General features: G+C 41.0%; 1 protein-coding gene and 1 long non-coding RNA gene across 17 annotated transcripts; one reads left to right on the top strand and one right to left on the bottom strand.

Annotated features, from left to right (window-relative positions):
* Nucleotides 1-3824: 3824 nt before the first annotated feature.
* OSBPL6 (oxysterol binding protein like 6) lies at nt 3825-217009 on the bottom strand. Of its 16 annotated transcripts, none has more exons than XR_013371940.1 (27): nt 125106-125297; nt 99679-99935; nt 72921-73013; nt 65400-65522; nt 62755-62808; nt 61445-61558; nt 61157-61327; nt 58462-58594; nt 51270-51373; nt 50425-50517; nt 45908-45982; nt 40552-40717; nt 37096-37229; nt 36239-36262; nt 27033-27140; nt 25243-25380; nt 18734-18821; nt 17964-18217; nt 17081-17218; nt 16690-16753; nt 15568-15646; nt 13813-13957; nt 12215-12359; nt 10691-10817; nt 8876-8998; nt 6721-7601; nt 3825-6175 (listed from the first exon to the last, which is right to left on the bottom strand). XR_013371940.1 is itself a non-coding variant. In XM_077883584.1 (27 exons), the coding sequence occupies exons 3-27, from the start codon at nt 99778-99780 to the stop codon at nt 7493-7495; spliced, it is 2904 nt and encodes a 967-aa protein (XP_077739710.1). In that variant the 5' UTR covers nt 99781-99935; nt 125106-125297; nt 216917-217009; the 3' UTR covers nt 3825-7492. The 16 variants fall into 16 exon arrangements, 15 of the variants coding, with proteins under 15 accessions (XP_077739710.1, XP_077739711.1, XP_077739714.1 ...); XM_077883584.1 differs by adding an exon at nt 216917-217009 and having other exon boundaries at nt 3825-7601; XM_077883585.1 differs by adding an exon at nt 160282-160300 and having other exon boundaries at nt 3825-7601.
* On the top strand, nt 13353-38122 carry LOC144304941 (uncharacterized). The gene is made up of 5 exons (XR_013371946.1): nt 13353-13745; nt 18595-23312; nt 27672-28011; nt 34257-34432; nt 35854-38122. It is a non-coding gene; the product is annotated as an uncharacterized LOC144304941 (long non-coding RNA).
* Nucleotides 217010-241054: the final 24045 nt, after the last annotated feature.

The following is a 241054-nucleotide window of genomic DNA, read 5'->3' on the forward strand; positions in this document are numbered from 1 at the left end:
GAACATTCTTGGGACATTCTTGGGGGGGGGGGGACTCTTGAAAAGGTCCCAGGGCCTATGTGCTTAGTAAATTCCAGCAGGGTTGAAAATAGGCCAACTGCCAATATTTTTAGAGGAAACATCTGGGGATTCGAGTGACCAAAGGTTTGGTGTATTGCTTTGACTGAAAATATTTCTTCTTCCACTTCTTTATAAGAAATTCAAGACTTGGAAGTCAAGACTGAGAAATCTTCTGCTTACAATGTGTACGATGATGAAAAACAAAATATACTGTCACTATTTTATTGGAAGGGCTTTCCTCAGTGACAGAAAATCCCGCCGAGGAACAGCCTCTTTCTGAGGGAGGACAATTGGATGAGGAAAAGCCAATCCCTAGGAGCTTTCCCAAGAGCCCAGCAATGGACAAACTCATCTGTGAGGCCTTGAGTTTCCTGCAACTTTTAAGAACTACACACAGTTTTACTCCTATAATATAGAAACAAAATAGAAAGCTGAAACCAGCTTTCTAGGTCTTCATATAAATAAGTTCAAAATTCAGGGAGAAGTCCTTTGTCCTAGTATGTGATCGGAAAACCGTTTCTGCATTGTTACCACAAGAAAAAAGAGCTGGAAATGTAGTCAGAATAGATACTCAATGTTCTTTAAATCCAACTTGAAGTGTCTTCCTGGAGATACCAATATTTACTCATTTTGTCAGGTCATTAGCACATACTACCCACAAAACTCAAGCCTCTTTATGTAGTTTAAAATTTGTTGAGTTTCCTGTGTTCTTACAAAGGTAACATTCTGGGTACACAGCAATCATCAAAGAGACACAATTCTTATTTCAAGGTGACACAGATTAGACTATGTTTTTCAATGAATAACTCCTCTTTCAATAGGAAATTTAACTATAAGCTATTCTTTTTTCTGTAGAAAGTTCCCTGAAATTCTACCCCTAATGTAAGATAAAATTTAATTTTTCTATCTCAAAATGACCATAGGCAAACAAACAGTATGACTATTGCCTTTGTATATTCAATTTTAAGTGGAATAATTTCACAGTGGAGCCTTTTCAAATGAAAAATTTAAAAATGTAATATTTTTCAGGCAACAAGCTGACGTGGATAAAGAATTTGCTGCTATACCTCGTTATGAAAATCTGTCAGGTGATCAAGAGCCCGCTTTGCCATGGAATTTCCCTGTGGGCTTCCACCAGCCAGGAAGACCCCCTCAGCCCAATTTTGAAACTTCCCTTGGAGGCATAAACCAGATTTAGGAGGGAATGGAGGGTGAGGCAGGAGAGGTTGATCCATGGCTTTGAAGAGCAAAGTTCTATTTACCTAGTTTGGTCAGAATGCCCCAGAACAGACTTTGACAGTCTCTGGTTAACGCAGCCTCATCTTTCAGGTCTCAGAGTTCTGTCCTCCCTCTTCACCTTCATATCACAGCACTGGCCTCGGGATAGAAGTCATCAAAATGCCAAGAAGCCAAGCACGGCAATGTGAGTCACAAGTCACCAAGCTCGAGTCAGTTTTTATTGCCTGAAGTAGACTTTCTTGTTGACTCCTAAATGTCACTATGAGACCACAAAAAACCAAAATCTTGAGATTGGAGCAGGGGCCAGGGAGTGTAGGTGGTTGGGCCAGCCCATGCTCATAGAGGTTTCCCCTCTGCCTTAAAATTTCCTGGGGGCTATGGGTGCTTGGTAAAATGCAGATTCTTGGTTCACACCCTAGATCAAGGGACTCAGAATCTTCAGAGGGGAGCTCAGGTATCTGTTTATAAATAAAAATCCAAGGCGTTAACTTGGCTCTCTGGGACCCATCCACTCAGGGAGCCTACTTCTCGTTCTCAGATTCCGTTTCTTTTACTCATTCTTGACTTTTTTCTCCAGTAGCATTTAATGTCAATCATGCTGTATTTGCGAGTCTCTGGAAAAGTTTTCTACTTTTAAGCAATAGGCTTTGCGGGGCAAGAAATGAGGAATAAGCTTTCAACTTGCACAGCTGCCAGTGGCAGAATTTCCCTGGACTGCAACTATTTCATTTCCATTTCTTTCTGAAAGTTAGGTTTAACAACTTGATCTCTAGATGAGGAATGAGCACATTAGAAAAGATGGAAAGTTAGCCTCCTTGAGCCCTGGAACTTTCCAATGTGGCAAATAATAAAGCAGCAAAGCCTGCTTCCTTTGTCATCATTATCAAGATGCCATCATTTCAAGAGCGGTCATTCTGGATTCCCATGGCTTTGTCAGTGATTTGTTCCTTACAAACAAGAGGCAAACACTTCTCAGGGCTTCTGCAGCACTGCCAAAAGTACATTGTTACCATTATTTTAGAGACCATCCCCCCCACACACACACTGCAGAGATGGAAATGAATCCATTAACTTACACGACCATTTTGATATGAAAAAGTTAATTGTCTTCTTTTTAAAATCTAAACTTTCTACGGGGCTACCAGATATATAACTTAATGAGATCGTCTCATAATGTGTCGCTGCTGATGGTAGACACCGCGGCAGTGGCACGGGAGGAGTTTGGAGGCATCCATATACCTGTACGCACAGTCTTCTAGGAAAGTCCCATATGTAATAAATACAAGAAAACATGCAGACTTTAAGAAGCAATGAAAGCAGATCAAAGATTGCCTCAGGGTGGCAAATGTGGAGGGCAGAAGAGGCATGATAAAGGGGCAGAGGAAATGTTTGGTGGTGATGGTGTCAAGAGTGTACATAGATGTCAAAATGTACCAAATTATTCATATATGTAAAGCTTATGTCAGTGATATCTCAATAAAAGCTTGAAGTGACTGAAAAAAATTTCTAGCAACATACCATTTCCTAAAGAAATAGCTGGATGAAGACAAACACGGGGTGCAGGAAGTTGGTGCCTAAGACAAAATAGTTTTAGCATTCTTCTGTTTAACAGTATTAAATTGCTGCTTACCTTATTAACTTAAAGTAAGAAGACTCAAATAGAATTATACCTTACTTTCTGAAAACTCGAATTCCTTTTATCTATATTTAGAAGGAAGGTATAATAGGAAAAAAATGGCAGAAAATAAATTCTTATTTTTTTTTTCTTACCAATGAAGAAACCAAGGAAATAAATAATATATAATTATGGGGCAATTTTTAATCCACAGGCATTGAATAGTGTTCCACGGAGGCTAAATGCAGTGGTTCCCTGCAACTGTGCATAAATACTGCAGATTCTTCCCATACTCAATGACAGAGTGCAAAAGAACAGACATGTGTATCCCTCACCCTCAGTACATTAGGACCAGAGGAAAGAGAAGAATATTGGGGCTTTTGGGAAACAAAAAGATGCAGGTAACAGGAAACCACCACATGTTAAGTTGGCTTAATCATGGGGCTTCACTTGCTTCATATGTTGGGCATCCTGCTTCATCACAATGGTTTTTAAAGACTTCTGTTTTTAGATCTCATTTGGAAAGAATTAAAGCTAACCCCTTCTTAAGCAATTTGCCATCTTCTCTAATAGCGGAGGCTGCAATGGAGGTCTTACAATTCAGGGACACAGAAGTGTTCTCACACGGGTACGTAAGCTGTGTCCTCATGGTCATGTATTAAAGCTGAACAAAGTCAGGCTTAACAGAATGATTCATGCAATGTACTCTTTATAAGCTGTCAATTCTACACAAGAGGTGTGTAGTTAAAAATTAGAGGGTTTAATCATGTTTTGATAAGCAGTATTTCTAAATGACTGGGAAGCTTTTTGGAAACAAACAAAACCCCAACAAAACCGAAGACACTTTAATCTTAGCTCCAATTACATTTTTTCCATCTTTCCCCCAAAAGAACATTTCTGGAGCACAAAATAGATTCATAATTGTTTAATTAGATACATTATATATATCCTGAACATAATGGCTCCCATAGAAATAAACTAGTCTTTTGTACACAAACTTTATTTACTGTGCCACATTCATAATATAACGACTTGAACCAAGTGCAAACATTTATTACACCCCCTGGCGTGTGAGGAGCTCTGCTCCCCCAAACACTTCATTATCTAGGATGACAGGGAACAAGATTAGACAAGATGGATAATTAGTTTTTTTAATAACAAAATCATACATTAGATTATGATTATAAAGTCTTCTCCAGTCACAGCCGTAACAGAACTAAGCAAACCATTGATTGGGTTCCTCTTTTAACCCCTGCCTTCCAAGTGCCCCTTGGGGCAGGGGGCTAATGACTGATTAGTGGGATTGCTGCAAGGCACAGGACCAGACGAATGAAGAGGAGCAAAAGGTTTGGAAAATCAACAGCCTGGCATCCTTTGTATTGATACCCCCTTGGTTTCTCTTACTCGGAAAATATGTTTGGTAGTTTTTATGTCACATCTAACTGATAGGTAATATTAAAAGGTATCTTAAAAGAGGTTTACTCTTACAACTGCCTGGAACTTATTGGGGAACTTTAAGTAACCTGTGAAAAACAACGACTTAATTAAAAAAAAAAACAGTAACAGCAAAATCTGAGAGTAAATTTGCACCCTGGGTGGCAGCATATGGAAGCAAAATAATTAGTTTCTGGTCGACCTTGATGAGTGCTGGTGTGTGCCATCGATCTGTTCAGTCTAGCCACATCCATGGGACCATCATCACTTATCACTGCTTTCCTTAATGACCAGCTCAGAAAGATGAAGGAAGGAGCTTATGACTAAATCAAGGCGGAGGTATACAGATGAACTAAATCTCTATTTTAGATTGTTTTAGGGAAAAACAAATAAGAAAAGTACCCTTAAAACAAAGAGCCTTATTTAAAATTCTAATAAGTCAGGTTTTATCAGGAACGATCTAATATGTTTTTCTATCCATTTGCTGTTTAAACTAGTCTCAAAAGTCCCCAAATTATGCAGATGACAATCCCAAACAGAGTAAGTCTCACAATTCTAAAACGGTGATATCAATAAAAAGTAAAAAAAAGGGGGGGGGGTTAGGGATGAGGCCATTACATGGGTGTGAGTATTTAATAGGGAGATTCAGGTATCATAGGAATATCACCTAAACTGAACTGATTGCTTGAATTGGAAGTCCAATCGGGATATCTAGAACTCAAAAGAGATTCTAAACCTGGGATATGATAAAATGTGGTGCTTTCCATGATGTGACATTCTTCTCATCCACATCTTGAAATCCCAGAGTTTCAGGTTTGCTCTGACCAACATTTACCTACTTGATTTGTAGCTTGAACTTATTATCTAGCAAAGGGCCTCTCTAGCAGTCACTCGTTTCCTCAATTACAGCGGAATGTGGGGGTACAGCAGTTGCTTCCCTGATGGGCCTTGGGTCCTCTCTCAGCCGTCTGACCGTCTGACTGATGCGCCCGTGGTCACCTAGTGCTTGGCCTTCCTGCTTCTCTGCTTGCAGTACCTTTGCGTTGCAGAATTGTCTTATTTTCAGGCTGTTCAGGGAAGTGCCAGTAAGTACAGACCAGAACCACTTTAAATCATATTTAAAGCTTCACCGACTGCGGGAGGACAGACTTCCAAGGGGAAGACCACGGAATTCAGATGAAATTCTAATTAAAATTAAAGGCCTGGGTCTCAGGACGCAGATAAAAAAAGACCTCAAGATGAATGCACAGGAAAAAAAATCAGTAACAAAGGGAATAACTGTACTACCTCGAGGCAAGCCACCTATGGATTTCAAATGGAAATTAAAGGCATCGAGAATCCGAGGGAGGGTGTTGCTCCAGTGGAAGGCTAAAGTCTAGGGGTTAGGGGGTTCACTGAAGGGAAATTTCTCTTCAAACCCTACGGTACACATAATGTAGGGCACTCAGGTAGGAGGAGGGATGAGTTTCAAAACTAAAACACCGTTCCACCTAGTGGACACTGCAGGCTTCTCCCTCCGGCTCTCAGGGCAGCGGTGGTTGAGAGCGGACTAGCCACCGATTAGGGATGCTTGGCTGAGGAGAGAAAACACGAAAATCAACACCTCGTAACGAAACGTAAGATGTCCATAGCCTTGTTATCAGAGTTTAAAATAGCGCTTAAAATCCGATGGTAAGAGTCTAAGAATAAAATATATGTCATTTTCTAATTCTCTAGGAAAAGCTCCATCAGGAGTTTTTTTTTAAACATACAGGCATTTTTATATAGTCGTCTACGTGCAGAAACTCAGGAACACTGATGCAAGTTTCTTACAAAAGCCTCTGTATACTGGAAGAAAAAAACAAAACAAAACAAATCCTCAAGTAGGTAAAAGCATATTTCTGCCCCTACCCCCACCCTGCCTTTGTTGGGATGGATAAAATCCTTAGCTTGTTTTTTTTGTTTTTTGTTTTTTTTTAATCTCTGCCAAAAGCAAGGCAAATGCCTAAGACATATCACACAGGAGCACTTGATGAGAATATAAAATATGGTTTTGCATAGAACTCATACAAACAATGCAAATAAGCTACTAAGTACCCTTGCTTGTGCTCCCAGTGGGGTCCCACCGCTGCCCATGGGCCAGGCGCAGCACAGCAACGCGGGCCACACTGGGCCGCCCTCCAACCCAGCTGGGGGGCCGGTGGCTCCTAAGCCCACGCACAAACCCCACGTGCTTTTCGTTATTACTCCCTTCTAAGGTTTTAACACTGATGCCAAGGGTTCAAATCAAGTACAGATATTGCCAAATAACAGGGCACACCGTGAGGTGAGGTGCAAGAGGGTTTATTATCTGGTGGCGGGACAGGAACTGGACGAGCGACGTGAACACACACCTCTGCCGAGCACGCCTTTTGCTTCTTGCCCTTGAGACAGACCAGACCGTCGCCAACGTTCCAAGTAAAGCAGGTGCAGTCTACTCTGCAAAAATCCCCTTCCGTCCGCCTTCTACGCGTTCTGATCCCAGAAAGCGAATCGTGCCACGATTCGAAAGAGCTGTCCCTCACATGAACCTATGCGCACACATTGAAAAAATGATTTATTTGTACATCTTTGCATTTCTTAAGGCATGAACAATGGCGTACAGATGGAACGGGGTTCTGAGAAGTATCACATCTTTGTGGACAAGGTCAGTAACAAGTACACCACGTCAAACAGACACACTCGAGGTCGGAGCTGATCGACTGGCGTCCCCGGGACCCCCCGCGCGAGGGGCCAGCGCTTCGGGACAAAGGACCAGGCGCGTGGTTTCTGCATCAGGTTGCCTCGCACTCTCTGGATCAGCGTTAAGCACCAGTTACAGTTTGTTTTCTTTACAGACGCTTCAGACTTTGGGTTTTATATTCTGCTCCTTTTATTCTGCTTTTCGAGGAGGGCGTGGATTTTTTTTTTTTTAAGGGATATGGTTGCAGCAAAACAGAAAGGATCCGAAAGTGGTTAGGGGCCTTGTCTAATGCACTTCTGAAAGTCCATTATAAAGATGAATAGAAAAGCAAACGGTGGGTTTTCAGTCGACCCAGAAACCACGCGGAGCTCTAGGAAACATAATTGTGCATAGGTATTTATTCATTCAGAGCGTGATATGTTGGCTAGCTCTACATTCCCAGTTTACCAAAGAACAGGGCTGTCTACTTTGCTAAACCCAGGGTCCTTTCGCAGCTCCCAGTAGGTATCATTAGAAACCCAGGCTTCTCTTTGATTGGCATCAATAACTTTCCTGCGGAGACATAAAAATCAGCATTAGACACAAATCACATCAAGGTGGCCTGGTAATCGGACCAGCTCCCGTAGAGAAGATGTATAGGTATGAGGGGTACTTTGTAAGCCAGTTAGTGTCCTACCTGCTTATTGGTGACTGGACTATTTTTGACCAAAAAGAAATTCTTTTTTTATTTGTTTTTATTGTCTATTTGAAATAGAAGCAGATAGAGTCATGGGGTGGGGGCAACGGGCACGAATAAATCACTTCTAGGCAAGGCTAGAAAGTGAACTGCCCCTGAAAAAGCAGGTATGGGGCACCTGGGTGGTACCCAAGTCGGTTAAGCACCGACCCTTGGTTTTGGCTCAGGTCATGATCCCAGGGTCGTGAGATCGAGCCCCACATTGGGCTCCACGCTCAGTGCGGAGTCTGCTCTGGATTCTTTCTCTCTCTCTCTCTGCCCTTCCCCTTGCTCTCTCAAATAAATAAATTAATAGGTCTTTTTTTTTTTTTTTTAAAAAAAAAAAAGCACATTTAAGTAGAGCTTCAGGCCCCAGACCCACAAGAACAGTCTCTGCTTCACTTTCAGGGAGAAGTATGTGACCACAGTAGCTCTGTGAGCCCCTCCATGGTCCCGCCCAGAGCGCACTAGCAACATCTACAGGGCAAGGCTGCATTGCTCCCAGGCGATGGTCATGAGATGGCAACTCTAAAGGGTGTGAGGTTATTCTGAGCTGATCTGCCCCGGCTCAGGAGGGCAGCAGATGGATTTGGAAAATACAGCTGGTTCTGTGTGAAGTATATATAATCCTGCAAATAATCCTGTAATAATGATCCACGATCCTACCACAGAAGGACCAAACCTGAACGACACAGCCCCATGTGTTAGAAATAACACTGGATACTAATGAAGCCAGGATGACTTGTGGGTAGTGGGGTCCGACTGGGGCCTTGAGCTGAGGGAGCGGAAACAAGTTTCCACCGTTCTAAATGGTGTTGCTGAAGTACAAGGAGCGTTCTGTGCAAGGCCCTCACCCTTTCTGCTGCCCACAAAAAGCAAAAAGCTGTGGAGGAGAAGTGGGTTTTATCATTACAAACTGTTCACAAGTGCAAAACCTGGCTCATTACTTTCCCTTAACCCAAACTGAAGTTTAACTGAAGTCAGTTTAAGTTACCTGGACACTAACCCATCCCTCATTTCTTTCTTTTTTTTTTTTTCCACCCAGAGTCTCTCATTGCTGCTGGCGATCATTTGCAAAACATGAGCTTGCTAGGGGAATGAGCTGACTTACTTAAAAAATTTTGGTATGTGTTCAAGGTTGTTTTCTTCCATGTAGCGCCTTCGAGATCTCTGGAGTTCCTCCACCCGTTGCTTCTCTGCGGCCGCAGCTTCTAAATTTCCTTCTTCCAAAAATCTAAGAACAACACAGTTATCCCTCTAGCACAGCGTCCTCTTTGCTGAGAAAAAAATAATCTCATTTTGGATAAAGTTACCCTCTAGTGGCTGAGAATATAACATGGTGGACAGTCACACTCTGATAATGTCCCCTCGCTCCCGGCCCAGGCCTCCCGTGCACACACTTGCTGTGTGTGTAAACTGACTGATTTTATACAGCAATGTAAAGCTAGGGCTAGAAGGGGAGTCGTTTGGCCTTGAGGACTCTTCTGTGCTCTTTCAGGTTCTCTAACTTGAGATTTTCAAGATGATGAGCGAGCCTGGGCTTAGGACAATAGGAAGTACCAGCTAGCATTTCTTTTCCATATTCTCTGAAACACACTTGGTAAAGGCCAGAGGAGGCAGGCGGGTAGCTGGCTGTTCTCCACCTACTTTTAGAACAGATTGAGAGGGAAGGAGTTTCCCTGTTTTATCAGAGAGACTCAAACTGGCGAAAAAGGAGAATCTAGAGTGAAATAAGTCAATCGGAGAAGGACAAACATTATATGGTCTCATTCATTTGGGGAATATAAAAAATAGTGAAAGGGAATGAAGGGGAAAGGAGAAAATATGAGTGAGAAATATCAGAAAGGGAGACAGAACATGAGAGACTCCTAACTCTGCGAAACGAACTAGAGGTGGTAGAAAGGGAGGTGGCGGTGGGTGGGGGTGACTGGGTGACAGGCACTGAGGGGGGCACTTGACGGGATGAGCACTGGGTGTTATGCTATATGTTGGCAAATTGAACACCAATAAAAAATAAATAAAAAAAAAGAAAAAGGAGAATCTAACACTAGGGGAGATTACAAAAAAGTTCACAAAAAGGAAATGGATCGTCAATGAAATTCAGGGAGGGAATAAGGGGGACAGAATCGAGAAAGAAACAACAGGCCTGGTGGTGATTTGCAAAACCTGTACTTAAATTTCAAAACGAGAGCAAAGAACAGGGATTCAATATAAGGTACATGGAAGTTTGTTGATCAATGTGAATGTCAAACAGTGAGATCTCACGTTCTGGGGGTGGGGGGAATGTAGTAGGAGGACTAAACAGCAGGACATTCAACACGGGAACCTTTTGGCAGAAAACACATAAAGCCACAAATACACTGGAAACAGAAAATGATCTTGGGTGGAATCTGTGTGGCATATAGCATTTTTGGAACAAGGAAAATTAACTCTGTAGGAATGGACAACACGCACATAGAACCATATAAGAACAATAAAAAATAAGGATCAGAAGGTATTAAAGGGACTGTATTTTGAGTACATCTCACACCCTGTTTGAGTACATCTCAAAATCATGCTGGCTAAACTCCAGACTTTAACTCGAAGCATTTCTAGGTGCTCCTGTAGCTTATCTTCCTATTCTTCATAGTAAAAGCTAGTCCATGTTACAGAGTAGTAGAAGTAAAGAGGTGAAAACGCTGGAGGAGGTTTTAGTGAAGACAGAGTTCATGAATTTGCATACTTCTGGTGAATTTGGGGTGGGGGGGCAGACGCCTTTGGTTAAGAACTGTGTTATCATCTGTGGGAAACTTTGTGGAGCGAATAAGGGAATGAGTGAATGCTTAAATGAATAAATAAATGATGGTGGTGAAAATAAGCCTCAATGGCATCTGTAGCACCACGCCATGGTCTAGTGTCCATTTCAAACATCACTGCCAATGCTCACCTCTGATCTGGCCGGAATCGGGCATCTGTCGATGGAAGGAGATCTTTCAGTACAGGATCTAACTCATTGAGCTCAATAGCAAACCTTGTGAAGCCATAGTAGAGCTCATAGTTGGTTGGCATGGAACCTGGAATGATGCCAATAAAGCACTGTGATTGGCAAAGAGGTTTAAGAAAGCCTGTAAAAGCGGACTTAACCCAGGAACTTAATTAAAATCCATACTAATACCAAATCTGTAGTCATAAAAACCAGATTAGATTTTTCTTAAGCAAATTGAATTCGTTGTATTTTGCTAGATAGGAAACTTCGTGCCAGCTATCAGAACTGGGAGATTCATATGTTTAATAAAATCCAGCCTTTAAAAAAAAAAAAAAACTTTGTACATATAGTACTCTTTACTGGCTAAACTCTGCCATGATTTTTCCCTCAAATATTTAACTGGGTAACTAACTGCTGGGGTGGTTAACTAGGAACATTAAGATTTCACCAGAAATTTTACTTCCTTTTAGAAAAGCTGCAGATCTAAATAGATATTAATCTATTGGCACATTTTAATGTAACTCAAAGGCAGATCTTCGTATGCTTCTTCGCTTGTTGATGTATTCCAAGCTCTTAGAGTAAAGCTTAATGTATAATCACTACTCAGTAAATAGCTGCTGCATCTATGAACTAACCACTCTACCAGTAGGAAATTTAAATACTCATTGAGGTCTCTTAGAAAGCCAACATCTAATTTTATTTTTTTTTAAAGATTTTATTTATTCATGAGAGACACAGAGAGAGAGAGAGAGGCAGAGACACAGGCAGAGGGAGAAGCAGGCTCCATGCAGGGAGCCCGACGTGGGACTCAATCCTGGGTCTCCAGGATCACGCCCTGGGCTGAAGGCAGCGCTAAACTGCTGAGCCACCCGGGCTGCCCAACATCTAATTTTAAAGTTAGGATATAACTGACAAAATTGCAATGAAAATAACTATCACGTGGACACTTGTTCTCTTTACCCCTGATATTCAATTATTGCTAGTGTATTACCGGAACTCTCTCGATATCTTTCATTAAATGTCAACATATTGCAGCTTTTCGCTGCTCAAGTGAGAAGATCACTTATTCTGGCTAAGTTATTGACTTTGTGGATTATAGATGTTTGCAGGCTTTCCCTTGTTTTATTAGAACAGAGAATAAATGAGTAAGGATTTAAGTTTGTATAGTTCAATTCTCTAAACTCTTTGATAAACATGCCCAGTTTTTGAATGTAGGTATTGCATGCAGAATGACTTTACAGGAAGCCCCATCTCTGACCACTTGTCAGATTAGGCCTAAAGTTTGTAATCCTTATTATCAAAAGTTGTGATTTACATAGTTTATATGTTAAGTATAAAATATAACTATGCTTACCATCAGCATCTATGTTTTTAGTTTCGCTATTAAAAAAAAAAAAACAGAAGGTGAACTGCATGAGATGGGACACTCCCTCCCTTCTGTCACTCAGGTGCCTTCCGGAGGCAAGAGGCTCCCGCTCCTCTCACCTGGTCTCCAGATGCACTTTGCCGAAGGGGCCACACCGCAGTAGAGCCCTTCATGCCACTTCCCGAACAGCCGGTGCACCACCTTCCCCTCCTGATCCATTACAACCCCCTGGACTTCATTCACGTTAGAATTCCAATAATTCACCTGGAAAACACCAAACCCCAGTTAAAACATCCAATCTCCTTAATAACACCAATCCCTGTAATTTCTGTACGGAAAACTTTCTTACCTTGGAAGTTGCTCATTCCAACCACTTTCAGAAATCTATCTCAAATGTTTTATGTGAAAGGCTTTCCAGGTGCTAGTTGGTTTAACTTTAAGGAAAAGGATAATCTCCACTCTACGCTAGACCATGCATCAGGGCTGGCTCTCCTGCACTGCCAGGTTTCCAGCCTGGAGTTCTAAAGTGTTCAACTCAGCCTTACAGGTTTTGTTATACAAGGTGTATTTGTCAAGGTCAAAGAATGGAACATAAGTTATGTGACAGACTGTAGGTTTGATCTATAAGTTGTAAATATTTACATATTTAATATTTAATTTATATATTAACACTTAATATATGGAAACATTTAAATATTTACATATTTAATTTAACTTATGTATTAACATTTAATATATGGAATAGGGGCCTCCATTTGTACTTTTGTCCTGAGCTCCGCAAATATTAGGGACAGGACTAAATCGAGGTTTCTCAGGGTCCACAAATCTAAATGCACACATTTACTGTCATCACCCAAAGTAATGATCCTGGCTTTTCAGTTCTGAGCCATCTAATGAGTCCACAAGAGAAAAAGGAAAATGGGAAAAGTATCTTGAGTAAAAATAAAGCTCTTCAATTAAAATGAGCATGACCTTCTAAGGTGGCTTCAAACGTTTTCACTAAGAAGAGAACATTCTGAGTTTTAAGACGCCAGTGTGTTTAGCAGAATGAGATCAGGAGTGGACTAGATTAAAGGGGGTGGTGGAGTTTCTGGACCATGATGAATCCTGTAGCACACCCAAACATGAGGGCAACACTGCGTGTTTCACTTTAGACCAGAGCAACTGGGGGAAAATGGTATTTTGGAGGCATTCTATCTCAGGAATCTTCTCGTTAATAAAGGTGACAAGGTTCTTCTTGAACAAATTTGGATCATCATAGTGGCAGAGTTGGATAAAGCTTATAGTGCCTGGAAGTTATCATCCACATGCATCCGCAGAAAATGACAAATGCATTATAATTAGCTCCCTAAAATAAGATCACTTGACTATGTTGCAATCAAGAGGGAACAGAAATAGAAACCAGAAGACTCGCTATAAGGCAAGAAGTGTTTTCTGGAATTTTACTTAATGAATACTGACTGGCTGCTTAAAAAGAAAATTATTTAGAAAGAAGAATATTTCTTCTGTTTTGAAATGGTGCCTTTTTTGACCTCCACACGTTCAGATGTCTGCATGCCTTGAGTAACTCCGCCAGTTGGTTCTGCTTTCTTATCTAAAACGTCCTTCAGGATCAATGATATGGGACAGACTCACCTGCTGCTGTTACAGGTAACTTTTATATCTTCTTTACGAAGCATTTTATATAATTAATTAATTAATTAATTATATTATTTACCTTGACGAATGTGAGTTTGCAAATGCAAACACTGCTTTTGGTATTTCTAATGGTTACTTCTCCGTAATGCTCTATCCACCTCCTCCCACTGAGAATGTTGTGTATGCACGTGGTGACTTTATTCCATACATAGCAATCTCCATACCTAGTGAAGAATACAATGTTGATTAAAAACAATGAAGGTCACAAATAGGTATTTCTGTTTCTATGACTGAGAATATTCTTTGGCCAAAGCTTCCTTTTCCCTCATTTTCCTCTAATCTCTTTGTTGAAAGTTTCTATGTAGTCAAGGACATTTATTGGGCTCATTCATTTAAGGAACATTTCAGTGCCCTCTATAGTCCAGATGCAAAAGCCACCAAGTTGACTAGGACCTGTTTCTTGCTCTCTTCAAGCAAGTGTGGTGGGAGTAGATGGTCATGGCAATAGATACTTATAAGAAAATATGATGAGGAAATATCATAAGAACACAGAAGGGAGAATCTTTAGATCTGCCTGGAATGTGGGGTGAGTATCAAGGACGACTTGCTGGCAAAAGCTGGATTCAGTGTAAACTTAGAGGATGGATAGGAGGACGCTGTAGGCTGTGAAAAGGTGCTGACAAAGCGACAGCAGCCAGAAGAGCAGTATGCATCAGGGGGCCTGCCAGAGGTATGCCACAGGTGAGTGAGTGTGGGGGGTGGCAAAGCTGGAAAGGTGTTGGAGCCGAGCAGGGGAGGCCTTCAACGGTGCACCAATGGGTCTGGACTCCTACTACAGGTAATGGGCCATTGTGGAAGGATTTGAGGGAGGAACTAGGCACGATAGGGTATGCCTTTAAGAAAGATTACCTGGGGACATTGTTTCATACTTTGAATTAAGACCAAAGACATGAATAATTCTTTGAGAAAAGACTAACGATCACAAATAGCATGTATTTCACACAAATTCTGGGTCACAGTAAGTTAGAGTTTTTGCCAAGGAATGAGATGGCATAGCTTCCAATCACCTTTAAGTTTGCACATTATCTCTATTTTCAAATAAAATGTTATTTTGAAATAAAGTAAAACACTTCTAAGTTTCTTTAAAAGTGTATGAATTGGTACGATGTAGGCTCTCTATATCCCTGGGAAAACTCTCTTTCCACTTATGAGTTTGCAAATATTTAAAGTTTATTTTGTGGTCCTGGGAATTCTTCGCTTACCCCACCTTCCTTCATATCTAATTCACTAGCAAATTCTGCCACAGAATAAACAAAAAGAAAGCCAAACAACACCAACCAAATGAAAAAAACAAAAACAATCAATACTTTGGCCTCAATGAAAACTTCAACTAATTTAAAAAATTTATAAGCTATATCCTCTAGAAAAATACCATGAAAGGATTTCATCACTCCTCTTAAATAAACAGACTTAGACATTAAAAATAGTCCCTGGATCTAAGACGAATTCAAAAGTGAAAATACATATTACATAGAAAAGAAGTGGCTAAAAAGAGAAACTTTGATATAAAATGCAAAGTAACATGGTACCTGGGACAGACAGGTATAGCTCATGTTGACTTGGTGAATGGAGCATGCGGAGATAGAAGTAGGGAGCTTTGATACACATGCTACAGTTCTTATTTGCTTTTCTCCATTCTTAAAACTTTGTAGAAATTAACAGAAATTTTGGGCATACATGGAGGTGGATCATTGGCACCTTCTAGAGTTTCAAAGACCCATTTCTGACTTAGAAAAGCAAGTAGAAGACCAAAATGAAGATGAAAGGAACCTACTTTGGAAGCATGACATTCAGTGTTCCAACAGGCAGGATTTCCATTGACTTCCCCCAGAACTTGTTTTTCCATCTGATATCTAAATAACACAGGCAGAGGAAAAGAAATATGCATTCTGTATCTAATCATTTATTGTGTAAAAACTAACATTTGTGTTAACGCTCTACATTTCACAAAGGTTTTTACAATCACAATTGATTCTATATTGTTGATTTAATACAGAAGTACCTGGGAATGACCCAAAGTGAAAAAATCAACTGTGAATCAAAAAAATCTACTACCTATGTTTCTCCATAACACACATTCCATATTTGTTTCAACTAATAAAACTGGGAAAAGCTCAGAACGGTATGTGTGTATGTGAATTCACATACACATATACACATAGACTCTACTGCGCTTTAAAGTCTAGATAACATTATTGTAAGTTTTAACTAAATGGTGGAAATAGTTAACATATATGTTAAAAATAAGAGGTATAATAAAAATAATTGCAGTATGGCAATGCCACTGATTTATATACCCATTGATTTGAAAAGTTATATTATTTGGGAGAACAGAAAAAACCTAAATCTCTAGATACAGAAAAATAAGTAAGATTTATGAGAAAATGAAATTAACTTAACAAACACGTTCCTACACTGGTTGTTAAGATATGGCCCAGGGCTCAGTGGTTTATCTCACATGATGGCACAATGTTTTCATATCCAAATAGACTGTGACCACACATGATGTGTCACAGAATCTTCTTTCACGATTAAGATTTCCTTGCACACCCTCAAGAAGCAAGAAGGCAGCAGACAGGACCTCCATGTTATGGATGCAGACAATGAGGCATAATGAGGTAGAGTGATAGCCCTGAGCCGGCACAGCTGGCCTGGAGCTCTGCTATCCCTAGGGCTTGGTTTCCTAGGTATACAATTTCATTTCCTAGATGACATGGTTTCATATTTAAGCCAGGAAATCTGAGTTCTCAAACTGAATTCGACACCAATTATTAAATAACATTCTCTGAGTCCTCAAGGTAGAAATCTAACCCGAGCATAATAATATACTTTTAGAAACTAGAAAATTTTCAGAGGCTCACCAGTTGGATTTTGAAGTTATATTTGAAATACAAACCTTGCCAAAACACAAAATTCTTGGATTCACAGTGACAGGCAGAAATGGGTGGATGATGGCTAACCTGGTAAATAAAAACAAAAAAGAAGGCAAAAACATCAGTGTTAAAGCTTCCATAAATGATCATTTTTTCCCAACATATATAGGCTACCCCTAAATAAAAACTAGTCAACTCTTCCGTCTCTAGTATTGAACTATTCTCAGAATATGTAAGTCTTTCACTTTAGTTCTTCTTTTTCCAAGATTTTATTTATTTATTTTTGAAAGACAGAGAGAGAGAGGCAGAGACACAGGCAGAGGAAAACAGTGGTTTATCAAAAAGCTGTTTCATCATCAACCTGTCCTTCCATGGTTTCTACGTAGAAACCTCACTGAGTCCAGCGGGACTTACCTGTTCTGAGAAAAATCGGAATCCCTTGTCCTCTCTAATGCATTCGTAAGTCTCTCCAAGGACAGGGTTGAATGGCTTACTTCCTGCTCTGAAATAGGTGGAGCAATATCCTGAAACTGCAAATGCAGCAATAAGAACCTGTTAAAACATTTAAGAAAGGAAAATAATATAGGAGAGACTACTTCCAGGTCTGTTCGTCCCTTATTCCTCTAGATTTTACACAGCTCTGTCCACGGGGGCTGATGGGATGGCATTTGCGTTTTCTGCCCTTTGCACAGACTCTTTGTAAATGCATGGGTAAAAATATGAGTGACAATGACGTTAAAGTCCTCGCATGGGAACCGGCAGGCATCTGAGGCTAAGCATTCTTCGTTTAGCCGTCACCCAGTTTCCTGAGCATCACAGAGTTCAAAGGTTCTGAAACCCAGCTTACAGGTTACGTCCTTTGCACAACCTAGCACTGTGGCTGCTGGCGCCTTCTGGAGGGCAGTCACGTTTTCCACAGTTGTGTGGACCAGAGGCCAGTGCAGAGCACAAATAGGAGGTTACTTGCTCGGACCCAAGTTCTCGAACAAATGGGCTCTCTCCTGGCTTTCAGGAAAAGCTGCTAGAGCAAGGCTGGGCATACCTTATACCTAGGAGTGTGACAGCTTAACATCCTAACTTCAGAAACTCTCATGACCAATGATAAGTCATACAGTATCTATCTTCTAGAAAGGTATCTGGAACTTTGGGGTCCTGCCCAATTTGTGCAAATGAACCGTTTCGTCCTTTTCCTATGCAGTGTTATGCAGGAACCAAATATGCCATTATAACAAATTCTGCTTTAGTCCACATCTAAGGTTGACAAATCCCTGAAAGGTACTGCTCTGTTATTTATTACCATGCGCTCGTAGGGATCGTCAGTCTCTGAAGCCTTGTCCAGAAGCTCACTGTATTCAATCTCCTCACAGAGATGCTGCAGAGTGTTGAGTGGCTCGTTCAGCTCCACAGGCATAGAGACTTTAGACAAGTCTTTACCAATGTTGTTCCTCAAGATATTCCACAGGTTAATGTTACTGGTGTCAGGACAGGGAGCTGGCAGGCAGGTTCGACGTCCGTTTCGGAAGGCTCCTCCAGTGAGTTCCCCATTCAAGACTGGAAAAGAGAGAAAGACGACGGTCATGATAAAAGATATTTCGCTGTTTTTATTTCACAGAATCTGGGAAAGATGTAACTCTTTCAAATAATTCTGATTGTGAGGCTTAACTTCTTAAGCCTCCACTAGACTCTCTCAAGAGTGACCTGAATTATTTCAACACAGAGTTGCTATTTAATGCACAAAACATCAACGTACAGGTTTTTTTTTTAAATAAGGTGTTACACATGTTCAAATATTATTCCAGAAAAGACAAGTTTTAAAAAAATTAAATATATTTAATAGGAAAGACTCAAACTTTTGGTTGAAGCAAGAAGTAAACCTTTTTCATTTAAGCATCGACCTTATTGGGGTTTTCCACCATTTACCTTAACAGATTATACAAATATAAAATGCATCAAATGATCAGCTGCAAAAGGAACAATCAGTGAGGGGAGAAAATGATTGTTCACTGAGGCACCAGCATTCTAACTTGACAAAAGACAGAACAACCTGGAAGCTCAAAGGATGCATACTTTGCCGAGAAATGTTGTCTGCAACACTCGTGTTGTCTTCAGATATATTATCGCTCACATCACTGATGTAAGACTCATCATCTGAAGCCTAAAAAAGGGGAAAAACACAGAAAGGATCAGAATTCTTGTTTGGTCTTGAAAGGCCAGAAAATCAAATGATTAAAAGTAAAATGTTGCCCAAATAAGCAAAAGCACAGGTCATAGGGGGAAATGTATTTGGTATATGTCATGGGAACACTTGTAGTTCCCTGCCTTAGTTGGGGTGGGAGGTCGGGGGAGGCCAGTACACAATCAGAAATATTTCAGTGCAATACAGTAATAAGGTACCAAAAAAGGAGCTTTATACTCCCCCTAGAAGATTCAGGAGAGGAAATAAAATTGGCACTGGGTGTTGGAGAGGTTTTTAGAAGGGGTTCATAAGCACAGGAATAGGAAGAATGTATAAAGGGGAAGGGAAACACAAGAGGAACATTCCATTCTAGGAACACTCAGAAGTTGAGTGGCTGTGACAGAGGGTGGGGTGAATAGGAAGAGGGTCCGACTGTGAAGGGCTTCGTGTCAACATAAAGGGTTCCCATAAAATCCCACAGGTTATTACATGCAGGGGGATGATAGAGTCATATTTAGTTTACAGGAAGACACCTGGCAACTTTCCTCTGGGAGCTCAGATAACAGGATACTATATAGATCTGGGGGAATACTGACGGGTTAGGATGGCCACGATGGGGATCTGGAAGGAAAGCTGCTTTGAGATCCAGGTTTGAAGATAATGGACAAAATGTGGCAGATTATTTGGGGGTGGGCGAGGAAGATCCACGGACAGGGGAAATCAAGAATTAAGCCACTCTCTCCCAGAGAACAACATGGAACAAAAATGAAACCAAAATTTGCCTGAGAATGAAATGAAGGGGCAACATACGTACTAAGGGGAGGAGTTAGACATGGATGAGATAAGAAAATAGAGTCCCGTAGAGCCAGCCAGAGAAATGGGAACAACCAATGTCTCTACTACAGGCAAGAAACCTGCTGGTACTCATTTACTGTCTTCAAAATGAAATAATGTTACATTTTTTCTGCACATAAAATGTTCTTGCTGTAAAAAACTGGAAATTATATGAGGGTAAACAGATTATAGAAAAATTAACCATAATTCCGTCACCTAATGGAAACTACTTCTAACATTTGGTGTATGTTACCCCCAATTTCAAAATGGCTAGACAAACATACTGATATATATATATATCTTTAGATCCTGAAAGGGGGTCAGTTTACATCCTGTTTCATAGTGTTCTGGATATATTTCCATTAAAATAAATATAGCTCTCATCTTTCTTTGGAATGGCAACATAATTCATTCTATAGGTATGATACAAGGAATTTAGCCAGCATTCAAATGGTTTCCAACTTTTTACTACTATTGATAATACCTGGATGCACATCCTTGTAAATATATTTCTGTGAATCTGTGTGGCAACTTTATTAATATTTATTCCTAGAAGTGAAATTGCTGGATCAAATGGATCACATTTAGGCCATAGGCACATGATGCCAAATTGTTGTCCTGACAGATTGTAGTCATTTGTTCTCACCCGCAGCACGAGAACATCCATCTCTCTACACCCACTGAAACACTATATATTATCAACCTTTTTTTAGTATCTACTTACCTAACATACATAAAAGATTTTTAAAAAAATTTACTTATGATACAAAAAAAAATTTACTTATGAGAGAGAGAGAGAAAGAGAGAGAGAGAAGCGCACAAGCAGCAGGGATGGGCAGACAAAGAGGGAGAAGCAGACTCCCTGCTGAGCAGGGAACCCAATGTGGGACTTGATCCCAGACACCTGAGTTTGTGACCTGAGCCGAAGGCAGATGCTTAACCGACTGAGCCAGCTAGGGGCCCCCTAAAAAGATCTCTTTTAAAGGTTGCATTTCATCTTGTGTAAATTTGTTTTCTTTCAACTATTTTTCAGTTCATTATATAGGTTGCATTTTGGCTAGTTTGCAATTTATTTTTTAATGCTGTTTATACCTTTTTTGGCTATGTAAAAATTTTAAGTTTATACATAATAGAAAACAATCAGTCTTTGCCTTTAAGGTTTCCGGATTTACTGCTGATGTTTTAAAAGTTAAAGTTGAGGGGATTCCTGGGTGGCTCAGGGGTTTAGTGCCTGCCTTCGGCTCAGGGCGTGATCCTGGAGACCCGGGATCGAATCCCACATTGGGCTCCCGGTGCATGGAACCTGCTTCTCCCTCTGCCTGTGTCTCTGCCTCTCTTTCTGTGTGTCTCTCTTGAATAAATAAGTAAAATCTTTAAAAAAATAAATAAAACATCCAAAACAATATAGATAAGAAAATTATAAAGATATTAAAAAAATAAAAGTTGGGATCCCTGGGTGGCGCAGCGGTTTGGTGCCTGCCTTTGGCCCAGGGCGCGATCCTGAAGACCCGGGATCGAATCCCACGTCGGGCTCCCGGTGCATGGAGCCTGCTTCTCCCTCTGCCTGTGTCTCTGCCTCTCTCTCTCTCTCTCTCTCTCTGTTACTATCATAAATAAATAAAAATAAAAAATAAAATAAAAAAATAAAAAAATAAAAGTTAAAGTTGAGAAGAATTCATATATTTAGGGAGAATAGTGATAGAATTATTGCACACATAACTGAAGAATGGTAGCTTTGCTTTGCACACTGAGCAAGTCTATAAAGATGGCAAATTGAGAATAAAGTCTTTTTCTGATTCATGTTTTCCCACTGCCAACTGGTTTCCAGTTCCTACCGACTGCAAAAGAGCTGATGGTGAAATCATCAGGCACATGAAAGCCACTTTCTTTCTTAAGCTTGATAGAAAAAAAAAAAAAAGTAAATCACATTCTTCCACATGATTTCTCTTCAAAAAGCTAATCACACCCAATTACCTTAGAGGAGACAAATGCCCACTCAAACGAAATTCATGTTGCATGCATGTGTACCGTTTGAACATTTATTATTAAGAAAACACTCAGGCTGGGGCGCCTGGGTGGCTCAATCAGTTAAGCGTCTGCCTTCTGCTCAGGGATCCTGGGATCGAGCCCTGCATCAGGCTCCCTGCTCAGTGAGGAGTCTGCTTCTCTCTCCCCCTCTGCCCCTCCTTGTGCTTGTGCCCTTTCTCTCTCTCACCTGCTCCCTCTCTCAAGTGAATCAACACAACCTTTAAGAGAAATTTTTGTTTTAAAAAAGAAAACATTCATGTTTTATCCTATAAAAAGTTATAAAGTCTTTTCTTGAATTTCTAATCTTTCCCAAAGAAATGTATGAGAAAAATGGTCCAATACCCATTTCCTTCTAGAATGGTCCAAGTAGAATGTAAAACAATTCTATAATGACAGTGGGCCCTGAGTAAGATCTATGTTCTCATATATGTGAGCAATCGCTAAGGCTGGGCCATTTAGCTGTGGTCCATGCATTTTATCCTATATATAAAGTTAAGGCTCTGCAGTATAATAAGACAATTCGTATGTATTTATTTTCTCCACCCTGGTCAAGAAGTCCTGGGGACAAATATTTCTCCTTAAGAACTTAGGGATTCAAAAGAGTTCAGGAAATATATAAATATATTTTTTTCCTAGATGCAACCAGGCATGTAGCACTGTGGAAACAAGTTAATAGCAGAGGAAGGGAAGTAGATCATTCTGGAAGCAAAACCAGCATTTTTTAAAGGAGCTGAGCATTCATTAAGTGAAGTGCATTGGTAGATATCACATAAAGAGGATTTTTCTCTCACTCACGGAAAACGTTAACGTCAGACAGCTAATGCCCAGATGTTTCTTAGATTAATCACTTGTTAAAGTGCTATAAGCATTCTTTCATTGGGTTAGCAAATATCTGGCCCCTGGAAGGATCCAGAAGGACAAGAATTGCAAGAGGCTACAGCTGAGAGCAGAGATCAGATTATAAGGGCCTTTGTATGAGGGCTAAGGAGTCTAGACAGTGATCCAAAGGACGAGAGGGAATAGGGACAGGATCAGATTTGCATATCAGAAAGATTAATCGGGCTGTCCAGTGGAAAATGGATTAGAGGGGAAAAAAGGGAGGCAGGAAAACCAGTAATGGGGACTGATCAGGTAATCCAGTGCGGAGACGGTGGTGGACCGAATCGGAGGAGGGGCAGTGAAGCTGGAGGAAAACATAGGGATTTGGTAGTATTTAGATGGCAGGGGTTAGGGACCCCAGCGAGTGGATCAGTGTGGGGGCGGGTCCTAGCAAGCAGATGGAGAGAAGGACAATACCCAGTATCTGAGGTGAACACACGGGTAGAAGGGCACTTGGATAAGCGATATGAGGAGTATGGGCAGGTTTCTCCCCACGTCGGGGTAAGTGTGTGTGTGACCGGTGTTGCTGAACCCATGTTTGGACATGCTGAATGAGAGGCTCTGTTGGGCCCCCGGTGGCAATGTCTCACAGGCAGCTGGTTATGTGGATCCTGAGCTGACTCTTGCTCTGTCTTCAGACCCGTTCTCTCTTTGAGTTTAGATATGAAACACCTAAATACTGGCCAGATAACTCCCCTGAGAGGCCTGACAGACGCGCAGTGGCTCGAAGTGAGTACATCATCTCCATCCCCCCCGCCCTTCCCTGTGCCACCAGGTTCACTCTTCCTCCAGAGCTGGTACCGCCATGCTGCTGCTTGGACTTGTGGAGGACCGTGCTTCACGTCCCCTTCACTTCTGTCTTGTCAGAGTCTGGTCCGAGTGGCACTGGGGCACCCAGCCAGTGTGCCCCCAAGAACTGATGGGTCAGAGACCAAACAACATGAAGCCAAATTTGCCCGAAACCTGACTGAATGAAGAAGGATGAAGGGTTGGTCAGCAATGGGAGGTCAGAAAAAGCAGAGTCAGAACGGAAAATGCTGGTGGCATGTCTCCAGCATGGTGGTCCCCCGGGGTAAGATGGGCTCCCAGACACAAATACCCTGTCCACGTGGCACAGAAGCCCCTAACGGTGGCACTATCACTCCCCGGCCCTCCCAGCCTTTAGGTCACTCAAGTCACTTTTCCTGCTGCCGTTCCTTGCTCACCAAGCAGGCTGGCCTTAGGGGAAGAGACACAAATCAGCAAGCAGGATGACTTTGTCCATCTGATAGCATCTGATCAATTCTTATTATGAGTAATGACACTAGTACCCCGGCTTACACACGGAGAGTCTGTGCATCAGTACACACAGGACTAGGGATGTGAGAGGCAGGTGTGTGGCGGGGTGTGGAAACGAATTCAGTACCCGACACAAGGATTCTATCCTACATCTCTCCCATTATAAAAGTGATAAGTATTCATTATTTCTTTCTCTTCTCCACTTATTTTTTGTTTCTAAAATCACTCAGAATTCCAAACATCCGAAAGCAACTAGAACTAATTGTCAGGATGTTTCCTTCCAATCCATTTTCTATGCATATGGAAATAACATTCAGCAACTATTTCATTTCCTTTTTGTAAAAATGCAGTACAGATTTGCAACCCCAAACGACAAAATTTTTAATCAGCTGTGTGGGAAAGAGTTTTGGCTGTTTCTCCCATGCTGAAAGCGAAAGAGAGAGAGAGAGAGAGAAAGAAAGAAAGAAAAAAGAAAATTCAAAGTATGCTTGACCAAATTTCTAAATTTCAGTAAAAGAATCAATTTCTGCAACCTGATCAAAGGAGATTCCCTGCTTCTAAGACCTAGCCAAGACTTATGAGCACAAAGAACAATCCAAAAAATCTTTATGGGTAGAAACTTCCAATTATAAAATAAATAAGTCCTGGGGATGTAATGTACAGTTAATAATACTGTATTGATATCTGAAAGTCGTTATGAGAGTAGATCTAGAAAGTTCTTGGCACAGGAAAAAAAATTCTGTAACTATGTATGGTGACAGATGTTAACTAGACTTACTGTGGTGATCATTTTACAATATATGCAAACACTGATTTTATGTTGAAACTAAAGTAATGTTGTATGCAAATTATACTTCAGTAAAAAAAACAGGACAATAAACAGTTTTTATGTTAGCCAGTGGTAATCTCCAAAACCCTTAATAACCCAACCAGATATTCTAGACATCATCTTTCTAAAGAAGTTCAAAATCATGTCTCTAGTAAAGACGTGTGTGTGTGTGCACATGTGTACACACACACACACACACACACACATAAATGGTGATTTTCAAATTTTCATTCTTTCTTTCTATATTTTACTAGTCTCCTCTACAAAAAACTCTGCCATCAACTATTTGGTTACCCTGAAATACAAATCATACAACAGTGTCCGAATGAATGCTGGATTCTTTTCTTTTATTCATCAAATGTAGTAGGTTGGCACTCAGATGTTAAGTGTTCAGTAAATGGGAACCAATATAATTTGCATGCTTTTGGCTTTCCTACAACTTAAGACTCTTACTGTGATGTTAAAAAAAAAAAAAAGTCCCCATGGTCTTACTTTCTCCAACCCAAACTCCTCATCAGAAGTAACTGGGGTTGACACATCAAAAAACCTTACCTCATTCTCTGACGAGCTTGCAGAGAGCAGCACCTCCTGTGCATCAAAGAACTCGGAGACAGACTCTGACATGGAGAGGCGGCTCTCGTTGGCTACCTGCTGTGACAGGGGGAGACTGACATGGATTTGCTCTCCAGCCTAGAGAGGACAGAAGCATTTGGTGTCATTGTTATTTCTTTGAAAGAAAAGCTATTTGTTCAAATTAGACCATGACGTACTAGGCCAGATTTCTGGAGAAATTCACATCATAGGTTAAAAGAGTGGTGACCATAGATAATTTTCACTTGCAACTCAGTAATGACCATGGCAAAAGTTTCCTTCTAATAATATGTCTGAAGAATCCAAAAGGCATAGCTGAAAGGTGTTGGTCCTGTGACTTGATTTCAAATCAATGCTCAATGGATATTAAGTGGAGTTTAATAGTCTGAACCCCTATGAAGACAGGTTCATTCTCATAAACTTAGATCCATCACTACTAGCCATATCTAACCAGTATGCGAAATCTCAAGACATATTTGTAGAAACCACTAGAGATATGCAAAGAAAACAATCTATGTAACTGATTTTTGAGACAATACTTAAAGGTCATTTTCCAGTTTGATCATAAACTTTAACCAATGACATAATAGGACTCAAACATCAAACCTATGGCAAACTGTATTTTTATTCAGTAAGTGACAAATATATATAGGTATCATTTCAGGTTGAAAAGATTCAAACTAAGACTGTTAACAATTTCTGAATGATGCCGTTTTAGAAATACTTTTGGATTCTGAACAGCTGAGTGACCATGAGTGTCACCAAATACTATGTGATGCATGAAGGTTAAGTGGACATAGGGTAGGGTGGGCAATTGAAATCAAAAAGAAGCTGTCTTGGGATGCCATTTCTGAAGTGATTAGATGGTAGGACCTTGGGACCTGTAGATTTCTACTAAATGTACGCTTTTCTGTAAATAGGACCTTCACACGAGTTAAAACTCTCACTTTGTTACATATATCCCTTTATATAAAGCTTTAATATTGCTATTGCAAAGTGTAAATTCTCATGGTTATAAAATAGTAAGTTTATAAAGCGTTATAGACAGAATTACACACTAAGTCTAGCCCAAATACTGAATGATCTCTTGTCCTTTTAGCATTACGTCAAAAATTCTCCTGAAAAATGGAATAACAACAGCACCTACCTCAGGGGTCACTGGGAGTGTCAAATGAGATAATGCATGCAACGTTGTTAGCACAATGCCCAGCACACAGTAAGCATTCACTTGACATGTGCTAGCTATTAATTATCAACATCATCATCACTATTAGTAGCTGTAATAGCATCATTAGTACTATTTTAGCAAGGTCAAGTGATTTCTCTTAAGACAGGGCTTTTAAAAGAAACCTTGAGAAAGCTTTCATTTAGCACCTTCTCAGCTAAAAATGCTTCCTCCCCGCTCCCCCCCACCATTTCATGGGCCATTTGATGATAAGGAACATTTCAAATGAAGACTGTGACAGACACAGAAAATTCACAAGCTGCAGTAGACATATATAAACTAAATATTCAGTAGCATCAGGTGAGCACAGATATAAATAAAAATAGACACCGATCACCAAGAATAATTGATATCGAGCTCATGTACTTGCTTCACTCCAAAGACCACTGAACTGTCAACAACACAAATATTTATGCAGAGAATCTTATTAACGGCAAAAGAACTGTATTAAAAAAAAACCCAAAATATGCAGTAGATTTAGATGCTATAAAATAAGTACTCTACATCTATTAAAAATGAGTCTTACCTCATCAGGGCTAGGAATAATATTTACACTGACAACCTGATCACATATAATAGATTCTGAATGTATTCTGTTCAACCGACTTCTTAGTTCAGCATTCTGGTTGAGTGCCTTAAATAACAAAAATTGCACATGTAATTGCAAGTTAATAAGCAAGCATAAAACAGAATAAGCACACAAATGCACATGGGACAACAGCGTCTATGACGTTCTTAGCTATAATTTTTAGAGTCATCATAGGCCAGATCCTACTGATAAGAAGAAAATGAATGGCTCAGAATTAAGGTATTCTTTTTTTTTTTTTTTTGGTAAAATAAGAGTGCTACTTAGTAGGTTAGTGGGTTCAAAGAGTTCATGGATTTCATAAAAATGATTCATGGAATTTCTCCCCCTTGGAGTCAGGCCCATTACATCCAAGCCCATTCTACCACCACATATATATTATGTTTTACAGCCTGGGAATAAAAACTATTGATTCTTTCCTTTTTTTTTTGGCTCTAGTTTCTAAAATTTGGGAATTGTCTCAAAGTCAGACAGTTACCTTAAAAATTATTTGGACATGGAATGAACAATGAACTGGCTTTACCTTATAGAATTATTATTTTATTCCAGTGAAAAAATAGTTGTATTTTCATTTTCTAGGTGCATATACACATGACAGGGCAGCAGAACTAACTCAAGACCAAAAGGTGCCTTCACAGAGCAGTGTAGATACCGACAAGCCTAATGAAGAACCTATCGCTAGAAGGAAACAAACTCCAAGTGATCGGCATCTGTATTTGCTAAGTCTGCATCAGTAAAAACACCACCTGCTATAACAGTTGGGTACGTGTGGCAAGAAGAGAGCAGCTTGACATAAGCTGGACTCCCTACGGGTGCCCTGTGGACAAAGGTACCTGCATCACACTGATGCACAAGAACGTGTTCCATATACGTAAGATAGACGTAGCTCACTGGAATTACATCAAGGATCAAAGGACAGGTGAGAACAGAGCCCAGTGAAAAGCTAGACAGTTCTTTCCTTTGCATTAAAGTCAGCAACGAGAAGATGGAGGTGGATGCCTCACAGGGTGGAAGATAAATGTCAGGACTTACAAGGCATCTCCCCAGGGAAGGGGGTACTGCTTTTCTTCATACAGAATGTACATATACAATAAACCCATACACATACGAATATAATATCATGATTCTAACTCTGTAGCTATCAAAACAGCCAGGAGAAACTACAGAGTGGCTAAACTTTACAAACTTGCATTGAGCAGTGTGTAATCTCTGAGCATGGAGCACTGAACAGCCTCTCCTCTCTCCCTTCAACATAGCTTTTGCTTTTTGAGCAGAAAATTGTTCATTCACAGCTTTTGGCTTTTGTTTAAAGTCCTTATCACCAGCCTGTAAAATATGTGTAAAATAGAACACACCTGGTCTGGCGGGCTGTCAGGTGTTGATGGATTAAAGGTGGATACAGATCTTATAGGTGCTACATTTACGGAGAGAGGGAAATATGGGTCTAGCTCTTTGAGGAAACAGGGATGTTATTTAGATAAAAGGTGATTACTTATATAGTAAATAAATCATGCACCTTAAAGGGAGAAATACTATATCTTTACATTCTGCAAAAGTGCTCAGGATCATTTTTCCCAGAGCAAAATCTCAAACACTTGGTAGTTGAAAAAACAAAACAAAACAAAAAAACAGACAAACAGCATACTCCTATCTTTTGTGGCCACTTCACCTATGCTTCTTTATTCTTTCATGATTTTTTTTTGCCCATAAGTATGTTGAAAGTTGTTTTGTTTATTGAAATATTTGGACTTAGATATAGTACTATTTTTTAGGTAGGAGGCCTTGTGGTGGGTTGTTTGAGGGTTTCAACTGCAGAATCATAGTCTTGACCTGATGATTTCAGACAAACCTCAACAGAGGGTTTCTCTAAAGTGACTATGCTGTCTGTTGTCACTGGAGCAGAGTTAACAAAACACCACCACAAAGACTCAATGGTGAGGATAAATAATAATGGTTTTTCTCAGAGTAGGAGTTTCCAACACAGGCTTGCCATTTATAACGAAACACGTCCTATCGTTTGCTCTGGATCTCTTGAGCTAAATTCTCATTTAAGCTCCTATTTCATCCGATAGTCATTAAATGCAGTTCTGTCTACAGGTGTGTGTGAAGGCACAAGGGTACCTCTAGCCATGGGATCAAAAGGAAAAGTTTATTAATAATACATATGCAGTGGCAGAAAAAGGTTGTTGTTATATAGCCCCCAAAGCATGGAAATAAAATACTCTTCCAACTCTGGCAGCCCCAGCAGCAAAAGGTGGAAGCAGGCAGACAAGTGAGCGTGCAACGGTCTATTTCTTCATATCTTACCCGGTCAGCTCCTCCTTTTGCCTTGATCATACAGACTGTTTCTGAAGTTTGCTATAGCCACGTGCCAGGAGCTTTGTGGTGTAGTGCTCTCAGGCAGTGCTCAGGACCCCATTTATTATTTCCCTCCCTAAAACTCAACTATTTTCTCTGTAACGATATCATGGAAATCTCGGGAACATTGAGGAATATAGGTATTTTCTGTGAAATGACACTATTAGTGATAATTAACATAGAAGAGCCCAGATGATGGCAGAAACAACATTCAGAACGTACCCAAGGATCATGAATAGTGGAGAAGCAAGGAAAAAGGAGGCGCATCACCAGCTACTCACACCAGCCAATGAGCAAGAGAAGCTAAGGAGACTCATCAGGAATGGCATTGCTCTATGAGGGGCCCATGGGACCAAAGACCTAACAGGGAGGAAGCTCCCTTGGGCACAGGGATTCCTGTCCTTGGATTCTTCGCCAGGCAGGCTGTATGCTTATTCTCACTCCCTTGGCTTAGTTAGTGAGCTTGGACCACACAAAAAACTCTTCTCCGAGTATGCTCATTTCCTCAGGTCCCTCAGACACATTCAAGTTTAATATACCCAAGAAATAAACCATTCCTTCTCAATCTATAAAAGTGGTTACCATCTTGAAATCCTGAGCCAGAACCAATTGTCCAAATCCCCACCATGTTGGCTATTATTAACTACCTTTATCCACCCTGGCAGACAATGGGTGAGGATTACCTTTGAATGGGTGAGACTCTGACACATACATTTAACGGAACTGTGGGTTCTGGGAAGGAAACCTGGATGCCTGATGGCTGGAGAAGGCTATGAAACATATGGCAAGAGGGAATCATCAGAGACTTAAACCCTTTGGATAAAAGCAAAAGTGGTTCAAAAGGAACGAGAAAATCAGTACAATTGTCAAAGCTAGAGTCATCAAGAGCCAAATCCTGGGAATTGCTTAAAAATCACCTTCTTTTTTAAATTTTAAAATAAGTACATACTATTATGGTATATTTGGAAAAAGGCAAAAAGGGAAAAAAATCTTTAAATTTTTAAAAAAAATTTTTTTAAAAATTTTAAAATTCATACCTTGCTACCCTATCAACCAACTGTTGGTAGCTTGGTATATTTCTTTCTAGCTTTTTCCTATACATTTTCCACATGTATGTGGGTTTTTATTTTTTTAAAAAGTGTAATAAACCCACATGTAATGGATACATACTTTACATCAGTGTCTGCCATTTATTCTTTGTATATAAACATTTATTTTATGTCGCAAACTTCACAAATATGGCGTTAATAGTTGTATAATAAGTGATTACTTTCTATAATTGGATACTTGTGATATTACCTATTTTTACTAGAATAAATAATGCTGCCATGAGTGTCTGTATGCATAATGGTTTTCCTACAATCAGCATTACTTCCTCAGACTAGACAAGTCAGTCATGGGCCAAAGAGTCAAAGATAAAATCTCTTTAAGGCTTTAAGAAATATTGCCAAACGATGTCCAAAATGACATCAATTTGAACTCAGTGGATGGCTAAAAAGAGATAATCCTATGAAGATTATCTTCATGCACATCAAATTTTGTCATGTTTCAGGGAATTTGAATTCTGGAATACTCTTGGAAGTTTTACCCGATAAATACCCCAGAATATTTATTTTGTGTATGTGAAATGTTGTAGACAGGAAGGATGGTAAATACTACAATTGGAATTTTAATTATGGTACTATGTGCCTTAAGTTGATTTTTTGCTTACATTTGCATTCATACCACATATCATTGATTTTAAGATGCACATTTCTTCCTACGTTTAACACCTCTGAAGCATTGTCAATTTAAATGACATTTTTTTCTTTTTTAGTGATGCACATAATGATGGTACATCTGACAATCTATGGCATATTGATTTAATGAAATACTGTAATTCTAGCTGAAATACAAGGGACATATTCTGCTGCTCACATTTCTATGGTCCCAACACCCCCTACATTTAACATAAGCTGTGCACAGCCTCTGAGGCCAGAGTAACGGTGTCAAAGTATAATACACTAAAGACAGACCCGAGTCACGTCAAATCTTTTATTATTATAGTAATCTGGGGCACTGAAGTTACCTTAGTCCTATTATATACTATTTGATTTGGGTGTTCAGGGTATTACATTAAATAGGATGTGAAATTGTAGCTGTGAAAGAAAGTTGTTTATAAAGGGATAGAGACCCCACACAATGCCCTGTCTTACAGGTTCAAATCTAACATCTACGCTGCCTCTCAGGTGTAAAAGTTACCTTTAAAGTTTCATGGAGGTATAATAACAGAATTATGTATGTCTTTGTGTGCACACAGATCAAGGAAGAAATATCACTTTAAAAGAGGAATTCATTATACTGGTCAGTCTTGTAAATTATTACATGCCCAAGGCAGGTAACAATTTATGCTGAGAAGGTAGTGAAGAATGCTAATTTCATGTATTTCATATGCTATGTGTCTTCTAAAAGGATAATGGAATTTACCAAGTTGATATAAGCTTCACTGAAAAGCAGTATTTTAATAATTTTACATATCAAAATAGGACTTACAACAAATAAAAACTATTAGCTTGGACTAATTTAAGAAGTTTTTTTTTTTTTAAAGATTTTATTTATTCATGAGAGACAGAGAGAGAGAGAGAGAGAGAGAGAGGCAGAGACACAGGCAGAGGGAGAAACAGGCTCCATGCAGGGAGCCTGACGTGAGACTCGATCCTGGGGCCCCCAGGATCACACCCTGTGCTAAACCGCTGAGCCACCGGGGCTGCCCTAAGAAGTTATTTAAACACAGTCGTTCCTTCTCTCTCTGTGGAGAGACTTAACTGGTTATAAGAAAAATATCTGGGAGTTTAGCTGGTAATACTTGAATATGGATCAAAGATGTCTTCAGGCCACCTAAAATCACATTATAATGTGAAGTTATGCTAATATAAAGACATACTCAGAACACTCGTCTCAACGCATGGTATTTAAATGTCTTGTTCAGTTCTGAGTGCTACGTTGAAAGAGGGACAGTGAAAAGAGAGCAGGTCAACCAGGAGGGCGGCATCAGTTAACTGCTTCCCAGCCTCCCCATCTCCTCATCTCCTGGTTCCCTCCCCTAGGATACGAACATGCTGACACAGCTACCAAACTCCAAGGCTGACTTGCCCTCCATATATTATTTGCTGCTTAATCAGATTTTCCTTGAGACTATTAAAACCCTTTACCTTTGATCTCAACACTCAGCACCATCTAAATCCTTTGGCTGCTTCCCCCAAGTCTCCATCAAAGGATCCTCTTTTTCTTTAATGTCCTTTAAGTATTAATGTTCTATACAGCAGCACCACTGACCCTCTTTTATTCTGATTTACCAATATCTGTAGCTGTACCGATGTATCCACATCTTTTTAGCCCGGACCTCTCTCCTGAGCTATACATCTATATATCTAATTGTCTGATGGATGGAGGCTGATACTTCAGTCTCAAAAAAAAAAAAAAATAATAACTGTTTATGCCTGAAAAATCAGCTCTTCTTGTATTTCTAATCTCAGGGAAAAGAACTATTACTACTCTGTCACACAAGGAATCTTGACTCTGTCTCCTTGTCCCTCTCTAACCTGAAGCTGATCTCCAAGCCATGCTGAGTCTACGCCACCCCAGCTCCCCCAGGCTTTGAAACTCATCCCTTCTTCCTATCAACTCTGGTACTTCCCAAGTTTAGGCCTGTATTATCTCAAATATTTTAAGACACTCTCCAACTAGTTTCACCTAATTCCATCCAACCTTTCCATACCGTACCAGAGTAATCTTTCTATATACGGAAATATATTTTCTGTTTCTATACACAGAACTTATATTTTCAGTTTCTGGCATTATTACTCCCTTGTTAAAATTCTTCAAGGCCTCCCCAGAACTGATGAGATAAACTCTTCTGTGTGGTCCATTTTTTAAAAAGATAGATAGATAGACAGATAGATAGACAGACAGACAGATAGATTTATTTATTTATTTATTTATTTATTTATTTATTTATTTATTTATTTATGAGAGAGAGAGAGAGAGAGAACACAAGTAGAGTGAGGGGCAGAAGGAGAGGCAGACTCCTTGCTGAGCAGGGAGCCTCATGCGATGCTTGATCCTGGGACTCTGAGATCATGATCTGAGCCGAAGGCAGGCAGACGCTTAACCAACTGAGCTACCCAGGCACCCTTCCTCTTTGTGGTCTTTGATGAGCTGGTTCCCATCTACTTACTTAGCTATTTCTAGATTAACTCCTCCTTGCTCATTCCATGCTTAGGCCCCTGTGAATTAACTGCCATTTTCCAGGTACCTCTCCAGTGGTCTAACCATGGATAGCAATTCCCTAGAGAGGAGTGAACTGTCAGTAAACTTAAATGTCTAAGCAGAAGCTATGGTGAGTTCCAAAAGAGAGTCCAGCTTTAGAGGCAATGAGGATAGATGGCCAGTGAGGGTATAACTAGCCCAATGGGAGGGTATGGACAGACGTAAGAACATGGACATAGTCGAAATACTGTGATGACACACAATAGGAAGCACTGAATTCTCCAGTGAATAGGGTATAATGAACTGTCTTTATAGTACCAAATTATTTTTCCATGTTTTGAGGATAAAATTGAGCTTTCTGGTTAAAAATACATTTATAACAATCAAAAAAGCCCCACCACAAAACAAAATGAAAAACAACTCACAACAATCCCCCCAAAAAATCTATTGAAACTCTAAGTTTAGAGACAAACAAATTATGCTTTGACAGGAGAAGGAAATAACCCACAAAATGTAAAGTTGATATAACTTTGTTTTATTTTACTTTCACCATGTTAGCATCGGGTCCTTCCTTGTGAACTGCTGCTGTCTACTCAGGCCCAGTACAAAGCTCAGTGCCTCCTCATCTGTGGCTCTGCTCGGAGGTCAGAGATCTCCCATTCTTCTGAACAACCAGAGCCCTGGAAATCTGCACCACCCATCTGTGGCTCTGAATGGCTCTAACTGTTTCCTTGGTAAATACTACTCATCTCACTAATCAGATCATAAGCTTCCTGGGGACATGACCAGAGTTACTTTTATCTTGGTGTTCCAAACCTTGCACTATACCTAATACATAGTCAGTTAAATGAAATACAATGAACAAATGAATCACTTTAAAATTTTGTCTTTACCATCCTTTCTAATCTGATGCCGCAGACCAGATCTCTACTCTTCTTCATTCTCTGTCTTAACAAACAAACAAATAGAAGCAAGGAAGCAAGAAACTAATACATTTTCAAAACAATTCAACAAAAACTAAAAGGCAACCTATGGAATAGGAGAAGATAATTGCAAACGACATATCTGATAAAAATGGTTAGTGTCCAAAATATATAAAGAACTGACACACAACTCAAAACCAACAGTTAACAATGGGCAGAAGACATGAACAGACATTTCTCCAAAGAAGACATCCAGATGGCCAACAGACACATGAAAGGATGCTTATCGTCACTTATCATCAGATACAAATCAAAACCACAATGAGATATCACCTCACACCTGTCAGAATGGCTAAAATAAAAAACACAAGAAACAACAGGTGTTGGTGAGGATGTGGAGAAAAAGGAACCGTCCTGCACTGTCGGTGGGAATGCAAACTGGTGCAGCCACTGGAAAACAGTATGGAGCTTCCTCAAAAAATTAAACAGAATTACCATATGATTCAGCAATCACACCACTGGATATTTACCCCCCCTCCAAAAAAGAAAAAAAGAACAGTAATTCAAAGGTATACATGCACCCCTGTGTTTACTGCAGCATTATTCACAATAGCTAAGATATGGAAGCAGCCCAAATGTCCATCAATTAATTGATGGATAAAGAAGATGTGATATATATTTATATATATACATATTTATACAATGGAATATTATTCAGCCATGAAAAGAACAAAATCTTGCCATTTGCAATAACACGGATGGAGCTAGGGAGTATAATGCTGAGTGAAGTAAGTCAGTCAGAGCAAGACAAATACCATATGATTTCACTCAAACGTGGAATTTAAAAAACAAAACAAATGAACAAAAGGAAAAAGAGAGAGAGGCAAACCAAGAAACAGACTTTTAACCCTAGAGAACAAACTGCTGGTTACCAGAAGGGAGGTGGGGGGGGGATGGGTGAAGTAGGGGATGGGGATGAAGGCGGGCACTTGTGATGAGCACTGAATGATCAAAATAAGAACTTTTTAAAAAAGTTTGTGAAAAGGCAGAATGAAAGAAGCAAATACATTTTCTTATTTTTCTCCATACAAGCATATACTGCTACGCCTCTATTATTCAATACATCTGAGGGAAATACTGCAACTTTTAGGGGGGGAAAGGGCATACTTTGCACACTTACAGGATGACATCTGCATGTTTACCTAACCATTACTTTGATCTTCCTGATTCAGGGTACTTTCAGAATAATGATTCAGAAGATCAATTCCTACAGACTGAGCATTCACCAGATACGTGTCAGGAGGAGACCAAGGCACACCGTTAAGACGTGCTCACGGGGAAAGCCCTTTGCAGACTGGCACATCAGCTGCTGCTCTGAGTGCTCATGCTCCCGAGTCCCTGGTCTTGCACTGGAAGCAGAATACGCACCTCTAGTGACAGTGTTTTATGGTGAGCACAGCAAGTGTGTCCCAGGTAACGATACTTCATAACGTGAAACTCAACACTGAAGGTGAGCTGACAGTTCAGGGACATAAAACATGTGAGACAGTCTGTCTCTGCTTAGGGACTGGGGGAAACTATTCAAGCAGGAGCCGAGCCACATGGAAAACCACTTACCCAGGATGTGCTTGCTCCTTCACTCTGATCCAAGGCACCAGGAAGTGAACAATATTTTATATAAACACTGAGTTCTCACACAAAGTCACATAACAAACATTGAATTCTCAGAGGTCTTTTTAAAAGTGCAGTCATAGACTAAATGAAGAAAATATTTCAGAGGACGTGCTCAGTGTAAAAAAGCGTTAAGTACACTTTCAAAGGATTTTTAGCAGAAATGTCAACTTTGATATATATCGGTATTTGATGAATACTAGGAAGATCAATATAATCTATGTTGGATAATATATAATGAATATATATTGACTAATATATTTTGTAATGTACAATATATCTTGAAGTATGAGTCTAGTTTCAGGGAGCATAACTTAGGAAGAAAATTCTGAAAGTATAAATCAGAAAAGAAAAGATCATTTTCCACAGATTAAGACGTGATATAAGTGGGAAAAAAATATTAAGCGTGGAAGGTCTAGTAGATTCTGTTGTGTACAACACTGAATTAAATATATTCCAGAACATATTTTAGAAGTGTAAATCATGTATAAATGCATGATTTGTCTTTTAAAACCAGGGGCTGCCTTATAAATGACCATTGAGAGGCGTCAAAATAACAATTATATTTTTACAAGCAAGTTTGGTTGATTTTCACTCTTACCTTGATGTATTTTGCAAGAGAATTTTAATTTAAATTTTATTTAATTAACTTTTTTTTTTTTATAATTTTGAAATTTAATCCTGACATTGTAGTCTTGGGGGAAGTTTGGTTGAATACGCCATGCATGATGGACCACCTCCAGTCCAAACTTTTGCCTTATGGGGTCAGGAATGCATCATGAGAATGAAACACTCTTGTTTACCTGAGACAGCGACTGTCGAAGCCGTGCCATCTGCGTGCTGTGGCCTTTATTGTGATCCTGCTCAGAAACCATCTGCTTAAGCTTCTCCTTCTCTATAGCTATGCTATTAAATGCAGACTTCAAAAGAGAATGCACTAGGTAGGGGGAAAAGTGAGAAACAAAAATCAAATGGATCGAGAAAGAATGTACAAAATTAAAAAAAAAAAGAATATACAAAATTACAAATTTCTCCGCACTTTAAGGCATGCATAGACATTATCTGGAAAGATTATATTGAGTCTAGTTAAAAGTCAGCCTTACAATGGACTCTTCCAAAATATCTAAACACAAAACAAATATGGTAATGGTAATTAACCAGAGTGAAAATTCTGGCATTTTATATCAGAAACAACTTAGAAGCAAGATATAAAATATTGATATCAAGTTTTAAATATCAATATTTAGAAAAGTAATCTATAATTCCTAGAAGAAAAAGGCAACAAGTTTTACCATGTCATGGTTGATAAGAATATTTGAACTTTTCTGTGTGTACAATGAATTCTCATGCAAATCGCTTCGAACTATCCAGAAATTATCTCCCAAAGCAGGTACTCAAAACGAGCATTTTATAAATCCTGCCAAAATAAAACAGGAAGCTGATTTAGAAGTCCTAACTAGTTCTCTTTGACATAGGAAATGATTTGGTCTTGAGAAGAGCACTTGAATTACTTTCTCAGCCAGGAACATCTTGATGTAGGAAGTGCTTTCAAAGAGTAAAACTTCCAGGTTAAAGACAAATAATTTCTGGAAATCTAATGTACAGTTTGATGACTATAGTTAATAATACTGTATTATATACGTCAAAGTTAAGAGAGTAGGTCTTAAATGTTTTCACCACAAAAAAGAAACGGTGATTACATGACACAATGGAGGTGTTCGCTGATGCTGTGGTGATAATCAACAGGTACATCTTAAACTTATGAAATGTTATATATGAATTATATCTCAATAAAGCTGCAAAAAAAAGGCAACAATGAAAACAACATTCTTCCCCTCATTTCTGTATACCTAATAACATACATTGGTAAAGTCTGAGGTAGTCTTTAAGTTTGAAATACAAGACGGCTGGCTTTCCAGCTCCTATCTCTATGATAACAGCTTCCATAATATGCAGTCTTCTAAAAAGGGATTTCCATATTTGAGAATTTATTTTTAAAAGAAGTGGAAAATTTCAGCAACAAATGCTGGCCTGAATTAAGAGGGAAAAATGGTAGGATCATAAGGGACTCACAATCTATTGATTTATGTGCCACATTCTAGTCATCATCAATTTAAAGGTAATAACTTGATGGCTGGAGTACATTAACCCCACTGGCAGTTCTAAAAGCAGACACTCATACTTTTCACCATCCATAACTCTTTCCAAAGAGTTCACTCAGTAGTCATAGAAAAACCCTTTTTTCTAGCATAGCTGGAAAGAAAATATGTTGTTTCAACAGAGGCTTTAAAATCTTGTTGAAACATGGATTTCCTGAAAACCTCAGGATTACAACCAAATACACAAAGCTTTCCTAGGGCTACCTTTGAATTTACTCAACTCCCTTTAGAGGCTGTGCTCTACATACCTAATTCACACATTTGTTGTCTCATCCTGCCTTGTCCCCCTGCCGTTAGAGGTAAGAGTTACTGGCCATAATCCTATCCTGTTATATAAAGAAAATAACACTTTTCTAGTCTGATGACATGATTAGCATCTGGCTAAGAGATGGAATAAAAATGTACCGGGAGTAAAATAGCAGGTGAAAGAGTTGATCTTACAGAATCACAACTGAGAAATGTACAGAGAAAAAAAAGGGGGGGGGATGATTTAGCTTAATTATTCTGGGATCATAGAATTACAGAAGTATCTGAGAGTGCATCTTTGATGATGGTTTGAGAGTATGAAATTTTGTTGATTTCAACATTCCTAGAGATGCTTCCAGTGTGTATCCCTTCTTTTCCTGAGCCACCAGGCTCTCGAGCATTACGGGGTACTTGAGATGTCCCATTTAGCACACATTTTCAAGAATACTTTATCGCCTATTACCAACAGCCTCAGAGTACATAAATGTGATTAATTCACAATAAGATGTTAGTGACTGAAAACCATACAGTGTATATCTTTCTTCATGAGATAATGCATTTTAAAAGACAAGGCCTGGGAAGGTACTATCTTAAGTCAAAAAATGAACTTCAGCAACTGAAATTTAAATACTATAGCAGTTATGCTGAGTGAAGTAAGTCAGTCGGAGAAGGACAAACATTATATGTTCTCATTCATTTGGGGAATATAAATAATAGTGAAAGGGAATATAAGGGAAGGGAGAAGAAATGTGTGGGAAATATCAGAAAGGGAGACAGAACGTAAAGACTGCGAACTCTGGGAAACGAACTAGGGGTGGTAGAAGGGGAGGAGGGCGGGGGGTGGGAGTGAATGGGTGACGGGCACTGGGGGTTATTCTGTATGTTAGTAAATTGAACACCAATAAAAAATAAATAAAAAATAAATAAATAAATACTATAGCAGAAGTGGCAGGTAGTAATTTGGAACCCAGGCTCTTGGTAAACATAGACAGGGCTGCTCAGTCCACCTACAAGCTACTACCCTTGCCTCTTACTTATCATACCCCGCTCTCTTGTGGCTGATAGCTCAACTTATGCAACATGCCTTATTGAAAATTTAATAGGAAAAACGTGACTCCTAGGTGGGCTGAATTTCCCCTCCCCTCAATTCTGAACTGGCCTGTGAATCTCTGCCCAGCAGAATGCAGTGGAAACAATGCTGTGACAGTCCCAGAGCTGGCCTTGAAAGGACTGGCAGCTTCCATCTCAGTCTATTCCATTCCCTTGGAGCCCAAAGCTGTCATGGAGAGGGACAGGGACACAGTTGTGTGCGACCCTGCAGCCATCCCACCAACATGTCAGGAACATAGGTGAAACCACTTTGGATCTTTCAGCCCAGCCCATCCTCCACCGAGCATCACCGAGCCCAGGCCATGCCACATGGCACAGAACTGCCTACCTGAGCCCTGCCTGAACTATAATCAATGAGTGTTATTTAATTAAGGAAAAGAGCAAGGGCAACAGAATTCCTTGCTAAGGACAACCTGCAAGAATGTGTTAAGTGATAACTAAAGATACCAAAAAGAGATGTTGAGTTGTAGTATGTGCTGGCCTGCCTAGGAGGACTCTGTCTTTCCTCCTTTTTCTCCCCCCTCAAGATACTTTCTTTATTCATTCAAAACTGTAAATCTATGATGTGCGTGCTCCCAGGACGCAGGCATCATATCCTACTGAGTTTTGTATCTTGAACTCCAAATAGTATCTGCACTACCGCGCCTTTCTACCGTGACCGCCTGGACAAGGCTGGAAATGTGAACGGCAACCTCTCACCAAAGAAGAGAGCTTCTCTAAAGGGCACGTTATATTCGTTGTTACCTTTCTGTGCAATGAGACAAAATTCTTCTTGAAGCTTGGTATAATCCGTTGAACTTTCCAGAGGGTCGGTGAGGTGGCTAGGGGGAGTCTGAAATTCGATATCCGCACAAAGGTTGGGGTTGGAGGAATGCAAGCGAACTGGTGACATGGTCGCACTGAAAGGGACCTGAAAGGGACGACACAAATCAGGAAAGAGCAACAGGACATCAATCCACGTTCTCTTACACAGGAAAGATCCCATCCCTTCTTCTAAATACTAGGTTTCTTTAGAGACACTCGCTACTCATGTAATTGGCAGGTGGTTGGGGTGGGAAGGAGTCTCACTTCTGATGGGAGATTTAGCACAGCCATGGACTCACTGGCTTTTCCCTGCTACAGGGAGAGATGACCACAGAACAACAGGAAAGCAAAGGCATAATCCCAGAGAAGCTTCAGCTCTGCACCCACAGCTGTATCTACACAATTACTGGCAGGAAATGGTAGTTGAAACTCTCTCACAAAGTCTGGGTACTTGTGTCAGAGGCCTTTTCATGCTCACTTTATCTGAGCCTGGAGCAGGGGCTTACTGTACGGGTAGAAAATTCAAGAGGCACGTATACAGAAAGGTTTACTCGCGCCGCTGCCATTACATAAAACATTAATGAGTTTAATAGTAAATATAATCATGGTTTAAAGCAACTCAATTAAATTTGAAACTGACTTATTAAAAGAGATTTGTAAATGAAATACATATTATATAAATTACGGTCATTTACCTTTGCATGTCACATATGACACTGTTACACAAATGAACACGGTTTATGAAATGGCCAATACTGAAAAGCATTAAGTAAAAAAAGTCATATTACTATAGATTTTCCCAAATGGCTAGAGGTAGTTTCTTGCCCACCCTGGATCTGCCCTAGGCTTGTGATGGGTGGGGGCAAAGGACCTTTCCTTTTCCTTCTAGAAGGTGACACCTGACCATTATAAATGGCATCAGCCAAACATTCTTGGAAAATGAGAATACCGATTTCCATTGTACATCAGATTATCAGTAACCTCTCCTAATTCTCACTGCACAGATATTCGTGCAGTTATCCTCAAGAATCACTCTCAAATTCCTCTACAAGCTGAATTTTATATAAATTAAGGGGTAATTCACACCTTCGAGCTAACAGGAAATACGCCTGTCTGATGTAGACGTGTTCAGAACCACTTCCTTTTTTCTCCTGTTTTGATACAGCTTTAAACTTCCTGACAGAAGAGAGAGCAAGTGGGGGGAGGTGAGGGGGAGGGAGGGAAGGAGAGGGAGAGACAGAAGGGGAAAAGGAGCATGTACCTGTGTACTGAGGACACATGGGAGAGATGGAGAGAATCAGAAAAATCTAGGCTGAACAGTAGTTTGTGGACCTGGGTGAGGGCAGCTGGGATTGGGGGGGGGGGGTCCTTTGGACATAGATCTGCCATGGCAGTGGCAAGGAGTCATTATCTCAAAAGTTATCCAAGGCTTACTGGGGAAGGAAGTGAGCATGAAGCTTTCTCCCTGAATTCAGCTAAGCTAAGCAGGCTAATACATGATATTCCAAAGCATCTGGTATCTGGAGTTACCAAGTAACTCTATCTGGGCCTTGGTAGGGACCTTGGCTACACTGAACGGGGACATGTCCACAACTCGGTTATCTCAACAGGGTCAGAATTTTGGGCCATTCCAGAGAAGAGACACAAATGTGGCAGGGAAACCATTGAAGAAAACAAAGTCCTCGGGTTCACCCATGAGCTAGGGTCCTGTCCAGGTAACTATGTGATAATCATGACTAAAGTCTTTCGGGGATGCCTCTAAAGGATGTAGAAGAATATTTCAAGATAGATTCAGGGACTTTCTGACCTTAAGCGTGGTGATGCAAAATCTAGATGGAGCAGTGAGCCCTTAGCCTTTTGGGAGGGACACAGAGTCCACGGGGAGGTTGGCGGAGATCAGGAAAGTCATCGGGGGAGAAACTGTGACTTGAGGAAATGCATAGATCAGGGAGGGTGCAGATTTAAGGATATGGTTTCCAGATACACAGAACTAGAAGAGCATTGAAGAAAAAAAAAATGGTGGTGTCTGGGGATGGGGAACATAACCCACTGAGGATCATGGAAAAGGATTTTGTCTGCACTCAGGTGCCCTCAGCACTCCAAGGACTCGTATGAAGTAGGAGAGGAGGCAAGGAGGCCGGGGGAGGCCATGATGCAGCAGAGGCCCAGACATTCCAGTGAGGACCCACACTTGTCCCTTATAGAATGGCCTATTGAAAGTTGGATGCTCAGAAGAAAAAACACATGGTGCACATTTTTTTTTTTTGAACATAATGAAGTTTAAACTGGCAATTAAAACAGTAAAAATGATCTTGTATATAACCCGCAGGGAAAGAGACTTGGAATGCTCCACTCGGACTGCAATCAGACAGTTCCCTGGGCAACTGAACTTAGTTTTTATATACTTCTGACTGAAAATGTTAATGTTGCTACTGTTTCTGTTAAAAGAAGTATCTGGAATGGGTCATTTTAATCGAAGAATTCACGAAATGCAACCGAGAATACAAATTGAGATGTATTAATCTAACTCTAACAGAATGTCTCTTCAGCCTGGGGATTTATTTACTCAGTTTTTTGGTCATCGATTTGGGTTTATGGGATTCAAACACTGAAGTGATAGCCAGGTCTGCTGTCAGCGATGGCCGGGGTGGGAGCTGTCTACAGCTCTCATTGTTTGCACTCAAGAATCCTCAATGTTGGATTTACAGCCTTTACATCCTTGCCCAGGAAAGAAGTCCAAGGCTTCCCTGAAATCCTGTGCCAGGGAGGAGACCTGATCCTGGAATATTCTGGTATTAATAACTGCAGTTTGGAATGGGGATCTTAAGAGGTGCTTTTAACACCTGTCTATAAAGAAGTTAAAAGAGAATAGGCTGACAGTGGAATTGGGGTGCTGAAATTTAGCAATGGTAAACATGAAGGAGAAAGGGAACAGACAAAAGCAGGCCTAAGAGAGATACTAAGCATATGCTGCTTACGGAGCCCATGTGAAACGTCTCCTGCTCCACTTCCTCTGCATTATGTGTACAGGGATCCTCGTGTGGAGAACTGGCTGCACTGGGACCCTTGGTGTTCTCTGGGGGAAGGGCCAGGATGTCTCTTTTTCCAACCCCCCCCCTCCAAATTCTGTTGGGTCTGGCTGATGTTGCAAGTGAGCCATTTTGGGCTCTAGTGCTAAGAATCAACAGGAATAAAGCTCTGAAACATCTCCTTTGGGCACACTTCTCTTTGGGAGAAATCTCAGCTGCCCCACATATGTGAATGGGTTTCCTCCCATATTGCACTGGATGAAAAGAAGTAAGGAGGAGTCATTTGGAATAATTCTAGGTAAAAGGTACTGGGTTGGATAGGATCGGCTCAAAATATAAGGGCTAACTTAGTGTCGGGAAGAGGGAAGGTGGGGAATTAAAAGGAACACTGTACCAAGAGATATGGGGGCGGGGGCTGAATCACCATTATGTGATGTGAATGAGGGGTGAAGGGGCCAAGGCAGCAAGCTGAAAGTCCTGCTAAATGGTGTTATGCTTTGATATGGAATTAAAGCTATAAATCCTACAGGGCTTAGAGTAACTATTTCCTCTAGTTATTTCTGAATACATTACTAAATGTTCCCAACTTTTCTCATTCGATGCTTGAAATTATTGGAAGCTATTCTTAACTTCTGTGGTCCCTGCTACCCTGGGAGGTGGGCATTAATACTCTCCTCTTTTAAAAGCTTTTTCTTCCCTAGTTCCCATTAAAATATATATATTTATATATAAATCCATTCTATTCAAATAGGCTCTAATCTCAGTTTTATTATATTCACTGTATGTTTCTTAATCAAAAAACAAACACAGTAGAAACACAATCACTTCCCTGCATGCCTCCTTAGTATTATATCATTTAAGGAAACACAGGTATTTTCACAGAATGACTGACCTTTCCTTTCCATACTGATAATCATCTGGATTTCTGAATTTTATAAATGAAAGACTAAGAACTATTTAGGTAATTTTACATGTATCTCTTGGCACAATCTGTTATCACGTCAGTGTCGTATGTTATGCATATGTGCATAAGATATACACTAATTACGATATCAATTTCATTAATTTGTTCAACTGTTCACCAAACTGTGAGTTTAAGAAGCAATTCCCTCATAAACTCCCAAGTCACTGGTTCATTTCATAATCAAAAGCAATTTTCTCTCTCTCTAAAATCCAGCTAAGTAGCCAGATATACAAGGGTCAGTTATTAATGAAAAGAAAACCAGGAATCCTCTCATGAGTATCCGTTCTCCTGCAATGCAGCCAAAACCTTTTCGTATTTTTCACCAATTCTAGTTTTCAAGTATATTTCACCATCGGCAAGAGCAGGACTACCGTTAATTCAGCAAATACTATCTAATAGCCAACAAAACTAACATCTATGATTGCTAAGAACTTGGTATTTCATATTTTAAAAAGTTGACAGATGTCATGATTAAGCAAATATTATGATGTGCTTTTATGCAGCAAAGGATTCTTGTATTTACATATTCTATTTCCTATTCTGCATGCATCGTTCACTATTCTGAACAGCTTCTATTCAATTTAAAATTTAGGTTATTTGTCTTATCAGTTTTAATACTTACTCTACCCTCCTAATACCCATCCTATTTTCTCTTAAAGAACAAACCTTAGATATATATGAAACACCATTTAACGTTGTGGTTTTCTCCTTTCCACACTACATTGTCTGATTTTCAGCTCAATATTCTTTCCAGAAAACGATTTTCCCTTGCTAGGTGTAATTTGGGTAGCCATTTAGAGATGACATCAAAATTCACCTTTTCTTACCCTCTCTTAGTTTTATTCTCACCTTCTTTTCAAATAGTCACAACGCTACAACAAAAAAAGCACAATTTATGTCTGTAGTAACATGACTTTTCTTAGAAAAACAGAAATCAGTTAGCAGAGGTTCCAATATCAATGTGACAAAAAGAAGGAAAAAAAAAGAACCGTATCATTTTAGGAAATTCCACACCACAGGGAGCTGTACTCAGTTTCCCAACCTCGAAGTTACATTATTTCTTGCACTGCCCGCAGCAGAGCTGGATGGGGTGGGAGCTTTCCATCGCGGACACAGACACCCGTGTGCGTGACACCTGCCATGCAGAGACAGCCACAGAACATGCGAGAGCTAGGCCAGCACAGGAGGGCACTACAAGCGGATGCCACTGCACACAAGTGGCACCGCTGGAACAGGGGAGGCGACACTCGGACACAGTTTCTCATTCTTATTAAATGTCCACTGGAGATTGAAATCCACTCACTGTTGTAGCCACTGCTGCCGCTAGCCTCTGCCGGCGCCGGGCGGTGCTGAACTGGCCCTTCGCAGCTGGCCCTTCCTGACAGTGAATGAGAGAAGAGGAGGGGGGAGACACGGGATGGGGAGGGAGAGGACAGGATACGGGGGGACGAAAGATAATCAGACAAGGGAGAGGGAGAGTTTTTAAGTGGAGTTGACTTTTCCCTAAATCGCAGCACCAAAAAGTGCCCAAAGGGGCATTCACGCTGTGCGAAGAGCCCACTGTTCTCATTCCAGAACCCAAACACTCAGGTCTAGTGGCTATGACCCCACCCCAAAAGGAGACGGGAACTTCTGACTGGGTCAAGAGCTTGTGGTTTTAAGGTAAAATAAACGTTGCACAGTGTTTTCTTCACGTCATATGAAACCAAAGGCATTCAACCGATGGGAGCAAAGATAAAACGAAGTTCAGGAAGAAATGATTCAATAATGTGCAAGGGCTAAAACAAACACGTTGCAATGGGAGCCTCCCATCACATAGGCAGAAGGGTTTTCTTTCCTGCCAGGAGGAAAAGTACAGAGGGAACGGTACCAGGAATCTTCACTGTTCTTTATTCCCCCACTAGGATGCTCTCTGGGATTCAACATTAGGAATGGGGCTGGGACTTCCTGGTTGGAGAATTTTCCAAGGAGGAAGCCCGGGCCACATAACATAGGGGAGAAAACCACTCGATGGCCTTAGTGTGTCGGGATGATGCCTTGTAAGAATCAACTACGGGAACCTGAAAGCAGAGGTTTCATATAGTGGTATGTGCCTGCGCATAAACCAGCAGAAGAAGCCTAGAATTTTCTTTCTGGTCTCTTTCTGGTGGACAGGATTATGCTTCCTTCTGACCACTCAAGTTTATATCTGTCCATCTGACAGACCTCACTCTTCATGGTTGTGAGCGATAAATTCAGTTCCCGTGAGCGTGTACATAGATGTACTTATGGGTCACCGAACAGTGCAGATTAAGCAAAAGCAGGATGTTTGCTTTAGTCTTTTTGGAACAATAGAAAAATATTTTAAATTCCTGTATCTCCAATTCCCTTCACAGTTTCTCCATTACATTTGCATTTCTCTTCCACATTCATAAATCTCCTGCACGCATTCTGTAAACGTTCACTGTATACACACATACATATATAACGTGTTTTCCACACAACGTTTTCTAAACAAAAATCCCTTTGTGCCTAATGTAGTAAGTAACAGGGGAAAAACTTATTTTTACCCTTCAGTATAATTTGAGCATCTGTGGGATCTAGGACAGCTACACATGAATGACATTTATCAGCTACCCCAGGCTTCCTCGTTCTCTGCAACAACTAGGGATCTAGTATTCGTGTTACTAGTCGTGTAGGAAACCAACAGCTCTCCCATTCATAGCAACCCTTGACCAACCCTGCCCTTCTTGCCCTCCTCTACCTCACTGGAAACACAGTCAAACTGTTACCATGTAATGATGATAATGAGATTTTTATTAGAACCAGAACTCTGAAGCTTGGGAGGAAGTCCTTTATCTAAAAGGTAATCTCAGCAGAGCTTTCTAGGACAGAAGCCTTCAATGAATCACACAAAGGATTTCTGAGGCTAGCTTCTCAACAGCTAGCGTCTAGTAAGAAATATGGCTACAGATCTAAAAACGTAACCTTCATATTCAAATTGATAGTACAGTCTAACCTATGCTAAGAAAAAGACCTCAAACATATAGCGTAACACGTTCTTCACTCACTTCTGCTCTCTTGAGGTCAATTTTTTAAGCGATCGATTTCCATAATTATTTCAAAATAAGAATTACTGCAGAATGCTGAATGCAAAGTTCAGTGAACCAGGATCATTAAGAGCAGCAGCAGTAACAATAGCCAGAACGACCACCACCGGACAGCCTGGGGTCCTGCACGAGCGGCCAGTGTACCACAAGTTCCCACCAACACGGGGATGAACGGTGAACCGCTCACTGCAAAGTTTCTCCAGTTCACTGCAACAATGACACGGAGAAAGTGGTTCAAGGGGTGAGATGATTATGGGCTCAAAACAAATACTTGGCAGGCCAGCCAGGGGCACTGTGCCTAGATTCTTGGAGGGCCATCAAATGGGACTTGGAGGGCCATCAAATGGCTCAGGGAGGGGAAAATGTGTGTATTAGGGTGAGAGAATGTAGTAGGTATGTTTGATCCACTAACAACAATAAATGCTATTCCTTTCTGTAAGGAGAATAATGCTGAGTAAAGACATTTATATTGGTCATGGGCATCCCTGGCTGATTTTATGAGTCCCCAGCCAAGTGTGCATGTTGAAGAAACTTCCAAGTGACTTCCCACTAATAAAGAATGAGCATCCTAAGGGCTCCTGGAAGCCCTGCTGGTTCAGGTGAGCAAAAAAGGAGCAGGGATAGTACCAAATTCTGCAGGATACACCCTCCAATACCTTTGAGCAGTCTAAGTGGAAGCAGGATTTCTCTGGAAGTAATAAATAGCTCACTGCCACCCCCAAGTCTACCGATTTCCACTTGGAGTCAGAACTAAAAATCTCTTACTTTCGTTTAAAGTTTTCTTTGGGTGTGGGGATGAGGTGATTTCAATTTCCCTCAAAATTATCCAAACTAGAATCTCAAGGCCCATTTTGTTATTCTTTGGGCAAAATAAAAACAAAGCACAACAGCATACATAAAAATTTTAAAGTAAGCTACCCAAACATGTGGTAGAAGTATGAATGCTGAATTTTTTTTCATGCTTTCTGAACAATTTCTTTTGATGACTCCAAAAAAAAAAAATCTTCATAAACTCTCCTCATATAGGAAAGCATAGCCTGTGACTATAAGGGCTATTCAGAGCTGCCTGCTGTTTGCTCTGGAAAAAAACTGAGTGCTAGGGGGCCATGGTGGGTTTCGCAGCTGCCGCAGGCCAGCCAGGGGCACTGTGCTAAGATTCTTGGAGGGCCAGCTAGCCTGTTCGAGACAACCATCGTGAACAGCAATCTGTTCAGTGGCATACCTTATAAAAATGAGACTGAAATAAAATCTATCCACAAATATACACATTCTTATGATGTTGGCTGCCTTCAATTATTTTTATGATGGTTCTTTTTTCTTGGCTATGATAACCATAGACATCATGTTTAAAAAAGCTCCACAGAACTAGACAATCACATGCCCAACACAAAGGAAAGTGTCAAAAGCAGTTTTAGGTAAATTTTCTGTGAAGATATTTGGCCCGTTTGTCTCTATTGTACGAATGTTCTGAATAGAAGAGAACACCCAAAAACATACCTAATGAAGGAACATTATAAACTGTGTTCATGGAATGTGGACATGCTAACCAGAAAAACATGAATCGTTAGTGTTTATGAAAATTTATTTTCAAATTTATCAGGTTAGGAAGCAAAGCAACGGTATGTTATTTACACATTCAGAATTACAAAGCAAAGAATACCAATATAATCAGAATTAAAGAATTATTATTTATTCAGAAGACACTGAAGCATTCTGGTAAACAGTTCCTTTCGCTTTTGTATTAGAATATAGGTTGATTTATAGTGTAATAAAAAGAAAAAGCAAAATCCTAAGTCTGATTTTGATTGAGCAGGGCCAGAGGTTTTTTTCTTTGTTTATATAATTTATAGCTAGGATCAGAATAGTAAACATTCTTGTTTAAAGATCTGAAAGTAATATGATTTATGACATATGAGGCTTTAGGCATATTTCATATCATACCATGTTTCATATCATTGCAATGCAGTACCAGAAGATGCTCTTATTTAAAACTATTCATTTCAAATAAGTAGCTAATTCAAAAGAAATTTCAAGTAACTTTACCATGAGTCATTAAGACTTTCATGATTCAGATTTTAAAAGTGGTTGTTGATGGCTAAATAAGGTCTGTTTTTGAAGAATCATAGAATTTTAGAGTTGAAAGGGAATTCAGAGATGATTAAATTAATTCCACTTTACCCAGGAGCAAATGGAAGCCTAGAAAATTTAACAGAAATGCACAAGATTATACTGCCAGGAAATCACAGCTGATTAGACTAGAACCTGAGTTGTGCTGACTTCCAATTTTTTACAGCCCTCATCCCTTTTTACTGATACGTAAAATTTTGGACAAAGCTACTACATAAAAGGCTCTTTTAGGATCTAGTATATATAAATGAGTGCTCATTACAACATACTGGATTTCTAGTCTATATTTTTAAGCTAATTTTCTGTTAAATTATATTTTAACAGTTTAAAGGCGGTAAATGAGAAGGAAAATGCCACTTTGTAGTCACATTAGAAGATTTTAACCTTTCTTTTACGTTAATTTTACTTATTCCAGAGTAAGAAGAATAGATTTCCCACTATCTTAGAAAGTATAACTCAGTCTGTAAAACAATGGTTTTAAAGCAGTTCATCTGTTTAAGATTTCTTAACCTCCATGAACTGACATAAAAGAAAACTAATATCTTAAAGACCAATATCTTAAAAGGGTATAAAAATATGAATGAAGGAAAAGTAAAGTCTGTACCTGCAGTTGTATTTTTGTATCTTTGCTGACACTTTTTGTTCTCCATCGTCTTGTGACCCGCTTGTCTTTCTTTGAAATATCTACACAGTTAGCCTACATTACACAAACAGTTAAAAGCAACAAAGTATTATTAAGGTCACACAAATGATATAGATACAGACAAAGAGCACAGCAAGTTAGTAAAGAATCGTTGTTAGCCACCAAAAGCAAACCAGCTGGTAAGTCAAAAGTCGTATCTGATGCACAGTGGGCATTAAAAGCAGGAATAAGAACTTAATCATAAAATATATTTGTCTGCTTTACAAGAGGAAAATAGGATTAGAGATCTCCAACATTTTTTTTCTACATAAAAAGATGGCATTGGGGCTCCTGGGTGGCTCAGTCGGTTGCGTGACCAGCTCTTGATTTTGGCTCAGGTCATGATCTCATGAGATCAAGCCCCAGGACAGGCGCCATGCTCAGTGGGGAGTCTGCTTGGGATTCCCTCTCGCCCTCTTCCCCTCCCTCTACTTGTGCGCACAAGCAAGTGTGTGTGCACACTCTCTCTCAAATAAATACGTCTCTAAAAATGAGATGACAATAATTCTGAGACTAAGTTATATCTTCAAAGCCATCATTTCTAACGCAATACACACAGAAGAAAAATTCAGATATTTATTTCTATTCATTTGTACTTCAATGTAAAATATTTCAAAACAGACATCTTAACACAATGACACCAAGAATTCAAAGATATTAATAACAGCTCTAGAACATAAACTAATCTGTATGTAGTTATTTCCCTTTAAATGTTAACTTATACATTCATGTGACAATCCAGTAAAAATCCTGCGTAAATGTCTTACCTGCATGTCGGTAAAGTTAGGTGCTGACTGAGTTCTCTGAAGTATTTCCAAATTCTGCAGGAGTTTGCTAAGTTCCACAAGGTTTGACTGGCAGTGTGCAAGATCTAAGAAAAATGAGAAATAAAAATAGGTTAGAACGAGGCAGGGAGGGGCAGTGATGGTGATAAAAGACCGTCAATTCCAATTTCTGGCAAGTATGATTAGCTAGATCCATGTTTTTGTAGTAATGGTACTGGCAAATGAAACAAAACAGAAGCTTCTCCAATTTAGAACCTTAAAAGCATTGATTATTAAATGAATTCAAAGCCTATTTACAAAGAGCTAACTCTCACAATCTCCGTGAAATTGTGTGTGCTCGCTTTCCTGTTCTGGTGGCCCTTGTCACATAGGAAGCACACTCAAAGGAACTTCAGCAGTTTTATGGTTTAATTCTTAGGAACCTGTCCACCTGCTCCGAAAATAATTTACAAGGTGGCTGCCTGGAATTTGGGTGGAGTCAAGGTCAAGTTCAGAAAAATAAGATGGAATGCAAAGTCATATTTATCTATGATTTAGATCACTAACAATGTTGCAATGAATGATTTCTTTAAAATCTATGTTTTACTAAACACAACCAAAGATTCTCAGAGTATGTTCTTTGGCCCAGTGGCATCAGAATCACATGGGCATGAACCATATTCTTCTGTTTGAATTAATGTTTGATGAAGAAATGGCTTTTAATTTTATTTTTAATTTTTGGCTATATTTGAACAAAAGAGAATTTTTAAAGATTTGTATAATAAAATATCGCTCCAAAAATAGACTTTTAGTATATGAAATTAAATACAGTCAAGAATATTAAGTTAGTAGTATTACACAATTATCAAATATTTAGAACATGCCTGTAGTTATGTGGTTACTTTTGCATGTGTACTATTTATAAAGAGCCTGCAATAGGGGACATCCATAAATCTGTTATATAATAAGGGGGTTATAATATGTTGGTAAAAATTTCATTTACATTATTTTTGCTTCTCATTAAATCTAAAGGATCTGAATTCTTACAGATATAGCATAGGCAACAAAATACTGCTGTTAAATATGGCTAGGGGTGCCTGGATGGCTCGGTCAGTTAAGCGGCTGACACCTGGTTTCAGGTCAGGTCGTGATCTCAGGGCCCTGGGATTGAGCCCTGTGTCTAGCTCCAGGAAGGAGTCTGCTTATGGATTCTCGTTCTCTCTCTCTCTTTCTCTCTCTCTCCCTCTTCCTCTGTCCCTCCCTCTGCTTATGCTCACTTTCTCTTTCTCCCTCAAATGAATCAATCTTTAAATATCGCTAAAGATGAGCTGGGCCAAATAACAAGATAGTTGCATTTAGGGGATTTTTGACTTTTTCACTGGATATAAAAACAGAGGAGTAACTGCTACAAGGGTCTTTCCAGGACACCAATCACTGCATATTCTATGGAGAACAGGGTAGCAGCAATTTTAGGACCAGGCCATACCCAGGTCCCCCCTCTCCTCTCCAGCCTTTGCCTCAGGATAGAGTCTGGGTGGGCTGTTCAAGCGCTACTGCTGCTCTCCCAACAACTGCTGGCCGTCAGTGGCCTTTAAATTCCTTCAGAGAGGAAACCCAATGGAGACAGGAGGAGAGTACTGACGAAGACAGCACCTGCTGCCATCCCCTCCACCCTCAGGGGAGGCCATGCCCTTGTGCCCCAACCTCTCCCCTAAGAAAACAAGTTCAAGTGGTTCAGTAGGATAGAAAATAGAGAGGGAAAGGATAGTTAGGAGGGAAGAAAATGGTGCAAAGAAAGAAAGAAAAAAAAAGTAATGTAAAGAAGGAAGGAGGGTTAGAGGGCAGAGGAGAAGGGAGATTTGCTAGAAAGGGTCTACCTTTTAATTGGCATATTATTATTATTTTAGAGACAGAGCAGGCATGTGCACGACTGGGGCGGGGGTGCGGAGGGGAGGGGCAGAGAGAATCTTAAGCAGGCTCCATGCCCAGGGCGGAGTCTATCCTCTAAGATTATGATCCAAGCTGAAGTCAAGAGTCAGCCGCTCAGCCCACTGAGCCAGGCAGTCGCCCCTTAATTTGCAATTTAAAGAACAAAACTGTATCATAAGCACCATGCTACCAGGGACATTATTTCACATTATCCATGCATCAAGCCTCCTATCTAGTGACTATTATAGTCTTGCTTCCTAATACGTGTGACAAATGTACACAAGTGGTGTACGCAGGTAGCACAGAAATCTGGAAACGGGGCTTCAAACCATCACAATAACATCCACCCTTTTACTAAAAGAATGGAAAGAGAACTTCGTAAATAAACTCTTTCAAGGCAAAAGACCTGAAGCCAAGAGAGTCAGGAGACGAGGACTGACTTTACACTTCCTGGTGACAGCCGTACATACCTCTCTTCCCTTCCTGGCAACTGAGACGGTAGTTGAGAAAATTCTGCGAAAACCAGAAGTGATCTTCATGGAGTACTGGTTACATCGTGCTTAATCCTTACCTTGGAGCAAGCTACACCAGTCCCCACTGCTTCTACTGCTTGAAATGTGGAAGAGATGAAATCCTTGGCAGGACTTCACTGCCTGCCTAAGTGTCTGGATATACATAAGGATTATAAAGATTTGCCAAAGGCAACAAAAATATCTTTAAAAAAGAAATCTCTAGAATTTCTTTAAATTAAGATTGAATCTAGTTTTAGAAATGGGGAAAAAGGAAAGACTATGCCAAGAAAAAAAAAAATAACTGCTGAGATAGTTTAGAATGGTGAACAGTTAAAAACTATCTAGCAATTTACTTATTTTCCCATCATGCCCTACCTTGTCCCAAAAAGAAACAGGTTGTCCAACTGTGGAATGGTTAAATAAACTAAGGTATATCTAAAGTTATCCAGTTATTATTTCGTGTAGGTACCACTGATGGAAGATGCTGTGTAGCCAGCACAGTTCCAAGTGTAGGGCATATAATAACCAAGTGAGATTCATGGAATTTATATATTGGCAAAAAAAAATTTGCAAGCAATTTGTATGTTTAAACTATTATATATCTGTCTTCAACAGTGGCATACAGAAAACCAACTCAACATTATGTTTCCATGGGAGCCAAGTAATTCCCTTCAACACTCGAGAAGATCTGGATTGATGTTATTAAGTTCAGGTCTATGAATGGTTCGCCACTTTTGAGTATTGAAACTGTAAATCAGATGCTTTATGGGTTCAAGAAGATGCTACATGATGAACTTCTGAAATACAAACCTCAGTACTGGGGACTCTCTATGAAACGATCAGGAGAGAACAAAAAAAAAGTGTCATGCAAGTTTGGAAAACAGAGTTATCGTGGTTTGAAGTCATCAGACTTCACTTAAGAGAGACTGTGGAATCTTTTCTGGATCTGAAGGATGGGAATCTTTTCTGGATCTGAAGGATGGATGGAAAGGATTCAGTAAAGAGAAAGGTGGAGAAGGGAAGAGAGGGCCCTGCAGGTGGGAAAGAACCACCTGTGCACAGATGAGGGAATATGCAAGTATGCTCAGGAAATAGCAAATAAGGGATCCCTGGGTGGCTCAGTGGTTTAGTGCCTCCCTTCCGCCCAGGGCATGATTCTGGAGTCCCGGGATCGAGTCCCACATCGGGCTCCCTGCATGGGGCCTGCTTCTCCCTCTGCCTGTGTCTCTGCCTCTCTCTCTGTGCCTCTAATGAATAAATAAAATAAAAATCTTAATAAAAAAAAAAGGAAATAGCAAATAAGTCCAGTTAGGTCAATGGAAAGCGAGGCTGAAATGAAAGGGCAGGTGGAGCCTGAGAGCTGAAAGGTAGATATCACATGCCAGGCTACGTAGTTTGGCCTAAAGCCGCAGAGCCCACAGAGAACCATGTGAAAGAGTTTTTGCATAAAAGCCACTTTAGGAAATATCGGCCTTGAGGAAGCAGTATGCATTGGACAGAGAGCTGGCTTTGGGGTTAGTCAACCATCTCCACCAGGGCAGCTGTGTACTCCTGGCACATACTCCTTAACCAGCACGCATTTCAACGTTCCTCGCCTGCAAAGCGGGGACAGGTAATAGGTACGTCCTGCACCTGAGCGCAGTGGCCGGCTCACCGCTGGCCCAGAGCTGCCAACACGGCCAGGAACAGCAATTTCCCAGGAGCCCGTGAGAGCTGGAGCTGCAGAGCAAGACACTGAGCTTGAGGATGCCAGCCAGGAGGCTGCGGACCCAGGACAAGCTGGGCGAGTGGCGGGTCTGAGCAGAGAGGCAGAACCTTGAAAGGAAGGGTGGTGAGGGTGTGGGCAAGGGTGGGTGTTTTCAGGGACATCATAGGATGTAGCTGCGGCCAGATGAACAGGGTGGGAGGCTCAGGGAGCCTCTGAGGCCTCAGAGGTGGTGAGGACAGCGGCCCTGACAAACAGAGGGAAGCCTGGCAGCTGGAGGCCCTTCGGGGAGGAGACGGAGGCTGGTTTCAGACAGGCCGAGGCGGGGGCGCGCCGGAGAGCACTGACACACAGGCCCAACAGCCAGAGAGGCGCTGGGCATGCAGCCCAGGCTGGATGCAGAGCTGAGATTTAGAGTTTTCAGCCTTTTCGAGAGGAATATGGTGCATATGCTCCGGAGTCAGCCTGCCCACGCTTGGATCCCAGTTCCCTGCTGCTAAGCTGTGTGAACTTGGGTCAGAGTGAGCTGATGTCCCTGCATCCAAGTGTTCTCATCTGTGAAATGGCTTTGAGAGGACTGATGGAGTTGCTGCATACAAGGCACCTAGACAAGTTCCTATCCCCTGATGCCTATTAGCTGCTACTGCCCTCCCCATCCTCGCCGGCACCACTGCATCATCACAACAGAGACCTCCCGAGTTGAAACGACGAGCCTGCCTCTCATCTTCAGAGCGCAGAGCACAGTCCCTAGAATCCAGTGGGCCTGGGTTGGCCCTCTAGCCCTGCCTAGGATATGCAGTGTCACACGAGCTAGTTATTTGACCTAAGTATCGGTTTCCCTCTCTATAAAAAGAGGGTTCATAATTCCTGCTTCGTACTCCTGTGAAGATTTACATAAAACCGCATGCGGAAAGTGCTCGTTCCATGTCTGGCCTGTAATGGGCCTCCAATAAACTACAGTCACTATGACGGAGGTTGAAGGGAGAAGACCCCACCTGGATCCTCCTGACAACCAAGGAGACCAGATGAGAATCCAGTGCAACAGAGGGGGAGCAGTTGGAGACAAAAAGGAAACCCTGATGGGGCCTAAGGGAGACGTCTCGTTAGAGAAGGTCCCACAGGGCAGCTGAGAGGATGAGGACTGAGAACCGAGTGGAAAGCAGGTGGCCTCTTGCTCCCAAGAATGCCTTTTCTGGAGGGCAAAGAGGACAAACATCAAATGACAGGAAGGAGCTGGGGTCTCAGGGCAGAGAACAGAGTGAGTGAAAGAGGAGGCTGTTCCCCAAAGAAGGGGTAATTGTTGCACTAAATGCTGATGGAGACGGGAAGGCAGGGTGCAGGGCATGGGTGGTCAGGATGGGGGGAAGAAGGAACGAGCCACAGAGCATTCTGAAGCACACAGGGAGACAAAGCCTCCCTCGCTCCCCCACCAGCTGGGGCCTTTCCTGGTGTCAAAGCCAATGTCTCTTCATCTTGGTCAGAAGAATGGATTTGGTCCCAGTGGAGGGTCTCAAATCTGCCCGGCACAGCAGGCAGCCAGGCTAAAGGCCACAAGTGTGTCTGAGGCTGCAGGAGTCAGACGAAAGGCTGAACTGTCTAGAACCGCTGCTGAGGGGAGACGGTAGCATTTTAGGAAAGCGAGCTTCCCCCCTTCCTTCCCTGGCATGAGGTTCAGATACTTGAACGTCTGCATGTTTTGTGAATATGTTCAAGTCAAACCCTTTTAACGGAGCAGCAGCTTTATGAATATCACATCCTGCCTACGATCATCTCTCCACATAAAGATGGAGTTTGGGATGTGGCAAGGGCCGAGCAAAATGCTGTCAACTTTGAGTTCACGCACACATAAATCAAAACAATATATATATATATTTTTAACCTGAACAATCTATTACATCATATTCCCATGTGTCCAATTCCAAGGTTGAAAAATAGAACCTTACATCTGAGAGATCCCTGGGTGGCTCAGCGGTTGAGCATCTTCAGCTCAGGTCATGATCCCCAGGTCTTGGGATCGAGTCCTGCATCGGGCTCTCTGAATGGAGCCTGCTTCTCCTTCTGCCTGTGTCTCTGCCTCTCTCTGTCTCTCATGAATAAACAAATAAAATCTTTCTTTTTTTTAAATTTTTTTTAAGAAAAAAGAATCTTACACCTGAAACTGATATAAATTATGTTATAAAAAATATCTATATCTATATTTGTTTTGTTTTGCTTGGGATCAGCATAAATTGCCCAATTTCAATTATTCCAAGCAAGGACGTAAGAAAATATTTGCACCATCATTTCATAAAAGAACTTAATAAAAATAGGTTAGGCCCAGTATCTTCACCAAATCATTTAAAAAATTCAATCCGTTTATTAGCACTGTTAAGTACTTGCTGTGCTATCCTTGTTTTCTTGGTTTTGAATGTCGACTGACAACCATCTCATAGAATGGACACAGTTGGTGGCAGTTTGGACCAAAATGCTCAGGCCAATTATGAGCGAGTAGCAAAGTTTTTTGGAGAGTGAGAGGCTCAGAGATGGCAGAGTGAGGGCGTGGTGTGTAAGGTGAGAATATTTCATCGTGGACACAGAGAAACAGGGAAGTGTGGACAGCAGGTGCCACATAACAGTGTTGCCTATCGTGGGCTGTCAGGGGACATATGCTCGTTCAAGGGCAAGAGAAGGTAGCTGGAGGAGGGACTCCCGCAGCAGAGAGCACTCTGGGGGCCCCCCTCATGTCCGTGAGGTTGCCGGAGGGGTCTGGGGAATGGGAGGCTCGTGAAGAAAGAAGGGAACAGGTGGTGAGGCGGGCGGGAGGGAGGAAGGGGGTGTGGGGCAGGGGGAAGCAGATCCAGCAGTTGTGAGGGGTGAGGGGAACGCATGGGGAGGACCCTGGAGGGCTGGGAAGGGAGAGGGCCCGGCGGAGAGAAAGAAGAACAAGGACAGGTGGAGGCAGTCGGGGAGGGAGGCCGGGGCGGCCAGGGTGCAGCAGCCACAATTCACCCCTCCCGTTTCTGTTCTCCAGGCTTCCCCTGCGAGCCCACCTGCGGGGCCCAGGACTAACCTTCTGCACACCTGTCCATTTCTTCCGAGTCCTGTAACCAGGCTGCCACTTTGCTCTGGCCGGTGGTGCAGGTCGCGGGGAGGCTGTTGCTGCACGGCAGCGGGGACTGCCATGGAAAGCTGTTTGGTGGCACCTACGATGAACAAAAGGCAGGGGATGGGTAAGCAGGGGGCAGTATATTTAAGGGATTTTTCCAGTCTTTTGGAGGGTATCCTCAAAGTGGCATCAAATAAGAGAGGAAGAAGAGGGCACACTCGAAATACGCAGGGAGCCTCTGGGCTGAACGCATCCGCGCTCAGCGAAGCCCAAGTTCATAAATGACAGCACTCTCGAGCGCCTATCTGCGCCACACAAGGAAGGGGACGACACTTCAGTTTCTGTTACAGCACATCCTCTGAAGGGCCTGCCAGCTCGAGAGGTTTAAATTGCCCAGCAAGAGGTATTTGACACGGGGTCCTTCCTGACTGCAACACTTTCACCTCCTGCCTGAAGGCCTTTCCTTACCAAAGTGTCTCTGTTCCCTTACGATCAGCTCAAGGCCTCACCAGCCACATGGGATTCTTAAATACTTTGCCCACCATCAAGCAGCCTTGCAATGCTTTGAATGCCCACTCAAAATCGCAATACAGAAAAAGGCAGTCGCGGCACAGTATTATCATCGACAGCTGGTAGACTTTCCAGGAAAGGGGTTTTATGTGAAATAAAGTTGCAGGAAGCAAGGAGATAATGCAGTGAGTTCAGTGAACACTTAGCTGAAAGAGCACAAAACTTACTTCTGAAAAAGCTGAAACAACTTTAGAAGTCCATATTTGACTTTCATATTCAACTACAATTGACCATGTCTCTTCTAAATCATCACGAAGCAAATGATACATATTTTTTAGCAAACCCAGACTTATTTATTATTACCCATGCAGGGCCACAAACCAGCTAGCGTTCAGGAGTCTCGTAATTTGATACTTAGAATGCAAGCCAAGGGATGAAAAGCTCTTCCCTCTTTATTGCATTTTGCTACATGTGATGGAAATCTTTCACCGAGTTCGATCTTCGAGGTGTGTCATTCGTAACTACGGCAACAGATCTATGAAAACCAGAGTTGATGGGGTTTCTTATGCCAAGGCAAACAGTGGGGAGGAACTGGTTTCAGTTCTCCATTCTCGGGTATCGCCCAAGTGATTTAGTAAGTAACACAAGGGATGAAAAGAATCTATCTTTTATCAATGGTCTATGCCAAAGATGCAGGCAGAAGCTGAAGTACCAAAGGATTAAACATATTTCATAAATATCCATCTGGGATATATTTCTTGTTTGGTTTGGATTAACCTCGGGATTTGTTCTATTCTGTGATGAGAACACCGGGGGCCCGGAGAAGCCTGAGGACGATTTTAGTCATCTTGCACTGGGCCACTCACTAAGTGCCTTACTTCCTACCCTCTGTCCTCCTGGTCCCTTCTTTTTCACTTCAGAACTGGTCAGGATTTAGGGTTAACCCAACACCCTGTTCCTAGGAGGAAGGTGTTGGTTGAACAATCCTCGGCAAGGCTACAACCAGAATGAAATAAGGATTGAGAGAGTCTTGTGAAATACAATGGATGGGATTTAACAAAAATTACTTTACGAACTTCCACTGAAATAGTAAATAGTGAACCCAGTGGTATTTCATTTAACCTTGCAGATTCCATGAGGTTTTTCCATACCGTGCTAAGGAAACTTGGATATATATACTACATAGATCCCCAAATAAGAAAACAGAGAAAAGCGGAATCTTCACTGAAAGGTTCTTAAACCCAACTCCTTATGGCAACCGGTTAGTCACAGATGTCTGTGTTCTCGATATCAGGTGCCAAGTGGGAGCCGCAACACCCCTGGGCACTGCAATGTGGCTATGGTTCGGAAAACTTAATTATTGAATCAAAGGCAGGGAGACCATCGTCTCCCTGCCTGTTGTCTTCACCTTGGTTTTTAGGAGGCAACAAACACCTCTAGCTTTTCAACAACAGAAAAAAATGACTGTCTTAATACAGCCCGAAGAATGTCAGCCTCCCTTAAACTGGTACCTGGTCTACCGGGAAGGGCACGGATTTTGGAAATGGAAGGAGGAGGATTCAGATTCTGGCTCGGCTGTTTCATGGCCATGTCACTTCTGAAAACATCTTTTACTGTCTCTGAGTTTTGGCTATATTAAAGATTAGAGGTGACTACATGTCAAATGCTTAACACAGCGCCCAGTCATTCACACGACCTACTATGTATATTATGGTCACATTCTCCAGCCAATTTACCTTTACTTCATAGAGATAGTCAGCGGTCTCTCTCTGGGTCGTGTATATGTATATACATATGTACAGCTCGAGGCAAGGAAACCTCAAACCCTTGTGGTCTTATTACCACCCAGGAAAATACCAATTTCTAGGTGCTGATTAGCCCAATGTTCACCAAACTTTCTAATAACCCTACACAGTCATATAAAAATTAGGATGTGGTCCATTCATAAAAAGCAAAAGCAACTGTTAATTCTCTTGGTGATCCACATTCCTACCAAATCCATACTTGTGATTAACTCTGATGCCCAACGTCACTGTCATCTTGAGGGTTAGTTTATAAAACAAACCTCCGCTTTCTGGTTTGTCAGTTGTGTGCCTACGTAACTTTCCAAGCAAATTTCTGGGCTGGTTTTCATATGATGAAGTCATACCTTCCCATCCACAACAGAAACATTAGCAGCTGGTGAGGATTCAGCTGTGGAGGTCGAAGGAAATATGTGAAAACTTGCATCTCTCGGCGATCTGACGATTTCATTCTGCCGATACAACCGATGATGGCGCAGTTTGGAGACCCATGCATCGAACCAGTCCTGGGATTTCACCTGAAAACGATGAACAGGAGGAGACTGTAATGGTGAAACCAATCTCTGCTTTACCACTGACCCAGACAAGTGAATTCCCCTGATAATGGCAGAGAAACTAGTGAAAAGTGACTTTACCTTCAAATGATAGATGTGCTCCTCTGTGTCAAGGTCTATTCTCCGAGCTTTCTTTTTAATTGACATGACCGAGAGTCCGACATCGATGCTTCCATGGACCTTCCCCTTTTGAATCTGAAGTCAGAAGACTAGTAAATAGGCTAGAAGGATATAATGATTTGATGTGCTTCTGTACTGAAGTGAGTGTAATGTAATCTTTAATTTATCTATAGAAAATGGAACAGCACACCTTCTTTACAAAGAGAAAATGGTCAAGGTCCTCAATCTGAGGACAGATGAAGTTGCTGTGACTTCACACCAATTTCAATAAATAAGACTATTCATTTCTCTCTCTCTCTCTCTCTCTCTCTCTCTCTCTGTTTTTAGTAATCTCTACACCCAATGTGGGGCTTGAACTCACGACCCTGAGAGCAAGAATCATGTGCTGTTCTAACCGGGCCAGTCAGCTGCCCCAAGACTATTCATTTCTTAGTCCTGTTTCTGGCATAATTTATAATGCTACTCTTCATAATTCTAGATTGCACAGCTTATATCCCCAAAAAAGATGTTTAGTGGTTCCTAAAATAACTATGGTCCATCTCTGACCCACAACCCAGAACATCCCCCAAGTAATCAACTAGAAGACAGCTGCTAAGGCCGAACTGGGCAGCTGGGACTGCAAACACAGAGCAGCCCGTGCTTCCTCTGGTTGCCCTTGTCTGATCAAGGACACACAGCTGATTCATTGAAAGACATGGGGACTAAACGGAAACCTGAGTAATTTCCCTACATCGCAATGACAAGAAGGGTGGCATCTTCCAGTATTACATGCAAACAACTACTTCTTAAAGAAAAGTAATTTGCAACGATGTTAGTGAGTTGAGATTCCCAAGGTAAAAGGATGCACGAAACAGAAATGAAGTTCATAAGACAGATTTTTAAAAGGATATAGATAAGAACAAGGGTTGCTTTCAATCTCAAAAAAAGCACATAAAGCACAGGTTACTGAGAGATGGCAGAAAGAAAGTCTATTTGGGTTTTCTCTCCAAGACAGAAGGGGTCATTTTACAAGCGTATGACTTTTAGGTTTAACCTTCTGTTTTTAACAACAGACATCACAATCGTTAAATTAAATCTTCATGCTCCAGTTTGAGATTTTTATGCTAGCGTGAGCATAAGCATAAAAGACACCTTCCATGGAACATGGAAGTTTGGTACATCTTACAGGCACACAAATGCACAAAGCTGGTAACTATGTCACGAGGCTTGCACAACCGTGGTGTTTACTCACTTTACAACAATCTCTGAAACATGTCCTGTGTGCTACTTACATCAAGTGGTGCCTTTGAATACTTTAACATTCCATTATCCAGGACAAAAAAACGCTGCAAGAACCAAACAACCCCCAGTTACCGCGTGCATTTTGAATTATATAACACATTCACAAGTGTGCGTCTAACGTTGCTTGGCATTTAGTCATCAACGTGTTTGATCATTTTAATATATCTGAATTCGGTGCACTTGGCCATCGTCAGTCATGTTAAATGGTAAGGAAATCTGAGCTTGAATTCCATTCTATCAGCCACCTCGGGTTCTTTTACACACAATCCAGTGGGAATGCAATCTTTCACCAGGGTCTTCCTTGGAGGGAGTGGGGCTGGAGAGGTGGGACCTCAGGGCCCACAGTCAGGACCTTCTGAATGAACCACCCTGGGGTATTCTTCAAAGTGAACAATGAGAATAGCTCAGTGATTCTGTGAGGAGCTTCTCTAACAGCGAATTTTTCACTCTGGATATAAAATCCAGGAAACTGCATTTCCCTGAATACCATGGAAAATTCCTGAGAATGCTTAAGTCTGTTACAGACAACAGTGAACTGGATCTATGAGTAATTAATTACCTGGAAAGTTTAAGAAGGGGCTTTAGCAATATACTTGCATCTCCACTTAGCTTTCATTTCACTATTAGTAAAGGAGATCGAAAATTTCTGAATTACATTAAAGGAAAAACAAAACAAAGAAAATCAGAGATTTTTGATAATTTTTGTCTCCTCCGAGATACTCTGGGTCCAGTCCAAATGAATCTAGCCATCATTGCTCCAAAACACTCAGGAACCCTCTGCTGATTTCCTTTCCAGGAACCCTCTGCTGATTTCCTTTCCATGGGCGATTCACCAGAGAACAAACAGCTCTCAGGACCTAGTCAAACAACGGGATCCAGTGCCCTCCTGTAGTCTCTACAGATGCAAAGAATCTTTCTGTTGCTGGAAATTACTCTGCTGGGAAGGTTTTATGGAACACTTAGCTGCTGAGGTGGCAGGCGGTCCGGCCTGGGTATACTCTGTGCAGAACTCACAAAGGCCATGAAAAGTCCTTTGATATAAGTTCTAGGGGTAAGTAAGCACGGGAAGATAGCTGAAAAACACTTGATTACTCGATCCCCCATGACTCGGGGAATCAAATATGCTGATGCTTGAATAAACATCTGATGGTGTTAGAGACTGGGAGAAAAGGCAATACAAGTGGGAACCTCCCACTAATTTACGTAGGAAAATGCTGAAAGGCATGGCCCAGAAAGAGTGGCTGCTGAGCCACAGCCAGTTTTGCTGAGTTGTGGACCTGAGAATGCGATTCATTTAATATGGGTTTCTTTGACTTCTTTCCATTTCTACCTATCAAAGAACATTAGCAGGGATAATCTATTGTGTGATCCTGGGGGAAGAGATTAGCAAGGCCACTGATTCGAGGAATTGCAAAGTGGTGAGCCCAGAATGAAAAGCAAAAGGTGATTCCAGGAAGGACTGTGGCCAATTGGCCAAAATCCAAGGAAGAACAGGGTGGAGGGAAATTCTTGGTATTGGTATAAGATTATGGGTTCAGGAGCGACTGAGGATGCTTCTAAGTGAGAAGCAACATTAGTCAGAAGCCTCTTGGGCCTGTTTCTATTTCACCCTCAAAGACTGGGGAGTGGGCAACATTTCCTGTCTGTTAATTTTAAGTCTTTGCCTTCAATTGCAAAAAAAACATATTTCCTAAGGATGCTATAATAATCCGTATGTCCCTGCTTTGGGCCACTGGACATCCACCACCTAGCCAGCCATTTGGGCCAACAGATCCATCTGCTCTGACATGAAATCCATCGGCAAATATGTCAAGGAGGTGACCCGTTCTTCCAGCGATTTCACAGATGATACTGGTGGTCTATCAAAGGGCTTATATTAAAAATGGAGAACAATCTTCTCCTCGTTAGCATAACAGTGTTCTTGTTACTCAGGTAATTGCAACAGAGTAGTACAAAATATTTTTTCCATAATTAAAACTCCAAGATGGAGAAAGGAAGTGGGTCAGGGGGAAGAAAAATAAACCCACACTTTAAACACAGTAAACAGACTTCCGAGATCAGTGATTTTGCATCAGTAAGTCTGCACTGGTAACAATAACTCCAACCAAGACTTTATCCCAAGGACTTAAATAGAAATTGGTGTATGAGGATGTTCATCACAACCTCATAATAGTAAAAAAATCAGATATATCCTACATGTCCAGCAACAGGGAATTGGTTCAATAATGGTGGGATATATGATAGAAATGGAATATATGCAATGCACTCAAAATGCATTTTTGCATATGGAACATATGCAATGCATTCAAAAACATCTTATTTCAGAGAATATTTAATAAGCACATATTCGTATCATTATTTTTTAACATTCACATGATTTTAAATGAAAAAAGCAGAGTAAGCAACATGTATAAGCTGAATTTTAAATATCACGTAATATGTTTTCCCTGCATACAGACATTACAGATCTCAGACTTAAACAGGTATAACAGGTTGAAGCCCACATGGTTTAAAAAAATAAAAAGGCTTTGAAAATTAGTTTTACACATGCAACCACGATTCCCACCTAATGACACCAAACAAGGTCCTCACTATGACGAAGATGATCTGAAGATGAATACAATGAAAATGGTACCTTGTGCCAGCCTTTTAAAGGCCATTTTCTTTTCTTCAGCATGAAGCCTTCATGTTTGTCTGGTCTCTGGACATTGGTTTGGCCTATTTTCAGTCCTTCTATAATTTCCCAGCTGTCAGCTTCCTGAGAGAAAAGAAGAAAAACAAATCACATGTTTTTCAGTGTTTGAGGACCTAGTCAAACAAAGCGGCCTCTTAAGTAGAAGCTGCTTTTGAAGCAACACGGGACACACCAGAAGCATGAACCACATTCTGGGGCAAATTCTAACATCAGACACAGCGGCGTGCTTACACGTGACGTTAAAATGGGTTTCCAGGTAGACTTGGAGGCTACAGGTCCCTCGGAGGTGGGACTTTGGGGCAGAATGGAGTTTTGATCCCATGTACTCAGAAGGTTTAAAATGCATTTTTTCAGATGGTGCATCTCTGGGCACAAAGGCACTTTAACATTTTAAAGCAAGGCTATTTCGATGACAAATGTTCAATTAGCGTGCGGAGCCCCGGCCTTCTGAGCGGCTCATCACCTGCTAACCTGAAGGCAGAGCTGCGGGCTGCATGCGTCTGGGAGCGCGGGAAATGCCCTGCTTGCCACACGATACCCAGAAGCCCGTGCTTTTTGAAGAAGACACCCATCCCGAGAAACACATGCCCTTGGGAGCCCACAGAAAAAGAGCCAGAAATCTGGGATTTTGGCTCTGACTTCAAGGCCAGAAATCTGGGATTCTAGAGGCCATACTATCACCCTCCTCTGTTTAAATCAAACCAAATCGTGGTTTCCTCTTTCCATGTTCTAATGGTGTCTAAAGTTTTTAATGAGTTGTCAACATTTAAAAGTCACAAGATTTCAGATGTAGAAAAATCTAAATGTCGAGTGTTTTGTTAAAGTCTGTAAGATTTGGCAGCACTGGGCCTGCCCTGAGGGGAGGGGGCCCGGAAGGCTTTGGTTTGTCACAGTCTCCCTTGGGCCTGCTTCCAGGTCAGACACCTGGCCCCTTGGCAACATCCGGGGTTTTCAAATCCCTGGACCCAGTGACTCCAGAGGGCCTACGCCGCTCTAAAGTAACCGCTGACCTAGCCAACACTCATATTCTAGATCTCGGGCATGGGATGCAATTAAGTAGCAGAGCCAGAAGCAACAAGGTCACATCCCGTGCACAACCCCCACAACCCTGCCCACGGTGCAGGGAAGGTGCATTGGCTTCAGAAAACCGGATGCAGCTCCCCAGAGGAAGGCAGGCCTCTCTGCAGAATGGCCCATCCCAAATGGGCTTGGGAAAGTGCCTTCCAAGGAGGTACATTCTATCAGGAATCATCCTTCAATCGCGGAACACAGGCTTCAACAGGAATGGCTCAAGAGGCACAGATGCTAAAATCAGTTGCTGATGCTGGCTGGCCCTGGGGACGGGCAGGGAGAGGCAAACATATTTACCCTCCGTCCCCCCTCTCCTCTTTCCCTCCTTCCATCCCACAAGTTGCTTGCCCTATGACCAAGTCACATCTATGGTTAAGTCCAAGTATATATAAATGGGGGTGTGTTTTTTCACTGTAAATTATATTTCTGGGAGATGCAACCGAACACCGCTTCATTCAAGAATACTAAGCCTAGGAGATACTCGTGGCTTATGGAAAGCCCTCTAAGCCAACATCGTGCCCCTGTCCTCCCAAATCCAACTCTAAATGTTCCCCCCATCGGACAAGGAAAACTGATCTGAGAACAGTGTCATTTCTTTATCAACTTGGTCATCCCTGAGGGGTCCCCAGTGAATGAACTATTTGCAGAAACGTACCTACTGGTATTCACTTAACGACATTAAGGACCCTTTGCAATATCTCTAAATGTTCCCCTTACAAACAGCCCAAGAAGTGATTTTATATTTGAAGATAATACTGTCAGAAACTGTATTGACTGAGCTGGTCAAAACTGTTAATTAGATACACTAATTTTTTTTAGAAGAGCATACGTAAGCACGCACGAGAGAAAGAGAGACAGAGAGAGAAGAGAGAGAGAGACATGAAGAGCAGGGGGAGAGGCAAAGGGAAAGGGAGAGAAAGAATTGCAAGCAGGCTCCATGCCCCACACAGAGCCCAACATGGGGCTCAATCTTACAACCCTGAGGTTGTGACCTGAGCCAAAATCAAGAGTTAGATGCTTACCTGACTGAGCCACTCAGGTGCCCCTAGATACAGTAATTTAAAAAAAATGTTTCTGATAAGACAATTTCAGGCTGTATATCATGTTTTTTTGGACAATGCAAAGCAAATGGCATTCTTGTCAGGAGCACAAAGTGGTGTGCTCTAGTATTCCCATTTTAAAATACTGAACTGTGGGGACACCTGGGTGGCTCAGTGGTTGAGTGTCTGCTTTTAGCTTAGGTCATGATCCTGGGGTCGTGGGATCGAGTCCTGCATCGGGCTCCTGCAGGGGGTCTGCTTCTCCCTCTGCCTGTGTCTCTGCCTCTCTCCTCTCTCATCAATCAGTAAATAAATCTTTTTTCAAAAAGGGCAGCCCAGGGCAGCATGGGTGGCTCAATGGTTGAGCGCCGCCTTCAGCCCAGGCGTGATCCTGGAGACCCGGGATCGAGTCCCACGTCAGGCTCCCTGCATGGAGCCTACTTCTCCCTCTGCCTGTGTCTCTGCCTCTTTCTCTCTCTCTCTGTCTCTCATGAATAAATAAATAAAATCTTTTTTTAAAAAAAATGGTGAACTGCAATTCAACAAGTAAGCATTGCTTCTGAATTATGTTAGGATAATCAAAGAAAACACTAGGTTCTACTATCACCTGAAAAGTAGGTAAATTTTTCATAAAAATGGATTTCTTTTTTTAATAATAAATTTATTTTTTATTGGTGTTCAATTTACCAACATACAGAATAACACCCAGTGCTCATCCTGTCAAGTGCCCCCCTCAGTGCCCGTCATCATATCAGCAAGAGAAAAACCAAGAACCATATGATCCTCTCATTAGATGCAGAGAAAGCATTTGACAAAATACAGCATCCATTCCTGATCAAAACTCTTCAGAGTGTAGGGATAGAGGGAACATTCCTCAACATCTTAAAAGCCATCTACGAAAAGCCCACAGCAAATATCATTCTCAATGGGGAAGCACTGGGAGCCTTTCCCCTAAGATCAGGAACAAGACAGGGATGTCCACTCTCACCACTGCTATTCAACATAGTACTGGAAGTCCTAGCCTCAGCAATCAGACAACAAAAAGACATTAAAGGCATTCAAATTGGCAAAGAAGAAGTCAAACTCTCCCTCTTCGCCGATGACATGATACTCTACATAGAAAACCCAAAAGCCTCCACCCCAAGATTGCTAGAACTCATACAGCAATTCGGTAGCGTGGCAGGATACAAAATCAATGCCCAGAAGTCAGTGGCATTTCTATACACTAACAATGAGACTGAAGAAAGAGAAATTAAGGAGTCAATCCCATTTACAATTGCACCCAAAAGCGTAAGATACCTAGGAATAAACCTAACCAAAGAGGTTAAAGGATCTATACCCTAAAAACTATAGAACACTTCTGAAAGAAATTGAGGAAGACACAAAGAGATGGAAAAATATTCCATGCTCATGGATTGGCAGAATTAATATTGTGAAAATGTCAATGTTACCCAGGGCAATATACACGTTTAACGCAATCCCTATCAAAATACCACGGACTTTCTTCAGAGAGTTAGAACAAATTATTTTAAGATTTGTGTGGAATCAGAAAAGACCCCGAATAGCCAGGGGAATTTTAAAAAAGAAACCATATCTGGTGGCATCACAATGCCAGATTTCAGGTTGTACTACAAAGCTGTGGTCATCAAGACAGTGTGGAACTGGCACAAAAACAGACACATAGATCAATGGAACAGAATAGAGAACCCAGAAATGGACCCTCAACTTTATGGTCAACTAAAAATGGATTTCTATACTGAATTCTTTTTAAAAATTTGATACGATCAAATACCTAAAGAACTCTCCATATATGTGTAAATATACTCATTAGAGCTTGCTCTGTTCTTAGATAGCAGCTGTATTTAATGACATTTCTATTTTTAGTAGCCCTATCCATGGATAACATCTCTAGAATAACATTTTCATTTTCAGCTAGATCTTATTTGAAAGCTAGTGTTCATCTTTGATTTATTGTGTGTGTATCTATGTGATGTGTGTGTATATATGGTGTGTGTGTGTATACAATATGTGTGTGCACATCTACGATGTGGTATGTATATATATATATGCGAGTGGTGTACATATATATGTATCATGAAGATGACTCTGGATAACTCATAAAAATGGAAACATTAAATAATAAGAACAGTGCTTTTTGGATTTTTTCCTAATTACTCTCAGACTAGAATACCAGCTTATTCCTGTGGTGCTATGGCTACTGATTTCTAACATGGTAGTTTTTTTTCTTGTTTAACTCTAGAGAAGGGGGAGAAAAAGGGGGCAAGATAGAAAAGGCACAAAATTAAAAGGTATTTCTTACACATAAATAACTCCATTTGTTCTGATCCAATGTTAGTAAACCCCAAAGAAATTTTTTTTAAAGATTTTATTTATTCATGAGAGACACAGAGGAGAGAGAGAGAGAGAGAGAGAGGCAGAGACACAGGCAGAGGGAGAAGCAGGCCTCATGCAGGGAGCCTGACGTGGGACTCGATCCCGGGGCCCCAGGATCACACCCTGGGCTGAAGGCGGCGCTAAACCGCTGAGCCACCCGGGCTGCCCCACCCAAAAGAAATTTAAAAGAATCTTAATACATTTCTTACAGTTAAATAAGCTGTCAAACTGACACAGAGGCAACAAAGTAAATACAGGGCAAACAAGTTGTGTGAGAAATGAAAAGAGCCCGTCTCAGTACTTAATACAACCCACCTCTTTGGTTAGACTGGGTCTGCTTAACAGAGTTAATACCGCTTTCTGAAAACTGAAGAATATTTTTGTAATTTCAACTGATACCAATTTTCTCTTTTTAAAGTCTCCAATTTTCACAGGATTACTTATAATGGAAACAGAGTCAAAAGCCCTAATATCCTATCGGGACTTGCCTTGAGTCAGATTTACACACTTTCAGTATTATAGAAATTTTAAATACACTTTTAATCTAATAGTAATAACAAGTGAAACCAGAGAGTAATGTGATAACAGCTCCAGTCTGTTCGTTGGAGACATTTCCTTTCTCAAGGCTACACTGGCGATGCATGAATGCTGGGGGCGGGGGCTGGGGTAGTAGGTGAATAGGCTGTAGGAGGTGAAAACCCCAAACAGAGAGTTTCAGTAAATCCTGAGCCGGGACAGTGGGTACTTCTGGGTTCCGCCACTGCCAACCGGTGCCCACGAGGTCCATCTTCTCTCCAAGGAACTGAGAGACGGTGAGATGCTGTGGCTTCTGGAATGCATGGGGTGCCCTGATTTCACCAGACCCTGAGAGATGTGGTCTCTATTAATACACAAACCACAATGACAAGAATAGTAGTGCTATAGCGAGATGCAAGTGGGCAACAGCAAGGAGGAGTCATGGGAAGGGGATGGTGTAGGCGCCCCCCCAGATGCCCGGATCCGGCCGCGGCGAGCACTGTGGGAGCTCCCGCCTTCTACTGACACCTGCTGTTTGCTGAGGGTGAGGAGGCCGGGGCCTTTGTGCCTGGGCAGGAATCTCCTCCTCTATTATTATTATTATTATTATTATTATTATTATTATTACTACTACTACTACTACTACTACTACTACTACTACTATTATTTTCCTTATTAGATGGCCAGTTTACCATATAAGGCTATAACTTGGGAACAGCCAGGTGGGAGAGAGGCAGAGACCGAGCTATGGGCACTGCACCAGGCGTGGAGCTTCCGTGCCCTCTGCAGGGGCGCCAGCCCTCTGGGGCCTCCCCTGTTCGTCTACCAGGATGTTCTCCTGATGTGTGCTTCTAATACCAGCAAGTCTCCTCTCCGTTTCTGGGGGTCAGTCTCGGAGGCCTCCTTTCACTGTGTCTCTCTCACCGTCCTGGTCTCTCACACACACCTCCTGGTCCCTGACTCTGGACAACTACCTTACTTCTGCTCCCAGGCTCGGTTAAAACAAGAACATCAGTAGTTGCTTCATCGAGTAGCTGATTATGTAGAGAATATATGTGCTCATCCCATGCCTGGGACAAAGCAGATGCTCAAGAAATGTCAGCTGCCTTTCCCACTGCCCCAGGATGTATTTATTCTCTCTCTCCAGTAGTTGCCTGTAAGAGAGAACGGATGTTTTCAAAGAGATTGCCAGTTGCATTTTCCAAGTAGGCATTCTCTGTTTGCCATTCAAATAGAATGCAGAGCATTTCCTCTTTCTATTTTTTGAGTCTGATAATTCCCTTTCCTTAGTTTTGCAGTCTACTCTTCTTGCGCAACAACACAAACTTTATAGCTTGTAGTACCTTCCAAATATAAAGAATACAAGCATATATATTCCATATCATAAAGTGTGTCCCTAGGATTCTGTTTAATACAGGAGTAGCAAAGGGAAGGATCAGTTATACATATTTCAAAGTCTTTGGGGGGAAATAAAGTGCTATGTCTATATTTGAATTCCAAATCCCCATGCACTCTATTTTTTGAGTTTCTCCATAGGAGAGGCAGCCCACTGAAAAAAGCTGCAGGGAGATGACCAAGGGGTAGGGATGAGTAAGATGGTGTCTCTTCAACTTTTATGATTTTTGCATTTTAGACATAAATGAATTTAGATGTTTCCCCAGTCCAAGAAAGAGAAGGCTGAAGGCAGGGAATGCTGGCTTCCATTAAACAGAAAAGGTTCTAATCAACAGTCTGCAGTGTCCTCCTCAGAGCTCATGGCAAGGAAGGCCAGGTGGAAGGAGAGGACTGGAACTCTGAATGTCCGACAGCTCCCCCCACCCCGCCCCCGCCAGGCAGGTGCTATGTGACTGGTAGGTGGGGTGCACCTGAAGCAGTTTAAGTCTGAACCCCTGCCCTGCTACGTAGCGACTTTTTCAGACTTTGAGCAAATTATTAATTCTCAGTTTCCATATTTATAAATGCAATAGACACCTACACTGCAGGGAGCTGTTTGCAAAGGTTATGTCCAATGCGCTAACGTATTTAAGGACCTGGCACAGTGCCTGGAACGCAGTGCACAGGCAATCATGGTAGCTGTTCCTATTGTTAGCATTATGATTTTTTTTTTTGCTGGATCTAGTGATTTTTTTTTCTATTAGCTTGACGTAGAAATATTTGCTCATGTCTCCAACAGAATGACAATAGTTTCTCTTCCTTGCAAATAAAGAGTATTTTGGATCTTTGTAGCCCTGGAACTCCCAGCAAAATATACTTTCATTTGATCCTTCCTTATACAGGGCAGAGAAAACCTACACACCAGAGGCAGAACAATGTGGCAGACAGCCCTACAAGAGGAATCCCAGCTACCCGAGAGGAGTCAGGTGTGGGAACCGTTGACAGTTCTGCTGGCCCCAGAGCAGGCAAGAGGCCATCTGGGAAAGCACCACGTTTTGTCACTGACCTTGGAGAGGGGGACCGGCTCTGGTTCTAGCAACTGCCGACTGACAGAGGGCTCGGTGCTGGAGGAAGCAGTCCTCTCCAGTACGTGGATACTCTGAAAAGAAGTGGAAATACAGCCCAGGATTAGATAACCCATTTTTCATGTGGATGGACATGGCGGGAGGATGGGGGACGAGAGATCACACGGATCACAGTAAGAACAGTAAACCATGTTGACAATGGCAGGTTCCAGGAGACCCAAGGCAGCGGTTAACAGTCAGAAAACTGTCAGCCCAGGATTTGGTGTTTCCGTCTTACACACATGCTGCTCAGCTGCTGCTACAGTGCTGGTTTCAGGTTCCAAGAAAAGGTCAGAGATCACACGGATTTAGAAACCCACAGAGCAGTCTCCACATATTTATAACTTTATGAGAATGTACATCTACCACTGAGACAATCAGCCTTATATAAAAATATTTGCTTACCTCTCCAAGGGCAGCAGACAAGAAGGGAGGTCTGTATCAAAAAAAGCCCAGATGGGCAGCCCCAGTGGCTCAGTGGTTTAGCTCCGCCTTCAGCCGGGTGATCCTGGGCACCCGGGATCGAGTCCCATGTCAGGATCCCTGCATGGAGCCTGTTTCTCCCTCTGCCTGTGTCTCTGTGTCTCTCTCTCTCTCTCTCTCTCTCATGATTAAATAAATAAAATCTTAAAAAAAAAAAAAAAAAAGCCCAGAGCATCAATACCGCTTAAGCCTCTGGAGTTTCTTAAAATCCTTAGGAAATAATTTATAATTGTAATATCTTGTAATAATTTTTAAATGCACAGAGAAGAAAACAACACCTCAAGTACGATAAAGAGTAGCTGTCTTGCAGACTATAAAAAGCACTCACAGGTCAGTAAGATAACATTCCAACAGAAAAATGGGCAAAGTACATGAACAGGCAACTCATGCAGAATGCTTGAAAATATGTTCAACCTCAACCTCAGAAGTATTCAAAATAATAAAAGCAAAATAACCATCAGATTCAAGAATGGATCACAGCTGGGGATAGGGGAGTATAAATCGTATAATCTTTCTAAAGAGGAGCCATTTTATTATGAAATCATTACAAAAAGAACATGCCTCATTGATCCAGCAATCCCACAGCTAAATCTTTACCCTAAGGAAGTCAGATTGGCACATAAAGATGTAAGGACAGATAGTTTACTAAAGCATTATTTTATTATAGTAAAAAAATATATAATACATATGACTTATAAGGGGACTGCATGCAGTGATTTGAAATGACAATAAGGATCCCTATTTATTGATATGGGAAAAATACCCAAATGATGTTCTGACAACTGAAAAAAATCAGGCTACAAAGAGTATGCAAAATATGATGATGCTATACAAATCATCAAAATATATTCCATCATATTAATGGCAGCTATACAAAAGAGATAGCATTATTGGTTTTTTAAAATTTTTCTTAATATCTTTCTTATTTTTTAGTGCAATAAAAACCTATTATTTGTATATTTGGAAAAAAGTCAAGTATTTCTATGGGGGAATAAACTTGAAAGACATCAAAGGAATAACTCAATGGAGTTAACATTTTGGTATAAGCTGAAAATGAAATATAACATTTTTACTCTAGTTAGGAACATTTCATTGGTTCAATAGACAAAGTCAGTATTACATGTACTTACTGGGGCCTCTATTTTTGGCATCTCACTGGAAAAGTATTAGATTAATATTTGCTTTTTCTTTTTTTTAATTTTCTTTTATTTCTTTTTTTAATATTTGCTTTTTCAAGAAGAAAATTACACACTGATATGAGCCAAATTATTCTAATTTCTTGATAAGTTTTAAGCTTCTGGTTATTTCTTTTATCTTGAAAATAAAAGGTCCAACCACAGATCTTTACAATCCTATCCAAATGCATTTTTAAAGTTATTTATGTGGAAGAGAATAATTATGGTGAAAAGTTTACGAATTGCTCCCATTTCTCCAGTTTGTGAGGAAAGGGAAGAAATAACAGATATTTTGGGGCCAAACATAAAGTTGGGCAGGGATTAGTAAGAATCCCTAATCTGATGGCTATAATGTTCAAGGACAATCTAAGCATTAACTGGGACTGCTCTTCTAATTACCAGATTTACCTGAATTAGCAGAGAAAAATGATAAATGTAGCTGAGTATTCCTATGTGTGCCAGTGCCTTTTGTGCAACAGCCAAAAGCAAAGGCATCTTTGGAGAAAGGGGAACCCTTTTATACTGTTGATGGGAATGCAAGTTGGTACTGCCACTCTGGAAAACAGTGTGGAGGTTCCTCAAAAAGTTGAAAATAGAGCTACTTTATGACCCAGCAATTGCACTACTAGATATTTACCCCAAGGATACAAATATAGTGGTCTGAAGGGGCACCTGCACCCCAGTGTTTACAGCAGCAATGTCCACAATCCCAAACTATGGAAAGAGCCCATATGTTCACTGAGAGTGAATGGACAAAGAAGATGTGTGTGTGTGTGTGTGACACACACACACACACACACACACATATATACAGTGGAATATTACTCAGCCATCAAAAAGGAAGTCTTACATTTGCAACAATGTGGATGGAACCAGAGGATATTATGTAAGCGAAGTAAGTCAATCAGAGAAAGATAATTATTATATGATTTCACTCAGATGTGGAATTTGAGAAACAAAACAGAGGAGCATAAGGGAAGGGAGGAAAAAAAAGAAAAAAACAAGACCAAATCAGAGAGGAAGCAAACCATAGGAACCCTTAACCATAGGAAACAAACTAAGGGTTGCTAAAGGGGAGGTGGGTTGGAGGATATAGTCACTGTGTGATGGGCATTAAGGAGGGCACATGATAGAATGAGCACTGGGTGTTATAAGCAACTGATGAATCACTGAACTCTACTTTTGAAACTAATAATACCCTATATGTTAATTGAATTTAAATTTTTTAAAAAATGAAAAAAAAAAAAAGAGTTTCTTGCCCCATATAATTCAAGATTTATTTCTGGGGAAAGGGAAATATGCTAACCCAGAAATATTCCATGAAACTAATTCCCTGGTAAATTTGTGGGGGAAAAAAGCCTTTCTGCAGAGTTATTAAATAAAAAAGCTGAAAGAAGTTCTATTCTAAAGTCAATAGACTAAAATCAAACCATCATTACAGTGTGGGATAATGCAGAGAATGTCAATCAGGGCAGGTGGTAGGGAAGTAGAATTATCTCTGGCATCTTTTTCAAAGTACACGTATCATCCCACACATAGATTCTGATGGGCCCCCAGGGAAAATCTCCCACCTTCTCACCCCAGAGAGGAACACTGCTATTGATGGGCAGGAATCATCAGTTTTGCTGAGTGAGAAAAGGATGACAAATGAGCAAAATGAGAAAAACCACTGGCCTACATTCAGATGAAACGAGAATTGAACTTGGGTTCCCACACATACTAAGTACTTGTTTGAGGCTATTATTTAATTTCTCTCTGCATCTATTTCCTCGTCTCCAGGAAGAGAAGACAATAGTAGGAGCTACCTTACAAGTTCAATGTAAACATCAAATGAGATATATGATAATGATACTAAATAAATGTCAGTGGAATCTGAATTATATTGTACCACTTATAACTATGATATTTTATCAAATAAATATGTCAGACTCTACCCACTGTTTTCATTTTACCTTAAAAAAAAAAAAAAAAAAAGCAAAGGCATCTCATGAGGTTAAAACTGGTGGTTAAAACTGGTGTGCTCAGAACTGGAGGTTAAAACTGGTGTGCTCAGATCTTTAACAAAAAGGGAGCAAAGAACCCGGGACTTGCATTATTTGTTCATGTTGGTATTTTGGATAGGATCTTATTCAAAACACAGCAGCTAAATTTAAAATTAAGATCTATTCTGAGATCATGTAATTAGAAACAAAAATGAGAATTTTGTTGCTGTTGAAACAAAAACGTTATTACCTTCTTTTGGGAGGTAATCGTCTCCTCCCTCCCAAATTTCATTTTCTTTCTTATGTCTTAATAAGACAAAACTAATATATGCTCATTACGAAAGATTCAAATACAACATAGAAATATATGAAAGAAAGAACATAGAAATATATGAAAGAAAGAAAGAAAGAAAAGGTCAAACTTTCAACTCATCATTCCACCCGGCTAGCTTCTGGAGCAATGATTCTGAAAAGGTAGCTCTTGAACCAAGGATCAAATAAGGTTGAACAAATTTTTGAAAACCGAGGCCTTAACCCTGTTCTGTGTGGCTATTGCTTTTACTTACTCTAAATTGTCCAGTGAGATATGTTTGGCTCGAGCCCTCCTCTACCCTCATACTTACAGGTTGCTGGGCAATAGAACACATATACATCACCTCCCTGGCCCCGCCCCTAACAAACAAATGTGGTAAGAAAAGCAAAACTTGGGAAGAAAGTTGACCGTAGTAACTATGTAGGCAGGAAATAAAGGATTAATTCAGGAATTTAGCCAGAGGAAGGAAACTAAATTCTCTAATTTCCAAACCAAGCCAGAGACCTAGAAAATCAATTTAGGATATTGAAGGTGTGATAAAAATGAGTTTTGTCTCTAAAGATACCTGGGAATAATGAAAATGTTGCTAAGATTTTGTGACTCTAAAGGGTTAGCAACGAAACTGGAAAGAATCTACAAAATACCTACTGCAGTATCTGTGACAAAAAACCCAATGTTACTTTATTTTCCACCTGGTTTTACTAAACAGTTTATAGTATAGAAGAAAAGAGGTTCATTTATTTCAAACGTGGTTCAGTATAGTACATTCAAGCTGAGTGAAAAATACAAGACCCAAATGTTGATTTGCTAAGTCACAAATAATCATAAAAACCTTATGAAGAAATTGTAAATAATGAATATTTTATTATCACAAATGTATGTATATATTTTACTTAAAAATTAAAGAAGCATAAATTAGAGAGGGAGACAAACCAGGAGAGACTCCTAACTCTGGGAAGCGAACAAACGGTTGCAGAAGGGGAGGTAGGTAGGGGGTTGGGGTAACTGGGTGATGGGCACTGAGGAGGGCACTTGATGGGATGAGCACTGGGTGTTATGCTATATGTTGGCAAATCAAACTTCAATAAAAAATAATAAAAATAAAAATAAAAAAAGTAATTTATAAAACCACTGGGTGATACTCCTTATAAATGTAACTAGCTTCAAAAAATAAGCTATTTCATTTCACCTCTGTAATGGTAATGAAGAAGCCAAAAGCTCTTATGCAAACTTGCAGTCTTATATTTGTATATTATTAGAACCTATCACTGTCTATTTATTATCCAATAATAAAAAATTAAACCCCTACCTTAAGAACTACCTTCACACTCATGGTGTTTAAAGCTAAAAGCAAATCCCTGAAGTTATATAATCACACGCATAACCATTCATTATTTGTTTTGATTGTTTTGTTTTGTTTTTTTAAGAAAGGACAGGAGCAGAGAGAGAATCTTAAGCAGGTTCCACACCCAGCTCAGAGCCCAATGCAGGGCTCGACCTCACAACCCTGACACCATGACCTGATCCAACATCAAGACCTGGACGCTTAACTGACTGAAGCACCCATTCATTATTTGTAATGAAATATCTAAATACTTAAATGCTCCATTTTCAATATTGGCAGATAAAAAGAAGACAGTCTTCAGCCTTCACCCTACTCAGTCTTGGACTCTAGGTAGACTGGGTGCTCCTTGAAGGTAGGGATCAGCTCATCTTCACCTTGGTATCCCACCTCCTCTACCGCCAACCCACCCTTAGCATAAGACCCCACACACTGCAGCCAGTCAAAAATTTCTGGAGGTTTCCAGAGCTCTCTTGATGAATCTGTAGAGAATAGTCCCTCAGCAATCATTGACACATGATTAGGCATAAAATGGCCTTCTAGCTTCATATTGGGATTTAAAAAAAAACCTCACAGCTCCAAGAGGTCGGAGCTTGTGAAAGCATTTAAACAACTTAACTTTTCAAAGTGACACATCCAGTGAATTAACCACAGGGCTCTTGTTCAGTAGATTTAAAGCTAATGGCTGGTTAAACTAACGTGGCAACATCGTCAGTAACAAGAATGAGCCCATTTCATAAGGCTTCCTTGAAGATCATAACCTGTGCTATTTACTTTTGTGTACTTTTCTTCCCTAGCTGGCTATTTTCATATTCTTTCATGACGATGTGAAAACATATGCCAAATACTTTCAATGTGTTATACGTATTATATAAGCAGGTTAAATAAAGGATTACATAAACCTATTAATTATTCTTTTAGAATCAAGTTTCCTTTCAAATCCTAAAATTACGACTTTTCAGGTCAGTGAGGTTTTTTTTTCTAAGACTTTTTTTTTTTTTTTTTTTAAAGAGTAGTTTTAAGTTTACAGCAAAACTGAAAGTTCAGAGATTTCCCATAGGCCACTGGCCCCCTCATATGCGTCTCCCCCATGATCAGTATGCCCCACTAGAGTGGTACATTTGTCACGGTGACAAACCTAGCTTCGTCACCTAGCTTCATTACAGGTCCGTTTCTTGTTATTGTGTTTTAAATTTAAATTGGATTTGCACTTCTGCACAGTGGAGGAAACACTCAACAGAACCAAAAGGCAACCTACGGAATGGGAGAAGATATTTGCAAGTGACATATTCTGATATGACATATTCTGATATAAAGGGGGCTAGTATCCAAGATATAGAAAGAACTTGCCAAACTCAACACCCAAAAACTCCAAGTCCCTTTTTTTAAGGAACTTAGACCACACAGAGAAGGTGGGAGTACTACTCTGCTGCCTGTCATCCACCCCCCCATCCCCCAGAGAGAACTGATACATATATTTAGCTTAAAGCCAGGAGTCTAGGACACACATGTCACTACAGCTCTTTAATTTGGTAAGAGTTCATTTAGTGTCAACTCCCACGGAGGGGGATAGGATTCTCAAAATGAGAGTGCCCAAGATCCGCTGAAAGGGGCTCCTGGTTTGTTAGCTCTTTCTTTGCCCTCTTCTCCTTTGCAAGACATACAGGAACTGCTGTCACTGTTTCAGGCTATGGCTACAAATGTCTGCAAAGGCCCCCTTTTTCATACAAATTGAGGGCAGTAATAAGGCAAACTGGCCCACTGCTCTCTGAACGTTACTTCCCCTAAAATTGCCCGTCTGATCATATTGAAGCCATTTTGACATTCATGAGTTATGTCACACATTTTCAAAGAAAAATACCTAAAATAGCTTTATAACTTCTAAGTTATTTCCTTCTTCAGGCTTTTGGCTGTCAGGCTTGTGTCTCTGCTAGTTGCATCTAATTTTAATTAATTAATTTATTTTAAAGATCTTATTTATTTGACAGAGAGAGAGAGAGAGAGAACTTGCACAAGTAGGCAGAGTGGCTGGCAGAAGGAGGGAGAAGCAGACTCCCCGCTAAGACAGCCTGACATGGGGCTCCAGCCCAGGGCCCTGGGATCATGACCTGAGCCCAGGACAGATGCTTAATGGACTGAGCCACCCAGGTGACCCTAGTCACATCTAATTTTTTTAAAATTATTTATTCATGAGAGACACAGAGAGAGAGGCGGAGACACATGCAGAGGGAGAAGCAGGCTCCCGGGACTCCAGGATCACCCCCTGGGCCAAAGGCAAACGCTAAACCGTTGAGCCACCCAGGCATCCCAGTGGCATCTAATTTTAACTCAGCAACACTATTTTCAGTGAAGCTTGTCACTTTCATGTGATAATGCTGATGGTAACGGTGGTGGCGGCGGCGGGTAGTGTCTGGGGTTCTCTGCATCCCTGTCTCTAAGCTTTACATGGATTATTTCATTCCATTTTCACAGAAAGAGCCTGAGTCATGACTATGACATTTATTTTACCGCTGATGGGACTGAGAGAGGCACAGAGGGGTTAAATGAATGACAGGGGGTCGGTAAGTGTTGGATTTGGAACGTGAATGGAGATCTTGCTCTGCACTCAGGCTTCTAAGCCTTCTACTGAAAGCAAGGCCAATGTGAAATGGCAAAACGACAGCAATTTCAAGCAGCGTATTCCCTCGAGACTAACTGACCACATCAGAAGCCACCCTCGACCAAACTTCTGTGGAAGCAGAGAGGCAGGAATGAGTAAAACAAAAAAAGATTCTAGCACTCCTAAATATGGTGCAACCTTAAGGTTCATTTCCGAGTCAAGAACTAAGAGCAAGCCAGCTAGCTTTTCCTTCGGGGATGCAGTGTCCGACCCGAGAAAAGAACAGGAATTTTGCAGTCACGCAGATGAGCATGCCAACCCTCATGCTGCTCTTTACCACGTGACTTGGGCAAACCATGACCCTCTCCCACCTCGGGGTCCTCTAGCTGTAAAATGGGGAAGGTAACGTGTCCCTTGGAAGACCCTGCACATCCTGGAGCTGGCACCCAATTCATGCACACCTGGGGATCTGATAAACAGTAGCTGACATCTCAGTGGTAAACGCTGTAAGAATAAATCTTTAGGAATCCTGTGTATTTTTATAGAAAGATGTGTCCAAGCACCCCGCTGGGCATGACATCTGGAAGCGAAGAATTCACGCCCGACATGACCACGATGTTATCTGGTCAACCTAGTAACGGTAGGCAGCAGCACCTCGTGACCAGAGCTTTAGGACTTCCTGAGGAAGCTAACAGATTGAGTGCAGACCCTGCACCCCTTTTTTTTAAAGATTTTATTTATTTATTCATGAGAGACACACAGAGAGAGAGAGAGAGGCAAAGACATAGGCAGAGGGAGAAGCAGGCTCCATGCAGGAGCCCGACGTGGGACTCGATTCTGGGACCCCAGGGTCACAACCTGGGCCAAAGGCAGCGCTAAACTGCTGAGCCACCTGGGCTGCCCACCCTGCACTCTTCTGAATGGCATGGCAGCAGAGGCACGTGGACTTGCCTGCTGTCTTCTTCATAACTCCCTTCAAGAAATATCATCATCATGATCATCATTATTGGAATAGCATAAAATACCAAAATCACTGAAGCCAGAGGGCCACGACTATATAAGCAATAATTCTACTACTTTCTTTATAGTAATAATTGTCTTACTCTCACTGAAAGATGGCAGAGTTGCATTAATGATAAATCTCCACTTAAGTGCCACTAATGAATGAAAGTGGAAAATTTTATTTATTTTTTTTACTCCCCCTCCCCCGCCCCACTGCAGGGCAGGGTATGTGTGACATTGAAAGTGGAAAATTTTAGAAACAGTGGCTGGGAAGAGGCCACACGACATGCCTGGGGAAGGAGAGGCAGCGGTCATCCAGTCTTGATTCCTGCACAGAAATATGAAAGTTACTAGGAGCCAATAGTTAGGGCCCCACATTGAACTGGCCTATGGCTGGAAACCCTGCATTGTAAGAAATACCATCAGGAATTTTTTTTTCCATCAAGTAGTCAATTTACAGCCAACAGTAGTTCAGCAATCTTGACTGTGAAGTGGTAAAAGGCATGTGAATAAGCAGCTTTTTAATTCCCATGGTTGCCTTCCAGGAGTACTGGACCCAGAACCCACCAGCAGGTTTGTTTCTTACCTGTACTCTCAAGACTCACGAACACATTAACAAAATCCCTGAAAACCTCAGCAACTCTGATCATACTTTGGTGCAGCAATTATAAACAAATGGCAAATAACAGGGAAACATACTAGGTCACTTCAAGAGCAAAGGCTCTGGAACATGCAGAGTTAATTTAAAAGGTAGGGTGGCAGGTAAGTGTGACTTGATCAGAACAGTAAAGTCAAGATAGTTTATAATTTTCTTTTTCTCTTTTAAAAAAAGATTTTATTTATTTATTCATGAGACACAGAGAGAGAGAGAGAGAGAGGCAGAGACACAGAGGGAGAAGCAGGCTCCATTCAGGGAGCCCGACATGGGACTTCATCTGGGGACTCCAGGATCACGCCCTGGGCCAAAGGTAGATGCTCAACCCCTGAGCCACCCAGGAGTCCCTAATTTATAATTTTCTACACAGCTATTCAACGACCCAGAACAGACAAGGGTTTTCAGTAGGACAATCACTCACATGATTTTGCTAACAAAAAAAAAGAAGAAAAAATCCTATATGGATCTATTTATGTGTATCTATATGTATGTGTATTTAAGGCGGAGTTCATTTGTTTTGATCACCTCTATGTACTCAGAGCATATATATGGTTTGCTTATATGTACCCATAAATATTTGCTGAATGAAAGAACAAACAAATTGCCATGAGATAAATACAGGTAGTAAAGTAGAGAAAGGGTGGCCCAGCACCTGTCTCAGCACCTCAAGATGGTTTTAAAAATTTGCAGCAAGGTTTTAAAAACTTGCTGCAAGTTTTTAAAACCTATGGGGCATATCCTACACATTTAATTTCAAGTTTGTTTGTTTGTTTGTTTGTTTTTTGTTTTTGTTTTTTTTTTTACTTATGGAGGTAAGGCTTACAATTTCATTACTAATATAGCTGACAGGGCCTCCCAGGTGGCTCAGCAGTTGAACATCTGCCTGCAGCCCAGGGTGTGATCCTGGAGACCGGGATCGAGTCCCACATCAGGCTCCCTGCATGGAGCCTGCTTCTCCCTGTACCTGTGTCTCTGCCTCTCTCTCTCTGTGTGTCTCTCATGAATGAATAAATAAAATCTTTTAAAAAATAAAATAAAGTAGCTAACATTTATATTTACTATATTCACAATACTATTTTAAAGCTACATACATATGCATGTTAACTCACAAAATATGAGTCAAAAAATATGACATACATTTTTTTTGCTATAGAAGCAATAAGCATTCATTGCAGAAACATTGGTGGGTGGGGGGAATGGATGGATCAGAAAAGAAAAAAGAAATGAAAACTACCACACCAGCAACAAACTCTTTCAATATCTTGCTGTATTTGCTTTCAGCTTTTTTTCAATGCATATATACACTGCATTCTTTTTTAAAATATTTATTTATTTATTTATTTATTTATTTATTTATTTATTTGAGAGAGAGAGAGAGAGAGAGAGGGCATGAGGAGGAGGGGAAGCAGGACGGGAAGAAAGAGAATTTGAAGCAGACTCTGCGCTAAGTGCAGAGACCAACATGGGACTCAATTCCACAATTCCAAGATCACGACCTGAGCTGAAATCAGAGTCAGATGCTTAACTGACTGAGCCACCTGAGTCCCTATATACATGTGGTTCTTAAAAATAAAAGTGGAATTATACTATATTTTCAACTTAATAACCAGTTTTCTTCAATTAACAATGTAAGATTTTCCCACAGCATGGAACATTCTTCAAAAACATTTTTAGCAGCAGTACAATATTCCATTGCAGGACCACGAGGTAGGTTATTTATTTAAATAACTCCTTGTTGAACAGTAGGCTGTTTCTAATGTTTTAATAACATAAAAATACTCTGATAAATATCTTTGCACAGAAATCTTTACATGTATCTTTGGTGCTTCCTTGGAATACGTTTCTTAGAAGCTGAGTTACTGTGTCCTTATGGGGATGACCTTTTAAGAGATTTTAGATATGTATCACAACATTTCCCTCCAGAAAAGCAGAATCAGTTAACATGTGTAGCAGCAGTGCATGAGAATGTCCATTTCCCTGAAAACTCATAAACACTGGCTATCGTTATTATTACAAAATTAGCTCTTAATCAGGATTTGAGGTCAAGAAGTCTGGTGCTTTATACAAGTTACGTGGGGCTTTCCTCTATCTTTGTGAGAGTATTTTACTTATAGCCTAGTCACTTTCAGTAGCGACTGGGCAAAGGGATGGTAACATCTTCTCTCTGTCAAAATTGAAAATCAAACAAAGCAGTTTTGTAGAATTTACGGTCCTCTGAGATGATGTTTTTATAGTCCTTGAGAAACACCTGTAAACGTATTCTGTGAAGAGCGATGCTTTCCAAACCTGGGTGAGCCACAGTCTCCCGGGGAAGCATCTGTAAATGACAGATTCCCAGGTCCCCTCTATGACCCATGAATGAGGCCCTTTGGGGTTCACTAACTGATTATACTGTGGCTCTTTCTATTTGGTGTTACACCTAAGAACTGAACAGGCAGCGTTAATCTTGGGTCTGACAGACAAATTTGCTGCCATCAAAATGCTATCCCAAACCAGCCAGCTCAATAAGAAGAGAGAACTTCTCCAGCGAGAAGCTGATAAAGCAGGCCTAGAGAACCAGAGGCTTCTGCAAACATACCAACGAAAGCAGCAACCAGATTCTTTCTCAAATAATGTCGAGTTCTGAATTCCTCGTGGATAATGAGCACCTGAATGCTAGGTGGCAGATTTCTTTCCAGTGGTCTCAATTTCAGCACATTTGACATGGACTGAATACCCACGGCGAACACCAAGCAGCAGTGACAGTGATCTCCAAACGGTGGCGACTACAGGGCTGCTCATTTCATTTCATGGAAAAGGCTAATCACAGTTTTCAATGAATATAAACAAAGGGTCCAAACTTCTCATTACAAAGACAATAGGTGTAGTGCAAATACAGAAAATTCAGGAAAGCACAAAGAACTTGATTCACCTTCAATAATAGTATTTCATGATAAAAATTATGAACAAATTGGTCTCTGTACCATTTGGTCTATTGTTCCCCCAGACAATGAGGGTGTTAAAAAAAAATCACCGTTATCACTGAGGGAAAAAAATAAGGTGGCAAAACATAACTCAAAAATAATTGACACCGGCTGCCTTACAGAGTTTGCTTTGAAGTGTACAGAAGGCCCTTCTCCTGGACATTCAGCTTGTCAAGCCCTAAAGTGAAGCAAATAGTGGTGTGGGCAAGAACAGGGGCTCTAGAATCAGGCTTTCCATGGAGCAAATCCTGTCTTAGCTGCTCATTAGCTGTGGGGAAGATGCTCCACTTTATGCCATCATTTAGGTCTTTGAAAGAGGCGAGGATTGTTCCAAACTTCCACTGTGAGAACCCATGAGACATTAGCTGTTGCTGGTGTTGTCCTAGCTGTTTATTCATGAATTTTGTCTAATATTTAGATTTTTCAGGACACCCAATTTACAAAATGCGTCTAAATCACAGAAGCTTGTCACAGCCTGTTCTTGCAAGTAATTATTTTTTCTTTCCCATTAACATAGGTCCTCAGTCCTAAAAGTTAGGTTCCATGGGATGAGTAGAATCCCAAAAAGGCTAAACTAGAAGCAGCTCAAGCTTAAATCGGAGGTTTGGTATTAAATCAGGAATACTTGCATTTTCTTTTCTCTAAAAGCTAGAACGCTTTTGTTTGCAGTAACACTTTATTTTTCTCAACTCAAAGATGGAAACAGGTTTCATATTCAGAAGACAGACACTGTATTTCAAAGCAGTGATCTGGTTGTTTCATTTAACAAAGCTATTTGAAGAAGATGCTTCAGAGGTTCAACTGGAAGAGACGTATTCCAATTCACTTCATGTATATGCTGGGGGATATTTTTATCAGCCTGTTTGTCCAGGAAGAAATATTGTATGAAAACTCCATACATAAAGTATAGACATTGATGAGGACCACTGTTGCTTTCTAGTTTTTTTAGGCACGTTTTTCATTTCTAAGGAAAGTCGCATAAGCAGCAGATGCTGCTGACACCAGAACTCGGAAGTCAGGTCACCAGTCCATGGTCCCAGGAGTCCCACATAATCACTGCTGGAGACTGCTTTCACTTGTCATCGATGAACATTAACTGAATGGGCCATGGCTGCTTTTCAAATGTATTGCTGGTGATAATGTATAGGAGACATCTTTAGATACTCATGTAATCGAAATCTTCTATTTTTTGTGGAAGATTGACTATGACACTAAATAAATATTTTATCAAAACTGGCAAGAAGATTAACTACAAGCCTCTTAAGACTTACTCATAATTTTCCCTTAAAAATTATTTATTTTATGATCTCTGAGTTTCAGCAAACTTTGAATCATTATAAGGAATGGCTTATACTTTTTCTTTGATTTGTCATTAAACTAAAAAGATGGACTCATTGAAGCATTTGCGATGTCTAAACTGGAAGATCTGTAACAATTTTAATTGTGTCTAATACTAATAATAGACTCTATCATCTAGTAACTATGCATTCCAAACCCTAAATTCTTAGAGAAATAGTGTCTGATTTACTGAAAATGACCCAATAATGATACAAATAGAAATAAACTGTGGCACCAAAGAGAGGTTCCACTTTTAAACATGCAGATCCTTGGGCCTAATCCCAGAACTTCTGAAACTGTCTCTACAGGTGGTCTCAGTCTTGTGTATTGTAAAAAATTCTCTAAAATATGTAAATGTGAGAGTAATTATGAAGACAAACAAAATCCAGTCAGCTGGTCATAAACTTAGCCTATTAGGTAATGTTACCTTAAAATAAGCACTATGGGAAATAGTAACTACTGTCTTAAAATAAAGTTATGGAAACACTAATTTGAAAAGATATATGCACTTTGGTGTTTACTGCAGAATTATCTACAATGGCCAAGATATGGAAGTAACCCAACCACCCACTGACAGATGAATGGATAAGGAAGATGTGGTATGTATGTGTGTCTATATATATTATATATACCAAAAAGTATTTATTTTATGATCTTTGAGCTTCAGTGAACTTTGAATCATTATAAGGAATGGCTAATACTTTTTTCTTTCATTTTTCATTAAACTAAAAAGATTGATTCACTGAAGCATTTACGATGTCTAAACATACATATGTGTGTGTATGTATATATGTACACATATATACATAAACACACACACAATGAAATATTACTCAGCCAATAAAAGAATGAGACTGTGCCATTTGAGACAAGATGGATAAACCTAGAAGGTGTTGTGCTAAGCGAAATAAATCAGACTGAGAAAGACAAATTCCATATGATTTCACTCATAAGTTGAGATCTTTAAAAAAAAAAACAACCCAAACCCCAAATGAATCAAACAAACAAAAAGCAGAATCAGACCTATAAATACAGAGAACAAACTGATGGTTGCTAGAGGGGAGAGGGACGGGAGGTTGGGTAAAGTGGGTGAAAGCTAGTGGGAGATACAGATCTCCAGTTAGGGAATGAATAAAGTCACAGGGAATAAAAGGCACAGTAAAGGGAATACAGTCAGTGAAGTTTTAATAGCAATTATGGGGACAAATGGTAGCTTCTCTTGTGGTGAACATGGGATCATGTACAAAGTTGTTGAATCACTATGTTTACACCTGAAACTAATGGTACGTTGTGTGTCGACTATATTCAAAATAACATAAAATGTTACCTCCCACCCGCACCAATATTTTTAACATCTGTTAACATTTTAACAATGCTTTGCTTTTGTCTGATGCAATTTCCTTCTTGGGCTTCAAGTCATTTATTTCACCATATAATCACTGTCGGTAGCAAGCAAAAAGGTCTGTGCTCCCAGCTGCCCTCTGCCACCCCTGGATGATTCCTCTTCCACTCTTGAAACCCACCCTTCTCAAGAGACACGGAGCTCCCCACTATACTCCTTTCTACTTTGTCATCTCCCAACCCCATGACGATTCCTTCCCTGCTAATGAGACTTCTGGAACCTGGTTCCCAATCTTCCTCTCCGTGCTAACTGCTCACTCATTTATTCATTAAAATATATTCTGAGCCATAATCATACATGAAGTACTGTGTGAGGTGCCAAGGATACATTTTTGAATGAAATAAAATTCCTATTTCCAGGGAGCTTACAGGTCAGTGACAGGCAATAGGGGAAGAAGATATAGATGTGAACAGATGAATATGTAACCTGTCAGGTGGTGGTTAGTGCTTTGAAGAAAGATGATGCAGGTAGGCAATGAGTGATGAGGGTAGGCAGGGCAGAGCACTGGTGATCCAGAAAGGATGCATTTGGAGAATGAGTAAAGTACATGAGCAAACTTGGAGATGCCTGGAGGAAAGCAAGTTAGGCTAAAGGAGTCCCAAACACAAAGACCCTGCAGTGGGAGCACAACTGAGGAAAATGCTGGAGGGAACTAAGTGAAGGAAAACAAGGCAGGTGATGGGGTCAGAGAGGTGGGCAGAGCCAGATGATGACTGACCTTGTAGACAATGATCAGAAATTCAAGTATTACTTAGAGATAGATGGGAACCACTAGAAGGTTTGGAACAGAGGAGTGGCTTGCTCTGACTCAGGGTTTGAAGGGATCAATCTGACCACTCTGTGAAAATGACCTGTATGTTGGGCAAAGGACTTACAGGCAGGGAAACCGGTTAAAAGACTATGGCCGTCGTCCGAGTGAGATATGATGGTAGCTCAGACCAGGGTAGAGGGGGAGGAGGTGGTAGGCAGCGATAGGACCCCAGGTACATCCAAAGATAGAACCAATAGGATTCTCTGAGGGTTTGGAAGCAGGTGTGAGAAAAAGGATGAGTCAAGAATGATTCCTGGTGAAGTTTCTGCCTGGACCAAAAGCAAGGACAGACTTGCTGCTTACTGAGATAACGAAGACTGGGAAAGAGTTGATTTCAGAGGGAAATGAAGAGTTCAGTTTTGGACATGTTAAGTTTGAGATGCCTTCTTAACATCCAAGTGGAAATCACTCTTTGTTACCTCAATATGACTATGGTGGACTTAATATCCAGGATCAGGGCTGGCAATCCAAATGCTTTCCAGGGTCAAGCAGGAAACATAAGTATTGAAGCACGATAAAGAAAGGTAGGGACTGTGGCTGATCAGAGGGTACATACCACATCTAAAGGGGAAGACACTCAGCCACTCCTAAGCGCGGTCTAGTGTAGTCATTTGGAATCTGGGCTCCAGTGTTTGCTCCTACCTCTTCCAATTTCTTTCTTTCTTTCTTTCTTTCTTTCTTTCTTTCTTTCTTTCTTTCTTTCTTTCTTTCTTTCTTTCTTTCTTTTTTTTTGGATTTTATTTATTTATTCACAACAGACACAGAGAGAGGCAGAGACATAGGCAGAGGGAGAAGCAGGCTCCCTGCAGGGAGCCCGATGTGGGACTTGATCCCAAACTCTGGGATCACACTCTGAGCCAAAGGGAGATGCTCAACCGCTGAGCCACGCAGACGCTCCTCTCTTCCAATTTAACAGAAAGAAGAATCTGGATATTTAACAACCAAATCTTAGGAGAATAAAAAAAGTTCCACAATCTACTAGATTCTATAAATGCTCAGTTAAAGTTCTAACTACAGGATTTACCAGTGTCCTTAATTTATTAATGTATATCGCAAAAAGAGATTGTGTTTAGCATTTCTCTTGACAATAATAGTCCCTTTTCATGCAAAACCTCAAGGGGAAAGCATTCTTGGGCACATACATTGGGAAATTCTGCTTTTAAAAAAATTAAGAGGGGGAGGAGCAAGATGGCGGAAGAGTAGGGTCCCCAAATCACCTGTCTCCACCAAACTACCTAGAAAACCTTCAAATTATCCTGAAAATCTATGAATTCGGCCTGAGATTTAAAGAGAGACCAGCTGGAAGGCAACAGTGAGAAGAGTTCGCGCTTCTATCAAGGTAGGAAGACGGGGAAAAAGAAATAAAGGAACAAAGGCCTCCAAGGGGGAGGGGCCCCGCGAGGAGCCGGGCTGAGGCCGGGGCGAGTGTCCCCAGGACAGGAGAGCCCCGTCCCGGAGGAGCAGGAGCTGCACCGACCTTCCCGGGGGAAAGGGGCTCGAGAGCTCCGAAGTTACTGCGGGAGCTGACTCTAGGGCTCTGGAGCTGGCCCCACCACTGCGGTTGTTCCTCCTGGGGCCTCACGGGGTAAACAACCCCCACTGAGCCCTGCACCAGGCAGGGGGCAGAGCAGCTCCCCCAAGTGCTAACACCTGAAAATCAGCACAGCAGGCCCCTCCCCCAGAAGACCAACTAGACGGACAAGTTCCAGAATCAAGTATAATCAGAATATACTCCCGTGTTTTTTTTTTTTGTTTGTTTCCTTCCCCCAGCCTTTCCTTTCTTTTTCTTTCTCTTTTTCTTCTTTTTTCTTTTTTTCTTCCTTTTTCCTTTTTCTCTTTTCTTTCCTTCTCTCTCTCTCTTTTTCTCCTTTTCCCAATACAACTTGTTTTTTGCCACTCTGCACTGAGCAAAATGACTAGAAGGAAAACCTCACCTCAAAAGAAAGAATCAGAAACAGTCCTCTCTCCCACAGAGTTACAAAATCTGGATTACAATTCAATGTCAGAAAGCCAATTCAGAAGCACTATTATACAGCTACTGGTGGCTCTAGAAAAAAGCATAAAGGACTCAAGAGACTTCATGACTGCAGAATTTAGAGCTAATCAGGCAGAAATTAAAAATCAATTGAATGAGATGCAATCCAAACTAGAAGTCCTAACGACGAGGGTTAACGAGGTGGAAGAACGAGTGAGTGACATAGAAGACAAGTTGATAGCAAAGAGGGAAACTGAGGAAAAAAGAGACAATTAAAAGACCATGAAGACAGATTAAGGGAAATAAACGACAGCCTGAGGAAGAAAAACTTGCATTTAATTGGTGTTCCCGAGGGTGCCGAAAGGGACAGAGGGCCAGAATATGTATTTGAACAAATTCTAGCTGAAAACTTTCCTAATCTGGGAAGGGAAACAGGCATTCAGATCCAGGAAATAGAGAGATCCCCCCCTAAAATCAATAAAAACCGTTCAACACCTCGACATTTAATAGTGAAGCTTGCAAATTCCAAAGATAAAGAGAAGATCCTTAAAGCAGCAAGAGACAAGAAATCCCTGACTTTTATGGGGAGGAGTATTAGGGTAACAGCAGACCTCTCCACAGAGACCTGGCAGGCCAGAAAGGGCTGGCAGGATATATTCAGGGTCCTAAATGAGAAGAACATGCAACCAAGAATACTTTATCCAGCAAGGCTCTCATTCAAAATGGAAGGAGAGATAAAGAGCTTCCAAGACAGGCAGCAACTAAAAGAATATGTGACCTCCAAACCAGCTCTGCAAGAAATTTTAAGGGGGACTCTTAAAATTCCCCTTTAAGAAGAAGTTCAGTGGAATAGTCCACAAAAACAAAGACTGAATAGATATCATGATGACACTAAACTCATATCTCTCAATAGTAACTCTGAATGTGAACGGGCTTAATGACCCCATCAAAAGGCACAGGGTTTCAGACTGGATAAAAAAGCAGGACCCATCTATTTGCTGTCTACAAGAGACTCATTTTAGACAGAAGGACACCTACAGCCTGAAAATAAAAGGTTGGAGAACCATTTACCATTCGAATGGTCCTCAAAAGAAAGCAGGGGTAGCCATCCTTATATCAGATAAACTAAAATTTACCCCAAAGACTGTAGTGAGAGATGAAGAGGGACACTATATCATACTTAAAGGATCTATTCAACAAGAGGACTTAACAATCCTCAATATATATGCTCCGAATGTGGGAGCTGCCAAATACATAAATCAATTATTAACCAAAGTGAAGAAATACTTAGATAATAATACAATTATACTTGGTGACTTCAATCTAGCTCTTTCTATACTCGATAGGTCTTCTAAGCAAAACATCTCCAAAGAAACGAGAGCTTTAAATGATACACTGGACCAGATGGATTTCACAGATATCTACAGAACTTTACATCCAAACTCAACTGAATACACATTCTTCTCAAGCGCACATGGAACTTTCTCCAGAATAGACCACATATTGGGTCACAAATCGGGTCTGAACCGATACCAAAAGATTGGGATTGTCCCCTGCATATTCTCAGACCATAATGCCTTGAAATTAGAACTAAATCACAACAAGAAGTTTGGAAGGACCTCAAACACGTGGAGGTTAAGGACCATCCTGCTAAAAGATAAAAGGGTCAACCAGGAAATTAAGGAAGAATTAAAAAGATTCATGGAAACTAATGAGAATGAAGATACAACCATTCAAAATCTTTGGGATGCAGCAAAAGCAGTCCTAAGGGGGAAATACATCGCAATACAAGCATCCATTCAAAAACAGGAAAGAACTCAAATACAAAAGCTCACCTTACACATAAAGAAGCTAGAGAAAAAACAGCAAATAGATCCTACACCCAAGAGAAGAAGGGAGTTAATAAAGATTCGAGCAGAACTCAACGAAATCGAGACCAGAAGAACTGTGGAACAGATCAACAAAACCAGGAGTTGGTTCTTTGAAAGAATTAACAAGATAGATAAACCATTAGCCAGCCTTATTAAAAAGAAGAGAGAGAAGACTCAAATTAATAAAATCATGAATGAGAAAGGAGAGATCACTACCAACACCAAGGAAATACAAACGATTTTAAAAACATATTATGAACAGCTATACGCCAATAAATTAGGCAATCTGGAAGAAATGGACGCATTCCTGGAAAGCCACAAACTACCAAAACTGGAACAGGAAGAAACAGAAAACCTGAACAGACCAATAACCAGGGAGGAAATTGAAGCAGTCATCAAAAACCTCCCAAGACACAAGAGTCCAGGGCCAGATGGCTTCCCAGGGGAATTTTATCAAACGTTTAAAGAAGAAACCATACCTATTCTCCTAAAGCTGTTTGGAAAGATAGAAAGAGATGGAGTACTTCCAAATTCGTTCTATGAAGCCAGCATCACCTTAATTCCAAAGCCAGACAAAGACCCTGCCAAAAAGGAGAATTACAGACCAATATCCCTGATGAACATGGATGCAAAAATTCTCAACAAGATACTGGCCAATAGGATCCAACAGTACATTAAGAAAATTATTCACCATGACCAAGTAGGATTTATCCCTGGGACACAAGGCTGGTTCAACACCCGTAAAACAATCAATGTGATTCATCATATCAGCAAGAGAAAAACCAAGAACCATATGATCCTCTCATTGGATGCAGAGAAAGCATTTGACAAAATACAGCATCCATTCCTGATCAAAACTCTTCAGAGTGTAGGGATAGAGGGAACATTCCTCGACATCTTAAAAGCCATCTATGAAAAGCCCACAGCAAATATCATTCTCAATGGGGAAGCACTAGGAGCCTTTCCCCTAAGATCAGGAACAAGACAGGGATGTCCACTCTCACCACTGCTGTTCAACATAGTACTGGAAGTCCTAGCCTCAGCAATCAGACAACAAAAAGACATTAAAGGCATTCAAATTGGCAAAGAAGAAGTCAAACTCTCCCTCTTCGCCGATGACATGATACTCTACATAGAAAACCCAAAAGTCTCCACCCCAAGATTGCTAGAACTCATACAGCAATTCGGTAGCGTGGCAGGATACAAAATCAATGCCCAGAAGTCAGTGGCATTTCTATACACTAACAATGAGACTGAAGAAAGAGAAATTAAGGAGTCAATCCCATTTACAATTGCACCCAAAAGCATAAGATACCTAGGAATAAACCTCACCAAAGATGTAAAGGATCTATACCCTCAAAACTATAGAACACTTCTGAAAGAAATTGAGGAAGACACAAAGAGATGGAAAAATATTCCATGCTCATGGATTGGCAGAATTAATATTGTGAAAATGTCAATGTTACCCAGGGCAATATACACGTTTAATGCAATCCCTATCAAAATACCATGGACTTTCTTCAGAGAGTTAGAACAAATTATTTTAAGATTTGTGTGGAATCAGAAAAGACCCCGAATAGCCAGGGGAATTTTAAAAAAGAAAACCATATCTGGGGGCATCACAATGCCAGATTTCAGGTTGTACTACAAAGCTGTGGTCATCAAGACAGTGTGGTACTGGCACAAAAACAGACACATAGATCAGTGGAACAGAATAGAGAATCCAGAAGTGGACCCTGAACTTTATGGGCAACTAATATTCGATAAAGGAGGAAAGACTATCCATTGGAAGAAAGACAGTCTCCTCAATAAATGGTGCTGGGAAAATTGGACATCCACATGCAGAAGAATGAAACTAGACCACTCTCTTTCACCATACACAAAGATAAACTCAAAATGGATGAAAGATCTAAATGTGAGACAAGATTCCATCGAAATCCTAGAGAAGAACACAGGCAACACCCTTTTTGAACTCGGCCATAGTAACTTCTTGCAAGATACATCCACGAAGGCAAAAGAAACAAAAGCAAAAATGAACTATTGGGACTTCATCAAGATAAGAAGCTTTTGCACAGCAAAGGATACAGTCAACAAAACTCAAAGACAACCTACAGAATGGGAGAAGATATTTGCAAATGACATATCAGATAAAGGGCTAGTTTCCAAGATCTATAAAGAACTTATTAAACTCAACACCAAAGAAACAAACAATCCAATCATGAAATGGGCAAAAGACATGAAGAGAAATCTCACAGAGGAAGACATAGACATGGCCAACATGCATATGAGAAAATGCTCTGCATCACTTGCCATCAGGGAAATACAAATGAAAACTACAATGAGATACCACCTCACACCAGTGAGAATGGGGAAAATTAACAAGGCAGGAAACAACAAATGTTGGAGAGGATGCGGAGAAAAGGGAACCCTCTTACACTGTTGGTGGGAATGTGAACTGGTGCAGCCACTCTGGAAAACTGTTTGGAGGTTCCTCAAACAGTTAAAAATAGACCTGCCCTACGACCCAGCAATTGCACTGTTGGGGATTTACCCCAAAGATACAAATGCAATGAAACGCCGGGACACCTGCACCCCGATGTTTCTAGCAGCAATGGCCACGATAGCCAAACTGTGGAAGGAGCCTCGGTGTCCAACGAAAGATGAATGGATAAAGAAGATGTGGTTTATGTATACAATGGAATATTACTCAGCTATTAGAAATGACAAATACCCACCATTTGCTTCAATGTGGATGGAACTGGAGGGTATTATGCTGAGTGAAGTAAGTCAGTCGGAGAAGGACAAACATTATATGTTCTCATTCATTTGGGGAATATAAATAATAGTGAAAGGGAAAATAAGGGAAGGGAGAAGAAATGTGTGGGAAATATCAGAAAGGGAGACAGAACGTAAAGACTGCTAACTCTGGGAAACGAACTAGGGGTGGTAGAAGGGGAGGAGGGTGGGGGGTGGGAGTGAATGGGTGACGGGCACTGGGTGTTATTCTGTATGTTAGTAAATTGAACACCAATAAAAAAAATAAATTAAAAAAAAATAAATAAAAAATAAAAAAATTAAGAGTATATGTTTCTTGCAGATTATGAATCATAGTTGATTTCTCTCTGTTTCTGGGTCTCTTTCTCACACACACACACACACACACACATACACACACAAAGTTAATTTTGTTAAATGTTCTAACATTGAATATCAGTCTGAAATGAAATGTAAATGGAGCAATTACTGAAGTCTTCCAACCTGTTAAATCCTAAGTGGAGTCTTGACCCTCTTATGTTGATGAAGAAACACTCAGTGAAATCACAAAGGACACTGAATCCCTTCATTTCCTAACTCCTCTCCCTCCCTCACCTGTTGTGCTACATAATTTTGCCACCGGAAGGACAGCCAATTACTACTATGCACTTGGCAGATGGTCTTTGTTTTACTCAATCTATGAGGAAGGAAGAAGAGAGAGGACACATAAATCTGGAATGGCAAGTTTGTAATAAGAAGACAAGACTAACACCATTGAAGGTCTTTAAAAATATCCTCTGGGCTATATTAAAATATTTGAGGTGTAAGGCTTGTCCCTGAAGAATTAGAGCGTGTTGCCTGTTTAGAAGAGCTTAGAAAACAGTTGAGGAGATTGGTTCATTAAAAAAATAATAAATATAAAAATGTCAAATGTTGTCCAAAAGTTCTGTAAAAGTTCAGAGAAGGGGAGAGGACTTCATGGGGTTGAGTGGTCAGGGAAAGGTCACATGAGCCAGTCCCTGAAGGGGGGATATCAGGTCAAGCAAGTGTGGTGGGAATTCTGTGTAGGAAAGACAAAGGCAGAGACGAGGATAAGGCAGTTTTAGGAATGATGTACAGACAAGACTGTACAGGGTGGGAGGGACACGGGACCCTGAGGCTGGATCAGGTCACAGAGGTCATCAGATACCAAGTAAGGAAATCTGGCCTTAATTGTGTTGGTAAACAAGAAAGAGTCTTTGAAGGGTTGTGAGAATGGATCTGCCATATTAAGGAAATTCGATCTCACAAGGCCATCAGGGACACAGTGAGGCCAGAGGACTGTGCAGGATGTTGAAGTGACGAGAGTCTAGGCTAGTGAGTGGACAGCGGAAATAGAAAGAAGTGGTCCCATTATAAAGGGGGAAATAATCAGTAAAATTTGTCAACCTACTGAATGTGGAAGAGTCAAAGGAGAAAGGAATGGCTTTGACCCTGGAGTCTGTGAGAGAATGATTATCCTGAGAGTGAACAGGCTTATGTGTATTGATTTAAGACGTCATGGTACATCTAAGTAGAAATGCCCAATCGATCGATTAGTGATCTAAAACTAGAACCTGGGAAGGACAGGCAAACACTGTGCATTCAGGCATCACTGAATTCTCAGCTACAGGTCGATCATTTACTCATATGGTCCATCTATGAGATATAGGACGGACTCCGTTTGCATGGGTGTCATATCGGAAGAATGGTAACATTCATTGAAGACTCATTTATCACTTTCTCCACACCCCTTCCCTAGGAAAATAATCACACACCACAATAGGTGTATATGAAAACCACCGCATCATATTAGATCACAGGATCCTCACAATCTCTGATTTCCCCCAAATCACTTAGGAAGTGACTGAGACAGGAAGGGAAAAACAGAACTCTAATTGTTCTTTATTCTCTCCCCTGAGAGAGATGAACAGACACAAAACAGGAGACACAAACCAGAGGAGAAAGGATTTGGGAGAGTCTGGACCCAGTGACACACACAACATTTAAAGTGAACTCTCCTTAAAGAATAACAACCATTTGAGCATTGTCTCAATTTACAGGAGTAACAGATATCTTACGACTTGATTCTCCTTGTAAAACTTTTCATTCATGAGCCAGCCAGGAGTCACACAGTCTACCTTCAGACCCCCTCTGTGGACCAGGGTCTCAGTTCCTCCCTGTCGTTTTGCACAGGAGCCTTGGAGCTCAGGTGCAATGGGCAGCTCAACAACGCACGGCAGATGTTTGCACAGCCATCATCCATCTTTTCCATTTGCCACAACTCTCCAGGGTGACCTGGGTCAATCTCGTCCTTCTGTCAGCAGCTGGGAAGGCCAGGCTGCTTAAAATGTCTCTCCATTGAAACGCCCAGGGCAAAGGAAAAATGGAAAAGCCGTAACAAGAAAGGACAGAGAGGCAGGTGAAGGAGAAACAGAAACTGCACACTTAGAAAGCATCAAGGCATACAGTTGTTGTTACTTCGTACAAATGAGGTTATTCTGTTCACTGTACTTTTACTTTCTTTTACTCTATGAACGCAAGGCAATAAACATAACTGTGTGTGATCACAGAGTGAGTTAAGGGCAAAACCGCTTCTGATGAAAGGAATGTGGACGTCTGGTTTGAACTCTACAACAAAGGACACCAGTGTCCAAAATCCCCGTAGCAGAAATACCTGCCTTAGCATCTGTGACAGATATACAGATAAGGATCCTCTGATTCTCACAGATAACCCTGGGGTCTCCTGCTAGAAAACGGGAGGAGTCCAGGGTGGGTCTGGGACTGAGGGTTCCCTAAGAAAACACCTCCAGCAGTGCATTCCCACCATCTAGAAGAATGAATTCACATCTGGACTGGCTGTCTCAAGACCCAAATCTAGGGCAGCCCAGGTGGCTCAGTGGTTTAGTGCCACCTTCAGCCCAGGTTGTGATCCTGGAGACGCAGGATCCAGTCCCGCGTCGGGCTCCCTGCATGGAGCCTGCTTCTCCCTCTGCCTGTGTCTCTGCCTCTCTCTCTCATGCTCTGTGTCTCTCATGAATAAATAAATAAAATCATAAAAAAAAAAAGATTAGAAAAAAAAAAAAAGACCCAAGTCTATGCTGTCGAGCACAGGGTAACTGATGTTCACACTTCCGGAAACTAGGCCATACACCTTGAACACATAAAATAGGGAGGTAAAACACTGCAGGAATAACTGACTAAAGGGAATGCTCCTCAAAAGGAAAATGTTCTAAAGTAGTTAACCTGTTTATTGTGAATTCCCAGTTACGCAACAAAAATTCTATCACAAGATAATGTCATAACGGCAGATAGCAATACTCAGGCACGTACTGGACAAAACAACTGCCTGTTTTGACAATGAAGAAAATTCATGTGACTAATTTCCCCCCTACAACCTTGGCAGGTAGGACAGCCACTCAAGTAGTAATGAAGTCACCCTGTAAACAAAAATCATGGACAGAATGGGCTCAATGGGATGATGACACAGTAATTTATTTTCTCTATTGACTCTAAGCATTATCAGAGCTCTCACTGCCCTTAAGTCCCTGATACTACAATTTTATTTGTATCCTAATTCCTGAATCTGTTACCAGATTCTGTGAAATGCCAAAGAGAAGTTAGTGCTGGGCAGGCCAGTGAGAGACTTGTAGGAAGAAGATTTTTTGCAGGTTCATATCCCCTTTCTCCTCCACAAATAGAGAGAGGAGAGTGTTCCAGTTCCTGAAGCTGCTCCCCGCTCCTTCAGGTGCCCAGTGAAGAGGAAAGCAAGGCTTCCCCTAGCCACCCTACCTTTCCAGTGGTCTACACCCTGAAACAGGATCCTAAATAGAAAAACAAGATGGGGATCTTTGTGGCATCAAGGGGTAGATCTACAGATAACAGTGAGTTTTCCTGTGGAATAAAAATCTTCACAACAAGATTTCAGAATTAATTAGCAAGCCCATCGTATCCTAAGGGTACCATATTTCCATAAAATAACAAAATGCACTCTGTATTTTTGTATTATTCTCTTACCTGCCGACTCTCCCTATGGGAGGACGTTGAAGAAGAGGCACTTCTATGGGTTGGAGTGGATGTTTTATGAGCAGGGGATATGCCCTTCTCGTCTGAACTCATCGCTGCAGTTAAGAGTCTAGTTGTATGCACTTAAGACCATCCCAATCGTGTCTCAAATTTGCAGACAAAGGAGATGATTTTTCAGCTTTAGTTCCATTTCAGGAATCAGGCTTGACCAGAAAAGAGAAGGCAAATATTGAAGGTGTCCAAAATACCTAAAAGTGAAACAAGAAGAAAAACAAAACACCTCATGTAATTAAAATACAAATAAAAAAATCATTATTTTTAGGGGGAAAAAAGAAACCTAAAATGTTAGGGAGAGGAAGAACACTGACACATTAGGAAATATTATTTCTTCCTCTAGATTTTAAGGTGGAGGCTAAAAGTGCTAATATGAAAAAAAAGGTCAAAAGGAAAATGGAAAGAAACCATATGCTAAAGTCATATTCCTCCCTCACATTCTCTTTGTTTTAAAGCAGCACATCAGTTTCCTCCCCTGGAAGTTAAATGCCCTGCTCAATGGCTTAAAATAAGGGCTCAGCCCACACCTGTCTTCAGTTGAGTTCAGTTGGGTCCTGAATGTGATGGTTAAATCCAACAGAAAACAGACACAAAAGGCAAAAAGGTTCATGCATTTTGTATATTGTGTGATGCAGCATTTAGGAAGGATCAAGAATACGCATACCCACCGTTATTTGCACCTCAAGACCACAACATACTTACATATGATTCTCAATTCAATGACCAATGGGCTCTCAAGAACCTACAGATGGACAAACATGTTGTGAAACTGGAGTCGCTTCATTTAGCTACAGCCAAGAGTCACTTCATTTTTCACTTGGATTCACATAAGGAAAGCTTGCTAGGACCAAAAACTTGTGCCTGAGGGAAGCATTGTTCAATTGGTAACACTGGTTGCTTAGAAACATTATTTTTTAAAGGTAAGCATGATAGTAGGAGAAGCTTACCCAACCATCTGTGACCCAAAAGACTGACCACTAAAGCAAAGTTTCCCTCTTCCAAGAAGACAGAAGACAGATTTCTACCCCCATCTTAATGATACTCCTTGAAGGAAGCACAGAACACTGTAAGTACAGGTAAGTACCACAGCACAGGTGGGAAGAAAAAAACTCCTGGACATGATCAGAAAGCGAACTTAAGGTGAAAGAAAGGGGAGACCTGAACTTCAGTCCAAAGGAAGAGACAGTTAATAAAATAAAAAATAAAAAAAGAATAAAGATGTAGGAGGATATATGGCGAGAGGAATGCACTGGATCTGGAGGTTAGAGGTATCCTGATCAAGAGGGTTGGAGCTGAGGTCTGAAGGATGAGCAGGAGTTAACCAGGTGCCTGGGTGTCCGGCCTGGCACGACCAAGGAATTAGTACTGGAAATCATGATGAGAGCCCCATGATGGGCCAGAGAGAAGCAGACGCCAAGTCCCCGCAGGGCCTTGTCAGCCATGTTCACCATTTCGATTTTTTATCGTAAGCCTAAGAAGCCATAAAGGAGTGTGGTATAACCACATTTGTGTGTTTTAAAGCATACTTTGACAGCCGTGAGAGGAGAACCGGATTGGAGAAATAAAGAAGGTGAGGGAGGCCCAATAAGGAAGCAAGAGAGGATGACTTAGAGAGGTGGTAGGAAATTTGGCATCCAGTCCTGGCAGTTGTAACAGGATACAGAGGAGTGTGTGTGTGTGTGTGTGTGTGGGGGGGGGGGGGGGGGGAGAAGGCCGGGTTGAGGAAGCTTCCTGGGTTTCTGGTATTCGGAGCAAGGGCTGGCCAAAGGAAATTCAGGATTGACAGGAAGTCCCATATGGTATTGACCCGCTGAGTTTCAGGTATAACCGAGGTGTTCAAACGGCGATGAACACTTGGAAAAGTAGTTCCAGAGCTCAGAGAAATTTAGGCTGTAGACAAATGTTTAGTAGATTGTTACTAATATAAATGTATCACATGATTTATGTACAGATCACGTAAACTCTGCAAGTGTATGAAGTTTTATACAGGCCTAGAAATAGTCCTATTTTCTAAATCTGCAACATTATGTTAACGGATTGTGTGACCCTGAGTGTGTTAATCAGGATTTTAATCGTCACCTGGCTATAGAGAATATTCAAAAGAACAATCCCAATAATTAAAAGGCAAGTTATTATAAATTAAGAAAACTGGGCTCTTTAGTGAATAAAATCTGTGTAATCCCTTTCTTAAGATTTCAGCTTGTCACCACCACTTATCCCCCAAACTGGAAAGTCTTCTCTTGAAACAAAATTGATCTTTGGGTTAATAGAGATGTCAAGAGCTGCAGCGCTCCTTCATGGGCTAAGAAATCAGGATCCATTTAGTATTGTCAAAAGGCAGTAATAAAGCAATATTTGATAGAGGATCATCTAATTCTTTTATTATATTAAAGTAGCCTAATAAGTGTGAGTAAAATTTCCCAAGCCAAGCTCTGGTGCCAACAAAGAGAAAGCAAGAACACTGCTCAGTCCTTGATTTGAAGTACTTTCTGGTCCAAGACATTTTATAAAATGCTGACACACGAGCTAAAAGCGTGGAAGTTCTGTGATGCATTCAAGTGCCCCAAAGGGATGAGGTTGAAACAACCAAACTATTAGACTGTTATCCATTTGGAAGTAAACTCAATCCAAGCTACATCAAGAGACATTTCCCCTTCTGAACTTTTTTTTTCTTAACTGCACCCAACTCCTAACTGCACTTACCCCATTAACACCAATGCTGACACCCACCAATTCTGGGTTTTGTTTTAAGTTTAAATGACATTTTCAGGGTAAACTACCTATGATGAAAGTGCAACATTTTGGTTGAATGACAATTATGAATATCTTGAATAATACCAAGAGTGAAGAAAAGGCAATTAAGAATATTCAATTCATTCCAAGAATCATTTTTGATATAATTGTTATTTCTATTAATTTCTGATTTTTTTTAACAAAGAGGATTTCAAGTACCTAAAGTTGAAAGAGATGACCTTTAAAGATCATTCCAATCTGATTATCAGTCAAGTATTTGACCACCTGTTCTATTTCAATGTGCATTAAAAAAGTAACTCCAAATTCTGTTAGTAGGTTATACCTATTTACTCTTTACTCCTACAGTGTAAGAATTAGTGTGATGTTAGAAAAAATTATTTCATCTCTATCAAAGCACATTTTCATAAATTGCCTAAATAAAATCCTAAAGCCAAGGAAAACCCATAGATTTTGTTTTATATATTTATTTTTCAAAGACCATAGATTTTAAAGTCAACATCAACATAATTCCTATACTCAATGAGAAAAATTATTGTTGTTGAAAATAACAGCGATATAAGAGCTGAACATCTAATTTTCCTGTCTCCCTCCTTGTTCATATCAGTGGGATCACTACAATTGTTTTTAAGTGCTATAACATCTGCATTTACACTGAGTGACATAAAATTCAGATTTATGACCCAGAGAGCTAAGTAAAGCAAGAGGCGGCAGGGAAGAGTTCTAGAAGCTGCTGTTCACAGGCACCATAAATTGCACGTGTTCAGATAAACATCTGAAACTCGACTATGTAGGCTGGGCTAAGTTGTGACATAGAAACACACAACTCCCAAATCTTAAGGCTTACGAGAAAGGTTTATTGACATGTCCTTTAGAGGTCAGCTGCACCCCTACCCTGCATCCTCTTCACTCCAGGCTTTAAGAGCAACTCCCAAGTGACAAGGGAAAACAGCCACGACAAAACATGAGAAAGTTCTTAAAGTGCTTGCTTATAGGTGGCACATGTCCCTTTTGCTCACATCTTATTGTCCAAAGTAGGTCAGATGGCCAAATTAAGGAGGATGATGCGTGAAAATATAGTGCAGCCAATATAAGGCAACGAATACTTAGGGGCAATAATCTACTATATTCACCACAGGGAAAAATTAATAGCTCAGATGAAAACATTTAAATGGACTCTAGTTTCATCACCTAGAAATAATCCTAGTTAACATTTGATTCTACTTTAACCAACGTAGGAAAAGAATATTCACTCTATCTGCAATATGCTTTCTTCAGACAACAATATATTGATAATAGCTTTCTTTGTGAACAAAGGAACTTCAGTATCATGGCTCTGAATCACCACGGCCATCACACAGATATACCATGATACATTTAGCCGTGCTTCTACTGGGACATTTAGGTTGTATTCCATATATTTTGAAACAATGAGATTTATCACAGAAGAGATCCTAATCATTCTGTTAGCTTTTGATCATAAAAATGACTCTCTTTGTTCACTACTTTTTTTGCTTTATTTGGTATCATCCGCTCTCTGTTTGCAAGTGATTAATGAAATTTGTCCATCCTTTTACATTTAAACTTTCTGTATCATCTTGTATTATATATTCATCTACTAGTGATCATGGTTTGCTTTTTTTTTTAAATCTAGTATTAGTGACATTTTTCTCCTTCCCATTTAATGTTGTAACTAATAGTTGGGCTTATCCCTGCCATATCATGTTACACTTTCTATTTTATGGTTCTTCTCTGTTTCCTTCAATGCTTGATGGCTTTTCCTTTATAATCTCCTTTTCCTTAAAAAACTGATTTTAGCATTTTTAAAAATATTTTATTTATTTATTACAGAGAAAGAGAGAGAGAGAGTGCACAAGCAGGGGGAGCGACAGGGAGAGGGAGAAGCAGGTTCTCCGCAGCGCAGGGAGCTCAATGGGGGCTGGATACCCAGGACCCTGGGATCATGACCTGAGCTGAAGGCAGATGCTTAACTGACTGAGTCACCCAGGTGCCCCTGATTTTAACATGGTTTTAACTGAGTTTTACATTTGACCTTAAAAGATAAAATTCCCCTTGTAATGTTCTATTTCCCTTCAAGTTGCTCTAAATCTTGTTGGAACCTACAGTCTGTAAGTGACACAGTAAGAGTAAAATGGTATCCTTCTAGTCTCCCTTGCAATACAAGACCTCCCCCACACTACCCCAAATCAAATTTTTCTCTTCCCAGTCCTTTTCCCAATCTTGGTGATTTAATCTGGAGTTTTAGAGAATCACACTTCATACTCTAACACAATAGAGAGGAAATGATACTACTTTTTTTGGTTGAGGCCAACTGGGTCTCCAAGTATGAGGATAGATTGTAAGAATTAGGTAACTTTTCCACCCTTTCTCAGTCTCCTTTTCTGCAACAGTAGCTGAGGTTTGTTTTATTTATTATTTTTTAAAATTATTTATTCATTAGAGACACATAGAGAGAGGCAGACACATAGGTAGAGGGAGAAGCAGGCTCTATGCAGGGAGCCCGATATGAGACTCGATCCTGGAACTCTGGGATCACATCCGGAGCTGAAGGCAGATGCTCAACCGCTGAGCCACCTAGGAGTCCCTGAGGTTTGTTTTAATTGAGACTTGACTCAATCAAGATTTTCCTCAAATTGAGAGATAGCCATCATAAAATTAGGATCTAGTTCTTCATAGTTTTGACATTAGATTCTGTTTTAAGTTAGTGTTTGGGTTCTTGATAGTTTGTCTTTTTCAATATTTGCATGACTACCTACGGAGAATGATGAGGAGCCACATTAGAGGATCGCAGGCACAAGTCACAAGGGAGGGCATTCCTGTCATCAACTGATCTTACCAATGCAAATGTCATTGTACGGCTGAGTGGAATAAATTAGTTTTCTATCAAGATCATCACAGGAGCAATAAATGCCTATTGTCATTATATATTACAGTCATTACAATGTCATTATATATTCAAGTGGTTTTTTTTTTTCCATAAAGAGAAAGGGTAGGGAATCTTTTTATTTCTAAGGTCATTAACCCACAAAAAGAAAAAGAAAATCAAGGACTGCTTTCATGAAGTTAAGCCAATGTCTTCTCAAAAAGGTGGCAACGTAAGATTTTATAAACATTTTCCCAGAAAATAACTAAACAGCAGAGGCTAAAAGGACTTTAAAAAAAATCATTAGTACTTTCACTAAAGAATAGTGGCCACAACATGCCATAAAATGGAAGGGATCGGGCAGCCTGGGTGGCTCAGCGGTTTAGCACAGCCTTCGGCCCAGGGCCTGATCCTGGAGTCCTGGGATTGAGTCTCAAGAGTCCCACGTGGGGCTCCCTGCAGGGAGCCTGCGTCTCCCTCTGCCTGTGTCTCTGCCTCTCTCTCTCTCTGTGTCTCTCATGAATAAATAAATAAAATCTTTAAAAATAAATAAATAAAATAAAATAAAATGGAAAGAATCACTTTATTCACAAACAAACCAGTAGGTATGAAACCAATATAGAACTCCCATCTTAAAATGGCACTATAAGAAGAAAGTCTGGCAAACTCCACCAGTTTCCTCTAGATTAGAATGGCAAGGAGCAAGAAGCACAGGGAAAAGCCTCATCACAGATTAATAGCTTTCTGAGGCCACAGAGGCACAGCAATACTGGCACACAAGTACATAGCTCTGCCTTATCTTTTCCTGCTTTCCTTAGTCTTGGCTTCCAAAGAACATCATGGACACGTCCCAAAGCACACCCAAAATACAGCCTTCCCTCCCTAGCAGTCATTTACAAAACTAGAGAGGAAAAAAAGCATACAAAGAGACAAGTTCTCTATGACTGATGAAGACTGGCCACTCTCCACTCTCCTAAGATCCTTTACCAAGGACATGACTAAGACAGACCTATGTTCCACATCACTTAGTCCCCCAAGTGTGAATTTTCAGAGGATCAAAATGCTACTCAAGTAAACATGAAGGGAGCCAAGGATAACTGGCACAAATACTCTTTTGACAAGGAGCAGATTTCATATAGAGAAAAGCTAAAAAAAAAAAAAAAAGTATGTGCGTATAAACCATGATGAAAAATTATTCCCCCAATAGGAGAGCAAATTATTATGTGTGAGAGATAATTAGAGGGCAGATATGGAATGTTAATCCTAGCAAAAGGGATGGTAGCTTTAGAGTACCACTGCTTCATACTTTCACAAATTAAAAAAAAAAGTGTTTTTGAATAAGAAATAAGACAAGTTGAGATACAATGGGAGCCGGCAAAATTAAGAAATTAAGGAAACAAACGATGACATCATAATTTCAAAGTAATTAAAATGACATTAATGAAGCACCAAATGATTCTGCAGAAAAATTCAAATCAATAGGTAGGTTAAAAAGACCAAGTTGAAGAAATCATCTTGCAAATGGAAGGACAGGAAAAGTCAACAAATAATGGAACCTGAACCTACAGATATGAATGATGCTAAAGACAATAATCAAAAAAGAAAAGAAATAATATTCAAAACTATTCCTGAACATAAGGAAGCCTTCAGCTTGGAAAATAAAATCTTCAACAGATAAAAATAAATATTTTTATCTGGAAAAATAAACTTCATCAGGCAAAATTAGTAAAAAGCAAACCAAAATAAGATAGATCCTAATGATATTGCTGAATTTAGATCATTCTCTGAATCAATTCAGGAAGTTAAATATTAATGAAAAAGTGGAAGCAAAGGGGTTAATCCTAGAAAAAGTTTGAAAACATACTCTTAGTATGCTTCAGAGTGAAGAAAAAAGTAAAACTGGTATTGTAGAATATTTGAAAGGAGCAGAAATCAAAAGTACTCAGTCTTGTCCCTCCCCCTCCCTCTCCTCTCTTTCTCTCTCTGAGTGATGGAGTGAATTCTCTGGTTAACTCAAGGGTGAAAGACTAAAGATAACAGCAAGCAAAGCATACACAAAATAAGGTAACAAAACTATTTAGAAATGCAGAACATAGCTAAAGATATAAGGAAAGGAAAACTCTTGGTCTTACTCATTTCCATTACTAAACACAAAAGAATAAAAACAAATGCATTAAGTTTATAATTCATGAAATTAGAAAAGCCAACTACAGAACCATACAAATAAATAAATGTCTTGGATTTATCAACTCATCTATCTTTCTTTCTTTCTTTCTTTCTTTCTTTCTTTCTTTCTTTCTTTCTTTCTTTCTTTTCTTTCTACTTTTTTTAAAAAAGATTTTATTTTTTTATTCATAGAGACACAGAAAGAGAGAGAGAGAGAGAGAGACACAGGCAGAGGGAGAAGCAGGCTCCATGCAGGGAGCCCGATGTGGGACTCGATCCCAGGTCTCCAGGATCATGCCCCGGGCTGCAGGCGGCACCAAACCGCTGCGCCACTGGGGCTGCCCTATTTATACTTTCATTTCTAAATGTGGAGAAAAACAGGAATCACAAATACAGAGAGGTCATAAAAACATATAACCAGGCATAGAAGACACTAACTTATTAGATAACTGTTGCAATGTATAATAAATAGCTAAAACTGGTAAGAGTTCAAAGGCTAAATATTCTATAATCATCCTGATTTTAAAAGTACGCCATTTAATGTCCATTCCCAAATATTTAAGAACTCCAAACAAATACTGGAATATGTCTTTCTACGTGCTGTTCTGTACATACAAACACATAACCATACATGCACAGGCACATAAGTCAATCTACATCAGGCTTAATGGTGAAACATCAGTACCATTTCCATCAATGTCAGCAACAAAATAATCATACTGGTTATTACCTTATTAACACTGTGCTCTGAGAGTGCTAAACAATGAATAATATAATTATTCATCTGAAATGCACATGAGAATCAAATGAAAATCAACCAGAAGGGAGGAAAAAAGAAAACTTTCCTTAATATAGCTGGTTACCAAATCTACCTACCTGCCTACATCTATCTATCTATCTATCTATCTATCTATCTATCTATCCTTTTTTTAAAGTGAAAACATTCAATCTGAAAAGGGTCCATATTATATAATTTCAACTATATGATACTTTGGAAAAGGCAAAAGTATGGAGACAGAAAAAAGATCAGTGATTGCCAGAGTTGGGAGTCGGAGGAGGGATAAAGAGATGCAGCACGAAGGATTTTTAGGATGGTGAAACTATTCTGTATGATACTGCAATGGTGGATGCAAGCCATACATTTGTCCAAACCACAGAATGTACAACACTGAGAGTAAACCCTAACCTAAACTATGGACTCTGGGTGATAATGACCTGTCAAAACAGGTTCATCGTTGATTGTAACAAAGATACCACTCTGGTGTGGGATATTTACAGCGGAGGAGGCAGGGGTGGGAGGAGGGAAGAGATATGTGGAAATTCTGTACTTTCTGCTCAATTTTGCTGTGAACCTAAAATTGCTCTTCACGTAAAGTCTTAAATACATGTGGGGTGCCTGGTTGGCACAGCTGGTTGGGCACTAGACTCTTGATTTCAGCTCAGGTTCTGATCTTAGGGTTGTGGAATAGAGCCCTTTGCTGGGCTCTGTACTCAGTGTGGAGTCTGCTTGGGACTCTCTCTCCCTCTCCCTCTGCCCCTTCCTTCTGTGTTCTCTCTCTAAAATAAATAAATAAATCTCTTCAGTCAATCAATCAATAAATCATGGGTGTGTGTGTACATCATCTAAAGTGATGGTTAGGGATCCCTGGGTGGCGCAGCGGTTTGGCGCCTGCCTTTGGCCCAGGGCGCGATCCTGGAGACCCGGGATCGAATCCCACGTTGGGCTCCCGGTGCATGGAGCCTGCTTCTCCCTCTGCCTATGTCTCTCTCTGCCTCTCTCTCTGTGACTATCATAAGTAAATAAAAATTAAAAAAAAAATAATAAAGTGATGGTTAGATAAAAACAATTCAAGATCCTTACATTTGGTGACATAAATTATAGCACAAATATCAGCAATTTAGGAGGTGAAATCTGAGAGGGCTCTTTTTCGAATTTTAAATATTTGTTCTTTTTTATACTGGGTATATATTAATTCAAAAAACAGACACAATAAAGCTATTTTTATTTTGAAAAATATTTGTTTCTTTTCAGGTAAAGAATATAATTCAACATTTAAAAGCTGCTTTTAAAGACTTATAAACTATGGATAAATAGCAATAAGACATGCTAAAATGTTCTATTTTTTGTCTATTTCAAGTAGAGAATCAAAGAAGATGGTTGTAAGGGGAAAAAGGAAGGCAGACATGCACACTCGTGTCTCTCTCACACACTGAACTGAATACAGACACCAGACAAATCCATGCAAGAGAAATTTGAAACACCGCACACACCAGGTAAACAGTATAGGAGATTGGGCTGAGCAAGGAATAACCCTGGAAAACACTTTCTCAAGGTTGTTGTATGAAATAAATCTTTGGTATTAGCTTATATTCTGATTAATTCCTTCTTGATACTAAAGGAAGACCTCAAATGACACATACTGCTTGAGAGTGCTAGTTATTTGGATCTGTAAAACTATGTTTGATGCAAAAGTACAGATGTCGTTACATCTGAGTATCTTCTTTCCCCTACTTAAACTAACCTACTTAAACTAATAGGCTTTTTTTTAATCTGTTCTGAAAATTATAAATTCTAAAGATTATAACTTGAGAATTCTAACCTTCGAGACACTCTGATACAAGTTCTTCCCAACCTTCTGGAACCTTAATGCTTACAAATATGTTATTTACTGGAAATTTACCTTATACAGACTATCCAAATGCACTGCGGGCATTACAATGACTAGAACCAGTATGTTGTATACACTTGACAAAGCATTCTCAAGGAGGAATCTACCAGGCAAGAAAAAGGAAAAGCCCTCTTCATCTGTCTAACTGATCCTTGGGCACGTCCAAGGTCAAAGAAAATAACATGGTAGGAGAAGGCTCTATAAAACCTGCCTCCATGGACCATGAGGTAGGGAAAGGCGGGGATCTGCCCCAGTGCTGGATCAGTGAAGGGCCTCAGTTATGGGGGTAGAGAGGCCAGTGAGAGCCTTGATCTTCTGGCAAGATGTACTGCCCTGTCCTGAGGCTTTCCTATTGAGAGTTACTGTGTCCAGACTCAAAGACCTAAGGTCCATTAAAGAGAGGGAGGCTTTTCCATTCCCTTTTGCAACCTAGGAAAAGCACGAGAAAATGCCAGCACAAGGTTCTAATAGCCTTATGAAGGGGAAACCAGCTCTGCATGGATCTCTCTTATAAATAATACAGAGTAGGAGTACAGCATCCCAGAGAGCCATGAGATTACTGGCAAAGACATATCCCCTTTTACACACACCACCAGCAAAGGAAGGAGTACATAATTCAAAATAAACTGCCCCCATACATAAATCTAAACAAATTCTCAAGAAAAGAGCTAGAACCAATGTTACATTGGTTTGTGAACCAATCTAAACTTCCTTTAATGATCTGAATGGTTCTACTTATTTATTGGTAGCTTTTCATATTGAAGTTTCCCCTGAAAGTCAGCTGAACTCAGCCATTTTCGAGTATCACACTAATCTGTTATATTATAATGTGGCAATGACCTTATTTGAAAACTGTAATTTGAGTTGACTTGGTTTTTGTTTTTTTTGTTGTTTTTTTTTTTACACTGAGCTGATGTATTTTCTAATTGGGACATATGCCCTAGATTTAATAATTATACATTCTTTCTAATCTAGTTTCAATCTTGTAATTGGTATGAAATTTATATTGCAGGAATATGGCCCACCTCTTTCCTCTTATTTTAGGTTTTATTGGGTTTTGGGCATTATGTGCTGGACTATTCTCAGAACTGAGTCTTCAAAACAATGTTATCATAAAGAGATTAAGGAATATGTCCTTATCCTGAACAACCAAGCTACCTCATACTATTCCCTTGAGTAATCCTTCTCTGGACATCTGCTAATTTCATAATTAATAAAACATAAATGGCCTTTCAAAACATTATCAATGAGTAAAAAAATAACACATCAAACATATTATTTTGAGGTCAGAATCCTAAAAAGAGATCATCACCTCCTTCCTAGCTTTCTCTATAATGTCAGGGGGGAAAAAATACCAATAAAAGCATCAGTCTCTTACCACTGATAATAATAGTGGTAACATATGGTAATATAGTGGTAATAGTGGTAATATAATGTCAGACCAGATGTCACATTTCTTATCCAGGAACTCGTCTGTTACAGTGTACAGATGACGAAGGTAGGGTTTAGGAAGTATATTAAATAGGATCCTCAGTTTGGTTTCCAAAGCTAGTTGACCTCAAAGACCATGAAACAACTTCTTACTTGCTATCTACCCTTAATGTACTAGTAAATCAATGAATAAACTAAATGTCAAGTCTAGTTTTTTTTTTTTTTTTGTACAGAATGATACATTACTGATGGTATACAATTACACATTTATAGAGCTTCTTAACCTGGGGTTCATGAATGGGTTTAATTAGCACATCTTTTAAAACCCAGGAATGATGTGACAAGTGTTGGGTATACACACATCTTATTATCCTGGGGAGATATTCACCAGCTTTCATCAGATTATCAAAAGGCTAAGAAAGTATATCTTCGGGAGTTCATATTACTAAAAGGATTGTTACCAGTACAGGTTAAAAAACAATCCACAGGCACAAAAGCTGTACAGCATATTTAACATAATGAGATCACAGGTCTCATTCTGATTTTGATGGAAGCATGTGCCACAGACACTTTTGACAAGGCCATTTTAATACAATCACTTTGATCATTTTACCAGTGTTAATTTTCTAAGGTTTGTCAGCCACTTAACCATTCATCATTTGGTTTCTGACTCTTGTTTTGAAAGGAAGCTTGGTAATGTCATAATTCATATTTTAACAAGAAAAACAATATTGAGAACTATGGTTCCCATGACTGCTAATAGGTACTGATTGTCAGCAGAGTGCAGACCTTTTGGCAACAACAGGAAACATCAAAGATTTAGCCTCTGCTTGGTGATCTTAGATAATAACTCATTAATCCATGCTGAGTGAGTATAAGCTGTTACTGAGGCACCAAGTGTCTTGAGTAGCAGCAAATGTCCTGTTCTCTAGAGGAATTTCCTGTCAAAATAAGCATTTCTGTACTGAGCTGAGATATGCTGAAGAGTTGGCTAAAACAGATAAAATGGCTTAGGTTAAAAATGTTCCTGCATTTAACTGTGATGCATTGCTACTGGGAATGTAAAATGGTATAACTGCTATTTGAAAATGGAATGGTGGGGGTGCCTGGGTGGTTCAGGTGGTGAAGTGTCTGCCATCAGTTCAGGTCATGATCCCAGGGTCCTGGGGGTGAGCTCCATGTTGGGCTCCCTGCTCAGAGGAGAGCCTGCTTCTCCCTCTCCCACTACCTCTGCTGCTCCTGCTCTCTCACTCACACTCACTCTCTCTCAAATAAATAGTAAGTCAAATAATTAATTAATTAAATTTAAATTTTATCAAGAAAAAGAAAATGGTGTGGTGGTTCTTCAATAAATTAAAGATAAAATTAAAATATGATTCAGCAATACCAACTGTGGGTATATATCCAAAAGAACTGAAAGCAGGGACCTGAGCAGATATTTGTATACTCATGCTCATACTCATGGCAGCAGCATTATTCAAAATAGCCAAAAGATGGAAGCAACTCAAGTGTCCATCAGCAGGTGAATGAATAAACAAAATGTGGTACATTCGTACAATGGAATATCATTCGTCAGAGACACAGGCAGAGGGAGAAGCAGGCCCACTGTGGGGAGCCCGATGTGGGACTCGATCCTGGGACCCTGGGATCATGACCTGAGCTGAAGGCAGACGCTCATCCACTGAGCCACTCAGGTGTTCCGGAGCTAGTGTTTAGTAAGAACCGAATTTCAGTTCGGAAGATGAAGAAGTTCTCAAGAAGGTGGTTGTCTGGGGTCGGGGGATGGGCAAAAAGGCTGAAGGGGAGTGGGAGCTACAGGCTTCTAGTTATGGGGTGAATAAGACACAGGGATGAAAGGCGCAGCACAGGGAGCAAGTCAATGGTACTGCAATAGGGTGTACGGTGACAGGTGGTGGCTACAACTAGGGGTGAGTGGAGCAAAGCAGTTTGTCAAATCACTACGTTACACACCCGAAACTAATGCAACATTGTGTGTCAACTGCACTTCAATTAAAAAAAAAAAAGAAAGAAAAAAGTGGTGGTCTGAGTCCAATCAGGCTGCTATAACAAAATACCATAGACTAGCCGGCTAATAAACAGCAAACATCTATTTCTCATAGTTCTGGAGGCTGCAAAGTCCAGGATCGTGGCACCAGCAGATACGGTATCTGATAAAAAACCACTTCTGGTACATGGATGGCCCTCTTCTTGTTGCATTCTCACATAGCAGAGTGGGGCAAGGGATCTCTCTGGAATCCCTTCTAATGCCAGTCACCAGGGTTCTACCCTCAACACCTAATTACTTCCCCAAAGCCCCACTTCCTAATACTGTCACCTGAGGAATTAGGATTTCAACATATAAGTTTTGAGGGAACCCAAACATCCAGACCATAGCTGTGGGGGTGGTTATAGAACACTTAGAATGTATTTAATGCCTCTGAAATGAAAACTTTTTTAAAAATTTAAAAAAAAAAAGTTTTTTCAAATGGGGACGCCTGGGTGGCCCAGTGGTTAGGCGCCTGCCTTCGGTTCAGGTGGTGATCCCGGGGTCCCTAGATGGAGTTCCACATTGGGCTCCCCGCAGGGAGCCTGCTTCTCCCTCTGCCTGTGTCTCTGCCTCTCTCTGAGTGTCTCTCATGAATAAATAACTGAATCTTTAAAAATAACCTGTTCAAATGGTACATTTTATATTTTACAACAATAAAGAAGTCCCTGTGTTGTCACCAATAACGACTTTCATTACATACAGACATTAATTTTGTACTATTTCTGTACCTGGGTTTCCTTTTTTTAAATAAAATATTTCTTAATCTATTAGAATTGCCACCTCAATCTGCATTGCTCCTGTATTTGTGCATACATATATTCTTGACTATGCACTGCACTGTATCTGTACTGATTCTGTACAATCTTTGTTGGGGGGGGGGCATGCCACTTTCATCATTGCAGTCTGATTTCATGGGCCACAAAAACCAGATTGTTTACTGGGCTTATCATTTCAGTTAAGACGTAAGCCCTCCATTACAAACATTAAATACAGCTGATTGTGCTCACAGCCTGCCTGAGATACCACCCTCATGCCAGTTCTTGGATTTTATTATATTTGCCCGAAGAGAGCCCAAAATAATCCAAATGATTTGCAGATTGGAGTTCCCTATCTGTTCAGCAGTTAGAGAGAAAGACTGTACAAAGTTCAACACTCCCAAGAGAAAACCTCCTGGTTGTCCTAAAAAAAGACCCACCAAGCTGTTAATGGTACTCTTGAGGCCTGGGGCATTATCTGTTCTGTTCTTCCTGGTGCTCAGTCACACATTAGGAATAGGAATAGAGGCAGTAGTGTAATTCTTTCAAAACACAGATGAATTAGCCTGGCTGCAGACAATGACTGCACCTGCTATCTACCTAATTCACTAGCCATTATCTCCCTAAATCACAAATGTTGCATGATTAGGAGGCTTTAGCAGAATCTTATAAAAGCCGTCATCTCCCCAGAATAGCAAGGTTTATGTAGACCTTTACCCACATATCAGGGGGCTCATACTTCTGTTTGCAGTGGGCACTCAGATGAGTGCTGGTTTCAATTATTGCTCATTCATCGCCACAGGAGAGAAGGAACAGCTGACAATAACGGAGGATTTGCTGCCGGGCCCCAGGCTCTTCAGCCTCCTGTACTCATTTAATTGGGGTGTGGTAATCTTCGCACACACCTAGTGTGAGCTGGAGCTGGCTGACACAGGCTCAGGAGCCCACTGGGTACATCTCTTACCAGACCAGCCTTCCGAGACATCCTCTTGGGAACCTGAAATTGGCCATGGGGAGAGTATGTAGGCCATGCAAATCAGCATCCCCTCCCTTTCTTTAGGGAGTTGATTTTTGCCAGTACTCCACTGCCCATATCTTGTGCTGTTTTTTCCTCTTATTTTTACACTAAAAAAAACCCCAAAACAAACAAACAAACAAACAAAACAAAAACCATGGATTGCCTAGGTCTGAAACCAATCCCAACTCTGCTATTTCCTAGCTATGAAACCTCAATTTCTCTGTGCCTCAGTTTCCTCATCTATAAAACAGAAATAAAAACATCTATCTCATGAAATTCTGAGAAGTAAATGCATAATTTGTGCAAAATGGTTATTATTATGCCTCCCTTGCCAAAAGACTGTGTGGGAAGCAGACCTGAGGACACACGGTATCCTCCATGGAGCATCAGTTTCCTCCATGAGCAGGTTCAGGCCCCCTAAGTCTTGAGTACCAATTTTGAGGCTCATTTGAACCATGACACTATTTTATAAAAAGCCCTATGAAAAAGGTTTGCTAATTTGCCATCAAAGGATCAAGAATGTTTTGGGGGGAAATGCATAATTTAACAAAAATGCACAAAGTAGAAATGATATACCAGTTTATGTCTATAAATGGATCTGGGGCAGATCCATATTAAAAATAATAAGCCTACACTTATAAGAGAATGATCAAATGAGAGACTTGAGATTACTTTAGTATCAAAAATAATTGAAACTGATACAAAGTGAATAGTAATGGTTTTATAAACTACACTTGAGGTCCAGATAGTGTCAAATTTATAGTATGTTATAATTAACAAAGAAATGGATATCAAAACACTTGAGCTTAAGCCTTCCTTTTGCAGCAGATCACAAGATCTTGCGTCTCAGGACCTTTGTTTCCTTTATGCAGGGAAGATACTTCAGCACCCAACTGACCTCATGGGATTTTACAGGAATCAAAAAAGAAAGAAGTACTTTAAAATACACACACACACACACACACACACACACACACACATACCTGGGTGGTGCAGTCAGGCGTCCAACTTTTGGTTTCCACTCAGGTGATGATCTCAGGGTCATGAGATGAAGCCCTCCACCCCCACCTCGAGTTCTGTGCTCAGCAAGGAGCCTACTTAACACTTTCTCTCCCTCTCTTTCTGCCCCTCCTCCAGGGGGCTCTCTCCCTCTTTCTCTAAAATAAATAAACAAATCTTTAAAAATAAAATACACACATATATTGGGATAAAGCCGGCAGACTGAATACAGGATCTATTTCACCACAAAACTCCCCTGAAAACAACATTTAGTAAAGGGACTTTTTAAAAAGATTTATTTATTTATTTATTTATTTATTTATTTATTTATTTATTTATTCATTCATTCATTCATTCATTCATTCATTCATTCATTAATTTGAGAGAGAGAAGAAGAATGCAGGAGGGGAGGGGCAGAGGGAGAGGGAGAGAGAACCTCCAGCAGACTGCACGTTGAGTAGGGAGCCAGACGTGGGGCTCAATCTCACAACCCTGAGATCATGACCTGAGGTAAAATTGAGAGTCTGAAGTTCAATGAACTGAGCCACCCAGGTGCCCCCTCACTTTTTTTCCTAAAGAAAAACCCAAGAGCAGTGAGGACAGGCAGCAATAGCAACAGAAGTTTGGGGCTGGAGAACAGAAAAAAGTAGTAAAATGGTATCTGGTTCATTAGTGAGTCCTGTCACAGGATGAGTGGAAGTTTAAGGAATTCAAAGGAAGTTTTACTATGTCACTCGATACCAAATTGAGATGAAAAACAAAGCTACTTTTCCCCAAATCCCAAGCCTGGGAAATGCCAATGCTAACTGTCTAGTAGACACAGGTTTTGCAAGGTGGTCCCAGGACCAACATGCTACCTGGGAACTTGTTTCAAATGCAAATTCTTGAGCTTGTCCATGCTAGTGGGTCAAAACCAGTAAGGCCCAACACTCTATTTCAACGAGCCTGGCTCTGGGTAGCCAACCGGACCTTGTTCTTCACTGACCTAACAGTAACACTAGGGAATAATACTATAGTATTAGACACAGAGTCACTCCCAAGTAAGAGATCTAAAACCTCAAAAATAAAGAAATTATTTCAAAAATTTTCCTCAGAAACTAAAAAAAATTATAATACGAATTTCAAGTGATAAAGTGTCTAGCACCTTACATTTATATAAATGGCCTTTACACTACTAAAATTACTAAAAGCTTTAGAAAGCTAGTGAAAAACCATTTTTACTACACACACAGTATCTCCATTATGTATAAGAAAATAAAGCAACAAGTTCTATCATGAATCAACAGGACTCTACTAATCCTTGTGACTGCAAACTTTTTTGAATACCAAATTCAGAAATGGACAGATAACCCAGTCACTGTCTGACTCCATCAGAGGTCAGTGAACTTTTCACATAAAGGGCAAAGCCAGACAAAATATTTTAGGCTTTATGAGCTATTCAGTCTCACTGTAGCTACTCAACACTGCCATCGTATTAGAAAAGCAGCCACAGAAAGAAAATATGCACATGAATAAGCGTGGCTATCCAATAAAACTTAATTTATAAAGCCAGGTTTGCCCTATGGGCCTATAACTTGCTGATCCTTGAACTAGATTATGGAAGATTAGGAAGCGTTCCCGGGACCAGACACTGCAAAGGACTTTTAAAATTGTAGACTCTCAAACAGCTTCCCATGGCAGTTCTATTAATCCACACTATAGCTGGCGAAGCATTCACAAAAGAGATTCTGATTTTAATGCCTTCTTGCCAACTTCAGATTTCCCTATCTCCCCTAACATGTAAAAGATACTTATGTTTAGAAATATACATATTGAAAAATACTAATAAGATAAAGATTGCTTTGATCAGAGTAAATGTCTATCTAGGATGCCACTTATCAAAAGGCCTGGCACGAAAAAGATTTGCTACTATTCACCTGAAAGATAACATCCTAGGTAGTACAAGAGTATTTCAAGAAAATGCATAAATTATTTTTAAAAAAGGAAAAATGTTGGGACGCTCAGCGGTTAAGCGTCTGCCTTCGGTCCAGGGCGTGATCCCAGGGTCCCAGGATCGAGTCCCACATCAGGCTCCCTGCATGGATGCTTCTCCCTCTGCCTGTGTCTCTGCCTCTCTCTCTGTGTCGCTCATGAATAAATAAATAATCTTTTTAAAAAAGAAAAAAGAAAAAATTAAATTAAATTAACTTTATTTGTAAGTTTTGTCACATTTCTGAACTTTAAAAAGATAATATGAAAGATTTAAAAAAGGAAAAAATTGGTCTAGTCCAAAAATGAGTAATGGCCAAGTACCAGAGCATCTAAGTAATAAATTCTCAACACACGCCACTCCCCCCTCACAGTGTCTTTCTGCGTAAATCTGGCTACTTCATCTTTGTGAATCAAAAAAACACTGTGCTCGATTTACTATCAACTTTGGTATTTTAGCCTATTTCAGTTTTTTCCTTTGGAATGTTTTATTTTGGGATAAGTTACAAATATACCACCACGAGTTCCCATATACTCTTTAACTAGGACTTCCTCCAGTTTTTAGAAGCTGACAAAACAAGAGATTTTAACCTTAAAGTGCCAGTTGAGAAAAATAAAACATTTGGAAATAAATTCACATGCCAAATTTGTAGGTATTGTTTAAATAAACTGCACCATGCTTTCAAATTCAGGACTCAAACCCTGAACATGCAGTCAGCAAAACTTTTAAGTTCTCAGCTCATGTCACTTCCAAATGGGCACAATCTCCATCACGTTCTAGCACAATATTCTTTTTATTTCCTTCACAGTTTTGTCACTCAATAGTTACATTATTTGTTTATTGGCTTATGATCTGTCCTCAGAGCCTTCACTGGCTATGATTCCTGCTCTCCCCATTATAATCCCCAGGCCCAAAGTAGTGACTGCAGCATACTGGGTAGACAGATGCTCAAGAGACTTTGCTACAGGGATGACTAAATGAATGGATGAAAGCCTACATACGTGAGTGAATACTTCAGATGTAGGAGAGGTGATACACACAGGATAAAACTATTTAAATAGTCATTGTTTCTGAAATCTCGAAACTTTAAAAGCCTACCACCAGCCGTACAGAGGGACATTTAGGGGAGCCCATGTGTTAGGCCATCATCTTTGAAATCTTTTCTTACTGGGGAAAAGTTTAGAATTGTTACTACTCCCGATACATTCTTGTTCTCTGAAAGCCAAACTTTTCAAAGTAGATGTGTCTCGTTGGTTTACAACACACAGTACCTCCGAGCATTACTCAGCTCATGTGAAAAGTCTATAAAGAGACTTTAAAGCAACCTCAAAGTTGGACTAAGTACAGTATTAATCATTCTTCTGTAGCTAAAAGTATATTCGGAAGAACTCAAATACTGGATTCCAACCTTATGGCGGTGGTTTGGGAGTAAGACATTTTGAGGGGAGAGGCGAAAAGTTTTAAAAGACAAAACGGAGAGTGAGGCTGCCTCCCTTGCTCAGTGCTCAGTTCAGGGTCCAGGAATTACCTGGGTGTAGGAAAGGGAAAGGAAGGATAGATGTTCGGCAGAAGGGAAGGATGGGAGGGAGGGAGGTGGGAGAGGCTATCTATCCCCATATTCTCTATGAACACTTACATTTATCCCAGGGTCAAATATTACAAAATGTGTCCAAATATCAAAGCACTTGGTCACTTGACCAAGGGAGAAAGAAGGCATTCTAAAATACACACAGATAAAATATCCATTTATCAAATAAAAAGAAACAAGAAGACAAAAATGGGGCGCTTTCAGGCTATCCACCTCACTTAGAATGTCTTTCTTCTATCTCGGGACCCCGCACTGTAGAGGAAGGGTTGGCACTAATAAATACATCCAACGTAGCACAAATCGATACCGTCCAAAGAGTACAATAATCTGTCATTCCTGGAACATTTCCTGCTTATGATGTAATGAGTGACAAAAAACTCAAGTGATCTGGTGAACTAAAGATTTAGTAGACTGAATTTCACTGGCAAGAAACATAGCGACACGAATACTAAAAATGAAGTCGAAGGAAAAATTCGTCTTCGAACCTCAAGCAGAAGTTTTGAAAGACCAAAAATAATGATAATAAAAGACGAATAAAACTCTAGATTTTTTTCTGCATAAAAATACAGTAAGAAGTATAGTAATGCTGAGCTTATTCATCTGAAACTGTTTTATGTACTTAAGGAACAAAGCAAGTAAGTTTGTAATCTTATTTTGAACCAAGATTTTAGTGTAAGAGAAAAGAGATACAAATATAAAATCAAATAATATTAAAACTCCGTAAACTTAACTTGAAAAAAATCAGTATAAACTCCTATGTTTTATTTTTAAATGTATGTAGTTTCTACTCTGCCCTAGGCTCTTCTAAGCCTAGAAATGGTGAAAACCCATAAGAATGAGCCCTCCTAACACCCAGACTGTAGTTTCTAAATTCCATTAACGATTAAAAAGAACCAGGGCTTCTTGGAACGGCTGATACTTCGACTGGGATATGAAATGCACAAGAGGAGCTCGGGTCATCCTGTTGTACCGAAAAGCAGGGTCAAGAAATTAATGGGACAGGAATGCTTCCAGGATGTTCTGTACCTTGATCTGGTCGCTGATAATATGGAAAATGGTCAGTCTGTGAAAATTCATTGTGATTCTTTTATGATAAGCTCTCTTTTCTATATGTATACACAGGAGCCAACTTGAAGGGAATCCCAATGAACAGAGAAGGTATTACTTGAGCAACCAGGAAAAAAACAAAAACAAAAACAAAAACAAACACTGTAATTAATTAGACATAATAAATATTTTTAAAAGCCATGAATTTACGATGATACTCAAGGAGAAAGGAAACCCAAAAAAACAAAGAAATATCTTTGCTCACTCTTGGAAGAAACTAAAGTACCAACTCTGAAATTGTCTACCAAAAGGTTAGTATTAAGCACATACTTTGCTTTTCCTGGATGACTGTATTTCAGGGTCAAATACTAGTTGATCCAAATACATATCTACTTCCAGTAACCTCAGAATAAAAGGGGGGAGGAACAGATGAATACATATCCAGTAAAAGTGGGAAGGAAGAAGTCATTAAGTGGGGAAAAAAAGTATACTGTTAATATTGTATTTAACACATAATTTTTTTTAAGATTTTATTTATTTATTCATGAGAGACAGAGAGAGAGAGAGACAGAGAGACAGAGAGAGAGAGGCAGAGACACAGGCAGAGGGAGAAGCAGGCTCCATGCAGGGAGCCCAACATGAGACTGGATCCTGGGACCCCAAGATCCTACCCTGGGCCGAAGGCGGCGCTAAACTGCTGAGCCACCGGGGCTGCCCACAACTTATTTTTCAAAACTGGTGTAAATTTTTCAGATTTTGGGATGATCATTTTTCAAAAAACCTCACATACAGAAACAAGAAAAACAACATACAGGGGGTGGACTGGTCTAAGGCACAGTCTTTATCCCTGGATCAAGACTCTTTCCTGGTCCTTTGTTTCCATTCTTATGAGCACTGTGAAAAGGAAATTTTGAGGTCTTCTCATTCTTCTTCCCTGTAGAGAAGATCTGGCTACCGGCCTTCCCCCAGACCCCCTCAGCTCTTCAGAATTAGATGCCTGCGGACCAAAAAAGGCCTCCTTCAAGCAGGATACAGAAGAGGAGGAGAAGCCCAGGAGAGGAAGCAAAGGGTAGGTAAAATGACTTCGGCGTGGTCAATTCTCATTGGATACCGTCTCCATTTCCACTACCCAAGGGAGGAGTCTTACAATCCACAGAACAGATAAAAGGGAGCAAACATCAGCGAAGAGTTGAACACGCTTTCTCCTCTACCCATGTTATATTTGCTGACTGGTTAGCTGATTTACTGAGTTTACCTTTTTCAAGACTTTTCAACCTGTTTTATGAATCAGTAATGGCTTCTAAGCACTCTTCACTCCATTTTCTCAGTCCTGGTTAAGTGAGTTAAGTGAAAAGGAATGGGGAGGTGATAACAGGAACTCCAAGAAAAAGGGAGAAAGGGGGCTTTCTGAAATCTTTCCTGAGTATCATGCATACAAACTAATTCCTGTGTCAAAGAACAACACAAACACATTTCGTGAAGGAAATGAGATGCTAATTGCCCACATTTTCTTTTTTAAAGAGGAGTTTAATTTCTGTCTCAGAGTCAACTCACAACTCAGCAAATATGTGTGGGAACAAATTTCCATTTACTTTATTTCCATGAACTTAAATCTGATGTTCATCTTTGCTTGTGGTCAAATATCAGGAGATCCTAGGGATTGCTGGCCTAAGAAACTCCCGGAGACAGAGCAAAGTAATGCAGCCAGGATATGAAACCACCCAAAATAAACATCCAAACCAGCCGGCCTTCTTTCTTGCTTGCTTCAACATTATAAATCAATATCCTGAGGCCTAAAAATCTAGTTCAGTAACATTTAAAGGTAAATGAAGAGTTGGGACAAGAACCGCTCTTTGGGGATCAAGTCAGTTTCCTCCATCTGTAAACTCTGATCAAATAATTAATGTCTGAGGTTTGCTAATATGGACAGAAAAGGACCCTAGGATTTGAAATGCCTTTGTGGTTAAAGTTCTTTATTACTGTATAAAAGTTTGATTCAATATCGTATTAACAAGAACATCTCTGTAAGTGGCTCCGTTTCCAACAATATACAATGATATAAGATGCATAAAGACACACTTTGTGACTGGCTACATCCCACTGCTTGAGGACTATCTGATTCTGATGGTAAGATTTCTCAATGTCAAAAGTTCTACACAGGAAGATGGCACAGCATCTTGCTCACTGAATCACTCTGGTGTCCAGACTGAGTGGGGTGGGGCTAGTAAATGGACTCTAATCCCAATGGGTATCATTGAAGAAAGAAGCCAAATCAATGAATTGGTTTTGCCTCCCAGGGACAAAACCAGTAAGATCAGGCACTGAAACTCTGGGGTCATAAAATATCACTCTGAAGGGACACTGGGTGGCTTAGCAGTTGGGCATCTGCCTTCGGCCCAGGGCATGATCCTGGAGTCCTGGGATCGAGTCCCGTGTCGGACTCCCTGCATGGAGCCTGCTTCTCCCTCTGCCTGTGTCTCTGCTTCTCTCTCAGTGTGTCTTTCATGAATAAATAAATAAAATCTTTAAAAAAAAATCACTCTGAAATGACAACATCAAGGTCTGGAAAAAATGATTCAAGCCTTATCACTATGCAAATCAGATTTCCAAACTAAGAAAAATGGACCAGTCTGATTTTGGTAAAGTCTTCCTTCTTCAGAGGCAGGTCTGGGAGGGGTCGGCTTAACCTCAGAAAACCATCATTTTCAAAATACACAGATTTTATATAAAGTAATAAAATGCCAAACCAGAATAAAGACTAACAGCATGTTATGTGTAAAGTGCACAAAGTGATTTCATGAAAGGAAGGAGAAATTGACACCTCAAGCAGACAACGATGGCGAAAGCCTACAGGTGCCAGGCAGGTAACATAAATCTGCTAAGGCCGGTTGGATTAAATACTTACGGAATGGTAAAGATTAGCAAGCTTCAGGCCTTAGAATACTTAAAAGACCAGATTTTTAGTCTTCCAAGAGAAGCCAGGTATCTGATTTTTCTGTGAAGTTTCCAGATTGTCCAATGTTGGCAATTAATTCAATTTTAAAGAAGAAAATGTTTACAGTTTAAGAAGATTATAGTCTAAAATTTGATCTACAATCCACTGTAGAGTCTAAAATGTAATTTTAAATAATGCAGTAATAAACAGAAAGCTTCTCACATAACTGTGATTACACTAAATTATGGAGCCTTGGTTTCTGCTCTACCAAGAGGCACCAGTCCATACAAGGAAAGGGGAGGAGTGGTATGAGAATATATGGGGTGTTTCCCAAATTACAGATGTCTGAGTTATCACCACCACCACCCCTGCGCCCCAGGGCAAGTAAGAGTTTGTGTAGTGGATGCATAACTTATGAGAGCCCCCAAGAACTCAACTGGTACACCCTCCCACTCGGCCTCACTGACCTCAAGAAAGTAGAAAGCTTTGTGTAACAGGGAGGAATGTGTCTAAATTGTGAAGACCAAAGTCACTGAGCCTAAGATATCAACTAGCATGTGTGAAGTGGCTCTGAAAATAATAACTGTAAATATCAGAAATGACAAGGAGCCCCCATAGGAAGCACTGCTGATACCATATTAATTATTTCAGTCTCCTGGGAAAAAAAAATCTCTGTGACAGATTCCAAACAATGGAATCATTTTAAGACTGTGTGTATGCATGGATGTATGTGCATATACGCATATAATGCAAGCAGAGTTAACATTTCATTTTGTAGACTTATCTCTGCAGCTTTATTACTCCAGAAGGGAAGGGCAGTATCTTATTTCCACGTGATGCCAGACCGCAGATACAAAAAGATTAAATATTTTGGAACGGTTTTCTACTTCCTATCTTTTAAAAAAAACAAATCCAGCAAAACTTTTTATCAAGATGCCTAAACATAACCAGGATTACTCGTAAGGTCTGATATACACATAGAAGAATATTTAAAGAAACACCTTCCTGTGATTTGGTAATGTCTCACTTATCTTTTGCTGTAATTATTAAGCACTGCCTAATCCAACCCTGTTGCTGATCTTAAATTTGTGTTCTCCTAACTCACCTTGGAACCAGGAGTCAAAGTCTTCAAGGTCGAGGTTAAGGTAAAAGCTGTTCAAAGTGGTTTATCCTCAGAAGCCAGCAGCTTTTTCTCTGGGACTCAAGTCTGTCTACTGACCATGCTGGGGTGATCCGGTCAATGACAGCAGTGGCTCCTTGATTTCTTTCTCTTGCTGTTTTGCAGCCAGAGGTAAAACTGAAAAAGAGAGATTATACTCATATGGTACGAGTCCACAGAAAGTTCATGAGCTTCACAGGGGGCTGCCAATGACCAATCAGAAAATTCCTTCCAACTTATCGTTTGAGGAGAAAGAGTTCATAAGGGATGGTGTCTCAGATCTTTACCTCCTTTGCTCAATCTTTCATAATCTCAAAGATGTAGCCACTGAACTCATCAGCCATCAGTAACATTCATAATTTACATCTTACCCAGAACCTGGAGTAAGAAAACTCTCAATTTATATGGCAAATATTTTCTAAAAGGTGACAAAGCATATTTTCCAGAAACATGTTTAACCCTCCAATGAACTGTATACTTCAGTATGTATGTATTTATCTAAGTAAGCTCTACACTCAGCACAGAGCCAGATACAGGGCTTGAATTCATGACTGTGAGCTCGAGACCTGGGCCGAGATCAAGTCAGAGGCCTAACCGACTGAGCCACCCAGGCACCTTGAAACCTTAATTTTTAAAACCACTAAGTATGAAGTGATTTCACCAGATGAGCATATAAATATACTATCACCGTGCCCTGATAGAGACTCATCAATAGTCTGTAATTTGTCATATAGAACACAACTGCCAAACTTCTAGAACAATCCTCTAGCAGAAAGAGCTGATTATACTATCAAAGAACACAGTTTTCAATTTGACATTATTTCTCCAAAAGCAAAGAATATTTTGAGGAAATAAAATATGTTCATTTTGGAGAAGGAGAAGAAGGAGGAGAAGGAAGAAGAAAGAAGGAAGAAGGAAGAAGGAAGAAGAAGAAGGAAAGAGCCAGCGAGCTGACAAGTACTCCAAAGTAGGAGCTGATCCTGAAATGCAACATAGTTTTTTTCCTTCAAGCCTAAAACTCTGGTAGGTTTGTTTATTCACAAAGTAGCTTTAAAAATTACTGCCCAGGTTTGATGATTTTTCAAGCCTCTTCTTTTACTTGGTTTTAGGTTTTCTCTTTTGACTTATGGAAAAGGAAAAAACAAATGCACACACACACATATTCTTAAAGACAATGACTTCATGGAAGAGCAAAAGATTGATGTCTACTCAGGATCCCATGCTGTGATTGCTCCTATAAATACCATTTTTCTGGGAAAACAAATGCATGTATGGGGGATTGTTTTAAACCTGCCTACACCTCTACAAAAAATAAAATTTTTTGGTTTCAATCTATGTTGTAAGACAATTCCATGCATCTTATAAGTCTTAAATTTTATTTAGGACAATTCCATGCATCTTATAGGTCCTAAAAATTTAATTGATGACTGTGATGATGACCTAGAACTAAAGTCAGGATCTATCAAGATTAGTTTGTATGCTCAGAATGATACCTGTTTATTTTCTGCAAACACTACTCAATCCATGCTCTTTAATCCCATATCATTATAGGTAGACTGAATATGGTCAGCTGCAGGAAATCCCCTGCCCACTTTTCTTTGCTCTTTTCTATGATGGACTCTGCCAAGCTTTGGAAAAGGAGAGAACACTAAAAAAAGAAAAAGAAAGAAGAAAAATATGGCAAGGAGACCACTGTGCTACCTTGTAGGCTCTTTTCTTTCACCCACACCCATTCCTCTTCCCTAGTCTTATTCTCCATAACCTCTTACCATCCTGTAAGGGAAGTGGGAAGGTCAAAGAACAGATGACCCCGGGGTAAAATCATGCTTTCCTCTCTGTTTCCCCCAGTCCGGCAGCAGAGGTGGGGAGAAGGCAGGTGAATCTTGCTCACCATACCTGAGGAATTCCCAAATTATGTGCGTGCTTTGTTGCCAACCTATGTAAATCAGACCTTGGCCCAAGGACCATTTTCCCACTTCATTCATCCCTTTTCCCTTTGCCTCTACATCCTTCAAAATCTAGCTCAAGACCACAACTCCCAATGCCTTTGCTGATCTCTGCTAGGAAGAAGCAACTTATCACACCTGATACTCTGGTCAATTCTACTGGTAAACAGCAGTCTTGGTCTTACCTGTTGCTCACACCTATTTCCCCTACCAGACTGTGTCAAGTCTGAGAAGCAAGGACTGGACCTTAGCTCGCTGCACACAATAAGTGTGAGTTAAAAGTGAAACTTGTAGAACTACTATTTATACGTACTTTGTAAGAAATGAATCTATTATTGTTCCTTTGGCACAAAAGTGTGCATTTCACACAATGTATATGCAATGTCACAGAATAAAGGTTTTGGCTTGTTTTGAGACTCTAAAGAATGTTCGTATGGACATTCTGTGCAACTTTAAAAAAGACAGCAACCATGACAAAGTGCAGGGCTTTCCATAACCTTCGGGGGGGTAGGGGCTGGCCACGCTGATTAAATATTAGCATTTAATAATATGTGGTTCAGATATAATCAATCATCTCTGATAGTTCCTGAAGTCAGAAATGTTAGGCATCATTATTTGAATACAGCTTCAAAAAATTGATTAGGACAGAAAGATTTATATCATCACATTCAAATTCCGAATTTGCAGGTGACTAATATGTTATTTTATTCAAAAACCAAGAAGTTAACCAAGTGACAACACAACCTTATTTAATTAAGAAACTGTACAGGGTTGTTTTCCCTTCTACATAAACTGTGTGCAGGGCACAAGTCCAAAGGTACCAAGCTTATAAAATTCAAGTCTGATTACTCCTTGTGATAACACATATTGAAGATTAATTCTCAAAGCTCTTGCTAAAAATACGCTCAGAGAAGGGAAAAGATTGTTTCTTTTTTAAAACTATGACCAAAATTAATGCTTTTAAAAAAATTATATGTGCTTTTTATCAAAAGACACAAAAGGACTCATGTTCCCATTTAATAATACATTCTGCAGACTAAAAAGCCTCCCAACACCCTCCCCCTAAGCAATTAATAAATTAGAAATTACAAAGGTTGGAAAGGCTGATTCAAACAGTCTCCTATACCAATCAGTACTCGGGTGGGAGTCTTCGCAGAATCTCATCAGGGAGTTTAGTGATTTGGCAAAGGTTCCTTCTGAATGGCTCATTCAGGAAGCAAATGATCCATTATCTCCGCAACAAAATTTTTCCTGTAAGTTGTGTGACTAATCCTCCCACGGCCCACAGCCTGAATTTTGCCCACTATACACCATGTTCCTGTCCAGCACACGCCCCCCACAATCCACTCAGTTATTCAAGCCCCTCGATGATGATCCCACCAAACACTAGGCTGTCTTGTGTAGCTACTAAGTTAATGCACAGAATGCAAAACAGAGACAAGATAAAGCGAGCTACATCATCCTGTAACATAGTAAACAAAAGATTCTTAAAACAGTAAAAACACAAAGACCACCAGGAGAGTATTAACACAAAGTTAGCAGTCTACAAAGCAAAGCCCGTTTCACAACAAAAATAAAAGAGACATTTTTGACCATTCTCTGTACATCAGGTGGCCCACCGTGCTGACTTGATGCCTACATCATTTTCACAAAGAAGTACTGGTCTTTATTTAAGGTTAAACATCCTAAATTGCTTTCCCATAAAACTGTAGCCTAGGGATCCCTGGGTGGCGCAGCGGTTTGGCGCCTGCCTTTGGCCCAGGGCGTGATCCTGGAGACCCAGGATCAAATCCCACGTCGGGCTTCCGGTGCATGGAGCCTGCTTCTCCCTCTGCCTGTGTCTCTGCCTCTCTCTCTCTCTCTCTGTTACTATCATAAAAAAAAAAAAAAAAAAAAAACTGTAGCCTATGGCATGAGACCTTTTCTTGTTATCTTGTTTACTTTGTCTAGTGTCTCCACTAAATATCTTAGTTGGTAGAAAGATTTTGCTATTTTTTTTTCCACTGGCAAACAAGGTTTAGACAAGCAATTGATTTTCCTCTTCTTACCTATGATAATCCCAAAGACACTGAGGATTTTTATACTGTGTCTAAATCCCTAGAGAATAGATTTAGTGCTATGACATAACAGAGTTTATGAAAAGAGGCTGTTCCAGGGTCACTTCCTGAAGATGAAAAACACGATCTGCAGGCCCTTTCACCCAGCAACTACTGTGGTTTTCCTGTCAATAACTGAAGAGCTGATTTTTAACTCAGAAATGTATCTAATCCCATTAGTGCTACCATACATCAAGTTAAAATTCACCATCTGATATAACATAACAGACTTTTCACATCTGCCATTAAGCATTGATTGATTTATCCACTCAACACGAAGTCAATTGTGCAGTTACTATATACAAGCATTAAAAGCAGACACTAAAGATCTAGAAATGTAACAATCAACAAAAACAAAGCTCCATCCCTTAAGAAATTTAGAGTTCTGGGGCACCTGGCTGACTGGGTCAGAAGAACATGCAACTATTGATCTCAAGGTCATGAGTTCAAGCCCCACATGGGGGATAGAGATTACCTAAATAAATAAAACTTAAAAAAAAAAAGAAATTTAGAATTTAGGCATAGAAAACAGGACACAGTATGTGAATAATCTTTTTAAGTTACCATATTATGGGTGGCATGAAAATATTCATTCCAGCTTAGAATTTATGAGGCAGGTGGAAAGTAGATTGGGGGAAATTGCTTAAATGAGGAGGTATCTGAAAGATGAGCAGATTCAGGCAAGGAATGGACAAAAGCAGAGACTTTCAAACAGCGAGGAAAAGTGTATGAAAATCAACAGATGGGAAAGCACAGACTGTAGTTTCAGTACTCAGAGCCTAGGGTACAAAAAAAGGAGGTGGTTGGGTGGAGGCAAGGCAGAGAGCAGGTATGGAACGATTTAAGACCTTCCATAAAGGCTTCGATGGAAGGTCTTAAATGCTAGTGAAGGACCAGACCTCATTAGGTGGGCTGGAGAGAACAGGAGTTGGGTTCAGAGCAGCGGAATCAAGTGATTATGTGTTAATGCAGCGGATCCAGGGGAACAAATTTGAGACAAGAGAATCCAGAGGCAAGTGAGGACCTCAGAAGGCAGCAGCAGCCCCAGAAGGAGGCGAGGGCTACGTGGGAGAGTGAGCATCCTGGAGGGACAGGTGAGGGACTTCTATTTGAGAGAGCAGGATGTGATCCTATCGGGCATCACGTATTTCTTGACTTGGCAAAATAATGGGAAACAAAGCACAACCATTTTTTTCAGAAACACGAATGAAGTAATATAAGGTCAACATGTTAATAAACTGAAACAATTTACTCGGCACATTTTCTCAATCTGTTATATTTTTACAATCTGGGCCGATTTTTCCAGATTTTTTGTTTTGTTTTTTCTTTGTTTATCTCTAACTTGGTTTAAACTGATACGTTATTTTTCTGAGGGTGGAAAAAGTGTTCTATTTTTCCGAATCCCCAAGGCCAAGCACAATCAAGGACCTGGCATCTATTAAGCATTCAAAGAAAATTTCTTTTTCCAGACTTAACAGATTTGTCAATGCTGACAAAAATTCAGATCCCTGACTCTACAGGGAAGAATTCCGATTATAAAATACTTAAAGGAGTCTTCAATTTTATTGTTCCCTTGACAATTTGTTTTATATCTGAAAGACAAATATTACAGAAGCCACTCAATGGTTCTATCATTCAGTTGAGTAACATTTTATTTAAAAACCCGGAAACAGGGATCCCTGGGTGGCGCAGCGGTTTAGCGCCTGCCTTTGGCCCAGGGCGCGATCCTGGAGACCCTGGATCAAATCCCACGTAGGGCTCCCGGTGCATGGAGCCTGCTTCTCCCTCTGCCTGTGTCTCTGCCTCTCTCTCTCTCTGTGTGACTATCATAAATAAATTAAAAAAAAAAATAAAAACCCCAAAACAATATATGGGGTGCTTGGGTGGCTCAGTTGGTTAAGTGGCTGACTCTGGATTTTGGCTCAGGTCATGATCTCGGGGTCCTGGGATCAAGCCCCACATGGGGCTCTGTGCTCAGTGGGGAGTCTGCTTCAGGATTCTTTCCCTTCCTCTGACCCTCCTCTCGCTTGCTCTTGCTCTCTCTCTAAAATAAAATGGATACATCTCTAAATCAAAAAACAACTTTAAAACACTATAAATATGCTTTGGACATATTCTGATTTTCCAAATGCTATAGAGCAAGAGTTAGTACTTTCTCGGTGAAGGTCCATATCAGTAAGCATTTTAGGTTTTGTGGGTCATGCAGTTGCAATAATAAACTCTGCTGTTGTAGCAGGAAAGCAGCCAAAGGCAATATGCAAATGAATGAATGAATTTTATTCCAATAAAACTTCCCTTACAAAAAAAGTGGTGGATCCCATTCAGTCCTTGGTCTATAGTTTGCTGCCTGTGCCTACCAGATAGCTTACAGTGGCAACTTGGGGTGATTTCATGGTTTTTTGTTCCTCAATGTACATAACTGATAAAGGGACCAAAAAATAATAATAACTGAAAAAATGGACTCCAAAGAAAATTTCCACTAGCAGAGTAGTGATGAAAAGGCAAACAAAGTGGAGAGGTTCTAAGGAAGTGATGCATGTAAGTAAACAAGAGAAGTTTGGGCAGATGAGAATAGGAACATAGAGTTTGCCGATATCCCAGATCACCGCGAAGAGACTCCAATGTATATTCTAAGAGGAAATATGAAAATGTGACTCATGCAACCATTTCAGGAAGTGCTCCAACCAATGCCCAAAATGCTCATTGGGAGAAGAAAACTTCAGTGAAAGCTTAATCCATTAAATAAGAATATATTAAGAAATGCATGAATCTTAACAGAATGTTCATGTGAAAGAAAGCCAGGGAACTTGGAGATTTATGGAAGTCTCAGAGCACGCTTCCTTTATGAATTCTGATGATGACGCTCCATCTACTTCATAAAACCAGGAGGAAAGTAAGGAAATACTGTCATCAAAGCTTACCAATCTGTGTTCAAATCTGAACATGATGTAAACTATCCTAACTCACTCTCATCAGCTCACTGAGGCTAACCACTAGTTGACCACTGACGCTGACCTGGAGTCCTCATGTGTAAAGTGCAGCTCCTGCACGGAGGTGGTCGAGGATTGAGCAAGCTTATGCATGTGAAGTGTTCAGAACACGGGGCACCCAGGTGGCTCCGCGGTTGAGCATCTGCCTTTGGCTCAGGTTGTGATCCCGGGGTCCTGAGATCGAGTCCCACGTCGGGCTCCCCCGCAGGGAGCCTGCTTCTCCTGCTGCCTGTGGCTCTGCCTCTCTCTGTGTGTCTCTCATGAATAAATATATAAAATCTTTAAAAAAGTAAAGTAAAATAAAGTGTTGAGAACAGACCCAGTACATGGGAAATGCTCAAGTGCTGTGGTGCTGCTGTGGCTCCCCGGGTCTCTTCTCCCCAGCCAACCTCACTGCTGCTCCTCTTGTGCTCTCCTCTTCCCCTCGGCTCCCCCTGCGTGGCCCTGTCTAACCCTGGCTCCAAGGGCTTCCACCTGCCATTTGCCAGGGAGACAGCTAAGTCTCTTGCCAATGCGGACTTCTTTTCCAGATTGCATTTCCAACTGTGTGCTGGACATTACCACTGCAGTGTACCATGGGCACGGGAAACCCTAGGGGGTCTAAAACTCGAGCCCCTTACCTTTCTACCCTTGCCCCTTTTCTGCCCTTGCTTCTTCCCATCTTCACCTTTTATTAGTGACATCCCTATCTATCCTTAAAGCAAGCTAGAAAACCGCAATTTCCTTTAGCCACTTCACCTGCAACCTTCCCACGGAGCTCACCCCAAGTCCTCTCACTTCTGTTTTCCACGTTATCTTTCACCAACATCGCTCTCAGGCCATCTCAGGGATCTCTGGCCTTGATTATTCGCATCTGCCTCCCAATCTCTCTGTTTCCTATCACTCTCCCCTCACAGGCACTTTCACCGTCATCAGAGTCCTCTTCCTTGAAGCATAGATTTGACTGTGTTATTCTTTTTTTTTTTTTAAATAATTTTTATTTATTTATGACAGTCATCAGAGAGAGAGAGACAGGCAGAGACATAGGCAGAGGGAGAAGCAGGCTCCATGCACCGGAAGCCCGATGTGGGATTCGATCCCGGGTCTCCAGGATCATGCCCTGGGCCAAAGGCAGGCGCCAAACCGCTGCGCTACCCAGGGATCCCGGCTGTGTTATTCTTGATTCTCACTTATTCTCTATGGCTTGGGGGAAAGGAGTCTATGGATCTACAGGTGAGCATTCGAGTACCTGGGAACCCTCTGAAACTGGATATAAAAATCTGTGAGTCCTCGATCAAAACAAAAGTCACCGTTCCTGGAGGATGATGTTGACTCCTCAGCAGGGTACAAGCTGCAGCCTTACACAGCATCTTGGTCACTGCTTGTCTTCCCTGTTTCAGATACACTGGACACCCTATTTTCCTCTAAACATGCACATTGAATGCCATTTCACCTCTGAGCTTCTGCATGTGTTGTTCCCTCTTTTCTGCCTGTTAAACACCTGAACATCCTGAAGTCCTGGCTCAGGTCTCAAATGTCACCACTGTGAAGCCTCGCCCCAAGTGCCCAACTATGTATATGTGGACGACAAAAGATGCTGACCAGATTTCTGGTGTCTGCATATCATCACACTGGTCTGAAATTTCTTAAGTCAGAGCTTTCTGCTATACAAAATAAACAGCCTTAAATGTTTAGACACATATTGTGTTTACTTAAGTCTAGGGACATTCTCACTGATGTCCTTGGATTTTAATGAAATCAAGAGTAAAGACCAAGGAACCCAAGTGCCTATGTTCGAATCCTGGCTCAGCCAGTAACCAGTAATGGGACTGGAGGCCAACCACATAGCTTCTCAATTTCATGATCTATAAAGATGGAGATAGTAACAATACCTATTTAGGATTATCCTGAAAATTAAATGAATTTATATTTATAGCACTTAAAGCTATGTAAGGACTTGCTATTATACTTACTTATGGAAATCAATGGCCAAGACTAGAGGTTCTAAGAGATAATCACAGAGTAAAACCAACTGACCTTGCCATATAAGCCTAAAGCTTTAGTCAACAGAGTTAATTAGCCAGAGAATACTAACAAAGAGCGCCCTTTTCGCTAATGTTTTTATCAATTGAAAAATGTTTCAATCCTATCTGATAAAATTCAGATATTTTCTGGTTAGCCTCCAATAGCTAAAAATATCAGCTCAGAATATTTCCAAGGGACATCACAGGTAGACTAAAATAATTCCTTTGAATAGAAAAAAAGACCAGAGCTGCTCCTTTATGGGCAGCAAATCAATGAGCCACCTCACTGCTTACAAAGTGCCCAATATGAAGGGAAAACGCTAAGTAGGAAATTGAAAGGAAAGATAAAGGAGCTTAATGACTCATATTTCAAGCAAACCAGTTTGTTTGCTGCAGAAATGGGGTATTAGGCATTTTAGCACCATCTACCTGGCCAAAAAAGAAAAAAAAAAGCTAGGAAATATAGATCCTAACATTGTTGAACCTAAGGAGGAGTCAAAATAAGGGCATGCCGTAGTGATGTAGCTGACTTCCACCTTGGTGAATGGATTATGTGATATATTTAGCGCTGCCTCTGTGGAAAATTTTCAGCCTAAAAAAAGCCATTTTGACCCATACCACTTTAACTGTGTAACACGGTATTTTTCCCACAAACTGCCAAAAGGATCACTTTATTCTTTATGGACTCTCAGACTTAATAATCAGACCATAAAGTAACACACTTGGGTTAGAATCTGAAACTAAGAGAAGAGAGAATAAACCCCAATTCCTTATCCTAGCATTAAAGGCCCCCCATGACCCAACTCCAACTAACTTTCTAACTTTATCTTCCATGATAGGCTTCTTGAAATCTTCAACCAAACAGAACTAGCAACTCCCCCCAGACATCCCCACTCTGTGAGTTTCCCCTAACTAAAAGAGTCTTCCCCTTACGTCTCTAAAATACGTTGCTGGAGAGGAGAGGGGTGGGGGAATGAGGTAACTGGGTGAAGGACATTAAGCCACGTGATGTAAGGAGCACTGGGTATTATATAAGACTGGTGAATCACTGACCTCCACCTTTGAAAAGCAATAACACATTCTATGTTAATTAACTGAATATAAATAAAATTAAAGAAATAAAACCAAGAATAAAAAAATAAAATCTCAATCCCATCTTTCCTTTAAACCCTGTGTGGGTAGCAGGGAGCAATTTCCATATGGCTCAGCTAGAAGGAATTCTCCACGTTCTTAACTTTCATTATCCTTGCTCAGTACCCCTTTGACTTTCTTCAGTCCATCTTCACCCTAGTTCTTGAGACACGTGTCTCTTCTTCCCAAAACTGGACGCTTTGGGAGGGCCACGTCCACACCTGCCCAACCACACCATGGGCACATCTACACATCACAGGCACTCCCACTTTTGGCTCAAGCGTGCTAAAGCTCATTGGGACAGATTATTGAAACCAAAGGGACAGGAACATACAAACGTTGAAGGAAGAAAGGCTTCAGTTTACAAGATATACAGCAAGACTGGTTTTCTCATGAAGTTGAGAGATGAGAATTTTAATGCTCCTCCGAGGGCAAAGGAAACTGCCACTCACATTTACCATCCGGTGACTTGCCAGCAACGACTAAGAGTGATGCCTGCAAAGCCTCCCTTCTACTCAAGTGACTGATAACGTACGTTCAAGTTCAAGAAATCCTAAGATAGTTGATCTTGCATTTCCTCTGCTACGGACTCCAAGTACCGGTCGCCACTGGGCTTTGGTTAAAGAGCTCTCAAGACCTGTGTATATTGGGATCCCCAGGTGGCGCAGTGGTTTGGCGCCTGCCTTTGGCCCAGGGCGCGATCCTGGAGACCTGGTATGGAGTCCCACATCGGGCTCCCGGTGCACGGAGCCTGCTTCTCTCTCTGCCTGTGTCTCTGCCTCTCTCTCTCTCTCTCTCTCTCTGTGACTATCATAAATAAATAAATTAAAAAAAAAAGACCTGTGTATATTATGATAACTTCAATCGTCGTGTCTAATGTGCCCCAAACTCTAAACAGGCAAAGACCAAAATGCAAAAAAACATCAGAGAATGCGATACACAACAGAACCCACAAATGCCAAGAGGAAAGGAGCCCCAAGCCCTGGCAGTCTGCTACTCCTCGGGCGAGGCCCACGGGCCCTGACAGGCCGCTCGGGTGGCACGGCCCCACGCTTACTGGATCACAAGGAGAGGCTGCCTTAACTCGGGGTGATGCTGCAGGGCTGTGCTGATCCGGGTGTCCTGGTCCCCCCACTGGACAGCTGCCTGCTGTCTGCGGGCCTATGGTCACCAAGGACATTTCTCTGCCTGGGTTACAGGCAGGTTACAAACTGTTACATAAATGAGTTCGAATACGCACTCCCAGGCAGAAGTATTTTCCTCAACCCCCCAATCCTTAAAGAATACATGACCCAAGCCCTAAATCCACCTGAAGGAACACCCTCAAGGGGTTGGCCTGACCCTGAGTCGTGCTAATGGGAAATTTCTGTTGAGTGCTCCACCTGATATGGCTTTCCTATCCATGACATTTGGGACATTCAGTCTCCAGTGTCATGTTCCTGGTGTCTCTTAGATTACTGGAATGGCAACTGAATCCCTGGGGCAGATAGCAGGAGACTCTAGCTGTTTTATTTTCCTTGCCTTTAAAATTACTATTACATACGCTCTTTTAAAGTACAAATATACCTACCACGTGCAAATGGAGGGCAAAATGAGGTTAAAAATCTAGGTTAACAAATTAGGTAAACATTGTCAGTGGTAGCGTCACAAATTACACATGGTTTCAGTGATAAAATAGACCTTAAACAGATGCAGGGTTTGTATAATCTGAATATACGACTTAATTAAAAACCCTGGCCTAATTTCTCTTCAAGTCATTCTCTTTTATCCCCTATGCTACTTTGATGGAATTATTTCAAGATGCTCCATTTCTTAGGCCTCTCGTCGTATCAATTCATCTAGGTTTCTATTTGGTTTCCACAGTAACTTACTTGTTTGCTCATGAGACCACAAAAAAAAAAAAAAAAAAAGAAAACTAAATCAGGTCTATTAGCATTCTGATGACTAAAGTTTCCTGTATTTAAATAGATAGTACTGTCAGTAAAATCAGAATAAATTATAAAATGTTGAGACAGTGAACAATGCCATCCATTACAATTCAAAACTGTTCTTCTGGAAATTTAATTTGATGCCATAGACGGAATTAAAAAAAAAATGGATGGGGAGAGCAGGGTGGACTATGTCATCACTTAAGGAGCAAACTCCCTGAAATCGACTGCTTCCTTTGGGCACAGGTGGGAGTCTGTGGTATCATGGAAAGAGCATGAGTCTTAGGGTCAAACAGGTTTAGTTTAAATCCCTGGGGTGATATTTTATAGCCATGAAACTGGGCAGGTTGTTTGGCTTATCTGATTCTCAATTTCCTCAACTCAAAAGAGGGGATCTGGGATCTAATAAAACCTAGCTCAAATTGCTTTGGAAATTACAGATAATACATGTTCAGGACATGGTACTGCATAGACCACATAATAGATACTCAACGGATAATTGAATGTAGGTTTTTTAACTCCCCAATTTTTGGATTTCAGAATTAGTCTTTAGTTCCCATGATATAAACGATAGTTTATGCAAAAATACAGAGACATTACTGAATATAGTATATTTGGCTGCTTTTTCTAGACCTTCAGATACAGATCAACTAATACTAGGTTAAAATTTTTCTTTCAAAAACTGAGATCCTTGGATGATTCTAATACCTCTATATGTCAAACTTTCTTCAGACTACGAGTTTGCCATCCCAAGGACAGATGACACGTAAAAACTGGCAAAATGTTCATTTCAATGCCCAACTTTTATGTGGTTCATAGAAATTAAGACTATGAATTTAAAAGTTTAAAGTATCCTCATAAGGCAGCTGCTGTGCAGTGAGTGGCAAAGAACCCAGTCTCTGGAGGCATCTAGATTCAAATCCTACTGTGCCACTCTCTAGCCATATGACTTTGGGAGAGTTATGTCTTCTCTCTGTTCCTTGGTTTCCTTCTCTGTGAAATGGGGCTCTGAGAGGACCCACTGCATAGGGCTATAATGATGAGTAAAAAAGAATGCCCTACATAGGAGGTACCCAATGTTAGCGTTTAAAGCAGCTTTGCCCAATAGTCACATTGCACATATTTCCTGACTCAAACTATCCCTCATCATGCTTGGTGGTTCTTCATATTCCTTGATAAGAGCACCAAACAGAAGAATTTCTTGGAAAGCATTTATTGCCTATTTCCCATGCTACTTGGTATAGACCTGACCTGAGCCCACCCCCAACCATGCTGTAAAGCCCAATTGTAGGCTCCCCTTACCATGGTATAGTCCACAAACCTGTCCTACTCAGTCACCAACCCATCCTGGACCAGCAGCTAGGTTATTATGGGCCTTGCCTGACATCCTTAATTCTATTCAGCAGCAACAGTAGGACAAGACTTCTTGGCACAGAGCAGACTCAATTAGAATTGTAGGACGAATGACATCATGAAACTGGCAAGGGACAAAGCTGAGAGCCTTGATATCTATAAAGGTCAGAATTCAATAATTGGTTGCCACTATGCTCTACTCTTATATTCACCTTCCTTCCTAAACTGTAGACCCATTTCAGGATCCACTCAAATACTGACTGAATGCCTACGTTGTGCTCCGGTCCTGAGATAAGCTCTCTGGAAATATGAACAATACTAATACTGAGAAAAATGCATTCCCTCCCTCCCTTGGGTTGTAATGACCAGGGTCTTTATAGGTTTTGGATGAACTTTATTGAAACCTATAAAACAATTTAGAACCTGTATTCAAATTCTCTTACATTGCTGGGGAAAAAATAAATTGGTATAAGCACTTTGGAAAAAAATGTTTGACAATATCCGCTAAAGGTAGTTATACTCTATGACCCACCAATTTCACACCTGGATATTTGCTCAAGAGAAGTGATTGTGTGCGTCCATTAAAAGACAAACGTGAACATGTTCATAGAAGCTGAATTCATAGTAGCACCAAACTTGAAATTATCCAGATGTCCGTCAAGAAGAATACATAGAAATGAACGAGAATGAGCTACTGATGCTTGCCATAGCAAGCAACAACGTGGACAAATCTCAACACAAAGAAGACTGTTGTATAATTCCATTTGTATGAAACTCAAAGACTGGCTGAATTAAAGTGCAGTGACAGCAGTCAGAATGGCAGCTACTACTACTTGGTAGTACAGGCTGAAAGAGGTGTGATGGAACTTTTCAGTGTGCTAGAAATGTTCTAGCATCCAGAGGTAGGTTCAATACAGAGAAAATGAACTGAGCCTCTGCTTAAGACTTGCATACTTTATTGTACATAAATTACACCTTTTTAACAAACGAGCAAAAAACACCATACTTTAAAAACCTAAGCGATCCCTTGCCTTGATTCATTAATGAACGCCTACCACTACCCTAACCATTGCAAGCATACCCTATGTGGCCCTCACTGTTACGGAGTTTGGATGCTAGTGAAGAAAATCACTTCACTGGTAGCATTACTCATGTGCACTAAATCATATACCACTTTCTGACATCTCACTTGTACCCTTTTTCAATTACTTGATTTTATATTTTGCTTCAATTTAGATCTGATCTAACTTAAAAGTGTAAATCCCTTGGTTGTTTTAAACCCTTCTAAGCACTAAACACAGTCTCATACACACACAAGCATGTGTTCAATAACTTCTTGTTTATTAGTCTATCACCACCATAGTACTTTTTTCGGCCTTGCGTTTCCTGGCCAATGTTCTTTTCTTCAGGTTTTCACTTTTTTTCTGCCTCCTGCGAAGCCTGTAAATCTGTCAGACACTTCAGATAGTACACAGTCTATATTTACATTAGCTCTACCTACTAGTAGAGTGTAGGATGTGGCTTACGCTACTCCAAGTTTTCTTTCTTTTGTTAACCCTTTCAGCCAACAATAGAATGGAATTCATTCTATATGATTTCATCCTATTATAGAATCTTATAATAAGAATATGGAAGAGGTACGGTGGGGAAAGTATAGTAGTAATCGATAGACTCGTGTCATCAAGGAGAAAATGGTAAACCTTGCTTCGATAGCTGTCAATGCACTGGAAAAAAAAAAAGTTATAGCTCTTTGGCTCTTCCTCCCACAGTGCTCACATCAGTCCTCCTGATGCCATATGTATCCACATGCCCAGAAAATACCCTTGAGAATGACATGTAGGATGCCATGCTATTCATCTCCCCTGTATGTTTCTTTAAAATGTGACTTTTTTAAGAGTCATTAATTTAAAAGTTCCTGAAAAAGCATGAGCCCTACTACTGAATGTACTTCACAACAGTTACCACTGATCTGTCAAAAAGGGCAAGAATCGGGGATGACTTTAGTTTTATAATTTTGTTCTCTGTGGTCTTGTGACGTACAGCAGGCCTCACGTGATTCCCGAAGCTACCTGTTATCGCCTGGAGTCACGAGGCTGAAGGTTGCATCTGGAAGTCTCAGCCTCTGTCCGTGTGTTAAAGCTTCATGTTGACTTTCTGCAGCATCCCAGCGACTGAGCACCAGCTGCCCTCACAAGAGCTATGCCCACTGCAGAGATGGAGCAAGCTCAGCAACCAAAAGCCCTGTGGCTTCACGATGAAGCATGCTGACTTAACAGAATCAGTTTTTGTTGGGTTCTTTTACTGCTATTCAAAGGGAGAAGCCCAAATGCTATAGGGTTTTACTTTTCTGTTCTTCTCCGAGATACCTGCCCACTATAAATCAGCAGGTATTATCCTGGGGACAACCATTGGAGGTCAGTGTCACATGCTGAAAACGTGCCCCCACATAATTCATATGTTGAAGCTCTAACACTCAACATGGCTGTATTTGGATATGACACAGAGCCCTTAAGGAGGTGATAAAGGTTAAATGAGGTCAAAAGGGTGAGCCCTAAGCAGACAGGACTGGTGTTTTATAAAAAGAGGAAGAGATAGTAGAGATCAGTCTCTCCCTTGTCCCCAACCCCCATCCCAGCTCACAGAGAAACCATGTGAGAACACAGTGAGAAGGTGGTTGTCCATGAGCCAGCCATGAGCCAGAAAGAGTCCTGACCAGAAACCAACCCCAATGGCACCATGATCTTGAGCTTATAGCCTCTGAACTGTAAGAAAATAACTATCTGTTGTTGAGGCCACCTAGTGCGTTAAGCGCAGCTCCAGCTGACTAATACGGCCAGTGAAGAGCCGTATGGGGAGTGGCAGCCCAGAAAAATCAAAGAACACACATATACGGTTCACTGGGCGTAGTCCTTGAACCACCCGGGCACGAAGAAGCGTTTCACAGAAGGCCCACTCTTAGGCTTGAGACCAGAATTCCAGACAGGCAGCCCTACAACCTCAATGCCACTTGTCCTTGCCCTACCACCACACGTCACCCTTCTTTTCTTTTTTTTTTTTTTTTAAGAATTTATTTATTTATTTGAGAGACAGAGAATGGGGGAGAGAGAAAGCATGAGAGGGAGGAAAGGCAGAGGGAGAAGCAAGCTCCCCGCTGAATGAGGAGCCCACTGTGGGGCTCAATCCTGGGACTGCGGCATCATGACCTGAGCTGAAGGCAGATGCTTGGCAGATGCCTAACTGACTAAGCCACCCAGGTACCCCTTTCCCAATTCCTGAAGCACATTCTGTTTCCTCTGCCTGGAAAATACTTCTTTCCCTTTCTTCATCATCTAGTTAATTCCAATTCAGCCCTACTGTCAGTTCTCCAGGGAATGTTCTCTGATCCCGCAGGTGGGGCCCTCTCTGTCAGCATCTCATAGTGCCTCATTCTTGCCACAGCATTTGAAACAAGTGTGCAGATAAGAGAGTTCTGTGATCTCTTTGTAGGCGTGTGCTTCAACTACTAGACTGTAAACTCCCCAGAGCTACATGGTGCTCAAAAATCTGCAGAACAAAATGGAGAAAGAAGTAAAAAAAGGAAGAGAGAGAGGTGATGAAAAGGGTGGAGGAGGGAAGGGGGAGCAAGAGACCAAGAAAGTGAAAGAGAAAGGTTTAGGGACCCAATATGCTGACTTTGTCTGTTTGGGCTGCTGGACTGAAATAGAATGGACTGGGTGGCATTGACAAGGGAAGGGCCAAGAGAGCTCAGTGAGGTCTCTTTTATAAGGGCATTAATCCCATTCATGAGGTCTCCACCCTCAAGACATAATCACCTCCCAAGGCCCACCTCCTAAAACCATCACGTCGGGGTCTAGGAATTCAACATATGAATGTTGGTAGGAATAGACAATCTAGTGCATATCTGCTCTGGTCTCGTCAGATGGAAGCTAGTCACATCAGGGAAGCATGCTGACCTGCTCACACCTGCCACCAAAATGTTACCACACCTCCAAGAGCTGGCCTAAATCTTTCAAGTCAAAGCCACTAGCAAAGATTCTGTGACCTCTACTACAGCCGTGGGACTGTTGTGGCGTCCCTCAACTTGAAACAGCATGAACTAAATTAAATTGTTCCGTGCAAACTCGGGGGGAGTTCTATTCAGTCATTTTGTACACATGCATACACACACATGCACACACTTTTTAAACAGAAACAATCAGTACAAAACTTTAAAAAAGGTAAAATATTAAAAAAAAAAAAAAAAAAACACCACTGTGCCCACTTTGCCCTGCTGATAATACTCTGGAGTTTTCACACCCCTCTTAAGCTCCACACCAGTGATTCCCTACCTACGACCCAGGAACCCCTGGGAGATTATGCAATTATTTTAAGGGGCTCACATGCACCCACAGAGCAAGTACTGCCTGCAGACTGAATATATTAAAGCCCAATTATTTAAAAAAAAGAGAGCGCCTCATAAATCCACAGCATTGGCATGATGATCGGTTTTGACATTTATATGATGGAATGATGCTACTGATTGAGTAACTTCAAGGAACTTAACTTACATTTTTTTTTTTTTTATGTTTATGGATTTTACTTTCCCCTGGTTAGATCACTCCCATAACTCAAGAATACCTGGAAGACCTTAAGAAACAAAGCAACTAGCATTCACAGCTTGGAACCGCGCTAGGACAGCGTTCCATGCGCAGCCCAAGCGTGGGTCATAACGTAAGGACCCACTCTGGACAGCTCCCCGAGCCTCCTGCGGCCACGCTACAGTCCTGTCCTCTACTCTAAATAGGAGCTTAGGGCGACTGCCGCCAACAAGAGGAAAAACCTCTTGGCAAAAGGCTACAGTGTCAGAGGCTTCAAGGGTAGCCTGAGGCCAAGTTTAAATTGATCATCATTTTAGAAAGTACTGAGAATTTCTGTGTCTCATGAGAAAAACACACATACACCTAATACCTGAGCATCTCTGCAAGCCCTGAGGCTTCCTAGCCAAGGTGTGAAAGACCTGTGCTCAGAGAAAGGCACGATCACTGAGCACCCCAATGCAGCTGAAAGGAGTTGGATGTCTGGGTTTCTAGTCACAGCCCCACTGCTTTGAACTGTGTCGCTTTGCAAGTCACTGAGCGGCATCTCTGGGGGTCTCTTTATTTATAAACTAAAGATGTTAGGCTACCAAATGATCACAAAGCTCCTTCCAGCAAGGACATTCCATTCTACCTATACTTTCGTCCAGGATCACACTAACATGTGTTCCAATTCCATTATAAATTTTCAACTGTATCTACAAAAGACTGAGTCTGGAGCTCCTGATAAGACAGGAATAATAAAGTATGAAGTGCTGGGCATATTGAGTGTTAGATGGGATTTGGACATACTTTCCCCAACTCTGAATTTCAATTCTGACTCTTCACCTCTGTTCCGTATTTCCCGACTTATTAATTCCAAGAAACACTGAGAAATATGGAAATTCTAGGATTCCAATTTCTTTCTAGCACCTTTTTTTCCTCCCAGGACTTTTTAAAATTAAGATTTTATTTCTTAGAGTGGTTGTAAGTTCACAGCCAAACTGAGGAGGAAGTACAGAGACTTCCCATGTGCCCCTGCAGCCACACAGGCACAGCCTCCCCCGTTACCAACATCCCCCACCAGACTCGTATATTTGCTACGATGGATCGACTCATATTGACACGTCATAATCACCCAAAGTCCATAATTTAGACTATGGTTCACTCTTGTTATTGTATACCCTATGGCTCTGGACAAATATATAATGACATCTGCCCATTATAATAACTTAGCATCTTCACTGCCCTAAAACCCCTCTGAGTCCATCTGTTCATCCTTTCCCCGCCCAACCACTCCGACCCTTAAACAACTACTAATCTTTTCACTGCCTTCATAGTTTTACTTTTTTAGAATGTCATGTAATTGGAATCAGTATGTAGCCTTGTCAGATTGGCGCTTCTTTCACTCAGTAATACACATTGAAAATTCCTCCATGTCTTTTCGTGACTTGAAACTCATTTCTTTTTAGTGCTAGATAATGTTCCATTGAAACATTCAGTTCCTGGAGGACGTTTTGGTTGCTTCCAAGTTTTATTAGTATGAATAAAGCTTCCACAAGCGCTCCCGTACAGGTTTCTCAGTGAACATATGTTTCAGCTCCTTTGAGTAAATAGCAAGTAGTGACTATACATCATATAGGAAGAGTATGTTTAGGTTTGTAAAAAACTGCCACTCTTTCTTTCAAAGCAACCAATAACATTTTGCATTCCCACCAGCAACAAATGAGAGTTCCTGTTGCTCTAGTCCCTCACCAGCATTTGGTATTATATCAGTGTTCTGGATTTTGTCCATTCTAATAGGAGAGCAGTGGTACCTCATGGTTGTTTCAATTTCCATTTCCCTGATGACATATGATGTGGAGCATCTTTTCATATGCTTTTTTGCCATCCACATCTCTTTTTTTTTTGGCGAGGTATCTGTTAAGGTCTAGGCCCATTTTTCAATCAGGTTGTTTTCTAATTGTTTGGTTTTAAAAATTCTTTGTATATTTTGCATAACAGTCCTTTATCAGATACATCCTTTACCAATATTTTCTCCTAGTTTGTGGCTTGTCTTCTCATTTTCTTGGCATTATCTTTCACAGAGGAGAAGTTTTTAATTTTAATGAAGGCCAGCCTCTTCCACCTTTAATCCACTGGATCCCACAGTCTTATAGAGGGAGGCTATTAAGCTATTTTCTATTGAAATATCAAAAGGAGCAGGGGCACCTGGTTGGCTCAGTCAGTTAGGCTTCTGACTCTTGATTTCAGCTCAGGTCATGATCTCAGGGTCATGGGATCAGGCCTCTCATGGGGCTCTTGATCAATGGGGAGTCTGCTTGAGAGTCTCTCTCTCTCCCTCTCCCTCTGCTCCCCTCCCTGCTCTCTCTCTCTAAAAGAAATAAATCTTTAAAAAAAATCAAAAGGATACCTGTCCTTAAAAATTGCTTTTAACTGATGTCTTTTTCAAAATATTAACATTTCATCTTTAAAAATGAATATTAAATTTTTTAAAAAACATAAATGACACTTCACTTATGTATCTTGATTCATGAAATGCTTTCCTTGGAGACAGATTCTGAATAATAATAATGCAATAGAGTTTTGCTAACATATTATTACTAACCTTAAAAGCTGGTATATTTGTATTTTTCCCCATCAAAAACAATTCCCTTTTGCAACAAGCCTTAGAGAAAATTTAATACTAAAACAACTGAGAATATTTAACAAATTTACTTCATTTATTGTAGATATTCAATTTGAAAATAGACATACTTTTGAGACTGGCATTTTAAGCCTTTATAAGCAGTTTTTCTAGCAAAGAACAAGACTTTACCTCTGAAGTTAATTCTGACTCTCCCTTCGGAGTAAAATAATTCATGTTTGCATCTCTAATTATGATAATAACATGCATACGTGTAATGTTTTGCCTTAGATACTGAATGCGTACATCAACACATAGGCCTTCCAGACTAACCAGGGGAAGCCTGGGCCTCCTGCCTCTAGTTTCTGGAATACAAAATAGCAGTCGAAGTATCTTACACATTGCCTCTCAAACAACAACAAGAACATTAAAGTTAAGATCAGTAGGAGAAATCTGACAAAAATGATGCACAGAGCTTTCTCAACTATAAAGGAAAACCAGAACCACCATGGGTATGAGGGGCTTGTTGGCAGTTAATTTTGCCTTGTTTTCACGTACCAAATATCTCATTTCTAAAGATAAAAGCTCCTTCCCAAGAAAAAGTTCAAAGTGAGAAAACAGTTGAAGGAGGGTCAACTGAAGCTGAAATTCGCTCAATACAAAATTTTCCATTTGAACTGCCATAATGTGTTTTCTGATCTCCTCACTTCACATAAATCACTTCACATCAAGGCGTCCAGCCATTTCCTGTACAGCAGAAGCCAGTGACTAAGATTTGAGCTTCACCTTCTTGATCCTTTTCTCTACTCAGACATGTTCAAATGTAGCTTTTGTGAAAGGGCAAAGAAGTAGGCGGAAAATCAGATCATATATTTCAAGATCCCTTTGCAGTTCTGTTTTCTGTGATTTTGTAATTATTTCCTTAGCTGCTTCTCCAGTATTTTACAGTTCTTGCTCATTCACTCTACACTTTCCAATCAATCATCATTTGGTAGCAATCCTTAATTTGAATTGGAAGTATCAGTCTGAACTCATGCAGCAATTGGCTTAATTTTCTAACTTTATCCTCTAAAAGGACCTAGAAATAATGACTAGCCAGCACAATCACCACTCCTAGTGTTCATACTGTGTCTTGAAATACTATTTCCATCAAAAGGAACTAGAGCTCCTTGGAGAGATGGATGAATAAAGGTCTGGGGATAAAAAGTACAATGAGCCTGGAACATCCTGTCTATCAAAGACATTTTAAATAAATAAGTAGAGGGACACCTGGGTGGCTCAGTGGTTGAGTGTCTGCCTTTGGCTCAGGGCGTGATCCCCGGGTCCCGGGATTGAATCCCACATCGGGCTCCCTACATGGAGCCTGCTTCTGCCTCTGCCTGTGTCTCCGCCTCTCTCTCTCTCTCTCTCTCTCTGTCTCTCATGAATAAATAAATAAAATCTTAAATAAATAAGTAGAAAGATGAATAAGTGGATGGTTAATATATGTACATATACATACATATATACATACATAGTATATTCACAATTTAGAAGCCAATTAAAAGAGGCTCCCCTAGCCAAAAATTGGGTAATTTGATCATCAAACAGTATAAAGATTACAAGTGGATTCAAACATATCAAATGTGTTTAAATCCATAAATTCATTTAAAAAAGTATTGGTCACTTTTAGAGGAAGCCAGTTAACCAACTCATTTTGAAACTGGTAAATAAAGGGAAAGAACCGGCATTTATCTTGCTTTTCTATTACAAGCTTGCTCCTCAGGAGAAGTGAGAACTTGATACAGAAGAGTTTCTCTTTATGGAAGCATTCCAGCTAACAACCGAAGAATGTTAGATTTAGAAGATCACCATGCAGATCCTCCTAATGAGTGAAAGGGATCTCAGCAACGGTCTTCAATGCTATGATCACCAGAAGCCAGCCACATCCTTCAAAGGTTTCATGGGAAAATGAATCATCCACTATTGGGCTCAACACAAACAGCAAATGGAATAAAAAGTCAAAGTTAATTTTACCTTTCAGACTCTCTTGTTTTCAATCAGTTAAAGAAACTACAGTAATTCAGCAATGTCACTGTATAAACTTTCTTTGGGAAAGAAACTGTCTGCCAAAGGAGCCAGAGGCACCTATAAATTAGTTCATCCTTGGGTTCACCACTCTACTTATGAGCCTTTCCTATATAAACTCTTACACATATATCCCCTAATAGTGACAAGTAAGGGTAATTCTGCTTTTGTTCTTTTGGTCTGTGTTGTCCTTCTGTAACCTAAAATAGAGATAATTGAGTTAAAGAATTCAAAGACTATTCCCTACAGAAGAAAATCACATTTGTATCTAATTCTACTGTTGAGTTCTCACTGATTTCTTTTAAATGAAATGAAATGAAATGCAAGCTCTGGGTACAGTAATTTAACCACTATTTTGATCATTCCTCTTCTACTTAATTAGCAAAACTAAACCGTTAAGTAATCCCATTAAAAATGATGAGACAGGTAAATGGCTTTCTGAATCTTACAATTATCAGTACTTGACCTTAAAAAAATCAGCACAAGCTCAAATGGTATTTGATCAAGAGGCCTCCGAAAACATAAAGGCAGACACACTGGGGGAAATTAGTAGAGATAGAGAGGGGACCTAAAGGGTGGGGAAGCATTCTCTATAAGCAAATGCCTTAGCTAGCAACAGGCAAATTATTTCATGGTGCAGCACCTCCTCCACCACCAATCTTCCAAACAATCTACTCTCAGTGGAGGAAATGATGGCCCTTCACACTTAAGGAAAAACTGTTCATCTCTCTATGTGATTAAGCATGATGAAATGAGGCCAGGACCTGGGTTTCTCAGGGTTATCATCCAGGAAATCATCTTTCTGTAACCATGAGATAGGAATATAGCACCAGTCTGAACAAAGCACCTAACTCTGGGTCAAAAGACTACAGCTTCACCACCATGATGCTGAATGAAGGAGGCCTGATGCAAAAGAGTATGTACTGAATGATTCTATTCCTATGAATCTTAAAAACAAGCAAAACTAATCTGTGCGTGAGGGGGAAAAAAAATAGAGAAACAGAACAGTGGTTACCAAGGGAGGGTGGGAAGTTGACTGAGAAGGGGCAGGAGAGAACTTCCGGGGAGACGGAATTGTCTTTATGGGGTCCAGTATACCCATTTGTTAAAGCTAGACAGCTAGGGTTAGTGCTTTTCAATGTGTGTAGACTTTTAGAAACTATAAATACTATCAACATCATGTGGGGGTAAGAGATGGTGACGTACAGATGATTTAAGGTGGCAGAAAGCTGATAATTGTTGAGATTGGAGGATGGGTACATGGGGGTTCACCACACTATTCTGTTTACTTTGTACATGTTTAAAGTTTTTCATGCTACTGGTCTTTATAGAAGACTAGAGCTTTATTTTTTTTATTTTTTTATTTTTTTAAGACTAGAGCTTTGATCCTCTCTCTAGTACTTACTAGCTATTGGGTGCTTGGCCAATCTCAACCTTTATGAACCTCATTTTATCCATAAACTGAAGATAATGATCCCCGCACATCTCACTCTGGACTCTGGGCTGTTGCCAAGTATCACCTGAGGCAATGGAAATAAAAGTAACTTGTAAACTGTGAAGTAATACATAAACATAACAGATTAATGATGAAGATTTGTAATTCCTAAGAGACTAACATTCCATCCTGGAATGTTTGGGATCATGAATATATTTCTTTCAACAGAAACATGAGGTGTATCTATTCATTTTTCAATAATTCCTGCTTGAAAAAAATAGTAATAGAACTGATAACTCAAAATACCATAAATGTTATTTATATTTACTGTAAGATTCATTTTGCATAACTTCTTGATAATGCAAAAATTTATGCCTTGAGAAAAAGTTGGAGTGCCTTGTACAAACATCAACCTGATGGCTGAGAGAAGATGCCAAAAAGCACACTCCAGAAGGAAGCTGGTCTAGGAACTTAAATGGCGTAGATAATTCACATGTTTAAGATTGAGGTTCAACTGTTATAAAGCCTGCTGAAGCTTGACCATCCAAAATAATGTTCACAAGTTCATATAAAATCACATTAGGGATAAGAAACATTTTATTCTTAATGTGAATCAATTATACTTAGAAATTAGAAAGCTGGACTTCTAAACATCTGGCTCTTCAATGTTAAGGCACATAAGTATTCAACTCAGGGAAACCCCGTGGACGTATGGACCATTCCTTTATTTTATTAACTTGTCTGCTAAGCTAACCTTAGTCAACTACAACTATCACAAAATACAACTTGTTCTGGGAAAGGGAAAGAGAGGGAGAGGGAGAGGGAGAGGGAGAGGGAGAGGGAGATGGAGAGGGAGAAGGAGAGGGAGAGAGAGAGAGAGAGATGGTGTGACTCTATTCTAATGTTCCAGTCTAATCCCCAAGAGTCAGAGTGTACCCTGAAAAGACAAAGGGCCTGGCCTGGTGTGCTGTTGTTGGTTCAAGTTTCAAAGTAAATAAGGATGCCAGAGAGATGTTTTAAAGAGGACATTCCAGTTCAAAAATACACTTATAAGAAAGTCCCTCAGATAAATTCTTTTGCGTTAATCTTATCTTCAAATAATAGATGTATGCACCAAGTGCCTACTTTTAGTGTCCTAACATCTTTTAAGACCCAGTTTAGGTGAACATACCCCTTTCATGTCAGTTCTCCGGCCTGGCCTTTCTGCCCTGTGGGAAGTGACCTGCTGCACTCCTCCCCAGGCAGTCTCCAACACCATGTCCATTTTTTTCCACATGACTTCCCTAAAAAGTGCTGGCTAACTCTGCCAACTGCTGGGTTCCAGGATGGCCCAAGGAACACCATCTGAGCTGCTGTTTATGAAATTACTAAACAAAACATGATTGAAACTGCCCATTTCTTTTTCTTTTGTTTAAGGTAGAGCACATTACACAACACCATAACCAAAGTACTGATCATTTCAAGAAAAACCAAAGCTTCAAGCTTTAGCTCCCATTCTAGCTATCACCCTGTTCACAAAACCTTCACCATTAAACTTGGGTTCTAAGTTTATATTTCCCTCAGTTCCCATGGCCCCCAGTATGGTTCAAATAAAATATAGAACCATCTAATTAAATCTGAGTATCAAATAAACAAGAAATATTTTAGTATAAGTATGTCTCAAATATTGCATTTTTTATTAAACTTTTATACTAAAAAAAATTTCCTTGTTTATCTGAAATCCAAATTTAATTTGGTGTCCTATATTTTTATTTACTAAATATGGCAACTCACAGCCCCACCTCCACTACAACAATGGATAAAATCAGCATGCCCTTAAAGAACACACTAACTGTGAAACTCACTTTTATTTGCTGGCTCTGAATTTAATCCCTTTAGAATACAGGGCATGTAGATAACATAGCAAACTATAAAAATAAGCAGGATCACATTACTGGGACACCCTCTCTTTCCCCAACTGTGAAATGGAAAGGGCTGAACTAGATCTAAAATTCCATTAAACTACTGAATTATTAACAAACCTTTACCCACATCAAAGTTAATCATCAATGTCTTAAAATTCTCATGTCTCCTGGAAGAAGTTTCCTCACTAAAACACAAAACAACACCCCCCCCCCAAAAGAAAAACCCCAACTAACTCAATTTGTCATACACTTCTACTTCTCTTTCAAAAGCATTTCCTGGAACTCATCAACAGTAACGACTTCTCTTGTACAGTGGCTTGAATGTCCGCCAGTATTTGGCACCTTCTCTAGATTCTGTTCACAGTCCCCTCTCTTAGCAATGTTCAGGGTTACAGAAACTAGTGGTCTAGTCACACGAGGGGCCATTATCACATGCTGTGATCCCAAATGTACTGATTACCAAGAGGTCATATTATTTTAGCATTAGATCCAAAACTATTCTAAGATGAAGTTGTGTCATGATCTCATCAGACCAGTTAGGAAGGAAGGCAGACATCTAATTCATGCTGACCCAAGACAGTCTAGAAGTGTCAACATTAATTATAAGGAATGGGATAGGATTTATGTCCTTCTACATATCTAAATTTGGTTCTATTCAAATGGCCTCAAGTACCAATATTGTTATCTGTGATACAGATGGCATCTAACCCAGTCCTATTTGTTTAATGAAAACCACTGACCATAGGAGAACAAAAGTCTCCCATGTTTTGTTTCATCCGAATCATCCTCCTTGTTTTAAATGTTTGGTTTGGGCAATTATGCTAATTACATTGGCAAACTGTGGCCCACAGGTCAAATCTTGCCCTCTGCTTATTTTGTAATAAAAGTTTTTTTGGCCTACAGCCATGCCCATTTATTTCTGTACTGTCAATGGCTCTATGGCTGCTTTCACACTACAACAGCAGAGTTGAGTAGTTAGCGGCAGACCCATATGGCTCATGAACCCCCAAATATTTACTATCTGGCCCTTTACAGACAGGGCTTGCCAATTTCTGCTGATCCCTTGCAATCTTCAAGGGCCCACGGAGCATTTTTGGTGTAGAAGCTCATATGGCCAAGTGCAGTTCCCACAGAACACCACTCCTTAGCCTCAGATGTTCTCCAGAATCCAAAGGAGAAGCACGCAAGCATGGAAATAGGAGGAAGCATGAGTCCAGCATTTCCAAAAGTGAAACGACGTAACAAGTACATGTGCAGGATGGTTGCCACCACCACTGTAGTTGGATGAAGAAAACACAGTAGAGCAGAAATTGTCTCCATTTGGTGCCAGTGCCCACAGAAGGTACTGTCACTGTTACAGGAATTTAGAATGTAAAACAACACTGTTGTTCTGTGACCTTACTGCTTTAGGCAGGAAGGGTGCATGACCACAAAGAATGGACTTCGAAACCAAAACGACCCTGAGCCTTAAAAGAGCCGCACACAGGTGCCTTGGAGGACAGGTTGCCATAATGACACAGCACGGGCTCTGGGAGGCTCTTGCTGAACAGCCCCCCTCCGCAGTTATCAACCATGAAGGGCCCCTTGGAATCTCCTTTCTGCTCCATGGAGAGCCCTTGTAAGCAGAAATGGCATGCTCACAGTTAATGACATTTTACGCCATAGAAAATTAGACACAGATATTCCTCTAGTTGAGAGAAGCAGGAAGGGGGGAAAAAAACAACTCATAGTAACTGTTGCTAAGTTGACTTCACAATATTGACAGAGTAGATGGCTCACCAAATAAAAACTTTAAGAACAGGGCTAATTCAATCCTTCAACCCCTCTTAGGGATCACAAGGGGCCCTCCCACCAGGATAGAAGCAGAGCTGAGGTTCTTTTTTCTTCCTGCCTCTATCATTATGTATCATCTTCCACACCCTGAGCCCACCACTCCCTTGTCTGCCTAAAGGTGGGTCCCATGCTTGCAGGCCTTAGGTTCTCCTGCTGGACAAACACAGAAAATCAACTATCTACTCACATTCCTGGAGAGATGGGAGAGATAGCCCAGTTCATTTCACTTCCAGGTGCAGCCAGAACTCAACATGTTCATGCTTTTATAATTTAAATATTTGGTGGACTATGTGCCAAGGATTGTGCTTAGGGTTGAGGTTCAGGGGACACAAAATAGACACAGAATCTTCTCAGGGCAGTGACAGGTGAGGGGGGCAGGAAGGGCAGTTATCAGATAAATACCCCAGAGTCTAAGGTTATATTATAAGTGAGTCTAAGACTATGAGTCTACACACTGTGTTCAGTGCCGTGAGGGTGAATGGCAGGAATCTAAGAATATAAAGGAGAATCCTCGGGACACCCAGGTGGCTCAGTGGTTGAGCATCTGCCTTTGGCTCAGGTTGTGATCCCAGGGTCCTGGGATCGAGTACTGCATCGGACTCCCTGCATGGAGCCTGCTTCTCCCTCTGTCTGTGTCTCTGCCTCTCTCTGCATCTCTCATGAATAAATAAATAAAATCTTAAAAAAAAGATAAAGAGGAATCTTCATTCATTTAAAATGAAACCAGAAGCAGGAGCAAGAGTTGGTCAGGTGAAGAATGCAGATGAGGAGCATTTCCGGCAGAAGGAAGAGCAGGTGCAGGCACCGTGAGGAAGAGAAAGTGTGTCCTAGTCAAGGGAGGTGAGAGTGAGGCCGGAAAGAGAAGTGGTGGCCTTCTAAGTCAAAGCAGGGGTTTTGTTCCTTCTAAGTACAATGGGAACCTGTGAACAGGGCAGTGAAGGATTAGATCTGAATATTTAAAAGACCACCCTGTGCGTGAGAACTAGTCCTAAAGGGCAGGAACGGAAGCAGGGTCAGGAGTTGTTGAGGAAGGATGCCCCAGGGGCCTGGTTTGGGGGTGGGGTGGGGGCTTGAAGGTGCACAGTAGGTGTGCAGAAGAGGGCATGATTCAAGATATATCTGGAAAATAGGATCAACAGGAGATCTTGATAAATGAGGGAGAAAGAGGTACCAAGGATGGTCTCCCAAATTTTTTGGCATGAGCTCCCGGGTAGATAGCTCACCACCATTTATCAAGACAAGAAATATCCTGGGAAGACACTCTAGGGTGAAACATTAAGAATTCCATTTTGCAAACCACACAGCTTATCTGTAAAGAGCACAGGAAGGGATCCCTGGATGGCTCAGTGGTTTAGCGTCTGCCTTCGGCCCAGGGCGTGGTCCTGGAGTTCCAGGATCGAGTCCCACATCAGGCTCCCTGCATGGAGCCTGCTTCTCCCTCTGCCTATTTCTCTGCCTCTCTCTCTCTCTCTGTGTGTGTGTGTCTGTCTGTCTGTCTGTCTGTCACTCATGAATAAATAAATAAAATCTTTAAAAAATTTTTTTAAAAAAAGCACAGGAAGATTTACTAGCTTCTAGGTAACCTTCTATGGTCTGTTTTCATCATCTGTAAAATGGGAATTATGGTAAATCTACGTGGTTATTGTGATGACAGAAAGGGCATATGCATTTAAAACATTTGGCATGATTCCTGGCACACAGTAATCCCTCCCCGCCCCCCCCCAAAAAAGCTGCTTTGGTTATTTTTTTACACTTGAAGTTTGAAATGTCTACCGGTGACCTCAGGCAAGATGTCCAGTAGGCAGTTAGATAACTCGGCTCTGCAGCTCAGAACTCTCTCCTGCTGGGAGAGTGGGACAGATGATAAACGTTCTGTGCTGCTACAAGATTATGAATCAAACACCTTGTTACAGATTTTATAATAGCAGCTGGAGATTTACTTGTAGATTGACTGAAAGGTCAGTGTCTGGGTATCAACGGCATATAGACAGCACTCAAAGTTATAGAAAACAGAATAATTTGATGTAAAGGTGAACTCTAGGGAGAAAAACTGAGATGTGAAGGAATGAGCCTGTAGGGAGCTACTTAAACACAAAACAAAGATGAAAAGTTGAAGGAAAGTAAAATAGAAACTAAAAAGTAAAAATAGAAAGTAAAAAGGGTCTGCCCATTTTATTCTATTTCCCCAAGCAGAAAAATGACAATCTTAAAAAGAGAGTCAGTTGCCCCTTACATATCGAAGTGTATACAAAGATATATATTTGTAAAATACTCCCTGTAATGCCATAATACCAAAAAGGACCTTAAGCAACCTAAATCAATAATAGCAGACATTAATTAGGGAAAGTATGGCACATCTATGTAAAGGAATAAATTTAGAGCAATAAACATCATGCCATAGATGATTTATTGGAAAAATGTTCACATTTTAGTGGTATATCAAAAAAATAGGTTACAAACTGTCATGTATAATACACAATAGGAAAAAAAACCCAAAAAAACAAAAAACACCAGCAGAGCAAACAATACCAGAAAATCAATAATAGCTGATTCTAGATAATAAGATTTCAGCGGATATTTTTTTCCTTGTATTTTTTTTTTCAAAAAAATCATCAAGAGTAGATGTTAATTGTATAGACAGAAAATGAAATGAAGCAGAGAACTCCATCTCTCCCTCTAAAACACCTGACACTCCTAGGCCTCAAATCCCCAAACCAAATGCTCAAGGCAAATACTAAGAAGACTGAAGACTGGATACAAATGTCTCCATCATCACCTTCTCAGTAAAAGGAACCTGATGCTGTCATAGGTGTGGAGTATATTTACTGATCCTTCCAGAATGATAGAGCCATCCTCCACCAGTGGCTGTGCTTTTCTAACCTTAAAACGACCAATTTTTTTTTTAATTTTATTTATTTATTCATGAGAGACATAGAGACTGAGAGAGAGAGGCAGAGACCAGGCAGAGGGAGAAGCAGGCTCCATGCAGGAAGCCTGACATGGGACTCAACCCCGGGTCCCCAGGATCACGCCCTGGGCTGAAGGCGGCGCTAAACCGCTGAGGCACCCGAGCTGCCCAAAAAGACCAATGTTAATGTCACAAGTCGGATTACGTTCTTTCTTGATCTTCAACAACGTGCATCATGAGACAATCACAGAAAAAATTCCATTTTGTCCTAAAAGGATAAACTTTCAGTCTGTATATATTCACACCATCACACCCACAACCAAACCTGAAATTTTTTTTTTTTTAAAGGGAAGAATCCCTTTTAAAACCTATCTGTCTATCTATCTATCTATCTATCTATCTATCTATCTATCTATCATCAGTCTAGGAGTGGGGGAGGAGCAAAGGTATAGGAACAAGCAGACTCCACGCTGAGCACGAGGCCCGATGTGGGGCTTGATCTCACAGCGCTTTGATTTCCACCTGAGCCAAAATCAAGAGTTGGACACAGAACCAATTGTGCCACCCAGGCGCCCCCAAACCTAAAATTCATATTGTCCTGCTGCTAAACCATAAGTAAACTTCCTAAGAGCAAGTCAGACTTTCTCTGATTTAAGCAAAAGAAGAAATTCTCTTCCTATCCTGGTTCCTGGTATCTGTGCCATCTTGGCCAAGTTCCTTAGCTTTTCTGAGTCTTGGTTTGCTCATCTAAAAGTGGGGGGGTGGGGGGGGGATAAAAAAATAAATAAAAAATAAAAAATAAAAGTGGGGGGAATGTACCTTTCCCCGTGGGAGCTTTCCAGTTTGGAGGACCATGCGTCTGCATGGACGTAAGCTCTCTGTACATCCTTCCCAGAAGACTACACAATCAACCAAGTGACAAATATCGTCGCAAGGCCCACGCCATTTGTCACAATTAGGGACACGCAACACCGCAAACTTCAGATTACCCGTCAGTGTCAGAAGAGACACCAATCTCCAGAAGAGCTGCTTCGGCCGCTGCACCCCAGTGAGGGCGCAGAGGGGCAGCGGTGCGAGAACAGGGGCACAGGGCACGGCCGTGGGGCCCAGACACGTCACACAGGGCCCGACACCTGCACGGGAAGCAGGCCCCGCAGGAGCCCTGCTCTTGGGCCAGGAGGGAGGGACAGGGTGGTGCTCCGGCAGAGGAGGAAGAGGGAGAACGTGGGGGTCCTGCAACCCAGCAGACCCTCAGCACCCACCACCAGCCTCGCACGTTAGGGAGACGGCTCCTCTGACAGAAATGAGAGGTCCCGGGCCACGAAGGGCCCCGCTGAGGTGATGAGGAGGAGCAACCTACCACAGCCCCTCCGAGGGGCGGCCGCCAACTCTCCCCACCAGGATCCTGAAGCAGAAGGAAACTGGGACGACACCCCAAGCTGACTTAGGTGTCCTCCCACGGGCATGTGGAGAACTGGAAAACCAAAAACCACCTAGGATCAGAAATACAAACATTAACACCAGAAATGGGTGGGGACAAGAAAAGGAGACACGGAACGAGAGGTGATGGACTTTGTCAAAGGAAAGGCAGGAAAAGACAAAAGGACTTTTTTGTCCAAACTGAAAAGTTCTTCGGGGGCGCGAGAGAAAACAGACGTGAGCTGAAATTTACTAAGGAACGTGGAAGAAGGATCTAAACAGGACGAGAGCAGGACACAGTCAAGGACGGGGCCTGCACGCCGAAGGCGAGGGGCTGGGGACACGGCAAGCCGACCGCGGGCGTGTGGAACCGGGCCTTGGCCTGCGGGGGGGACGGTCGGGGAGCCGGGGACCCCGAGGAAGGAGGGTGATGGAATCCGACCCAGCAGCCGGAGGGGACCCGAAGGCGACGGGAGGGCGGCCGGCAGGGAGGCGGGCTGGCAGGCCGCCACTCGGAAGGTCTCCCGATGACCCCCCATTAACACGACACCAGGGCTTCTATGTTGGGAAACTGAGGGACGACTCCTTAGTAGACGGAGAGATGGAAAGAACCTCTGCTCCACGTTGGTCGGGCCCCGACAGAGAGCCTGGGGCCCCTGGGTGGCCTCGGGGGGCGGGGGGCTGCTGGACACGCGGAGGGCCCTGGGTGAGGAGGGCACCGTGCCCGGCCCCGGGCTGCAGGACGCAAGGGCCTGGCGTGGGGGCAGGCCCCGGGGGGTGAGGACGGCGACACAGGCGGCCACAGGCGGGGTGCCCGGGAGCCACCAGAGGGGACAGCCTGGACATGGCATCCGGGACGGGGACGAAAGGGAGCGCGGGCTGACAGATGGCTCGTCAGGCCCCTCGTGACCCGGTGACCCGTGGAGAAGCGGGGGACGGAAGGGGGATGGAGGGGTCGGCAGCGCAGAGCTGCCAGCGGGGGCCAGAAGCCTGTGGCCCGGACGGAAGGGGCCACCTCCGCTGGACCCCGGCCCCCCCCGGAGTAGCCCCGGTCCCCCCGCGAGGCCCCCAGCGTGCAGCAGCCCCGGCCCCAAACCCCTGCAGCCCCCTCTTGCTCCCTCTCGCACATGCACCTGCGACCCCCGCCCCCGGGCTGGGCCCCGCTGCCCTGGACAGGTGCCCAGCACCCGGCCTCTCGCACCGGGGCCACTGCCCGGCGAGACCGTGACCTCAGCCCAGGAGCTGTAACCCCAGCGAACGGCGACACCGCCCAACTGCACCCGCTTCGCCTCGGCGCCCCCGGGTCAGCAGAAGCGCAGTTATGGAGAGGCTGCCACATGTTACAGTAGGGATTTCTTCTTCTTCTGTTTTTTTAATTAAGAAGAAAACAGTAAGGCATCATGCCCCGGTGCACCTAGCCGGCACACCTGGAAAAGGCACCTAGAGAAAGTCGAGCGGGCCTCCCAGCGGCGCGGACTCCCCCGAAGCCCACTGGCCGCGGGACACAGGCCTGAGTTCCTCCGAACCATCTAGGAAGAAGCGGGGCCTTCAAATCCGTCATGTCGCTTCTTCCTTGCATCCCCTGTTACCTCCGAAACGGAGCATCCTCTGGAAAAATACCTCTTAATATGGTGCTACCGCCTTACCCACCATTCAATCAAGATCTTTTTATGACAGAGATACTATTGCATCTGGAACTTAGCACTCTGGGGGCGGGCAAAAATAATGCACGGAGAGAAAACACCTTTTTCTTCACTACCAAAAAGCAAATGGTTTTCTGCTATTCTACACAGTACAGTAGGGCTCATACATTTTAAACAACCTAGATAAGTTCTTTTTTTTTTTTCCCATCTGAGGCATGTCTCAGTAGTGATTTAAAATTAAATTGTTAACCAAATGTCAGGAACCATGAAATAAGCATAAGCAGTAGTCTCCCTGTGAATAGCAAACACCAGGATATTCGGAATCACGTGAAAGTCTAACAGCATACAGTAGTAGCACCATCTATTGAAAGCCTTCAATTCGGGAAAGCTATCTACTACCTTTACCACCCACGGGGAAAATGTTAGGACTGTCATATTGTTATTATTCTCTTATTATAAAAAGATATTTTTCCATTCATGCAATACACCAAGCACCTATTATGTGTCAGACATAGTCCTAGGAGGTGTGAATGTGGTGTTAAGCCAAACAGACCTCCCCTTGCTCTCATGGACCTATAGAGAGACCTGAAGAAAGAAGAAAAAAAGAAGAAAGAAGAAGAAGAAGAAGAGCTAAGCATGTGATTATAAATTTTAAATGCTAGAAGGGATAAAGACATACTACTATGAGAAAAAAGTAGGAGAGGGACCTAACCTAACTTGAAAGCAGGAGAAGCCTTCTCAGAGAAACTAGCATTTAAGTTAACGCTGAGACCAAAGAAGAGGGGACACTCCAGAGAGAGGGAACAGCATGTGCAAAGAGTCTGAGGCAAGAAAGAGCTGGACATACCAAGGACATGAAAAAAACTGGCAGCATCTGAGTGTAGAGTGTGAAGGAGAGGAAGGCATGAAACGTAGTGGGAGCTGTAGGCTGGCGCCAAATAGTTTGGAGTCAAGTAAAAGATTTGGATTTTGTTTTATTTTCTAAAATGGGAGTGGAAGAGGATGAATTTGCAATAAATTCTGGAGATGGATGGACAGGACTGTTCAGTATGGGTAAGGAGTGCAGGAGGGAATGAGGCATCAAAGGCTATCCCAGGTTTCTGGCTGCAGCAACTGAATAGGGGAGCACAGCAGAAAGCACCCCCAGATGGAAAGTCAAGTAAGCGGTGGGATTCAACGACACAGAAATGTGATGCATGTGCCATTTCACTCTTAACAATCTAGATTAGCAGCTCGGCTGGGTAAAGGATGTCCTGCCTTCTTTGGCATGCGCCCCCTCTCACTCACCTCTGGATACATCCATTCCCACGCCACGGAGCAGACCAATGAGCGGAAGACAGATCATCCCTAAGACCTGTGAACGGTGCATTCACTCTCCATCACAGCAATTTACATTCTGAGAAAGCAGAGGTCTTTGGAATAAACCAGGTACAGAGCACTGCAGATTTTATAGACTTTTATATGTGCTTTCAATTTTATATATCTTATAAAGTACACACTTAAATGAATGTTTTAATAAAATATATGAAATATACACGAAGATAATTTTAACAATATTATATATATAATATTATATAAATTTTATATAAGAAAATAAAAGTTGGAGCGCCTGGGGGGCTCAGCTGGTTAAGTGTCTGCCTTCTGCTCACGTCATGATCTCAGGGTCTTGCGGTTGAGCCCCCACAGGGGGCTCCCTGCTCAGGGGGGAGCCTGCTTCTCCCTCTCCTTCTGCCTCTCCCCCAACTTGTGCTCTTTCTCATGTGCTATCTCAAATAATTAAATAACATATTTAAAAAAAACAACTACATTTTTTAAAGCTTTCTTGTGGTTCATGTATTATGCACATTTTTTCATAGCTATTGTAAACAAAAAAACCCTTTATCGTTTTTTATTAATATTTAAGATAAGACTCAAATGATGAAGTAAACTCATCTACTATTTCTTTGATAAAAACTTAAGGCATCAATATCCTACTCACATTTTGGCCAACTGGTGGTATTCTGAAAAGTCCTACGAGACGGTATGAAATCACTTATTAATTATATCAACCACTGACTCACGGTTTCGGGTTGGAAGGGACTCCTAACCCATATCTGATCCCTGGGTTGATTTCTGTTTTTTAACCAAATTGCTGTGATCCAAAATTCTTTGTGCATTCCAAATCTCCACTGATTTCATAAGAGCAAAAACTGCAGAAGCAGGCTCACCACGCTTGACTTGGGGCAGGGCGACATTTAACACGGGCGAGCCGGCCAAAGAGAAAGATGACGTCATCCGCATCTGCTGATTCACGCAGAAAGGGGGGGATTAGGAGGAGCAGACAGTGAAGCCAAGAGCGACGTGGGAATTGTGATTACATTTTACTGGAAAGTAGGCTGCTGAGCTAGACTGCTCAAAAAGGTTACTGGTAGCCAATGAAGAAAGAAGGAGAAGGCAGCTATTTTGTGAAATGAGATTAAAAGAATCTAACAACAACAACAAAAAAGAATCTAATAGAATTGGTTAAGCAGGCAAGTAAAAGGCAGAGTTTTAGCCATGAAAGACTGAGACTGAGTATCCCCTTTTCTTTCTCTTAGTGCACATTTCCCATATCTACCCTGCTTTCAGAAGACAAACTTTAAAATCATCTGAAATCCACTTTTGTCCAAGCAATCATGCTAACACCTTCTTAAAGGTCACAAAATAAAACTTTTTAAACAGCTAATGCACAATATGTGGCAACAGAATTTCTAGAGTAAAATGAGGATCTGTGTTTAACTGCCTGAAATATAAACTTCTACACTGAATAACCACCCATGCTGAATGCCATTGGGACATTTAAGGCATCGAAGAAAAATGAATTAAGGATATACTCACAAGCCATGCCCATTTTCATAGAGCTAAATGCCTAATGTGAAGAAAAAAAGTTTTTTTAACCCATTGCTGCCATATCATTAATTCCGTAATTGTTTCTTCAGTACCTACTATGCTCTACGTGTGAGACAATGAACAAAGTAATCAATTATTTTCTTTTAAGGTTTTATTTATTTATTCATGAGAGACCCAGAGAGAGAGGCAGAGACACAGGCAGAGGGAGAAGCAGGCTCCATGCAGGGAGCCCGATGCAGAACTCGATCCCAGGACCCCGGGATGACGCCCTGGGCCGAAGGCAGACGCTCAACCACTGAGCCACCCAGGTGCCCCAAGGTAATCAATTACTGAACCAAAATGAAGACACTGAGAAGTACGAATGGGCCCATGGGGGATAATCACTAATGACAATGGTATAGAAATAATAATAATTAACACTGACTTTGAATAAGTAATTATTATGTGACTGGTTCTCCGCTAAGCACTTTTTAAATTATTATTTTTAATTGTGGTTAAAGACACATAACATACATTTGCCATATAAATCATTTTTTTAAGATTTATTTATTTATTTTAGAGAGAGAAAGCACGTGAGGGGAGAGGGGAGAGTGAGAGACAGGAGCAGACTCCCCACCGAAAACAGAGTCCAATGTGGGGCTCAATCTCACAACTCTGATATCATGACCTGAGCTGAAATCAAGAGTCAGATGCTTAACTGACTGAGTGACCCAGGCACCTTGCCATCTAAATCTTTTTTTTTTTAACATTTTATTTATTTATTTATTCATGAGAGACACAGAGAGAGGGGCAGAGACAGAGGCAGAGAGAGAAGCAGGCTCCCTGCGGTGAGCCCAATGCAGGACTCAATTGCAGGACTCCAGGATCACGCCCTGGGCCAAAGGCAGGTGCTAAACTGCTGAGCCACCCAGGAGTCCCCATCTAAATCATTTTTAACTGTATGGTACAGTGGCATTCAGTACATTGACATTGTTAGACAACCACTACCACCATCCACTTCCAGACTCTTCATGTTGAAAAACTGAAACTCTGTACCTACAAAGCAATAAGTCCCCATTGCCTTCTCTCCTGAACCCCTAACAACCACCATTCTACTTAAGAATTATGATTTCACAAGTATAGCCAATAATATACTTCTTCTATATGAATCCACATATTTGTGGGGTATCTTTTCAACTAAGACAACATTAAAATCAAGAATCAAAAGAAACTCTACCTAGGTTTCTGTATGACAAAGTATTAAAACTGGATTTTAAAAAGGGAAGTATATTAAGTTATTAATATTTTAAAGAACATAAAGGGTTTACTGTAAAATTTTACATATTAATTTCATCTTCCCTATCCTTTGCAAAATTTCTATTTCATGTTTTAAAACTTAACACTATTGTACATGTATAAAATTTATTAATAAATATCCTACTTTGGATATAACAGGCACAAAAACCTTTTTAGCGATGTGGTGTACAACCAAAACGTTTGAGGAACCACTGAAATAAAGGTCTGTGGTCCTGTTGGAAGGAGGGAAGGTGAGAAGTTTGTTTTCAAACGTGTGGAAATATATTGAGTTAATGTGTCAAGTAGAAGATCAGGTTGAGACATCCAAAAGGCAAAAGGACACATAAGCCTAGAGTGCAGCTGAGAAACGGAATCTATATTTAGAAGTCATCTGCATAGCAGTGACCAAAAGAGACAGGAGAAGGGATGAGAACCATGAAAAAGACGACAGCAGAGACCTACACAGAGGGGAGTCCCTATATTTAGAAAGTCTAGGAGAAAGGAGATCTAAAGGAGACAGGGAACTAGGAGGAAAGCCAAAAGAATACATAAGATGGATACCATTAAATGAGGCCACAGTGTCAAAAGTTGCAGAAAATTAAGGAACTGAGAAAAGGCCAGTCACTGGATTTGGCCGCCAGGAGGTCATTTCAGTCCTCTGAGAGCACTTTCGGTAATGGGTAGTGTCAGAAGCCTGATTCAGATCTGATTGAATGGTGAGGAAGCAAAGATAAGAAGTGAGTGGTCCACAGGGAAACTTGGTGATAATGGGAATGAAAAGAAAAGCAGAAAAGCGATGGATGGAATGGCTTGGTTGCAAGAATTTTGCCCCTATAGAGATATTTGGCAACATGTGGGAACCCCCCAGACTGCTCCTGGCATCTGGTGAGCAATGGCCAGAGTTGCTGCTAAATAACTTGCAACACACAGGACTGCCCCCTATAACAAAGAATTATCCAGCATAAAACATTGATGGTGCTCAAAATATCAATAGTCAGTCACTGAGAAATCCTGCTCTAAAAGATCAGAGAGGGTCTCAGCACATTTTCATATGGTAAGAAAATATCAAATTTAAGTCACAAAAAAGAGAAAGGATGTAATGACAAAGCAGGGTCTCACAAGAGTGGGAAGGTATATGACTAAGGGCAGAAGCAGGTGGATGAGCCCTGGAAAAGAGAAGACCTTTTCCGTTTGAAACAGGGAATGGGAGCAGAGACCACAGTAAATACAGAGAACTGGAGATCAAAAAGATGAAAGTTGAAGGAACTGATATCGGATGGCCTTGAAGTATCTCCTTAGAAAAGCAGCAAAAATTCTACAGTGATATGGGGATGGAAGTAGGGTCTTCAGAGGGGAAGTCACTTGGAAAAGCCCCTACGTGGGTGAAGCAGTTAGAGGGACATGAAAGATTTACCAAGCATCTATAAGGGTTTGGCAGGAGAAAAAGAAAATCCATCAATTTCCTGAACATTTATGCAAAAAAAGTCATTTATCCTTGGAGCAAAAGATAAAAGAATAAATAGCATTAGGGTTTACTCAAGGTCAATACTGGCCAGATAACTCAGAGGAGGCCAAAACATAATAAAAATCACACTCCTGCTAGATTGGCCTACTTGAGGTCCAAACTAAGGCAATGAAACCTAAACCAGATGAACTGACAAGACAGAAGGGACGCTGGGGACCAGAGCAGAGGCAAATACCAGGTTGGGCGGTAGGAAGAATGAGAGGGAAAGGAGTGATAGGAAGTCAAGGTCAAGAGGGTCTCCAATCCTGCAGGATAAATTGTTTCAGCTTATGATGAGGTCCAAGACCAAGGCCTGCCTACAAACGGCTAGACTACTTCTGACATCCAAGGGGGTTGGGGAGGACTCAAGCTTCCTGGACTGCACCATTCTTAACATATTCCTACCAGCATGTTCTGGTGACCACTTACTTAACAGTATGTCTCTGTTCAGGCACACCAACCACACTGTCATTAGATCCCCCTGTATTAATCCACGGCACCTGCTGGCGATGTGACCATCTGAAGTTAGTGGAGACTGAGTCACCAGAGCTAGCTGGCCCACATGGAAATCAAATCTCTCTGTCATCAACTCTCCTTGAGAGCTGCACATATAAGAAGACACTATCATGATACAGTAGCCCAGGTTGCTCCTTATTACAGGATGGACACCACAGCCTAAAGCTGTCACTACTCTCTACTCCGGTAATAAGTGAATCCAATTTTACAACCAAGACAAAATCAGCTTTCATTTCTTGCCGGTAAACCCTAATTGACTGTACTTGCTGAAGACACAAAGACCGGTAAGCGTTATTTTCGTAGACTGATCATTTTCTTCCAAGATCCACATAAAAGAAACACGGTTTCACTTCACCATCATTTTAGCTGCTACCTCTTAGCACAAGGCCTGTTACAGTGTGCCCTATCATCTTAAAGGGATAATTTAACTTTTAAGGGACTGCAGCAATCAGAAACATGGATTAAATAGAGCAAATGACTCCAGAGAACTCACAACATGAGAATTTAACTTATAATAAAAACTAAAATTAAAAAACAAATAAATGAGACTTTAACCTATAAAAGATAAATTTTTTTATAAAACTACTTTAAACAAATGATATAAAATTGAGACATTCTAAAATTGATGTTTTAATAAAGGTTCCAATTACATTCCAAAATCAAATAAAATATCCAGACATGCTATTGTCATTTTTCAGAGGGCTGTTAAAGATACCCAGGGAAGAGTTCTCCATGCTGATTAAAAAAAAACAAAAAAACAAAACAAACAAAAAAAAAAACTTAAAATTGTAAAAAGAGCAACCAAATATCTGAATATTAGGTTGTTCAATCACAGAAATCTTGATATTCACCAAATGCTGTGAATTATTCTCCAAATAGAGATTATATCAAATTATCTGCTCTAATGAAAGGAATAGGAGATACAAGTAAGACCAAATAACAAAAGAAACAACCCCAAGATTATTTATATAACTAGATCCCTCCTCCCCAAATATTATATAACTAGGTAATTTCAAGCATCAGGACCAATGTCTGGCCTTTTTGACAATCTATAAAAAATAATTAGGATGGCTCTTATTCTATTACATCCTATTCACAGGGGTCCTGGAAAGTAACATCTAACCAATAATCCATTGATTAAAGGCTTTCTATGTACAGCAGCAGAGAGCATCCAGCAGGGCACCTAATTGAGAGCCCATCAGAGGGTTGTGTGGAAGTTATCACACATATTTGATAATACGAGTGGTAGGAATGAACGCGATCAGTTATAGACAAGGTAGAGAAAGAGGGAAAAAAGATTCAAGGTCAAATTCTCTGAATAAGCAGTTCTCAGATCTCAGAGTTTCTTAAATTAATAGACCATCATACCCCACCCCCAAGAGTGTGATTCAGAATGTTTGCGGTGGGGCCCAAGCAAATAGGCTTTGTAACAAGCACTTCAGATGATGCCAAAGCAGGTGCTGTGTGGACCTGCTTTTGAAAAACACAACCCTAGGGTGCGCCTGGGTGGCTCAGTGGTTGAGCTGAGGCTCAGGTTGTGATCCCAGGTCCTGGGATGGAGTTTCACATCAGGCTCCTCACAGGGGACCTGCTTCTCCCTCGGCCTGTGTCTCTGCCTCTCTCTGTGCATCTCTTATTAATAAAATTAAATAAATAAATAAATAAATAAATAAATAAATAAATCTTTTTAAAAAAACAGAAAGAAAAACACAACCCTAGACCACAAAAAAAGAAAAAATTGATAAATTGGACTTGATAAAAAATTAAAACTTGTGCTCTACAAAAGATCCCATGAATAGGATAAAAAGACAAGTTACAAACCGAAAGAAAATATTTACATATCTGAAGAAACTCTATGGATGGTACCAGGGTCAATTTCCTGTTTCTGCTCTGTGCCATGGCTACAGAAGATGTTACCTTTGAGGGAAACTGAGTGAAAGGTACACAAGACCTCCTGTACATTTTTGGGCAACTTTCTATGAATTATAATTATCTCAAATCAAAAAAACTTAAAAAAAAAAAAAAGCTATCTGTTTAGCTATCTAGCACTTTAGTAGCAAGCTAGTGGATTATACTACAGCCCCAAATACTACTGGATACAGCTGAAGTCCAGGAAAGTTGACACTTCATAACTTGTGAATTCTCAACAATGTTAATCTGAATTGGACAGGTATTCTCTCCTGCTCCATAATAATTCAGATGTAAGTGCAAATGTTGAGGCTGTTGTTGTTGTCGTCATCATTATTACTATTTTACTCTCCAAAGCAGTGTTAGGTACCACAGAAACTGAGTAAGTGACATAACTTCAGATATATAATTACCATTAAGAACTGTTAGCAAAATATTTGCATTTTCTCCTTTTAATCTAATACTGAGTGAATATCATTTTTTAAGACTATAAGATTAGTATTATTCAAAAGCTAAATAAAGTAAGTTTAGAGAAAAGGAGAAAAACTAGCCCTGGAGAACTATTATTGTTTAAATATATAAACTGTACCGGCAAGAGTATTTTCAGTGTCTCTAGAGCTGCACCTACTACTGTGAATAATAATACTAATTAATTGCTGGTACTTATAAGGTACTTCTATGTGTTAGATACTATGCTAAGCTCATCATAAGTGGATCATCTTACCTAACACTCCCAACAACCCATGAAGTAGGTATCGTTATGAACGATGGGAAAATAAGGAGATTAAATGGCTCATCTGTGACCAGGTGTCTTAAGATGCCAAAGCTCCTGCTACAACCACTGAACATCCAACCCATCACTGCTCCCACATACATCATCACCACCTTACTTATATCCAGAGGGCAGAGGGCTCCCCCAGGACAGCTCTAAAAGTGTGAGAAAAATTAAGGGCTTGGGGTTCTTTGATGAGGTTTTTCAATCTGACACTAAGCATTTTAAGGACCAACTGGAGTAAGTTATAATAGTCACCATAATTCCAATTATTCTGGATGAATTAACACTGAAGAAAGAGGGATGCCTGTGTGGCTCAGTGGTTGAGTGTTTGCCTTCAGCTCAAGTTGTGATCTTGGGGTCCTGGGATCGAGTCCTGCATCGGGCTCCCTGCATGGAGCCTGCTTCTCCCTCTGCCTGTGTCTCTGCCTCTCTCTGTGTGTCTCTCATAAATAAATAAATAAAATCTTTTAAAAAAAAATTGAAAACAGAACTGCCGGAAATGAAGGTGTCCTGCTTACAGCCCATTGAGAAGCCTTAACCAATTCAGAGAAGTAGCCATGATAAAATAAGGCAAGCAACAATGGAAATGGCCACAAGTGTCAAGGGAGCAAGGCCACTTCACAGGAATTAGAAATTCATCAACAGAAGTAGCTGTTAATCTAATTCCCAGTTTCACTTTTTTTAAAAAAAGATTTTATTTATTTATTTATGAGAGACAGAGAGAGAGAGAGAGGCAGAGACACAGGCAGAGGGAGAAGCAGGCTCCATGCAGGGAGGCTGATTCGGGACTTGACCCCGGGTCTCCAGGATCCTGCCCTGGGCTGAAGGCAGGCAGCGCTAAACTGCTGAGCCACCGGGGCTGCCCCCCAATTTCACTTTTACCACGTATTTCATTTCTGAAGGCAATTCAAGGATTCCTTTGGAGTGTTTTCTCATTTTTTTTGGTTTTGTTTTTACAGGAGAGGTCTTGATTTCAAATCTATCCAAAGACTGAAGCAGCAGCTCTTCCTATTTCTAGATTCATAATATCAAACATGTTTCTTGGATCAGCTGCTTCTAAAGTGCTTCGAGAGCTATAAAGAGTGTAAAATAATTTTCAGTTCCCAATATTAAGAAAATGAATACATTCCAGGCACGATACCATAGACTGTTTCTATTCAGGCCATTAGGAAATCTCTTTATATAATTATTTGTTAGCCAGTGTCAGCTCCAATTATAAATCATATGCTAGTTTTTTGTTTTGTTTTATTTTTTTTTCTAAATCACATTTGCTGAGTCACTGTCAACTGTTTCCTAGTGCGAGAAGTAAGTTAAACAAGAATACTTGAGAAAAAAAAAAACAAAAAAAACAAGAATACTCGAGGCTCGGGACAGGATCTCCCTCCACCGTATAGCACAGAAAGGCCTTGAGCAAGGGTATCGCTGGGACTACTTTGGGAAGGCGAATTGGGAGCTGTTGGTCCCGAACAAAGTAGTGGGCAGAAGGGAAGCTTGGTGTTCTGGGAAGAAGGAGCACCACTCGGGTGATTTCGAGTCAACAGAAACAAGAGCAAAATGTAACACATTTAAACCCTGACAGTAAAAGGCTAAGCAACTTAGTCCATGAGTATTACCTCTTCAGAGTGGAACTGAAACGATCATATACCTGTCCTTTGAATAATCTCGCCTAGGGGTAAATTCTGCTGTGCCCACGATGGACCACACACAACCTCTGCTTCAACGAAGGATGGTCAGGGGCTGATCTTACAGGCTCAAATTCTCTCTGGCACCTTCCAGATTTACATAGTTCATAGCACCTTTAAGACTTCCTTCGGTGCATCTGCATTTGGTCTGTTTGCCGTTTCCAAGAAACCCAATATACCAATGAAGATTGGATAATGTGTAATAATAAAACCAAGGCTAAGCTCTAGGTCACCAAATAAATCAAACAGTACCTACGCGTTGTGGTGAGGTTGGGCTCCAGGATCCATTCCCCACTTTTTTTTTTAAAGATTTTATTTATTTATTCATGAGACACACACAGAGTGGGGTGCGGGGACAGAGACACAGGCAGAGGGAGAAGCAGGCTCCATGCAAGGAACCCACTGTGGGACTCGATCCCGGGACTCCAGGATCACACCCTGGGCTGAAGGCGGCGCTAAACCTGAGCCACGGGCTGCCTCCCACTTTTCCCTTTCAGAAACAGAACTCCCTCCACAAGCTTTAGCTGGCACATGATCGGCCAGCTAGTCTACAATTCCCAGCCTCCCTTGCAGCCAGGTGGTAGTGGCTGTTTGGCTCTACCCAAAGGGATCTGAGGAGGTATGTAATTCTGGGTCACCAACTTTAAAAAAGGAAATTGCTTGCCCACTCTATCCCTCCTCCCCAGTCCCAAACCTGCCTACAGGTCGGATGCAGAAGCGGTTCTAGGTGGCCAGCTTCTACTCTGCAGAGGAGGACAATACTATGATGGTAGTACATGATGGAGCCTAGGCCTCTGAATGGCCTCTCTACCAGCGGTTCTCAAACTTCAGTGTGCATCGGAATTTTTTGGTTTGGCCAGCCTTCACGGTTTCTGATTCACAATCTGCATTTCTAGCAAGTTCCCAGGTGATGTTAACACTGCTGATCTGGTGCAAGAGACTAGGGAGCCTGTCTTGACAACTAATGAACTGGACGTGCTCTTTCACTAAGATGGACACTAGCCACATGTGGTTACTGAGCACTTGAAAGGTAGCTAGTGAGACAAAGGGGCTGAATTTTTAATATGATGTAATTTTAATTAACTTAAATACTAATACTTGATTTAGTTAATGAAAAACTTAAGTATGTTTAGAACATCTTGGGTATGTGAAATGACTTTGTTCAATTGTAAATTCTGTGACATCTAAATACAGATCAAGTATTTCTGATGAAAATTTAGTGTCCAAGCTGAGATGTGCTGTAAGTATAAAATACCCTGAGCTTTGAAGACTTAGTAAGGTAAAAAGAATAGAGCATATTTCATTAGTAATTTTTCTACTGAGTGCATGCTGAGTACATTTTGACTGTATTGCGTCAAATAGGATATGTCATTAAAACAAACTCCAGGGGATCCCTGGGTGGCGCAGCAGTTTGGCGCCTGCCTTTGGCCCAGGGCGCGATCCTAGAGAACCGGGATTGAATCCCACGTCGGGCTCCCGGTGCATGGAGCCTGCTTCTCCCTCTGCCTGTGTCTCTGCCTCTCTCTCTCTCTCTCTCTCTCTGTGTGACTATCATAAATAAATAAAAAATTAAAATAAAATAAAAATAAAATAAAACAAACTCCACTTGTTTCTTTTTTCCTATTTTAACATGGCTACTGGGAAATTTAATGTGACACACATGGTTCACATATTTTTACTGAACGGCTATGATCTAAACTATTAGGCGAATGAGATAGAGAAAGTGGGAAAGAGATCATCTATCTTGTTTGGGCAGTTGGTTTTACTTGTGTCTCTTTGTGATAGCTTCTTAGCCTAAACCCTGATGATCCTATGTATAATTTCCAAATTCCTGGTGGTAAATGTACTATGCTACTGTTCCCTTTCCACTTATCCTAATCCTCCTTTCTGGTTTTATTCAACCTCAATTGCACAGAGCTAGATTACTCACCCTCTTGAGAGGAGACACATTCACATCTCTGGGCCACATGAGCTGCCTTCACTCACTCATTCTTCATTTCTAAGCTCTAGTTAAGATGACCACAAACCCATCACCTGCCGCAAAAATTAGACTTTACCATAACTTATCTATCCAAATGGCCCTCCCAGTCTCATCCTCCTGGTTCCTACTACCTGAGGTAGCAACCACCCTGAATCCTGTACTCATTCTATTGCTTTCCTTTCTATGTATTATCTCATCTATATGTATTCCTAAAACCTGGAGTAATTATTTTCGTTGTTTTTAAATTTATAGAAAAGGAAACTGTAGGTAGTATTAAAAATTTTTTTCATTTTATATTGGTAAGACTCATCTATGACTCATTATACTTTATTTTGATTGTGGTATGTGTCCCATTGAGTGCATATCCTATAGTTTATTCATCCACTCTCTTACCCACAGATATTTCGGGTTTTCCCAGGTTTTTGATGTTGTATACAGTGCTGCCATAAATACTTCTGCACATATTTCCTGGTGCATATGTGCAAGAATCTCTTTCATATATATACTTAGGAGTAAAATGTTGGAAATACGGTCATGAGATAATGCCAATACTATTTTCTAAGGTACGTGCACCAATCTACTAGCAGGTGTGAGATCCTCTGGATCTCCATCTGTCCTAACATTTGACATTAACATTAATAGATCTTTCAAATTTTCCAACTGAATGGGTATAAAACGACATTTCATTGGGGCTCTCAGTTGTATTTCAAATCACAAATGATGTTGAACATTTTATACATATTTTCTGGCCATATGTACTTTCTTATCTGTATCTATAAAATACCCATGCACACTCTTTCCCGTTTTTCTAGTGGCTTGTTCATGCTTTTCTTCTTGATTGGTAGGACTTCCTTGTACATTCTCAAAAATGATCAGTTCATGGCCAATCTTGTTTCATCTATACCCCAATTTCCCCCCCTCCACAAATTATACTGAAGCAAATCTCAGGCATCATACAATTTCAATAAGCTTCATTAAATGAACAAAATTCTTAATTTTAATATAGTCCAACTTGTCAATCATTCATATTAAATGTTCGGGGAGAGGTATTGTATCTTAAGAAATCTTCTCTGAAGACCGAAAGTATAAAAACACTTAGGAAATCCTTCCCTAACCCCAAGTCTTAAGGGTTTCTTCCTGACATTTAAGACTTTGACCTTCTGGAGTTGATTTTTTTTTTTCTTTCTGTATATAGTATAAAAGTGCAAGGTGAAGCAGCAAGTGCTAACATACAAGCTGTAGCAAGTTATCCAGAAGATCCAGCTAAGATAATTAACGAAAGTGGCTATGCTAAACAAGAGATTTTCAGTGTAGACAAAACAGCCTTATACTGGATGAAGATGTCATCTAGAACTTTCATAGGTGAAGAGGAGAAGTCAATGCCTACTTTCAAAGCTTCAAAGGACAAGCTGACTTTCTAGTTAAGGGCTAATGCAGCTGGTGACTTTTATTAGAAGCCAATGCCCATTGACCATTCTGAAATTCTAGGGCCCTTAAGAATTATGTAACATCTACTCTCCCTGTGCTTTGTAAGTGGAACAAAAAAGCATAGATGACAGCACATCTGTTTATGACACAGTTTACTGAATATTTTAAGCCCACTGCTGAGAACTACTGTTTAGAAAAAAAAGATTCCTTGAGAAATATTACTGCTTACTGACATCACATCTGGTCATCCAAGAGCTCTGATGGAGATATACAATGAAATTAATGTTGTCTTCACGCCTGCTAACAAAACATCCATTCTGCAGTCCATGGATCATGGAGTCATTTCAACTTTCAAGTCTTATTATCTAAGAAATATGTGTCATAAGGCTACAGCTGCCATAGATAGTGATTCCTTTGATGGATCTGGGCAAAGTAAATTGAAACCTTCTAGGAAGGATTCACCAATCTCGATGCCATTCAAAACATTTGTGATTGATGGGAAGAGGTCAAAATATCAACATCAACAAGAGTTTGAAAGAAGTTGACTGCAGTCCTCATGATGATTTTGAGCAGTTCAAGCCTTCAATGAATGAAGTAACCTCAATGTGGTAGAAATACCAAGAGAATTAGAAGTGGAGCCTGAAGATGTAACTGAACTGTACAATCTCATGATAAAACATGAATGGATGAGGAGCTGCTACTTCTGTAGGAACAAAGAAAGTAGTTTCTTGAGATGTAATCTACTCCTGGTGAAGATGCTGTGAAGACTGTTGAAATGACAACAAAGAATTTAGATAGAATATTACATGCTTTCAAGCAGCAATGCATGCTACAGAGAAATTATTCATGAAAAGAAGAGTCAGTCGATACAGCAAACTTGTCTTATTTTAAGAAATTGCCACAGCCACTCCAACCTTCAGCAACCAACATCCTGATCAGTCAGTCAGCAGCCATCAGCATCGAGGCAAGATCTTCCCCCAGCAAAAAGATTAGGACTCACTGAAAGCTCAGAATATGGTTAGCATTTTAGCAATAAAGTATTTGTTAATTAAGGTATGTACTGTCCAATTAATAGGCTAGTATACAGAGTAAACATAACTTTCATATGCAGAGGGAAACAAAAAATTTCATCTGACTCCCTTTATCATGAGATATGCTCACATTTCCGAGGTATGCCTATATACTACAGAAGTCAAAATTATCCTGAGAGGCTAGGAAACAGTCATTCCATCACCTACTCAAGACATAAGCTCCTACTCAATGGTAGGCACTAGGCTAGATGCTGGAGAAAGGAAGTTTGTAACTGAGGTCCAGGGAGGGAGACATACATATAAAGAAATAACAGCAATTGTACAACATGCACTAGACTCGGTGGAGCACAAGGGAGTGATGAGCTGGGAAAATCATGAGACTGACTGGTGTCTTGGTTCTGTTACCCAGCAGAACCTTCTTCTATAAATAACTTCTCTTCCAAATGTTTATGCTTCCAAAGGGCAAGGAGATCCTTAGAGAACAGAAGATTTACACACTGGTTGGTTATTCTCCACTTGCCCCTCCCCACTCCACATCCACGACCCACCCTTCTCTGCCCTTCTCTTGCCTCCAGGAACTGGAGCCTCTATAAAATGCATTATCCAGAATCCCTTACTCTAGCTCTCCGATGGAGCTGCCTAACAGAAGACACCAGCGAAAGACTAGAGAGGAGAGAGGAGAGTTGACATATTTGTCAACTCCTCTCCCAGGCTCCCGTCTCCCCGCCTGCCCCAGTCCTGCCTGTAGCTGGATCTATGCTTACAGTTCCAGGGGCAGTTCTCACTGGGGCCCAGGAATGCGGCTTCCTCCCTCATTCCTTCTGGCCTGGAGACAGAGTCAGCTCCTACCTCGGCTACCTGTGGAGTGCTTTGCCATCACCTGGGGTCTCCCTGAGTCCTCCCCTCAACTCTTTAAACATTCCTTCAATTAAATGCTCCTCAGGTAAACTTCTCAGACATGCCATCCCTTGCCGGCCAGAACTCTAACTGAAACCACAGTTTTCTGCGACTATGAAATCCAATTTCTAAAAAATATCTGAACAAGGCTCACGTTTTCAAAGAGTCTGAAATCTGGACAACGTCATCAATGTCCAACATTTATCAAATAACTACCTTGGATAGCTCTGATCATGTGCTAGGTATGCCAGTTTTGACTAATGTTTGCATCTCTCCTGGACTTGGTTTGAGATCTTCAAAAAAGGGAATCTTTTTTTTCTTTAAAGATTTTATTTATTTATTCATGAGAAACACAGAGAGAGAGGCAGAGACACAGGCAGAGAAGAAGCAGGCTCCCTGCAGGGAGCCCGATGTGGGACTTGATCCCAGGACCCGGGGATCATGACCTGAGCCAAAGGCAGATGCTCAACCACTGAGCCACCCAGGCGACCCAAAAAAGGGAGTCTTAAGAGCAGTTGTAGGTATTTTAGGAGTGAGTCAGACTTTTTTTTTTTTTTTAATGTAATGGGATGAATTAAGCACCTGACTGAGGGTTCTGAGAACAGAGAATGGTCAGTTCATTGATGTTCCCAGAAAAGCTTTCATCCCATATACAACGCCTTTCTGCTCAAATCTGCATTCTAATCATTCAAGCAGCCAAAACACTGCCACCTGTCATAATAACCATCTTGGCATACTATAGATTTGTTTTGTTTAAGAGAAAAACCAAACTGACTTTAACTACACTAGTTTCAAATCTGCAACAGCTCTGATTCATGGAATTAACAAGTAAAAGTGTGTCCTATGATTCTGAGTGGCGTCATTCTGATTCCAGAAAAATCACTCATGATTTACTCAGGCTACAATGACGAATACAAGATAAAAACAATGTTTGTTCCTTAGACCGAGGTAAGCCAAACACATTAGATGAGTCTGTTTCAGCGAAAAATATTGTTCTTGTGTATGCTTTTTAGAAGTCTTCACCATTCTTTTTTCCCTCACCAGATATTCACTTACTGGCCATGGGATGTTTTGTTTTGTTTTGTTTTGTTTGGCATTCATCTTGAGTGCCTGTGCTACGGTATTGTTGTTGTTTTTATGCTGGTATTTATTTTTTGATTTCTATTTATTTCAATGTGACCTTCTTCTCCTTGCCACTCTTCTACCCCTGTTCTTGCGTTTTTCCTTTTTTTTAGATTTTATTTACTCATGAGACACACACACACAGAGGCAGAGACACAGAGGGAGGAGCAGGATCCCTGCAGAGAGCCCCATGCGGGACTCAATCCCAAGACCCCGGGATCATGACCTGAGCTGAAGGCAGACGCTCAACCACTGAGCCAGGCAGGCATCCCACCCTTGTTCTCTTGATGCACTTTTCTTTCATTCTCTCCCTTCCCTGGTTGTCAGATCACGGCATAACCTCATCTCCCCACAACATTAGCAAAGTGCCCTAAAATTGACAAATGCACTTCCGCTGCTAAAGACAGAGTTCCTCCCTTCGGATGAGGCATTCCCACTGGGACTTGGGTTATCCTTTGGGCATTTGATTAGAAGCAAGTGAGGTTGCCCAGGCAACCGCTCCAAACTGTCCTAGGATCCCTGGCAAGCATGGTTTACGCAGCCTGATGTGAAGGTCACACTAGCCAACCCTGCGACAGTTAAAGTCTCTATGCAATCAACCAAGGGCTCAGGGAACATCCATCAAGATGAGCTCAATAACATTTGCATAATCATAAAATTGTCAGACTCTCAAAGCCATAAGGACCCATGTGAACAATCTATTTCAAAGAGCCAAAGATATTAGCTTTGAAAAGGAATAACAATAGATAAGTGTGGTAAAATCATTAAAAAGAATATATCAAAAACCAACCAGATGGAATCCAATCACTTAGCTGGTAAAAATACTTAAGCTACTCAGTTTTCTCAAATGATTTAAAAACAGTTCTACTCCGAGGCAAGGCAATAAACTGAAAGGCCTGGAAAAAAATCACTCCATACCTTTACTCCTTATAATTTCCTTAGATCAGAAGTGTTTAAGATATTATTCTCAAATAGTGAGACACCCGCATCAGGCTCCCCCTGATCCTGGGGAGCCTGCTTCTCCCTCTGCCTATGTCTCAGCCTCTGTGTGTGTGTCTCATTAATTAAAAAAAAAAAAAAAGAGGGATCCCTGGGTGGCGCAGCGGTTTGGCGCCTGCCTTTGGCCCAGGGCGCGATCCTGGAGACCCGGGATCGAATCCCACGTCGGGCTCCCGGTGCATGGAGCCTGCTTCTCCCTCTGCCTGTGTCTCTGCCTCTCTCTCTCCCTCTATGTGACTATCATAAATAAATAAAAAATTAAAAAAAAAAAAAAGAAAAAAAAAGAAAAGAAAAAAAAAGCAAGACTCAATATTGAAAAACATGCCCATACCCACTAAGTTAATGTCACATTTGACTAAATCTTAATCAAAATTCCAATCCACTGGGCAAAATACCTATAGTGCAGAGAAGAAATCCATGTCCCTAAAACACAAAGTGCTCTCACAAAACAACAGGCCAAAACAGGAACATTTCTAAAGAAAAATGGGAAAAGAGCACAAAGGAGCTACAAAATTCAAATGGCTAATGCATTATAGAGAAATGCTCAGCCTGAAAAAAACAAGGATGCAATTTAAAAGAAACCACTTTTTAACATAACAAATTGATGAAGAATCAGAATAAACTTTGGGGATAAGTAACATAGTGACAAGTCTCACAAGCTTTCAACATCTGTTCCACATTGATCTAATAAATTCTAGTACATTAAGATTTATTTTATTTGTTTGTTTATTTTACATGGGGTTCAAACTCATGACCCTGAGACCAAGACCTGAGCTGAGATCAAGAGTCAGAGACTTAATCAACTGAGCGACCCAGGCACCTCTCTACATTTAAATGTTTATCTTAAGTACATAATCAACCAAGTGCCCAATTATATGTACAAAGAAGTTCTTCAGAGTATTGCTTATTGTAGCAAAAAATCAGGACATAATCTACGTGTCCAGCAAATCTCCACAGTCATTCTAAATGATGTAAAAATATAGTCACCAATATGGAAAAACTGGCTCAAATATTTTCTCTGGTTGGGGAAAGCATAAGGAAAGGGAGAGGTTTATAAAGCATCATGTTTCTATTTTTGTAATATATACATGTAATAACTTGTTTATAGGAATATAAATCTAGTGAAGAAAATCTGGGTATTTAACATCAAATGCTATTTATTTCTGGATAATGGGATTATGGGTGATTTTTGCTTTCTGGGTGAGGTTCTGCTTTAAGGTTTTTTTCCGCCATGAACAAATACTACTTCCCATAACAACATTTAGTTTTGAAATGTTAAAAGGACCTGTAATTAATTTTCATACATACCAAGTTTTATTTTTTCAACAAACTTTTGCTTTAGGCTAAGATTATTAAACATCTTTGCAGTATCCGAGTCTCTATGAATGAGAGCAAAGACGGTCTTTAAACATGTATGGATTTTAGGGAAATGGATGGACAAGAGATTAAAATGACACCACCAGCATCAATTCCTGGAAGCCAAGCTGGTTACCCAGGAAAGCAGGAGCCTAGGGCTGCTTCTAACATCATCACAGAATCAGAACTTCCTGGGGTTGGACAGGAACACGCTGCAAGCCTCTGGTTTCGACTCCACAAAGGGTGGTGTCTTCGGCCGATGTCTTCCCTCTTCCCCTCTATTCCCAGCGCATCCACACAAAGAGAGGAAAGCCAACAATGCAACGGAGATCATGGGATCCACGCAGGTGCAGGTTTTCAAACACAGAGCTCCAGGGTGGTTTACTCCATGGGGATGATTTGAATGCTGTGTCTGTGGGACGCCCGGTGGGGTTCAGCGGTGGAGCATCTGCCTTCGGCTCAGGGCGTGACCCTGGGGTCCCAGGATCAAGTCCCGCATCGGGCTCCCTGCAGGGGCCTGCTTCTCCCTCGGCCTGTGTCTCTGCCTCTCTCGCTCTGTGTGGCTCTCATGAATAACTAAAATCTTTTAAAAATAAATAAATGCTGTGCCTGTGCGGGGTCACTTGATGTACAGATCTGGGCTCAGGAAAGTAAAATCCATCCATTTATACCTGGTCAGCCAAATAAAAGTATCTAAAGCCTGCTACTTCATGTTTCATCAACTGTGAAACCAGCCCCCTTCCCGCTCCAGAAAACTTGGCCCGTTGACTGAATCGGTTCTCCTGTGAGTATTGCTCACTGATCAAAGCCACACCTTTGCAAACTCAACCCACGTCTCTGTAGAAACAGACTGTTCTTGACTGATGGACACTGTTAACTTTTATTCCTAAACTGAGGCTTAGCCAATATCATTGTGAAGCTATTTAGATGTTTGTGACTCAGGAAAAAATTTTATCACACACACACACAAATCCCTCAAACAGATTTAGGGCCCAATAATCTTAGAATTTCACTTATATTTCCTCAAAATCATGTTCATAGCTTCAGCTCCCCTTGCAGGCTGCTTGTTTTCAGTTTCACTCGGTAATGACACACTCACACACTTACGCAGTACTGTGTGTTTACCAGGTATTTCCTAGCAGTGTTTCCACCTTCCACTAAAATAATCGACAACATCACGCCCGACCAGATTTAGTAAATGTCACTCAAGCCCTACGTAGGGCTCGATCTCACAACCCTAAGATCATGACCTGAGCTGAAATCAAGAGTCAGACACCTAACCGATGGCGCCACCCAGGCGCCCCTCTTCCCCCTCTCTCTCTCTCTTTTTAAGGCATAAGCTAAGTGGCCATCTCCTAGCTGTGCACAGTTGGGATTTCCAGAGACTGTTCTTCAGTGGTCAGGATTTACAGTCGATGGGAACAGTCCAGTTGAAACAGCCAAGGCCCAAGAATGGAGGGGGAAACAAAGAGGTTCTTTAACCACAGACAGTCGTGGAGCAGCCTCAGTGGGCTCAGGAGTCCATTACCTCCGAGCTAAGCCTATAACGGAGCCGGCATCCCAGGGCAGGACCTGGCTTAATGGACCCAGTCCAGTTATCCCACGAGGACAATTTCTTTCAGATGCTTTCACTGCTCAGCCACACTCTTAGCAGCATCCAGTCACTGCATTTCCCCATGTAGTGTCTCAGCAACATGGTAAAAATCCAAAACCAACAGGAAGATCCTACTTCGGGAGATAATCCTAAAGTCAGCAACCTACAGACAGCCTGCATACCCACCTTCTCTTCTGCAAATGCTTTACTTCCAAAAGAAAAAACTACATTTGAATTTCACATTTTTCTTTATAAAATAGAATCAGGACATACACCTGTGAGAAATATTTTATAAGGATTTCAAGTTCCAATTAGGAGTTTGTTCATTTTTTAGCTTTAAGAAAGCTAAAGGAGAAAGTAGAAAGGATCTACTTCCCATTAAGCCAAGGTAGTGAATTAGCATACCAGTACTTGGTTTCTCATGCCTTGGCCAAGGCTGTTTGCATATCCGGGCATTTGGTTACGTGCACACGCAGGTGCCAAGGTGCACAGCAGCTATTCCATCAGGGCTGCAGGAGAGCAGAGGCCCCAACACCAGCTCGCAGATCATGCAGCACGGCTTTGTCCTGGCTCTGGCCCCTTTCCCGGGCACTCAAAACCTGAAAACTATCAGAATTAACTGTATTCTCACATTTCTGCAATCCCTGGAATGCTAGTTAGGACAATGTCCAGAATCTGTTGCCCTGCAATAGCTCTGCTCAGAGAGCGCCGTGGTGATGGTTATTTCAAACTATCTGAGCTCAGCCTATTGAAGATGACATGTCACAATGTCACTAATTGCTTCTGACACGTGAGGTTTACCACTGGAACCTCTAAATATGAAATGGGTCTTGGATTTAATAGCACGTAATTAGTTCCTGTTACATTCCAAAAGGAGGATCTTGCTGGAAAGGGGTCCGATGGGACAGCTTTCAGCAGCAACATGCACTGATTATAAATAATGACTCGCGAAGAACCAGCCATTCAGATGCTGACATAGAACTCGGCTTCACCTCTCCTCCCTGCTAGGGTAATCAGCAATACAGGACCGTTATCCCTGGCTCCTTTTTTGATACTCAGATATCTAAATGTCCCCCTTGACCCCTAAGGCACTAACTGTAGAACCCAAATGGAATGGAACTAATATCCTTGGGCCACATCGTAGGTGTGAAGCATCCCCAGTTCTGAAATTCACTTGGGTTTTGAAGCTCGGCTTTACCACCTACCGTTTTTTATTTTGGGTTAAGTTGTTCAACATTTGTGCTTCACTCTCCTATTCTGTAAAGTGGGGATAAAGATACCCACTGCAAAATGTCCTTGTGAGGATTAAATGTGAATACAGATAATGCAACCAACAATCCTCGAGCCCTAGTATGCATTCAATGAACAGTAGCTGTTAACGCGAGTTCATTTGTCAACCAATAGTCCATTGCTAAGAGTCCAGTTCACATTGGTCTTCCTCTTGAATACAAGCACATGGAAGCATTATATCTGGAATTCTAGAGGCTACAACCAAAAGGGCAGGGAAATAAGACTACACAAGGGGGAAAGGAGAGTAAGAGGCAGCAGGAAAAAAAATAAACAACCAAAAAATTTTGCATGAGGAAAAAATTATGGGAGGAAAGAAGCCAGTGAAGGAGGACGTTGAAAGAGAAGCTGGGGGACGCCTGGGTGGCTCAGTGGTTGAGCATCTGCCTTCGGCTCGGGGAGTGATCCTGGGGTCCTGGAATCGAGTCCCGCATCGGGCTCCCTGCAGGGAGCCTGCTTCTCCCTTGGCCTGTGTCTCTGCCTCTGTGTGTGTGTCTCTCATGAATAAATGAATAAAATCTCTAAAAAAAGACAGAGAAGCAGGGATAAGGAAGAGCCACAAGGTAAGTGTGGAAATATTCAAGAAGCAAAGGAGGAAAGAAGAGAAACACAGGGAAAGGCATTCCCATTACCACACCCCATTACTAACGGGAATACTCCTCTTAGTAGTAGTACTGAGGTATCAGAAATCAGAGCACACATCTCTATACGCCATTTGGTCAATAACAGATTACATATCATTAGCATTCTCCCTTTTTAGAAAATGTTTACCTGTTTGTCTCATTTTGCTCTAGGAGGGACCCACCCTGCAAGACAGGCCAGGCCGACGCTGTCACCCTGGATTTACATTTGAGGGCAAAGAGTCAAGGGGCTGCCTTGTCTATAAATGCATCACTTGGGCATGTCCTACTCTTAAAATCTTTAACATTCTCTAATCTCCTCACTAGAAGCACGGTCTGGTTGGCCTCTGACAGCAGGAACAAATCCTATCCTGTCCTGATCAAAGAAAATGGAAGTCAAAGTTAGTTTGGATTTCAGAAAAGCACCTGCTTTTTAAAAAAACAAAAACAAAACTTTATTTCAAAGCAGTCTGAAACCTAAACTGCCAGCACAGAACATACAACACTCACCCATTCACCCTCCTGAAATTTTGCCAACCACCCCGATGATTTCCATCTACAGCAAAAGGATTCGATCCCGATCACTCACTGTATTTACCGCATCTCTCAGTCTCCTTCCATCTACAACAGTTCCTTGGTCCTTTCTTGAGTTTCACAACTTTTTAAAATAATCTATCTTAAAATAATTTCAAGCACACAAAAAAGTTGCACGAACTCTTGTTTCCCCTTGGCCTGCATACCCAACTGTTTTGTCTTCGGTGTTTTCCCGAACCATGTGGGCGTCAATGATGGATATGGAGCCCCTTCATTCCTGTGTATTCCAATACGTACTTGTCCCAACAAGGACACACATAACAATCTCAAGTCTCCCTCAGCTGGGAGAGAGTTCCTCTGTCTTTACCTCTCTCTCACCCTTTTGACAATTTTAAAGAGTCAAAACTCTTTCAGGTGACCTGGGTCACCCTGATTTTGGCCCATCTGGTGTTTCGTCATGCCCATATCTGAACCAAGTATTCCCAGCAAGAAGACCCCCAAATGATGCTGTGCTCTCCTGAGCACACCACACCAAGAGGCACAGGATGTCAGATCGTCCCGTCACTGATGGTACCGACCTCGATCACCTGGACTGGTTTGTATCTGCCGGTCTTCACTGTGAAGTCCCCATTTCCTCCTTTGTAATTATGAGTATTACATAATACCAGAAGCCTATGCCAACACCCTGCTCTTCATCAGTCATCCACCCACCCATTGACAACTCCTGTAGTCATCAAGCTTCACTGTGAGGCTCGCCAAATGGTGATTTTTCAATTTTCTTCCCTCCTTCTATGTTTATTTGTTGGCATTCTCCTACAAGGAAGAGTTTTCCCTCCCCCATTCCCATTTATTTACTGATCAATATAGATTTGCTGAATCTTATTTCATCTAATGGTTTATAAATACATTCCTAACATCATTTATTTTGATGCTGCAATTTTCCCAGATTAGATCAGCGAGAGCCCCTTGCATTTGCCTTTTTGGAAAGCAGATTTAGTGAATACAATTTCATTTACCAAGAGGTACGTTAGAGGCCAAAAAAAAAAAAAAAAACAAAAAACAAAAAACTCTTTTTCAATTTGCTTTGGGAGTTGTAAGACAACACAAAGAAATCACTGACGAATGTTAGCCTTTTGTTTTCTTTCCCAATAGCTACTAGCTGACATTCATTTTTAATTATAAACAGACATCCTCTTAGAATCAAACGTCAGATAATTTTCAAAATGAAGTACCTATATTATCCTTTATAAAAAGACTGAACACCTAAAAAACAATCTTCAATATGAAGCACCTTCCTCAAACTTCTCCCTTGGGTCAGGAGACTCCCTGGGTTACCTCATACAGGCTAGAGGTCACACCAGCACCTCGAATGACATGAGATAACGTGTATCGATACACCAGACCAGCACAGATGCTCAGTACTTAGTGGTGTTACATTTTGTCCTTCAACTGGCCTCAGAACTAAACACCCATCCCTCCTGATCTTTGAAGCAATAAACCTCAAGGTTTCATCTTCAAATCTTCTCTCTCCCTCATTCAACTGATAAACTCTGCTTATGCTAGAATCCAGCCTCTCTTTGGACTCCTACTATGAACACTCTTTCCCTCACTTCACTCCCCACCTCAGATGCCTCTTCCTAGGTACTAGAAGCATGGCACCCCTAACAGAGACTCTCTTCTCTCCCTGAAGAATAAAGCTGGATCCCTAAGCTTGGGGCTCAGGGTACTTCAGACCCTGCCACCAAACCACATCTCTTTCTCTCTCTCTCTCAGATTCTATACTACAACCCCACTAAGCTGCAGGCCTGCAATTATTTCTTTACTTATCTACTTAAATCCACTGCAAGACCTCAAGATACAGGCACGCCTGGGGGGCTCGGTTGGTTAAGCGTCTGCCTTCAGCTCAGGTCACAATTCCAGGGTCCTGGGATCAAGCCCCACATGGGGCTCCCTGCTCAGTGGGGAACCTGCTTCTCTCTCTCCCTCTGCCGCTCCCCCTGCTTGTGCGTACTCATTCTCTCTGTCAAATTAATTAATTAAGTAAATATTTTTTTGAAGAAAAGACCTCAAGATACAGGGTAGCATTCTGCTTCAACTTGTATCTCGACTGCCCAGCTCTGTACTCAGTAAATGTTTGCTGGGTCCCTTTAATAAGTAAAAAGGGACCCATGAAAGGCATTGTTGTCTGTTCATTAAAAGCACTACACATGAAAGCCAATTTTCCTAGAGTTTTATTACTGATTCACATTTGAAGTAGTTACATATTTGTTTTGAAAAGCAGAGTAATTCGGTTATTTGACATACTTCAGCAAAACAGGCAAAAACCTCTTTAGGAGAGCCATTACCTCCATAGTTGATAAGCCCATCAAATAAGTATTTAATTACCATTCTCAATTCCAGAAGTGCCGAGTTGTTTTTCTTTAGGGTTTACTCTGTTTTTCAACTGGTGTTTTGTATCAAGGGTTTATCTGACGGTCCACTTAATGTGTCAACTCAGATGCAGGCTACAGTCTCCAGTTATTCCAACAAACACTAAACTGAGTGTTGCTATGAAGGCATTTTGTAGATGTAATTGAAGTACATAATCAGTTGACTTCAAGTATGGGGGAGATTATCCTAGGTAATCCGGATGGGCCTTCTTTAGTCAATCAAAAGACCTGAAAAGTGGAACTGGGGCTTCCCTGAAGAAGAAATCTCACCTGTGAGCAGCAGCTTTGCCCTCCCGACGTCCATGAGTCCCAGTCCACCCGACCTGACCTCCTGCCCCACGCAGTTCATACATGCCCTAAAGCCTCCTCAATCTCATTAGCTGATTCCTACAATAAATCCTTTCTCTCCTACTGGTTCTATTTCTCTGGCAGAACCCTGACCAATACAGTCTACTTCAGAATAAAGGGGGGAAAGAGCATGCAACAGCTGAACAGTTAACAAGATCTAAATAAGGCTTTCACAGTATTGCTCATTATGGAGTGGGAAGTGTTCAAGTCCTAGAACATCAGATACCCCATATTCAAACATAAGTACAAATACACATAACATATGCCACAGCTTCTGTCCAACTGCATTCATTATACATTCATTTGGCAAATATTTGTTATGAAAGGCACCGGGGAGAGAATGGTGAGCCAGACAGGCATGGTCCCTGCTCTCAGGGAGTTTACAGGCTAGTAGGATAATCAGGCATCAAAATAGTAATTATACAAATACTCATTTAATTACAATTATGATGAGTGCTAGGAAATACAGGATGCTGCTAGCATACTTAATAGGCGAATCTAACCAACTGGGGAGGGCTTTTGGGAACGTCACAAAGAATTATACTGAAGCTAAAACTAGAAGGGCAAGTAGGCAGTAACCAGAGAGAGCATAAAAGGAAGAGCATCCCAGGCCCAGGGAACCCTCTGTACAAAGGCTGCGCACAGGGAAGCATCCAGATTAATTCAAGCACCTGAAAGATGGCCAGCAACTCCAAGCTGTTATGAATTAGGGATGAAGGGCACATGAGATCAAATGGCCACACGAGCGAAAGATGTTGATGTTTACAACAGGAATCACTCCACACTTTAAAGCAGATAGCGACACGACTGGATTTGTGCCTTAATACTTTTCTAGCAGCTGTGTATAATTTGGAAGGAAGCAAACTGGATTTGGGGAGACCAGTTACAAGGGTTTTGCTACAGTCCAGGAAGGAGACAACAGGGCCACGGAAGAGTAGGGTGACAGGGATAGACCGAAATGTTCGGAAGAGGACCCAAAGGACAAGGAGTTGTGTTAGATCACCTACCAAGTTGAAGAGCCAGGGTAGGTGAGAGAGGGCAGGTTTGGGAGAGGAGATCACGGTTCTGTTTTGGGCTTGCACAGCTTTGCAATTCCTACAAGATAGATATCCCCACGAAAATATCCATCTGGAATCCAGAAGATACCGGGTCTAAATATAAATGTGGGGAATTTGCTGCATGGAGTCAGAATGTGATGAGGTCAAACAGGGAAGGAGTACAGAGTGAGAAGGAGACCTTGGATAGAGCCCTGGGACAGAGATTTCAGGTGGGTGAGAAAAAGAGCGTGAACAGGAGCAGTCAAGAAGATCCGTGTTCACAGAGTATGCACTTATTTATACAAAAAACTTCTCCGTGATCTATTCTGGTTCAGCCTCCATGTTCAAAAGCGTATGCATTTTCACAGACAAGGAAATAACCAAGTGTAAGAGTAAGATCTCTGGGAAGAGTAACATTCGAATGGACGTAATTTCCACCTAAAGGTGTTTCACACAACAAATACAACCTCACTGATTACTGTTTGCAACAGTTATTCAGTCTCTGGGTCAAAATGTACTTTCCGAAGTCACTTCTTATTAACACTAATGGCTTGGCCCTTTATGTATATAATTAGTTCAGGCAATTAGTTGTAAGGCTCACATTAGAACACACTGCTTTAATCTTTTGAAACTCGCTATGTGTCACATTATTCTAAAACTGTCTCACTTGAAAGAAAACACTGAACCGATAGAAAGTACTAATTTTTAAAAGTTCTCAGAGTGCCCTGGCACCCAGAAGAGTAACACAAGTTAGTGAGGCTCATTGGAGAAAAGAACCCGCTCTAAGAAGGGCCACGTTTAAATTAAAACTGCACTTTCTCAGGCCAGGAACGCTTCTTGCCTTAACCCTCCCCATCAGTCTGACACGAGATGTGTCAGAGAAAGCTCTACAGGGTGCTGAGGTGCAGGGGGCAATTTGTAAGGCACCCTTATTATAACTTATGAACACAACCCAGCAGAGGCCCATAGATCCAGCTGTCACAACAGCATGATGTGCAAGTAAAAACTTAATGAATATTTCATGACATTTTTCCTCCTTTGCATGTTGTTACAGGCAGCCCCCAACTTACCAATGGGATTTGTGCCAAAAGGTTGGTTTTTCGAACCTATCACCTAGAACCTGAAACAATTTTTTTCTTCAAAATTGTGTTCTATGAATAGTGGAGCCCAGGGTATATGCTAACCATTAACAGAGTGTAACTAGAGTTCCTAACCACCATTTATCACAATGCTTTGGTGAAGAAAATACATTGAGCGCAACTTAGTATTCATGGATGGATCTTCCCTCTGCAGCAATCCCAGAATGGACAAAGATGCCACTCCTCACCACAGGAAAAGAACCCAACTGGCTCCAAGCTGGGAAGCTGGGCAGAGGGATAATGCATGGCAGCAGCTGGGAGTCTTGGCTTGTAGCTGCCATGTGACATGTCCAAATCCAAAGACAAGGATGTGCGGGGTACTTAAGAGAATGGTAAGGCAAAGACTCAAGCCCTGGAAGGGCTACGAGGGTAGAGGAGGTTAGGGATTCCCTACCAAAATGACATCAGGCTGTGGTCAGGAAGTAAGCAGCAAGTGCTGGAAGCAACCATGCTCTGGCAGGAGCCCTAAAGGGAATGGTAGTTTGGGGGTCAGGGACAACCTAAAAGATGAGTCCTAAGTAAAGTCAAATATTAATCAAAGACTGAAGACCCTTGGGCTTTCAGGACATAGTGCTATTCAAAGTCTCTGAAGCCATATAAAATCTACGCAGCTACTCCCCTATTTGTACTCAGGCACTTACTTCCTCTGCCCAACCTTCCTAGAATTTACTAGGTTCAAAACCTCCTGGACTTTGTATCTTGGTCTAAGCATATAGTCACGCCCCATCTGAACTTAGCAGCTTGGCTCCAGATAACCATCTTCACTCCACTCCCTGTCCTGGCCTCTGCTCTATCCTAGGAGAGAGACAGTGGTCATTTATATGTCCAGTGTACCTAAGGCATAGTGTGTCTACCTTAGTCTTCCAAAACTGATAACCAAATGTGAAAAGCCATTAAGCCATATTATTCAAAAGATGGCTATCAAATAATATCCTTAGGTTGAATCATCTAACAGTAAAATACTAGTGTGTCCTAATTTCAAATGAAGGTGAGTTTGAAAGCCCTTGTTAACTTTTCTATTTTTAAATTTACTTACACCTTTTACTTTCAATACAGTGTTATATTTACATATAGCAATAATACAGAAAGGGACAAAAGAGGAAAAAATGTGTTATGTCTTAAAAAGTTAAAAAGTCATTTAAGTTGTTTAGTAGGTAGGAAGAAATGGAAGAAGCCTACAGCCTTCAGGTAAAAGCTCAGGAAATTGTTCTCTATAAAATCTGTCCTGACCAACAGGAAAAACCTAAAAATACTACTATGACAGTGGGGGCAGGCGTCTTCAAGGAACTCAACTGGTTCTGCCTGCAGTCTTCACTTTAGAAGCCCCACCTGAATGCTGGGAGATTCAAATCAGCTCACTTTTAAATAAAAGTAAACAATGAAGGATCACCAGATGTTTAAGGAAAAGCTCTAACATGAAAAATAGACCAACAAGTAAGAACAAAGGCAGCAACTTGAAGCAATTAGAGATTATACAAAGAAGAGAAAACATCCTTAGAGGATTAAGAGAAGATACTCTATCTGCAAAACAAGAAAGGTATGGTTAAGGGGGAAAGAAAAGAAATCAAGATATAAAAAATTAGATGGCTGAAAAATAAGCCTGAGGAAATCTTCCAGAAGCTAAGCACAAAGATTAAAAATGAAGAAAAATAAGAAAAGATAAGAAAATTAGAGAACCGTGAATTCTGGAAGCCCAATACTCAAATTAAAAGAATTCCAAAAAAAGAGAGAAAGAGAAAATAGAGAAAAATAAGGGAAGAAAACCATCAATAAAACTAAAGATGTTTCAAATCTTAAGGTTCTAAATTTTCCAGACTGAATTAGCTCACCAAATACCAACAAAAACAGAACAAAACAAAACAAAAACAAAACAAAACAAAACAAAAACAAAAAACACAACAGGATTCAAAAAAAGAACATACTACTAACTGACAGACAAAAAGTACACTGGGTTTAGATTTTTACAAATGAGGTTTTAGAATAGCTTTTGTCTCCTTAACAGAAACACTGAAACCTAAGGAACAATGGACGAATAATGCCTTGAATATTCTGAAGAGAAATTTTCCAACCTAGAATTCTGTGTCTGGTCAAATCTGCAATAAAGAATGAGAATAGTGTAAAAATATTTATAGACATTTAAAGTGTCAAAACTTTGCCTAAGGAAGCTAATAAATGTGAAAAAGAAATGGAGAAGAGTAGGGAATAGAACAATAAAAAAAAAAATACTGGATTAATGCAAAGGAGGCTAACTAGAGAGAAGAGAAAAAAGATGTAGAAATAGATTTAATTCCAAATATATCAGTAATCACCTAAAATGTAAATGGATTAAATATTCAAACTAAAAGACAGATTTTTCAGGCTAAAAAAGAAATCTAACCTTATGTTGCTTACAAGAAATACAATTTAAATACAGAAAAGTTGAATGTAAAAGCCCATATTAAAAAAAAAAAAGATGGTGTAGCTAGATTAGTATCACACAAAATACACTTAAAGGCAAAGTTATTAATAAAGTCTTTAAAAAACATTTCTTACTGATAAACAGGTCAATCCACCAGAAAGATAGCACAATCATAAACTGTATGTACCCAATAATAGTGCTTTAAAATTTACAAAGCAAAAATTGATAGAACTAGAAGGAGAAATTGATAAATACAGAATTATGGTGGGAGATTTTAACATAACTCTGTTAGATGGGAGAAACAAGCAGACAGATTTACTAAGACTATATATCTGCACAATACAATTCAGAAATTTGTATCCAGACTTGATCGTACTCACATTGTTAGAAACAGTTCTTTATATTGTACCTATTAAATGTGGGGGGGGTGGAGGAGGTGGAGGGAGGAAGGTGAGAGGTGAGGGAAAGAGAAGGAGGGAGAGAAAGGGACAGAGAAAAAGAGAAAGAGCGAGAGATATGGAGGGAGAGTCCCTGGAAAACACAAGAGAGAATGGGATGACAAGCATGCCCTGCTGAGTACAGAAGGCAACCCAGCTGGAGAAGTTAAAGCCAGAAAGCTGTGGTGATGTCAATAAGCACCTTTAGAGGAAATGTATACCAGATTTCTTATTGTTTAATGTGGAGGGATCTTGTTAAAATATGGATTCCGATACAGATGGTCAGCCTGGTTTCTGTATTTATACTCTGCTTCCAGGTGATGTCAAGCCTGCTAGGCCAAGAATCACAAATTGAGAAGCAGAGACTTAGATAACTGATGAAAAGCTGGGGTTAAATTCATGATAAATACACAGAAGACTAAGCAAAGCACAAACAAAAACCACAATTATCTACTAAAGTGAAACAAAAATTCTATAGAAAGAGAAAAGTAATTATGGTCTGTCTACTCCACGGCTCAGCAATGAAGTGTGTTTTCCTAGTCACAGCAATAGAGGTACTGAATACTGATCTAAACAAAATATAACTCTACTGAAATGATAGATGATGGGAAGTTGGTGGTGGGGCAAAAGTGTTCGGAAAGAAATTGATTCTAATGTTCCCTGGTAAGAAATTAACATGTAATTCTTACAATTTAAAAATAATAAAATAGCAATATATTTAACTTAGAGATATGGAGGTTAACATCAAAACAATTAACTAAAGAAGGTGACAATGGTCGTTTCTGAGGAGGAGGCAAGAGGATGGAGGAGCCTACAAAACTATTGTTATTTTTGGTTAAACTGTAAGGCAGCGCTCAAAAAGAAAAGAGTTCCCAGTAGTCAAAGTCTCAACAATTTGAGAAACAAAGAAAACAATGTTAGAACTGAATTATAACCTATGCAATCAAGTAAAATTTCAAGAGTCTATACTGACATAAATACTTAAATAAATGAGGGAGAAGGGCTAGCTGTTTGTCACAGAAGGAAGACATTTCTCACCATCAGTGAAACACAGTAATAACTGTATTTGGTATCCATCAGCAGATGGACAACGTGTAAAAGGTTGAAGAGAGATAGGATCTGTGCCTACTCTCAAACTATCTCCCCCAAGCTACTTAAAAAGGGAAAAACAGTAACTTCACAATGGAGAAACCCAGCAGATAGTAGATCACTTTAGTCCAGTAATAAAGGTCAACATTAACCTATAAGACATGCTGACACCACACATCTCCTGATACGATGCTTGGAGAAAGGCACAACCCCACTTCTATGGTATTCTTGCCTATTATTCATAACCTCGTCATCATTATCAGAAAACATCAGACCATCATCGACTGGAGGGCACCCTACAAAGTATCTGAGCAAGTACTCTTCAAGGTAATCAGAGATAAGACAGGAGCTGTCACAGATTGGAGACGAAGGAAACAATAACTAAATGCAATGTGAGATGATCCCAGGTTGGATTTTTTTTTACATATTTATTTATTTATTTATTCATGAGAGACACAGGTTGGATCTTTGAACAGAAAAAAGGAACATTTTTTTTAAATGGTGAAATTCAAATAAGGTCTATAGTTTAGCTAATAGCACTACAGCAATACTATTTTCACCTATATGCTCTAGCGATGTGAGACACTGACATCAGCAGGAACAGATGAAGGCTGACCAAGAAATTTTATACATGTGTAACTTTTCTGTAAGTCTGAGGTTATTTGAAAATACAAAATTAAAACAATAAACAAAAAACATCTTCGTACAGCACAGTGCAGAGGCTGAAAAACTATGGACCACAGGCTACACCTGGCCCACTGCCTGGTTTTGGGAATAAAGTTTTATTGGAACCCAGCCACCTCCATTCATTTACATATTATCCATGGCTGCTTTACTACTACAGCAGCAGAACTGAACAGCTGCAACAGAGATTTTATGGCCTGCAAAGCCTAAAATAATTACCATCTGGCCCTTTTTAAAAAATTTTGTCATCTTCTGCCATATAGTTAAGAGTATAGACCCTGAGTTCAAATCCTGCAATCCATTACTAAATGTGCGACCATGAGAAAGTTACTTAACCTCTCAGTGCCTCAGTTTCTTCACAGATAAGTCTGTAAGGCAGGCATAATAGTTATTGATTTACTGGTGTTATTATGAATTTTTTAAATGAAAAAAATAAAATATGATAAATGTAAAATTAATTAGTAAACGTAAAAAGTCCCTAGAACAAAGTCTACACATTTTAAAAGTATATGCCAATAAAAAGAAGAAAAGGTTTAAAACCAACCTGTGTAGTAACAGTGAAAGTATTCTATTGGACAATGCTTTGTTTCTGATAAAAGCTTGTTACTCATCACATTGGCATATAAGTTCCCTAAACTCAACTTCCATATTTTGATTAATATTCACTAAACATCAAATAGTTGAAAAAGTATTCTCAGTATTAGCCAGAAGTCATCACCTCTTAAATTAGACCTTTAAAAAAAAAGAATTTTATTTATTTACTTACTTACTTACTTACTTATTTATTCATGAGAGACACAGAGAGAGCAAGAGGCAGAGACACAGGCAGAGGGAGAAGCAGGCTCCCTGCGGAGAAGCTGATATCGGACTTGATCCCAGGACCCCAGGGTCACAACCTGAGCCAAAAGCAGATGCTCAACCACTGTGCCACTCAGGCATCCCTTAAATTAAGACTTTCTTAAACTAGTTACTACGTAGCTTTAGAAAGGTCTCTGAACATATGATACTTCCTCTTAAGATTCTTTCAAAATATTCCCTCCACTTCCATCTTTTCCAGCCCTCAAACACCTAGGAGCGACAACTCCAGCCCAGCACACCTGAGGTTCTTACAGATGACTTCCCCTACATACTCATGGCATCCAGATGTTTGCTAATGTACCTCTGCAGGCATCTCCTGGTGGCAGGTGTACCCACAGCTGGAAAAACCAACTGTAGTAGGCTGAAAAATGGCTCTCTGAAGATAGGTTCACTTCCTAATCCCCAGAACTTGTGAATGTTACCTTAGATAGCCAAAGAGAGAATATTATCTCATACAGGAAAAAAATATGGTTACAAACATTGGGGGTGCTTGTCCTGGATTACCTGGGTGGGCTCCAAATGTAACTATATGTATATTTATAAGAGAGGGGCAGAGGGAGTTCTGACACAGACATAAAAGGAGAAGATGGACACGCAGGAAAGAGTGATGTAAAAATGAGCAATGAGTTGGAGAGATGTGGCCACACGCTAAGAAACACCAAAGAATGCTGGTGGCGTGGAAGCTGGAAGACGCAAGGAGCGGAGCTAGGGCCTCTGGAGGGAGAACAGCCCTGCCAACCCCGTGATTTTAGCCCAATGAAAGTGATTTTGGACTTCTGGCCTACAGAATTATGAAGGGATAAGCCTGTGTTGTATTAAGCCACCAAGTCTACTGTAATTTTTTACAGCAGCCATTGGAACCTAATATACCACGGCACTACGCCAGCACACACCTTTATAAGCAGGACCCACCAACTGGATCCATACCATTTTCTCAATGAAAAAAAAGAAAAACCAACTCCTATAAGGGCGAGTTGGTAAAGATGTGCCTTTGGTGGGGCACCCAGGCAGCTCAGTCGGTTAAGCGACTGACTCTTGATTTCAGCTCAGGTCACAATCTCAGGGTCATGAGACCGAGCCCCAGGTCTGGCCTCTGTGCTCATCAGGGAGTCTTCTCTTTCTCTCCCTTTGCCCCTGCCCCCAAAAATAAATAAATCTATTTTTTAAAAAAGAAAGAAAGAAAAGGAAAAGAAAAGAAGAATGATAGTATCACTTGGTATACAGCTTGAACTACTGTTGGCCTCATGGTTTTGTGCTCTTGACTTTCTGTCCCACTGGTCTGTTGTATATAGAAGAAAAGTATCACTACTTGATACGTTTCCTCACATGAAGTTAATGGATCCAGCCTCACCGCTATGTCTTACCTCACGATCCCTGAGTTCTCACTTAATCTATGAGTTCTCACTTTTCTTTGTGCTGACATAGTATACAAAAGCTCTTTACCTAGACAAGAATCCAAAAGGACCTGTTGCTGTTGTTGCCTTCTACCTACTGGAAAACACTATAATCCTTCACACGGGACAAAAATTAGATGGTAACTTTCTCAAAATAGCCAGTAAAGGACAGCCCAGGTGGCTCAGCGGTTTAGTGCCACCTTCAGTCCAAGGTGTGTTCCTAAAGTCCTGGGATCCTAAAGTCTTGAGATCCCACGTGGGGCTCCCTGCATGGAGCCTGCTTCTCCCTCTGCCTGTGTCACTGTCTCTCTCTCTTGTGTCTCTCATGAATAAATAAATAAGATCTTAAAAAAAAAAATAGCCAGTAAGGTAAATCCTAATCACATGGCCTTCACTTATTAACAAGAATTATCATGGAAAATTAGAAGCATACTTTGACTAACCAGCACACTGAATAAACTCAAACTGAAGGTTCCATACTGACTCAGTTGTGACTAGTTTTTACAGTTTGAAATAAAACTTTAAAAGATGGCAGCATTAATACTTCTTTGCCCAGCCTTTGATACTTCTATAGCCAAGAGCCAAATGCTTCCAAAGTGTGACAAATGATCATTCTAATTAAAACTGATCAAACACTTAGCTGTGCTGCTTAGTGGCATAATGTCCTTAAGAGGATTAGACAAACAATTGTGGAAATATACAAAGCCACTGTGTTTGTTAATGAATTTCTGAAAGAACGGAACATATGAGTGTTTCAATAAGTGACTGCCTTTAACTTCCCATCTGTCCAAGTGACTGACCTAAAAATCATTTGTATATGAACTTCTACTCTGTCGCTTGTTCTTTTGCTCTCTGCCAGCGTTTTTGATACAATAACTTTACTACAGTCAAATTTATCAGTTGTTTTCCTTTATGATGGGAGTACTCTTTATATCTTTTTTTTTTTAAGATTTTATTTATTTATTCATGCAAGACAGAGAGAGAGGCAGAGACACAGGCAGAGGGAGAAGCAGGCTCCCTGCGGGGAGCCCGATGCGGGACTTGATCCAGGGACCTCGGGGTCATGCCCTGAGCCAAAGGCAGACGCTCAACCACTGAGCCATCCAGGGGCCCCTTTTTATGTCTTTTTTTTTTTTTTAAATCTTCCTTATTTCTTTTTGAGGAGCATTGTTGTTTTATATTTTTTGAGATATACAATCTAGCTGCAACTGTTATTAGAGATCTGGGATGAATTAGAAGGCCAGGTACAATTCTGGAAATGTCTTTCTTCCACCTCCCTCCCTCTCACTGCCATAATCCAGGGCTGCCTACAGGATTAGACCTCTGGAACTGTTCTTCACATCCACCAGTCTTCATCTTGGACACTCTCTGTCCTGATCTAGTTGTCAGGAGCTGTCCCTGCAACCTCTCCCTTTTTAGCACACTTAATTCCCCTATCACTCTCTCAACACAAATCTCACTGTTGGCAAGGAGAAAGTAATATGGACCAATCGGTTTGGAAGCTTCAAGAATGGAGCTTGAAATCTGATGATACAATCTACGGGCTGCAGGACTTTTGCAGTCACTTCACATTTCTATTTCCTCATCTCTGACACTGAGAAGGGCTGGGTCAGAGGCTGGGAAGAAGGTGGGGTGGGTGTGGAGGAGGATCATCCACAACAACACCTTCCAGGCTTATTGGAGAAATAAGAAATAATGTATTGTAAGGCTCTGGCACAGAGCAGACACTAAACAAACAGATAATGGCTACAGAGCAATAAGTAATGAATCAATACAACCAGTAGCCAACTCAGTCACTTCTGAATATTCCCGAAGAAACTCTTACCACGTCAGCTATACTTTCCCATTCACCATATTGTCTTTTTTTTTTTTTTTTAGATTTTATTTATTTATTGGAGAGAGAGAGAGAGAGAGGAGAGAGGCAGAGGGAGAAGCAGGCTCCATGCAGGGAGCCCAATGTGGGACTCGATCCGGGGTCTCCAGGATCACACCCTGGGCTGAAGGCAGGCGCTAATCCACTGAGCCACCTGGGCTGCCCTCACCACACTGTCTATGTAAACTTTTCCCACAACCTCTCACTCTTCTGTCAGCCTCCTTAGTTTCAAAAGACCCAGGGAACTTCCACATCTGGCCAACATGAACTAACAAGGACCAAATTTATCTTTTTATCTGAAACAACCAAAAAGTGGACAAAAAAATATGAAAAAATGGCTTTCAGGATAGCAGCTAGCAACAAGAAGAGGGAGCTCTGGAAGATGGGAAAGTGAGATGCGTCCTAAGATCGTACCAGCTTACTGCCTTGAGAGTTCCGGCCACAGTAGAGGAAGGGAGAAGCCAGGCAGGGACTGGCAGCTTACTGAGTTGAAAGTCCAGAAAATCAAGGCAGCTATGGTTCAAAGGAAAGGAGAGAAGTTCACAGAGAGAGAATTCTGGAGATATGCAGAGAGTTCTTGAGAATTCAGCTGAGTCTTGCTCATGGGTATAAGGAAATTAAGGAGGCTGAAGGAAAAAATGTCAAAAAGGATCAGAGGTTACAGTGCTGTGCCCGCAATCACACAGAATCAAGAACAGTGCCTGGTCCCACCTGCCACATTGGAAAATCTTATGATTCGGGGGACACTGGACAAAGTACATGGCAGGGTCTTACCCAGTTCCAGAGAATAAGTAGCCCTAAATTAAGCACTGTTCTAGTCCTACCTAACCAATCTTAAAACAAGACCTAAAAGAGTCAAGCTACTTCCAAGTAAGTTAACTGCATTATAGAACAAAGGTGAAGAATATTTATAGGAATTCAAAAATATCAAACACAAACAAGAAAAAATTCACAATATTTGGCATCCAATCAAATATTACCAGGCACAAAAAGATGCAGGAAATAAGAACATAAGTCAATCAATCTCAACCCAGAGTTGATACAAATATTAGAATTAACAGGCAAGGACATTAAAACAGCTATCACTGTATTCTATATGTTCAAAAAATTAAATAGAGACATGGAAGATATTTCAAATGACCCAAATATCACTTCTAGAGATCAAAACTTCAAGGTGTAAGATGAAAGATACACTGGACCGGATTATTTTAGACATTTCCAACGAAAAGATCACTAAACTTGAAGACATAGCAATAGTAACTATCCAAAGTGAAACACAGAGAAAAGGGAATATTTAAAAATGAAAAGAGCATCAGTGAGCTGTAAGACATCTACAAGCAGTCTAATATACAGGTAAATATAGACTCCCAAAGGAAAGGAGAATGAAGAAGGGGTAGAAAAAATTTGGGGGGCAGCCCGGGTGGCTCAGCAGTTTAGTGCCGCCTTCAGCCCAGGGTGTGAGTCCACATCAGGCTCCCTGCATGGAACCTGCTTCTCCCTCTACCTTGTGTCTCTGCCTCTCTTTCTGTGTGTGTGTGTGTGTGTGTGTCTCATGAATAAAGAAATAAAATCTTAAAAAAAAAAAAGAAAAAAAATTTTGAAGAAATAATGGTATAAATTTTTCAGACTTTCTTGAAAGCTGAAAACCCACAGATCCAAGAAGCTCAATGAACTCCAAGCATAAGAAACATGAGGAAAACCACAACTGTTTCTTCCATGTAAGGACAGGAGATATCTACTGCCTGAAAGATGCCCTCACGAGACCTAATCATGCGGGCACCCTGATCTCAGACGTCCAGGCTCCAGAACTATAAGAAACAAATGTCTGTCATTGTGAGCTATCTAGTGTTTGGTACTTTATTAGAGCACCCTAAACAGAACAAAACAGGATCTACTTCTGCCTACAACGTGACTTGATTTTAGAGTTAGCATCATATCAGAAAAGGCACTGTAAGAACAGCCATGAACCCTAACCAGTGGACAGATTTCTCAGGATGAGGAACAATACCACTGGTCCCATCAGCACTTTCTCCACATCTGTATTCATATTTGCAAACCAACCCGAACGTGTACCCTGTACCAGGTCTGGATGGATGAGTAGCCAGACGAGTGATGTTAAGTATAAGACTGGCCCTGGCTTGGACACCTCCCCGAACCTCTCAGAACCTCAGGTTCACCTACAAAGTGAAAGAGGTAGACCAGAAGATTTCTAAGGTCCTTTCTGTGATTCAGATAATGCTGGAAAGATGAATGTGCTAGTTAAGTCTCAGGTATTGAAACAAGAGAAAATAATGACAGACACTTTGGGCATCTGTTTGTCACAAAATATTCTCAAACTAATCCTCCCAAAACTGTGATTTTGAAGCGTGGCCATTTTTCCCCTCTCGAGTTGTCAATTCTGATTTTATGGAAATCTGCTGTCTACCACCCACCGACTCTCAACACTGCCTACCAATATTTTCTTTAGGCACAGGACTAACCATGATTCTTAACTATCTTCAAATCAGAGAGATGGATTTTAATTCTCAATAAAATAATAATATATGTACAGCATACAATTTTAGGAATGTTCCCCTAAAAGCTTTCCAGAATTCCTGAAGGAAATCCTTCCATTTTAAAAAGACAATCCTAAGGGAGCATGATAAACTGCATAAAATTATCAAGTAACTCCCCCTCCCTCAAAAACACCAGTAACACATCCTGGCACAAAGTACTTTTAGATGTAATACTATCCTCCAAGTTGCATTTTTAAAGTAAAACTTGGGGACAGATGTGAATTAACTTGTCAAAGTCAACGTTCTAACACCACCATCAAAAAGAGATTACTAATTTCATCATACCAGAGGAGGAAAAAGGAAAGAAGTTTGTGGATAGTTTTTTAAAGTATCTCAAGAAACAGAACCTTATGTGCATTTAACTAATAAGTGACTGCTTTCCAAAGAAATGTCAAATGGACTGTTTTAAACCAAAAAGAAGCAATTTAGAAGGCTCTGGCATCTTCAACGTAAAGAAACGCAATAAATAAATAAATAAATAATAAATAAATAAATATTTAAAAACGTAAAGAAACGCATGTTAACTTTTATTTATTTTATTGTTGGCTTTGAAAAATGTTATCTCTAAACCTGGTCATTTCACATTATGTGGCCTTCTTATGAAGAATAGGCATTTTACTCAAAGTGGCTTTTTTAATATATCTCTTACATAGAGAAGCAAATAGTTGTCAGTTAGATATCCTATAATGGACATTTGAAAACAGAAGTTCAGCCCTGATTTATCAAACAGGTGTTTTCCTTTAAAGTTTAAAGGAAGGGATCCCTGGGTAGCTCAGTGGCTGAGCGTCTGCCTTCGGCTTGGGGCATGATCCTGGGTCCTGGGATCGAGTCCCACATCAGGGTCCCCGCAGGGAGCCTGCTTCTCCCTCTGCCTGTGTCTCTGTGTCTCTCATGAATAAATAAATAAAATATCTTAAAAAATAAAAATAAAGTTTAAAGGAAAAACTGTACAAGCTTTTTCTTCAATACTCCCACAGAGTAGAGTGTAAATACAAACTAAATAAACCCGTAATTAGCATTTCTAATAGCAAATAAAAATGTACAGTGTAATTGTATATGAATCAATTAACAGAAATTATATATTCAACATCACTTACTGAATGCCCACTATGTACAAGGCTATGTGATGTGGGAGTTAAAAGATGAATAGACAGAGCTTTCTATTTCTATGAAAAGCCCTCTAATAGCATTAGTTTTGGGGATTTAACATGTGAAAATAAAAAACAACCCTTAAATGGTTATCAGTCCCAGAGGCTCCCCATGACATCGGAGCATTCACTCAAAGGCAGCTAAAGATTGAAGACTCAATATCTCAGTGAGCCAGGAAACCACAGGACAGAGCCCCAAACCTAGGCAATAAACCAGGCTGTCTTTTTCTAAAAAGGCCCAGAAAAGCACTTAGCAGCAAAATGCAAGCATCCATCCTTGGGAGCAAATCAACAGAAATACTAAATGTGTGCAAAGGGTAGTGGTTGAGGTTTGGGGAAGAACAGCGGAAAGGAGGGAAAAGAATATTTCTTTTTATTTGCTTAAGGCAGAATTTCCAGAGTAAAGCCAAAAATTAAAATGCTGCCTTTCCCCGCTGTCACAAGGAACCTCTCACTTGCTTTAAGGAAACTGGGTTTTTGTCTATGTTTGTTTTAACAACCAATTGGGATTAACATTTTTGGTCAAAAAAAAAAATATGGGTCATAATTTACTATTTGTTGGAGAACATTTCTACTTAAAAAAAGAGGGGGGGGGGATCCCTGGGTGGCTCAGAGGTTTGACACCTGCCTTTGGCCCAGGGCGCGCGATCTTGGAGTCCCGGGATCGAGTCCCGAATCGGGCTCCCGGCATGGAGCCTGCTTCTCCCTCTGCCTGTGTCTCTGCCTGTCTCTCTCTCTATCATAAATAAATAAATAAATAAATAAATAAATAAATAAATAAATAAATAAATAAATAAATCTTTAAAAAAGAGAGAGAGAGAGAGAACATTTCTATACTGAAAATAGCAAAGCCAGACTTAAGAATTCAAAGCATCCAGTGGACACATGTTGACATTCAGTTTCTTCTAAGAAAATTTTTTAAAAAAATTATAAACTGTCATTAAGTAGTAGTTCCTTAACATGAATGTTGTAGTAAATGCCAAGTGAGTTACGTAAGGTTGAAATTTGAAGGAAAGAATTTCAGGGAAAATTCTAGTTGAGTAATTACCCATTAAATGAAAAAGCAGGAAGAGCCAATAAAATTCTCTAAGATCATTTTAGTTCTCATACGTCTTTGATGCTACCTACTACTTCTACCCTGAATACTACTGGTCACATCTGGTGAGTTTGTACTATGGACCAGAAAAGCACAGAGTGTGTGACACAATAACCTGAGGTTTAGGGCTGACATTACAGTGAAGAAAACCCCTGGGTGGCGCAGCGGTTTGGCGCCTACCTTTGGCCCAGGGCGTGATCCTGGAGACTCGGGATCGAATCCCACGTCGGGCTCCCGGTGCTTGGGGCCTGCTTCTCCCTCTGCCTGTGTCTCTGCCTCTCTCTCTCTCTCTCCGTGTGACTATCATGAATAAATAAATTAAAAAAAAAAAAAAAAGAAAAGAAAAAAATTTACAGTGAAGAAAACCATTTGGGCAAGGTACTTAACCTCTTCATGTATCCGTTTTCTCATCTCTAAAATGGAGCTAATAATAGTACTAAGCAACAGCATTATCATGAGGGTCGAAGGAGTTAAATCAAGAAAAGCACTTAAAACAATGGCTGGCACACAGTGAGCTGTACCTACCTCCACTATTATTATTGTGTCTCTATTTTCACAGCTAATAGGATAATTCTTCCTACTAAAGCCCTTTCATACATTCTTGGTTCAGAGGGAAAAAGTGGCTTTAAAAAACGTCTGAAGGATTAGGCTGTCAGAGGATACCTAAGAAAGGCCTGAAAGTGTTCATATCCTCTAATCCTCAATATGGCCATTTTAGGGAATTATCAGAGTTGTAAACAAAAATCTGTATACAAGGCCACCACTCATCAGGTGATTTATAATGCAGAAAAACTACCTCGCTGTCCAACTAGGATTAAGTAAAACATGGCTATGCCCATAAAATGGAACATTCTGCACCTACTAAAAATTGAGTTTAGCTACAGAAACAGTGAAAGGATCAGTGGTTGCTAGAGGATGATATTGGGGGCAGGGAGGATGAATAGGTGAAACACAGACGATTTTTAGGGCAGTAAAACTGTTCTGTATGAGACTCTAATGGCAAACACACGGCCCTATATATTTGTCCAAATCCACAGAATGTACAACACCGAGTGAACCCCACCGTAAACTATGGACTTTGGGTGATGATGATGTGTCAAAGGTGATTCATCCATTTTAACACGTGCCATTCTGGTACAGGGTGTTGACAGTGGAGACTAGGCTTGTCTGAGGGAAGGAGCTATATGGGAAATCCCTATGCTTTCTGCTCAATTTTGCCATGAACCCAAAACTACTCTAAAAAAATTAAGTCTATTTTTAAAATTAAGTTTAGAAGAATATTCGATGACACAAGAAATAATCATGATTCACTGCTGAGAAAAAGAAAGCGATTGGTAAAGAACTGGAAAAACATATCCAAATGCTAAAATTCAGCTTCCGGAAACAATGTTAAAGGTGATTTTAAAATGTGCTTTTCTGTGTTCGCAAAATTTTCTACAATGAACGTGTATCACTTTAAATACAACAAAAAGTTTTCGTACTTTCTTTTAAAATGTCACCTAGTTTTCAATTCAAAGTTATTGGAAAAAAGACATGTTAAACAGAAAAGGAACAACTACTGACATGAACCGACACTTCTAGCATCTCCACAAACCTGCAGGATCTCACCAATGACTTAAAATCCTCTCTCTTTGAGACATCCTGCATTCATTCACCCCACAAATATGAAGGGCCCATCATGAACTAGGTTCTGGGAATACAGCAGGAACTAAGCTGGACAATGAAAGTTAGGAGCCGAGAAACAACAAGTAAACCCATAAGGAAGGTGTTCTGGGACTGGGATGCACAGGGGGTGGCGGCCACATTTCACATCACTTGGGAGTCCTGGGGGGCCTCTCTGATATTCGAGCTGACATGAAAGGTGAGGAGGAGCCCAGAGGGGAAAGGTGTCCTATAGAAAGAGAAAGAACAAGTGCCAAGACCTTGAAGTAGGAATAACCCAGGCTTACTGAAAAGGAAAGCCGGGGTGCCTGGGTGGCTCAGGGGTTGAGCATGTGCCTTTGGTTCAGGGCATGATCCTGGGGTCCTGGGACCCAATCCCACATGGGGCTCCCCACGAGGATTCTGCTTCTCCCTCTGCCTGTGTCTGGGCCTCTCTCCGTGTCTCGAATGAATGAATGAATGAATGAACAAACAAACAGCCAACAAGGCCAGGGCGGCTGGTCATCAGTAAAAGTTGGATCTAATTCCGCCTCTAAAATACCTTGAAGTTACACAACAATTATTATCTAAAACTGGGTAGGAGCCCAGGCCTCAGGGCCAGACAGGCCGGGTTTGAATCCACCTCGGTCACTTACTACAAGGTAGCTTGTGAGCTGGTCACCTCCGCCTTGGCCCGCGGCTTCCTTATCCACAAAACAAAAGTAACAGTATCAACTACAAGAGCATTTGCAAGGCTTTAACCAAGAGGATAATCATCTCAAATGTTTCAGAGAATGCTTGGCAGACAAAAAAATGCTAAACAAATGGTAGCTAGTTTTAAAAGCGCCCTTCAGAGTATAAAAAAGCACACACAACTAGAAATTTTACTGTATTTGAATCACATCAATATGAATGAATAAATGATATTTGATCTGACCTGTGATTCTTTCAGTTCTATGTCATATCCCAGAAATTCTATATATGCATTTTGTCAAGAAAAGTTGATGACTCCCCAATCAAATTTCTCTGGCCCAAGGAGGATGAGGACGGAATGCTTTTCATGGTCTTTCTAAAATCTCATTGTCCTTGACATTTGTGATAGCCCATCTTTCTTCCCAAAAATTCTTTCCTCTTGACTCAGGGACATGATTCTCAATCTTTCGCCTACCGATCTATCGGTTCCTCCTCTACCCCTGATTTGTCCTTCTAGTCTTCCCACCCCCTAAAAATGTCATCAGTTTCTAGATTTTTATCCATGCCCCTCTTAACCACAAAACTTCCTCGGATACTTCACAGCCTCCACAGGTACTCACAGCACTAAATCACATTCTTGGTGTCACACTTACCTCATCACACTTGGTATTATACTAAATTATATCCCATCTCCCCTATTGGATGAGCAGGTTCTTGAGAGCAGGATTGACAGCTTAATCATCTTTCTTCCTGAAGACCTAACAAAATCTCTTGACCATAGTCACTGCTATCAGTAACTAAGCAGGTCAGCACATAAAATACTTTTGACAGATTAAGTAACATTAAAACAGAGCCTTACAAATACTGTTGACAATTTTCTTAGCTCTCTCAAATTAGTTTTTGATTATAGCAAGACATTAAAGACATTATGACTGTATTTACATTTTACAAAGTAAGTTTCTAACTGAAAAATAATACAGTTAATTTTCAATTAACATGGTAAAAATAATAACAGATAGCACTTACATAGCACTTACTACGTGACCTGTTCTTAGAAACGTATATGCATTAACTCACTCTACCCTCCTAACAATTCTCTGTGTTAGGCACCATTTTTATATTTCCCATTTTGGGAAACCAAAGCAAAGTAGAACTAACTTACTTATTCAGAGTCATGGAGCTGGACAAAGCCAAGCCAGGATTTGAACCCAGGCAGCTGTGGCCCTCACCTACGCTTATAACCCTAAGCATCACCTAAACAGCCATCTGTATAAAAATCTAATTTTACATAAGCACTTTTTAACTCATTCAGAACTTTTTACAGAAGCTTGTTATTTATAAGTAATATTTTTTTCTACAATATAAACAAGTATATCTGTATTAACCACATCAAAGTCCTGGCTAAAATATGCATACATAATAGACTAGTGCCAATATCATAGTGCCAGTTTTGCAATATTTTAAATTACCTCATCTTAATTTCTAAATGCTAAAAGATGTTAGCAGTCTAACATGGAATCTTCTCAACTATCCTAGGAAATTTCTATTTCCATAGAGATTTTTCTGTACCCTGAATCAATTTTTAAATTCAAGAAAACTAAGAATTTTCATGAATATGTAATACAAATCACTATTGCTAATGGTACTTAGCATTAAGTATCAGAGAGGACAACTACAATAATGTTATAATCTTGTAAAATGACAATTTAACATATGATATTAGGTTTTTAAAGGTTATATTTAGCCATAATTAATTTATCTCTGGAAAATAATCTCTATTACAAAATCTGCTTAATTCTCAAATGTTGTTACACTTAAAGTTTTTAGGTTAATAAACCCAAAACCAGTGATGGAGAATAATTCTACTATTATAGTGCAAAGCAAGCTTCTAAACAACAAAATTCTTAAAACGTGGTAAGCCCACTGCTTGTATGCCTGATTTCTCAGTCATTAATTTTGGGGGGGGAGGGGGAGGGTAGGGGGGAGGGCGAAGGAGTGAGAGAATTCCAAGCAGGCTCCGCACTGGATGTGGATCTCACAATCCTGAGATCATGACCTGAGCCGAAATCAAGAGTCGGACACTTAAAACAACTGCGCCGCCCAGGTGTCCTCTCAGCAGTTAGTTCTTAAGGAAAAACCATTTCGGTCTTTGCCTCCCCAAAAGTAGAAACATTCAAGAGTGTTCAAAAGTAAAATCCTATTGACTTTAACCATAAGAGTAACCTGCCCAAAGCAGACATTCTTTTTGTCCTTTTTAAGAATGTAAAGCCTTGAACTCCAACGGGATCATCCCCCCGGTCTTCGTGCTTGCTGTTCTCTCTGGCAGGAAAGGATCTGCACCCACATCTTTTCACGACCTGCTCTTTCCTATCCTTGAGGTTCAGTTCAAATATCTTCACCTAGCAAGGCCTTTTGCCCAGTCAGTTCACGCAGACATGCCCATTGTCATAGATTGACCCACAACCCCTCAAAAGGTATGCTGAGTTCCTAAACCCCCCAAAATCTCAGAATATGACCTTATTCATAGATAAGATCGTTGCAGTGTAGTTAAGATGAGGTCATGCTAGAAGAGGGTCAGCTCTTAATCCATCATCACCGGTGTCCTTTTACAAAGAGGAGACACAAGAACACAGAGACACAGGGAAGAAGGCCATGGGAAGAAGGTAAGCAAGACTGAGTTATGCTACTGCAAGCCAAGGGATGCTGGGGGGCTACAGAAGGTAGAAGAGGCAAGGGGGGACCCACCCTGACTTTGGACTTCTAGTCTCCAGGACCAAGACAACAAATTTCTATTGTTTAAGTCACCCAGTCCCTAGTACTCTGCTCTAACAGTGCTAGGGAACATACACCCACCACTACCAACTGCGCTCAGCTCCATCAATCACTTTTATTGTCCTTCCAATTCTTAATAGTATCTAAAATAGCAATTAACTGTCTTTTACCTTTTATTGACTTTTATTGACTGTCTTCCTTTATTAGAATGTCAATTTCATGAGGACTTTTTGAGTCTGTGGCCTTTTCTGACGGCAAAGCAGAGCCTGGCACATAATAGGTGCTCAAGAAATAGATTTTGTGGGACGCCTGGGTGGCTCAGTGGTTGAGCCTCTGTCTGCCTTTGGCTCGGGGCGTGATCTTGGGGTCCTGGGATCGAATCCCGCATCGGGCTCCCTGCATGGAGCCTGCTTCTCCCTCTGTGTCTCTGCCTCTCTCTCTGTCTCTCATGGATAAATAAATAAAATCTTTAAAAAAATGGATTTTGTCAAATAAATTAATGATCCTGAGAAAGATGACAGGATTAAAGAATGTCAGAATGACCATTCACTTCCAATGCTATGAACCAGTGTAAACTGGCCCTAAAAAAGGAGCTTCTGCTCTGCTGAGGACAAAATCCACAAGGGGCAGCCAAAGAAAGCCTTAAATACATAAGGAGAAGGAGGCCCTGAGTTATAGGGGATAGTGACTGCTGTGGGGTTGCAGGAATGATGAGGTAACAGGGGGCTGAAGGAAGTGATGGGATAGGGAGACCTGGGTGTGCAAAGGGCAGGGGCCAGCTACTCTGTCCCAAAGGGTAACCGAAAGTGGTTTCCCTCTTCTTTGGACTTTAGCCTGTCTCCTTACATCAGATCGGAATGAGCCCCAAAGTGGCAAAGGGATGCTACTGATTACAACAACCAGTTGTTACAACCAGTTGGTTACAACTACTCAACAGTCTTCATCGGAAAAAGTGATGGTCAAGAATTTTTTTTAATTGAAATATAACTGACAAATAATATCTTATTCATGTCAGGTTCACATCATAGTGATCTGATATTTTTATACATTATGAAATGATCCCCACTCATTAGTTAACAACCTCTCGCCATACAAAGTTGTTACAATATTGGTAACCATATTCCCCATGCTGTACATTTCATCCCCCTGACTTAAATATTTTATAACTGAAAGTCTGTGCCTCTTAAAGAAATTTTAAAATGATCTTGGTTTGAATAGACAATATGTTCACAGGTTTAAAAATTCAGACGGTAGTAAGGGGGTATGCTAAATAAGTGTCCTAAGTGTCCTTCCCAGTCCCATCCCAACCATCTGGTTTTCCTCCTCAGAGTCAATCACTATTACCAGTTTCTTGTGTCATCTTCCAGGGAGAGTCTTTACACTAACATGCATAAACACAGATTTATAAACTCATATTGAACACCTATGGCCACAGATCACTCTGTACCTTGGTCTGTCCCGTATTATATCTTAGAGAGCATTTCGTATCAGCAAATATGGAATGATCTCACTCTTTTTAACTTCAGTAATTAATAAAAGTTTGTTATTTGTAGCTACCTAGTTTTATTTCCACTCCTAATTATTTAACCAATCCCATACCGACCGACAGGTATTAGCTTTCCCTAAGTCTTTTGCCGTGACAGACGATGCTGCCAATGGACATCTTTGCGCAAGTTCCTTTTGTGATGTACAGGTAGGTCTACAGAAAAATTTCTTAGATTTCCAGCGGTGAGGAGGTAGGTGAACTTTTAACTTTGCTATCCGCAGATGCTGTACCATTTTGCATCTCTAACGATAACGCATTAACCTGTCAATTACCCCAAAGCCTTGCCACCATAAGGGACTAACAAACATCAAAATCTTTTTTAACTTACTGGGTTAGTTTAAAATTGCATTTCTCTTATGAGTTGAGCATAACTTCATATTTGTCTGTGCCGTCTGTAATTCCTTTTCCATGAACTGCTTGTTCATACCCTTGTCCCCTTTCCTATGAGATTAACAGTCATTTTTCTTTTTGATCTATAGGAGCTCTTTGGATATAGTAAGGAGTTAAACCTTCTTTGTGACCCGTTATAGTTTCTTTCCCATGTGGTAATGCTTCTCTTCTGCCCGTACAGATAATATTTTTCCTTAGACAGAGTTTAATTTATCAACCTTTTATCTCACTCATTTTGTCTTCAAAATATTAAAAAGCCTTTTTCTTTTTCTCTTTCTTTTTTTTTTTTTTTTAAGTGTAGAGACAGATAGCTTCCCTAGTATCTGATCTCCATCAGACGGGATTGGATGAGACTGGAAGGGACGCCTGGGTGGCTCAGGGGCTGAGCATCTGCCTTCAGTTCAGGGTGTGATCCCAGGGTCCTGGGATCGAGTCCCACATCAGGCTCCCTGCGAGGAGCCTGTTTCTCCCTCTGCCTGTGTCTCTGCCTCTCTCTCTCTGTCTCTCGTGAATAAATAAATAAAATCTTTAAAAAAAAAAAAAAAAAAGAAGTGAGACTGGAAGACAAGCTGGGATAGAATATCCATCTACTTCCTTCCCTAACCTTCCTCTTCCATTACCCTGAGCCCTTGCAGATTTTGCTCACTCCTCCTTTGCTTTTATTCATGGAGTTTCACATGAACCCTACATTTGCTTGGCCTACCTTGGAGATCATACTCTTTTTATAGTTCTTGCTTCGATTTGAAGTTTATTGAGATCAAAAAGAATTTCATTAATGTCTTTTCATAATCAACATGCCATTCAAACTGTGCTACTTTTTCTATTCTAGGAAAATTATACAACAAAAACTGCTCAGATTGTTGCCTGATGGGGTGAGAATATGCAAAAGATTGTCTAGCTGCAACAGATAAACAGAAAGCAAAAATGTTATCTTAATTTAAAACAAAAATCAGACTTTATCTCTAGAAATGACATGGAACAATTTTTTTAAATTCTGATGTTCTCTTAGATACTTTTATTCTTTAAACTTTATTTTTTTTATAAATTTTTATTTATTTATGATAGTCACACACAGAGAGAGAGAGAGAGAGAGGCAGAGACACAGGCAGAGGGAGAAGCAGGCTCCATGCACCGGGAGCCCGATGTGGGATTTGATCCCGGGTCTCCAGGATCGCGCCCTGGGCCAAAGGCAGGCGCCAAACCGCTGCGCCACCCAGGGATCCCTATTCTTTAAACTTTAGTAATTGATCATAGTCTCCTACTTATAGCAACATCATATTATATATTTAAAATACCAGAGTAACTTCCTCAAATGAGAATAAAACTTAGGCACTTGGTATAGGAAATGTGAAATAAAGCTATTGCTAAAAATTGAGGCCAGGTTTATTTTAGGTTTGACTTTTTAAAGAAAGATTCTAAAAATATACACTGCTGTTGTTCTCCCTTCTACTTCCACACTCTTTTCAAAAGGTGGATAGGTCTGTCTCAAGAGCTATGGTGAGAATTGCCTCAATATGATGCAAGATAAAAAAGTAGAAGTTAATGTTCTATTCCTGACTCAATTCCCTGTATGCTTTGATTTTCCTCTTATATTAGCATATGGAAGGAGAATGTCAAAGGAAAAGGGATAGAAAAGTATCTAGCAAGGGATAATTTAATTTTTTTCTATCCTTTTCTGCCTATGGAGTTAAAAGACAATGCTATGGGGAGCAAAATAGCAAATAGCAAAAAATTTTAAATAGTGATATTTGTAGTATTCATTCCTCTTATCATACCTTCAGAACAAAGCAATTTCTCTGAAAACCCAAGAAAATAAAAAAATGTATATATATGATTTCACTTTCTACACTGGCCACTCAAGAGGGAGAATGATACAAAAGAAGGTTAAAATTCCACTGCAGAGCTTGCTAGTGGTTCACTCTTTCATTCACTTACCCATAATTTAGGGAAGAACACTATTTCCTGTTATTCCTAATAGAAGTAAATTATCTGGCCCATTATCTTCTAGCTATACTTGTTCATGGGGGCTTGCACCTCATTGGGCAAGTCTCCAGGCCTCAGGTTACACAGCTGGAAAATGGGAGAGGATGGAATAGAAGATTTTTTTTTTTTAAGATTTTATTTATTTATTCAGGAGACACAGAGGTTGGGGAGCGAGGAGGCAGAGGTAGAAGCAGACTCCCCGTTGAGCAGGGAGCTGGATGCTGGGCTTGATCCCAGGACGCCAGGGTCATGACCTGAGCAGAAGGCAGATGCTTAACCTACTGAGCCACCCAGGCGTCCCCGGATTAGAAGATTTTTAAAACCTCTTTCAGGTCTAACATCTTATGAATCTAACATAAAGGTCATCCAAGTACCAGCCATTAAGCAAAGATGAGTATTTTTACTGCCTGAGTATTTTTTCCATCTATTTTTAAAATTGACTATAGGTTTTCTTGAGCTGAGAAAAACACAACCCATCATCTCTAAAGGAGAAGATAATTTTTGGTGTATTAATTATGAATTCTTTGTACTCAGTGTCAACACTGGAAAAACAGTCAAATGACCACCTATCTGCCAACGTCTATTTTGAATGTTACTTACTTGAACTCACTTGTACTTAAACTTGTTTACATATTTATTTAAACTTCTTTGAGGTTTATGGGTTAGGTCACACGTGTAACCCTCTCTCTCACTCAGTTATCCCTCAGATAGTACTGGAGAGTAAGCTACTTGGTTTGGCCTCCTTTTGAGCTCTGCTGTTTGACAGCTTACTACAGGTTTTGAGACACTGGCCTGGCTGGCTAGAATTCTCTCACACGGAGTAGGTTTTACTTTCAAGTAAACTGCTAACCCAGTAGCAAAGTCACTGAAACTTTCTACTTCCTAAAATTACTGTAATCCTTACAATTTAAAGATATTCAACATTTATATTGATTTATTTTAATATAAAAACTACACTGGGGCACCTGGGTGGCTCAGCGGTTGAGCATCTGCCTTTGGCTTAGGTCATGATCCTGGGGTCCTGGGATCGAGTCCTGCATCAGGCCTCCCCTACAGGGAGCCTACTTCTCCTTTGGCCTATGTCTCTGCCTCTCTCTCTGTGTCTCTTGTGAAAAAAAACTACCCTAAGGGGCACCTTGAACTCAGGATCCTGAGTTCAAGCAGCACACGGGGGTAGAGATTACCAAAAAAAAGATAAATAAATTTCCAAAACAAAAGAACTGATTTGAAAAACGATACTACTACACAAAGTAAGTGAACCCAAACTCAAAGGGCAGGGTTCATGTAACCCACCAGGAGCCTCCTCTTGAGACCATCATGATTCAATAGTCAAGTCCCTTAATACAGTTGGATCTTTTAGTAACTTATTTTTGTCTATTTTCCATTTTTCCCTTTAAAAATCAATTCAGTACTAAGACACATTCCATGCTCACAAGTCTGACTTCACCCACCCAGCTCTCCCTTCCCTGACCTCTGTCTTTCTTGTTTGACAGCATTTAAGTGTCTTCATGACAAAAGGACTTACCATGAGTTTAAAGCCTTCTGCTTTAAAAAGCCAAAAAAACAGAAGTGCATTTAAAGTAACTGTTCTTGCAGGGACCACATTTTTTTCCCCATAACACTCTCAATTCAAGGAGCTTTTCTAAACATAAATCTGGAAAAAGTTTAAGGAACAAAAGAAAAAATAGATACTTCATGCAAATCCTAAAACCAAAGCCAGATCCACCCCACACACATGCATACATATTCAATAGTGATTTGTTTTCGGTAGATTCTGTTTTGGGTAGACCCGAGGCCAGACAGGTTTATGATCCGGCACTTAATATGCGGTATCTGGCACATAGTAGGTGCTCAATAAAGATGGGCTGAATGAAGAAGAAAGGCATTCTCCGGCCCACGTCACCTTCACACGAAGCCCACAGACTCTGAGCATCTCTCTGTAAAAATGATCAGTGGGGCTTGGTAATGGAATAGATGGGTGCGGAACTGCTGGCACGGTTCATGGAAACTCAGAACCACGCCAGAAGGGCAGGCTACCAATTCTACTGTGAGATGTACATCGTGTCAGTTATCCCTAAAATTAATTTTAGCTCATTGTTTTGACCAAGCTACTGAGTCCACTCTGGATTTCAAATCATTAAATATTTATATCTATTAAGGGGATGTAAGGAATGTGTAGCTGAAGCGAGGGATGTGACTAACCATCCCTGAACAACACAGGCTTATGGAGAGAGTCCTCTACTCTCTTAGGAACCTTCTGATAACTTGTGACTATAATGGTAAACAACAAACTTTTTCCTTCGGGAGGTCTGTTTTTCCTCTTTTTCTTTTTTTTTCTTTAAGATATTGCCACATTTCCATTCAACTGCTGTTGGAAGTACCAGCAAGATGTCAAGATGTTCTCCAAATCACTATGCCAAGGAAAGGGAACTGAGGATTAGATAGATGGTCTTGGAGACGACTATACAGGCCCTAATCATTCTATCAGCCGGTGCGAAATCAGTGAGAAAATGACATTAGAGGGGATGTGAAGATATAGAAGCAAAATCAGAAAAGGAATTTTATTCTTTTTTTTAGGATTTATTTATTTATTGATGAGAGACACAGAGACAGAGAGAGGGGCAGAGACATAGGCAGAGGGAGAAGCAGGCTCCCTGCAGGGAGCCCGATGCGGGACTTGATCCGGAGACTCCAGGATCACGCCCTGGGCCAAAGGCAGGTGCCCAACTGCTGAGCCACCCAGGCGTCCCAGAAAAGGAATTTTAGAATATGATGAGAATATGCTAAAACACCTATCATAATATATACAAATTAAAATGTCAGCTAAAACAGTATTCAATCAAAACGACACTATACATTATTCCAGAATAGCCCTGGAAATAAAAAGCCTTATCCTGTCCCCACAAGAGAGCATAAGCAACTCTATATTATAATGAAGAGAACGTCAAGGGTTTATCTTTTCCAAGGGAGTATGCGTCAGAGAATATAAATGCATGTGCCTTTACTCTGCAACATTAGATGGGAAACAGTATGAGACCAAACATCAGCCCTAAAGGCCCTAGTCCCCAATCAAGTGGCTATTAATATCCTCATTTTAGATGTGCTATGGCTGAGACTCAGAGCGGTGTCCCCCCCCCCCCCCCCCAGCCAAATTACACACAACTAGGAAACGGTTAGGAAAGATTTGATTCGAACTCTTCTGACTGTGAGGCCGGCACACTCTCAATTCCACGACCCCTACTTCCCGTCAAGTCAAAGCACCCTCGCCTCTTAAGCCACTGATGGTTTACCTCCTTTGTACAAGGAAATAAAAAATAACACAAATGCATTTCATGTAGGCTTCCCTCCACATGCACCGGACGCATCATTAGAAAATCACCTTCTTCACTTAGAGTGTCCTAACTGCCCACCAGCTCCATGTTCACGTCCTCAAGCACGAGCTTGAAGACCTATGGCCCTGCTCTGACATGTCTGAATCACACTGAAAGCTCCTCACCGCGACTCCTCTATTTCTTTTAATTAAAGTGAAACATCTTTGACTCCTTCCTCCTCTTCCTATTAAGCCTCAGATTCTTCTCCCAGTGTCTTTTAAAATCCATTCTTTCCTTTTAGTTCCCTCCAAATGGAGAATTCTCATCTCAGTCAGCAGCTTCCAAACCAGGGATCCCACCCTGAATCTCTCCCCCGGCCCCCCACCAGTTCTCTAGATTTCTTTAATAAACTCTTGGAATGGTTCATTGTTGGAAAATGTCCCATGGCTTCTTCCACTTCCACTCACTTCCTCTTCTTCCACTTCCTCTGTCCAAGATGGCTGAGGTTCCGCTTCTCAGCAAGGCCGCTTCCTGCTCATCCTCCCTGGAAGCTGTGGACTCTACACATTACATGTCCACACAGGGGCTGCTTCCTCACCCCTCCACTGACATCTTGTGGGGTTTTGGTACAGGAGACTGCTCTGTCTTGTGATGACTCTATATTGTCCTTATTTTCTTTTTCCTTAGAATTTTAAATTATTACTGATCCATGCATGACCCCCTTGCCTTACTTTTTTTTATAATATGATGATCACCTATGAACTTACTCTAGCTACTAGATCATTACCAATAACTCATACCCACCCACATGTCTTCCCCATGCCATCCCCTGGTCCTCTCAGAAGACAACTGCTGTCCCAGGTTTTAAGTTTATGATTGATGTTTTTAAAACTATTTATTTATTTATTCATGAGAAACACAGAGAGGGGAGAGAGAGGGAGAGAGAGAGAGAGAGAGAGAGAGAGAGAGCGGCAGAGACACAGGCAGAGGGAGAAGCAGGCTCCATGCAGGGAGCCTGACGTGGGACTCGATCCTGGGTCTCCAGGATCACGCCCTGGACTGAAGGCGGCGCTAAACCTCTGAGCCACCCGGGCTGCCCTAAGTTTATGATTTAAAAAAACAAAAACAAAAACATGTATTTCAACACACACCCCTGTATAAATGCTTGTTTGTACCTGATCATTTGTGTTTGCTTATTTCCCTGGCTTGTGTAAATTAGTACAATTCTGGGAAATAATTTGGCAATACCTAGTAAGTCGAATGCTCACACATCTTAAAAATCAAGCACTCTGTTCCTTGGTATTTCCCCAAGAGAAACACTTGCACATATGCCCCAGGAAACATGAATGACCAGAGCAGCACTCTTGGCAAAATTTTTTTTTTCAAGTGGGGGGAAAAAAAAGCCATTGGCAGAACTGGGAAACATATTGCTATAGACATCATGTACAGCAATGAAAGCCAGTGAACTACAGCTATATACAACATGGATGAATCAGAGTGATGTAATGTTGGGTGGCAAACAAATTCCCAGAAGTCAATGGGTAGTAGACTTTCTTTGCGAGATTAAAAACAAACTTGAAAAAAAGTATTCTATTACTTAACCTTTGCAGTTAAAAAAAAAAAATCTTCTTTGAGAACTCATGCCTTCTCCCCCAAAATTAGACTATAAACTCTTGAAGGCAGAAACATCTTTTTATTCTTATTTATATGTCCCACAGTACCTAGACCAGCGTCTGGAACAGATGGATGCTCGTAAGTATGATTACTGAATGCTACCTAACCAAGGCATTTTAATGAAACAGAAATCTTCTCCTCAAACCAACGGTTTCATAAATAAAGGCACCTAAAACTTTTACCCACTTATGCACTACCCTAATTCTGCGTCTGCAGTGGTACTAGAGATCTCCAACCACAAACCTTTCACCTCTGAAGGACTCTACCCTTCTTCTCTGAGTAGAGTTAACATAGGGGTAAAGCAATCTAGGGACAAGAAAACTTATGAGATCCTGTAAAAGTTCAGCAGAATCACAGCACGCCATACCAAGAAACAGCTGAAAAACCACCATAATTTGAGTTCCCAACAACGAAACCGAAAATATGAGCAAAAACAGGATTTTTAGGTTTTGTAAAAGCAAAGATTTTAAATCGAAAATACCTTGTTTCTACACTGAGGAAAAAAAAAATGATTTTCTTAGGAGGAAACACAAGAAATCCAGGGGTCCAAGAATAATAGGAATAATATTCTACCAATCAGGGCCTTCCTTATAACTCAATGAAGACCATGCATATTCTCTATAGGTGATTATAGCAGAGTTGCACTGCAGCTTCCCTTCGACCTTGGGAACTCTGCTCACTGAGTTACTGTGAGGTCTTCTGTTTCATTTATTATTAGGCTTTGTATCTGCAATGCTGTAGCATTGGATGGGAATATCAACATTGTGAGCTTGCAGTACCTTAAACTGTAGAAATGCTTCCAAGAAAACAAACGGGGGTGGAGGAGGGAGGAAAAAAAAAAAACACAATCAAGAGGAAAACACAAAGTTAGTGGTATTAAGGTGGGACATTTTTAAATTTTACCTTTGGCGAAAGACTACCTTCATGAATTAGCTCTGTGATATATGACTATCCGCTAGCAGGCGATTTTTTTTTTTTAATTTGACATTAGATGTCAAAGAGAAACTATTTTCTTATTTAGGAAAAAAAAATCACAAGTGCATACAACATACAATTCGCTAAAACTAGTTCGGTGATTTTGAAAAGGGGGAGGAAAAAGAGAAGAAAAAAAACCTATGGGACTCTGCATGTCTGGCAGAAAGAAAGACTGTGGCAACCCAGTGGGTTCACTTAGTTTCGTGTCATTTGCTTCATGTCCATTATGTAATGCTTTCTCCAGCTTTGGGTCTCTGTGCTTAAGCTACCGTTCAGGTATGTCACAGGACTGCCACAAATCAGTGTCTGGCCAGAACTTTCAAAAACAGCTCCAAAGGTGTCGTGCAGATGTGTCCTGTCCACAAAGGTGGAGGCTGGAGAGGGAGGGGGAATGTGCTGGTGTCATGACTTCTTGCCGGCTCCCCCCCCCCCCCGCCCCATCCCCGGCGATGCGAGCTGCGGGCCGCTCCGGGCCGACGCAGGGCAGCTCGTCCGGGCTGCGATGCCAGCGCCGTCCCGGCCCGACCCCCCGGAGGCGGCCCGGCGGGGCGGGGGGTGCGGCGGCGGCTGCAGGGGGGCGCGCGGCGGGCGGCGGGCGGCGGGCGGCGGGCGCGCAGGGGCCCCGCGAGGGCGGACCGCAGAGCACGCGCACCACCGGCCCCGCCGCTCAACTTCCCCGCCGCTGCCGGGGCTCCCGGGGTCGCGGGCTCCCGGGGTCGCGGGGTCGCGGGGTCGCGGGGCGGCGGCGGCGGGCGCGGGCTCGGTCCTCCGCCGACAATTGCACCAGGGCCCCTCCCGGCCCCGGCCTCGATCCCCGGCCGCCCGGCGGAGGCGAAGGGGGAAGGGGGAAGGGAGGGCGGCCGCGGGGACCTTGACCCAGGCGCCCCCTCCCCGCCCAGCCGCGCCGCGCCCGCCCCGCATCGCCGCCCCCGCCCGCCCCGCGCCGGCCGCCGGGGATCCCCCTCGGGCGCGGCGACGCCTCCCGGGCCCGGAGCCCCCGCCCCCCGCGCCCCTCCGAGCCCTCGGCCCGCCGGACGCGCACAATGCCGCGGGCCCCGGGCGCCGGGACACCTACCTGCAGGGCGGCGGCGGCGGCGGCCCCGGGCGGGAGGCGGCCCCGGGCGGGAGGCGGGCGCGAGCCGAGGCGCGGGCGGGAGGCGGCCGGGAGCCGAGGCGCGGGCGCCGCCTGCGCCGAGCCGCGGACTCCGGCACCGACAGCGGCGGCGGCGGCGCGGCGCCCCCAGTGGTCCTCGGCGCCGCAGCCCCTCCTCCCCACGGGCGGGGCGCGCTGGCGGGGCGGTGCTCCCGGCGCCCGGCTCCCCGCCCCCGGCTCCCGCCCGCCCGCCCGCCCGCCCGCCGCCCAGGCCCCGGCGCCTCCGCCGGCCCCGCCGGCCCCGCTGCTCCCGCGGCGCACCCCCCGCCGCAACCCCCGCACCCGCCGCGCCCCCTGCACCCCCTGCATCCCCCGCACCCCCTCGCCGCACCCTCTGCACCCGCCGCGCCCCCTGCAAACCCCCGCAGCCCCCGCAGCCCCCGCCGCACCCCTGCACCCTCCGCACCCCGCACCCCCCGCATCCCCGCACCCTCCGCGCCCCCCGCACCCCCCTCCATACCCCCGGCACCCGCCGCACCCCCCGCCGCACCCCCCGCATCCTCCGCGCCCCCCGCACACCCCGTACCCTCCGCGCCCTCCGCACCCGCTGCACCCCCCCGCACCCCCTGCCGCACCCAACGCACCCCCTGCACTCCCCGCACCCGCCGCGCAGGAGCATCGGGCTTCCACCGCCGGACCCCCCCCCGGGGGGTGGGGGCCCTGCGTCCAGCTGACCGGGCGTCACCGGGCCGCCCCCGCGGCTCTCAGGGGCTGGCCCCGGGGGGGGGGGGGGGGGGGGCGGGGGCCTGGAGCGCATCGGCTCCGAGCGCTGCGGGAGCGGAGCACCCGGGAGCACCCGGAACGGCACCCCGGAGGCCTCCCCGGAGGCGCCGCCCAGCCCTGTCCAGCCCCCCGCCCTCCCGCCCGGGCCCTGACACCCCGCAGCCCAAACTTCCCAGGCCCACACACTTAGGTTCTGGGGGGCGGGGGGGGGGTGGATCCGTTGCTTAGAGCTCCACAAGCTTCCCACTCCCCTGAACTCTCCCACCTTTGGACGGTTCCCAGCCTATGCCCTAGGGCCCATTAATCTGGAGGCAAATTTGCTCCAAGGACGGCGTAATTTAAATATTTGCACAGACGTTTCTTCTGTGAATGGATGACTGAGGAAATGTCAAAAGTATTTCAAGACATTTCTGTCACCACCATCTTCGGGGGGAAAAAATCCAGACAACACTGAATGAGCCGAACAGGAATTAATACAAAAAACCCAGCGCTGGGGCGCCCCATGGGCTGTCTAGGCTTTCAGATTGGATTGGGGGGGCACCTTCAGAAATTGAAGACGCCTGCGTGGCTCATTGGTTAAGCCTCTTGCCTTTGGCTCGGGGCATCATTGGGGGAGGGCCTGGGTTCCAGTCCCGCATCCCTGCTCCCCCCTCTGCCTGTGTCTCTGCCTCTCTCCCTGTGTCTCTTATGAATAAATATAATCTTTAAAGAAAAAGAGACGTTGAAGACACTGCTACCCACTGAGGCAACTAAGTGATGGCATTTCACGTTCCCATACTGTCCTGTTACGTAAAACGATAGGTGCTGGACCCTGTGACACCTCATAAGGTCACCTGAACTCCTCCCCTGTGAAGAGCGTCCCCTGGAGGGAAGGCTCTGCGCCTCCCTTAAGCACCTTCTTACTCCTTCCATCCACAGACAGGAGCTCCTGAAACCACTGTAGCTAAAAAGAGGGGAAACGTGAAACCCCATGTAGGAGAAAACACAGAAGAGTGAAAGGAGATGAGAGAGCACACACAGGGGGGCCTTAATCTAAAGAAGAGCTTCTCGAAGTTTTTCCCTTCTAGCAGCAGAGAACCATAAACTGTTGAGGGGGGCGAGAGGAACTACCCACCCCGGCTCCCACCTTCAGAATCTTTGCACGCGCTCCACTCTATTCCGTGGTATCTCCGTGTGTCTCACTATTTCAAAAATAAGCTTAAATATCAGGAAAAAGTCTCCTACCTGTCTCATTGATTAATGATCGAATAAGATGCGATGGCACTGTACCCGGGAAAGAGGCAGATTGAGGAGAGCCCCCCGCCGCACCTCCAGGCAGCTTCTCCACTCTGCGCATCACAATATTTTGAAAACTCAGACCGGCTTAGTTATATAAATGTGAGTAACGGGCTTCCTCTGCCGTTTGAGCTACGGCCTGGTGACTGCCCAGACCTTGCCAGGGAGCAATGTTCTCCTGAAGTGCACATTCTTTTTTTTTTTTAATTTATATATTCATGATAAACAAGGGGTGGGGGGGGGAGAGAGGCAGAGACACAGGCAGAGGGAGAAGCAGGCTCTGTGCCAGGAGCCGGACGTGGGACTCGATCCCGGGACTCCAGGACCACACCCGGGCCCAAAGGCAGGGGCTAAACTGCTGAGCCACCCAGGGATCCCCTGAAGCACACAGTCTTGCTCAGAGTTTAGGTCACTAAACTCGTGTGCTGGCTGAAAGGATCTCTGCTCCCGGATTCATCCCTTTTGTTTGTCTGAGAAACACTTGTCCATGGACCTTTTCAGCGGAGGAAGTTAATGATACTATTAAAATACGATTAATGCTATAGTTTCATCACTCACAAATGAACTGAGCTTCACGTGAATCGCAGTCCCCACCATCGATTCACTTCATGCGACCCCCAGTTCATGTTCATTACACGTGTTCCACGGGTACTCTCCTGGCTGGGGGTTCTCGGGAAGGGTGACGGCCTAATGCTTCATGGAAAGGTGCGACCCCCGGGCATCAAGAGCAAGGAAAAGAAGACATGGGACAGGGGAGCAGGGGAAGCAATCACGTGGTGCTGTGTCCCCAGCCTGGTGGATGCTTCGTGAACCTCGGAAGACACAGTTGCTTGGCCGTGGCAAGTGTGGACCAGCTCTACAGGAAGCTGTGCCGGGAACGTCTCTGAAAGGGAGGACCCAAGAGGAAATCGACCTGCAGCTGCGTCCACCGCCGACCTCCCAGCGGCTGGAACGTGCCCACCGGTGGTTCCCACCCCGGCTCCCTCGCAGGCTACATCATCGACTCCTTTGGCAGCTACTGAGCAGCAGATCGGAGCCGGGCAGCCGCGCTGCGGGAGCTGTGCTGGATGGGGCCAAGCCGGGCTGGGCTGGAAGCTGTGCTTCGCAGAATCCTCTCTTCTGTGCGTTCCAGGCCTGTGTCCCCATGGATTAAGCTGACGTCGCTGGAGACCACGCGGGCCAAAGTGAAGCAGCAGCAGTTCCGCTCTGAAAGCTGCCCCTGGTTAGACGTGGCAAGAGACGAACGTCCACATGCAAGAGGGTTCTTGTTTGTTCTCAGTCTCCCGTGCTCTGTGTCCCCTTCTGCCCAATGACTGTGACCGCAGTTGGGCTGACGGACTCTTGACAGACACTTCCAGAGGTGGCAGCTGCAAAGGCCACGAGCTTCCGTGGACTTCCATAGCAGCCCTCCTCGTGGCCCCCCTGCAGCGGCTGGAGGTGCCCAGCTTCCAGATTTCCCCCAAAGCTCGGACTGCTTCGTCTGTGTGAGGGCAGGTGTCTGATCTTGGCGGCCCCTTTCCAGACTTTTACCTCCCCCCACCTCCTTCCACAAAAGTGGAGGTCTAATTCCATAGGAAATTCCTTATTCAACACGCTTAGGGTGCTTCTGCTTCCCTGATTGATCCCTGTCTGTCGAGGCTTAAACTTGTGGCTGATCCACACCCCCCCCGGGGGGATTGGGGTGGGGGGCTTGCACAGGGTCAGTCACTTGTGGGCAGTTGAGGCAGGGCGAGTAGCTCAGAAACCTGGAGAAACGTGAGGCTGAGAGAACCTGAAGAGGTACCCTAGTGGTGTCTTATACGAGCAGCAAAAATATTCACAGTTTTGCTTTGTATTTGTTCGTTGACAGTATTTAGCCTTGAAAATACTTTTATTATTACTAAATTAACCTACTTTGGTGAATCACTCTCACAAAATGGAATGAACAATGGCTTGCTTTCTTTTTTTTTTTTTTCTAACCTTTCTTAAGACATCATTTTGGCTCCTTGAGTGGAAAACAATAAATCAAATCTCAGCTGGAAAATTCTGACCAGTGTCTTCCCCCAGCTATGGAAGCATCCTGCCTGAGGTTCCTGCTTTTGTTATAAGCCTGAACAGAAAGATTGTCATCCCCGTTGTAACCTACTCTCTGTAAAGTTGATTTTTTGAAACAAATTTACCATTTTACAAGACCAAAAGAACACAGTGAGAAAATCAAAAGGCCACTCTGAAGCAAATCATTCTTCCAGGAAGGGTGCAATGTTAGCTTTTAGGGTGAGGGGCCTTCAAGTACTCGAACCTCCAGCCTGTTTGTCTGTTACAGTTGGCACTGCCTCTGAACATGGGCACACACTTCCCCCAATTTCTCAACGCTCCCTATAAATCACGATGCTGTTGAAACTCTTCTTACCAAGAATATTGCCATCTAAGAACATCTGGCAAGATCAGAAGCCAAACCTCCAGGTACCGAGCTCCATTTGGTCCTATATCCTTCATCCCCACATTGTCATGGTTTGCCCAAATGAGTTGCTGATCCCCCCCAGAGAACAGTGTTACATCTGCTTCAGAGTGAGCCTTTCATTCAGAGGGCCGATCAGAGTGCCTGAAGCATAGAAAGAACTGGGGGGATCCCTGGATGGCTCAGCGGTTTAGTGCCTGCCTTCAGCCCAGGGCATGGTCCTGGAGACCCGGGATCGAGTACCACGTCGGGCTCCCTGCATGGGGCCTGCTTCTCCCTCTGCCTGTGTCTCTGCCTCTCTCTGTCTCTCTCTGTCTCTCTCTGTATCTCTCATGAATAAATAAATAAAATCTTTAAAAAAAAAGAATTGGGGTTTTGCTGAACTTATTGGCTGCAGAGGGTTTGGGGGTTTCAAAACCTCTTTTATTCATTTAATCCAATAAATATTGATTAAGTATCTGCTATGTGTTAGGCATTATTCTGCGTATTTGAGATACAAGTGAGTCAAACAGAGCCTACTCTCACAGGGCTTACATCCCAGCAGAGAGAGGCAGACAATAAACAATAGACCTAAGAGATAAGGAAATTGCACAGCATTTTAGAAAACCTTATGTGGGGCGCCTGGGTGGCTCAGTCAAGTGTCCGACTCTTCATTTCGGCCCAGGTCATGATCTCAGGGTCGTGAGATAGGGGACAGCATAGAGTCCTGCCCCAGACTCTGTGCTCTGCAGGGAGTCTGCTTGAGATTCTCTCTCTCCTCCTTCCTCTGCCCCTCCACACCCACCCCATCCCTGGCTTGTACTTGCTCTGTCTCAAAACTAAAAAAAAAAAATAAAAATAAAAAAGCAAGCCTCGGGGTGCTCAGTCGGTTAAGTGTCTGCCTTTGGCTCGGTCATGATCCTGGGGTCCTGGGATCGAGCCCCAGGTTGGGTTGGGCTCCCTACTCAGAAGGGGATCTGCTTCTCACTCTCCCTCTGCTATTCCCCCTGCTTGTGCTCTCTTGCTGTCTCTCTCAAATAAATAAATAAAATCTTTTAAAAAAAGCCTTAAGAAATACAAAAAATTGTAGAAGGTGAGTGCATTAAGAGAGATGGAGGTGGGCTGCCATGTTGCAATATTAAATAAAGTGCTCAATCTGGACCTAATTGAGAAGGTGGCACTTGAGCAAAGACTTGAAGTTGATGAGGAAGTTAGTCAGGCAGATGTATGGGAATAGGTAGTTCCCACGCCAGTCAGAGTGACCAGCCACTGCAAAGCCTACGGAGTAAGGATGCCTGGTGTGTGTTCCAGGAAGGGCAAGGAGGCCAGAGTACCTGGAACAGAATGAGGGCAGGAAGAGTGTGAAAAGAGAAAGGGAATGGGGGCCAAATCATGTAGAAGCTGTAGTTGACAATGAAGATTTGAATTTTATTCTGAGTGAGATGGGCATTGATCACAGGTCCACCGAGTAAAGTGATTTGACCTACGCTATAAAAGATCTCTGGCTGCTGTGTCATGAACAGGCTCCTAGATAGAAGGGCAAGAGTGGAAGCAAGGAGGAGTGAGTGAGTGATAACAGGGGTGACTGGTAACAGTGGCTCAGGGCCAAGAGGTAGAGTGGAAGGGTAAGAAGACGTCAAATTTAGCCTGTGTTTTAAAGGTAGAGCCACTTGGGTTTTTTGATGGATTTTATTGTACTTGCTGACAAGTGTTTGCATGAATTATGATTGAGGCTTATTTTTATTATACTATTTACTTGGTGAGGTTGTGTTGGGGGGGGAATACAGGGCCCTACTGCCTCTAGATACTGGGGAATGGTTATCACTGGCAAAGATTTTCATGCCTGAGAGTGACCGTTACAAGTGTTGATATCATTATTTGCCCAGCAACCCAACAGTACTCCATGGGCCTTTATGAAACAGACATAAGACTTTCATGTAAGCAAACTCAAACCCAGAACATACTTACTTTGTCCTCAGGCCTTTTGGGAGGGCCTAGATCCTTAAAATACCCTTGCTATTTCGTGAGTCCTTACACCGACTTACTTGCTTTCCAGAGGAGCTAAGGGAGAAGGAACCCAACCTTCCGAATGGGCAAGAATGCTAAGGGAGCGGAAAGTTCTCTAAGGATAATTAGCATGGTGATGGATACTGCTAACATAAAGCACTTGATATCTTTCTTCTGATTTCCAAAGAGGGTTATTTCTGTATGTTTACCTCTAAATCTTCTACTACAAAGAATGGGGCATGTACCAAAGGTATGGTGAGATGATTTAGCTCATTCTCAGACATGCATTCAAAGACATTGAATCACAGAGAAAATAACTTCCTTCTTTGTCTCCCTCTTTCTTTCCCTCCCTCCCTCCTTCCTTTCTTTTTCTTTTTTTCTTTTTTATTGTATGTGGGGGGGGGTGACCTCAGGAAGCAAGGCTTAATTTGATGCTTATATGTTTTTTTATAGGTTTAAAATTTGCAAATCTCTCATTTTAACAAAAAGCAAGCAGAGCCCAGGCTTGGGTCTCTGATCCTAGTAGGATGGTTCCAGAATTTAATGATGTTTTATTTGTTGATCCTCACTGTATTTATTTTTCGAGTTATTTTCTGTTTGTAGATTGTGATACAATTGCGATATAAAGTTTGTTTTTAGAATGCGTTCATTTATATTTTTTAAATGAAGTCCATTCAGAAACATACTAGATAAATAATACCAAAGATGGCAAACCTATATGGCCCCCAAAATCGTTAGAGCAGTAAGAAAACAATTGAACATTGTTAAAATGTGGTAAACTAAAAAGAGCAAAGTCAGAAAGGGCGAACTCCTAAACCCAGTCTTAATCTTTTCCTGCTGTTTGACTTTGAACACATTTTTTAACACATTTTTGAACCTCTAAGCTGCAGGTTCTTCCTTTATAAAAAGAGTTAAAAAGAATTTCCGAATCCTACTAAGGTTGTGATGAGGGTTGTCACAGTAACATGTAAAGTGTGTCCTGCACAGAAGGTTCTGGACAAATATTTAGGTTATCTCTGCCTTTCAAAAGCCCATCCTGCCTTGGAGATGAAACACAAATGTCACGATCTTCATGAAACCTTTCCTAATCCCTGCCAGGTTTGAATGCGACCATTAATCTTCACAGAGCTCCTTCCTTTATTCTTCCCACGTTCTGCTGTTCTTGTTGGTATCCTTTAGACTGGCCTTGTTCCCTCTCCTTGATCATAAGCTCCATGAGGGCAGTTCTTTGCCCAAAGCCTTGTATGTCATGGATGATTAATATATATTTGAGTAGCATTGTTCAATTAGTCACTTACTCAGTGACAAACCTGTGCCCATCGCCTATACCTTAAATCAACCTGTCTGCTGACAGGCACTGAGAAGCCTCTGAGTCCTCAGTGCACAGCCTGAGAACTGCACACACAGAAGGTACTGTCCCTAAGCAGCATCGCTGTCTTACACATCACGCGGCCAACACCGTCGAGAGTAATACAGAACCATTTAGTTAAAGGAATGACTAAGTTTGTAGTCGGTTTTGGTTATGTTTTTCCTCAACTGATGCTCTCATGAATGAGTCCACAAATTCTGCTTTGTTTGCTTTTAATATTAGGAGTGTGTGCACTGAGAGTGGTAAGGAAACACTAGGGGAAATGGCACATAAAGCATTATATTGTCCTTAGTTTACACTCTCAGAGCTGGTATAAAGATAGGTTTCGGTTGATAACGTCTCTTAAGATTGTGCCATGATATCAGACTAGTTCATGAGTTCTAAGTATTTCCTGCCTGATACACAATAAAGGAAAAAGAGACTACCCAGTAGTGTTAGGTGTCTGGCTAATACCAAAAGCAGCAAAAACTGCTTTGCAAAAAACAAAACAAAACAAAACAAAAAGACAAAAAAAAAAAAAAAACTGCTATGCATTGCTACAAAAATGACATGTGGCAATATTTAGATATAACATTTCAAGTTCACTTTCTTATTTTACTATGTGGCCACTTTGTGAAACATGCAGGTAAGATATTCATTTGATATAAGAGGAAACAGGCACTGGAATGTGACTTGCCTGTGGTCACACTCACTAATGGAGGTTCTAGAACTCTGTTCTTGGCCTCCAGTACTTTCCCACTCCCTGACAAGGCACACTGCCTGCGGATCTAGGCAGGTGTAAATGGAGACCCACACACTGTATGCATAAATATTCAAAAGTTAAAAATCAAACAAACTGCTTAATAAAATGTGTTCTCGGGCAGCCCAGGTGGCTCAGCGGTTTAGCGCCGCCTTTGGCCCAGGGCATGATCCTGGAGACCAGGGATCAAGTCCCACATCTGTCTCCCTGCATGGAGCCTGCTTCTCCCTCTGCCTGTGTCTCTGCCTCTCTCTGTGTCTCTCATGAATAAATAAATAAATGAAATATAAATAAATAAATAAATAAATAAATAAATAAATAAATAAATAAATAAATAAAGTGTTCTCTTCTCCTACTTCAACCATGATACTTTTGTAATGATCTGGAAGGTATTCCAAATTTTCAAACTCCTTGTAATTCTAATCAGATGCCTTAGCAGTGCAGCAAAGTATGGCCCTGGCTCCTACCTCCATCCTGTACCTCTTCTGTCGCCAACTTCTGGCTTTGTGGCATCTTGGGAGGATCTTTGTGCTCACACATGAGGACAATCCCAATACAGCCCCTACATCCAAGCTCTGCTTAGACTTCCCTCAAACAGTGGCCCTCAGGCACAGGCTGCTGACTGTCCTGAGTGGGATACAGAAGAGGGGCAAAGGCTCCGGTGGGCATGCCACCTGAAGCCTGCACATCTCATGCCTAAAGGGGAGATGCAAAGCTGGAGGAGGACGGGAAGGGACCTCTAAATCACAAGCCTAGAGCAATGGCTCCCTCACTGACACAAGGACAGTTCTCATCTGCACTTAGAATGCTATTTTGACTTCAGCATCTCCTGGGAAGAAAAATCCTTAAGCTATGCCACATAGCTATAAAAACCTCACAATCTTCCTAGTTTATTAATAAGCTCCATTTCATAATCACAGAACTGTAAAAATATTGAAGGTACTCTATACATCTCAACTTGAAAAACAAAAACTATTGCTTTATTTATTTATTTATTTATTTATTTATTTATTTATTTATTTATTTATGATTCTGCCTTTGAATCCATGAGAGACACAGAGAGAGGCAGAGACACAGGCAGAGGGAGCAGCAGGCTCCCTGTGGGGAGCCCGATGTGGGAGTCGATCCCAGGACCCCAGGATCTTGACCTGGCCAAAGGCAGACACTCAACCACTGAGTCACCCAGGTGCCCCCAAAAACTATTGCTTTAAATTGGAGATATGGATAAACAGTGGTAGTCAAATTCTTCAATCTAGGACAGAGAGGGGAAATTGCCAAAAGTAATTCATAAAATACATATTCTATTTTATTTTTCATTTTTTTCCAAAATCTAACTCACAAACTTAACAGATGGAGATCAATTTCCCTTTAGGGAGGTGAGCCTTTGACATCCAAGGGTTAAATATAGGTAGATGAGCAAAACAATATATCATATCCTCTAGGCTTTTCTTAAAGAAGACATCCAGAAATGTGTCAATATAAGGAAGTGTCCTGGCTATGTCTCTCCAAAATTCACCTTCCTTAGGTTTTCTCATTCTCTATCCACACTTGACTCCCAGGAAATTTCCACCCTAACATTAAGTTCTTTCCTTTGGTTCCATTTAACACAGCTGGCTCACGCTGACATTTCCAAATTTCTTCACTGAAGAAAGAGCAAGGTAAATGGAAATAATTAACTTAAATATGGCCTTGCTTCCAGAATAAGCTTTCTGGTCCTCAGTTACTTAACTTCATTTTAATACCCACAGGTTATAATTTCCCAGGTAGCTCACATGGTTTGTTTCCCTAAGGGGCCCCTGACTCTCTTGGTGTGTGGGGGAGTGGGGTGGGGGGATCTGCTTACCATCTCATCTTCCTAGCCCCCCCAGGAATCATGTAATCATCCATTTAGTCCTGTCCTGGCAATGAATGTGAAATACCCAGATGCATGGTCATGGGTTTCTTTGGAACCTGTCACACAGACTGTTTTCAGCTGGAAAGAAAAATCTCTTGTGAAATTGTGAGGACATCATTGTTTGATAGATAAACCTCAGTGATCAACACTCCATAGCTGAAGAACTCAGAAGAGACTTTTCTCCTTTTCCCAAATACAGAGCCATGAACTCCTCCATTATCAGCCCCCCATGAGGATATACTGACCACAGAACAATGTGCAGGCATCAGCATAACATTAGTGTAGCCCGCATGGGCTCTCAGCTTAAAATAGTTGAGAGAAATACCCTGAATTACTGCAGCCAGGGAGGACATTTAAAGTTATTATGAAAAATGTATAATAGCCCTCTCTTTTTCTGACCAATCAGAACCTGCTTTTAAAGTGGAATACAATTTAGAACTGCACTGATCAGCAGAGTAGCCACTAGTCACATGTAGCTATTCAAATTGTAATTGATACCAGTTAAAATTAAATAAGATTTAAAATTGAGTTCCACAGTTGCACTAGCCACATTTCAATGCTCAGTAGCCATATGTGGCTCGCGGCTACTCTGTTAGCACAGAAGAGAACATTTCCATTAATGTGGCAAGTTCTACAAGATGATGCTGATCCAGAAGATAATCTTGCTGCTAAAGAGGAATAAAATTTAAAACATTTTTCTTGTTCCTGCAATTCTGGGCAGAAAATGAAGCTGAGACTCAGGAGTAAAATAAAAACTGCTTCTTTCATTTACTACATAACAAGTTTTAGGACATTTTCAGCATTTTGGAAGGAAGAACCACCTATTTAACAATCAACAGATAGTAAAGAGAATCTATGCGTAAACTGAATTTTAAAGGTGCGTGAGTGGAGAGTAAAAATAAATATCCTAATGTTAAAAAAGTGGAGGCTCAACACAGACAAATTTAGGTGAAACCAAGAAGAGAAAATTGGCAGAACCAAGAAAAAGAGATTAGACCACAACAGATATGATCGTCTTAGTAGCCCTATCTGGCTAAGAGACCTAGCAAGTTTTTCGGTGAGAAAAAACTATAAATTTATATCAGAACTCTGGTACCTGTCTTTTATAATTGGCTACCTATAATTGTGCTTAATTACATAGTAAAATTGTGTATGGTGAAAAATGATATGTGCTAGCACAGCGTGTTCTAGCATGGCAAAAAGATCAGATGGCTTGTCTTTATGAACACTGAAGCTAAGAAGAAAGCAGACAAAAAATATAAAGAAATTTTAGAAGCAGATAGACCTACATTTAATGCTACCTAGCTTTAATTATTTTATTTATTTTATGTTCCCTTTAACTATATATTACCTATTTTATATAGTTCAGATACGTAAGATTTGGTTAATTCATCCATCCTTCCAAAGGTTTCTGTCTGGGCAACTGATTCTTTTGAGGACTGGCTATGACTAGCTATGCTTTGGCAGCTGTTGACCATTTGATCTCCTGCACATTTTTTAAACCTATTGCTACAGGATGAGTCAGACACAAATCTGTTCCAGAAGTAGACTGGTCATGATGAAGGACCCAGAATTTGATTCATTGTAAGAAGCAGGGTAGTAGGGGCGCCTGGGTGGCTTAGTTGGTTAAGCATCTGCCTTTGCTCAGGTCATGATCCTAAGGTCCTGGGATGAGCCTCACTTTGGGATCCCGGCTCAATGGGGGAAAGCCTGCTTCTCCCTCTCCCTCTGCCCCTCCCCTTGCTTGTGCTCTCTTTCTCCTTCAAATTAATAAAATCTTGAGGAAAAAAAAAAAAAAGAAGCAGGGTAGCATTTTTTGTTTTCTTAAATAATGAAATCAAGAAATACACACAAAAACACATGTGCACACACACACACACACACACACACGATCAATTTTGAAGCCACTCACTCCACCTTGTGACATAACATGTTTAATAGCATATGTATCTTCCAGTCCTCTGCCCTCAATTTTAGGTAGACTTCAGCAAAACTACTTTAGGCCCATGGTGAAACAAAAAGATAAAGTTCAGTTTACATCAGTCTAAGTGCCACAGGGAGATCAGCAGAGTTTGATTAAAATGAGAAAAAAATTATTGTGCTCCTCCCTGCCTCTTCAAGGATGGAGGAGGCCTCTCCCACAAAGCCAAAACAAGAACGAGCTACCAATTCTGTCCATGCCAGCACTTTCTCACTATCCCTTATTTCCCTCCTGTCCTTCATGCCCCTTTTTGTCCAGTTTATATTCCAGGGCCCACCATTATAATTTTGTAACAAAATATTTCCAATTCCTGTGCTGCTTTCCCTGATTTGCTAAATTCCAGCCCTGTAAGAACTCAACTACCCCACATTCACTTGTTCTGCATCTGAGCAGCTAAATGATGACAGAGAAAATTATACACTGGTTTCAACTTTACCTTTGGAATCTTAGTCCTCAAAAGTGCCCTTTATACAATATGGCTGTCAAACCACTTTCCTTGTAGTTTTTTGTGCCTCAAAAATACTATTTCATGCTTTCTTTTCCATCCTTACATCCACTACCTCATACCATGATAAAACTGTCAGGTGATGATCTTGCTTCATTCTTTGTTGAGAAAAATAGAAGCCATCAAACAGGAACTTCTTGTTTTCCACCTTGAGCTATCCACAATCCTGGATTCCTTCTCCTATCAGAGGCCAATGCCACCTGTGCTTTGAGTCCCAGATGCCCTCCCTAGCTACCTCAAGGACTTTGCTCCTTGAGTTATCAACCACTCCCTCTCTCTGGGATCATTTTCAACAACATACAAATATGTTCTAGTGTTCTAAAAGGCCTCCCTTGATCTGATCACCTCTCCAGCTGCTGAATGCTTTGCTGTTTCCTTTTTGTTTGTTTTGTTTTTTTAAGAAGTATTTTAGGAAAAAAAAAAAAAAGTAGTATTTTAGGGGTGCCTGAGTGGCTCAGTCAGTTAAACATCTGACTCTTTTTTTCTTTTTAAAGATTTATTTATTCATTCAGAGAGAGCGAGAGAGAGACAGAGACACAGGCAGAGGGAGAAGCAGGCTCCATGCAGGAAGCCCGATGTGGGACTCGACCTCGGGTCTCCAGGATCACACCCCAGGCTGCAGGCGGCGCTAAACCGCTGTGCCACCAGGGCTGCCCTCTTTTTTTTTTTTTTTTTTTTAAGATTTTATTTATTTATTTATTCATCAGAGAGAGAGAGAGAGAGAGAGAGGTGGAGACGTAGGCAGAGGGAGAAGCAAGCTCCACGCAGGGAGCCCGATGCGGGACTCAATCCCGGGACTCCAAGATCACGCCCTGGGTGGAAGGCAGGTGCTAAACTGCTGAGCCACCCAGGGATCCCTTGCTGTTACCTTTCATAGCTAAATTTCTCTACCTCCTTGCTTCCTATTTTCTACAAAGTCTTCTGCAATCTGGATTGTGCCCTACACTCCACCAAGACACTCCACCAAGATTGCCATTATGAAGTACCATGGGTTGTTCTTAGTAACCTCAATGTGGCCAAATCCAATGCACACCTTTTTATCTACATCTTAGTTGACCTTTTAGCTGCATTCGACAAGTTCATTACTTCTTCTTTGAAGCATTCAATCTTCTTTCTCAATTTCTGGGAGAATTTCTTTCTATCCTTTTGATTCACTTCTCTCAAGTGAATCTTTTACCAACTTTTACCAACTCTTTTACCAACTTATTTTTTCATTTATTTATTTATTCATGAGAGACACAGACAGAGAGAGAGAAGCAGAGACACAGGCAGAAGGAGAAGCAGGCTCCATGCAGGGAGCCCGATGTGGGACTCGATCCAGGGTCTCCAGGATCACATCCTGGGCTGAAGGCGGCGCTAAGCCGCTGAGCCACCTGGGTTGCCCTCTTTTTTACCAACTTTTAAACATTACAGTTCTCTAAGATTTCATCCACAGCCTAGATGCTTCTCTTTTCTAGGTAATCCCTCCAGTCCAAACTTCTTCTCTGAGCTATAGATATTGTTTTCCAACTTCTGACTTAACATCTCCATCTAATGTTTCCAGTATTTCAAACTTAACCAATGATTTTTGTCCCACCAAACCACTAAGGTTTCCTGTCTCAGCAAATTATACCACGTTCCACTTAATTGCCTAAGCCAGAAATCTCATTTCTCATATCTAATCAATCGTCAAGTCCTGTTGTTTTTCCCATCAAAATATGTCTAAAATGTCAGGATGAAGTTCCTTTCTTTCTTCTCTCACCTCACTGGAAATCATACCAAAGCAGAAAGAAAGAAAGAAAGAAAGAAAGAAAGAAAGAAAGAAAGAAAGAAAGAAAGAAAGAAAGAAAAGAAAAGAAAAGAAAAGAAAGAAGGAAGTAAGGAAATAAGAAACTCACAAGCTGTATTTCCCATTATATTAAGAAAATAGCTAAAATCTCAAACCATGAAACAAGCAGAATGGTTCCTCCACAGCAAGGAAGATCATGCAGGGCGCACACTTAGCAATAGTGGTAAGAGGGTCTATGGAAGTAAATCTTAGAGACAGCAAAGAATGTTTCTTAAAGGTGACAGGTAGACCTTTATCTCCAAAATTGAAATCCCTTGTTTATAACACTAGGGACAAGGCCCAGATGCTGTGTATGAGAGTACCCTGGACCTAGGTTGGTTCTGAGAAGTAGGGGAAGAGGAACTAAATAAGGAAGTTTAGAGACAAGCTATATTTACAGGAAGCAGTCTGTCTCTTTGGCAGAGCAGAATAAAAAAATGCATTGTGAAAATTCACTGCCTGTCACTATTGACTGAGGAGAAGTAAAGGCTAAACAAAATTACACAAAATCAAGGTTATAGAAAACCTTTCAATGGGGCACTTGGGTGGCTCAGTGGTTAAGCATCTGCCTTTGGCTTGGGCCGTGATCCCGGGGTCCTGGGATCAAGTCCCACATCAGGCTCCTCACAGGGAGCCTGCTTTTCCCTCTGCCTATGTCTCTGCCTCTTTCTGTGTGACTCTCATGAATAAATAAATAAATACATAAATAAATACATAAATAAATAAATAAATAAATAAATAAAATCTTAAAAAAAATTCAGCTGGCCTGTGACTGATCCTGATCCTTCTTGCAAGTAGCATTAAAAAACTCAGCTGCTTCAGAGATAGGTCATCCAAATGGAATATCTATATTCCACTATCTATAAGACAGTATCTAGGGACACCTGGCTAGCTCAGCGGTTGAGCGTCTGCCTTCGGCTCAGGGCATGGTCCCAGAGTCCTGTGATCGAGTCTCACATTGGGGTCCTTGTTGGGAGCCTGCTTCTCCCTCTGTCTATGTCTCTGCTTCTCTCTGTCTCTCATGAATAAATAAATAAAATCTTTAAAAAATAAAATAGTATCTATACAAAGTTGCTACACAACAAAAAGAAGAAACAAAGGGTTGATTAAGCATACTTACTAGAAAAATGTTTCCATAGAGTAGATGAAAATTATGATCACATATTTTACCATGAATCTTAAGAATGGAATGAATGAATCTCCTCTATGAGGAAATGCCATAAAGCACAGATACAAGAGCTCATGGAGCAGATGTTAACATAAGAGGAAGAAATGAAAAAAAAAATAAGAGGAAGAAATGAGATGATGGACCATATGGAAGAGTAGAAGAGAAAAATGTAACCATCAGGAAAATGGGAGCAAAATGGAAATGAATACATGGGCAAATAAGTCCTGCTGAAAATACAGGAAAGGACATAATTGTATGGAAATGAGAAAGTTAAGCAAAATGAAATGGAAACTCAAAAAATTTTAAAGGATTAGAAAGAAATGATAGATATATAGGCAAGCAAAGGAGAGCCAAATGCATAATTGAAGTGTGAGAAAAACAACGATAAAGAAATAATACTCATAGATACAACTATAGAAAGTTTTCCTAAAATAAAAGAATACTTGAACCTACATCTCGAAAGGACTCAATATATCCAAGAAGAAACTCCCTCAGAACAGACCTAGCTTATTAAAGTTGCTAAATTTCAAAAAAAAAAAAAAAAGGGAAAATATAAAGCTTCTACATAGCAATATTCAATGCTAAAGGATCTTCAAAGGAAATCAGCATCCAAAGATGCTATCTACTTGTTGCTTGAGTGTAAAAGCACAAAACAACATTGTAAGCATGCATATTATTCCTCTGAGTACTACCTAATGATCCTATCAGATTACAAGCATTGTTAAAACAAAATATGGCCTAAGAAACTACTACAGAGGACTGTCAGGGAGCAATGAATATATTTATCTAGGAGTAGAACAGTATAGGGATGAGGGTAATAGAATGAATTATGAATTTCATATGCCTGACAATGCAAAAATGAAAAACTAACAAGAGTCACAAGGGGGAAAGAAAAAGTAAATTGCATATAAATATGCTGATTTCCTTATCTTTAATAGCTCAAAGTCAATGGATAAATACAATATAAAATTATGTAGTAGAGAATAAGTAGTAGGTGGAGAAAATATTCATTGAATCAGTGTTTATGGTAGGAAAACCATTTAGCTATCTAAAACAAAGTAATTTAGTAAGGGTAAAAATAAAAAGATGGGGCAAAGTAAATTAGTCAAATGCAAACAAAAAGAAACAGAGATGGTTATCTTATACCAGAAAAGGTTGGATTCAGGCCAAAAACTATCAAATGAAAAGAGTACAGCCCTTTATAACAATCCAGGGTACAGTTCATAGGAAAAAATAAATAATTTATATCTATTATCAGATAAAATAGCATTGGAATTTTTAAAGCAAAAATAGAAGGTGATGCAATAAGAAATGGAAACACATTAGTGGTGGGAAATGAATCACTTCAGTCCACAGCAGATCAAGAAGACAAAAAACCAGTAAAATTATAGCATACTTATAGCATGAGATAGTCCTTATTGTGAAAACAGAAAATATATCCTCAAGTGTCCATAGGAATTTTATAAAAATTGATTGTATTAATTCATAAAGAAAAGCTCAGTAAATTGCAGAAAGGAAGAAGCTGGACAATGTTGACTGATCACAGGAAGGAAGAATAAAAATTAAGAGCAAAACCAGAATACACAAGCTTCTACCACTACTATTACCTAGAAATTTGAAAAGAGGGAGCTCTCTTATACTTGAGTGCTAATAAAATCAAACTAAATTGGATGCTATATAGGAAATAACAACAATGAAAAGCTAAGTCAGAACTACTGAGATTCAGGTAAGGCAGTACACAGAGGTAACTTTATAGTTGCAAGATGCTTCCATTAACAAAGATGAAAGAATATAAATATACCAATTAATAAGTTAGAAAATTGACCACAAATTAATCCTAAATCTTAAAGAAAAAGAAGGGTAGACAGAGATGAATCAAAAATCCATAATTTTAAGAATGTAAAAATAGTAAAACTAATATATATGCAAAAACTATTTTCAAGAAACACATAATAACAATATAACTGTTAATGTTAACAAATAGAGAAAGCATAAAAACAAAGAATAAGACACAAAAAGAAAGAACTAACTTCTGTAAAAGAAATCAAGAGAATCATGAGTCTGCTTAACCCTCCCAGAGATGACTTTATAATCTATGAAAAGAAAGCTGACAACAGGGATGCCTAGATGAATGGACATTTGCAAAGAAGTTATAATCCTTGTTTTAGCAACAAGGACTATCTTATTCATGATATTATTTAGGTATACTATAGCCAGGTAAATGTAATTTGCCAAAATTAATTACAGAAGATACAGGAAATTCAAATAGATCAATTCCCAAAGAAGAAATAATGCAGTGAAAAACCTAATCCTCTTTTCCCTTCTTTTGATAAAAAACAAACAAACAAACAAACATGAAGCCCATAGGCTTCAGAGAGAATTCATAGGAAAACAGAAAACTCTTATGCTCTCTAAGATGTTTTAGAGCATTAAAGCAAGGAAGCCCCTCAAATAAATTTAATGAAATGCAATGACTACATTAAAAACACCCACAAATCAACCTCACTTATGACTATGGGTGCAAAATTCCTTTTAAAAAGTTGCAAGTAAAATTCAGTAGTGCAGTAAGATTATAATCTATCAGGCCAATTAAGGTTTATTTAAAAAATGAAAGAATAATTTAACATTAGGAAATCTAAGATACAGTAATTCATTATATTAATAAGTGTAATGATAAAAATCATAAAATATCTTTTATAAATGCCATTAAGGTATTACTGGTTTAAGGAAATAAACTTCCTAACAAAATAGGAATAGAAGAAAACTTCTTTAACATGATAAGATATGGTAAAGGTAGCATTTTACTGAATAAATAAATACTAGAAACATCCTCACTAAAGTCAGGTTAGGGATGGCTTAAAGGTTTATATTGATCACTATTTAGCATTCATTTAGAGGTACTAGCTAATGCAATTAGAACAAATGAGATAAAATTGCTACAATTATCATAATTTATAGATGATATGATTGTCTACTTGGAAAACCTGAGGAAAAAAATTTATAAACAGTAAAAGAATAAGTTCTTAGCTACAAAATTAGTATCCAGCAATAAACATATCTATCACTCCCTCTAATCTGGTCCGAATAGCAAAGCGGTGAAGTTACAATTATTATCATGACAATAGGGCTACCTACCCCTGCAGTCACAAATAAGGTAAATCCCACTCAAACAGCATGGAACATTTTCCCCCCAAGAAAATCTAAGCACTGTTTGAAGGGAGAGGATGGAATGGATGCCTGGTAGGCAATAAACAAATGTCCACTCAGCCAAAGAAAGAGAAGATATTTTCGCTCTTGACATTAGTAACTGCTATTAATCTCCTGTCATAAGATGGAACAATAACCAATAGTATAGTGGATACTAAACAGATATGTTTAAAGAGAAGCTAGCGAGGACAGTAACAGTGCTGGGATGTGTTTCCTTCTTCCTCCAGCAATATTTAAAATGAAATAATGACTCTCAAACCCTGATAAATCATAAAATGCTATCATTCCTTTCATCTCCTTCCTCCTCTTTCCTGTTCTTTATTTTCTCTTTTTGGCATCTAAAATTATCCAGATGAGTTCTCTAAGAAGGGGACATTAATTCATATGGGCATATGTGTATTAAGGACTTCTGCTACACAGTCATATAAAGAATGCTGAATATATGCTGGACTCTATGAATTCAGGAACTTTTTATATACATCATTTGGTTTATTGCAGATTATGGGATCCCAAATGCCTTACTCATTAACAGAATGCTCATATATTTCAATTACTCTCATTCTCCTTGGATGGTTTAAAATAACATTTTTTTTAAAATAACATTTTTTATTAAAAAAGCCTAACACCTAACTCGTATACTTTTATCCCAAATAGCTTTTACAAAGCCTGTACTTCTGTTGTATTGATTATGTATTCATGACTTTCACATACACAAATTATTACAATTGTACAAAGGTATACTTTGGAGGATTTTTTAAAAAATAAGTAACTTTGGTATTGAGAGATGACTGAGAATTTCTTCAAAATGGATTATTCTTCACTAGATTAAACTTCAATGACTATTGAAGATGGATTTTTTTTTAAAGATTTTATTTATTCCTGAGACACACAGAGAGAGAAGCAGAGACACACGCAGAGGAAGAAGCAGGCTCCACGCAGGGAGCCCGATGCAGGACTTGACCCCGGACCCCAGGATCACGCCCTGGGCCGAAGGCAGGCAACAAACCACTGAGCCACCCAAGGATCCCCTGAAGATGGATTGAAAATAGAACCTTTATGATCCACAACTGACTTGACAGTCATACAGCAGTGGAGAGATGACAGGTATCATTTGTGTGTGGGAAGGGCACAGTAGCATGTTTTGATGGATTTCATTGTGACATGTATTTCTAGCAAGTATTACTGGAGTTGGAATGAGAAACTTAAGAGTTCTCCCCCACCCAGATTTACGGAGATATAATTGACATAGAACATTGTGTAAGTTTAAGGTGTACAATATGATATCTGATACATGTACATATTGTGAAATGATCGCCACAATAAGGTTAGTTAACACATCCATCACCTCACATGGTTACAATTTGTGTGTGTGAGGATCTCTACTCTCAGCAGCTTTCAAATATATGATATAGCATTGTTAACAATAGTTACCATTTTAGAGGTTCTATTAAGCATTGATATAATTATTAAGGTAAAACGATTAAAAGAAATCTTGCATTTATAGTAATGATGAAGGAAAATAAAATAAATACATTGAGTTTGTGGAAGCATATAATTTAACTGTTGCTTACATTTTAATGACTCAAACTTTAAACTACAAATATGAAAGTTTCACAGAAAAACATGCATTTGTACTTTATTTATTTTATTTTTTTATTTTTTTTATTCATGATAGGCACACAGTGAGAGAGAGAGAGGCACAGACACAGGCAGAGGGAGAAGCAGGCTCCATGCACTGGGAGCCTGACGTGGGATTCAATCCCGGATCTCCAGGATCGCGCCCTGGGCCAAAGGCAGGCGCCAAACCGCTGCGCCACCCAGGGATCCCTGTACTTTATATTTATAACGCAGATAATGCATATACCAATTTAATAAATTAAAATGACTATACTACTGTTTCAAATGCAGAATATAAAAATTACTGCATGCCACAACACATACTGATATGATTCAGACTCAAATAAAAGCTTTTATTTTTAAAATGATGTAGAACACTATTTTCTGTCCCTTGTCCCTTTTATTTTTTTTATTTTTAAGATTTTATTTATTTATTCACGATAGATATATATAGAGAGAGGCAGAGACACAGGCAGAGGGAAAAGCAGGCTCCATGCCAGGAGCCTGACGCGGGACTTGATCCCGGGACTCCAGGATCGCGCTCTGGGCCAAAGGCAGGCGCCAAACCGCTGAGCCACCCAGGGGTCCCCTCCCTTATCCCTTTTAAAGTCAACATAAGAACTAATCATGAAAAATACTTTGGCTTAAGCTAAAATAAGAATATGTTAAAACAATAAATTATTTCTTGAATAGTTGATGCAAACACTTTATTAATATCCAAAAACTAAGAAAGAATATCAAGTAAAAATAAATCGTTCTCTTTCCTACTGCCAGTGCAATTCCCCTCCCTGGCACAACTGTTGGTACCAGTTTCTTGAGTCTCTCCAAAGCTGTTCAATATGCAAAGAAGCTAATATAATAATAGAAATTATATAACAGTATCATTATCCTGAAGTTCAATACTGAAGTTTTTGTGTTTTTTTTTTTAAAAAGATTTTATTTATTTATTCATGAGAGACACAGAGAGAGGCAGAGATGTAGGCAGAGGGAGAAGCAGGCTCCCTGCAGGGAGCTCTTTGTGGGACTTGATCCAGGACCCCGAGTTCACGCCCTTGGCTGAAGGCAGACGCTCAACTGCTGAGCCACCCAGGCATCCCAATACTGAAGTTTTTAAATTGAAGAACACCTCCAGGAGTATTATTAATATTCTATATTAATACCATAGAAATGCTGTATTCTGCACCACAATTTAATTAATTCTCATGAGTCAGCGTCCTCCAGAGAAACAGAACCAATAGTGTGGATATGTAAACAGAAAGAAATTTATTTTAAGGAATTGGCTCATGCAATTATGCAGGCTAACAAGTCCAAAATCTGTGTGGTGGGTTGAAAGGGCTGGAGATCAGGGAAGAGGCAATGTTGCAGTTCAAGTCCAAAAGCCATTCTTGTTCAAGGGAGGTCAGTTTTTGTTCTAGTCCAATCTTCAGTGATTGGATGAGAGGCCCACCCACTTTATGGAGGACAATATGCTTTAAGTCAAATCACTTAAAGTCCAGTGATTTAATGAAAATCTCATCCCAAAACATCATCACACAACATCCAGAATAACATATGACCAAATATCTGGGCACCGTGGCCAGCCAAGTTGACATATAAAATTAACTGTCACAGGTGGTTATTGAACTTGTTTACAGTTTTTAGATAATATAACATGTATCCTAATATATGAATTAATTCACAGACATGCATGTAAATCTATAAAATAAATTCCCAGAAGTGGAATTGCTAGCCTGTGGGTGTATGCTTTTAAAATTTTGATAAATACTGCCAAATTGTCTTCCAGGTGCTTGCACCAGTTTATACCTACAAAGGATGAGAGAATGGTTTTCCCAACCCTTTCCAACATATGTGTGTTAGGAAATTATTTGTTCTTGGGTATTTTAATAGGTGTGCTGTGAGTTAGGTAACTAATGAGAAGCCATTGTATGTGTCTTAGCTGGGATGGTGTTCCTCATCACATGCACAGATGCAGGATGCACATGCTAGTGTTATCACAATAATGATAGAATGCAATTTATTTTAGTATTAGCATAATTAACCTAGGATAAGAAACAATCAGTACAGTAATCAATATTATTTATTTAATTATAAATGGTCATTGAAATCATAAATTTCGTAATTGTCATATGTTAAGATACCATGTTAACAGAACTCTGGTGACACCGGTTTAAAATGTCTAAAATAATATGCAATAAAATAGTTGATTAGTGACAGGTTCAGTTTTGAACATTTGTTTTTGTTGAAAATATGTTCTGTTTCATTTAAAAATAAATCATATGATTTCGTCTCCTATCATGGGGGTTTTAAGTCATGATACATAAAAATCATATTCTTATTTTTCTTAGTTACAAAAAGCTCTTTTCATCAGAAAATGTACTTTCTGTTCACAGAAACAGATGGTATGTAGTATTTGACCTTCTCAGAGAAGATAGAATTGAAAAGTACATGAATAAGAGTATAAACACATGTATTTTGAAATGCTACAGGTGAATACTCAATTTCTAGTTAAAAAAAATTTTTTTTTTTAAGATTTTATTTATTTATTCATGAGAGACACAGAGAAAGAAGCAGAGACGCAGGCATAGGGAGAAGCAGGCTCCATGCAGGGAGCCCAATGTGGGACTTGATCCTGGGTCTCCAGGATTACGCCCTGGGCCGAAGGCGGCACCAAACTGCTGAGCCACCTGGGCTGCCCTAAAAATTTTCTTTTTTTCTTCCTTTCTTTCTTCTTTCTTTCTTCTTTCTTTAAGATTTTATTTATTTATTTATTCATGAAAGACACAGAGAGAGAGAGAGAGAGGCAGAGAGAGAGAAGCAGGCTCCACACAAGGAGCCTGACGTGGGACTCGATCCCGGGACTCCAGGACCAACCCCTGGGCCAAAGGCAGGCACTAAACCACTGAGCCAACCCAGGGATTCCCCCTAAAAATTTTCTTAAATAGAGTACACCTCTCATCAAATGTTGGCCTTGTCTTTAGACAATGGGTCTAAAAGAAGATAGGCAGCTTAGAACCAAGGAAATCATTCATCAAAGTACTCTGCTTTTCATACAGATCTCTTGTGGAAAAGAGGAGAAAAATAAGACAGCAGGGAATAAAGAACTCAAACTCTAGCTATCAAGGTTTCAAACATGTAGCAGACATAATTATCAAGGCTACTTTGTAATTAGTGGGTACACATTGGTTGGCTACCCAGCTCAGAATGATTCTCCAAGTGGCCATATTTGTCCTACTCATCTCTTCCTTCATTTGCAGTAATTGTTCATCCTTTTTATGCTTCAAGGGAGTTTTTTAACCCATCACAGAGTAACCTCCCACCTCCCCAAAAGATATGCATATAGCTAAAAAAGAGT

The sequence above is a fragment of the Canis aureus genome, chromosome 34 (genome assembly GCF_053574225.1).
Source record: "Canis aureus isolate CA01 chromosome 34, VMU_Caureus_v.1.0, whole genome shotgun sequence".
NCBI classification, from domain to species: domain Eukaryota; kingdom Metazoa; phylum Chordata; class Mammalia; order Carnivora; family Canidae; genus Canis; species Canis aureus.

Coding starts and splice junctions, on each gene's coding strand:
- OSBPL6 (XM_077883584.1), bottom strand. CDS start 99,780: ATGAGTTCAGACGAGAAGGGCATATCCCCTGCTCATAAAACATCCACT. Junction 73,014..99,678: donor CCCATAGGGAGAGTCGGCAG/GTAAGAGAATAA, acceptor ACTTCTTTTCAG/AGTATCCACGTACTGGAGAG. Junction 50,518..51,269: donor CTAACTTTACCGACATGCAG/GTAAGACATTTA, acceptor TGTGTAATGTAG/GCTAACTGTGTAGATATTTC.